Source organism: Pelodiscus sinensis, chromosome 3 (assembly GCF_049634645.1).
Source record: "Pelodiscus sinensis isolate JC-2024 chromosome 3, ASM4963464v1, whole genome shotgun sequence".
Taxonomy (NCBI): Eukaryota; Metazoa; Chordata; order Testudines; family Trionychidae; genus Pelodiscus; species Pelodiscus sinensis.
Window position 1 is genome coordinate 76,163,078 of NC_134713.1, and position 249,046 is coordinate 76,412,123.

General features: G+C 43.0%; 2 protein-coding genes and 2 long non-coding RNA genes across 11 annotated transcripts in view; 2 read left to right on the plus strand and 2 right to left on the minus strand.

The window, feature by feature from the left end:
• The window catches only part of BEND3 (BEN domain containing 3), a 26,511-nt gene extending 21,158 nt beyond the window's left edge, over positions 1 to 5,353 (minus strand). Inside the window, exon 1 of one of the 6 annotated variants that reach the window (XM_075923960.1) lies at positions 5,199 to 5,353. The gene's annotated coding sequence lies outside the window, so the exon portion shown is untranslated. Of the gene's footprint in view, positions 1 to 947; positions 1,356 to 3,553; positions 4,119 to 4,217; positions 4,437 to 4,470; positions 4,490 to 4,777; positions 5,028 to 5,198 lie in introns of those variants that run through there. The other 5 variants (XM_075923957.1, XM_075923958.1, XM_075923959.1 and 2 more) reach the window with 5 other exon arrangements.
• An 18,826-nt stretch (positions 5,354 to 24,179) lies between these two features.
• On the minus strand, positions 24,180 to 233,877 carry PDSS2 (decaprenyl diphosphate synthase subunit 2). 3 transcript variants are annotated; one of them, XR_012902618.1, is made up of 9 exons: positions 233,085 to 233,877; positions 135,283 to 135,417; positions 99,623 to 99,821; positions 74,140 to 74,214; positions 54,662 to 54,835; positions 53,830 to 53,961; positions 52,921 to 53,118; positions 46,470 to 46,505; positions 26,823 to 26,920 (listed from the first exon to the last, which is right to left on the minus strand). XR_012902618.1 is itself a non-coding variant. In XM_006123168.4 (8 exons), the coding sequence occupies exons 1-8, from the start codon at positions 233,375 to 233,377 to the stop codon at positions 26,762 to 26,764; spliced, it is 1,203 nt and encodes a 400-aa protein (XP_006123230.1). In that variant the 5' UTR covers positions 233,378 to 233,874; the 3' UTR covers positions 24,180 to 26,761. The 3 variants fall into 3 exon arrangements, 2 of the variants coding, with proteins under 2 accessions (XP_006123230.1, XP_075780077.1); XM_006123168.4 differs by lacking the exon at positions 52,921 to 53,118 and having other exon boundaries at positions 24,180 to 26,920; positions 233,085 to 233,874; XM_075923962.1 differs by lacking the exons at positions 26,823 to 26,920; positions 46,470 to 46,505; positions 52,921 to 53,118 and adding an exon at positions 53,145 to 53,483.
• On the plus strand, positions 107,553 to 119,952 carry LOC142827848 (uncharacterized). The gene is made up of 4 exons (XR_012902617.1): positions 107,553 to 107,692; positions 117,857 to 117,999; positions 119,176 to 119,283; positions 119,824 to 119,952. It is a non-coding gene; the product is annotated as an uncharacterized LOC142827848 (long non-coding RNA).
• LOC142827847 (uncharacterized) lies at positions 123,618 to 126,321 on the plus strand. Its single transcript, XR_012902616.1, has 3 exons — positions 123,618 to 123,703; positions 125,359 to 125,425; positions 126,182 to 126,321. It is a non-coding gene; the product is annotated as an uncharacterized LOC142827847 (long non-coding RNA).
• Positions 233,878 to 249,046: the final 15,169 nt, after the last annotated feature.

A 249,046-nucleotide genomic window follows, 5' to 3' on the forward strand; every position in this document is an offset into this window, starting at 1 on the left:
GGGATGTAAAACCCTGTTTAATTTGTTAAGTAGTTAAACACAATATTTAACCGGTTAATCAATTAAAGGGGGGACAGAAAAGCCTGGCTGGAGTGGCCCCTATCCATGACAGGCCCCTGCCCACCATCCACTGAAGCTGATATTTACCGGTTAATCTTTCACAACCCTATAATAAGAACATGTTTTTCTTCAATGAAGATCATACCACAAACATTTGAATAATATCATTAGCAGCTGATAAATCCATATTAACTGTAAAAACAATATATAAAAATCCTTGTATTTGTGCCTCTGATGGTCTTATGGTGGTACACTGCTTTGTGCCTGACACTGAAGGCTATCAGAAGTATTATATCTCTGATTTTAGGTTCACTTGCATCTGAAAAAATAAGAGGATCAATCTGTTTAATCAAAGGGTGGGATGTACCAGTATATTTCACTGGTAATAAGGATTACTGAAAAATATTTTTTAAAATTATCCACCTTGTTTTAAGCAGAGAAGGGAGAAAACATTTTCTTTTAAAAGGATCAGATAGAGCACTGGGACCTAATTAATGGTTGGAGTAGCTGATGGCCTAAGGAGATGCCACTGTTTAGATTCCACAGATCTCATATACTGTACTATAGAATTTTTGTTTCCCTCCTTTACTCCCACTTGCTGTTTTATCAGAACATCACAAGAAGAGTGCTGTACTAGGTATTTATTTTATAGGACTGACACCTGGTACACCAGCAAACCAAAATTCTTGTGTAAATATTAATGTTCAGTGAGGGTTAATGTTTATATTGCAGCTGTATGAAAACTTTTGTGTATGTACAAGGACCCTGTTTATTTAGTTTAAATCTGTTGCTTTTCTGCCAAGATTGTATGAATCAGAACATGCACTTAAAATGCAAAACTTCGCTTCATTGGAAGATTAATAATTTCCTTTGATACTTTATCTTACCTTCTGTTTAAAAAGACTGCTAGTTTACCCCCCTCTTCTTCTAGCTATACATAGAAAGCAAAGTTACTGTTACAATTAACCTGCAGATAAATTTCAAATATGGGTTATTCATTAAAGGCCAAGTTCTTCAACTTCTCTAAATAGTTGTGGCTCAGCTGAAGTCAATAAAGAAAGCTGGTCCTCCTAAATGTTAAATTCTTACTCTACTGAAAACAGCCAGAGCTTACGCTGTTGATTTCCATGGAATCTTAGTTTGTCCATAAGCATTTTAATATTTCCTTAAATAAAAACCTACTATGAACAGATCTCTTCTGATCCTGAGTAGTCCTGTGGCACTTTAGAGACTAACAAATATATATTATAGCATCATGAACTTTCGTGAGCAAAACCCACTTCCTCAGATGAGACTGAGTGAGCTCAAGCTCATCTGAGGAAGTGGGTTTTGCTCACGAAAGCTCATGATATTTATATATATTTTTGTTAAGTCTCTAACATACCACAAGACTATTTGTTGTTGTTAAAGTTTCAGACTAATATGGCTATACCCCTTTAAGACTTCTGATTTTGAGAATTTCAATTCCTATAAACCAGTGTTTCCCAAAGTGGTCCACAAAACCACTAAGAGAAACCTGCTAACTGGCTGCACTGGCTCCTATTGTCTCTGTTTGCAGACAAGGGGAGCCGTGGGAAGCATCATGGGCTGGCTCCCCTTGGGCTGTAAATGGTGAAACAGAGCCAACAGGAGCTGTAAAGCTCTGTGGTCGCGGTGCCAGTAAGTAAACAAACTGACACAACCAGTTAACAGTTTTCTCGAAGTGGTTTTGTGGACCACTTTGAGAAACACAGCTATAAACATTCCTCTACTGTTGGAAACTCGAAACAAAACAGCATTGCAATTGTCTGCGTGACACCCAACATAATAATTTGACTGCAAAGGGTTATTGTCAGCATATTACACTTCTTGATGAAATGTCTTTATTTGTTAATGTTATAAATTAAAATGATTATATCAAAAGGAAACAAAAGAAATCCAGTCTATTTGCTTTGTACATTTGACAGCACTTTGTATATAGTCAGTTTCCCCTGAAGTTGTGTTGGTCTTTTTTGGTGGAGGAGAACATCCCCTCCTATGTTGGGAAATGTTATTGTAAAATTACTTAACAAGGGAAGGGATTTCAAGGGCAGGTCTGGCACCTGAAGCTACTAGTTTTATTAAAGATGAATGTAAAGATTTTTAGTTGAAACAAATGTGAAATAAATCAGTATAGCTTCACTGCCAAAGCTGAGCAAACTGTAAACAACATAAAAGTACGCAAAAACAGATGTTTACAGTTCCATCACTCTTAATAATAAAACTGCTGTTAATAATCCAATGCTGGATTATTCTGAACATCTAAAAGTACTAAAAATTAAACATCTTGAACAACATATTGCATATTACAAACTTATTTCAATATTATAACATTAAGCTCATTATAAATGCTTTTAATTCACAGCCTCTTTTGTCTTTAAAACTTAGGAGACAAAAATCAAAAGTGTTACCCTCATGGACAAAAAGTGTCCTAATATTTTATGCAGATTAAAAGCCTCCTTTGCTCTCCTGTGGTATATGGCAGCCTCACTGCTCCAAAGAAGCTTGTCTCTAATGGTGGCATCTTGCCAATAGGACTTATAGGGTATGCTCTCAATTTGTTTTTATTTTTAGTTACATCTACAGATGAAGTTAAAAAAAAGTTGGTCTCTCAAACAGTGAAATTTTTCCCACAAGTCGCTCTTAAGCTATAACGGTCATTGCTTGTTCCTAAAATGTTGTCAAATGACAACTTCATCTTCTAGTGCTTAGACATATTTATGTTTGGCAACATGTTAACCACAATTTGGCTTTTCACTTAAGTGGTCTTTTTCTGAGAAAAGCAGCAAGTTTTTTAGACAATGTCTCTCCAATTTTATTCAAATCTCTCTCTCTCAAACCTCAGTGTTCCTGCTTCCTTGAAAAAAGGACCTGTGGTAGCTTCTTCAAACTATATTTAACTGTTGGTTTGTACCCACTTGACTTGCCTTCACTATCAAAATGACCTGTTGCTGACATGAGGTAAACAGGTGGGGCAGTTCTCAACATAGTTTAATTAGGTAAGAACAAATGATTTTCAGCACCACATTTGAACAGAATAACTGACCCTTTGGGCACTACCTGCATCAGAAAGTCTCCAAAAATGTACTGGGCATTTTACTCTACTTTAAAAAAATCTTGGTTTAAATGTTTAAAACCAAGATATTTGTGTAATATATATATGAAAAAAATATACATGTACATTGCACAACAGCTATTTGTTAGCACATATTTACTCAGGCAAATTAAGAATCAACTGTCCAGACTCAGCAGGTAGGCCAGGCACTAACTAGGTGGATGCATGCAGAAGAAAGGGAAAAAAATAAATCATTTCCTCCAGTCCTTATTTCTTCACCACAAAAGAATTAGAGGGGAGAAGAAGAGGGTGATCCATGCAGTAGCCGATCCTGAATTGGACCTTTTAAAATAATTACCAGAAATCCCCAACTATTTTTATCTTGTTAAATGTAGCTGTTTAATTTATTGCAGGCACTACCTTAGAAATGGGTCCTGAGCTGAAAAACTAGCAATCCTGGTCGATACTTAACATCTATATTTACATAAACTCCACACTGAGGGGTGTAAAAAAAGCCACACATCCCAGCCTACCTACAGCACCCTAACCCTCATGCAGAGGCAGCAAAATCAGTGGAATAACTTTCCTGTCAGGGACACAGCTACCATCGGTCTGGGATGGGAGCTCCTAGAACGACAGAAAAGCCCTTCCATCGCTATAGGCTGCATCCGCACCAGGGGGCTTTGCTGGCACATGCGCCGCAGCGCGAAATCGGGATTGAGCCTCCGCTGTAGTTGGGCTGCGCCTTAATTGCATCCGCAGGTCCCCATAGGGAGCAGCACCGGGCACACCGCACGGGCTGGCAGCTCGGATCACCGGTGCCCGGCGGTGGGACTTGTGCTGCCTTGGAGCTGGGCGGGGATCGGGGCCCATCGCTCCCTGCGGACTAGGCAGGCGGAGGCGGCGGCGGGGGAGCCGAGGCCGGGCTCCAGGGGCGCGAGGCTGGAAGGGGTTGGCCCCGTGGAAGCGGGAGAGGCCGGCAGGGACGAGGCCGGGCAGCCAGGCGGGCGGAACGGCGGGAGCTGGCGGCGGCGGAGCGGGAAGAGGCTGAGCGAGCCGAGACGGGGCGGCGGGGGCGCGGTACCTGCAGGGGCAGCCCCGAGCGACCGGCCTGGGGAGCCAGCTCCCTACCCGCGCCCATGGGGGGGGGACCGGCCCGCGCGGGGCTCCCCAGGGAAGTAGGTTCCTCGGGGCTTCACTTCCCGCCACGTGCGCCCCGCGCCGCCCCGCGAGGCGGGCTGAGGGGGAAGCCCCGCCCCGGGGCGGAGGCTACGGCAGCCCCGTTCGTTTCCCCCCCCCCACCCCCTCCCTCCGCGCACGCGACGGTAAAAACCCACGAGCCCAGCGCGCGCGGCGCTGCAGCGGCGGCTTCCGGTGCGACCGCTGCCCGGGCGGATCTATGTGGCCGGTGGAGGTGGGGTGACGGCGTGACCGTTCCACTCCCCTCCCCCCCTCACGCGCTGGGGAGATGGAGTTGCCCAGGCCCGCGCGCGCGCGCCCTGATCACTGCCACGAGCCGCCGCGCCATACCCATGTCCCGAGCAGCCAACAAAGAGCCGGGGGGAGGGGCGGCCGGGACCCGAGCGGGGGGCCAAGCCCGGGGTCGCCCGCACTGCGGTGCGGGGGCCGGCCGGGGCCACTCACCTGGGGTCGCGGCGGGAGCGGCGGCGCGTTGGTGCCCGGGTTCCCCCCGCTCTTTGTGTGCGAGGGTCCGCGCGCTGCGCTCTCGCGTGACGTGACGGGACCGTGTGTCATTTCCGCACAAGGACACAGCGCCCCGAGCCGCGGCCAGCGCCGCCCGCGCCCACTGGGGACCCCGCCCCTCCCCCCGCGCGCGGGCTCGGGCCCCGGGCGGCACCGCCCGTGGAAAGGCGCCTTCGGCCCCGGGGAGCTGCCGATCCCGCCCCCCTGCGCCCTGCAGCCGCGTGCGGCGCCGGGCCCCAACCGCCTCCCTCGCCCCCACCCCGCCCCTCGCCCCGCAAGGGTGGGAGCAGCCGCCTCGGGGACAGACCCCGGCCCCCGGGCTGCAAGGAGCCGGCCGGCGAGCCCCAGCGCCGAGTGTTACCGTGGGTAGGGAGCCGGGCGGGGCGAGCAGGGGCGCTAGTGGGCAGCTGTGGCCACAGGCGGCGGGGTGGGCGCCTGGCTGCTCGCTCAGCCCCACGCCACTTGGCCTGTGGGAACGGCATGAAAACCGGCTCGCGCCTCTCCGGCCTAATCGCACCCCCCCCCCTTCCCCGAGCGGGCATCTTGGTAACGAGTTTCCCCAACACATCGGCTCCCCCCCCCCCCCTTCACAAGTGACTCGTGCAACCCGCGCTCTGCTGCCTGTTCGTCTAACACGCAGCAGCCCCGCAGGGGAGCAGCGAGAGGCCTCCTTTGTTAGGTGCAGCAGCACAAAGCCTGGGCCGCTGCAGTCCCTACCCTCATTTACAGTTAAAACTCTTAACAAGGATTTGTGACCTGGTGGGGCCTCTACATTTTAAAGGAGGTGGCATTTTTTTCTGGGGGTAAACGGTGAAAATAAGAAATGGATTGACTCAATTTAAACACAGAAGCCCGGTTTTCCTCTATACGTAAAACACAACCTCTGAAACCCGTTCGGAGAATAGGAAAATGTATTTGGCTCCTTTACAGTACTCAAAAATCATGGTCACGTTCATCCCTCGGTATTTTAAGAATGGGAAAGGATGTAATTATTTGATCTAAAACAGGTGCTTAAAATATTTGTCAAGTAATTATGATAAACATCCAAATCCAATTATGATTGTTTGAATAATCCATTAGGAAAACATGAACAGATTCATATAGGGCTGCATAGACTCTGACATTTGTACGGAATGTATTATAGACACAACCGAAGCAGTCAAATATTATCTCTGTGAGCTTTGGTGAAGTTGTCAAGAAAGGACAACAGTGGCTTAAAAAAACCCACCAGTTTTAACTGCGCCTTGAAATTATATAAAAGCTACACTCAGTATGTCTCACTTCCATGGAGAACCTCAGAGTACAAGTATTTGCTGAATTTCCTAATACCAGTTTAGAAAGGCTATTCATGTAGTTTAACTTCAGAGCATGCAATTTCATTTTAAAACACTTGATTATGTAAAAATATTTACATTTATTCATATATCAAATACTATTTGATTCACTTTCAAACTGAACGGTTTAGCAGTTTTAGCAGCTTCAGCTTTGGTCAGAAGGGGGCTGCAATGCCTTGCAGTTTGGTACCATTTGTATGTAAAGTACTCATGTATATTATAACTTTTCCCAAACTTAACTACATGTTACCAGGAACCCTAACTTTTTTTTAAAGTATTGACAAAAGAGACTTTTGCATTATCTTAGAACAGATGACTCCAGCAATTCTTACTGTTCCTTGCTAGAGAGAGGAAGGAGATAGCAATTGATTTTCCACGGTACAAAATTTGCAGAAATATTTTCATTTAATGTGTGTAAAATGTAAATTGCCAGCCCCGCAGAACTGTTGACTAATTGAAGTGGATGGAAAGGAGTGTCTCGGTGAAATGTCTCCCACTATTTAGTAACCTTTTGAAATTAATAAAGAGATCAAGCCTGACATCTTTTATGTGTTTTCTTTAGATAGGCTAGGGCCTTAGGCCCTGTTTATAGGAGAAGGAGGTGTTTTAATAGGATTTTCCTTTTACTTGAGAATAAAGTATTTTATCTTATGAAGTCATCATATGTTTTCCCCTTTTTCCAAAGAGCAGGAACAGTGATACCACCAGTGTTATTTTATAATACACATAAAACCACAGCAATAGGCAATCATTTCTGGTCAAGCAAAATTAAAGGCTGCAAAATAGAAAATGACAAAGTACAAGGAATGGACAGCTGGTCAGTAAAATCACAGGTAAATTCCTTGAACTCAGCAACACTCAGACTCTGTAGTTAAAATTACATTGTTTGTAAGCTAGTGTAGAGAAACGTCAACATAATAAACCGTTTCATTTTCTCAAAAACCCAAATCCTCTGCAAGTCAAACTACTCAGAACTGACAATCACTATAATATTTTATTTTAGAATTAAGACTATTATGTTTAGTTTTCAAAAACAGTCACATGCTAAGCAGTGGATCTAAGAGGTAAAAGCGTTACTATAAATATTGTTCCTCTTACGGATATATTCAAAATTTTTAAGTCTTAAAGCAACAGATTTTGGGGCTTGCTTGTAAAGTAGTTCTCTGAGATTTTTTTCCTGCAATTGCACACGTCTGCCAAAATCTCTCGAAACGCAAGCTGCTGGCAGATTTACAGTGACAGATTCTATGAATAATCACAGCAGATAATAAAGACGGGGGAAAGCAATGAAACCCTTTGTGTTAACTATTTTACAGGCTACTGTTTATAGAAGCCTTCAAGGCACAGATTACCTGTGAGCTCCTCTGATAAATCACTAGAATGTAAGATATATTATTAACAAGACAAATTCCCTCAGTGGACCCAATTCTAAACAATGGTTCAAGATAAAGAGCATTTCCAGAGAACTTTATTGGAGGTCTTATTTTTACTGTATTGCATTATTATCACTATAAACTAGAAGCCAAGTATTGTGTGGTTTACCTTTTTTCAGAACTATATAGTTAAACAAACATGCAATTAAAGGGTTAAATATTTTAACACCTGCCACAGCTGTTAAGCAGTATTGTAGCCTCAATCTGATTTTACTTGAATGCTTTACACAGTGGGATTTTGTACAGGGAAAGAGAAGGGAAAAGCCAGCCAGCGCAATCCCAAACTCAATTTCAAAGCCCTTGAGAAAATGCTTGCCAGTTTGAACTCCATCACATTTCTACTCTGTAGTGCTGGCCGGAGGCACTGCAGCTACTGTGGGACCCATACCCAGGAGGAGACCTGAAGGGCTTCAGCTAGGAATTCAGTAGCATGATCATGTTGTTGCAGAAATAACACTAAGGATGCTGTCTCCCGGCAGTGCAGATAGCAAGTTTAGATTGACTTCTCACCCAGTCAAGTCCTGTTTTTTTCACCACCTGAATATGTGCTGCACAAGTCACTTATTCACGTGCACTTTTTTGTTTCATGCCTTTGGCTCAAAAGCCACGCTATGACACTGTTCTCATTCACCAAGGGGAAAAATGCACTCTAGCTATTTCATATAAGTGAACTTTAAAGGAAAATTCATTATCAAGGTTGAGTGTAAACAATGCAGCACTTGTCACCTGATCCAACTGTAACTAGGTTACAACTGTAAAGATGTGAACAAAAACTGTTGGAATCTAATAACTAGTTTAATATTTGCTCAAAGCTCCTAGAAGGTAGAAGATTTTCCAATCCAAAAGTCCTATTGAATTTAATAAGGATGAAACTAATAAATTATGTCTCTTTTATGCCAGTCCACTGGCAGGAAGGAGCTGTAAATCAATAAATGTGTCCAGGTCGGCATTCTTCTGTGTGGGAGGACTGCACACAAGTTCATAACCAGCTGGCTTTTGCCTTTTACATTGTAGGTGGGGAAAAGGTGGCATGGTTTAAACACTGCAATACTTGGAGTACTATACCAGTCTTTTGAAGCCATAGCCATACTATTTAGAGCAGTCATAAGGCTGCTTTCTCAAAAACCAAAATCCTCCATAAGTCAAACTACTCAGAATTCACTTCGGAATCGCCACAATTAATATTTTCCATTAAAATTAAGGCTATTACATTCAGTTTTAAAGAACAGTCTGGTGCAAAAATGTCTCTTTTTATGTTGTGCCTCACCTATATTTGGCACAGGTGAGACATCATTGAAAGAGTTTATAGACATATACCATATCGTCTCTAATCACTTTTTCAAGCTGAGAAATCCCATTCTCACTAATCTGTCCTAATATGGACATTCCATGCTTCTAATAATTTTGGGTGTCCTTTTATGCACCTTTTCCAATTCTATTAAACTTGTTCTTTGGAGATGAGGTGACCAGATCAGCATGCAGTATTTGAGATATGGATGTACCATGGATTTATATAGAGGCATTATGATATTTTCTGTCTTATTACCTAGCCCTTTCCTAATGATTCCCAATATTTTGCTAGCTTGACTGCTCCTGCACACTGAGTGGATATTTTTGGAGAACTAGCCACAGTGATACCAAGATCTCTTTCATGAGTGGTAAGAGCTAAATTAGATGCCATCACTTTATATATATAGTTGGGGTTACATTTTTCAAAGTACACTTTGTATTTATCAACATTGAATTTCATCTGCCATTTTGCTGTCCAGTCACTAGATTTTGTGAAATACCTTTATTACTTTTCACAGCCTTCTTTGAACTTAACTATCTTGAGTAGTTTTGTGTTAATTGCACATTTTGCTACCTGCTGTTTGCCCCTTTTTCCAGATCATTTATGAACGTTGACAGTACTTGTCCTTGCACAAACACCATTATTTAACTCTCTATTCTGAAAACTGGCCATTTATTCCTACATTTTGATATTCCTATCTTTTAAACCAGTTACTGATCCTTGAAAAGACCTTTCCTCTTTGGTGAGGAACACTGTCTGATAGTCTAAGAACACTATATCAACTGTATCACCCTTGTCCACATGCTTGTTGACACCCTCAAAGGACTCCAATGAATTAGTGAGGCACAATTTCCTCTTTTTAAAAGCTATGCGGACCCTTCAGCAGCATATTGGCTACGTCTACACTGGCATGAATTTCCAAAAATGCTTTTAATGGAAAAGTTTTCTGTTAAAAGCATTTTCGGAAAAGTGGATCTAGATTGGCAGGATGCTTTTCTGCAAAAGCACTTTTTGCGGAAAAGCGTCCGTAGCCAATCTAGACGCAGCTTTCACGATTGGGGCTTTTTTGTGGAAAACAGTACTATGCTGTCTACACTGGCCCTTTTGCGCAAAAGTCTTTCAGAAAAAGACTTTTGCCCAAACGGGAGCAGCATAGTTTTTCCAGACAATCACTGATGATTTTACATGAGATCGTCAGTGCTTTTCCGGAAATTTAAGCGGCCAGTGTAGACAGCTGGCAAGCTTTTCCGGAAAAGCAGATGATTTTCCGGAAAAACTTGCCAGTCTAGACACAGCCATTGTGTTTATCTACATGTCTGGTAATTTTGCGATTTACTATAGTTTTAACCAATTGGCTTGGTACTGAAGTTTGACTTACCAGCTTATAAAAATAGGTGTTGAATTAACTACCCTCCAGTCATCTGATAAAGAGACTGATTTAAGTAATAGGTTACATATCATCACTTCTAGTTCTGCAATTTCATATTTTCATTCCTGCAGGACTCTTGGATAAATACTATCAGGTCATAGAATACTAGGACCAGAAGGGACCTCGAGAGGTCATCGAGTCCAATCCCCTGCCCTCATGGCAGGACCAAATACTGTCTAGACCATCCCTGATAGACATTTATCTAATCTACTCTTAAATATCTCCAGAGATGGGGATTCCACAACCTCCCTGGGCAATTTATTCCAGTGTTTGACCACCCTGACAGTTAGGAACTTTTTCCTAATGTCCAACCTAAACCTCGCTTGCTGCAGTTTAAGCCCATTGCTTCTTGTTCTATCCTCAGAGGCCAAGATGAACAAGTTTTCTCCCTCCTTCTCATGACACCCTTTTAGATACCTGAAAACTGCTATCATGTCCCCCCTCAATCTTCTCTTTTCTAAACTAAATAAACCCAATTCCTTCAGCCTTCCCTCATAGGTCATGTTCTCTAGACCTTTAATCATTCTCGTTGCTCTTCTCTGGACCTTCTCCAGTTTTTCTACATCTTTCTTGAAATGCAGTGCCCAGAACTGGACACAATACTCCAACTGAGGCCTAACCAGTGCAGAGTAGAGCGGAAGAATGACTTCTCGTGTCTTGCTCACAACACACCTATTAATACATCCCAGAATCATGTTTGCTTTCTTTGCAACAGCATCACACTGCTGACTCATATTTAACTTGTGGTCCACTATAACCCCTAGATCCCTTTCTGCTGTACTCCTTCCCAGACTGTCACTTCCCATTCTGTATGTGTGAAACTGATTGTTCCTTCATAAGTGGAGCACTTTGCATTTGTCTTTATCAAACTTCATCTTATTTATCTCAGACCATTTCTCCAATTTGTCCAGGTCATTTTGAATTATGACCCTATCCTCCAGATTAGTCGCAATCCCTCCCAGCTTGGTATCATCTGCAAACTTAATAAGCGTACTTTCTATACCAATATCTAAATAGTTGATGAAGATATTGAACAGAGCCGGTCCCAAAACAGACCCCTGCGGAACCCCACTTGTTATGCCTTTCCAGCAGGATTATGAACCATTAATACTACTCTCTGAGTACGGTTATCCAGCCAGTTATGCACCCATCTTATAGTAGCCCCATCTAAGCTGTATTTACCTAGTTTATTGATAAGAATATCATGCGAGACCGTATCAAATGCCTTACTAAAGTCTAGGTATACCACATCTACCGCTTCTCCCTTATCCACAAGACTCGTTATCCTATTAAAGAAAGCTACCAGATTGATTTGACATGATTTGTTCTTTACAAATCCATGCTGGCTGTTCCCTATCACCTTGCCACTTTCCAAGTGATTACAGATGATTTCCTTAATTACTTGCTCCATTATCTTCCCTGGCACAGAAGTTAAACTGACTGGTCTGTAGTTTCCTGGGTTGTTCTTATTTCCCTTTTTATAGATGGGCACTATATTTGCCTTTTTCCAGTCCTCTGGAATCTCTCCTGTCTCCCATGGTTTTCCAAAGATGATATCTAGAGGCTCAGATACCTACTCTATCAGCTCCTTGAGTATTCTAGGATGCATTTCATCAGGCCCTTGTGACTTGCAGGCATCTAACTTTTCTAGGTGATTTTTAACTTGTTCTTTTTTTATTTTACCTTCTAAAATTACCCCCTTTCCACTAGCATTCACTATGTTAGGCATTCCTACAGACTTCTCGGTGAAGACCGAAACAAAGAAGTCATTGAGCATCTCTGCCATTTCCAAGTTTCCTGTAACTGTTTCTCCCTCCTCACTGACCAGTGGGCCTACCCTCTCCTTGGTCTTCCTCTTGCTTCTAATGTATTTATAAAACATCTTCTTCTTTCCCTTTATTCCCATAGCTAGTTTGAGCTCATTCTGTATCTTTGTCTTTCTAATCTTGCCCCTGCATTCCTGTGCTGTTTGCCTATATTCATCCTTTATAATTTGTCCTACTTTCCATTTTTTATATTACTCCTTTTTTATTTTTAGATCATTCAAGATCTCGTGGTTAAGCCAAGGTGGTCTTTTGCCATATTTTCTATCTTTCCGACACATCAGAATAGCTTGCTTTTGGGCCCTTAACAATGTCCCTTTGAAAAACTGCCAACTCTCCTCAGTTGTTTTTCCTCTCAGTCTCGATTTCCATGGGACCTTACCTAACAGCTCTCTGAGCTTACCAAACTCCGCCTTCCTGAAATCCATTGTCTCTATTTTGCTGTTCTCCCTTCTACCCTTCCTTAGAATTGTGAACTCTATGATTTCATGATCACTTTCACCCAACCTGCCTTCCACTTTCAAATTCTCAACCAATTCCTCCCTATTTGTTAGGATCAAATCTAGAACAGCTTTCTCCCTGGTAGCTTTTTCAACCTTCTGAAATAAAAAGTTGTCTCCAATGCAGTCCAAGAACTTATTGAATAGTCTGTGCCCCACAGTGTTATTTTCCCAACATATATCTGGATAGTTGAAGTCCCCCATCACCACCAAATCTTGGGCTTTGGATGATTTTGTTAGTTGTTTAAAAAAAGCCTCATCCACTTCTTCCACCTGGGTAGGTGGCCTGTAGTAGACTCCTAGCATGACATCACCTTGGTTTTTAATCCCTTTTAGCCAACCCAGAGACTCTCAACATTTCTGTCTCCTATGCCCACCTCCACCGCACTCCAAGTGTGTTAATTTTTAATGTATAAGGCAACACCTCCTCCCTTTTTTCCCTGTCTATCCTTCCTGAGCAAGCTGTACCCTTATATATAAAACATTCCAATCATGTATTATCCCACCGAGTTTCTGTGATGCCAACAATGTCATAATTGTACTTATTTATTAGTACTTCCAGTTCTTCCTGCTTATTTCCCATACTTCTCGCATTTGCATATAGGCATCTAAGACACTGATTTGACCTTGCCTCCCAGTTTTGCCCTGACCCTCCTTTCTCTCTGCCATTGTAGCCCACGCTCCCTCCCATTTCCGACCCATCTCCCAGGTCTCTATGTTCTCCACCTACCTGTGGGCTTTGCTCACCTGTCCCCGTCGAACCTAGTTTAAAGCCCTCCTCACTAGGTTAGCCATTCTGTGTCCAAATAGGGTCTTCCCCCTCCTCAAAAGGTGGACGCCATCCCTGCTTAGCAGTCCTTCCTAGAATAGCACCCCATGGTCGAGGAAACCAAAGCCCTCCTGGCGACACCATCCTTCCAGCCAGGCATTCACTTCCAGGATGCAGCTGTCTCTGCCCGGGCCCCTACCTTTGACAGGAAGGATCGAAGAGAATACTACCTGCGCTCCATACTCCTTCACCCGTACTCTCAGATCCCTGTAGTCACTCTTGATCTGCTCAGTGTCACACCTCGCAGTATCATTTGTGCCCACATGGATGAGTAGCATGGGGTAGTAGTCAGAGGGCCGGATAATCCTCTACAATGCCTCCGTTACATCTTGGATATGGGCCTCCCGCAGACAGCATACCTCCCGAAATGAAATGTCAGGGTGACAGATGGGCGCCTCCGTTCCCCCTAGAAGAGAGTCTCCGACCACCACTACCCTACATTTCCTATTCGCAGTGGTGGCAGCAGACCTCCCAGCCTTGGAGGGTATGGGGCTTCTCCTCCTCCAGTGTAGGGGGTGATTGCTGATCTCCTGTATAAAGAAGAGCACAACGGTTTCCTAGTACCACGGCGGGAGGATTCGGAGCAGGGGTGGAGCAGTGCCTGCTACCAGAAATAACCAGCTGCCACTGTCCATCCTGAGCTGTCTCCTCCTCCTCCACCAGTGGTGTGTCCACAATCCTGTGTACCGGGACAGCTACCTCAGTTGTCTCCTCATGAACGCAGTCCAGGAATTTCTCATGGATGCTCCTCAACCTAGCCACTTCCTCCTGCAGCTCTGCCACCTGCTGCCTGAGAAATTCCACCAGCAGGCACCTTTCGCATTGGATGATCTCCCCAACCTGGATATCAATAAGTGGGACTTGCAATCCACAGTCCCTGCAAAACCACACCAGGATCTGTGTAGAGGCATCCATGCTCAGGTGCTCTGTCTGGCTACTGGCGCCAGTGGAGGAGACAGAAGCAGTGCTGGCACAGGTGTTGCGGGTCTTCCTGACTATCGTAGGCCTCCCTCTGCCAATCTCCCTCTCAAACTCCCCTGCCTGCAGCTCCTGTCCGCTTCACTCCCTGGTCGCTCTCTGCCTCTGGCTTTTAAAGCCTGCTTGCCCAGGCCAGGCCTGCCCCCGATGAGTCACACACAGGGGAAGGCTGACCAGGTGCAATCAAGAGAACAATCAAGGGAACAAAAGGTCAGGCACTCAGTCCCAACTGCCACAGCAGCTGGAACTGAAACTGCAGTCACCTGAAATCATGGTAACTTATTACTGTTTATTAGTTTGTCCCAAAACCTCTGCTAGTGCCTGGGATGAGGCATACCTGGGTTGTCAACAACTCCCTTTGATGTCGGCAGGGGAGCGTCCAGACTATCGCGCTGAGCCGACAAACAGCTGATCAGCTGTTTGTCGGCTCAACGCGGCAGCCATGTAAATTTAAATGAAGCGGCGATTATTTAAATCGCCGCTTCATTTTACTCTGTCGGGTAGCCTAATCTACATGCCTTTGTCGCCAGAGGCATGTAGTCTAGACATACCCTTAGTCACTTGGAGAGACAGGATACTGGGCTAGATAGACCATTGGTCCTATGCAGTCTGGCTATTCTAATGTTATTATGAATAATTATTGGGGATAGGAGTGTTTCTAGCCTGAAATAACACTGGAGATTAATGGCTGAAACTTGGATCTATAAGAGATGGGTACTAGATAAAGCTGGATTTAATTTAAAGCTAGGACAATCAGAGTCACTAGTTAAGACAGCAAGAAAGAAAGAACTGAATATGAATGGAAAGGGCTGCCTTATAATGGAGTAACAAATCCAGTAAAAGGTCTAAGGATTAATGACTACTTCGTTGCACCAACCTGATCTCCTGCTTTGAGAAAGTAACAGATTTGTTAGATAGAGGAAATGCAGTGGATCTAATCTACCTTGATTTCAGAAAGGCATTTGATACAGTACCACATGGGGAATTATTGGTTAAATTGGAAAAGATGGGGATCAATATGAAAATTGACAGGTGGATAAGCAACTGGTTAAAGGGGAGACTACAGCCGGTCATACTGAAAGGTGAACTGTCAGGTTGGAGGGAGGTTACTAGCGGAGTTCCTCAGGGATCAGTTTTGGGACCAATCTTATTTAATCTTTTTATTACTGACCTCAGCACCAAAAGTGGGAGTGTGCTAATAAAGTTTGCAAAGGACACAAAGTTGGGAGGTATTGCCAATTCAGAAAAGGATCGGGATATCATACAGGAAGATTTGGATGATCTTGTAAGTTGGAGTTATAGCAATAGGATGAAATTTAATAGTGAGAAGTATAAGGTTATGCATTTAGGGATTAATAACAGGAATTTTAGTTATAAACTGGGGACACATCAGTTGGAAGTAACGGAAGAAGAGAAGGACCTCGGAGTCCTGGTTGATCACAGGATGACTAAGTGCTGACATTGTGACAAAGCCGTGAAAAAGTCTAATACGGTCTTGGAATGCATTAGGAGAGGCATTTCCAGTAGAAATAAGGAGGTGTTAGTGCCGTTATACAAGGCATTGGTGAGACCTCATTTGGAATACTGTGTGCAGTTCTGGTCTCCCATGTTTAAGAAGGATGAATTCAAACTGGAACAGGTACAAAGCAGGGCCACTAGGATGATCCGAGGAATGGAAAACCTGTCTTATGAAAGGAGACTCAAGGAGCTTGGCTTGTTTACATTAACCAAAAGAAGGCTGAGGGGAGACATGATTGCTCTCTTTAAATATATTAGAGGGATAAATACCAGGGAAGGAGATGAATTATTTAAGCTTAATACCAATGTGGACACAAGAACAAATGGTATAAACTCTCACCCCCAGATCACCATCCAAATCCTCTGCACCCCCCCGCCCCAAGTCATAACTCCCTCCTAGAGCCCATACCCCCTCCTACACCTATCCCTGGCTATGCCTACACTACTTTTTTTTGCAGAAGAGGCAATGCAAATGAAGCGCTCATTAGCATTTTCTTATGCTTCATTTGCATAATCTCTTCCGATGCCTTTTGCGCAAAACAAGCAATGTGGACATGTCCGTTTTCACAAAAACCCCTTTTTGCGCAAGATCCTTATGCCTCCATTTTACAGGCATAAGGATCTTGCGCAAAAAGCGTTGGAAGAGATTTCCTCTTCTGCAAAAAGTTCATAGTGTAGACAAAGCCCCCCAGGCCAAAATCCTCTCTTGCACCCATATTACCTCTCTGACCCTATACCCTAATCCCCTGACCTAGGTCACAACCCCCTCCTTCACCCAAACTCCGTCTCAGTCCTTGCACCATCTCTTGCACCTCACTCCCTTATCCCATACGCTGTTATGCATTCACCTTCGCACCTCCTCCATTGAAAAGTGGAGTGGCCCCCCACCAAAAACTATTGTCCACCCCTGTTCTAATTTCACAGTGTCCAAACACATTCTTGTAACAAAGACTTTAGCCTAAAAAAGCAAGTGTCCTTGGATTGCCCTTAAAATATGTCTTCCATATGGTAAGTGAATTACATTGCTGAAAAGCACCTGGCCAGTTTAATATAATTTTATAGAAGTACTTCAAGTCTAGTGGTGACCAATAAAACATTCACACTAGTAGGAATGCTGATATCTCTAGCATGCAGCCACTTGTCTGCTATTCCTTCCAGGAGAGGGCAATAGTACATGGCCAAATGGGAAAAGCGATATATGAAAGTAGCAGCTTATTTTTTACTCAGTTATGGCAGAAATAGTGTTCACAAGAGGTTTCAGGGTAGACTCATGAAAAATATTCAATTAGGAACATTCATAGTATGTATCAATTGCTTGTTGTATAAAACAGATATTCTGTACTCTTTATCTGATTACCAGCTTCCCAAAACTCTGTAAATATAGATATCATGAAACCAGACACAAAAAGGAAAGAGATTAACAGTAGGAGGAGAGATAAAATAATTTTCTCTTTTAGGAAATTCTCTAAATAATTAATAATGTTTCTTAGTTTTACAGTGTAGTTTCATACCAACTGAATAAAAATATAAGTTTAAACACTTCATTTGTTAAAATAAATAAATTTTGGGAAATTGACTGAAGATTAACTTTTAGTGAGAACCCAGAGTGTTGACTTGCAATTGCAATTTTTTAAAATTTAAATTTAAATTTTTATGAGAGAAAAAGAATGATTTTCTCTGCATCATGTCTAAAAAAGTGAACAGATTTTACTCAACTTCAAAAACAAAAAAGTCACTTTTGGAGAGGGACCAATGGGAATGGCAGCCAAAAAATACTGCCAAAAAGTTCTGAGCAGTGAAAACATGGGTTTATAACAGAAGGCCAGACAGAACAGTAACTAGTGCTCACTATTAAACAAATTATATTTAATAAAGCTGGTCAGAAAACTCAACTATTTTTTCATGAAAATTTGTCAATAAAAGATTTCTAGTCCGCTCTAAATTATAGCAGTACTAATAGTGACACTACTATTGAGAAAACACCTATTATTATTCTATTCCCCACTGTTAAATAGCTCAAAACTTCCAGAAAAACTGTATTTTATAGGAGCCCCAAATATTTAATTTTCAGTGTATATACATACAAAAATGTTTTTACAAAGTGTGGTAATAATGTGTGTGCTGGGGTAAGATACATTCATAACTTCTATGTATCCACGCACTTTTAAAAATGTAACAAGTTTAACTTTTACTTGTCCACAAAACAAAAAGTTATTTGATGAGCTGGAGAAAAGTCTGACTAATGCAGACAAAAAGCATTTTTAAAATAATGTTCTCTCACTACGCCCATTTTTTTAATGCTGGTGCTGAACATAATGATGCAAGCAACTAAATGTAATTGTACAAAATTATTGCTAGTGATTTGCATATGAAATACACACCTTTTACTGCCTCTAGTTGGCATTGTTTAAATAGGTTATAAATAGTACAGCTGAAAGGCTGCAAACAGAAAACAGTTTATGTCGGGCACATGCTATGAATGAAGAAATGCTCAGACACAATGTGCAAGTTGGAGAGCTTTCATCAAAACTAGCCAAGATGGAAAATGGTTCATTTCCTAATCACGCCCTTGCTTTGCAGAAGCCAGTCTACAGAAAACCTCATAAGTAAAGCACTCAAAAACATAGATTCATACCATCATGTGGGTACACTCTATTTGATAGCCCTAATGGTTTTCCAATTTTTGCTAATTAGTTCTACATATATGACAGCATCCAACATATGCTTAAAAAAAAAAAAAATCTTACCTGGAGTATTTTGCCACAAGATGTCAAAAGGAACAGCCATTTACTTGTAAAATATTATATTCTGAATATGAAGAGGAATGAGTGACACAAGTGGGTGAGGTAATACCTTTTATTGGATCAACTTCTATTTGTGGAAGAGAGAAGTTTTTGAGCTTCATGAAGATCTTCTTCTGATCTGAAGAAAAGGAGCTCTGTGAAGCATGAAAGCTTATCCTAAACTTCTGTACTGGAAACCAAAACACTGAGCCCTAAAAACAGCTTTCTATATTTAATTGAGAAATTAAATTTATTAAAATTATTACTGGGGCACTTTCCCCATCACTCTATTTATTAACCAAGGGCCACAATCCTTTACAATATATTGAAAAATGATTCATTCACTGTATGGAAACTGCAGAGGGAACAGTAATTTCATCATGCAAATAAAGTTGTATTTTAAAATAATGATCTACACACATCTCCTTCTGCTTGTTCTATTTTTCCAGAATCAGGTAAGTCCTAAGGTGGCATGCTGCTTCTGGTCTTGTTTTGAAGGAGAGAGAAAAGGTAGTCTGTTCCTCTTTTTACCTCCACAGTTAAATACTAATAAAGAGCATTCTGAAGATAGTTACACAGGAAAGGAAGGAATATAAATCTCCATTTAAAACACGTAGGAGAGAGAAGAACCTTCTACACTTGGGGGGGACCCAAAGCATTCCTCTGGCTAATAGAGATGATGTGTCAGAAAAGCAAATATGATTCTAGGTTGTATCAACAGTGTGTTGTAAGCAAAACTCGTGAAGTCATTCTGCCGCTCTACTCTGCACTAGTTAGGCCTCAGCTGGAGTACTGTGTCCAGTTCTGGGCGCCACATTTCAAGAAAGATGTGGAGAAACTGGAAAGGGTACAGAGAAGAGCGACAAGAATGATTAAAGGTCTAGAGAACATGACCTATGAAGCCAGGCTTCATGAACTGGGCTTGTTTAGTTTGGAAAAAAGAAGATTAAGGGGGGACATGATAGCGGTTTTCAAATATCTAAAAGGGTGTCACAAGGAGGAAGGAGAAAATTTGTTCCTCTTGGTTTCTGAGGACAGGACAAGGAGTAATGGGCTTAAAGTGCAGCAGGGGAGGTTTAGATTGGACATTAGGAAAAAATTCCTAACTGTCAGGGTGGTCAAATATTGGAATAAATTGCCAAGGGAGGTGGTGGAATCTCCCTCTCTGGAGATATTTAAGAACAGGTTAGATAGACATCTGTCAGGGATGGTGTAGGTGGAGCTTGGTCCTGCCTTGAGGGCGGGGGGCTGGACTCGATGACCTCTTGAGGTCCCTTCCAGTCCTATTATTCTATGATTCTATGATTTACAAAGAAAGTTTAAGTAAGCTTTGGGCAGGATCAGGCAAAAACACAAATACTTGGAGACAAGACTGCTATCAATTGCCAGTTCTTTATTTCATAAATTTTAAAGTCATATGGGCTAATTATATGTTTTCTTAGTTCATCTATCAGTTACTAAATTGGGATCAAAATTGTAGAGGAAATGACGGTTATTCAGAAAACAAAGATGTTTCATATCAGATTTACTCTGGAGAAATCCATGACTACTGGCTATTTTAAATAGCTAATACAGGGGTCAGCAAGATATGGCCCACCAAACCTGTTTGAGCTGCCTCATGGTCGCCATGCTGCCCTCCTCCCCTGGGTCAATCAAGACCCAGTGATGGGGAAGTGCATGCTATTATTCGCTGTTCTGAGTGGATGACACCTCTTTCCCCCACCAAGGCACGGAATGCCTAGAGAAAGCCACCTGCCGTTTTGAACAGTGAATGCCTTTGCGCACTCCAAGGGCATGTGACACCTAGAGGGAGCTGCCCGCTGTTCAGAAAGGCTGGCAGTTCCCTCTAGGTGTCATACACTCCCAGGAGGGTGAGGGCAAGAGACTTCACATGGTTCCCCACTCCCAGGCAGAAACTGGCCTTGGGGGCAGGGAAGCACATAAAGTTTCCTTCCCCCTCCAGGAGCATGCAATGTCTAGAGGGAACAGCTCCTTCCACCTTAGGCCCCACCCTGTCTGCCTGAGAATCTGCCCTTTCCAGAGGTGGAGCTGGTCCACAACCACTACCTACAATTCATGAAGTGCCCCCCCTCTGCAAAAATGATTGCCCACCCCAAATTAATACAATTTATGGAATGGGTTAGAAAAGGATATTGTGAGAGTCTGGTGAAAAGACTGTGTCAGAACTAACTTCTTCCAAGACAATTTGAAATACTTCTTCCTTTGAACTAGTTGTCTGAGGGCATGTCTTCACTTCGGGCCAGATCAATGGAGCAGTGATTGATCCAGCAGGGGTCAATTTATCACATCTAATATAGACACAATAAATCAATTGTCAATCACTCTCTTGTCAACTCTGATACTCCATCTCAATGAGTAGCACAAGGGGAATTGATAGGAGAGCGTCACCAGTTGACACACCGCAGTGAAGATGCTGCGATAAGTAGATCCAAGTACGTCGACTTCTCCTAGGTTATTCATGTAGCTGAAGTTGCGTAGCTTAGATCGATCTCCCTGTATTGATCTTGTAGACCAGTCCTGAGAGACTGCAAGGGTATTAGCTTTGTGTTTCATTGCACACTATAAAGTGTCTCAAAGCTTTTGAGAATACAATGGGCTCAAAATCTTACTTTTCCCTGAGGTCAGGACTGAAGAAGGAGAGTCAAATGAAGGGGCCCTCAGCTCAGAGGTGTCACCAAAACAAATGTAAAATCTGTGTGAATAAAGTGAAATGGGAAGCCTGGGGGCCTCAGTGAACATGATGTACCCCCAAATTTCTTTCAAAGGGTCTGTCTGAGGCCTAGTCTACACTATCTGGGTAAGCTGACCTAAGTTATGATACTTCAGCTATGTGAATTATGTAGCTGAAGTCGATGTAGCTTACGTCGACTTACCATGGTATCTGCGTGATTGGAGACACTCTATGGTTGAGTTAGTGAGTCTTCACTAGATCCACTAGAGTAATCCCCATTGCATTGATCGTGGCAGCATCGATCCCTGGTAAATGTAGATACTACCTGACATTTCACTAGCTGATAAGCAGCAATTGCAACCCGAGATCTTACACAGGAATCTTCTTCTAGCCAAATTTATTTGACAACACAATTATATGCCACAGCCTTTTGCATCTGTGAAAAGAAAACACAATCTGCTCAAAGAAATTTAAAAAAAATGGAGGGAATATCACAGATAAAATCCTAACCTATTTAACTTTTGCGTTAAATTTAAAAGGGGAAAGACAACCTTTTATTTTATTTATAAACAAAAACTGGAGTACCGCATGCTCCACTCCCTATGTCTGACTTTAGGCACAGGTTAATCAAAGCTGCGTTCAGTACAAATAGGCCCAATTAGCACTGAACCACTGGAAATCCTTCATGTGAAGCTGAAGGGAAAATAATTAAGAAAAGACGACCCTCTTCCCAACTACAGTTAGTGGGAGATTCCCCTTTCCAACATCTTTCTCACAAAGCTGGGGAGCAGGAGTCCACACCTTGTCCTCCCATAGTCACCATGATTAGGGTTGCCAGATGGTTTCAACAAAAATATCGGACACGCTTGACATTACATCACAATCTACATTACATCTTATTTAGAAAATACCGGACATTTATATTTTCTCAATTTGTTTCCTGAACAGAAAGCTCAAATACTGGACTGTCCAGTACAAAACCGGACACTTGGCAACCCTAACCATGATGGGAATAGTGGGGGAGAAGAATGTTCTCCTAAACTTTCCAAAGAAGTAACAATTTATGGTTCCATTAGAAGAATAACATGCTAATTGAATAACAACTTACATCCAATTATCTTACCCCCACCCAACATTAAATAACTAATTTTCACAGCTTTGTAATAAGTAGCTGTCTCCATTTTACAGAGGTGGGGAAACAGACCTTGAAGTTATACTGGCTTGCACTAGGTTATGCAACCATTCTATGGCATACCCAGTTTATTTTCTGGAAGGGGCACAAGTTTGTGTAAGTAGTGTAGTTTGTTGAGAGACAAGAATGTAGTTTAGCTGTGGTTTTGTGCCTGTAAAGTGGCACCCGCAATATAGTAGTTAGGGTATAATTCAGGATGAGCGATGTAGGGGTATTAAATGAAAGAAACTACTTCTGTCATGAGGTGCTGTGCTTGGGCTTGCAGTGATGCTGAAGATTAGGAAAAACAGACAACATGGAAAGGGCTTATGTCCCTAACTTTACCCTTTATTTTTTAGTTTTATAACAAATGGTGATTCTAAACAGTTCTCTGATATTATCTCAATCTCTCTTTGTCTGGGAGCACAGTGTATGTAATGCTTTACAGTTTTTATTTCTAATATAGCACCCCAAATATACTAGAGCTGCATGTTGCTCTGCACTGATCACTCTAACCTAGTGTTTTGCAATTGGTGCTCCGTGGAAGCCTGAGGTTCCACGAAGCGAAAGTAGGGGTTCTGCGAGGAGCCAGCCCTCCTCCGCCGCCTCTGAAAGAGAGAGTGCCGGCTAGCCAGCTTTTTAAAGCAGCAGCACACTTGTTTCTCTTTTCTCCCTGGCAACGCAGAAGCATAGAGAGGCGGGGCAGAGGTGAACAGTTGCTCTCAGCTGGCACATTATGGGGGTTCCAGACAGGGATGACCCCATGTGACCCAGAGCAGGGAGGGAAGCACTTCCCCTCCCTAAAGGAGCCAGCGCATGCTGCCTGAACAGCTGGGGCTGTGGCACCCAGTAACTTAGTTCTGCGGCCTTTCTGCGTGGTGAGGGGGATGTCAGGAGACCTGAGGCTGCGCAGCTCCAACAGTGCAGGCAGCGCGCTCTGCCCTGGGACTCACTGCACTCTCCCTCCTCCCCGCCCCAGACGGCATTGCAGAAGTAAGTTGCTGGGGTGCAACAGCCCCTGATGTTCAGGCAGCGCACACGCCAGCTGTTTGGGGAGGGGAACTGCAGTCACACTTTTCCCGGAACCCAGAGGTGCTGCAGGATTGTCAGGTACTGGTCCCAGCTGCCCCTGTCCCCTGTCCAGAACCCCCATGAGTACCCTGTCCCCTGCCCCCACCAGCACTATCCCCAGCACCCAGCAGCACCCTGTCGCCAGCCCCAGCACCCTGCCATTCACCTTAGCACCCAGCACCACCTTGTCCCTGGCCCCAGCACCCTGCCACCCACCCCAGTGCCCAGCAGGACCATGTCCCTGACCCCAGCATCCTGCCCCAGCACCCTGCCACCCCACAGCACCCTCTTCTCGGCCCCAGCACCCACTAGCACCCTGTCCTCTGCCCACACCAGCACAGTTGGGACCACATTAGTGAGGCGTGGAGGTTTTGGAGGGGTTATTTTGCATCTCACTTGTGTGGCCCCGACTGACTTCTCTGTGAGTCAGTGACCCTTGACTCAAAACAGATTCCCCACCCTTCTCATAAATGAAGACAATGCTAAAACCTTTTCAGTTTGACATAATATTTTATTTAAAAATGAAGCTTGGCCAACATGCCCCCAATTGGGGCCAAATCCCCATCTCACTGCAGCATCATAACACTCCTGTACCATCTGACCCCAAATCTGAGCCTCTTACATCCCCAAACTCCTGCATCCCCACATCCTCAGTCTTCTGCCACAACACTCCTGCACCATCCACACATCACAAATTTGTGTCCTGAGCCTGTCATACTCTCAGCCTCCTTGCCCTGAGCCCTTCACATATCTAACACAAACTCCTGCACTCCCACATCCACAAGCCTGTGACTTGCTTGGAACCTAACCTTCCACCTGAGCCCAATACTCCCGAGCCTGGAGCCCCCTCCCTGAGCCAGCATCCCCTTCTCCTGCATTCAAATTTCCTCCCAGAGCTTGCACTTCTCACCCCTTCCCACACCCAAATCCCTCATTCCCACCCCAGAGCCCACACCTCCTGTCTCAACCCAGTGAGAGAGTATAAGTGCTGGGGATAGCAAGTGATGGAGAGAAGGAGAACAGAGAGGATGGGACCTCAAAGGGGTGGGGTCTTGGGGGAACGAATGTGATTTTCATGCATTGGTGGGTTCCCTCTTTTTTTTTCCTTGACAAACCTAGGGGTTCCTTGAAATTCTGAAAAGGGTTCCATGGCCAAATAAAATTGGGAAACACTGCTCTAACCAGTTCAGGAGTGATGTTGACTAGAACTGTGAAGGATGCGGTGATGCTTATCTTTCAGGATATGAGTGGACAGAGCAGGGAAAGGAGTTTGAAGGGGATGGGGGACTGATAAGCCTTCATGGCTCACATGTGATAAAGAAGAAGGAGATGTTAGAAACAGAAATATATATTTCTAAAAAGTGCAGAAAGCATGATAATTCACAGCAGTCATTGTTAAAGAACAATGTTGGCACAAGAACAAGTTGATATAAATTGGCCATGAATAAAATTTAGGCTGAAGATTACAAGAAAGTTTCTAATTATCAAAGGAGCAATGTTCTGGAATAGTCTTTCAATAAGAGTAGCGAGGGAAAACAATCTCAAAGAATTCAGCTCACCGTCAAAAGCATTGAAACTGAACTTGTATAAATCTGAGCAAGAACACAAATGTCTCAAGTACACTGTGCACATATATTATATATGTATCTATTTTGACAATGCTTTAATATATGTAGCTTTTTATTTTCCTTTCAGCTGAATGCAACATGCTAGCCCATGATAAAAAAAATTGTGACACCTTACTTTTTTTTTTTTTTGAGAAGAGCAGTAAAATTTAACAGAAATAACTCCACTTAATGTTTGAGTGAGCGATGTAATGAAATCTGTTTGCTGTGCTAGCTGTCTCCAGATTGGGCTGTAATTACACCACAGAAGGAAGAAAGGTAGCTGAGTCTCAATCTAGATCATTTATGTAAACTCAGCCTTCTTGTCAACGAAGTTCTCAGATTGCATGCATGCAAACCACAAAAATCATCTCCTATGAACAAACTAGAGACAGTGTCAAATTGCAGACTTCTGATATACCTTATATTCTTTCTGTAATTGGATTTAAAATCTGACAAACGAAGGTTAGAAAAACTTCTCTTGTTCTATAAATTTATTTAGAAGAGTAAAAAAACTGTGCTAATAGAAGACTATTCCTCGTTCCTTTCTGCCAAAAGATTGATGCTAAACATTACAAATTCACATTTATTTGACTTAAGTGAAAACAAGTGTCACATAAATCTGAGAAATGATTTAGGGTACAATTGTTCTGAAACAAATTGCTTGATTTGGAGGGAAGACTTTTTTCCCCCTTAAAGTGTTGAAAACCTCATTCTCTGAGCCAAGGCAAAGTATTTTATACATACAGTATAAAAACACAGGCAATCAATTCTCTTAACAGAGCCAAATTAATATTTGATTAAATAATTTAAAGCTCCTACTTACCATGCTTGACACATATTCTCAGCAAGTTTCTCAAATACTGAAAGCATTAGGCACAGAGTAATTTTACTTTGGAATACATAAAAACAGTGTGAGGCGACATAACTGCATATAGACAAATAAAGGATTTTTCCGTGTTAATTTACTGAACTGCCCTTCATGTTGATAAATTGGTACATTAATTCTTGACTTAAACAGCCCCTCTCTGGCAGTTTTAGAAAGTGTTTTTCCTGACACCTGCAGCTTCAGGCCCCCCTCTGTCCTCTCTAGTGCAGGAAAACCACAGGCCACCACATTGGCGCCATCCCTGGCTATGTCCAATCAATAAGGACTTATTTCCTGTCCATTTGCTGAGGTCACAGAAGTGAGTCTCATTAATTATTTCTACTGGTGCAGCCTCAAGTATGCTTCTGGCATGGCAAGTGAAAACTGTTTGACCTTTTTCCCCTAATTTTGTTTATAACATTTCCAAAGAATGCATGTTCATGTAGCAATGCGGTAAATGGGGGAAGAGGGAGGAGGAAGCAACTAGCAAATTTAGTTCTTGAAAAATACAGGATTTTTTTTTTTTGCCTTTTCCCAGCCACTATCCATCTAGTTGTTTTCTGCAAAAGAACAAGAACTTGTCTTTTTTTTAATTGTATGTCATGAAAATCTGGTCACAGCATAAACCATGTTTTCCAAAGCAGATCTGGCCTCAGAGGGAGGGAAGCTCTCCAGGGCCTCCAGTGCTCTGTTTCCATGGTAATGACATAGGTCAATAGCTGAAGTCACACCTTTGCCAGCCTTGATTGCTTCTTGCAACTGTTAGAAAACACATACATAATAAAATCAGTTTTGACAATATTTGGTATATAATTATTTCTAAAGATAAAGTAATGACTCAGTATTTACATTACATCTTGAAGTAAAGAGGACAGCTAAAGTCGAATTGCTCAGAAGCTCCCATACTATTCTCAAATATAAAGCTCCTCTATTTCAGCTTTTAACTACAATAAAATCCCAATCAATTTAAACTACACCACTTCTTTATAATTAAAAATGCTATAGTTTACAACTGTGTATGCAACAAAGGTGCATAAGACAGTTTTTGTACATCACACCAAGTCAACATATTAACCAAGCACTTCTTTTCTTGCACCCCATACATGGGTATCAAAGGTCAAAAAATGGATTTATAAAGACAAATGTTATATTTCATATATTATGTTTTTATGAATACAGATTTTCATAGTTCATACATATAAATTCCATATTTATTGTAAGAAAATGCACACTCATCTCTCCATCTTTTATATAACTTAAAAATATTGCTGTTTAGTCATGTGATTAAATTTGTTTAATATTTGTTAGACAACAGCAAATTTCCTCAAAAAATAGAACAAACTCAATTCTGCCATCAACTCTGCTATGCAAATGCAATGCACTTACGAGGGATGATGACTAAGGAAAATTATATCCAAATATTAAATAGAAAATTTTTTCCATGGGATAATAAACATTTTTTCGCAAATTGCTGGAGAAAATTGGCAAGTGTAAAACTTGGATAAAATGTCAGGCAACAGTTTGTATGCTTTTTATATGACTACATTTTGAGTTCTTTATGGTGGTCTTTCATTAAAATATATTTAAAATTGTTTGTATGATGAACAGTGTCCTGAGAGCATCAATAGAAAGAGATGAAATCTTATTTTTACAAATCATTACTGTTTGATTGCTTTTAACCTGTAGCCTTCACAACCATCCCAATCCAACAAAGGAGTGAAAGGCCAGGAATTAAACCCAGGTCTCTCATCTATTTGTCTTAGGGTATGTTTACTGGAATTAGACACCTGGGGCTTGCCCCTGCCAGCTGAATGGGCTAATGGGCTATTTGACTGTAGAGTAGACATTCAGGTTCAGGCTGCAGCCTGAGTTCTTGCAGGGTCCTCGGGCCTAGGCAACACATTCTCTAGCTAATGTATTGCACATGGTTTAATGGTAGTATCTCATGGTCATTGAATCAACATGTCACATGTTTTATTAAATACATAGAAATATTATATAAAAATTTTTTTCTCTGTGATATATTACAGTACACATCACCACAAATCACTTCTATTCAATATTATATACACCAAAATAACACTAACATATCTCGTTTAAATGACGGGGAAGTATCTGAGAACCAGAACTGTAAGTCATCCATTTTATATAAGCAGTTGTACTTATATATAAATGAATAACTTTTCTTATCTAAATACATACTAGAGTGAATTCATTATAAGTATTTGAGGATGTACTTGGCTGAAAGCATGTTATAGTACTTTAGTGTGCAAGTCTCAATTCATAAACAATTTATTCCCCACTTTAAGATAGAGTTTTCATGTATTGTGCTTTGGAAGAGTATTTCTCCTGAAGCAGAAGTGCACTGTTCAGTTAATTCAACACCTTTTCTTGTCTGTGTAAATCACCCACATATCCACAGCCATGAAGGATGGATGGAGTCAAGTGAGAGAAAGGCATTTTAACTGGGTTCTTTGGTTGACCCAACCTAACAGTAGGGTTTACAATTTACATGAACATGCTAAAAGTCTGTTGATGGACTGAAGCTCATTAATACAACCCAGGGTATTAGGGATGCAGAAAGAGATTGTTGGCGACAATGGACCAGAAAGACAATCTTGGAGGAAAACCTTAGGGACAGTCTAGCTACAAGAGGAAGCATAGTTTGAGGTTTACAGTCTGTTATTGCTTTTCAGCAGCCAATAAAGCCAAACCCCAGAAAAGGGAAAAATTTGGAGACTAGCATAAGGCGTGCACATTCTGTCAAAGGCAAACTGAGAACTCAACCCATCCACAAGCATGTCTTGTATAACTATTTACTAGTGATGTAAAATCCCGGTTAATCAGTTAACCGGTTAAACCTTACATTTAACTAGTTAACCGATTAAGCAGGATCCCATGCAGGAGGCTGGCAGCAGGATGGCATATCCTGCTCATAGGGAAAGTTTCTTTTTAACCCCATAAGTTATTTAGCTTATGCCCTGAAAGATGAGAGTTTTTAGTTCTTAAGAACTTTTAAACATTCTTAGCAATATTTGTTATCCATATACATGCTAATCACTTAACCTCAATTTTAAATTTGATGTCTTTCAATTTCAATGTTGTGTTATGAAAAAATAGGAGCTTCTGATATTATGAGACAGGATAAATACAAGTGGCTAGTTTTCCTTCTGTGTGCTATTCATTATTTGTATACTTCTTTATCATGTTCAATCTCATTAATTTCCTTTCCAAAAAAATCTTTCTAATCTCTATATGGATTTTTCGTCTTCTCTCTGTTCATAGGATTAATTCACCCACCACTGAAATACAGGCATCTTTACAATAATACTCAACATTGTAGGAGCGCACCGCACAGCACAACCAAAACGGCCTTTTTTCCGACAAAACTTGAGGACCGTCCACACTGCAATTGCGTTCTTCCGCAAGAAAATCAAAAGAACAGAGGGGTTTTTCTGGCATTTGTAATCCTCATTCTATGAGGAAGAAGCCTTTTTGCAAAAGTGCTCTTTTGCAAAAAGGTGTGTGTGGACAGTGAAGAGGGAGTTCTTTCAAAAAAAGAGGAAAGAGAAAAAAGCACAGGTGCTCTGGTGGCCATTCCATCCATAGCAATCACAGCTTACATGCAAGAGAGCTTCCATTCAGTCTGGACACTCTTTTTCAAAAAAGCAGACCACTTTTTCGATATACTTTTGCAGTGTGGACACTCTCTTTCGGAAGAAGTTTTCTCGGAAGATCTTCTGAAAGAAGCCTGTAGTCTAGACATAGCCAACGTGAACTTTGTATCTGTTGTATTAAAACTACCGGAGAAACTTTAGATATATAAAACATGATTACACAAACTGAATATTGCCCAGGCTAATGTCCCTAACTCTACTCTTCCAAGAAGTGTCAGAAGACCTTTAAGATCATCAACAGAAGGAATCCTAGCTCTAAATCTCATCCAAAGACAGCTCAGTGCTCTCAAACACAATGTGAGGATATTGGTTTAAAATAGATTTGGAGGAAAGAGAGCCACTCCTGAATTGCCAGCATTACTTTCTCAGTGTCATGGGCTTTCTTTAGAGCAGAGGTGGGCAGTAATTTTTGATGGGGGCCATTTCAAGATTTTGGAAAGTGGTCAAGGACCGTACCCTTCCATAATATTAATGGAGGAGGTGCGGAGTCTAGGATGGAGGATGGATACAGAGGGATTGGGGTAGAAGAGGGAATGTGAGGTCTGGGAATTTTGGTGAAGGAGGCAGTTGTGACCTGGGGCACTGGACTGAGGTGCAGGGGTTTGGGTTGTGACCCAGGGCAGGGGATTGGGGTGCAGGGTCTGGGAAGTGGTATGGATTCAGGAAGAGGACAGGTTTGGGTTGTCTGGGTTGCAGGGGCAGAGGGTGGGGTGGGCATGCCATAGGCAGGCTCTGGCCAGGAGACTTACCTGGATGACTCCCAGCTAGCAGTCAGGCACCTTTTCTAGGCATCCTACCTGCCTGTGCTGCCGAAGCCATGTGCATTGGTGAATAAGAGCCTGAGGGGAGGGGGAGTCGTGCTTCACTCACTGCCTTTTTGAAGAAATACCTTTGAGAATTCCTGTCTCAGTCACTGCTTCTTTTCTGATTCCCTCGCCCTGGAGCATGGAATGTATGTCCAGTGTCACTACTGGAAGTCTGACACTCCATGGTGGGCAAGTGAGGGAGTTGGCCAGAAATCGGCTAATGGGATTGTGCTGAGGGTATGAAGCACCACTGCCCCCTCCCACAGGCTCACAGCTGAGAAAATGGCCACAGCAGCTGCTTTTCTGAGGAGTGGATGGGGGCGGGGCAAGCAGGGAGTCTGCCTGAGTCCCCGCTGCATCCCCAAGCTGGATCCTGTGGGTTCACAGGCTGGATCTGGCCCTCGGGCTGTATTTTTGCCCAGCCCTGACTTAGAGGTACCCACATATTGACCATTTGACATCTAAAGAGCTTAAAAAGCCCCAGGTGTTATGACTATAGGTAGCTATGTACATTCATTAAACAAAATAATTAAGAACCCCACTTTTTCTCTCTTCCAACTTCTGAACAGAGTAATATCGCATAATTCCATTTCTACTGGCAGACCACCTGCCTTTCCACTGCCTATTCAACTCACAGTGCCATCAGCACTACTCTCCAGCCAATCTGCACAAGCAGGTTCTTCCTTTACCACCTGTCACCACTATTAATACAATTCTTATCCCCCTTCCAGCACATGGTTCAGAATGCAGGTAAAATGGATCAGGTTGGATTTCTGACAGCTGTCAGGCAGCATAGATTTGAGACTTGCTTCACCCATGGTCATGATGTGCTCTGCCTTCTAGTGAACAGAACCCTCCCATCAAGCCCTGGAAAATTATGAGAGTACAGTAAAACTCCAGTTGTCCAGCATCCCTGCTAGTCCGGCACCACCTGGAACCCGGAAGTGCTCCAGGCAGCTGGACAATTGGAGCTGCTCTGTCCCGGGCTTCCCGGTGTCAGCCGCTGGTCAGTTTCTGCAGCGGCTGACTTGGGGACGCCTGAGGCAGAGCAGCTGGGGTGTTGCCAGGTTGGTCCTGCAGCACCGCGCCCCCATCTCCCCCACCCCACCCCAGAGCCCTCATAGCCCCCCCTTCCGATAGGCATATCTGATAATCCAGCACCCCCTGGGTCCTAAAGGTGCCGGATTATCGGAAGTTTACTGTAGTTAGTAGTTGTTCCTTACTGGAAAATTAAGGTACAACTAGGATAGGTTTTTCGTGAGGAAAAATGATCACCCAATGTCATGAAGACATCTGTACAGACCAAAATAACTTGGGCTTCACCTGCTGCTTTCATTTTGTAGCATTCACTTTTTCAGTACTACGTACTAGGGCACATTTAAAATACAAGGGGCATTCAACATTGGCACTAACAAACTTTGGCAATATCTACCTCTCTGATTTGTCAGAAGTGTGCCAGCTGTGATTACTGGGTGTCACTGAGTGAAAAATAGATTTTGAAACTAGTAGTTCATTTTGTATAGCTGACTAGTGCCTTATCTGATGGCAACACCCTTTGGATGTTATCAGATTCAGCTGGATTGAACCAGTAATCTAGAAGTAAAGCAATCACTATTCACCATTCCAGTTACTCAAGCTACTCAATTCTCATGGTAAAATTGTCTATTCAAGACAAAACTGGCATATGTAAAGTGAAATTTAAGAGAGAAAATAGGAAAGTTGTCAGCCATAGCACAAATGTGGAGGAAGTGGCAGACCAAGCAGAATCATGTTGGATTCCTCTTGGAAGGAAGAGTTTATGCAAAAAGTCTACAAAAGTCATAACTTAATCCAGGGCTACTTAACACGCAGCCTGTGGGCCACATGCGACCCACGGCCTGTTTGTTTGTGGCCTGCAGTGCAGTTAGGGTTTAATCAGGGCTCAACATGCAGCTCGCAGACTGGAGCCAAAAAAAAGTAGTCAATATAATGGTCTTCTGTTGATATACGTTTTAGTAGTTTAATTCCTAGACTGTTGTCACTGCTCATTAAAAGTGCTGTCGTAAGGCTAGAAATTGGGTTAAAATTGCATTTTATTAATATCAACAGAACTGACTTAAATGAGCCCTGCGTGTGGTGTAGTCTTACCTTAATCTTTGTGTTTGTGCCCGTCAGTGTGAAATAAGCTATTTGCATATATATATATATATATATATATATATATATATATATATATATATATATAACCACACTTATGTTGCAGCCCTCAGCATGTGCTATCAGTTTCATGATGGCTCCTGGTGCTTCCAAAGTTGAGTAACTCTGACTTAACCTAAAAATATGCTAACACGAGAGAACCAGAAAAAACATTTGCAGGAGATGGGTCATAAATATTTCAGCAAGCAGGAACAATTCTAGAGCCTATCAAGTTTTTTGAAAGATTTTTTTCCTGATTTCTTTTGCAATGTTTAAAAAGATCCAATTTAAGTAAAGGGACAGGACTTCTAGGAGAGAAGACTATTGGTAAATGTTCTGACTCAATCAGACTTATGTAAAAGAACAGACTTCTCCCAGCTTTGGAAGACAGACTGTACAGAGATGTAAATATTTTATTCTTTTACACTCACTAAAAACGTAAAGTGTAAAGTTCAAGAAATCACGATTTATGAAAAAAATTAAGGCCCTAATATTTTTTTCTTCTCAAATTCAGTTAAATATTCATGTACTTTCCGGGACAAGATATCAGCAAATAAGTTCAGAAACAATATCTAAGGAGAATGATCCTGTAGTTAGATTTTCTGTTTAGGTCTGAGATCTTCAAAGATTGTGAGTTTCCTTTATTCCTGAACTGATCTAATACATTCTGTTTACTTCTGAGATGTATGATACTTGCTAGAATAAAACAAACTTAAATTGATCTGTGGTCAAGTGTTTAACTAATGCATTAAATGTTTACAATGTTACTTGCTAGCTTTTCTAAATTTGTTTTCTCTCTCGTGGGAGCATTCTGCCTCAATAAACATTAATATTTAGATTGTTAAAATCTTACCTTGAAATGCCAATTATACTTTCTACCCTGTCCTTTTGCTTTTCAGGTATCTTGGAATGTTTCAACATTAACTGTTATATACTTGATCTGTTTTTGTGGTTGGACACACAGTTAAAATCTTCCCTCCTCTTCTTTCTTCCCCAAATAGGAGCCAGACATTTATTTATTTTAAGTGCATCACTTCATAATGTATAAAATGCTCTAATAAAAAATTTCTTTCATCTTTCCTGGCAATATACAGACTAGGATGTCACTTGAATTGGAAGGATAGATGAATTTTGCCCAATATATGTTAACATACATAATTCCCTGTACAAAAGTACATTAACAGAATGCTAAATTTGAATACAGGCAGTCCCCGGGTTACGTACAAGATAGGGACTATAGGTTTGTTCTTAAGTTGAATTTGTATGTAAGTCGGAACTGGCTCCAGATTCAGCTGCTGCCACTGAAACTGACCAGGGGCTGACTACAGGAAGCGGGAGGCAGAGTTGCTCTGCCCCCAGCTTCCTGGAATCAGCCTGATCAGTTTCAACAGCTGCTGAATCTGGAGCCTGGGACAGAACAGCTGGGGCGCTGCCCGGTAGGTGACCCTGGTCTGCTGGTCTGCTGGGGGTGTCCCTGGTCTGCTGGTCTGCTGGAGGTGTCCCTGGTCTGCTGGCGCTGGACCCCCCAGCAGACTAGGGACACCCGAAGAAACCAGGGACACCAAGAAGAAACCTTTAAAAACTTCGAGCACCTGAAAAAATGTTAAAATGGAAATAGTGATGAAATCTTGCTTTTGGAGTCACACTCCAGCCATAACATGATTTTAATAGTGCATTTGATTAACAAGTATAGGAAATCATTCATCCATTTGCATTGACAAAGTGTATAGGTTCTTCAGAGGTTTCAGAAAACACCACAACACAACAATTCTTCTTTGTGCTCTCCCTCTCTTCTGAACAGCAATACAAGGACTCGTACCTTTGTGCAGTAATCCTAACACTGGCGTGATTTCAAATCAGACAGTAAGTAGTAAAAAGTGTTTCTTCAAAAATACGTGTGACTTCATTTTATTGTACTTTTACACAGTGCCACAAGTTGCTGTTATTGTTAGTCGTATTACATATTATCAACTCAATATTTATACTAACACCCAGAGACTTATTTGTGTCTTAATAAAAACATTGGGGTGGATTTTAAATCCTTCAAAGTCTCTGACAAACTCTCATTAGAGGCAGGCCTAGATTTGATTAAATAGCTTTTCTACCTTTCATTATGATGCAGTCAAGGGCTCATTTAGGAATAGGCATTTAAAAAAAAACACACCTAAAAGTCAAAAAATTACAGCATCCTGCATATAACACAAAGTTCAACAACTTAAAATATGACTAATTCTAACCAAGTAGAAAAGCTCCTATTTTGAATGGTTTTAGTAATCTCTTGTAATATTGCCAACTTAATTTAATAGATTCCATAGCCTGAAGGGACCATTCTAATCATCTAGCGCAGGGGTTTTCATGAGTTGTGGCTTGCAAGGGCAAACCACTAGCTGGCTGCGAGATGCTTTATTTACCTGTGCCTCCACAAGTATGGGTGACTGCAATTCCCATTGGCCAGGAACAGCGATCCACAGCCAATGAAAGCTGAGATTTTTTTACCTGCGCCTCTGCAGGTACAGGCCAAGTGTCTCTCTATCAGCTAGTGGCTTGTTCTTACAAGCCACAATCCAGAGTTTGAAACACCTTGATCTTGTCTGACCTCCTGTGTAATACAGGCCACAGAACCTCCCCAAACTAATTCTGAGAGCACAGCATTAACAAAACATCCCATCTTATTTTAAACATTGCCAGTGATGGAGAATCCACCATGACCCTTGACAAATTGTTCCAATGGCTAATTACACTGTCAAATTCACACTTCATTTCTGGTCTGAATTTGTCTAGCTTCAATTTCTAGCTGTTGTGTTTTGTTGTACCCTTTTCAGCTAAATCAAAGAACCCATTCTCAAATGTTTGTTCCTCATCTAGATACTTACAGAATGCAATCAAGTCACTATCACAACCAAGAGGTGGATGGTCTGACCTCATGGTCAGAACATGATGCCAGAATATTAGATTCTGGTGTTTGAGTGGGAAGAAGTGGGTAGTAGAAGCAGATAGGGCAGGGGAGACAGCCCTAAGTAGGGGGAAAACAGTTACTCTGACAACTTCCTGTTCCACCGTTTGGTTTAAAAAAGAAACAGGAAAGAAACAGAACCCCTGGAGTTCAGCCAGTGTTCAGCTTGTAGTTCTGGTGATTGTTAACAGATCACTGGGTGGCAGGTTGGAACTTACGGCTGTGAAGAGTAAGCAACTAGATACATAGCAACTAGACACCCATGCCAGCCTCTTTGGGTTCAGGCTGCAGAGCTGTTTCACTGCTGCGTAGACTAAGACTTCCAGGTTCAGGCTAGAGCATAAGCTCTAGGATCCTTCGAGGTGGGAATGTTCCAGAAGTTGGGCTCCATGCTGAGCCCAGAAGTGTACACGGCAATGAAACAGTTCTGCAGCCCAAACCCAAGTTGGCTCCAATCACGTTTCTTTGCTATGTAGACATACATCCTGAGAGCCCAGTGGATGTCCCTGACTGTAATCCTTTAACCTTCTCTTTAAGCTAAATAGATTGAGTTCCTTGAGTCTATCATTATCGCTCTAAGGCAGCGTTTCTCAACCTTTTTTTAATAAAGTACCCCTTTTTCAAAAAAAGGGGGTACCCCAGTACCTACAGTTTTCAGAGACACGATTTTTTTTTCTACCATTGCAACACATTTGTTTAAACAACTTAATCGTAGCTGGGCGGGCGATGAAATATTTGGGTGTAAAAGTACAAAAATAATAAAGCACTGTAAAATGTAAAACAAAAATTCATTTTTCTCCAAATTTCAGTTGTGTTGATGTACCCCCCCAGACTTCTCTCGAGTACTTCTAAGGGTACTCGTACCACTGGTTGAGAAACACTACTCTAAGGCATAAAGTCAGAGGACAAAAAAGAGAGGATAAAGCTATGACTGGCTGGCCACTCTACCTCAAATGATCCCTGACTAGAATTTGTGCGAACTACCGTAAATTAGCGTATATAACCAGTGGGTTATACACATTTTTACAAACCCCGCTCCCCTCGCAGGGTATACACATTTATTTTTACTCTCAAGCCTGCGCTGTGCTCTCCATTCCCCCGCCTGGAGGATGGTGGGTTGTGCCTGGCTGCGGCTGCATGGGACCTGGGGGCAAGTGCAGTTCCTGTCCCGCAGGCCGGCCAGCGTGCCTGTGCTGTGCTCTCCGTTCTCCCCTCCCCCCCCGTTGGCAGGTGGTATGTGCAATCACCGTGAATTAGCGTATAGAACCCACGGGTTATACTCATCCGTGGGTTATCTAAGACTTTTTCTACACAATCAGGAAAAGCCGTGGGTTATACATGAGTGTGGGTTATACTCCAGTGTGGGTTATATATGCTAATTCACGGTACTTATTCTAAACAATCTGTTCCACCTTGCATTTCACTGTGAGTCTCAGAGTATCTAGCTGTGCAAGCTCCAAAACTTTTCTCTCACCAACAGAAGTTAGTCCAATAAAAGATATTACCTCATCCATCTTATATCTCTCCACTCCTACTTAGTATTCTCCTGTTTAAGCATCCAGTGGTCTTGAATGCTTATGGATCAATGTTCTAATAGATAAAGCACAAGATGGGGTTTTGTTGCTGTCTGCTATGGACACCAAATCACATTAGGGAACAGGCTGACTACCTCCTGAAGCACCAATTTATAGAATGTGTAGTGGAAAAAAAACCAGTGTGATCATGGGGGATTTCAATTTGAGTGACATATGCCAGAGGTGTCATGCTGTCAAAACATCCTTGGAATTTCTAAACATTACACATGACAATTTCCTTACTCAAGAAGCATCAAAGCCAACATGGGGAATTCTTTATTAGACCATGACCCAATGTATAAAGAGGAACTGACCACAGAACTAAAAATTAATGGTATCTTAGGTAGAAGTGATCATGCCTTGATTGCAGTTATAATGTGCAAGCGGAATAAAGTACAGACCAGTAATATATACATTCTTGGTGTTTTACCAGGGCCAATTTAAAAAATGCCATATCAGCTGAGAGGAAGAATTTAATTAGAAAAATGTGAATGATAATTTGCAATCTTTTAAGAATACCTTAATTAGATGCACAAAAAGGTGCAATCCAACCAACAAGAAAGAAGGTCTTTCTTGTTAAAAATTGAACTGATGTAAAGGGAAAGTGAAGGCACCTATACAAATAAAATAAATATGCAGATATACACACACAACAAATGGAAGAAATGGAAAGTTAATAATGAATACAAATTCAGAAATTAGGAATTCTAGAAAATTGCTAAGGGAAGAAAGGGAGAAATCTATGGCCAGTAGGGCAAAGGATAATAAAGAGGAATTTTGAAAATATATTAGGAGCTAAAAGAATCCTAACACTGGTACTGGTCAATTATTTTGTGGAAATGGAAGAATTATCAATAATACTGCAGAAAAGACAGATATTTCAGTAAATATTTCTGTCCAGTATTTAGGAATAACACAGATGATGTATCAGATCATATAGTGCTAACACTCTTTTCAGAAAAATGTAAATCAGAAGCCACTAATGTTAGACATTTTTATAGCTGAGATAACTTGCGTTATCTTTTTATAGCTGAAATAAGTTGAGATAACTTACATTCAAGAGTTTTAGAAGAGTTGGCTGAAGAGCTTACTGGGCCATGAACATTAATTTTCAATAAAAGTCGTGGAGCACTGTGGAACTTCCAGAACACTGGATGACAATTAATCTGTCCGATTTTTACCTGTTTTTTACTGAACAGGTAATGATCAAGGGATCTCTCCCGCAATCCATCTCCACCCTCTGACAAACAGAAGCTAGGGACACCATTCCTTACCCATCTTGGCTAATAGCCATTAATGGACATAACCTCCATGAATTTATCTAGTTCTCTTTTAAACCCTGTTAAAACCTTATGAAGTGCTTCACCTAGTACCAGCACTGTATTTTGATTAAAAACGAGAATGATATAAAATTAACAAGGCACACATTAAATGGATTAAAAACTGTCTTTTAGGTCTCAAAATGTAATTGTAAATGGGGAATCACAAATGTGTGTATTTCCAGTTTGTTCATGCAGGGATCAGTTATTAGCTGTTTGCCATTTAACTTATTTATTAATTACCTGGAAGAAAACTGAAAATCATCACTGGAAATGTTTGCAGATGACCCAAAAATTGGGAATGGTGAATAATATAGAGGACACATCATTGATTCACAGTGATCTGGATCACTTGGTAGATGGGGTACACACAAACAATATGCATTTTAATATGGCTAAATGTAAATGTATACATCTAGGAACAAAGAACATATGCCATACCTATACAATGCAGATTTTATCTTAGAAAGCAGTGACTCTGGGGGTCATGGTGAATAATCATGTGAACATGAGTTCCTACTGTCACTCTGTGATAATTTTATATAATTTTAGTTTTTAATCAAAATCTCACATAGTACAAAATCAAATGCCTTACAAAAGTCTAAGTATATCTCACTATTACTTTTCTCAAACAAATTTATAAATTCACCAAAAACAGATAGCAAGTTAGTTTGCCAGGATCCACTTTCCAAAAACCCATGTTGATGGGATTAATTCAATCATCCTCCTATTAATTACTTATTGAGTTTCATATCAGCTGCTTCATTATCTTGCCTAGGATCAATGTTAGACCAACAGGCCTATAATTACTTGGGTCATCCCATTTATCTTTTGTATAAATATTGGCATGTTAGCTTTTTCCAATTTTCTCAAACTTTCTCGATGTTCCAGGACTTACTGAAAATCAACATTTATGGTCTAGTGAGTTCCTCAGTCAGCTCTTTTAAAACTCTTGGATTCAAATTATCTGGACTTGCTGATTATAAATGCCTAGCATTTAAATATTAGATATTTAAAATATCTGCATTAAAATGGAGCTTTTTTAGATGTATACATTATTTAATTATAGAATCACCAAAGGAATTAGTGGCAGTGGCTATGCAATCCTGCTGAAATAAAGCTTAATAGAAAAACATTATAGCTGAACAAGAATCCTCCATCCTTTCCACTTTACTGGCTTGCTTCCGAAAAGCAGTGAATAGGATGCTCTGTAGTTCCATGGACTGAATTATGATGATTCTTTGGTACTTAATGAAGTCGAACATTGTGGGACTATTGTTATGTACACCATAAGATTGCAAAACTGTTCTGCCAACAGTGTTGTGGCAGTTAATGTACTGTCTATGGTAGTCAATTCTGAACTTTGTGAAGGGTGACAGCTATTGACTGAACTAAGTTAATTTTATTATTGTTATTATTTGATTGGCAGTATGGCATCTTCAAGAACCCTTATTTCCTTAAATGTCACCTTTTCCCACCTTTTCTTTGGCTCTTTCTCCCTCACATCTTAAGCCAGTATTAGTTTCATGCCATGTAAATGCTACTTGGTACATCATTTCTCAGGTAACCTACTTCCAGCATAGGTACAAAATCTGTTTCCCAAGTTAACATCCTACATGTACATTGCTTCATACATAAATGAATACACTCACAAAGTATATCAACACATGCCATGATTTCCATGCCAATCTGAAAGAAAGCAATCTCTAGCAGAGCAAATGAATAAGGTCACATGTCAAGATTTTAAAAAGTTCTGCTCTGTTTAATTCCATCCCTTCAGGAAATGGCATCAAGGAAAATGCCCATGCATTTCTGTTACACAATAATAACTGGTTGAAAAATTAATTACCCTTGCATATAACTCGATGCACTGTGGACCAGAAAATAGGCAACAGAACTCTATGATAGAGGTCTAAAATTCTACACATCACTTGGCCACAGAACTGTTGCATGACATCGGAGAAGTAATTTCCTCAGTTTGTACTTTGGTTGCCTCTGTGTGCGTGTGTGTCTGCACGCGTGTGCGTGCGGGGGGGGGGGGTCTACTTAAATTAAATTACTCAGGGCAGGAACTCTCTCTCTTAATAGATACAGGTTGAACCTCCAAAATCTAGGACTCTCTAGTCCAGCAACATCTGTGATCCAGCAGGACCACATATGTTACTGGATCAGAGAGCCTCAGCATCTGGAAGCGTGAACCACATCGCTGGGGAGCCTGGATCGGGCGGGGGAGAAGCAGGACTACATAGCTGGGAAACTGTCCCTGGGGAGCCCTGGCTAGGTGGGGCAGCAGTGGGTCTGGTGCTCCATCCCCAGCAGGGATATGCACTCGGGCAGGGGAGAAGCAGCACCATGGAGTCTGAGGAGCTCCCTCCCTGGGGAGTCCTGGCCCAGCAGGGCAGCAGCAGGATGAGTGAGCGACAAAAGCGGGGCAGCCAGCAAGCCCTGTCCCCAGGGATCCCCGGGGGAGCATGGCAGAATTGGAGCAGCCAGAAAGCCCCATCCCTGGGGCTTTCCAGTTGGACGGAGGAGAAGTAGCACCACAGAAGCTGGGGAGCTCCATTCTTGGGAGCCCAAGTACAAGCCCTTCAGGCTGGAGCCCAGGGGCCGTGGGGTCAAAGCGGAGTCAGTTGCAGGGAGGGGCAGCATCCTGGGAGGCAGTGGCATAGGACCTTCCCATATACGGCAAATTCCCACATTCAGGATGGGTCAGGTCTCAAGGGTGCAGGACAAGGAAGGTCCAACCTGTATTTGTACATTGCCACTAGGAGATATTGTAATACAAATAATAAATAAATAATTCATCAGGGACACATGGTTTTAGTAGCACTATGTTACTTGCTGTGCATAGTAAGGAAAAGGTGAAGCAGATAAAGGTGATTCTGGAAAATGACTGAGATGTTTTGTCATAATAAGAGAGACGAATGAGGGTAAGAAGAAAAGATTTTACCAAGATTCACTGATCTGCTGTCTCCAGCAGAGACACAAATAGCATCTGCCTCAATTTTATTACTACTCTCTTTTGTGCGACTTGAGGCACTTAATACTAAAACAGAGGTAAAACTACTTTTTCATCTCAGGAAGATGCTTTCATACAATGTGATGATGGATCAATAATTTGTCTGGATGTGGTAGTGATGGTGAAGTAAAAAAAAAAATGAACAGGGCATTCAGAGGCTGATTATCCGCTTTGTGAGAAAATGCTTCAGGCACGACAACCTTAAGATAAGCTTTGTGTAATATCAAAGTCCTTCTGACAGTAAGATTGATATATTGGAAAAACAGACTCTTCTCTGGTCAGTGTAGACTTAGCATGGCAATTTTAAAACGTGCGTCTAATGTGCAAATGAAAGAGCAGACATAGACATAGGAATAAAAAGGTATGGGAAGATATTTTATACCACGCAAAAATAAACCCCTAAAAGCAGACACAGGGAACAGGTGGATCTCAATCTTACCTTCATTTATTATTTTTAATTGAAAATCTTATGAGAATGTAAAATATGCTTGGGAAGACCAACTAAACAAACAGAATTACATCTCTCCATAATATGTATGTATAAATTAAAGCAGAAAGGATTTTAGTAATTAGTTAAAACAAGTATGCTATTTCAGTGTACTAAAAAGGAAATAGTATAGATATTAAAATGGCATGCCTTTTTGATGTACTGTGGCCAGAGTTGGTGATTTTAACTTTAATAAAAATACACGGGAGACTAAAGACCAAACATAATTAAAGGTATGGCAGAACTTCGAGTACAAAAAGATTTTGGAAAGTAGGATTATTTAACCTTTGAAAGGAGAAAGATTAAAGGGGTCTAGACTGAGGTAGAAGAAGCCTGAATGATGCAGCAAATGAAATGATGCTTAGTCCTTGTTTTTACCATGTCCAATAATAAGAAAACAAAAGTCAAGTTAATGAACTGTAGGGCAATAAGGAAATATTTCTTGGTATTATCAACAGTGCCAAGGAAATATTTCATGATACTGTTAATAGTCAACTTTGAAATCCACTCCCATTCATGTAAAATTAGAGTACATCTAATTGACTCAGGCTCCCAGAGTTCAGGCTTGAAGGGATAAGAGTTGCAATGTAGACATTTGGGCTTAGGTTAATACCTAAGTTTGGAAACCCTGCAAGTGAGGAGGGTCTACATTACAATTTTTAGCCTGGCAGTCTAAGCCCTGTCAGCTCGAGTCAACTTACCTGGGCTCTAAGACTTAGTATTGGGGGGGGGGGGGGGGGGTTATTACAGTCTACATGTACCTTTTAAATTAAATTAAATACTACAGCTAGATTTAAAAAAACTATAGGATAATTTCATTACTCTATCAAATTTAATTACTCTATCTGCAGCTATGTAAGCCAAATTAACACAAGGCTAATCAAACCTCATTCCACCAGGTTAAACCCAAGCAACTGAAAGACAAAGAAATTCTATTTCCTTTCCAATCAAATCAACATAAGTTGGCTTGGTGTCTTACGGACTTTTCACCATCATCTGGAAGACCAGCTATTTGCAATGGCTGAGAACAATATGAAAATACACAAAGCCATACAATACATCATGGAAAATTTTATGCTAGTCCGCTTACTTTACAGCCACAGAAATATTGTTGTGATGCTAGATTAGAAGTGCAGCAATTCAAAGAAAACAGCCATAGAATTTTTGTAAGAATAAGTAGTCACCACAGAAGTTTCTTAGAGATGGATAGGTAAAGAAAAAGTCATTTTGGCCTTTAAAAATTAACAGCAATTGAGAAAGTCACACCACATGAGCCAGATTTTGTTTGCCGTGGTAAAAATATCTATGGTAGTCTTATAATAAGAATAATCATTTTAAGTAACAGAAAACTCAACTACAGAGGTAATCTGGAGTAGTTTGGAATAAACACACTTTTCCCAGGGAATGTTAGTCTATATTTTAACTTTCCTTTAGATACATACTATAGTTGTAACAGCAAATCAAAATATCAATTGCATCTCCTTGCAAGTTTTCCATCAGTCTTAGGAAATATCAATCAAAACCATAAAGCTATTCAGCCTCTACTCAATGCCAAAGAGAAATTAAAATATAATTTAATTTATTAAACACATATATGATTCAGATATTTCTGAGGGCAATTAGCTGAAATCTCATGATGTTGCTAAGATTCAACCCAAACAATCAGCTTCTTTCCTACTTTAAGACTGACAGGATGAGATATGGAATCTTTCATCTCTAGGTCACTGGTTCAAATCTGACTCAATCCAGTTATGACAAATAGTTATCTGATGTCTCTTCTGTGATAGATGTGAAATGAGTTAGTGGTGATAGTCCACTTCCTACCTGTTGGTTTCCATGTACAACTACACTGGAGTGCCCACAAAGTAGTCAAAGACTGAATGGAGATGTAAATTTAATTATCCTTGTATTCCTGATAAACTCCTCCTCATATACAGCCTTTTTGTGAACTGTATATGAAAACTGTTGCACCAGCTAAAATCGAGGCCCAGGGGGTATCTCTAGCAGTAGGGGAATCTTCTCACATGCTTCTTGCTGACAGTCTTTCACTCAAGAGATGAAGCACAACAGAAGAAAACAAAATATTAAGTCCATAAATATAGGTTTTAGAAGTTCTGAACAAGGACCACAAATAGGAGAAAATATATTCATACTGATAATTCCCATTGTCTTAACCCGCACTCCTGCTTATTCATTCCTCCCACTGTCATTCAGTCTGGATGATCTTGGCACTTCAAGTGAAATACAAGGCACCTGTATCATTATATTTCAACTCCACCATGAAAAGATCTGAAAAGGCTATATTCAATTTCTAGGGAGTTGACTGGTTTTATTTACGACTATATACTTGAGCGAAAGACTGTCAGCATGAAGCTTAGTATGAAAATTCCTCTACTGCTAGAGATATCTCTTGGCCTCAACTTTAGCTGGTGCAATGAAAGGGAAGGTTCCCATGTACAGTTCACAAAAAGACTGTAAATGAGGAGGAGTACAAGGAGCAGCTACCAGGACAAGGAAGACTCCCTTTTACCCATGATATGGGGATGAGGAGGGAGGCAGACAGGTATGAGTGCACAACATTGTACAGAGGTCATAATCAGAAGTGCCAGATTAAAGAATGTGGAGTCTCAGGGTCACCCACCTAAAATCAGTGGTTGGATATGCCCCTGAAATGGGGGCCCTATGCAAGTGCACTGAACGGCCATTGTGTAATCTGGGCCTGATGATTAGGAAGCAGCCTGAGAGAGACTAGTTTAACGAAGAAAGGAGAACGCAAAAGCAACAAAAGGCTACTGGGCTAGTTAGACCTTTGGTCTGACCCAGTACGGCCATTCTTATGTAAGAAGCAATGGGTTTAAATCGCAGCAAGGGACGTTTAGGTTGGACATTAGGAAAAATTTCCTAATTGTCAGGCTGGTTAAACACTGGAATAAATTGCCTAGGGAGGTTGTGGAATCTCCATTTCTGGAGATATTTAAGAGCAGGTTAGCAGACATCTATCAGGGATGGTTTAGACCGAGGTGGGCAATAATTTTTGGCCAAAAGGGGTTGCTCCGGAAGGGGTGGAGCTTAAACCAGAAGAAGCGGGGCCAGGATGCTTCTGGACTACCTCACCCACAGACCATGATTGATCTGGGGCTGGGGGAGTCCCTTTGCCCTCCCTTCCCACTAGGCACCCATGCCCCTGGCAGGGCAGGAAGAGGCTTCGCATACTTCCCCGCCCCTAGGCTAGTCAGTCCTTGGAGGTGGGGGAGCACGTGACATCTCCTTCCACCCTGCAAGGAGCACATAGCATTTAGAAATGCTGCGTGCTCCTCACAGGGCCGGGGCAGGGCAAAGGAAGCTTCACGCAGCTCCCCCACCCCCAGGCCCTGATTGGCCTGGGGGTGGAGGGAGTACACGAATCCTCCTCCCACCCTACCCCTAGCCTGCAAGGAGCACGCAGCACTTCAAAGTGCTATGCGCTGCTCGCAAGGTGGGAGGAGATGTCACACACTCTTCACACCCCCAAACCCTGATAGACCTGGAGGTTGGGGAGCTGCACGAAGCATCCTTTGTCCTGCCTCTGCTCTGCGCCAGCATACGGCACTTTGAAATGCTGCGCGTGCTCCTTGTGGAGTCGGGGGGAATACAGAGGAAACTTCACGCACTCCTCCTGCCTCCAGACCAATCAGGGCTTGGCGGTGGGGGGAGCATGTAACGTCTCCTCCCGCTCTGTGAGGAGAGCATGGCGCATCAAGGTTCTGTGTGGTTCTGTGAAGTTTTGTGCGCTCCGCTGCCCCCAGACCTTAATTGGTCTGGAGACGGGGGAGCAGTAGGGCCTATGCAGGCCAGATCAACCCGCTTGGCAGGCCAGATCTGGCCCGCAGAGGCCCTTTTGCCCACCCCATGTCTATATGGTGCTTGGTCCTGCCATGAGGGCAGGGGACTGGACTTGATGATCTCTTGAGGTCCCTTCCTGTTCTAGTGTTATATATAGCAGTAAAATGGCTAATTTTGATACATAGAGTTTAGTTTAATACAAATAGTTCTCTATATCAATAAGGCCACCGTGAATGCCATAGGCATTCTCATTTAGTATTGTCATTGTCATGGCATTGGACTAGACTGCTCAATAATCTAACCTGGTATGACAGTTCCTGTATGATGGGACCATCCTAATTGCCTAGTCTTTGTTAACAGAAAATTAAAATGTATCAGGTAAATCTTTGTAATGAAAAAACTTCTCTCAAATAATGAATCTAAAATTGAAAGCATTACATTTAAAATAAAATGTAGCCTTAATATAATATACTCACCCTGGTAAAGTCCATTAAATTCCCTTTATGTTGTGCCTTAAACATAAAAAAGAAGGATTAAACATAAAATGTCATGTTACTGACTATCATAATTCTTGTAGACCTTGTGCTTCTCTGTAAGAAGCAAAAACAAAATATGTAGAGAGCTATACAATTAATATTTTAAAATTAAATAACTTCCCTAAGATCCTGAATTTTAAAATAACAAATGAATATTTACTAGCAGAATGATATATAGCATAGAGATTTCATTACAACATGAAAAGAGATTTCTATTGGACACAGGCACATCTTTGGATACCTACAATGGTCAAATGTTCTGACTATATTTTAAACATTTTAGACATAAGTAACACCTTTCTTTAAAAGTTTTCTGCTCATATAGTTGAGAAAACTCAATATCCTTACTATATAGTGTACTTATGCCAACAATAAATGGACTAGAGAGTTAACAATAAACAAAATAAGTAATAGGTCCCGCCAGCTCCTCAAAAAAGAACTAAACCCGACCAGGAACAGCTTGCATGTAAACAGAAGGGAAAAGTCTAGACTTGGTCATTTTAAAAAGATAATGTCAAAGCAGGCAGACCTAAAATTAGACCTCCCAGCTGTGTTTCGGTGGGGAATCATGCATATACACAGTGATCAGTGCTGTAGCACCTTAGAAACTGCTCGTTGTTTTTAAAGTTACAAACTAACATGGCTACCCCTCCAATCGTATACACAGTGTCATCCCCTTGCTCATTCTCTGTTCTGAACTTATAAATAATCAGGTTTCAAAATATACAAGAATCTTTTCTAACATGTTCCAGAGAGGATCACACTTGGATATTTTAAAATGGTTCCAACTCATCGTAAACCAAAACAGATGCAAGATATGTTGGAGCCCAACACCTTGAATTTTGTCATGGGGGGGTCATGCAGAGAACTGCATTTTGCATAGCATGTGCATTTTCTATATACAAAAATACTTCTTACCTTGGACACACATGTTTGTTTCTCACTCAGTGGCTGCTAATGCTAGATTCAGAGCATTCCTGATCAGCTACCCCAAAGCCTTTTCCTGTGATCAAACTCATTTTTATCATTGTTGCCTTACCCAACTCCAGTAGTCCCCCTCCTGGGGGGAGAGGGGGGAGGCTATGTAGCAAAGAGAAGACTCCTAGCCCTTTATTCTCCTCCAGGAAAGATTGCAAACCCCAGTTAACAGGGCAGGTCTCATCCTAAGCAGGGGGGAAGCGGAATGGAACCACCCCCTCCCAATCTTCTGGAAATCTACTTGAGAAATGCTGACACAGAGAACAAAAGGGGCCACGCAACTGGAATAAGGAGTAGACTGAAGGAATGGACTGAGAGAGGAGCACTTAGGTGGTCATTGTGGCTTTGAAAGAGACACTGATAACAGATTTGTAAGATAATTAATTAATTTTGGATGGGGGGAGAGAAAGGAGGAGAGAGAAAAGGGATACATTTTGAGGTGGAAGGAAGGAAGGTGGAAAAACAATCCACTGATAAATTCTAGGGAGATTCAAATGATTAATGAATCGGGAAGGGAGAGGGAAAAGAAAATAATTTGATTGTTGGGGAAGCAAAAATAACTAAGGAATTTGGCAGGGAAAGAATTGATGAACAGGTAAATGTTGATTAATTGCAAGATAACTGATTTGAAAGGTAAGGGGGAACTACCTGGTGTTTGTGGAAAAAAAGTATGAAGTATGTGTGAGAAAGAGGTCAGGGTGAAGTGTGCAAATGTGGAGATCTAGGATCACACACAAGCAAGTAAATCCATGAGAATGAGCAGGCAGTATCAGTGTCACGATGAGCATCACAGTGTGCTTGTGCAATTGGGGCAAAGGATGAAATGGGTTACTAACCCTTTTCTCCTGTAATTGTGGTTAGTTCTTTGCTACATGTTGCACATGCCCATTCCACTGGTGGTGTATAAGTGCCCAATGCACAGTTGTCAGATTTTTCCTTCAGTGGTACACATTTGCACAACCCATCCACCAGTGTTTCCTCTAAACTTCCCATACATGTGTGGATTTTGTCCATCCATGTGCAGAATAAATTTCTTTTGTGTACCAAAGCATGTGTGAATGCACCACCAATAGAAAAAAAAAAAGCTGTGGGAACTCTACTAATTAGCTGTGTAACATCTGAGTCTCTTCTGAGCGGTCACTCAAGCGCACAACTTATAGGGAACACTGCCAAGCACCTCTTTTATCTTGCAATTTTGTACACATTTATAAAGCATGGATTTGACTCAGATCCCCTCAATTCCTTCACTGAGAGTGGAAGAAAGGAGGGCAGGCTGGGGAATGGACACACACAACACATTTAGTAGAACAGTGGTTATGGAAAAGAGGTTAGTAACCATTTCTTCTTTGCATGATTGAACATATCCATTCCACTGTAGGTGACTCACAAGCAATTCAAACTGGAAGCAGGTTGGAGTCTATTTAAAGAGAGAACAGAGAGCTACTTGGCCAAATCTAGCATCATCTCTGCATTGCTGAGAGGTGGTTCAGTAAGAGGTAAATGTATAGCATGGTGACCAGGTGGAAGCCTTAAAAGATCCAATATGGGAATGTAAGCCAGAAAGGCTGCAGAAGTTGCCTGAGTTGTAGTTGTATGGCCAAACGTTACTTGGATGTGTCACTGTGATGTAGGGTGCCTGGCACAGAGCTCACTGGAAGTGCCAAGATCAGGGTAGGTTGCAAAAAGGAGAGTAGATGCTCTGAAGATTGGTGGGTAACACTGAAGTTGGGAGATGGAGGCAAAGAGGAGGAGGAGGAGAAGAAAGGAATCACAGCCCCACGGCCCCCTTATTGCATTCCAGTTCTCTGGCTACCAGTAGAGTGAGAAGCTATTTTAAAACTCTGCATACATACACAAAATGTTCTTCTGAGCCATAAAGGCCACACTGCCAGGTCAATGTTAAGTTGGGCCTTACCCAAAATAGCAGACTGATAGCCAACAGATTAAAGCAAGGTTGATGAAAAAGCAAACAGAAAGAAAAAGAAAAAAGTTGTTAAATGATAAAATAGTCACATACATACAAAGACTTCAAAGCCCATATATCTGGTTTTTCGGTTGAAAGTCCCTCTGGGACACATCTGCAGCTTGAATTGATCATTCGATGCTTTGTTTGTAGAAAAGTTATTCCATAGGAATATAAAAGCAGAACTGAAGATAAAATTGAGATGATGCACTTCCATATGTCTAGTACTTCCCTTGTTCCAAACACAAACTTCACAGCATATGGAAAGGCCTTAGAGTTCTTTGTACAAAGGTATACCCCTATATGACTTGCTGGCTCACCAGGTATAGCTGCAGGTCTTTTAATGGATGTATTACAGAGCTAAAGTCCTTCATGGGCCATCAAGAAGGCTAAGCAGTGCTGATGTCAATCTGTCTAGGAGTGTTACCTAGATACACAGCACGTGTCTGGAAATACAGATATAGCCTACACATTTATAACTCATAATACAAAGCTGATACAAACATATACACATGATTATATTTGGCAAACTGTAACATTTTCACTCATACTTCACAGTCATGATAGTCACCTGGTAAGCCTAACCAAATACAATTGGATATCCATGAAGAAATCCTTTGGGTGGACACTGAACAGCCTGTCAGCTATTGCAATGAACAGTTGCACTGAAGACCTAAATCGTTTAGTTTGAGCCAGGTAAAAAGCCAGAGCTCTAATGTCCAGATTTCCTAATCTTTATGCATATGTGGCTTTGAGAAGAAGGTTGGTAAGTCAGTTGCTTCATTAATGTGAAAACTGGAAATCACTTCAATAAGAAACTTCAAGTGAGGGTAAAGTAACTTTGTCTCTCTAGAAGACCATATATGGAGGTTCTGATACTAGAATGTGTAATTCCTCCACTCTTCTTCAGGTTGAAGTAATAACAAATTAAAAAAACCACCTTCATTGAAAGGTGTAGCATGGGATGGGATGTCAGCAGCCCAACAGTGTGATCCATCATCTTTGCTAAAACTAAATTCAAACTACTGTATATGGTGGAACAGGATCCTGTACCTGTAGCTATAATTGCTACACAACTTTAAAAAAATTTGACAGACACTGGATTGAAAGAGAGAGTGAATGGTTATAAACAGGAGGATGGATAAGTGAGATAGCGATTCATTGTACTCTGATGGAACTGACAGTTACCACTTGTTTCAATAGAGGTAGTCCAATACATGCTAGCTAGGAGGCCAGGCTGAGGAAACACGCCTTTCTGCCAAGACCAGATATAGACTCTTCCTTTTAGCAAGGCAAGAACTCCTAGTCAAAGGTTTTCTACTATTTAGAAGCACTTCCTGTGCTTGTTTAAAACAAGGCCCTTCCAAAGATGTCAGCCATGAAGCATCCAGGCAGTGAGGTAAAGGTTGGGATGGAGGAGGTGGCTATTGTCTTGAGACATCACATCAGCATTAGTGGGAGCGATAGCAGAGCTCTGCCTGACAGGACTACTAAAGCTGGAAACCAGTACTGACAGAGCCTCACTAGTGCTAGGAATATAAGGTATATTCAATCTTGTTTGATTTTGCATAAAACTTTGGGCAATAGTTGCAGTGTTTCCCAAATGGTGTTCCGCAGAAACCCGGGGTTCTGCAAAGTGAAAATAAGGGTTCCGCGAGAAAATTCCATTACAATAACATTTTATGGATTTTAAAAAATAATATTATGTGATTTTTGTTTTTAAATATGTGCAATTAAACTAAATGTTGATCTCATGACCTTGTTTAGCATTTGTTTATTATTATCCTCACTTACTTGTGGTCTACTTTTCCAGCTCCATATATTAGACTGTTATTAGGCGTTCCGCAAAATTCTTTCGAGTTTAAAAGGGTTCCATGGCCAAGTAAAATTGGGAAACACTGCAATAGTGGAACAGGACCAAAGCATACAGCAGACTGTTTGACCAAGGTGGCAGGAAGGCATCTGTAAAAGAATCCTGTCCTTGGAGCAGGGCTTAAGCCTCTTACAAATGTGGCATTTGTTACTAACACGAGCTTCCCTCAAGCACTTAAGACAGCTGGAGTGTGGGTTGTTGACAGGCATAGATTTGCTACATAGGCAATGGACTTGCAGCCCAGAGACCGAGGTATGGCTTTGGTACCGGCTCCAGCACAATTATCAACCACTAATCTAATTCTAATACAAAATCTGAACTATGATAAAACTCTCAAAACTAACCAATGAATACTACGTACAAGAAGAAATGAAGGACTTGCAAAGGCAGCTCCAGCAACTGTCATAGGGCGCAAGTGAGAGGATTTGGAGGAGGTTCTGTCATTAATAGCTGCACACAATTGTGAGAGGCAAGAGTGGATAGGAATGCTAAGGGAAAAATAGAAATGCTAAAGGAAAAATCTCTGACAACTGTGCACTGGGTACAGAAGCAAAAACTGACTGTGTTAGTAAATGTACTGACAATTCTGCAGGATTCACCCAGCCCCTCCACCCTCCTTCCCAAAGTACTAAGTCCAATTCTGGGGACCACATTTTAGGAAAAATTTGGATAAATCAGAAGAGACAATTGACAAAAATTATAAAAGTTTTAGAAAACCTGAAGTATGAGTAAAAGGGAAAAACATGGGCATGTTTAGTCTTGACCAAAGAAGACTGAATATTCAAATATGTTATAAACTCTTATAAAGAGGGATGATGGTCAAGTGTTTTCCAGGTCCAGTGAAAGTAGGATAAGTGATAATGGACCGTAGCAAGGGAGATTTAGATTAATTGTTAGGAAAAAAGTTGTAAGTAGGGGGAGTGGTTAAGATCTGGAATAGGCTTCCAAGAGAGGTTATGGAATCCCCATTACTGGAGGGTTTTAAGAACAGGTTTGACCTTTCAGGGCTTGTCTAGGTTTTCCTCAGAGCAAGTGGCTGGACTTGATGACCAAAAGCAAACAAACACCCAACAACCCCTTTTACCAATCTATTTTGCTTTAGTTAGAATTGCTTCAGTGCATGCATAATTTCTCTTTTTAATTTAAAAAGAATTAATTAGTGGACAGACGGAACTGGAATTCTGCAATCTATTCTAGATTCTGCAGATGGGAAATTGCATTTAGAGGGTAATGGTATTGTCACAGCCCAGTTTATGAATGCTTTTGAAACATATTCATCCAAATCTATTTATATTCCACACATACAGGAGTCTGTGTCAAAGCTGCAGAATTCCAAGACACTTAGTCATATGCAGAATTACCATTCTCTAACTTTTAAAATGACAAAGCTTCAATTTGGTTAGAAAAAAATGTATTTTTTCTCTATGAGCATAAGGTTAATTTTGCCTCTGAGAAAAACCTCTATACTGAGACTATGCCTCTTTGCCCACAGCACATGAAGGTAGGCTCAGAATTGTCAGTCATAACTGCAGAACTACTCATAAGCCCCATGCTAGGCCTCTATCCCTATGTTTTACCTTCAAGCTGAACAGCAGAAAAGGCAGCAACGGAGCTCCGATCTTGAATGTGACTTTCTGGTGCTTTAGTTTACAGTGTTATCACTCTTTCATTTTCTAAATTACTTCTGAAGGGCAATTAATTTAGCAATTATAATTTGATTCTTCATGACTTCATCTTCAGGCACCAAGGTGGCCAACATGTCTAAGGAGGACAAACTACAGAGGCAGATACAACTACAATGTTACAGGGAAAGGGATATCTACATCATCAGAACCCACATGCTGAAATCATCAGCATGAAGCATCCCAGACTGATACTAATAAATCTTTGCTCCACATTACCTCATTCCTAACATAAATCTTCCTGGCAAGGGGGAAGACTTGCACAACTAGGGTTAAACCCTGGGAGGGTGTTTCCCAAGACAGTTTAGACATGGTGAACCCATGCAACTGATGTAGGTTCGCTGGATGGTGCTAAGTCTTGCCTTTCTTTTTGGGTCGGTCCTACTTGTTCTTGTCCTCTTTCTTGTGTCATTATTATTACTTCTTTAGCCCCAGTCATGGACCAGAACCCCAGAGTTCTAGACATAGAGAAACAAACAAGTTTGGATTACACTGTCATCTTGTTCTTATCCATTAATCTACTAAGGAATTGCTAGAGGAAAAGGGAAATTTGCATTCAAGAAGCTGAGAACTAATCTCCATGTTTTCAGGACAACAGTCAAAGAATTACTGAATGGCTGGGGGATGGGATTTGCCTCTATATCCCCTTTCTTTAAGTAATCTTTGCTTCTGTGTTTCTTCATAGATGGCCCCATAACACTGAGTCTAGGGTTTTCCAGACACTGGGGGAAGAGGGAGACCAAAGACCAATCTAAAAATTATTATAACACTCCAAATTCACTTTAAACTGAATTTATAACTTACCTCTCTAATTTGCTTTATCCAGGCCTCCCTTCCAAGGAGTTCCTGATGCAGGACTACAGGGGCAGAATTTAAACTAAAGGCCACAGAGTCACTAGATTTTCCTTTAATAAATGGCTGGAGGTCCGAGTGTAGCTGCAAGAGAGGATGAAAAAATGTGTGCTAAATAAAAAAAGACTGAAACACATGTTTTATAACATGTCAGACAATGACAGCCTTAGGCTTCTGCTGTCACATCAGCTACATGTAATCCTGCTTCTCTAGAAGCCCAGGCCTACATACACATATTCAACCTCTCTCCAATTTCATGTCCCTCTTCTGCTTTGAGAGATGTACTTTGGTTCCACCTCCTACCTTCTAGCTCCCATACTGGGGGAATGATGGTGGTTGTTTACCAAAGTTCGCAAAAAAAGGGTGAGGGACATTTTGCCATATCTGGGAAGGAGTATGAAGTCGTCAGGTGAGTAGCAAGGTGCGCGGGGGAGAAAGAGAGTTGTTACTGTTAGTACATGTTAGTAAGAGTGACCCAGTCATTTAGGGGAGGATACTGTTCTTTACAATTGTGGGTGGTAAAAGAATTATTTTCCATTTCCAAGGACCTATGGGAGTTACTTGATGTATACATTTCTGATACACTGAGTATTTAATAAACAGTAGTTTTCTGTGACAAGCATATGGCTCTTCATACATATTTGCCAACACTGGCAATAATTACAAGTGGTTATATTTAAAGTACCAGTTAAACTCCAACCCAAAAAGAGGCTCAAAGGAAATATAATAGAAAGATTCTTATCTGCCCTTTCAGGAGAAGACTGAACATGGAGAAAAGGCATACCTTATGGCTCATAGACATGTGCTTTCCATACTGAAATGCCATATCCTGGATCTCAGCATCATGCTTTGCTAATTCCATTGCAGCCTGGCAGCTTTTTGCCAACAAGGCACTATGGGATAAGAAAATCTGTTTCTTCCAAGTTGATATTCCAATATCATGTGTAAGACAGTTTTCCTGAAATGAAATGAAGACTAAATTGAGAATGCTGAAACTGTGACAATATCAAAGACAGAAAATTAAAAAACATAGCTAGGCCTCCTAGGAAAACTACCATCTACTGTAAATTCCAACATTGTGGACTTGAATGTGTCATGCAAAGCAGTCACTGATGGACAAGGTGAAAACTTTACAGCAAGTTTTAGCTGCGGAATTGTAGAGCTGCTGCTGCCACAAAAAATTAAAGTGGGTAGAGACCCCCAAAGGTATAAATACCTGTGAAGGATGTTTTGGGGATGTGTCTTTTTTCCTTCTTTATTATAAATAAGCAAGACTTGAAAGATTTTTTAATTAGAAATATTAGGAAAATCAGGCCTGAATTCCCCTGGAAGACTCTACTAGATCTCACAAATGTTTATTGTGAGCTATAATGCCCAAACTATAGGATCAAAGATGCTAAACCTTTAACAAAGGCTTTTTTTATTCAAAATAGTTTCTGAATTTATATTTTAATGAGACCAAAAGAAAAAATTATCAGTTTTAAGCAATCTGACTAAAATACTTTTCTCCGGTCAAATGTTCAACTTTAACTCTCTTGGCTTTTGTGACATCAACCATTTCATTAGTCAGGGTCACCTCAAGGCTAGACAAAACCTGAAATTCTAATTTATTTTTTATAAATACACACACATACACACACAGACACACACACACACACACACACTGTCAGACTTTTATGAATTGAAAAGAAACAAAAAAGTTCTCTCAAAACCCAGGATTTTTTCAGGTCCCCTTTAAAAAGGGGAAGAAAATACAGATTACAAATGAATGGATGCAGATAAATGGTTTCAAAATGTAAATATTAAGCATCATATGTAATTTCTCAATACACTAAAATGTATAGCACTGACTGAGCCAAAAGGGAAAATTTTACAAAGTGAGAAAAGAAATTAAAAGGCTCTCATCTAACAATACCCTTCCCCTAAAGTTACTTCAATTACATCACTTAAAAAAGAATAAGAACTAAATCTATGTGACCCCATAATTTTCTACCAGGTATTATCTGTCATTAAATTGGTAACAAATGAAATAAAATCCCTCTAATTCAGCTCCAATCTTCCTCCCTTGTGAATACGGGCAAGGAGTACTGTGTTACAGGAAAATATATAATACAAGATTGATGGGAAAAGCAGAAGAATTTACTACAACGCCAAGTAACCAAACACACCCCTCCCTTTTATACAGAGAGGGAAGAACATGTTTTCCAGGATGTATGTGATGACAATTTAGAAAGTCAAGATTAAACTAAGTAGGTCTCATTTTACTATGATATTTACTTTTCTAACGCCTTAGTTCAGCTCAGAACATATGCAAGCTCAGAACATATGCAAGTTCCTATGACTGGCAGAATGACAAAAATATAAATAAGAACTGGTACCAGAACTAAATGCTTGGTCATTTTTTCACTCATAGGTCAGTTTAAAATAATTTGCAGATGAAGTTCTAGGAAGTTATGACTTGATTTTTTTTACTCAAGACCAACCAAGATAAAAATGTGTGCTTAATAAAGCTTATTGGATGAAGCTTAGGACACGAAACTAGCAGTGATTTTGTAATTATTTATTTTAACCATCATAAAAACAGAAGTAAAAGTTTAACAAAAACAACTGTTTATGAAGTTACGAAGTTAAAAGTTAAAGTTACAGAGTTAAAGTGTTAGCTGTACCAAGCCTTAGAAATATTCAAATACATATTGTGACATCATTTGTGAACTACAGGTACTGAACAGACTCTACTAACCTTACTCATGGCAAATAATTCTACAACATTTTCCAAAAGTGTCATATTTCACATAAAAATGCAGAAATAATTAATATTTTGTGACCTGATTTAAAGTCTTGAAAACATTTGAGAAAAGTGTAAACTCAGAATAAGTTATAATATATAACACATTAATACAATGTGAGTTGGTAGATACTGATACAGATAAACTCCCTCTCAGTGGTGTCCTCTTTTCTGAAAGTTCAAATATGGTAACTCTATATTCTGAATTTGTATAATTTTATCTTATATTTATTTGGGCAATACTTATATTATTGTGGGCAAGATTTCATAAGATGAACTAATTTCTGCTCAGCTTTCTGTAAATCCAGAGCAACTCCATTGAAACCAGTGAAATTTTTATCTATTTACTAAGACAAGATCAAATTTGTCCTTAAAAAATTATTTTGGATACTGATCTTTTAAAGATACAGATTTTTTTAATGTGCAATTTTTTACTTTTTGTGCTTAAATGTGGAATTGTAAAAAAGTTGTTAGAAAGATCTAGGCAAAATCTTAATATTTAAAAATTCACCAATATTACACTGCTTGCATTACAGGCACTTAGAAAAAACGTTCACTACTTTGCTGTTTACTTGATATTTAAGAAAAAAAACAATAAAATACCACACAGCTTTTGTGTATATTTAAAATCTTCAACATCCAAAATACATGTTTTAATTTTCTATGCTGAAAAATATGCTCAAAGGTAATGTGCTACTTCTTTTATCATGGATATTGAGAACCCTCTGGATGCATAAAGAAGCACTCTCAGTCTAAGAGGAGCTGTCTGAAAATATACCAGTAGAAGAATTTGAAAGGCAAACTATAACACAGTCTAGTCAGAGAAAGTCCTAAGAGCCTTTTTTCAGTTATGGGTAAAATACTTACCGTATATACTCGAGTATAAGCCGGCCCGAATATAAGCCGAGGCACCTAATTTTACCCCAAAGAACTGGGAAAAAATATTGACTCGAGTATAAGCCTAGGGTAGGAAATGAGGCAGCTACTGGTAAATGTAAAAAATGAAGATAGATACCAATAAAATCTCGGTATCTATCAGAGACGCTCAGACACTCGGCCCAACCAGCTCAGCCCCCGCCGCCCCCGCCCCGCAGCCCCCACGTTCCAGCCCCCTCGCCTGCCAACGAGCCCCCTCTAAACGAGCCAGCGGGGGGGGGGGGGCTGTGAGAGACCAGAGCCGGGCATCGATGGGCCAATGAGCCAGCGGGGGGAGCGGGTGCCGGTGCTGGCTGGATTTTACCACGGGAGGGGAGGGGAGGGGGAGCAGGGAGCAGCGGCTGGTCCTGAGCTCAGCTGTTCCCGAGCTCAGCGCTGCACCCGAGCGTCATGGCGAACGGCCCAAACGCCCTTCCTCCCACACGGCAAGGGCCCATGGTGCCGGGCAGGCAGGGGCTGGGGGGCCAGGAGAGCCAGGAGGGCAGGGGCTGGGGGGCCGAGGGAGCAGGGACTGGGTGGGCCAGGAGGGCAGGGGCTTGGGGGGACAAGGGAACAGGGGGGCCGGGAGGGCCAGGAGGGCAGGGGCTGGGGGGGACGAGGAGACAGGGGCTGGGGGGGACAAGGGGACAGGGGGGCTGAGAGGGTCAGGAGGGCAGGGGCTGGGGGGCCGGAGCTCCGGGCTCACGCGTCTAGACCCGGCCGGCGGCAGAGACGCGCTGAGCCCGCCCGTGAGCAGGAGGCTGACTCGAGTATAAGCCGAGGGGGGCATTTTTCAGCACAAAAACTGTGCTGAAAAACTCGGCTTATACTCGAGTATATACGGTAAACCAAATACCATGAAGGTAGTTATCTCCCCTCAGTTACATTTTTGTAAATTGCATTACAACTGGACTAGGCAAAAGCCAGTATTTTGCAAACAAAACACCTATACTATAACTCTGATTCAATTAAACATTGTTTCTTGAAAAAGCTTGTCTTGTGTCAGTTACTGCATGTCTATACTCACAAGCTTACAGCAGCAAAGCTGCACCAATACTGCTATAAGATGGCGCCTATAGCCATGCCACATCAACAGGAAAGAGCTCTCCCATCAGCATAACACTCACCTAAATGAGCGGCAATATTTATGTCGATGGGAGAGCATCTCTCACTGACATAGCGCTGTTCACACAAGCACTTATGCCAGCAAAATATGTGTTACTCAGCAGGGGGGATGTCATACCTATGAGCAACATAAGTTTTGCCAACATAAACTAGTGTAGACATGGCTGATGCTTAGACTTCAGTAGTTCAAGAGACAAATTAGTGATCAACAAGACCCAAAAGAACATAGTAGCTGGCTATAATCATATTTAAACAGTATAACAGGGGAAACACACACACATTTTATATAAAATAGCAATATGTATTATTCTCACAGCAAATACGTTAATATTATTGCAGCTGCTAAGTTAATTTGCTAATAACAGAATAAAAGCATCCTTATTGGTTAATAATTATATATTTTAATATCAGGTGTTGCAAAGAGCCACAGAAGACACATTAAAAAGCTATTTGAGGCTCCCAAATCTGAGTCTAAGTGTCACTGCTCTAAATCATTTGAACACATCAAGGAGAAAAACTGCATCTATGAACTGCAAACTTCATGAAAACTGAAGTTACATCTGTGCATGTGAAATGGGTGGGACTTCTCCCTTTACATTTTGAAGCTTGCCATATCAGTAAGATGAAGGGGTCACTGGATGGCTCAAAGGATTGATAATAGAATTCGGACCCTCCCACCTTTAGATCACCAATTTATGATCAAACATTTAATATCTGATGACTGTTTCGTGGCATATATGGAATGAGGAGGTGGTCTTAGTTGTACTCAATTATAGGAGAAGTGATGCATCTAAATCACAAAAAGAAACCAATATAACTGGCACAACTGCTGGCTGTGTCAGAGAAGCCAAACATGCAATGAGCAGACCCTTCAAGATATAACTAAGGCACTATGGGAAGCCAGCACTGGAAGATACTGGTCTTCAGGCCTGTCAATCCAGCACTCTTCCAAGTTTAAATTACATTAAAACTATGCACATGAAATTTTAGCAATTGGTTTGTTTTTATTATTAGACCAGTCTTGTGTGCAATGTCCATATTATGTTTTTATCTTAATGACCTGACAGTTTAAAGAAACAAACAACATTGCCACTTTTCACATTATGTAACTTAACAACTGAAGTTTAAAAAAAAAAATTGAAACACTGTAATTGGACGTGGCAACCCCTAAGTACAATTGATACTCCTATTCCACCAATTTCAACATTCATAAAGAAGTTTTCATATTATACAAATATTGACTGCTCTGATTTTAGAAAGAAATTGGCTTGCTGAGAGCTAGAGCCATTACATTCTCAGACAGTGCTTAAACTGTAAAAATACTCTTTCTAGGCAATGGAAAATAGAAAGAGCTTCTAAAGAATCATCACGTTTTACATCAAGATTTTTACCACTTATATCTATCACATTTATGATAGCAAATTTACTTGATTTTATGTACTTAATGCAAAATAGCACTTAAGATTTATGCCCCCTCACCAAACCGTCTTAAAAAAGCTCAAACTGGTTTCTGTGTCTCCTGGAGAAAGAGATGGTATTTATATAGATACATGTCATGATTAATTTGTTAGCATTTTTAGCACTGGATACAAAAGTTACAAAACACACACCTTAGTGAAGTGCTCCAAAATGCGTAGCAAGAATTGGCAGGACTAAAATTCACATCTTCTGGATGAAAAGTGTAGACATTTAAAATCTATTTCATACAGAGGTTTTTAATTTTGATACACAGAAGCACTTGCTTTGTCACCTAATCTTGCGCAATGTGATATGGTCTGATCCACATACAGCTCAAACTCTGGTTTAATCTTCATTAGAATAAATATGCATAAATAAATCAAACATATTTTAATTTGATTCTATCTCAGCATTAGAGTTTTAGAGTGGATGGTTCAACAACTTCTATTCTACACAGAAGGAAAAACTAAGTCAATAAAATTATGGCTCTCTAATGGTAACAACACATTTACCCCACAAAACATCATTCATTTGACTGATGTAAGCTTTAACAGATGTCTTCTTGCTTGTTGGACATGACACAGCATGTTTTATTGGTCTATTAAAACATGCCTTCAGTACTTTGAGAGGAACAAGGGTGAGCACAAATGGGCCAATAAAACACACGCTGGAATACGCCAATATTTTCATTAAGACTCTCTAAAACAACAGAACTTTAAAAAAAATGACAGTTGGCAAAAATAAAATTTTAAACATATCCTTTCTTCGCAAAAGTAGCTCATCATAGAGGACTACTTCAGACTGCCTAGAAAAAGGGTAAAATTAGAGAAAGGTTAACATAGACATATTTTTTCTTTCATTTATGTGGAGGGGTTTGTCTCTTTAATTTTCAGTCATTTTCATTCAGCAGAAGCTCTCTAATTTGAGCTTCTCTTCAGCCTGTTTGTACCCCACAACAGAGGCACTTAAAAAAATCCTGGTAGTTTTCTTGCTAGAGAATGAGGCTGACCTCTATGCTACTGGAAGAAGCAAAAACATTTTAGTTTTTGCTCAGAAGTTGTTTGATTTACCTTCTTAAATAAAGCAAGCCAGTTGCCTACAATGTATAAACCATGACAGCTGAGTGGAAGAGGAAATGCATCTTTCCCTTTAAAATGTACTCATCTGAGAAGGGCTGATGACCAAGCATTAAAGAAAAGTAGAGCATCTCAGCTCCACCAAGCCTCTGTGCCAGAGGTCGGCAATCTATGGCTTACAAGCCAAATATGGCTCTTCTGGAGTTCCAACTCAGTCCTCCCACATCCCCCTATAGCAGGGAGCCAGCACTGGTGCTATAGCCTAATGGCCCCCTGCAAGATTGGAATGCCAGCACCAGCTTCCTTTTGGTGGGGGGGGGGGGGGGGAGAGATGCCCAGAATCTCTCCGCTGGTTCCCAAGTGTGGGGAACAAGCGGAACCAAAAAATGGCTCCGTGCGAGTTGCCCTTTTCCTTCCCCCAGGACAGTTCCTGGAGGCTTCCCTCTAGCAAATGGGAGCAGAAGGAGGCTGTGTTACACAGTGCCTGTGATGTGGTATGAAAACAAGTAAGTGCCCCCCCCCACTTCCTCATGCCCAGACCCCATCCTCCTACCCCCTCACTCACACACACATCCCCCAGCCAGACAGCCTTCCCCCTGGCTGCTCTTACCCCCTCTCCCCTGGCCAGACACCCTGCACAGATACCGTGCCCTCAGCCCACTCCTACCCCCCAACCAGATAGCCTGCCCCCAGCCTGCTCCCAGCCCACTCCTGTCCCATCCCCCCGTCCAGACATCTTACTCCCAGCCTGTTCCTGCACCCTACCTCCCACCCAGACCTCACCCCTTCCTCCATTCCATTTCCTGCCCAGATCCTGCGCCCCCCACCCCTATTCCATTCACTGGCTGCCCTATCCTTCACACTGAATCCCTCATTTTTGGCCTCACCCAAGAGCCATGGGGGACCCACAAAATCCATTAAGCCTGGAATCCCAGAAGAGTAAATCTGGCCAGAGGCCTTGAACCTCAGTCCTCCCTGCACCTCCCCCCTCCATGGGACTGGAGCACCAGGGGGGCTGAGGTGTTTCAGTTGGGGTCACATCAGTGAGGGTTGAGGGGGTTTTGAAGTGTATTTTTGTTTGTTTCTCACTTGTATGGTCCCCAACTGATTTTTCTGTGGCTCAGTGGCTCCTGACCCAAAAACAATAAGTTACTCACTTTGTGCAGTAACGATGGTTCTTCGAGGTGTGTCCCCCCGTGGGTGCTCCACGGTGGGTGTTGGGCTCATCCCGGCGCCGCAGTTTGGAGATGTTTTAGCTGTTGTTCTCCAGACTGCACATGCGCCAAACGAGAAATGTCGGCCATCTTGCGGCTTTTCGTGCCGTTTCTGGTTGCACGGTCTGGCCCTGCCAGTTCCTCCTGACCATCGAGGTCTGCAAGACAAAACAAGAGACTCTGAAGAGGGGAGGAGGGCGGGTCGAGAAGCACCCACGGGGACACACACCTCAAAGAACCATCATTACTGCACAAGGTGAGTAATTTCTTCTTCTTCTTCGGGTAGTGTGCCCGTGGGTGCTCCACTGTGGGTGATTCCACAGCAATAGCTGACCTAAGGAGGAGGGACGGCATTGGCTACTGCTGTGTTGGAGGTGATGATTCTGGAAAGCACATAATGGTTCGGGAACATACGTTCAGAAGATCACATTGCCATCCAGCAAATGTCCTTTATAGAGGACCCCTTTAAGGAAGGCTGTTGAGGATGCTATTGCCCTGGTGGAATGGGCCCTGATCATATGGGGTAGTGCGACATTTCTCATTTGGTAGCACTTGGTGATGCATGACACAATTATCTTTGATATTTGCTGAGATGATAACGGACGTCCTTTGGTGCGGTCATCTAGTGAGATGAACAGATGATTTGTTTTCCGTATTTTATAAGTTCTTTCTATATAGAATGTCAGTGCTCTACGGACGTCTAGTGAATGGAGTCTAGCATGGCGTTCAGAGTTGTGCGGTCTAGGGTAGAACACTGCTAAAACGATAGGTTCATTTATATGGAAGCTGGAGTTGACCTTGGGTAAGAACGTTGGTCATGGTCATAGGATGGCTGTTTGTGCCGTGAAAACTGTATAAGGAGGTGATGCCGACAAGGCTGCTAGTTCCCCTACCCTGCGTGCAGATGTGATTGCCAACAGGAATATAACCTTCATGGTGAGAGTTAAAATCGGACGTGGACAATGGCTCGAAGCGTGGCTGCATGAGTGTATCTAGAACCAATTCGAGGTTTCAAGGATCTGGGGGTTGTTTGTGCTCGAGGAACAGGTTGTTTAGGCCTTTGAGGAATCTTTTTGTAATTGGAGGCGAGAAAATGGTATAGCCCTCGACCGGCTGTCTAAAGGCTGTGATGGCTGCTACGTGGACCTTCAGGGACGATAGGGAAAGCACCCTATGTTTGAGGTATAAAACGTATTCCAGAATGGAGTGTAACGGCACTCCATGAGGGTCCATGCCCTTGTGTGCACACCATTCGGTGAACCTTTTCCATTTATGCAGCTAAGTATTTTGGCTCGAAGTTCTTCTGTTATGTTGACCGCTGCTGGGCCTCCTAATCTTTTTTGTTGGCAGGTGCCAGGAACCAAGCGGATAGGGTGAGGTGATCCGGTTGTGGATGAAGTAGTTTCCCCTGCTCCTGTGTCAGAAGATTGGGTCGACTGGGAAGGTGATACGGGGGATAAGACGACATATGGAGGAGGTAAGGGAACCACGTCTGGTGTGGCCAGAATGGTGCTACTAGGATTAGTGTTGCTCTGTCCGCTATTGCTTTCTCTAGGACCTTGTGTATTAGGGGGATGGGTGGAAATGCATACAGCATTTGTCAACCCCAGTGGAGGAGGAAGGCATCACCCTTCGATGCTCGGTCTATGCCCGCTCTGGAACAGTAGTGATTGCACTTCGCTTTGTACTGCGTGGCGAAGAGTTCTGTAGTTGGGTGACCCCAGAGTTGGAATATGTTCTCTAAAACCTTGAGGTGTAGCTCCCATTCGTGCTGCTGTGCAAAATGTCAGCTGAGAGTATCTGCTGTGATGTTGTCATCCCCCGATGCTGCGGTAATTACGATGTTGTGTCGTATGCACCAGTTCCAGAGATGCACGGCTTCTCTACACAGAGTACGGGAGCGAGCGCCACCTTGTTTGTTTATATAATAGACTGTTGTCATATTGTCTGTAAGAATTTGCACCCTCTGGGTGTGTATCCAGGGGAGAAAGTGGTTGCAAGCATTGTATACCACCCGTAACTCAAGAAGATTTATGTGGCAGAGCGATTCTTGTGGCAACCAATGGCTCTGTGCTTGTTTGTCCTGCATGTGGGCTCCCCAGCCAAGGAGGGAGGCATCTGTCATAACCTGGATGGTAGGCTGGGGGGTGTGGAACGAGATACCCACTAACATGTGTGCGGAATTGTCCACCACTTCAGAGATTGCCTGACTGTGTTTGGTATGGTAACCATTCTGTGCACATCATGTTTGTGAGGTGTGTATACAGTCGATATCCATTGTTGCAGACATCTGAAATGTAGGCATGCATGTGCGACAACATAAGTTGTGGCTGCCATATGCCCCATCAGTTGCAGGAAGGTGAGCATCAGAATGGTGGGACTGGTAGTAAGGACCTGAACAAGACCCTGGATCATGATGAGTCTGGTGTCGGGAAGGTCATTGGAGGATGACATATCTCTGGTGAAGATGGCGTCGTCTGGAGAAGAGGGAGCCACTTCTGTGGGAGACGATTGCTGTGGTGCCTCTACCTCCAAGACCTGTGATAGTTCAGCGATGGGCTGTTCCGCAGAAGGTAAGACGCTAGATGGAGTCTGTGGTCTGGCTGCTGCCGGAGTGGAGGATCTACTCCAGCCGTGAGTGAGCCGTGATGGAGCTGGTGATGGTGAAGAATGGATTGATTGGGAATAACGGTCTCAATGGTCGTGATGTGCATGCGACCGGTCATCATACCGAGAGTGGTATGAGTGCCTGTAGTCGTCCCTGTATCTGGAATCTTGAGACTAGGAGGGGGCCTTGGTGACCTGGATCTGCGGTGAGAGCAGCAGGGAGATGGCGATCAATAATATCTATGGTAACGGGGTCTTGATGAGGGGGAGGCACTGTGTCTTGGTCCCTGGTGATGTCAAGGTGGAGACGGTAGCTCTGGGGAGAACGCCGTTGGTTCTGGGCTTACTAGCGGCCGCACACTCATGGAAGAGGGGGACATCTGCATCAGGGGTGTGGGTGGAGTTTCACTCGGTGTGGAGATTCTCCGGGAATATGATGGAGTTGGAGAGTATCTCAGCGGTGCCGAGGGTTCCGGTGCCATGTGTGACGGCGCCGCTTGAAGATGTGGTGCACATTCTGGCAGCAGGGCCGTCGGTGCCTGCACTGAGGCCCCGTGCTGCACCGTTGACTCCTCCGGTGCTGGCCTCAGTGCCAAGGGGCTGGGCACCATGCACGCTGTTATCATCAGTGCCGAAGATGGTGCCGGGAGGTCAGCTGCAGGAGGTGCTGGGGTTGGCCGTGCCAGCTTCGGTGCCGGGGTTGGCTTCGGTGCCATGTGCGCCGCTGAGCTCGGTGCTGATATACTGCGCAACGGCTTCTCTTTGTGCTGCTTTCGAGCTGCCGCTTTGTGAGATGTGCCCGGCTTGTCCCCAGAGCTCACTCTCATCTCTGGCAAGGAGCGAGATGGGGAATGACTTCTTCAGGAGCTCGTCACCACAGGGGAGGGCCGACGAGATGTGGCCGGCGGGGATGATGGTTGTTCTTCGGCTCCTGTTTGTGGCTGGAGCGCCTTATCAAATAGGAGCATTTTGAGGCGTATTTCACGGTCGTGCCGCACTCTTGCTGTGAGGCTTGGACAATGCTGACATTTTTAGGGAATATGGCCTTCCCCAAGGCACTTTATGCAGGAAGACTGCCCATCTGACACAGGCATAGAGTCCTGGCATGTCAGACACTTTTTGAAGCCCGGTGACCCAGGCATGGTCGAAGAACAGGAAATAATAATTTTTTTTAAACTTACTCACTAACAACTAGAGAACTATAAAGAACGAATTAACTAATGAACTATCTAACTATATACAAACTCTTCTCTCTCTCAGTCCTGACAGGATGGTTGCAAGAGGGAGCTATCTCTCCATCTGCACATGAAGATGGTCAGAAGGAACTGGTGGGGCTGGACCTCGCAACCAGAAACGGTGCGAAAAGCCGCAAGATGGCGGCCCCGCATGTGAGGTCCAGCGAACAACAGCTAAAACATCTGTGAACTGCGGTGCTGGGACGAGCCCAACACCCACAGCAGAGCACCCACAGGGACACTATCCGAAGAAGATTAGAAGTTCCCCTCTCCTGCCATAAATAAAGACAACGTTGAAAACTTTTGTGTTGGACATAACATTTTACTGTTATTTTAAAATACTTTACTCTTATTTATATTTAAAAATTAAGCCTGGCCAACAAGCCCCTAATTGCAGCCCAGCCCCCATCTGACCGCAGTGTTATAACACTTCCTGCACACACACCCACACACCAACCCTGAGCCCATCATACATCTGAACCCCTTGCCCTGGACCCCTCAAACTCTTGCATCTCCAAACTCATGCACCCCCACATCCCCAGTTCCCTGCCATAACAATCCTGCACTCCCACACACTCCAACCTTGTGCCGTGAGTCCATCATAGACCCAAATCCCCTGTCCTGAGCCCCTCATACACCTCAACCCAGACTCCTGCACCCCCACAACCCCAGCATCCCGCCATAAGACTGACAGAAGAAAGCCTGAATGTGTCCAAGAAGCTGGATTTGACCAGTTATGATGTTAATTTCAAAGAAATTTGGGAAAAGATGCAGTAGCAGAAGTCCCATTAAATAAAGTCTATCAGTACAATGTTTCATTTATGCTATTATTAATCGTATGTCAATTATCAATAATATTAAGTTGTATATGTTCAGTCATACAAATGGGCATTCTTATATTCAGGGCTCGCCGAACTGCAGCGAGCCCCGCTCGCCAGCCATGCTGTCATGCTGTGTATGCAAAGATCGTTCTGCGCATGTGCAGATTGCACGTACCCAGCTCTTCTGGGTTGCAATCTACTCGACACAAGCAAGTAGATTGCATTATTTGTCGAGCCCTGCTTATATGGCTCTTTGTTGACCACTTGTTCTGAAATTTGATGTAGTTTGGCTCTTTGGTTTGAAAAGGTTGCCGACCCCTGCTTCGTGCTTTACAGGTGGATATGCCTCACTGAGCAATTATTTTCAAATTAAAAGCTATACTGGAGGGCATTTAAAGGAAAACTGCATCCACTTTGATCAACACAACAGAAGTTCATTAGGGAAAGGAGCAAATGCCATGAATAAACTGTTGCTGTTTTTAAAATGATGGCTTAACTACTGTGTGGTGAAAATATTTAAATAATGTTTACTTCTAAAATATTGAAATGACTTTTCTTGTGACAGATCATTAATAAAGTGCATTAGAAATAGCTAATAAAACTGTTGTTTCTAGCATGAGATCTTGTGAATGTTCATATTTGGGAGCTGAAGAAAATTAGTGAATTTTCCTTTTCAAAATATCCTGATTTTGCATTTAAGACAATAAGAATGAACTGGTAGATAAAGTGCAAGACTAAGATTTCTGTCTACACTTCTAAAATTAAAGTGTTTGTCCACATGCTTGTTAACCTCCCTCAAAGAATTCTAGTAGATTGGTGACGCATGATTTCCCTTTACAGAAACCATGTTGACTCTTCTCCTATGTTCATAGTCTGACAATATTATTCTTTCCTATAGTTTCAATCAGTTTGCCCGGTACTGAAGTCAGGCTTGCCAGTCTGTAATTGCCAGGAAAATCTCTGGAGCCCTTTTCTTAAAACTGGCATATTAGCTATCCGCCTGTCATCTGATACAGAGGCTGATATAAATGATAGGTTACATATCTTACGGTATGTCTACACTACAAAGTTAATTTGAACTAACGGACGTTAGTTCGAATTAACTTTGATAGGCGCTACACTAGCGCTCCTCTAGTTCAAACTTAATTCGAACTAGCGGAGCGCTTAGTTCGAACTAGGTAAACCTCATTGTACGAGGACTAAGCCTAGTTCGAACTTACTAGTTCGAATTAAGGGGTGTGTAGCCCCTTAATTCGAACTAGTGGGAGGCTAGCCCTCCCCAGGTTTCCCTGGTGGCCACTCTGGCCAACACCAGGGAAACTCTATTGCCCCCCTCCCGGCCCCGGACCCCTTAAAGGGGCACGGGCTGGCTACGATGCCCGTGCCAGGTGTAAGCCTGCCAGCACCCAGCCAGCAGACCCTTCACCTGGCACGGCTCGAGCCAGCCACCCGATGCCCCCCAGGCCTCCCCCTCTTCCCGGGACCAGACTGGCAGCTCCCGGGAGCTTGCCCAGGACCGCAAGAGGCGGGCACCCGCCTGGTCCAGTGCAGACATCGTGGACCTTGTCCACAACCTCCGCACTAGGCACAGGAAAGCGGCCGTATAGGGCAGGAGAGCTGCCAGCCTGGCCACCCAGGAGCAGGTTTGCATGAAAATCAAGGTGGTCCACTGAGACCGCCGACCCTGAGCCCTGAGCTTAGAATGGCTGTACTGGGTCAGACCAAAGGTCCATCTAGCCCAGTATCCTGTCTGCCGACAGTGGCCAACCCTAGGGACCCTGGAGGGGATGGACCAAAGACAGTGACCAAGCCATTTGTCTCATGCCATCCCTCTCCAGCCTTCCACAAATTTCGGGCAGGGACACCACTCCTACCCTCTGGCTAATACCACTCCATGGACCCAACCTCCATCACTTTATCTCACTTCTCTTTAAACTCTGTTCTAGTTCTAGCCTTCACAGCCTCCTGCAGCAAGGAGTTCCACAGGTTGACTATTTGCTTTGAGAAGAACTTTCTATTATTAGTTTGAAGCCTGCTACCCATTCCTTTCCTTTGGTGTCCTCTAGTCCTTCTATTATGGGACCTAATGAAGAACTTTTCTGTATGCACCCTCTCCACCCCACTCATGCTTTTATAGACCTCTATCATATCCCCCCTCCATCTCCTCTTTTCTAAGCTGAAAAGTCCCAGTCTCTTTAGCCTCTCTTCATATGGGACCTGTTCCAAACCCCTCATCATTGTAGTTGCCCTCCCCTCTCCCACCCTCTCTCTTCCCCTCTTCTACCTCTTTTTCCCAGTCTCCCCCAGTTTTGTTCAATAAAGAGAGATTCTATTCTTGAACACAATTGTCCTTTATTTTGTACATCAAGAAAAGGGGCTAGGGAAGGGTAAGTGGAAGGAGGTGAGGGAGGAATGGGGTACGAGCCCCCAATGGAGAGGACTGGGCTGGCTCTGCGGGCTTCTGGGGGTGGAACCTCTCCTGCAGCCCCCCAATTGCCCCCCTTCCCAGATGGCAGCCTGCGGCAAGTGTAGCCGGTCTGATGGCCAAGTGCTGTGATGTGCCCAGTGTGGGTACTTTGGGCAATCCAAGCCAGGACTGCTTTGCAAGCGGGGCACCCCTGAGAACTGTCTGTCCGGGGTGGGGGTTGGGTCCCTTTAAGCACAGCCCTTCACTAGCCTGACACAGCTCCATGCTCTAAGTCCTATTCTGATGCCCTGCCGGCACTGCTTCCGGCCATCCTTAACCCTGGTTCATCCAAAACGCTAATTCGAACTAGTTTTTTAGTCTGGAGGCGTTAGTTCGAATTAGCTTAGTTAGTTCGAATTAGTTTAAGTTAGTTCGAATTAGCGCTGTAGTGTAGACATCCCAACTACTAACTATGGGTAGTTTCATACATGAGTTTCTTCAGAACTCATAAGCGAGTACTGGTTCTGGTGATTTATTAATGTTTACCAATTTGTTCGAAAACCTCCTTGAGTGACACATCAATTTGTGGATAGTTCCTCAGATTTGTCACCTAAAAAGAAAGGCTCAAGTTTGGGAATCTCCTTCACAACCACATCTATGAAGACCGATGCTAAGTATTAATTTAGTTTTTCCTTCAATAGCCTTATCTTCCTTGAGTGCTCCTTTAGCATCTCAATTGTCCAGTGGTCCACTTGTTATTTAGCAGGCTTCCTGCTTCTGATGTACTTAAAAGTTATTTTTTGAGCCTTTGGCCAGCTGTTCTTCATATTCTTTTTGGCCTTCCTAATTGTATTTTTACACTTAATTTGCAAGAGTTAATTTTCCTTTCTATTTTCCTCACTAGGATTTAACTTCCACTTTTTAAACAATGCCTTTTTGCCTCTCACTGCTTCCTTTACTTTGTTATGTATCCAAGGTGGCACTTTTTAAATTCTTTTTATGTTTTTTAATTTGGGGGATAAATTTAAGTTGAGCCTCTATTATGGTTTCTTCAAAAAGGTTTCATGCAGCTTACAGAGATTTTATTTTGGCAATGTACCTCACAATTTCTATTTAACTAACTTTGTCATTTTTGCGTAGTTCCCTTATCTGAAATTAAATGCTACAGTGTTGGGTTGCTGTAGTGTTTTCCTTGCCACAGGGATGTTATATTTAATTATACCATGGTCACTATTACCAAGCGGTCCAGCTATATTCACCTCTTGGACCAGATCCTAGGTTCCATTTATTAAATCAAGAATTACCTCTCCGCTTGTGGTTGTGGTTTCCAGGACTAGATGCTCCAAGAAGCTGTCATTTAAATTAAGAAATTCTGTGCATTCAATCCTGAGGTGATGTGCACCTAGTCAATATGAGGATAGTTGAAATCCCGATTACTGAGTTTTTTATTTTAATAGGCTCTCTAATCTCCCTGCACAATTCACAGTCAGTATCACTATCCCGGTCACGTAGTTGGACATATACCCCTACTGCTATACTTTTTATAATTTATTATTAATTATTATTATTATTATTATTACACAGATTTAATATCCATAAGAGATTCTACAGAACAGTTTGGTTAATTTAAAATTTTGCTTCATCTGATTCTGTCTTCTTTCTACGTTTGCCATTCCTCCCCTCAACATGAGTGGTTCTGTTTTTCTGACAGCATTTTGTACCTTGGTGTTATTGTGTTCCATTGATTATCCTCATTCCACCATGTTTCTGTGATGCCTGTTATAGCAATATCCTCATTTAATATGACGCATTCTACAGGCAGTCCCCGGGTTACATGGATCCGACTTACATCAGATCCCTACTTACAAACGGGGTGAGGCAAGCCCGCACTAGCTGCTTCCCCCCAGCAGACCAGGGAGACGCGAAGCTAGCGCCTCCCCCCGCCCCCCCCCAGCAGACCAGGGAGACGCAGAGCGGCTTTTCTCAGCAGACACCTCAGCTTGAGAATAAAGGACTGAGGGAAGTGAGGTGTGGGAGAATAAAACTGAGCTCTGGAGAAATGTTTGGCTAGAGTTTCCCCTACAATATGTACCAGTTCCGACTTACATACAAATTCAACTTAAGAACAAACCTACAGTCCCTATCTTGTATGTAACCCGGGGACTGCCTGTAGTTCACTCATCTTATTATTTATACTTCTAGCATTGGTACATAAGCACTTTAAAAATTGGTTACTTTTTAAGTGTCTGCCATTCCATGAAGCAATTGAATGGGACTCTTCTTCATTTGACTGTTTCTCATCAGATCCTACCTGTATTTTATTATTTTCCATCCTCTCCCCTTTACTAGGACTTACAGAATCTCCATCCCCTTAGGGATTTCACTGTCTAAACCATGTGCTTTTCCACTCTCATTGGCTTTCCCATAAATTTGTGCTTGATATGGGCTTGACTGGTGGCCATACCTGACCCACTAAAAGTATAATCTTTAGATACTATGGTATGTGTTATTTTATATTACTACAAGATATTCATTACATTTAAATTAACCTTTTTTTTGTTTAGTAAAGCATCACTATACTTCCAACTTTTGCCAGACAGAATAGCTCATTGCTTATTATAAACACAAAACCATTCTTTTAGTATGTTTAACTTGATATTGAGCAGCTTGGCGCAGTGCATCTTACACTTTCACCATAATCTATGCTTGTTGAATATTTTGAAAGTGTGGTAGAAGCTCTTCTGAGGTAGTATCATTGTCTCCTCACACAGCATTCAGTCAATCATGCTGCCAAGTAAATATAAATAAAACGAAGACCTGCTGCAGTGGCAGACACCCAAAAGAGCTGAGAACATTTCTAGTATTACAGAGGATGTGGCTAATCCAAAATGTGCAAATGAAATCACAGGAAAGCAGCCTAATTGCTAAAGTCAAATGGGAAGTTTACTCTTAAAAAAGCTATTTTAAGTAAAACATAGCTGAGGTTTGGTTGCATTTAGAGAAACCTGTATGGCTTACAATTTGAGTAGTAATTTTATAGTATTTGTTCAAATAACAATATACTTTTCCTTTTAAAATATAACCTTGCATTTAGAGCTTGACAGAAGTAGCTAAATTGGCTTACAATACTGGAAGACTGAAGTCATTTGTTTGTCTATAGATTTAAGTATAGCAAGTACAAAAGTAATGCAAACTTCTCACATAGTTTTGCTCATGTGTCTCAACCCTAACCTAGAAGGCTATCTTCTAGAGGTGAGAGAGTAAGACATCCTCCATGCTCTTCACCCCATAGCTGATAAAGAAATGCCAACATGAATGCAACTGCAATAGTGATTTATATGATCAAGACTTATATTCATTTGGAACTAAACTGAGAACACATTTAAACTTCCCTGAAGAATAAAATATAAGTGATTAACCTGAGTTCTATTTTAAATTGAAGCCTTACAAGTGAGAGGCTCCATAAGGCCATCACTTATCCCCCAAGTCATTTTGCTTCCTGATGTTATTCCTTTAAGATTCATATTTCTGAACTGGCTTGGACATCTGAGATCCTTTTGTTTCTATTAATATGCTCCACTTAAAAATATCATAATCTATAACATGCATAGGCAGACACTTGTGATCATCTCAATAGTATCAATCAATGTTTTTGGAGAATAAAACTATGCTATTGGGTGAAATGCAGAGGTATAAAATCATAGAATCATAGGGTTGGAAGAGACCACAGGAGATCACTGACCAACCCCCTGCTAAAAGCAGGACCAATCCCCAACTAAATCATCCCGGCCAGGGCTTTGTCAAGCCGGGACTTAAAGGTAATAAAAATGAAGTTTCTAAAATATTAATTTCCTAATACACACAATGTTTAGAGATAATGGTAAATGCAATTAGATTTCTTAATCTACCAAAATTAAATCACTGTAATAAATATAGCAATACACTTCTTTGAAAATTCTCTTAAAAGACTGAAATATTAATTCATTTCATCAAAAGAATCCATCAGAGTTCTTGCCATGAAGTGTAACAACAGCAGTGTGACATAGTTGTAATTATCTTTGAAATGAACTTTGCATCTCAGATTCATGTAAATGACTGAACCAATTTCTTTGACCAGGCCAATTACTCTCTGTGATACAGGAAAGAATGATTTTCTTTGGAGAGGAGCACTGTATAGCTCCTTCCATTTAGTTCACCTAATAAAGCTGCTACATTTATGAGTAGAAAGGTCCTGGTTTAAATTTTGGTTGCAGTTGCTACAAAATCCATACATTGATGCAACCAGGATATGAAAAATTATGTGACCAAACAAAATATATATGTACAATATATTTCTTCACCAATTCAGAAACTACATGTTGATCTCAATTTTTTAAAAATCTTTTAATTCTAATGAATATTTTTTACTAATTAAAAACTGCAGACTCTCTCATTAAGCATTTTTAGTGATGCCCACCACCAATTACGGCAGAACTCAGGTGCCATACTAAAAGTACTTCTGAAGCTTACTGGGACTGTAATTAATACTTTCCCCTCTTCCCTTGAAAACAAACCCAAAGCAATGGCACTGTTATCATACATTTATATAAACTATGTGTAAAATGCTAGTAAAGTCTTACCTCGGATAAGTTAGAATTGTCATAGTATATTCCTTGTACTAAGTCACCAATTGCACTTGATATGAGCTCCACAACCTGGAAAACAAAACAAAAATCCCCAACATTTATTTCTTTAAATATGATCAATTACCTGATTGTCAACAGAAAGCCTAGAAGGCTCACTAACCTTCCTTGCAGGATCATGACTTTGAAAGACTGCATGGGCTACCAGAAGAGCTTCTGAAAAGATTATTTTTTGCCACCTAATGAGCAAGAAACCAGATCTAAATCTCCATACTAGAATGCCAAGCAAAGTCCTTCCTCTTTTTATAAAAGCTTTAAGTTAATACAAATGAGAACCAAGTAATATTTATTTTCCTAAGAGTGTGAACTACAGAGTATATCCTCACAAGGAAACACACAGTACTCCTAAATCCCAGTTCATGAATATGAGACAATAATCCCATCAAGGTTTGTTGGGTTTTTTTGCTGCCAAGTAGATACTTTACTGTAGAACTCACTTGGAGCTGCTAAAATTCTAATCTTCACAGATAATACAGAAAAAGTCACAATCCATAGAAAGCTAATCTTTCATATGTGATCATTTGGTATTTTAGTGTTCTGGGAATGCTCTGTGGATGTATTTAGTGCATGGCCTGAGGGTCAGCTGTACTCAGAGTGAAACAGTCTGCAACACGGGCATGTTTAAATCAGATTTATCAATCTGTATTATATTCAGGCTTCAGACTTTTTATTTTATTCAAGCGAAGCCTAAAAATCTGAACTTGATCCAGAATGTAAAACAAGCAGTCCATGGTCTCACTGGAACTACTGTACAATTTAGAACCATGTGCACGAACTGTCTTAATTGGAACAAAATACTGGGATTTACTGTAAAATTAAATGCAGCCATTTCAAATAAGCACACCTTAAGGCTATCCTTTTAGTTGTGCTCACAAAGTTTTAATTTCTTCAATGTTTAATTTCCTATGTGTATGATTCTATATCTGATTCACCTCTTTGCTTCCTAAAATTCAGCCTAGTTCTTATTGAATTAAAGGATTTTGTTTCAGCTTTTATCATTCTTGTAATTGAAGACATTAAGCTAAATGATAAAGTCCCAAACAGATATTTCACTGCTGAGGCATATTTTATTTGACCATAAAAACACATTCTGATGCTAGGTTTAAGTATTTACAACATAGCTTTTTTAAACACTAATTCTGATACATATTCCTACAGAGAGAGAGAGAGAGAGAGAGAGTGCTAACTTTAGAAACGGTGCTCATTAGCAGCCTCTTTTTTTAATCTTGTGATGCATATAGGTTAATTTGTAAGACCTATAAAAACAGTCTCTTAAAAAATCATGTTGCCATTTAGGTAACCAAATACTTATGAAATATTGTAGCAATATGAGATGCACAGGAACTGAAAGGACAATGATCCTACAGTGTTACCAGATGTGTTGAGTTATTTAAGTGGGGAACAGAGAAAATGAGGCACTTTTTTTTGAAGGTATCAGATAAGCCCTATGCCCAAATCCAGGAGGATTGAGTATCGCCAATAGGTCTATGAAAGTCTGTAACCATATGCCCAGCATCAGATTGTATTACAGTTTATACAAGCAACATCCCAAGATTCTTCTGATGGCTAGGACACATAATACAGATCAATCACTCACTAAAAAATGTTATGGTTTGTGAAACAGTCTGAGCTCAGAGACCTACACTGGTAATACAAAGAGGAATTTACAAAGACATTGAGTCCTGCTCTAAATGTCAAAGTGATACTATGAACTTTTAACAAGGCATGTGGCTGTGGATAAACAGACCTTTTCCTCTTTTTCCTGAAACTCTAATCTGTGCAGGACAAAATGAAACATTCTGTTTTGGGGGTTCTCTCCCTGCACACACCCGAAATGAACTTAACAAATGACAATTCTGCTGACTTAAGTTACTATAATTATCTCCATGAACATATTTATCATACATTGTGCCTAATTTTCTTGCAATTTTTATTATGTACTTTTTCTGTAGATAAAATTCTAGGAGAATATATCCATAAAATATAGTTTAAACCTCGACTCTGTATTAATTGCAAAATACGAAATGCTAGTAATATTGCAAAAGCTGCCTCATTTCATCCACACCATAAAACTACTCAATTTTCCATACCTATTAAAACAAAACAAAACAAAACCCAGAAGATCACACTGATCATTGGCAGGAATGACAACTTCTACTTTCAAGACCAGGACAGGACAATTTAAAAGTCTGTCACTTCATCAATTCTTATTCTGCTCTATGAAAAAAGTATCTGCTATGGAGCATCAGTGGGCTGGGGCTTCAGGGAAAGCCATGGAAAACAAGAGCAGTTATGTTTCTAAATGTGTCTCAAATGGGTTTAAAATAAAACACAAGCTAGTGTCAGCAGCATTTAAATAGTCAAACAAATAATGCCAAGCTTTCACATAATGTTTTTCAAAGGAGGCAAGTAACATTATCCCTGTTTTAATGATGGGGACATTGAGACAAATACAGGTGAAGTGACTGGCCCTACATCACCCACCAGTCATTGGTAGAGCCAGGATGAGAAGCCCATTAGCCCACACTGCTTAGTGCCTCACACTGGCATCTTTTTTGAAGATCAGGTTTAATAGAAGAAAGGTGTATTTTAAGCTTCAGGGGGTAGCTGAGTTAGTCTGTACAGAAAAAACAACAACAAATGGTCTGATAGCACTTAAAGACTAACAAAACATGTAGATGGTATCATGAGCTTTCGTGGGCACAGCCCACTTCCTCAGATCATCCAGTCATCTGAAGAAGTGGGCTGTGCCCACGAAAGCTCATGATACCATCTACAGTAAGACTCCATTGATCCAATGGAGTCTTACTGTAGATGCTCCGGCACTCCTGATAGTCCGGCACCATCAGGAACCCAGAAGTGCTCTGGCTGCCAGACAATTGGAGCTGCTCTGCGCCCGGCTTCCCCAATTCAGCTACTGCCAAAACTGAGCAGCAGCTGAATTGGGGAAGCCGGGGGCAGAGCAGCTGGGGTGCTGCCTGGTTGGTCCCGTAGTGCTGCCCCTTGGGGTTGCGGGACCAACTCAGCAGCACCCAAGCTGCTCTTGGGGATGCCTGGGGAAGAGTAGCTGGAGTGCTGCCAGGTTGGTCCTGCAGTGCCGTGGCGCTGCGGGACCAATCCAGCAGCACCCCAGCTGCTCTTCCCCAGGCATTCCCAAGTCAGCCGCTGCTGAAACTGACCAGCGGCTGACTCCAGGAAGCCTGGGGCAGAGCTGCTCTGCCCCGGGTTTCCTTGAATCAGCCGCTGGTCAGTTTCAGTAGTGGCTGACTTGGGGACGCCTGGGGCAGAGCAGCTGAGGTGCTACCGGGTTGGTCCTGTAGTGCCCACCCCTCGGCGCTGTGGGACCAACCCGGCAGCACCCCAGCTGCTCTGCCCCAGGCGTCCCCAATTCAGCCGCTGCTGAAATTGACCAGAAGCGGCTGAATCGGGGACGCCTGGGGCAGAGCTGGACTATCAGAAGGGGAGGCTATAAGGGGTCTGGGGTGGCATCCCCCCGAACCCCTCATTCCCCCCCCCCCCACGCCAGATCCCTCATAGCCCCCCTCCCGATAGTCCAGCATATTTGATAATCCGGCACCCCCAGGATCCTAAAGGTGCTGGATTATCGGAAGATTACTGTATAAATTTTGTTAGTCTATAAAGTGCTACCAGACCATTCGTTGTTGTATTTCAAGTTTGACTACTTTAGGGGGTCAGACCTTCCTCTCCCTTTTAGGCAGGTTCCACCATGAGCAGGATGTGGGACCAGTTGTAGTAGCTATCTGAATGGGTTGCTCTGTTTCAAAGAGCAGAGCTCACAGAGACCATAGGCAGATGGAAAAGAGAAGCAACTGTGGGAGTGCTTGTTCTCTTCAATTAATCTGAGCAGTCTGAGGATCACAGGGGCTATGGGAAGCTTGCACTCCCACTGGCAGCGAGGTGGGATGGGACAACAGCATCTTTACCCTCACCCTTTGCCTAATAAATCTGATGGAGGGTGAGAAAAATTCTCCCTGGTTCTAACACTAGTAGCTGGGAAGAGGTGGAACAAAAAGAAGCACGTGCTGGTCCCCTACTCCAGAAACTCAGAGTAGCAGCCAAAGCTAATGATGAAAAATTCCCATCCCAACAAATATGGCAGTGACATCTGAGGGGTAGGAATGACTGCAAAGGGAAATCTGCAACCTGTTCATAATGAAATTGGTCCTGAATTCTTTCCTGAGAGCACCACCAAACTATGCAACCTCTCCTAGTAGCCCTATGATCTGCCTCCAGAAAACAGAGGGAAACAAAACAGGACTTGTGTGTTCGCAAATCCTTTCTTTGCAAATGCACTGCTGGGTGAACACACTGGTCCCCCTCTCCACTTTCATTCCTGTAAGACCAAAGGATTGCTAAGAGGGAGAACAAGACCACTGGGGCAACAGCAGGAACAGGGAGGTTAGTACTCAGTGTCCATTTCATTATAACTGTTTATTAAGTTCCCACACACCCTTCCATTCCCTATTTCCAGATATCTGTACCATCTTCTTTTATTGAAGAGTGCTTTCCCAGCTTCTTCCTACGGTGCTGCCAGATTCTTATAGTGTTCCTTCCTCACCCAGCTGTCCCTGTGAGCTTTGGGCAGACCTCTGTATGTTTTAGAACTAAGAAGTAGTCTCCCTAAACCCCACCAGATTCTCTCTTGCTCTCTCTCTTTTTGGGGTGTGAGGGGCTTTAAATGGCTAAAATTAGAGAGAGACTTCAACTGATACTTGACAAAATTTAAATTTTTCAAAACATGGTTTTATACTTAGAAATATTATCAATGCCAATGAAATTAAAATGAAAATAACTTTAAACAAAACATTCCTCAGCAATGTTTGAAACAAGCACTTCAACATTAAAAACCGGAAGTGAAACTGACTATGTAAATAATATTGGATTAACTGATTTTGAATGTTCAAAAACCAAATGGAAAAAATAAACCAATAACTTACTGTACTAAGTAGCTGGATTTTAAAATTCATTCCCTTTTTTATTAACTGAGGTGCAGTTAGTCACACAGGTAAAGAAATGTGTTTGGTTATAATACATAGTTTCTCAGTTAACTACATCACAGATTCATCATTTTACTCACCCCCATATCCTCTCTTTAAAAGCTGTCCCTCACTTTCAGTTTAAGCAACGCACTATGAAAAAAGTATGATCTTCTTAGTGATCATCTTTCTGGCAATAGTCTTTAATCCTTCTTGGATAACAGTTTGACATGTATCCTCAGAATATTAATAATGGAACTAATGGCAATAATGAACAAAGTGCAATGTAAACATGTAATTGATAGATATTCATCTGGATTGCAAGAGAAGCTCTACTTAGCTATTAAAATATACAAAAATATACTGCAGCATTTAATTCTATCATGTTTCTTTAACTTTTAAAATATCTTAGGGCTTGCCTATATTAGGGATTTTTTTCTAACGGGGTAAGTTGCATCCTTTATACTGGTGCAGTGCATCTGTGCTAGCAGTTTGCATGAGTGTAGCTACATCAGTGCAAAAATCCCTAATTTAGACAGGCTTTTAGACCATATCTACACTATAAACTTTGGTTAATGCAAGTTATCCCTCCCGCATAAAGGTACTCAGCTTAGTATATTTCTCATACTCGTGCATACTCGCTCTTTGCATTAGTCGTCAGGAATTCTTGTGTTAATGCACAGTGCAGTGCACCATGGGTAGGTTTCCAAATATGCAACTCCTCATAGTCCAGTGCACTGTCTTTTGGAAATTTTGGCAATGCATTGTGGGAGGAAAGAGAAAAGGAGGCAGCCAATGTTCCCTGTAAGTTGTGCCCTTGTATAGCTGCTCAGGAGAGATTCAAATGCTGCTCAGCAGATTAGCAGAGTGCCCACAACTAGTTTTTTTGTTTCTACTGGTACAACTTTGCATGTGTCTTAGTGGACATAAAAACGTATTCTGCACATGGATGGGGAAAAAAAACACACACATGGATGGAAAAGATTAGAGCCTATGCAATATTATTACCAAGGGTTCAAATCCTACAAACCCGCATGGCACTTCTCGCTGTCTGCAATCTCAGACAGAGACATGGACACTACTCACAGCTCTGCATTTGTCTCATGAATGTTGCAAAGGCAAGACAAACAATCCTCCAATATTTGCAGAATAAGAGGAAAAACAGTAGCAACAGGGAACAGGATAATTTCATGGAGGAGATATTGCTGTGGGATACCGCACAAACCATTTCAAGTGGTTGGTGGTGTTCCTGGAGCAGCTGCAGACAAGGGAGTGCCTCTTCTAGGCACAAGAAACGAGCACTGATTACTGGGATCACAGCATGATGAAGACTGGGAACAATGAGCAATGGCTGCAGAGTTTTTGGATGTGCAAGGCCACTCTCCTGGATCTCTCTCCCAAGCCTGCCCCAACTCTAACAGACTAACTCAGCTACCCCTCTGAAAACAGAATGAGAATTGCCCTAACATTGGAGAAGCAAATGACAATAGCATTGAGGAAACTTGCAATCCCAGATTGCTACCGGCCCAGGGGATATATTTTGGAGTAGGAAAGTCCAGAATGGGCCACTGTCATGCAACATGAAAGACAATTAATCATCTCCTGATAAGCAAGACTGTGACTGTCGGTAATTTGAAGGACGTAATGGATGGATTTGCAGCAACAGGCTTCCCAAGTTGCAGTGGGGAGACAGAGGACACACAGATCTCTATTTTGGCACTATCCCACTTCTAAAGGAAACAACTTTTTTACTATGACTATGCAAGCAGTAGTAGTGCTTCACTGGCATCAGTGTGGACTGGCCAGAGAAGGTGCATGGCACTCACATTTTTAAGAACACAGGGCTGGTCAAAAAGCTGGAAGCAGGACATTCTTTCCCAACTGCTGGGAGTGATTCTGGGGGACACCGCCTACTCTTTGCTCCCCTGGCTCATCAAGCTGTACACCTGCCACCCTAAAAGCACCAAGGAAAGATTCGGTTCAGTTCAGAAGGTGCAGAATGACAGTTGAATGGGCTGTTGGTAGACTGAAGAGAGCTTGGTATTGTTTGCTCACAAGACCAGCTTTCAGTGAGAAAAATATCCCAAAAGGCTATAACTTCCAGTTGTGCTCTGCATAATATCTGCGAGGCAAAGGGGGAAAAGCTACTACCATGCTAGAGAGCACAAGTGGAGCGGATGTCTGAGTTCAAACAGCCATACACAAAGACTATTAGAAGAGCTAAACATGGAGCTATGCAACTAGAGGAGGCCTAGAAAGAGAACTTTAAACAGTCTGATATACTAATGTGATGTGGTGGGCGGTACTTTATCTAGCCCTGACATTTTGGGGGTGTTAGGAATTTGTGTGGTACTTGCTGTACATTTATAATCATTGCATATGTTGGTCACTAATCCTGAGTTCAGTTGCCCTGTAAAACAAGTAGTGGATGCTTCAAGAGTGCTAGGCATTTTGTTGCATGTGGTTTGAAATAATACTGATGAATTAATTACCAAAATTGATATTTTACTGCCTACAAAAACCAGGGCAAAAATGTGCAACTAAATTTAAAAAAAAACCCTTCTGAAATACATTCACAGAACAGAACTTAACATGGATAAGAACATTCATGTCAATTTCATTCATTTTGGTTACACATACAGCAACCATTGCTCTTACAGGTCAGTGTATGCAAAACTGTGGTTCTTTTTATTGTCTCCCAGCACAGAATGGTATGTAGCCAGATGCCATGTGGAATGTTGAAGGGCATAAGGAGGTAGTAAAATGGAGTTCTCTATTGACTGCAAAGAATGCCAAACCTGTGATTATTGAACCTGTAGATCAACAGGAGTCCATAGCATTTGTATTTGCTATTAGAGATGTCCCGATGAATCTTCCTCTCCAACTCCTGGGCCTTTCTCCTGTCTACTCTTTCCCTATCTGTTGTCTGCAATATTTATCTCTGCAGGCTATCTGTTCAGGTCTGAAGCAGCACTGGCTTGCAAGATCTCTGAGTATATCTATCTGTGTACTCTTCTTTCTCTTCCTTATCATGGCCAAGTGTTCCATTGGTGTGGGTGGGGAATTCAAGACCACTGTCATGCTGGCAGATCAACAAAGCCCTGCCAATTTGTGGATATCCACTGGTATCCATGGCTCATTTTTGTGGATATGGTTGCGGACACAAAATTCTGTATCTGCACAGGGCTCTACAGATTAGGTGCCAGCTCACGCAAAGGACCCCATGGTCTCAACTGAACACTGACAGCTCGAACCTGTCTGCTTAATTTGTGAGTTAAGATTAATAAAGTAGGTATTAGAATTATAAGAAAGTATTTAGACTGGATTGAATGCTTATGAACTGCCATATGCATTAATCCTGTAAGATCTGTGTTCCACATTATATGCAATGGTGTTGTAGCTATGTTAGTCCCAGGATATTAGAGACACAAGGTGAGTGAGATAGTATTTTTTTTTGGACCAGCTTCTGTTCCTAGGAGACAACCTCTGTGTAAGCTTGAAAGTTGTCTCTCATACTAGCAGAAGTTGGTTCAATGAAAGACATTGTCTTATGCTCCTTGCCTCTGTGCTCCATTTTACAATATTTGAGCGTTATTGTGAGCTCTGTGACTGTATGAATAGTCAAACTGGACAGAAACATTAACTAATGTAAAGCGCTGTTCTTGAACACAACTGTTACATCCCTCCTGAAAAGAGAAGGCCCATTAATATTAGATGAGCTCTGGTTAGATCTTACAGATGGAAACTCTTTATATCTGGATTGAGAAACTGCCAACAAAAGGACTAAAGTTTCTTATTATTCTGTGATCCTCCTCTTGAAAATGTCATGCAAGTGGACTCTTCCCATCAGCTAAGGCAGGCCTGGGCAAAATACAGCCCACCAAGCCACTGGATCCAGCCCGTGAGGCAGGCTCTCCTGCTTGCCCCACATGTAGCTCAGAAACACGGCGGCGGGGCACTTTCTCTGAGTCTGGAGGGGAGAGGGAAAGATTCAGACGCTGCTCCCATCCGCAGCACAATCCCATTGGCCGGTTTCTAGACAGACACTGGCCAATGGGAGCTACCTGTTTGAATAACTGGCAGCCACAAAACACAACCCTCCTGCTCACTCACTTAAGCACATGGCTGAGCAGGCAGAAACATTTTAAATTCTGCAAGCCTTTAGCTCTGTAGGCAGACAGCCTGGTAAGTCTCCTGACAAGAATCTGCCTCTGGCACCTCAGCCCCTCCCTTCCCCAACCCTCTGCCCCACACTCCTGCCCCGCTACTCCACATGCACCCATACCTCCCTCCCAGATCTGGCACCCCGATTTCCTGCCTGAGATCACAATCCCCTCCTATCCTAGGTCACATCCCAAAACCCTACACCCCAGTTCCCTGCCAGAAACTGACCAGAGCACAACTGAGGTCAGAATCTCAGGCCTCTAATACAGGTGCTTTTCCTATTACACCTAGATCTTCCTATGATGAGGTTAGGTGCCAGCTGTACATTTAAACACTGTATTTGGAAATGCATACATACACTCTTACCTGAGGTGCCTTTCCCTGCATTGGGTTTGCCTGTGCTTGACTACCAGGACTGACTAGACTGCAGTGAAGTCTCAGATAGATCCTGCCTTGCAGCATAGCTGGATCCTTCCCACCATGTATTCTCCATCACCCTCCTCCCGCTGTTCATGTCAGGGGTTTGTGTTTCAGACTCTGGAAGGTATCCATGGTGCTCTGGTGGGGTCTCTGCCAAGCATGGTATGCAGGTTGTTGTAAAAGAAGCAAGTCTGCAGCTTGGCACCAGACCAACTGTTGGCCTCCCTGGCCTTCTGGTATGCCTGCCCCACTTCCCTGAAGCACTGCTGCTGATTCCTATCCTACCCCTTCACCTGCATCCACATTGCAATCTTTGTACATGTCCACATTTCTAGGACTATGTTGTAGCAATGCTTGAACAGTCTCTCTTCCTACATGTCTAAGAGATCCAATACTTCCAGGAAGGAGCATATCTGGAGCACATAACTGCCTATTGGGAAGTTGCACACAACAAGGGGTAATTGATAGGTGTGCCCCAATCTGGGCAATCAAGAAAAGGGAATCAAAAATAAGCAGGGCTTTTAAAGGAGGGTTGTCTAATTTTTGGGACTCCTAGGAGGGTTGTTCAAAATTCTGAGCAGACGGATCGGTATCAGGCATTGTGGGACAGCTGTTGGAGGACTGTTATGGTAGACATAGGTCCTGTAGTATCTACACTCGCACTGCATTGACCACAGCATGTCAAGTGTGGCTCAGCATAATTTGGAGAAGTGGTGTTACTGTGTCACCATAATGGGGCTGTTATTTTGGCAGGAGACAGCTTTGAGTGGTCATGTGCAGGACAGGTCTTAGTCATTTTCCTCAGTGATGAGCAAATGTAGCATTGCAGTCCCATCCCTTCCTTCCCCTTCAAGAGTCCTTAAGTAGTGAAACTAATGTATTAACATAACTGCAGATCTCATGTAGCATCCTTTGCAATGGACTGCTCAACCAGGGACTGATGAATGAGTTTAGAGTTAGCAATCATGAAGGAGTGCTTCAGATCTCAGTAAGATGAGCCCTGCTGAACAAAAAGAAACCATGATTACAGGGCCTCAGGCTAGATAGCTGCAGGAAACTCAAACAGTGCAAGAGAAGGAAGAGGAAACACCCACAAAAATACCCTCACACTATTTGCATCTGTTTAACTTTCCAGTAGATCTGAAACTAGGCTATGATGTCCACAAATTGATATGTGGATTAAATCAGTCAAAGCTGGTGAGTCCTGAGTTGACACAGATGACATCTGTAAGTGGTGTTAACTATTCTGTGTAGACTGTGCCGGTATCAATAAATTTGAATCAGAAGAACTGTCATTTAGCATCTGACAGATGGAATCAACTAAACAGAGCTGCAGCTGTTTGTTAAATTAGAAAATCAACAACCCACTCTAATGTACCATGAGTGGCAGCATCCATGAGTAGCAGCGATCCCTGACTAAAAATGAAATGCTGATAAATCACAAAAACGCAAATATTAAGGCTCAGCTGAAGCCAATCCATTAAGGCCCCAGCCACTTTGTAAATCTGGTAAATGCCAAAAGAGTCAAATTTTATTTATTAAAAAAAATTACACAATTATGTTGTTCTATAACATTTACTTTTTACACCACAGTATACCATTACTTCTAATGCCATTCTTGATTTATAGTGCCCTTTCCTAAAAATTTGACCCACCAAAGATTATTTTTAAGACTAGCTTTACTACAGTACAAGAAGATAGGACATGTAATATATTATTCTATTTCGAGGGTACACACATCTTAATCTTTTCTAGTAGTCTTAGCAGCTGTTTGAGAAGAGCCATAGCTGATTGTGCATACATACATCCGCAGCACTGACAGCATTAATCTCACACAGATTTATTAGTCTTTTTTCACAATACAAAAAAGCAGGGCTACAATGCAGTAGGTAAAGGTAAAATACTCTCTAAGGACAAGTTAGTTTCAGTGTACATACTGGATGGGAGGGATATCTGTTTCCTTGTATGAATGTACAGATTCTTGGGGGAAGGGGAGCTAAGCTACCCAGACAGAAAACAATTTTTAAAGGACTCATTTGTGTTGTAATTCACCCCTCCCCCAAGTCAGAATCCTCTCCTGTACCCATGCCACCCACATCCCAGTACCCTGCCTCAAGTTATAACCCTCTCCTTCACTCAAACTCCCTCTCAGGCCCCACAACCTCTCCTGTACCCCAATCTGTCCCAGACCCTGTACCCCACTCCACAGAAAGCGCAGCCCTTGACCAAAATCTTGGAATGGCCCCCCATCGAAAATTATTGCCCACCTCTGACCTAAATTATTTACTTTAATTCTTGTGTACATTATTGTAGTATTTGAGATTATAATATTGTACAGTGAGGTTTAAACAGAAACAGAACAAGTTCTTTCTACTACAGGTTGAATCTCTCTAGTCCGGCACTCTCTGATCTGGCATGATTTTAGTTAGCACACTTATGGGTGTGGCCAAGTTTCCCACAGTCCCATAAAGTTTGTTTACACCCATCACTTCTGGCTCTCAATGTTCTGTGCTTTTACTTAGCTCTAATTTACCTCTAAGTGTCTTCTAAGAGCCCAGTAAGCAGTGGAAGTGCTAGTAATGCTGCTAGAAAATACTGACCTCCCATGGTCTGGTAAATTCTCTGGTTCAGCACCCGTCAAGTCCTGAGGGTGCCAGACTACAGAGGTGCAACCTGTACTGAAAGCAAGTTCACTATGCCTTCTATAGCCAAGGTGGCTTAACAATTTTCTTTTTTCAGTAATCATTTTTCAGTTGCTCAAATTTGTTTAAAATTATTTTTTTATTTTTTGTTTTAAATTTTTACCCAGATGAACTTTGGGAAAACTGTCTTTGAGCAAACAGAATAAAACTCCTACTCTTATTCTATTCTCCCCCCGCCCCCCTCCATATTTTTCCCATTATATTAAAAAAATCAAGACTTTTTAAAACAAGTCTCGCTCCTCAGCAGTTCAAGGAAGAAAGAGGGAATTTGATATGAACATCTTCCTCAGTGAGGCAAATTGCCTTTTGGCATCTAGCACACTGGGATGTACAAACAGGAGTGTTATATGTAAGACAGGAAGCAACTGTTCTGCTTTACTCACTCTTGATGAGGCCTCAGGTGGAGCACTGGGCAACACACTTTAGGAAAGATGTTGATAAATTGTAGAATGTCCACAGGAAAGCAACAAAATTAACAAACTGTTTAGAAAATCTGATCTACTAGTATAAGATAAAAAAGTAGGCATGTTTAGTTTTGAGTAAAGAAGACAGATAACATTGAGACAGTCTCAAAAATGTTAAAGGGTTCTTAAAAAGAGGACAAGAGGTAACAGGCTTAATCTGCAAAAAAAAAAAAAAAAAAAGGAAGATTTACATGGGCTATTAAGAAAATCTTTCTAACTATAAGAAGAGTTATAGACTTGCAAGAGAGGTTGTGGTATCTCCAGAGGTTTTTAAAAACAGGTTAGATTAAAAAAAACTGTCATAGAATCATCAAAGATTAGAGCTATAAGAGACCTCGTCGGGAGGTTATCTAGTACAGACCACTGCTAAAACCAGGACCAAACCCAAACTTAATCAAAATGCATAGCTGGAGTCGGCTCATCTTAAGCTGACCTGTGGCGGCGTTCACACACAAAGAAAGAAGGTATACCGGACACTGTGGAGGGCTGCCCTTGGAATTCGATTTAGGGGTCTATACTAGACCAGCTAAATCAAATGCTAGAAGATCAACCTCCTGAGCTTCGATCTTTTCATAAGTGTAAATGTGCCCTAATAGTAGGGATGTTAGATATCAATTAACTGAATAAGAACTTAGTGGTTACACGATTAGTCAATAGTCCCTGGGAGCAGGCCTCTGCCACCCCATGTTGCTACCTCTGATATAGCATATTCCTCAGTATATTGCAGAATTTGAGCGAGTGCAGGGAAAGATAATGAAAAGGTTAGGAACTCGAAAAAACTCTTCCTGGATTACAATTAAAAAACACCTGACCCCCTCCCCTGCCCTGCTCTGCTGTCTCTGATAGAGAGGCAGCAGCTTGAGGAGGGCAGCTAGGAGCCAGTACATGCAGGCAGCCAGTTTTCAAGCCAGCTACCCATGTAGATCAGCTCCAGCAGAACCACCAGCCCTCCCCTTGATGCCTCCCACAGAGGCAGCGAAAGGAGTGGGGCCAGGAACCAGTGCTCAGGGGGAGCCGACTTGAAAGCTCCTTCAAGCTGCCTGTCCACCCTGCACTGACACCTCAGTCAGACACGGGATGCCAGCACAGCCTCTGTCTGTGGGGAGGTTGGGCCCCCCCATGCACAGGGGATGCTGCTGCCCTGCCCTGCTGTCTCTGTGTCAGGGAAGGGTGCAGGTGGTGCCACAGGATCTGGTGCTTGTGGAGAGTCTGCTTAAAAGCTGGCTCCCCATGGGCACTGGATCCTGCCTCCCCCCCTTGCTGTCTCTGATACAGAGACCGTGGGGGAAGGGAGGATGCCTGTAGTCGATAGGATTAACCAATAAACTCAGTCTTATCAGTTAATCATGTAGACGACTACATGTTGACATCCCTACCTAACAGAGCTACTTGCAGGCTTAAGCCTGCAAGTATCAGGTTTTTATCACTTCCAAAATTTTGTCTGCACTAACTGTTATAGCTTTATCACACTGAATATTTTTGTTATCCATATTAAATAGCCAATCTCTTGCTGATTTTTGGATGCAATTGGCCTCAATTAACATCCTGTGGTAGGGATTTCTGGTCTGTCTATGAAATGAAAAGTATTTCCTTTTATTACTTTAGAATTTGCTATCCTTCTGTCTGACTGTCCCCTTGTTCTTGTATTGCTAGGTGATCTACTTTCTCTATACCATTCATTATTTTATATACTTGTCCTATCTTATTTGCCTTTTTATACAGAATTTAAATAATTTCCATCTGTCTTTATGAAAAGTTTTTTCATTTTCCTAACCTTTTCATTATCTTTCCCCGCACTCCCTCAAATTCTGCAATATCCTTTTTAAGAAAAGATTATTATTGCACCCAATATTAGAGATGAAGCTGGACCACCGATGTCTATAATGGGGCACTATAACATTTTACCATATTATTTTATATTTTCCATACCGTTCTTAGGGTTGCTAGATGTCCGGTATTCACCTGGACAGTCCAGTATTTGCGGGCTCCGTCCAGCAAAAAAAAAAACAGGAAATACCAGACATGTGAAATGTCCAGTATTTACTGTTTCCCTGGGACAGAAGCCCAGGGGGACATTTTCCCCTGCCGCGTCTGGTGGGGGCAGGGGAGCGAGGAATGCGGCAGAGGCATAGCAAAGGGGGGCAGCACTAGGGGGGCACTGGGCTGGGTTGGGAGCGAAGCGCACACTTCTCTGGCCCACGTGACCAGCAGAGACCCGGGAGCTGGCCACGTGATGCCTCCCTCTACACACTGTGAGCCGAAGCAGACAGGCCGGGTATCAGGAGCAGCCACTTTAAAAGTAAGATTAACTTACCTGTTCCTCTGGTGCCTGGCTCTGTGGTGGGGGGGGGGGGGGGGGGGAGAGTGGGCAAAGAGGGGAAGGGATTTGATTGGGGTGGAGTGTTCCTGACACTGGGGATGTCCGGCTCAGGGGGAGGGGGAGTGCACTGGGATGGGGGGACACTGCGGGAGGCCTGGCTCTGAGGCAGAGGTGAGTGCATTGGGATGGGAGGGATGCTGCAGGGGGCCTAGCTCTTAGGCAAGGGTGAGTGTGTTGGGATGGGGGGGGACTGGAGGGCCTGACTCTGGGGGAGGGGTGAGTGCATTGGGATAGGGGGGAGCCTGGCTCGGGGGAGGGGTGGGTGCATTGGTGGTTAGTATGTGGCTCCAAACTGGAAGGAGTGGTGCAACTTTTGCTTAACAACTTTGGTATCCCCCCCCCCCTTTTTTTTCCCCCAACAGAATTTTTTCCCGGTGTTTTTTGTTTTTGTTTTTTTTTAAATGGAAGGGTGGGATGTTTGGTATTTTTTGTTAAACCATCTGGCAACCCTAACCATTCCTTATACATCCTAACATCTTTTTTGATTTTTGGGTTGCAGGAGCATTTTCAGTAGAGTTCTTCACAGAGCTCTGTGCAATGATGCCTAGGTTCTTTTCTTGAACTACTACGGTTAATTTAGAATATTTTCAGTCAAACTAAGTTTAACGTAGTTTTTGTGTAACAATTTTCTTATAAAAAAACTAAAAACTTTAGATATAAATACAAATAAGAAACCCTAAGAGAAGGTTACCATATATTTCTAATTGTTGAGGATATGTAGCATCACCCTACATATTTATTTTGTATTATTTTAGCTTTTCTGACCAGAACTACCAGTAACAGATTCCTTTAACTCAACTTCTGATGGTCACATTTCTCTACTCTTCTTTTGCCCCTGAGAGGGTGTCTTCTAATGGTAGCCCTGGAGCCTCACTCATACTAAAACTGCAGGAGGGAGTCGCTATTTTGAAATAGGGAAATTCTTCATGTAATTCTCTCAACAAGGAACATTTTCAGTCTCTCCCGAAGAACAAAATTTCAATTATGAATAGCAAAGACAAAAAATGGCCACTAAGCCTAACTTTTTTTCTTCAAAAGCAGACAAAATTCAGTGAGTTTTAGCTAAATGGGAAGGAAGGGGGTTTAAGAGTTTTATGTCTTTTTTTTTTTTATAAAGGTGGTCTGACCCAGAGTGCTAAGTTTCTTAAAGGAATCATTTTAAAATTCTTATTTTCAACCTAAATTAACTGATTTATTTGTAAATTCTCAAAAATAAATTCTGTACACAAAAACCAAATGCTCTAATTATTGGGAAAAAGCACTATATTATTCATATGTAACAAATTACTTGAATTCCCATGTTAAGTACAATTCTCAACACAACCTTGACAATAGACCCATGACTGATATTTGCATAATACTAATGCATAAACAGTTTCTTTAATGAACCACTATGTACATAAGTTTCTGTGCAAAGGAAAGATTTACATGAAAAACTAGTAACATTTACACAAACACAAGGACTATTTTGTAAACAACATATTTATGCCTTCAGGAATACATAACGTTAACATACGGAAATGCAGTGACTATATAAGTAGTACATCTGTGCCTCTGTTTATTTATAAACAACTAATGCTTAATACAACAATGCTCCATAATGTGGTCTTGTGGTAGAATGCTGCACTGAAAGGCAAGAGTCCTCAATTCAAGCATTTCACATAGCAGGAATTGCTTCAGTGTACAGTGCCAGTCATCCATACAAAGTGGGAGGGTTGGAGGGGGTCATAAAATTATAGGGAAGAAAAACTGGGGGTATCATCCTCACATCCTCAGTCAGCACCCTGGGGAGCAATGCTATAACATATAATCCAAGTGGCCCTTTGACCAGAACCTACTACATATTGAACCTCTTTAGTCTAGTACCCTTGGAACCTGACCGGTGTCAAACCACAGAATTTGCTGAACCACGGGAGGTCAATATTGTCTAGCAGCATGACTAACACTTCCATTGCTTACTAGGCTCTTTGAAGACATCTGGGGTAAATTAGAGCAAAACAACAGCATAAAACACTGAAAGCCTGGACTGGTGGCTGTAAACAAACTTTATGTGACTGCAGGAAGATTGGCCACACCATGAGTAACATCCAGTTAACTAAAATCATGCCGAACCTTGGATGTTGCTGGACCAGGGAATGCCAGACTAGAGAGGTTCAACCTGTTCTGACATATAACTGATGTTTACAGTTTATTTTAGCATATTATGTTTGCATCATAGTATGTACAATATAAGGCTACATATGAGCAGTTTATATTACATTTATATGCATCAATCTATCCTCTCACAGACTCATGTATCAGTGACCTCAAATAGCTAGAATTTCAGATCTGGTCATGTATATATCTTCATTGCACCCTTTATCTACATAGGCATTTATATCACAGGCATCTCGGTGGTACCTCAGATGCTTTAGTGGCTGCAGCTCTAATACTGAAACAGGTTTCCATTGACTTCTCTGAGATACTCCCCTTGCAAGAGGGATATAAACGAGTGGTTGACTAACAATAAGCCTACGCTTATCGATTAATCTAGTTGACTATTCGCATCCCCCCCTTGCTGGCTCTGTATTAAGGGTCTGCCTGCGGCAGTGGAACAGCTCCTGTCTGCAGAACAGCTCCTGTCTGCGGTGGCCCGGGCTGGCCGTGAACAGAGGCTGCCCCGGCAGCAGCCCCTGTCCACAGAGGGTCCCAGCTCCCCACTGGGACCGCCCTGCGGACAAGGGGCTGCTGGACCCAGCGCAAATTAGGACTGAGCAAGACTGACTCAGTCTTGGCTCCCAGCAAGTCTGGGACCTGCCGGCTCTTACTACATTTAAACTGCAGAGTTGCAGTGGGGGTAGCTCAGAGACCCGGCATGAGCCAGGACTGAGCACCTTCCCTTATCGACTAATTGTGTAGTCGATAAAAATGTTATGGACTGTAAGATTAGTAAAATAGCTGCTTCTTAACATCCCTAGCTTGCAGCATGAGCTTCTCTAGATATAACCCTACTCATCATTATAAAAATGTCAAATGTATTTCGGCTTTTCATGCAGTTTAAATGATTGCAGAATTGCATAGGTCCTGTACTATGACACTGACCTCTTTTGTACAGCTCTTTGAGATCCGTTGATGTAAAATGAATGCAACCTGTGACTAGGTTTTATTATGTGAAAAACTTATTCTCTCATAAGTGAAACTGGGCATTTCATCTGTGCTTACACATCTGAGTTAACATTTCAAAATCAGGAGAAAGAGGATACATTCCTAAATGAGTAATTGTAATGCACTCTGAAAATTCTGAAACTTTTGTGCAACAAATATGTATATATTACCACAATCTATAGAGAGAGTTTCTGTTAACGTACTAATCCATAGCTGTAAAAAGTACCATTCACAGTTAGTCAGTTGGTTTTTGTTCTTTAAACAGAAGAGGTACCACATGCTGTCATTAAACATAATAGAGCAACTAACATTAGAGACCTGAGAACCCATCTCCCTTCAGCTGAATATCTCCCTTCAGAAGTATATCTACTCCTATGATGAAAAGCATATCCAAGGTTAAAGGCCAAGAAGAGCCAATCCTTACACGGAGTACACATATTTTTAAATCCCAGAAAGTGATATAAGTTAAATAATGAGACACGACTATCACTGCATTCAAGACTAGGAAGTTAGATATAGTTTAATTGCATAATTTTGTAACTGCACCAAATCGTATCAGTTACACGATTATTCAATGGTCCCTGGGGGCAGGGTCAGCAGCCAGTAAACTCCCAGCCCCACTCCCGAGGAGTCCCCTCTGCCACCTTGCACTGCTGTCTCTGTAAAGGTCAGTTCCCTGCACAGACTGGCTGTCTGACACCCTGCATGCTGCCTCTGATACAGAGACAGCAGAGGAGGAGTTGGGGTGGGTGAGGCCATTCTGAAGGAGCCGGTGCTGGTGGGGAGCCAGCTTAAAAGCAGGCCCTCACAAGCACCAGCTCTAGCCTCCCACTCTCTTGCTGACTCTAATACAGAGGCAGCGGGGGGGAGGGTGGAAGAAATAAGGGGTGTGTGTAGTTGTTAGGATTAACCAATAAGACCAGGCTTATTGGTTATTTACATTACTATAAGATAACATCCCTAATTCAAGAAGTGTAAATATGCCATTGTCTAATCAGATTCATATGCCATTCTATACAATGGTAAAAATGTAATAAAATATTGATTGTGTTCATCTCAAAACATTTTTATTAGACAAATCAACTGAGAATTATGTCTTAAAAACAAAAATAATGTGGTTATGGATGTCTTAACATTTTATTTTAATCATTACTGTCAACACCAATTATGAAAAAAAGCCTAGAAAAAAATAACCCAAATATGACCTGAGAATAACCTGCAATAAGAAGTCAGACTATAGAAAATGATAATGATTCCTTCCTAATACTTTTTTCAAGTTATTCTGAATGTTTGCATGCTCAAACAACAAGAATTTAGATGACCCTGGCTTGGCCTCATCACTGTGATGAACAATCATGTTTTACACTTTATCTTGGAGGAAGTTGTGCAATTTATGGATTCACAGCTGACATTTCAAGATATCTTTAGTTCAGGGTTCTTGTACCCTGAAGTGACAAAAAAAAGATCACAACGCTTGAAAATGTGTGAAAGAGAATTATGTTCATTTGTTAAAAATAACATTTGAAGGACTTCCCTCCTTTAGTCCTGAACTCTCTTAACGTCACTACAGAGATAAGCTACAACAGAAGCAAGAGAAGGAAAATTACTACAGGATTAACAACAATTCCTATATCTAATGTTATTTCAACAATCAAAGTGTTACCTAAGGCAATTACCTTGCAGCCTTTTAATATCTACAGGGAAAAGCCTACAGGAAAATAATTGACTTTGCTAATTTTACCCTTGGCAATTATAAAATAGTTCTGCATTTCATTATGACTGCAAAAATTTACATCTAATTGTAAGCCCTGACAGTAGTACAGAGATAAATGCATCAGACAGAAGCTCAGACAAGAATCTAACAGCACAATAAAATTAATCAGTAGTGATGGTTTAAATTAATCTAACATGCTTACATTTAAATTACAATGCATACAACAGCTTTAATTACTGAAACAGATATACATGTCTAGATATAGATTATAGCCTTATCACAGTCAGTATTGTTTACAATATATTCCATGTTTCTTTTTCTATAAGCCAAACTGCTTAGCTACTAACTGACAAAAAAACAAAAACAAATACAATGCCATCACTCTTACTTTTTCTTTCAAGGAACACAAAACATTATGAAGAAAAATGTCAAGGCTATTTCACACTGCACACAGCTAAAAAATAGCTGCACAGATCTGAAAATTAACTACTTTCTAAAGAATAAATACCGTATGTTGAAATCACTGCACCTGTCAAGAGATTTCTATAGCTTGCCTTACATTTTTCTTACTTTTCAAGTAGGGTTGAAATGTGAGAGAATAATGTAGTAAATCAGTTTCCATGGTGGTATCCCACTTATAGTATGTAGAAGCTATAACACTATTTAGATGTCAGAAAAATGAAAAAAGTGTTAAAATGTTTTGGCAGAATTTTCAGATGAGCAGTATGACGACTGCTTGAAAAATATAGCACCCTTTTGTACTTGTGCTTCAATTTACTATAGGTCTGATTCTTGTCAAGTCTTTACCACTGGGGTGGGGAACCTTTTTTGGGTCAGGGGCCACTGACCCACAGAAAAATCAATTGGGGGTCGCACACGAGTGAGAAACAAACAAACAACCCTCACTGACACGTGGCTCCTGACTGAGAAGGAGAAAGACGCTGCCCACTTTCCCCTCTCACACCAAAGACTAGGAGGGCCCAGGCTAGCAGATTTTGTGTGCTCCAGCCCCATGGAGGGGCAGCAAGAAGGCTGGAGTGCTAGTGCGGGCTCCCCAGTGCTGGGGAGAAGCCCTGAGCCTTGGAGGCTGGATCCAGGAAAGTCACGGGACGCATCCGGACCTGAGGTTCCCCACCCCTGCTTTAAGGGACTATTCTTGCTGGAATGCTTAATGATTTATTATTTTCTCAAAGTAGTCTCTCAATTTGAGTTAAAATCTAGGTTTATTTAGGGTTATATTCTCCTTTGATTTTCACTGAGGGTCTCATCTAGGATCTCCTGAAATGCTGAAGAACGAATCCTTAATTGATACAAAACAAATATAATTATATTAATCTTAAATCAATTTCCAAACTGTTTCACATAACAGTTTAATCAGAAAAAAAGTACTGCAAAGGTTACAGAAAATATTTCTGACTCTTTATTATTACATTTTTTCCAGATAAAAAACCATTAGTTAAGCAGGTTGTAAGTTGATTTACCTTCTCTTATACTAAACTCTTTTAGTGTTACAAATGACGACAGTACCATACACATTCACATACCATGGGTATGCAGAAGGCACTAAACAGAATGGCATCATTAGGCTCAGAAATAGCAAATGTCTTTATAACGTAACAGCGTGGAATTATTTTATATAAGATGTACATTTTTATTATACACAGTAGTGGATAGACAGATAAGTACACTTTGTGTACTACTTATATAGTAAGATTCCAAGATTGTCACTGCGAAGCCTAGAACATCTGTTGAGTCAGTGCAAAACAACTAGAGGCACATGTGATGATGGCAGATCAATTGCCACCTTATGCCAAGGCCAATACGCCTCACAGAGCCCGGGATCAGCTGGGGACTCCAGCTGATCTCAGGCTCCCGCGCTTCAAAGGGGCAGTAGAGCATCAATGCCTGCGATTAACGCGTTAATCCTTCCCTGCGTTAATCACAGGCGTTAATGTACATCAATTGACAGCCCTAATAAAAATGTGTTTAGCGTGTAGACTTTATCAAACACTTTAAAGTTGTTGCACCTATTACTCTAACTTATAACATCTGTACCCAATGTTATAAGCTAATATTTAAGTGTTTGCTCTGGTAAACATAAAAGTGTTTGCTCTAAAAGGGCATGTCTAAACTACATCCCTCTTTAGGCAGATAGAAATTGCAAATGAAGTTGGGATTTGAATTTCCCACATTTCATTTGCATAATAGAAGCCGTGCATTTTCGAAAATTGGTATTTCGAAACTGAAACTGCTGTCTAGACGCGGTTCTTTCAAAAACAAAAAAACCAAAAAAACTCCAACTTTTTCCTAAAGAACTGTAATGCCTGAAAACATGAGGTTTACTGGTTCTTTCAAAAAAGGGTTTTTACTGAAAGAACCTTGTCTAGATCATGGAGGGTCCACATTCCCCTTGCCACCCCACAGACCAGGTGGCAGTCTCCCCCTCCTCTGTCTTACCTAGGGAACTGTGTTTATGTTGCTGCCCCGCTCTGAACCAGGGCCTGGGCATTACTGACTGCGGGTCTGTGTTTTTGTTGCTGCCCACCCTGAACCAGGGCCTGGGCCTTACTGACTGTGGGACTGCGTTTTTGTTGCTGCCTCACCCTGAGTCTGGGCCTGGGCCTCACTAAGTATTAAACTGAATTGTTTTGCTACCCTGTCCTGAACCAGGGCCTGGGCTTACTAGTTGTTCAACTACTATTTGTTTGTCTTTTTTTGCTGGGCCTATCCTGTACTCCGCGCCAAGGGTTTAAAGTAGGGATATTAACTAGCGATTAATTTACAAGTCGATAGGCACTTCCAGGTTCCGTCTTTGAAATGTACAAGAGCCCCCGCTGGGGATTCTTGTATATTTCAAAGCTGGCATGTCGCAGGGAGCCCGGGGTCAGCTGGGGAGGCCCCAGCTAATTCCTGGTTGCATCTGTAGTAAGTTGAGGGTCAGTAACATGGAGTCAGCAGGCCTAAATAGAGACCTGTAACACGAAAACAGCAACAGGCCTGCAATCTAGTGAGCAAGACTTTGGTTCAGTAACACAGGAGCCAAGAAAGAGGCCCTACTGATAACTGTGTAATTATAAAAGTTAGGTTGAGCATGGAAGGACACAGGGAGACACTGAGTACAAACTGTAAGCCAAAGGGGATTAGAGGAACATCTTAATAAGAAATGTCTTGGTACAAAGACTCCCCCAAAACTAATGCACATACCAACCTAGGTTCAGGACCGAGTCAAGATTGACAGCACGAAGGATAGTAAGTAAGCCCCCCTTCCATAAGGCGAGGGGTGGTAATGAGGCAACAGAGGGTGGCAGCCTGGTACGTAAAGAAGTGATGTAATTTGTTTGTACCTGTCTATAAACAGACACTGCAGAGGGTGCTCTCCGGCCGACCTGGGGCGGGGGAGGGATGGGGAGGAGGAGGCGCACTAGGCACCTGAACGGCAGGTGTCATTGCCTAAACTTACAGAATGCACAGTACTTAACTTTGACTAACCGCTGTTAATATCTGATATATGGCAAGAGGCCTGCCTGGTGTTGGTACCTTGTCAACGCGGGCCATAGTGCCCAGTGGTGTAACATTGTACTGATCTCTGTTACCAACTGGTAGGAGCTTCGCATTTGACAATAAACCTGCTCGATTGATTTCAATCCTTGCCTGCATCTGTCATTTCTGGGGCCTCTCAGGAGATCTCCTGTGTTGAGCCAAGTGCACGGGGTCTAACACTCTAGATAAAGGGAGTACCGATTGTTACGCACACAATCATCACTGACGGAGTAGAGGTCTTGTCAGGAGGGCGCCAGGACGACCCTGACCAGACGACACTGACACTGACAGTTCAGACCACCAAAGGTACCAAGGTACAGAACACCGAGGTACGACAGCATCCCGCATTTCAAAGCAGCAGTGCTGCACTAAGTCCGGGGTCAGCTGGGGATTCCCCAGCTGATCCTGGGCTCCAAGCTGCTTTGAAATGCCCATGGAGCCCAGGGTCAGTTAGAGATTCCCCAGATGATCCTGGGCTCCTCCCAGCATTTCAAAGCAGCAGCACCAGGGGAGTCCCCAGCTGACCCCAGGCTCAATGCGGCGCTGCCGCTCTGAAATGCTGGGAGGAGCCACTGCATTTCAAAGCGGCAGCGCCACATGGAGCCCAGGACCTCCGTGCGGCACTGCCACTTTGAAGTACCTCTAACCCCTCCCTGTCTTCCTGCCTCTATTGGATAGAGGCAGCAGGGGCGGGGGGGAAGCGACTAGCCAACTATTCTGTCAACTATCCGATAAGCATTTGCTTATTGGATAGTTGACTAGTCCTTAACATCCCTAGTTTAAAGGGATGTTTATTCACCAGCTGGAGCACAGGTCTGGGGACCAGGACTACACCAGCCAGCTTACAAGGACCATCTATCACAAAGGCAATTTTGCCTGCATGGCAAGATAGATCAAAATGCCCAAGGGGACTGTTTCTGACTCCACATTAAGGCTGTTGGGTTCACACTTGATACTTGATCAAAGAAAACTAAGTACAGAACTCAAAACCAGTTTGGAGTTTATGCCCTGGTTTGTAACTGTCTGCCCTGAAGTTGGCACTCACATTCATAAGCCATTCCAGGCAGACAGACAACATGGTTGAGAAGTCTCTTTGTTTTTAGGGCATCACCAGATTCAGTCATCAATGGGATTCAAGTTCTCAGCCATTTTGGACTTTTCCACTTTACAAATTTCACCTGTATGACAATACTAGTCACCTAATGCATAAATATCATTTTACACATAAACAAATGCATATACACATATATTCTAGTTTATTCATAATGTAAAACCCTTCCTATCTCGTAAACTTTCAGACAACTGATGCGGAACAAACTGGCTACAGTTGTCCTTTAATATGAGAATGGACTTTTGTTCATAGGGCACTCAATGCCCAAAGCTATCTGGATGTCTAACAACTTTTTACAAATTGCAAAAAGGCAAATCACACCTGTGCAGACCAAAATGAAAAGATCCCAAAGAGTTCCCTAAAAAGTAGAAGAAACAGAATCCATTTTTCCTTCCAAAAAAAGGCACAATATAAAACTAAATAATTAACTATGTCTTGAACTTCACACCTGGAATGTTGCCAAAGAGTTACTGTACTGTCTCTGTTCTACACTCTTGCAGACGCAGCAGCATATATATGTTAATTCACCAGCCTTGTCTTTTCATCCACTACTATCTATAGAATCACTGTTTCAGAACATATACTAAAGCCTTAGCAGTGGTAACATTTCTGAAATATTTTGGTAGACCTACCTGGAGCAGCATCCAGCTGTCAATCCAGCTGCACATAAAATGGAACTATGCCAATTTTTACTGTGAAAAGATGCCCCAATTCAGCTTTTTCTGTTCAGTAGCTATCTAACAACCAGAGCTGTTACATATTAGAGTAATAGAAACATTTTTACCTTAGTGTTCTGTAACTGAGCTAGGCTTGTGCAAGCATTTGCTAGAAGAAAATCTCCACTCAGGACAGCTATTTTATTTCCAAACTGCATGTCCTTCAGTAGGCCATCGCAAGACTTCAGCTCACCAATGTTTACTATCCCACGATGCACCAGAAAGGCAGTGTGGATCAGCTCTGTAATCTCTGCCAGACTTCTTTGACTTAAAACAAAGATAAAATATTTATTTTTGAAGCCACAAACACAATGCAGATTATTGATAAACCATTCTACAGTTCCTCATCTACACAAGAATGTTTTATAATTGTTGCTTCACCATAATTCTTTAGAAATTGTAGTGCACAAGAAGTAATTAGAGACAGTATGATGTCATCTCCGCAATTATAACATGATACGGTCAAATCCTCGGTTTCCATAAGGAAAAATTCTTCTCCTCAGTATTAATTTTCTCAGAGAATACAAATAAGTTACTAGTCAACATTTTTCTTGTTTTAAAGACTTTTACAACATCCCTTAAAAGAAACTAGTAAGGAAACCAACCACAGAGTGCTGGTAAGGGTGAGGGAAGAAGTTGATCTGTTTAGTAGAAATTGTGGAGACTATCTACATTCCTTTGGAAATTTGCACAAAGTAAGAGATTGTGCAGAACAGTGCTCGATTAAATTTTACAAGTCAATTTTTCATTCTGATGGGCTCAATATTAGGGATGTAAAATCCCATTTAAAATGTTAACTGGCCTGTTGCGGCATGCCACAGGTGGAGCCACTAGAACAGCCCCTCGGCAGAGGTCCGGTGGGCCCGGCTGTGCTGAAGCAGCCCCCCAGCCATGGTACACCACTGGCTGCTCAGGCCAGGCCTGGCACTGGTTAACTGGTTACCTCAGTAATCATGCCAATAAGGCAATACTTACTGGGTAACTGGTTATCCCTTCACATCCCTACTCAATATAGGAGGCTCCAATCTCTGCACTGAAAAAGAAGTATTTTCTCTATATATATAGCTCTCCTTTCTCTGGCATTTTCCAGCTATGGAAAAGGAGAAATGATGTAACAGCTGTAAAAACAATGTTAAATTTTGTGGACCAGTATCAGAATGTAGGAATGTTCAGGGGAAGTGGACTACATAACAAAGTCAACCCACAGAATGGAGAGAATTGCTAAGGATTGGCAAAGAAGGGCAATCTCTAAACTGAAGTGGCACCTGCCTCTCTTTCAGAGAGTGCTTACCTGACCTTCTAGGCTACTGTACGAAGAAGAGGATAAAGGATATTTTTTCTAAAGTGGTCGTGTCTGGCAATTAATCTGATTTCAAGGACAGCAGGCACCAAAAGCCCAGACACCCTGGGGAACAGCATCCTGTCCATGGATTGCTTAGGGTATGACTACACTACAAAGTTAATTCGAACTAACGTTTGTTAGTTCGAATTAACTTTGATAGGCGCTACAGATGCAAACCGCTAGTTCGAACTTAATTCGAACTAGCGGAGTGCTTAATTCGAACTAGGTAAACCTCATTCTATGAGGACTAATGCCTAGTTTGAATTAACTAGTTCAAATTAAGGGCTGTGTAGCCACTTAATTTGAACTAGTGGGAGGCTAGTCCTCCCCAGCTTTCCCTGGTGGCCACTCTGGGCACCACCAGGGAAACTCTTCTGCCCCCCTCCCGGCCCTGGAGCCCTTAAAGGGGCACGGTCTGGCTACGGTGCCCGTGCCAGGTGCAAGCCTGCCAGCACCCAGCCAGCAGACCCTGCACCTGGCACGGCTCGAGCCAGCCACCCGCTGCCACCCAGCCCTCCGCCTCTTCCCGGGACCAGGTTGGCGGCTCCCGGGAGCCTGCCCAGGCAGCGGCCAACACTAGATACCCTGGAGGGGATGGACCGAAGACAATGTCCAACCCATCCATCTCCAGCCTTCCACAAACAGAGGCCAGGGACACCATTACTACCCCCTGGCTAATACCACTCCATAGACCCAACCTCCATGACTTGATCTCACTTCTCTTTAAACTCTGCTATAGTTCTAGCCTTCACAGCCTCCTGCAGCAAGGAGTTCCACAGGTTGACTATTTGCTTTGTGAAGAAGAACTTTCTGTTGTTAGTTTGAAGCCTGTTACCCATTCATTTCATCTGGTGTCCTTTAGTCCTTCTATTATGGGAACTAATTACGAACTTTTCTTTATGCACCCTCTCCACACCACTCATGCTTTTATAGACCTCTATCATATCCCCCCCTCAGTCTCCTCTTTTCTAAGCTGAGAAGTCCCAGTCTCTTTAGCCTCTCTTCATATGGGACCTGTTCCAAACCCCTGATCATTTTAGTTGCCCTCCCCTCTCCCACCCTCTCTCTTCCCCTCTCCCACCTCCTTTTCCCAGTCTCCCCGAGTTTTGTTCAATAAAGAGAGTTTCTATTTTTGAACACACGTGTCCTTTATTTTGTACATCAGGAAGGAGGGCTAGGGAGGGGTAAGTGGAAGGAGGTGAGGGGTATGAGCCCCCGATGGGGAAGACCGGGGTGGCTCTGCGGGCTCCTCGGGGTGGAAGCTCTCCTGCAGCCCTCCGATTGACTCCCCTCCCCGGATGGCAGTCTGCGGCAAGTGCTGCCGGGCTGATGGCTGAGTGCTATGATATGCCGAGTGTGAGCATTCAGGGCACTCCAAGCCAGGACTGCTTTGCTGTCCCTCATCGAGTTAGACAAGCGAGCAGGGAACTCCTGGGAACTGTCTGTCCGGGGTGGGGGTCGGGTTCCTTTAAGCACAGCCCTCGGCTAGCCTGAGACAGCAGCTCCACGCTGTAAGTCCTAATCTGATGCCCTGCCATCACTGCTTCTGGCCAGCCTTAACCTCGGTTCAGGGTCCACTCAATGTGGACATGCTAGTTCGAATTAGCAAAATGCTAATTCGAACTAGTTTTTAGGTCTAGATGCACTAGTTCGAATTAGCTTAGTTCGAATTAACTAATTCGAATTAAGTTAGTTCGAATTAGTGCTGTAGTATAGACATACCCTTATTTCCCACCTCTGCTCAAGCCTATGGTAGAATCATGGCATGGCATGGCAAGCAGGCACAACAACTGAATGCAAGAAAGAGAAAGACCAATACCATTCAAGGAGCAAAGCAATAAACCTCTTGTTAATTTCACAGTTTGCAATTCATGAAATTGGTACATTTAGCCCCTAATCTTGTAATTTAGAAAGCACAACCACAACTTTACTTACTAATGTCAGTGAAACTACTTAAATGAAAATAACTCACATGAGTAAAGTTATGTATGTTCTAAAATGTTTGCAGAATCAAGACCTGATGTAGCAAACATAAAATTAAATTGTAATCCTAAACAGAGCCCTGTTATGTTCTCCACACTTTATTTCCAAGGAAAGGGGTTCAGGACTGATTTATTCAGTGAATAAATTACCCCACCGATCCTTATTAATCCATGTTTAGGTTTGATTTCTGCTGCAGCATAACAGCAAGTAAGAAAGCAGAGTGGCTGTGGGGAGGTGAACTGATGTTTTCACGATATTTATTACCATAGAACAAAAATTATTCAACAAAAGAGTTCTAAAAGCTGACATTCATTATTCATTATCCTGTTGCATGCAGGGAAGTGTTATTTTTGAGAGACAAAGCAGGGGGCAAAGCATTCACCATTTAGGCAGCTAACTTCAAGACTGACATGGTTTCTCAAAAAGGCAGGGGAGAAAATCCTTCTGTATACACAGCCACACAAACGACATGGTACTGCACATATTCTTGCCTTGGGTATACTAAAGGGTTAACCAAATTTCAAGCACTGATAAAAAAAAAAGACTAACAAGACATCCCGATGCTCCTGCTGTCATTGTCAGGGCAGCCCTTGGAGGAAATGTCCATATCAATTCAATGTATCAGATGGACAGCTGATCAACATTAAACAGACTTGCTCTGGGCACATTGAGCTGAGCTACCTGTTATGAATACTAATGAGAGCCCTCTGCTCTCTACAACTGAGCTCTGCCATTTCCGACTGCTGAAGATCGCAGGACATATGGGGATCCCTAGTGACGAGCACATAAAGCTGCAGCTAACTCAAGTGACGGCTCATTTCCCCCAGCTGAAGGCAGACATTAATATTCTGAGGAGATCAGACCCGCCTCTCTGACCTCCAACTATTGAAGCAAAACGACGACTGTACCATTTCTTCATTTAATAAGCCTTTAATGAAGGAAACCAAAATCCCCTCTTTGACTTCAGCATAGCTCTCCATGAGAGAGTTGCATAAATACATGTGTCTCATACTTTCCAAAAGCTTCCAAATTTCTTTCCCCATTTTATTTTCTGTATTCAGTGAGCTCTCCAATTGTATTCTTGCTGTTGTGCGCACCATGTTACAAACATAATTTGGGGAAATTATCAGGTGTTCCCTTGAACAGAAAGCCTATTATACTTGAACCTCTGTACTCCAGGTGTCCCTAATCCAGGAATACCCATTGTACAGAGGAGGAAGCGGGTCTGTGCACTGCCACTCCCATTCCCCCTCTTCTCTCTAGCTGGCGGAATGGCAGCACAGTGACGCACTTCCCTTGAGGCTTTTCCCCATCGCTCCTATAGCAGTGGAGAAGGAAGGGGATGTCAGCTAAGCACCCCATTTTCATTTCCCTCACGCCCTGCCCCTGGAGCGCTTGGCCCCACAAAATCTTTAATCCTGTATATATTGTTTCCAAGGGTTGCTGGATTAAAGAGGTTCAAGTGCACTTATCTTCTAATCCAGTGGTTCCCAACTTTTTGTTATCGGGGATCAGGAAACCCCTTCACAAACTTTGGGCAGACCAGAAACATTTTATTTGCATATTTGCATCTTCATTATGTAAATGACGAATACACAAATATGCAAGTAAAAGCTCAGCTCCCAGTGCCAGCTCTAACTCCTAGACCTCCCCAGCCCTCCACTACTCCCCAGCACAAGCCACTGACCCCAGAGTCCCCTGCACCCAACCTCTTCAGTGCCAGTCCCCCATCCCAAACGCCTCAATACTAGCCCCCCCCACAACCTGACCCCCCAGTACCAGCCTTCTGTATCGAGCCCCACTGCACCCAACCCCCCCGAGCCTTCCCCATTACTAGCCCCTAATATTAGCCCCATCCTGAGAGCCGCCCAATGCCATCCCTGTCTCCATAGCCCCCCCACTACTAGCTCACCCTCCATAGCCCCCCAGCACTAGTCCTACCCCTAGAGCCCCCAGTGCTTGCCCTGCCCCCCTCACCTAGCCCTGTGCTGCTGCTTGCGTCACAGCGACTCTGGGGGCCGGGGCCGGGGTACACCACCCAGCACCTCCCCTCCTGCCACGGCTGTTGGGAAAGGTCTGCCCTGCCCTGCCTCTTAGCCAACCAGCACCGGGCTGGGGTGGGGGTCTCCTCCAGCTGTGGTAGAGCGCTTCCCTGCGCTGTGAGGGCCATGTGTTGTGGGGTCTCCTCCCAGCCACAGACGAGCGCTTCCCTGCACAGTGGGAGGGCCATGTGGATCCTGTCGCACAGGGAAGTGCTCTTCTGTGGCCAGGAGGAGACCCCACCCCTGCCTGGCACAGACTGGCTGAGAGCGGAGCAGGACACATCTCTTCCAACAACCATGGTGAGAGTGGTATACCCCAACCCCAGAGCAGCTGCGGCCTGGCAGCCAGAGGTCCGCGGCACAGCAATCTGGAACCTGTGTTCTAATCAATGTACTATTTTCCACCATTTATCTTGCTCTGCTTTCTCTAAATTTCTCTGTTTTCAAGCTTACTGAAGAAGATATCAGCCTAGGAGATTTTTAAAATAAATGTTATTATATATTTTTAAAAATGTTTATTGTGGCAGTACCCAGAAATCCATCTCGCTAGGCACTTTACAAACAGAACAAAAAGATTATTCCTGCCCTGTAGAGTTTATTTATATATTTAGATTGGTTACCGTTTCTGAAAAAGCCCTTACAAAAGGCTGAGAGCCCTGATGATTACATTTACAACAATATCCATCCTACACCTTATTTAACGAAGAACAATCATTTAAGTCATCCATAATACATATCAAAGCAGTACCAAATACATATAAACTACAATATCTTATCTTGACCAATGGACTGAACTAAGTTTAATTGACTGGCTCAGTCTCCAGTTAAACCAAATACAACAAATATATTTAGGTGTCGTCTGATGGAAATTTGGGATTATGGTAGAGATTTTAAAATTTTCACTCTTACATGGACCACATCTTAATAAAATGGTTCAAGAATCACTTCATCTCTCATATTTTATTTCATTGACCATTTTCCCCTATAAATGACTGTCTATGTAGAAAGGAAATAAGTAGGACCCTACCAAATTCATGACTAGGGATGTGAACAACTAGTTGACCATCCAATAAGCAAATGCTTATCAGTCAACATGCTAGTTGACTAGTCGCTTCCCCCCGACTTGCTGCCTCTATCAGAAAGAGGCAGCAAGGAAGATGGGGCGGGGGAGGGGGAGGTAGAGAGAAGAGGGTGCTTTAAAGTGGCATCAACGCATGGAGTCTGGGGTCTGCCACTTTGAAACGCCACATGCAGCCCAGGGAGTCCCCAGCTGGCCCCAGGCTGCATGTGGGGTTTCAAAGCGGCAGCGCCACATGGAGCCCAGGGTCAGCTGGGAACTCCCGCTGACCCCAGGCTCCATGCAGCGCTGCCAGTTTGAAACTCTATGGGAAGCACAGGGACAGCGGGGGACAGCTCTGGAGCTGTTGCTACACTTCAAAGTTGGAGGCACCCTTATCGACTAACTGAATAGTTGAAGCAAATCGCATTGACTATTCGATTAGCCAATTAATCAAAATTTTACATCCCTATTCATGGCCATGACAAATATGGAGTCCTGACACAAAAGGGACTTGCAGGTGTATGTGTATGTGTGGTGTGTGTGATGGTGGTCACAAGGTTATTTGGAGGTGGAGGTGTCAGAGTATTGCTACCCTCACTACTGTGCTGCCTTTAGAGCGGGGCAGCTGGAGAGCAGTAACTGTTGGATGGTCACCCAGCTCTGAAGGCAGCGCTCTGCAGGCAGCAGTGCAGAAGGCAATACCACGTTGTGCTTTCAGAGCTGGGAGGCTGGGCAGTGGCAGCTGCTGACTGAAGGCCCAGCTTCACAGACAACAGCACAGAAGAAAAGCAACACCGCCAACACCAGCAGCAGCACAGAAGCAAGGGTAGCAGTTCCGCAACCTCCTCTCAACAATATCCTTGTAAACAGCCCACAACTGCTTTTTTGGGTCAGGATTCCTCCAATTACAATGCCATGGAATTTCAGATTTAAATAGTCGAAATCGTGACATTTACAATTTTTAAACTTCTATGACCGTGAAATTGATCAAAATGGACCATACATTTGTGCCCTAATAACAGAACAGCATTTTAATGGCTAAAATTTTCAAAACTGACTGCTTAAAGTTTGATTCCTAAATAAATGTAAACTAATCATTGGAGATGCTGAGCACTTGTGGCTTCCAATGTATTTTTAGCAGTCTTTAATGAAAAGTAGCCACTGGAAACAAAAAGAATCAGTATTACATGTCTAGCTATTTCTCTGCAAACTTAACATTTACAATGACCAGATGACAGGAAAGATGTTCTAGTGGCTTCTAGCCTAAATTCAATTCCCTGCTGTACCACTTCCCTGTGTGCCCTCGGGCAAGCTACTCACTCTCTCTCAGGTTCCCCATTTGTAAACTGAGGATAACAGCACTGCCTTACCTCACAGAGGGCATTATGAGGGGCTCAGATAATTAAAGTCCTGCAAATATGCAAATATCTGCAAGTATCCACATTCATGCATATGGATGAAGATACAAATTTTATGTTGAGTACCTTGCAAATCTGAAGATCTCTGTTTCATATCCATGGGTATCTGCACCTGCAGAGATCTGTGGATCATTTTTGTAGATGCAGATGTGGACGAGGGTACCAATTTTGCATCCACATAGGGCTCTACAAGTACCACAAAAAAGGGGAGGCACCCATGTGGGTGGGTGGGATGGATTTGCAAAATAAAGCACCAGGACATCTATCCTGTGGCCTTTTATAGTTGGAGTCAGGTAAGCATATATGGGAGTGTTCTGGAAGCTGTGGAAGTGAGTGGGGCAACATATATGTGTCACTTTCCTTTTCAGTGTCTCTTCTTATCATTCCTTCTGCTCTCTTTCAGTCTACTTCCCCTTTCCTTTGATTTCTTTGGCTCTCAACCTGATCTGGTAATATTATCCGCTACATTCTTTCAGTTCTTTGTTTTTCCTCTTCCTTGCTCCCCACATGTTCCACCCACTTGTCCTCCTTACTCTTGAGTCTACCACAATCTGATGCTCATTGTCACCTGATTTGAGGCAGCATGACTATCCACTTAGTCTGATTCAGCAACTATTGTACTTTGTGTGGAGTGGGAGAGAAGGAGAGGTAGGAGGAAAGCAGATGAACTGCCTGCCTGCCAGCCAGCCAGCCAAGCTGGATAAAAATCAATCACTGTAAAAAAAAAAATCAGATTTTTTTAAATTTAAATCAGATTTGTATTTAAATTAAAGCTTTTTAAATAAATTTATTTGTAATTAAATTTGAAACTGACAACTTATGCTAAGTCCTAATTTATTATATTTAAATCATTTGGATTAAATACAAAAAATATTAAGCAGTACATATTTGCTGCCAAATTTTAAAGAAACTGAAACCATTGAACTGATGAAAGTCACTGGTTCAGCACCTATAAACAGAGTTTGTCAAAATACTAAAGCTGTTTTCGACAGCAGTAGTCTCTCAAGCAGAGTCAGAGATATTGTCATCATTTCAACTCATTCAACTAATTCAGTTCAATGACTGGTTCATTCAAAATGTTAAGAACCAATGTATTGTTATGGATGGGAACTGAAAAGCAGGAAAGCTTGTTTTATTTTTCTAAGCTGTGAATAAAAACTAGGTACAGTGAAACCTGCACTATCCGGAACTTAAGCATCTGGAAAACTGTAGAAGCAGGCAAAAAAAGTCGGGGGGGGGGGGGGCCGGAGGAAGAAACTGGCCCTTTAAATGGTGGGATGCTCCTCAGACAAGCATGCTACATGTACCTGGAGGAGGGGCGAAAGGCAGCCAGAAGCAAGGAGCAAGCATCTCGGCTCCCCCCGTGGCTCTTGGCACCCCCAATAGGTCAGCCATCTCTGCCTTCTGCCCCCGGCTTCCAAGCCCCCCCTCACCAGGCTTCATCCCGGTTCCTGCATGGCTCCCATGCCCCCCCGCATCCCCCTCCCCCACAGACCCCGCACGGCTCTCCCCACCCCAGATAACCAGAATTTTTAGGTTACTGGCACGCTCTAATCCCCTGGCGTGCCAGATAACACAGGTTTTACTGTATATAAGAATGAGAGCTACCAATTATAAAATCTGAAGGACAATGGTGACCAGAAGTACAGGAAACCACCGACATGCGACCACCCAAGTTCCGACCCCCCACACTTACAATCATTTTTGTAAGTGCAGAAGGGGCCAAAAAAAACCCACTTATGTCCTCAGCCCACATTTACAATGTCGCATGCTGCCTATCGTAAATGAAGGTTCGATTTATGATGCCCCCCGACTTGCGATGTTTCCCCAGGAACCAATGGCGTCGCAAGTCAGGGGTAGCCTGTAATGTACTCACTAACTATGGGTAATACTTCCTTTGTTTAATAAAGCAATTCAATGGAAATGCAAAACACCTATTGGTGATTTATTTGATAAATTCTTATATATTTAAAACTTTTAAGGCAGTGTTAGTTAATAAAAAATAAAATTCTCTTTTTGTGCAATTGTAATTTAATTTGATCTAACAGCACTTGACAAATTACACGGAAAAATTAATAATCTAGTAAATAAGAAATGCATCATTCACCATTTTCTAATATCAGAAAAGTGAAAAACAAAAATCAAAATAAATGTAAATTAAGCTATGTCACAGCTTAAATAAAATAGAGACAACAGAGTTCAGGAAGAGAGATTTTAGTAAACTCAGAGAACTGCTAAGTAAGGTGACATGGAAAGCAAGACTAAGAGGAAAACAACTGAAGAGAGTTAGCAGTTTTTCAAAGGGACATTATTAAGGGCCCAAAAGCAAACTATTCCACTGCGTCGGAAAGGTAAAAAGTATGGCAAAAAAAAGAAAAAAAAAAAAAGACAGCCTTGGCTCAACCAGGAGATCTTGCATGATCCAAAAAATCAAAAAGGAGTCATATAAAAACTGGAAACTAGGTCAAATTACAAAGGATGAATATAAGCAAACAATAGAGGTATGCAGGGGCAAGATTAGAAAGGCAAAGACACAAAATGAGCTCAATCTAGCTAGAGACAAAGGATAACAAGAAGACATTCTATAAAAATATTAGAAGCAAGAGTAATACCAAGGACACAGTAGGCCCATTGCTCAGTGAAGAGGGAGAAACAATAACAGGAAACTTGGAAATGGCAGAGGTTCTCAATGACTTTGTTTCACCAAGAAGTTGATGATGAAGGGATGCCTAGCATAGTGAATGCTAGTGGAAATGGGATCAGTTTAGAAGTTAAAATAAAAAAACGAACAAGTTAAAAATTACTTAAAAGTTAGATATGTCTTCAAGTCACCAGGCCCTGATGAAATGCATCCAAAAATACTCAAGGAGTTGATAGAGGAGGTATCTGAGCCTTTAGCTAACATCTTTGAAATAGCATAGAAGTCGGGAGAGATTCCAGAAGACTGGAAAAGGGCAAATATAATGCCCATCTATAAAAAGGGAAATAAGAACAACCGGGAAAGCTACAGACCAGTCAGTTTAACTTCCGTGCCAGGAAAGATAATGGAGCAGGCAATTAAGGGATTAATCTGCAAACAATTAGAAGATAATAAGGTAATAGGTAACAGCCAGCATGGATTTGTAAAGAACAAATCATGTCAAACACTGCTCTACAGCCAAAATGCTTCTGAAATAAATGTAGTCAAACTTTACTAATTCTGGGTCATTGAGAACGAAAATGATGCTTAAAATTGTTAATTGGCTCTAGGTTTCAAGATATGCTATTGAGTCAGTATATACGACCCTTGACTTGCGAATGGTGGAGATAAGTGAGTTATAAAGAGAAGGGATCTCAATTTAAACCAGAAATGACTAAAATACATCTTTGACTGGATCTATGAATAAATCTATGACTGGGTTTGGACAGTACTTGCTTTTTAGGCAAAACAATGAATGATGCAATCTGAAGCTGGTATTGCATCATACATTATATGAATTGCATCATGTGCAACATCATGAGGTGTGCCTAACGTAGTGAATACAAGCAGAGAGAGGGTAAGTTTAGAAGATAGGATACACAAAGAACAAGTTAAAAGTCACTTAGGAAAGTTAGATGTCAGCAAGTCACCAGGTCCTGATGAAATGCATCCCAGGATACTCAAGGAGCTGATAGAGGAGGTATCTGAGCCTTTAGCTATGATCTTTGAAAAATCATGGCAGACAGGGGAGATTCCAGAAGACTGGAAAAGGGCAAATATTGTGCCCATCTATAAAAAGGGGAATAAGAACAACCCAGGAAACTATAGACCGGTGAGTTTAACGTCTGTCCCAGGGAAGATAATGGAGCAGGTAATTAAGGAAATCATATGCAAACACTTGGAAGGTAATAAAGTGATAGGGAATAGCCAGCATGGGTTTGTGAAGAACAAGTCATGCCAAACTAATCTGATAGCTTTCTTTGATAAGATAACGAGCCTTGTGGATAAGGGAGAAGCGGTGGATGTCATATACCTAGACTTTAGTAAGGCATTTGATACGGTCTCGCATGATATTCTTATTGATAAACTAGGCAAATATAACTTAGATAGGGCCACGATAAGGTGGGTGCATAATTGGCTGGATAACCGTAGTCAGAGAGTTGTTGTTAACGGTTCTAAATCCTGCTGGAAAGGGATAACAAGTGGAGTTCCTCAAGGGTCTGTTTTGGGACCCGTACTGTTTAATATCTTCATCAATGATGTAGATATTGGGATAGAGAGTACGCTTATTAAGTTTGCAGATGATACCAAACTGGGTGGGGTTGCAACTTCTTTGGAGGATAGGGACATAATTCAAAATGACCTTAGCAAGTTAGAGAAATGGTCAGAGGTAAACAGGATGAGGTTTAATAAAGAGAAATGCAAAGTGCTCCACTTAGGAAGGAACAATCAGTTCCATACATACAAGATGGGAAGCGACTGTCTAGGAAGGAGCATGGCGGAAAGGGATCTAGGGGTCATAGTGGACCACAAGTTGAATATGAGTCAACAGTGTGATGCTGTTGCAAAAAAAGCAAATATGATTCTAGGTTGTATCAACAGGTGTGTTGTAAGCAAAACTCGTGAAGTCATTCTACCGCTCTACTCTGCACTAGTTAGGCCTCAGCTGGAGTACTGTGTCCAGTTCTGGGCGCCACATTTCAAGAAAGATGTGGAGAAATTGGAAAGGGTACAGAGAAGAGCGACAAGAATGATTAAAGGTCTAGAGAACATGACCTATGAAGCCAGGCTTCATGAACTGGGCTTGTTTAGTTTGGAAAAAAGAAGATTAAGGGGGGACATGATAGCGGTTTTCAAATATCTAAAAGGGTGTCACAAGGAGGAAGGAGAAAATTTGTTCCTCTTGGTTTCTGAGGACAGGACAAGGAGTAATGGGCTTAAAGTGCAGCAGGGGAGGTTTAGATTGGACATTAGGAAAAAATTCCTAACTGTCAGGGTGGTCAAATATTGGAATAAATTGCCAAGGGAGGTGGTGGAATCTCCCTCTCTGGAGATATTTAAGAACAGGTTAGATAGACATCTGTCAGGGATGGTATAGGTGGAACTTGGTCCTGCCTTGAGGGCGGGGGGCTGGACTCGATGACCTCTTGAGGTCCCTTCCAGTCCTATTATTCTATGATTCTATGATTCTATGTTATTCCTAGAAGTCATGGATGTTTTGCTGCATAATGGCAATGTTTTGCCATCAATTCCAGTTGGTCATGCAGTCCATATGAAGGAAACCTATGACAACATGAAACAACTTTTGAGATGCATAAACTATGACCAACATCAGTGGCAGCTTTGTAGTGATTTGAAGGTTGTTGCTCTCTTGCTTGGTCTGCAGACTGGATACACAAAGTACTGCTGTTTTCTCTGCGAATGGGATAGTCGTGCAAGAGATTCCCACTACATCAAGATAGATTGGCCACTCCGACAGTCATTGGAGCCTGGGAGGAAAAGTGTTCAGCATCCACCACTTGTTGAATCAAGGAAGATTTTGTTACCACCCTTACACATCAAGCTGGGTCTGATGAAGAACTTTGTCAAGGCCATGGACAAAACACAAGCAGCTTTCAAGTACCTCTGTGGAAAATGTCCAAGGTTAAGTGAAGCTAAGATAAAGGAAGGTGTCTTTGTTGGTCCTCAGATTCGTGAACTTCTTCGAGATGATGCATTTGACCATGCACTGCGTGGCAAGGAAAAGACAGCATGGAAAGCTTTCCAGTTAGTGGCAATACATTTTCTCGGAAACAACAAGGCAGACAACTACAGGTTGTTGGTGGAAAACCTCCTCAAGGCATACAAAAGCCTTGGTTGCAACATGTCACTAAAGATACATTTTTTGCACTCTCATCTAGATTTTTTTCCACTGAACTGCAGAGCAGCGAGCGACGAGCACGGCGAGCGATTTCACCAGGACATTGCAACAATGGAGAAATGCTATCAGGACAAATGGAGCCCATCAATGCTTGCAGACTATTGCTGGACAGTGACAAGAGATGCTCCATTTAATGAATACAAGAGACAAGACAAGAAGCGCCGAGTAGACACTGAATAGGACTAAACTATGCACATAATGGTTTTTTGCCTTTTGTTTCATAATACATTTTATTTATATAACCCTTTCGCTGATTTTTAAAGTGTTACATAAATAGGACAGGTGAAATATCATGTAAAGCAACCATAAACACATGAAAAGACCTAGGTTTACAATTTATGATTAAAACTCTACTATCTACACAATATACATAGATGTAAAATGTAAAAACTTAAATATCTTGGAAACAGTAGCCAATCAGTTGTTTTAATTGTCATATTTGAATTCAGCACATCAAAATACATAATAAATAGCACATTTTATCTCTGAAGCAGACGACTTCTAAAAAATTGTAGACCAGTGAAATCAATCTGATAGCTTTCTTTAATAGGATAACGAGTCTTGTGGACAAAGGAGAATCAGTGGATATGGTATACCTAGATTTTAGTAAGACATTTGATACAGTCTTGCATGACCTTCTTATCAATAAAGTAGGCAAATAAAACTTATACGGGGCTACTATAAAGTAAGTGCATAACTGGCTGGATAACCAATCTCAGAGAGTAATTAATGATTCACAGTCATGCTGGAAGGGCATAACAAGTTGGGTTCTGCAGGGGTCTGTTATGGGACCGGTTCTGTTCAATATCTTCATCAACAATTCAGATGATGGTATATAAACAGTACACTTATTAAGTGAGCTGGACAAACTGGAGAAACAGTCTGAGGTAAATAGGATGAAGTTTTATAAAGACAAATGTGAAGTAGGAAGGAACAATCCATTTCACACATTACAGAATGGGAAATGACTGTCTAGGAAGGAGTACTGCAGAAAGGGATCTAGGGGTCATAGTGGACCATAAGCTAAATATGAGGTAACAGTCTGACACTTTTGCAAAAAAAAAAAAAAACACCAAACATGACTCTGGGATGCATTAACAGGAGTACAGTGAGCAAGACACGAGAAGTCATTCTACCCACTCTACTCTGCATTCAATTGGAATATTGTGTCCAGTTCTGAGTACAGTAAAACTCCATTGGTCCGGCATCCAATGCTCCAGCACTCCTGATGGTCCAGCACCATCAGGAACCCGTAAGTGCTCTGGCTGCTGGACAATTGGAGCTGCTAGGTTGGCCCCGTAGTGCTGCCCCTCGGGGCTGCGGGACCAACCCAGCAGCACCCCAGCTGTTCTGTCCCAGGTGTCCTCAAGTCAGCCGCTGCTGAAACTGACCAGCGGCTGACTCCAGGAAGCCCGGAGCAGAGCTGTTCTGCCCCGGGCTTCCTGGAATCATCCGCTGGTCAGTTTCAGCAGCGGCTGAATCGCCTGGGGCAGAGCAGCTGGGATGCTGCTGGGTTGGTCCCGTAGCACCCGCCCCTTGGCGATGCAGGACCAACCTGGCAGCACCGCAGCTGCTCTGTCCCAGGCATCCCCGGTTCAGCCGCTGCTGAAACTGACCAGCAGCAGCTGAATCGGGGACGCCTGGGGCAGAGCTGGACTATCGGAAGGGGGGGCTATGAGGGGTCTGGGGTGGCAGTCCCCCGCACCCCACCCCAGACTCCTCATAGCCCCCCCTTCCAATAGTCCGGTATATCTGATAATCCGGCACCCCCTGGGTCCTAAAGGTGCCAGATTATCAGAAGTTTACTGTACATTTCAAGGAAGATGTGGAGAAATTGGAGAAGGTCCAGAGAAGAGCAACAAAAATGATTAAAGGTCTAGAAAACATGAGCTATGAGGGATGACTGAAGGAATTAGGCTTGTTTAGTTTGGAAAAGAGAAGACTGAGAGGGGACATGATAGGGGTTTCAGGCATCTAAAGGGTGTCACGGGGGGGGGGGGGCAGGGGGAATTGTTCTCCTTGGCCTCTGGTGACAGAACAAGATGCAATGGGCTTAAACTGCATCAAGGGAGGTTTAGGTTGGACATTAGGAAAAACTTCCTAACTGTCAGGATGGTTAAACACGGGAATACATTGCCTAGGGAAGTTGTGGAATCTCCATCACTTGAGATATTTAAGAGGAGGTTAGACAGAAACTATCTAGTTGGTGGTTGGTCCTGCTGTGAGGGCAGGGGACTGGACTTGACTTCTCAAGGTCACTTTCAGTTCTAGTATTCTGTGATTCTATGTGTACAGTTACAGTCCATCCTCCTGGTTAGCAAAAAGTAGCACCAAATTTAACCCAGGCTAAAGGCTATGTTTAGTTGCCAATCAACAGGTTTTGTTACTAATGAGCATCAATTTTGGCAAATAACTACAAAAAACAAACAAATCACCATTTAAATCTATAATTTAAATCAAAATTTCTTGCTTGCTTATTTAAATAATGATTAAAATTAGTGATTTAAAATTTGATTTCAATGCATCTAGCTGCTGCTAGAGTGCCGCGTATGGAACTACTTTTCAAGTAAATAATTATTGGTTATCTTGAATTTACAGGTAGAACCCAGATTACCACTAATCTGCGCCACTAAAATGAGAAAATGTATTGGACATTTTTGAAAAAGAGCACTATTGACCATTATCTCCAAAAGCCCTTGCATATTTAAGTAATACTATCAGGTTAAAAATGGACTCAAAAGTCTCTCTAAAGTTTGGGTGTTCAGTGTTAGTCACAACTATTAAGTGGGGCCGACTGTCAGAGAAGCTGAGCACCCATAATTCCTATTGACTTCAATAGGAGCTATAGGAGCTCACTGCTGAAAATCAGACTATTTAATTAGATGTCTAAATATAGATTTTGGTGACTAGTTTAAGTGGTTTTTTTTTAAATGCTGATCCATGTTCCTGCTAAAATAGTACTTCAGATTATTAAAATTATAAAATTATGTACTTACCAATTATATTGGTCTGCTTATTTTTACATTTAATTCAGTGTTGACAGTGAAAATGAACTAGTCAAGTTCACTTGTTCTCATAACATAGGATTGCTAAGTTTGAGTTGCAAACATTGCAGATGAAATGCGTAAACTGAACTGAACTGTTTTCATTGTCTTTGTTTTAAAATCAAGAAAATACATTTACATGTCTAGCTATATTGAGTTTTGGAAAACCATTTTATAAAGAACTTAAATTTTGAGCTTAAACTTCCTGATAGTGACTCTTAATATTGTGTTAGCTAATATATCATAATGTTAAATTATTGCAAAAGCCATTAACTATTTACACTCAAGAGGAATGCTTAGAACATGAAAAAATGTGCAGGTATAGATAAAAAAGCAAAAAAAGGACAATCGGGATGACACAAAAACACATTGTTAAATATATAATGAAAAAAACACAACCAATTATTCATTCAAACCTATTCTGTCTTATACAAAATCAAAATCTGTATAGTCTGTTAATCCTTTTGCCATTTGTCATAATTGTAATGTGGGCTTCAAACCTTGCATTAATATCAGCACGACAATCATCTTTGAAACAGATTACATGATTTCAGAGTAATACAATACTAAAGTCAGGCTTTGCCTACACTGCAGAGTTTTTGCACAAAAACAGCTGTTTTTGTGCAAAAAAAAAATCACACAGCGTTCACACCTCAAGGGTGTTTTTGCACAAGAAAATGTACAACTAATCGACACTGGGGTTTTTGCGGTATAGGTATTCCTCTTTCTATGAGGAATAACTCCTTTTTGCACACGAGCTCTTGCACACAAAACGTGTGTGTGGATGGAAAACAGAGGGTTTTTTGCGCAAAAACAGCCTAATGAAAGACGCACGGGTGCCCTGGTGGCCATTCTGTTAATGGCAATCAGAGCTTTCTTGTGAGAGAGCGTCAATGCATTCTGGACGCTCTCTTGAGCAAAAGCGCATCACTTTTCTCTGGTGCAAGAGCATGTCCACATTGCAAAAGCACAAGTCATTTTTGCAAAAGATCTTTTCCGCAAAAAACTTCTTGTGCAAGAAGCCTGCAGTGTAGATGTAACCTCAGTCTTGTTCAGATGAGTGGCAAGAGTTAATATAAAGTGAAAAATAAATTGGCAATTGTTCAGAAACTTTTTCAAAGTTCTCTATTTCTGCTGTTTATCTATTTGTATATATAGCAATAGGTCTTATGCCTGAACATGTGTGATGGCTTTTCTGTGAGAACTGCACATTTTCTTTGCTTGGCTTGACAGACACAGTTTGCTGCTCTCAGGGTGCAATTAGGACATTTTATCTGAGGGCTTTTGTAACTGATTCCTTGAGGTGTTGAACACCTGAAAAGGTGATGGTAAGACTTTTACAATTCTCGTTGGCACTTGTCTATCAAAGACAATTCCATAGTTAATGGAAATGTGACCCAAGAGTCAGTACATAATAAGCAGTGAAGAGAACAATAGAGATAGAAAATCTCCACTTATGCGCATACTGTTAGCAAGAGGAGAAAGAAAAGTGTAAGTTTTCTGTTTAAAAAACATTTTGTTGTTGTTGTTACAGATGGTTTTCACAGCTGAAAAGAAATCATGAAGAAAAAAAAAAGAGTGGGGAGACACACCATTCCATCACAAGATGATTGCTTTAGTATGTTATACAGACAACATCTGTACACTGGCACCCTTTTAAAGTTGCAACATGTAAAGGTAACCTGCTAATCAGCCACCTCAAAACACATGAAATTTAAAGAAATAAATCAGTTCACTACAGTTTATTGTGTACAGGTCAAACTTTTCTAGTCCAGCACACTCTGGTCTGGCAACATCCAGGGCCTGGCATGATTTTAGTTAACTGGATGTCCACTTATCATGAATGTGGCCAAGTTTCACACAGTCCCATAAAGTTTGCTTACAGCCACTAGTCCTCGCTCTCAGTGTTCTGTGCTGTTTGTTAGCTCTAAATTACCCCTAAATGTTTCCTAAGAGCCCAGTAAGCAATGATAATTGGGTTGCCAGGTGTCCAGTTTTGAACTGGACAGTCCAGTATTTGAGCTTTCTGTTCGGGGAAACAAATTGAAAAAATATAAATGACAAAATATAAATGTCCGGTATTTTCTAAATAAGATGTAATGTAGATTGTGATGTAATGTCAAGCGTGTCCAGTATTTTTGTTGAAACCATCTGGCAACCCTAGTTGGTAATGCTGCTAGACAATATTGATCTCCTGTCGTTTGGCAAATTCTCTCGTTTGGCACTGGTCAGGTTGCCAGGGTGCCAGACTAAACTGCAACTTTGTCAATTGATTTTTTTATTTCCAATAATTAAAAAACATACTGGCTATGTCTACACTGCAGGCTTCTTGCACAAGAACTTTTTCCGCATGAGTTCTTGCGCAAAAAGTTCTTGTGCAAGAGCGTGTCCACACTGCCATGTGCTTTTGTGCAAGAGCATCCGTGGCAGTGTGGACGCTCTCTTGCACAAGAAAGCTCTGATGGCCATTTTAGCCATGGGGGTTTCTTGCACAAGAAACCCCTATTGCCTGTCCACAAATGCCTTTTTGCTCAAGAGCTCTTGTGCAAAAAGGCTTATTCCTTCTGGGGAGAGGAATAACTCTTGTGCAAAAAGCCCTGTATTCTTAAGCTTTACTTTACTTTTTCCTTGCGCAAGAACGGGCTTGTAGGGTGGATGCTCCACAACTTTTTGCTCAAAAACTCTGCAGTGTAGACATAGCCACTGTGTATCTTGCCTTTCTAATGCCTCTTTCCCTTCAATCAACTATTTCTTCCTCCTGCCTCTTCCTAGAATTTATCGTAAAGTCTTCTGCATAATTGTGTCTCTACTTAAATTTAATTGTCTCCTTTTCCCATTCTGAAACATACACAGGGTACAATCCAAACTAATGAGTGGCTGTGTCACCCGGTCTTCTAACCTTTCACAATGCTTTGCTGATGTAGCCTTCAGTCTGGATTGTTCACCAACAGCCTCCAGAATGTAAGTCACTCACAGCTATGTCTGTGTGTAGGCTGCAGCAAGCCACACTGCAGCTCTTACTAACCTTGGTTATACTTAAGGGTGACCCCCAATTCACTCCTATTCTTAGATTTTCCCTCTGAAATGTATGTCTGGTACTGCCAGCCATCTCTTGGATGATACCAATGTATCTACAGTCTATCATATCATCAACAGAAAGTATATACTCCATCCTGTTACCTCAAATGGAGTTTCACAAACACATCAATCTAGATTAGATAAAACAAGTTTATTAACTACAAAAAGACACATTTTTAAGGGGTACAAGTACGAAAACATAAAATGTCAAAAATGGTTATAAGTTAAAACATAATCAGAGCCTAACAATGTTAAATTCAAGCAGTTTTCCTCACAATATGTTTTCAGAAGTCTTGCTAAGCAAATTTCTTAGGTCAGGACCCTTTCTCTAGTAGTTCAATGGCTACTTCCTTGTCCCTTTAATGCACTGAATTGATGGATAGTAGAGGGATGGCCTGAGGTACTTGTCCCTCCTTTTTACAGTGTCAGTCCCCACTCCTACCCCCGGAAAAGATTTCCAGCTGAGATTCAGAAGACAAAGAGTTGGAAGGACATTCCCTGCTGCTTTCACTCACCTGTTTGAGGTTTCTTTGTCTACCCTTTCTGCTTCATGCGTACTGCATAAATGTGAGTTAAGCAGAGAACACATTCTTTTGTTTGTGGCAGGCTTGTTCGCCAACCTCAGTTTGAAGCATGTGTTAAGAACACCATACAGTGGAATCTTGTAACTTCACATACAATGCAGCCATAGGCATTTTATTAGGACAATAAAACCCAGCAAATTTTGAGTTTTCAAATAGCATGTACATGGGTACAATCTGTCACACTCCAACTGAAATTTCTACCACCCTTCCCTATATGCTGCATCCATATCTCTCCTCTCAATCATCCCTTTCTCATACAAAGGATTTGAAAAAATCTCCAATTGCCTAACAGCTAGGGGATTAAGCCTGCTACCCAAAGACTAATTTAAGTGACTGACATACATTGTCCAAGGACAATGCCCAAGGGAGTCTTTCCAGGGTTCTGTGCCCGGGCTCTGTTGAGTGGTTTTATCTTCAGTAGTCTCCAAAAGATTGGAATCTGATAAATTCTAGAGCCCCTTTATCAACCCTGGTTGATGGAAAAAAATGTGCATTCCTTCTCTCTGCTTTCTCCCCCTACTCTAAAACCTCTTGGTTGCTGCTGGGATTTAGAAGGGAGGGGGTTATTAGTATTACCCTCCCAAGTCTGTATTTGGTTCTACCAAGTGAACAGCTCTAGTGTCCACCTCTGTTGTTCCTCACAGTTTTGCAAAACAGGAACATGTAACCGATCTGTCAAGTTTTGCTGTGCCCATAGCATTCTGAAGAATATTGACCTGACTCTTACTAAATTCATTCTGAAGCATCTTGGGAAAACTATGAGTAGCAACAGCAGTACCCTGAAGCTGACTGTCTACCTCAATTTACAGTCTGTTCACATTTGCAAGGTTATCAGCATAGCCATAAGGATAAGAAACTTTTTTAAAATGACAACATAAACACTACAGAAGTCGATGTTGATCGCCATACTTGTAAGAGTGAACCTTCCTGTTTGCCACAGACAACCTTGTTATTACTGAATTCATTTCTTCCAGAGAAGAATTTAATTCTAAGTTATGAATCATCAAAAACAGATCTGTATTTTTCACATTGCAATTATTATCTATCATTTCCGTGATGGTAGCAGCCTAGCATCTTAATCAGGATTGGTGCCCCATTATTCTAGCACGTGTATATCAACTTTTATTCTACTGTGCTATATATGGATAATCATCTGCTCAAAATATTTCACTATTAGCAGGTTCTGCAAGACGAAACACTGTTCAAGACCCATGCCTGTCTTTTGATACTTAGGCTTTTGTTGGCAAAGCAATGTACTTGGCTGCTACACTATCATGCTGAAGTAGGAAATATACAAAGACTAGAAAACTGATAAAAAGAGAGACCATCTACCAAAATACTTTGTGCATGCGTGCATGTGTGTACAGGTGCATATTTTACTAACTATATATATTTTCTTTAATTACAGTTTACCATATAACCATTAGTTGGCTCCAGCCATGCAAGTCACATTTATTAAAGGCAGCATGTCAAATAGGAGTTGACAATTACAGGATCTATCAATACACATTATGCCAGATGGTAATGAGCCATACACAAAGGGCCAGCCATCCAAAATAATCACACCATTTTCCACAGAAATGTTGAAGAGGTTATGGTTTATTACACAGTGCTCATTAGATATACAGTGGCAGCATTATCATTTTTTTCCTTCATTTGTGTCTCATTTAAGACTCTGTCCCCATAAGCACATTCAAATTAGTACACAAGGTTAAAGCCATTATGGCCAGGGGAAAAAAATTAAGTTGCATTTTATTTTATAGTAATAGTGGATCAAAGGTCCCTGGAATCTATTATTTTCTCAACTATTACCTAACAGGGGATTACAAAGAAAAAAGAATTTTACTGCCAGTATAGCTTTGACATGAACAAAGGTATACCATTTTAAACGAGCAAACACTATATTATTTAATTAAAATAAATACTACATTAAAAATAGTAAGGCTGTGACACAAAGTGTTAAAAGTTACAGAATTATAAGATGAAGATGAATGGTCAGACTTGGCTTTGAACTTTCTCATTTATGCACAGTTTATTCCTTTAACAGTGTTTAAAAGTTTACAAAAAGCAATTAAATATTTCATGGAAGCTTAAAAACTCATTTACTAAAGTCTGGAATGGCAACTCTCAAGTAAACCCATATTGAGGCATTTAAAACACTATTTACCCAGTTATATATGGGGGTTTCTAACAGGAAAAAAATATTTGGGGACATTTGTTCTCTTCCTTTTAGATTTAAGAGCTATGTGGGTGTGACAGTAGTTCTAGATTTCTCGGTGGCAATGTTGTGTCAAAACAAATGAGGATGCCCTTCTTAGCTGATTAAAACATACAACCAAACCCCAAAATTCAGAATGGCAGGCAGCATTGACAAGTCACATTTTGAAGTTTTTTACTGAGTCCACAAAATACAAATTATTCCACTTAGAAATTTTAGATATAAAACCCTTCAGGACAGGGACAGGGGTTTTGTGCATTGCTTGCACCAACATGAGAACAAAAGCACAGTATTTCCACTGCCTGGAAGTTGTAATCTGCTTTATACCAACAGTATTATCAGGTTTAGTCAAATGCAGGTCATCAATTTATTTCATCATCGGCACAACAGTGTCCTCCACTCTTTCCCCATCTTCCAAACTGGCATTTGTGCAAACAGGTACATTCAGTACTAAACAAAACCAAGTGCCCTGACTCAGTTATAATGTACACAGGGCAATGGACTAAATTAAAAGGGAATGCAGAGAGCAACACACACTGGACTAAATTAAAGGGGAATGCACACAGCAACACACACAATATAGGGAACTGTGATAATTGTTTTGTTTTAAAAACAGCTTTTTACACAATGCAGACAAAATGGGATTTAATTCCTTACTGGTAGTGGCAGGAGACCAACAAGAAGGAATATTTTGGCCTAGTGGCCATATACTTATGAAGTCTTTAACCTCAGCAACATCATTCCTAAGGACACATATCTTAGGAGCAGTAAAAGGGATAACAAATGAGCAGCCATCCCAAGCTGTTACCAGCCTTCTCCCTTTTGAGATCGCATTTGCTCTGGCCACTGCCTAAACAAGGCTACTGGTCCATTCACACAACTGCTCAGGGCAACCAGGGAGCCCTCCCAGAAGAGCTTGAGATTCTCTGAAAATCCAACAACTTTCTGTACTAAAGCAGGAGAGGGGGTGGAGACCCAATTTATTATTCCAACGACCAATCTCTGAAGTCAGAAGAGTTAACTACCCTCCTTCCATTACGTAATCCTTGTTCCCAAGACAAATCACCTGAAGTTGTGATCTCGTGAAATAAGCATTTAAATACACCACAAAAATGTATTTGCTTGTCACGAGAAACCTGATCAGTGTTCATTTATGAGTAAGTCCAGATTTACCTACACCATACAGGCTGACATAATTACTTCAACATACAGATAGATCTGTGCCCTCCCACAGCTGCAATGACAACAACCTCCTAAACCTGACACATACACCTCGCTATCTGAATTGAGTGACAGTTCACTGTTACTTTGTGAAAGCAAGAGAAGGAGAGGGAGGGAGGTAATGGCAGAGAGGAAGGTCAAAGAACATGAAAAGGCCTGTCTCTGCCCACTGATCAATACCAATGCTTATTTAGAAGCAACTAGAACAACCAATAAACTGCCCTCTTAACTTGTGATGATAATAAAATAGGGAAGAACTCAGTTGTGAAAGGCTTTGAAGGTAAGGACAAAGACATTTTTACCTGATATAGTGGAATACAGGAACCAGAACAGAAGGATTTAAGAGAGCACAGGTGACAGTTGGAGCAGTGAATCAAGAGAATCTAATCAGCAGCATTTTGAATAGACCTGGAAGGGGTTGTAGGCACTGCAACCAGTGAGGTGATTGTGAGAATAAAGGTATGAAATGAGCAAGGCTGGCCAAGAGTTTTAGCAGTGTGGTCTAAGAAAGGTCAGATGTACGAGATGTTATGAAGGAAAAAGCAGTAAGATTCAGAGATGACCTAAACGTGTGGGTCAAAAGAAAAGGCAAACATGAAGCAAAGATTAAAGGGTTAGGTGACAGGCAGGACCATGGTGCAAACCACTATGACAAAGAAAGAGGAGCAGTTTTGGGAGATAAGAATTAGAAGATCAGTTTTGGCTGTTACTAAGACTCCTCTCTCAAAACTATAGCGTATGCCAGCCATAGACTACTTAGCAGTAATGATTTACCAGCTAAGACTTCTGTCGACCAAACATTAATGTAAATTTGCTCTCTTCTTAATTACAGAGCCTTTAACTCCCCAATGAACAACCCAATCATGAAATCTTATCTATCTCATGACAAATGTAGCACAATGGTTACCAAACAATATTCTGACTCTCAAATGTATGTTTACTTCTGAAAATAAATTGATAATATTTAAAAATTCCTAATTTAAGATACAATGCTTCAGAACTGAAGTACAAGATCTCTCGTAACTAATAAGATAAGATCAAATAATTTTCTGGACATATTTTTTCCCTCTTTCTCTCTCTGTAATGGTTGATTTTCAGGCCTCAAGACTTTGAAATTCAGTTCAAATGTTATTTGCAATGATTGTGTGAGAGAAATCACACTGGGGTAATACAGATTCCAATTACTGTGTAGTGTCCATTATCTATAGACACCAGCAATCCTCTCAATGACTGCTTAGCAGTTCAAGTGTTTCCCCGAAACATTGTCTCCAAGGAGTTGGTATTTAATTGTGTCCAATGTAGCTGGAAGTTAAGGTGCCGTAACCTTAATGTTAACAGGTTCAGTACTAATGACACATGAAATACATTTAACTATTTTATGCAACTGAAGCCTATTAGAAAAGGACGCCTGACAAATGAGTAGACCTGTTAAGAGAATAAATCTTTTTTCATCAAACTGAAAGGAGCAAGACATACAGATAAAATTAAATCTGTGAACAGGAATGTATCAAAAGAAGAGAATACAACAGAAAAATTACCTGAAAGAATTAAAAATTTGCTGTGTCCAAATCAAAATTTGATTTATATTTTAAGGCACCAACTAATATTGAACTTACTTACTTAGAACTCTTTTTTAGACCCAAATGTACTCAACTGCATCCAATGGAATTATTATACTGCAGCTGTTAGTGAGTAAAAGGAATTGAGTGTTACAAACATTTATTAAGAACATATAACAGACTAACATCAAACATTTATTATGGAATTTGGAAGGATAGACTAGGGGGAGAAGTCACAATCAAGTTGCACACATACTCACAAATAAGTGTCAACGTGTATTCTGTCATATACATGCATTACAGAAATAATTTCTGAAATACTATAGATTTTCTGAAAAAACTGGGTTGTTCTGTTTTTTCATCTCTTCACCTGTAGAGCCAGGTATTTTAGCTACCACGAGTCCAACCAACAGCACAAGTGGGAGCCAGAATAACCTACATGGGTGAGCCAAAATAATTTTTTTTATATTAAAATGCCACAGCTGATGTATTGAGACCCCACTGAGTCAGCTTTCCCTGGCAGGCACCTGTAATCCTGTCTTGTTGAGCCAGACACACTAGCCTGCTGCAACAAAGGGACAGGCAGGGGTGCATCCCACAGGCTGCAAACATACCCTGTAAACAGTGCAATGTGAGACCTTACCTGGCACTCAAGCCCTAGTTTTTGGGAGCTGAACCCTAGATAAATCCATTTTAATTTGTATAGAGATCTCTACGGTATAAACTCATGAAATTCGCCCTCTTTTTCAATGTAAAAAGAGATATGCACTGACTTCTTGGCACCCCATGTAATAATTGTTTATTTGGATTTATTAATAAAGAAAAGTGATTTATTAAGTACAAATAGGTAGGATTTATGTGATCATAAGAGATAAGAACACAGAATAAAACAGATTACTCAGAAAAATTAAACAGAGCGTGCAAACTAAGCTTAATACATTAAGAATCTGGTTATAATATCTCACTGTCAAAGTTGTTCTAATATGCTTCTGTCACAGACTGGAAAACCTTTCAACCTGGGCCCCAATCGTTCCACCAGTTGAGTATTAGATGTTTCCAGCAGTCATCTTGGGTGGGGTAACAGGGGAGAACTGATGACTTACATTACCCCACGTCTTATGTTTAAATAGGTTTTGCAAAAGGCAGAAATCCTTTGTGTTCAGTCTAAACTTTCTCTCTGCTCTTTTGGAAAAATACAGCATCCAAGATGGATCCCAGCATCAGAGGACATGGCCACATGTCTTGATAGGACCCAGCATTGTCTCTCCTCCAAGGCTTACAAGAAAAACAAGTCTCTTCGCAGATCATTGTCCTGATTATTGAGCCATTAAATTCATTGAGTATTACTAAATGGCCCACACTTAGCCTGACTACATTAGTAACACAGGTTTATACTTCCTATTTCTAACTTCCAATACAGAATAGATACACGTATACAAATAAGCATCATATTCAGTAGATTATAAACTTTCCAATGATATGTCGCATGAAGTATTTCACATAAAGCATATTTCAGTTATGTGACAGTCATATCATCAACATATTTTCATACAGGATATGGGACACACTGTCTCACTAAATCACTAGGAATTTAATGAGGTCCTGTCACAGAGTGGCTGGCCCCTTTAAAGGTGAGATGGGCCCTGCAACACCTGGGATAAACTTAGATGACCACCAGCTGGTGAGAAGCTACAAGGTCATGTGTAGAGCCCTGCATCCACATCCACGGATATCAGTGGATATAATGCAGATATCCACAGATTTGCAGGGCTCTAGTCATGTGTCTTAATTAGGCCACATTTAATAATAAAAAAAAAAAAAAAAAAAGGACCTTGTGAGAGGCAGAGATGGTCTCTCTTTCTCCTCTTCCCTCAGGGAGAAGATCCTTTCTAGAACTCCAGGAAGGAAGCCTTGGGAGTTACATTTCACCAAAAAGAGGGCATAGACTCTGTTTTTGTGTTGTCGTCTCTTTGGACATCCCAGAAGGGTTGGACTATCCTTACATTACTCAGTCAAAGGGACAAATCACTAAAACAGCCAAACTTGGTTATAGGCTTTTTTTTTAAGAATCTGAGGCATACGGTAATTAAGGCAGGACCATTACAGAGCTGCTGCCCTCAAGGATACCAATGCGGGAGTGGAAGGAAGAAAGGGCACCTGCCCTAGGGATTTAAAAGGGCCTGGGGCTCTCGACCACTGCTACTATGGCAACAGCTCTAAATGGCTGCTGGAGCTCCCAATGGTGCATGCCCTACAACCCCAGTGGCACTGAAGGGCTGACTGAAGGAAGCTAACCCCCAGCCCTGACCTAGGCCCCATTCCTTTCAGGGGGCCTGGAGCCATCTCCCCGCAGGACATGGTGAAGACTCATCAGCCCTGGCTGCCCTATAACAGACCCTAAAAAATAATCACAGCACATCTAGGGGAATGGAAAATAAATCGATTTAGCAAAGAACTATATTTAGTAAAGCTTAATGTGAACTATGAAGACATCTTCCATTAGTAGCTAGGTTCATTTATGGCATTACACAACTAGTACACAACCCAGAAATAAGCTGTAAACAAAAATTAAATATAAATATAATCCATCCCCATCCAAATTATGGGGAAGTATCAGTGTAATCCACAACCTTTCTGCCTCATATGTCATTTAAAATAAATCAAAATTTTTGACTGAATCAAATAAAAATACAATCAGTATTATTGTAATATTTAATTTTATATAATTTTGTTCCTGTAATTTTCAATGTGCTACAGAGATTTGTATTGAAAAATGCATAACTTATAGAATTTGTCAGGGAGAAATTGAGGGTTTTAGCTGCCAGGAACAGCTGGTATTTTTGACTTATGGGAAACAGCAGGAGAGATTTTGAGCCTGCAGAACATGCAAACTACCTGCATGTTTCTGCTTAATTAATAAGCAGTGCAATAGTTAACAATATTGACAAGTTTTCAGTGTGCAACCCTCTCCCCCCAATCTCTTGGACAGGCAGGTATTACCTTCCAAAATTATTGTTTAAGGTGTTGACACCACTGTATTGATGTATGTGTGGAAGGTGTCTTCACAACAGTAAAAGTTAGACTCTGGATCAGAATGCTGCAGCAAAGGATGATTCTGTGACAAATTCAATCACTAAGGAATCACAGAAAAGTCCTGATTAAGAGTGTTGATTGGTCACAATATAATCAATGTAACAAATTTAACTCTATTCTATATAGGCTGGCAGCTAAACCTTCCCCCTTTGTAGAAGTGATTTTATTTTATGTTTTTCCAAGACTCTTCAGTGATCTCTACCACAATGAATTCTGATATACTTTGCATTGTATTCCTTTCTCTTATTCAATATATAATTGCTATATTTGTGAATATTGTTGTATTTGTGAATACTGCAAATGTTGAAAGCAATCAAAAGCTAATGAAGAAAAGTACTGGTAGTAATGAATTAATAATACTGTTAGATTTGAATTTAGAGTTGATTTTTACAGTTGTGTGTGGAAGATGATCAATAGGAATATGTAATCAAGTTGGATGTGCTTTTCATCTCCTGAGACACCTCTTGTAAATTAGATTAATCCTGGTGATCAAAAGCTAAACAAAATAATTTTAAATACTTGCTTAAATAAACCACCTCTTAGTAGATTTTCCTCAATTTTATTAAGATATTGAAAACAAAACGTAAATTCCTTAAAGAACTTGGACAGATTTCATGCTCATCATGTTTTCCTTTATGTTTAAATCAACAATTGTGTCAAGAATACCATCCTAATTAATTTGTTCTTTGATGCTGAATCTTTTAGAATTATCTGTTTTCTATACTTCTCAATTTGCTGAGCCTAAAGCATACACTACTTAGGATACTGTACCAATGCTAATGATAATGGATAAGAATAGTAAGTCCCAGCAGAAATCAGTTTTATGATGAAGAGACTTAACGTGCACCAATAGAGGTAAGGATTGATTGTTAAGGTCTATTGTTACTATAATTAGAAGTCAAACACCAATTAGCATTCCCATTAATAAGATACATCTCTGCAATATCCCCAGCTGAGACCTTGTCTAGTCCTTATGCTGTGGTAAAAAAGCTTAACCATTTGCTGATAATACTCTGCAATTCAGAGTTTAGTCTGAACTTCTATTCACACATATATTACCATCACAGATTACCTTATTTCTTGTTTCCATTATTTTTGTTTCTCTTCACTACCACTCAACATGTTTTGTTTATTGCTACTATGCTTTATTTCATTGGGCTAGGAAACAAGGGGGGAACGAATGCAGCTTTAGATTACTAGACTGCAGCCTGTGGCCATTTCCTCCCTGTAACTACAGGTCAGTCTAAATCTAATCAACTATAGATTTCCATCCCTGGTAAAATCAGTCAAGAAATGAATTTGCAATGAAGTATAAGGATTCAATACTTATTTTTTTATAAAAAACAAGCAGTTAATTTGTGTGTAAATTAGCAGCGGTGATCTAACGTAAAGTTTGGGCATCCACTCCCTTATTTCAAACTACAGAACTGAGAGAGAGGAGAATCATACCTCTCAATTTGTCTGGATTTTATACAATGCAGTATAACCAGAAATGTGGGCTCTCCATAAGCAAAACTATTCATGTTGTGCAGAAGGAGGGAAAGAGAAAAAGAGAAAAAAAATGGCAGAACCAGGAAGGATAACAGGAGACAAAAAACAACAAAAAGAAAAAGGCATATGTCAATGTACTTTATTTACATTTCTTACTCATGGAATAGTAATATACAAGTGCTATATATGGGAATTGAAGAGGAAAGAGACTCTCTGCTGAATCGAACATCAACTTCGGGGGTTTTTTTTAAACAATTACATAATACCTACTAAAGTTCTCATACACACATAAAAATACATACAAAACAAGCAAGTGCCCCATATTTATGTTTAGGTCATTTGTCTCACACATTGACTAATTTGGGTATAAAAAGAGAAAGACAAATAACTAGTGGCCCAATCTAAATCCACTACTCAGTGACCTACTATTTTAAATAAGACTACAGGCAGTCCCCGGGTTACGTACAAGATAGGGACTGTAGGTTTGTTCTTAAGTTGAATTTGTATGTAAGTCGGAACTGGCATCCAGATTCAGCCGCTGCTGAAACTGATCAGTTTCAACAGCGGCTGAATCTGAACGCCAGTTCTGACTTACATACAGATTCAACTTAAGAACCCCAGGCATCCCCAAGTCAGCTGCTGCTGAAACTGATCAGCGGCTGATTCCAGGAAGCCCGGGGCAGGGGCTTCCTGTAGTCAGCCGCTGGTCAGTTTCAGCAGCGGCTGACTTGGGGATGCCTGGGCCAGAGCAGCTGGGGTGCTGCTGAGTTGGTCCAGTAGCGCCGCCGCTCCTCGGCGCTACTGGACCAACCCAGCAGCACCCAAGCTGCTCTGCCCCAGGCGTCCTGATTCAGCCGCTGCTGAAACTGACCAGCAGTGGCTGAATCAGGACGCCTGGGGCAGAGCAGCTGGGGTGCTGCCGGGTTGGTCCAGTAGCGCCCAGAGCGGCACTACGGGACCAACCGGCAGTGCCCCAGCTGCTGTACCACAGGCGTCCGGAGCAAAGTCGCGGAGCACGGGGGCAGCGGGACAGCCCAGACGCGCCGTGGCTGTCCTGCTGCCCTCGGGCTCCGCGGCTTTGCTCTGCTTTGCTCTCCCTCTCCCTGGTCTGCAGACCAGGGGGACGGGGAGCAAAGCCGCGGAACACGCGGGCAGCGGACAGCCCAGACGCGTCTGGGCTGTCCGCGTGCTCTGCGGCTTTGCTCTGCTTTGCTCCCTGTCCCCCGGTCTGCAGACCAGAGAGACGGGGAGCAAAGCAGAGCAAAGCTGCGGAGCACGCGGGCAGCGGACAGCCCAGACGCATCTGGGCTGTCCGCTGCCCGCGTGTTCCGCCGCTTTGCTTCCTCTCCCTCGTCTGCTGGAGACCAGGGAGACGGCCCCGTGCATAACTGCGGATCCGACGTAAGTCGGATCTGCATAACTCGGGGACTGCCTGTATACATACTACTTATTTACACTTTATTTTACTCAAGAACATGGGAGCGTGAAAAATTTTTGATAACCTCATTCCAAAATATAAGTGCAACTGATTTATCCTTTTTCTGAATTAAATGGGTAAAGCACATTCAATGATATACCCCCTTGTCATGTTACTGGATTGTGAGGGGAGCAGCTGGGTCACTGCTACAGCCATGGGGGGGTGTTTGCCCCAAAAGTGGTACAAAGGGGGCCAGGTGAGGGGTCAAACAAAAGCTTACTTTCTTCTGATTCTGTATCTGCTCTTCATATATCTGTATAATGTCTGTGTGTGTAGTTAGGAATCTGTAATCTGTATGGAGACTGGAAGTCTCTCTGAATATGGTTGAGCATTGGGCAGAGCCCAGCCTATGGACATGCTAATTAGCGATGCCCTGTGGGACAATAGCACTCAATGGGCCAAGGACACACCTCGGGAATGGTGACCGACACCTGAGGGCTGCCAGCAGGTAACACAGTGATAGGCGCTGGCCAGGTGACCTGCTGCAGCCAAGAAGAGACCAGGAAGGAGGTATAAAGATGCCAGGCTGACTCCATCTTGGTACTCTGCTCAGCACTTCATCCCAGAGGCAGCAGTGCAGGGATCGAAGAGCCGGAAAGAACTGTGGACCCATCCTGATCTTAGGATGCCCAACAAGGACTTTTAAGCCAGCAGCTGTAACATCTCTGCTAGAGCCTGCATCGAGAACTGGGAGATTCAATGCATGTAATGTACTATCCTTTAACAACCTTACTCTCATGCTTTTCTTTATTGTAGTAATAAACCTTTAGATGTTATATGCTAAAGGATTGGCTCAGTGTGATTTGTGGGTAAGATCCAGAGGGTAAATTGACTGGGGATCTTTGGCTGGTTTCTTGGAACCGGACAGAACTTGTTCGGGGTAGGTGGAATTGGGTTCTAAGACCCCCCACCTGTGTATGAGGCCCGGGGCCATCTGGGGCACAGATATGGCTGGGATGTCGGAGGGGTTTTGCTCATGAGGCTTCAGGCAGGCAGCTCTGGGACTGGTTTGTTGCCTATTTGGGAAGGTCTCCAGTCTGGGGGCTGTAAGGAGCCCCAAAGCTGAGCAATTTGCCCTGAGCGGATGCCCTCAGCTGTGCCCAGACACGGCCCGGTCTGCCACACCCCTTCTTTTCCCAAATTATATTTTCAACACCCTGGAATATGTCAGACTGATATTTAAGGGCTACCACCTGGGGGACAGAGATTTAAAGAGGTCACAGGCATAGATTCCAAAACAAACCAGGAAAAGAAAGACTGGGCTGGTATAATCTCTGACTAGTATGGGAACAATTTAGTTGATGGTAGGACTTCAGGAAAGCAAGTAATTAATCATTACCAACTGCTTGAAGATCAAGTGAGCCATATCCAGCAGCTAATGTCCACAGCATTTAAGTATCAGGCAATGAAGATACACTTTACAGTGCCAGAATTAATATTCCAGCATTTTCATATGTATATAGGATGAATTAATTACACAGTATGGCAAAAGAAAAAGACAATATAATTTACAGCAGAGTTGAAAATTATACGTAAGAGTATTCCAACAAGTATTCTCAATAACCTGAAAAGTGTTGAAATCCATAAAATACACAGTTTCTTCATTTCATATAATCAAGGAATGTGTTCTGCCTTTTATATGCATCTAACTTGTGCCCTTCCCAAGATCTGAGAGAAAAGTACACTGATGGAAAATGATGTCCCTTGGTTCCTATTCAGGAAACTAGTCTTTGTAAAATATCATTTGTAATACATAAAGGAATTGCAAATGGCTTTTAGACCTTGATTTTATAAGCATTTTGTCCTTTTTATTTTATCTATTTAACAGAGAAAAATAGAGAATGAACACAAGTTCCATATACAATGTGTCCTTGGAGAGCCACAAACTGTCACACAAGCTCACAAAAACTACAAAGGATCCAAACCTCCTTACATTTAAAACAAATAGCAAAATCCTCATTTACTTCAAGGGGAGCAGTATCTGCATCATGTATAGTACAAAATAAACAGTGCCTTGGTGCTATGACTAGAATGCATTATTGCTCTCATATTTCATATTGCTACAGATCTGAAGTGTCACAGAAGATTTAAATTTAGCACATTTCCATTGTTTTCACTTTGGCAACCAATAATGAACCCTAATCATCTGCGTGGGAGCATTCGAAGGTTTTTCATCTTCTGAGTGTCTAATTCTAGATATTATGATTGTGTCTTACTTTTGCACTTAAATTACTGGACTAAATCTTCAACGGTCTTAAATCCTCATGGCTTTACTGATGTCCACAGAGCTAAACCAGTTGGCCCATTATTAATTCAGTGTTTTGTTTCTTGTAGTCAGAGTTTCCAAAATTCTACCAAGCACTTGTCTAACTACAGCTTTAAAATGTTCAAAATGTATCTCTTTTCTCAAAATGACTACAAGACTATATGACTTTCCCACATCCCACAGGTTGAGAGCCACTGGTCTAGACTAACACCGTGCAACAAGCTGGGATATAAATTTACAGTACACTAGCTGCCCATATGAACTCTGGTTTCTCCACGCTCAATGTGCACTGATATGCACTGATGTATTCCTGTTCCAGAATGGGACTGATGTGCACTAATGTATTCCTGTTCCAGAATGGGACAGATCAAAGCATACAAGGGAACTTTTAATTTACAATGGGTGAGTGGGGGTACAGACAGTTAATGCTGGGATGCTGTACATTTGCACTCTAGCTTTCTGCATATTGTTTGCTAGACAAGCCTATAAGGTTGTCATTCCCTCCCCTCTCCAAACATACTTTCCTTCTCTTTCCTTTTTTTGTAATACTCTCCTAGAAGTCACATGCTCTCTCTTTTGATCTTTTCTATTTTGCAGATTTTTAATCACTATTTCTAAATAGATTAGGTCATAAATATGTCTCTGTATATTTGCGTGGTTTTGGTCTATCAGAATCAGAGCTGATCACAAAATAATGGTAAATTTCAAAGCTGGTGAAGATAACATTTGTGGGGTAGTCCACAAAAATTCAAATAAAATTTCCATTAAAAAAGTCAACATTTCAAATTTTTCTACCAGTTCTAATCTCACTTATGATTTCAGCACAGTTCCAGGGATAGCTAATTGCCAAACAGCCAGGAGAGAGTATGGGACACAGTTCTCAAAAATCTTTTCATTATGGAAGGACCCAGAAACCTTTATCAGGACTAGGGCCCTATTATGCTTTGAGGTAAATGGACAGTCCCAGTCCTGGTCCTGGACAGCTTACAGTGAGGAGCAACATAGGTGGCTGTCACTTTGTAAATACCCTTCCCACTCATATATTATACATATACTCACATACCCCGATATTTTAAAAAAGGATTTATAACTTTAATAATTACATAAATACTGACTCTTCCCAAATGGCCTTCAGACCAGCTATTACAATACAGTGGAAACTGTACAATTAGGGGACATGCAGGACATGCCACATATGCCGGTCCACAGTCACAGGGGGCCCAAATCAACAGATTCACAAGTGAAACCTTCAGTGAAAAATTATTCTGGTAATTAATAGCCATGCCCAACACAAAATAAATTACAAATAAAAATAACCTTGTGTCAGTTTTTCCAAATGTGGCTGTTGCTATAAGAGTGTTTTTAAACTTGCCGGTTACAATGGCATCCACTGAAAGATCATTCAGCATGCTGAAACTGCTGTCTACAAAGGACCAAGAGCAGTTTACAAACCTGGTAGTCATTTCAATTGAGCAGAAACTTGCATGATTCACCCCCTACACAGAAGTCTGGTACAAATGGGCTAGCATGAAGGCAAGATGTGTTGACTAATGCTGCTGTTTACAGTATAACGCATGTCTCAATAAGCCTCCACGTTGACTAATTAGTGGATTATTTCATGTGATATTAAGCAATGCAGGTGATTGTTCTCAATTTAAATTATGGAACATTTGATATTATTAATAAATTGGGAAGTGCTGATTTTTGACTTGCATAAAGTCACCGTTTTTGTTCTTAAAAAAATACTAGGCACAATTAAAACTACACAAACTTATTTAATCATTCTTTAATTCACTGAGAAGATGGGGTAAAATAATTAACTTAGCTAAACAATAATGCTGAAGAGGTGAGCCACGAGAGGAGATGGGGGACCCAAAGTCATATCTAGCATGTCCTCCCACCCCCCAGAGCTAGTTGTGCCCTGTCCAATAAACATATGTCAGTGTCTCTTGCTGTAAGAGACTGTACTATACCTGGAATAAATCCCGCTGATCATGTCATGTTGGAAAGAAATCTCTGCTGTATTGCTGGGACCAGCTGCTTTGGAAATAAGCAATACGACCAAACCTCGCATTTGTAGGTTGTTCCGGCTATCATACACAAGCCCTCTGCAAAAAGAAGGGGGAGGGGGAGAGAGAAGAGAAAGATAGATCAGGATTTTTCATAAACCACTTTACCTGATCACACAAAATATAAGTAGAAGGGCTCAGCCTCCAGGATGACATCATCATTTCATCTAAAGTCTCTATTATTCACATCCAAGGGTGAAGAAAACTGCAGTTCTCAATCAAGATCTTTTGCCATTTTTAGTCCATAACTTTTAGTGATATGTTACCAATACCAACAACACAACACTTCAATCAGGAATTCCCATTTCTATTTCCTAGGAGAAACGTATACCCAGCAGTTCTGTAAAGTTGTCACTAGAAATATTTTTAGATAATTTGATAGTTATACAGCACAACAGTAATAGTATGAAATGTTTTTTACAAAATACAAAAAGCCAGCAAAAGAGATGTAAGACGGGTACAACCCAAGTAAAAAATATTTTTCTGAAGATGATAAACAGAGCGTCTATATCAGAATATACAAACTTATTTGCATTTTAAGAACAAAATTAGCAAAACCATAGAGAACAATAGATAAGATTTCCCTAAAAGTACAGGAATTAAACTCACCAGAGAAAGATTAACAGTTTGAACAAACAGGAAGAACTGCTGCAATGCTGTTAAAACAACCTCCCTAGTTCAATTGGTAGAGCATGAGACTCTTAGTTTGAGGGTCATGGGTTCAAGTCCCATGTTGGGCAATGTGCCCATCAGGACAAGAAACAATGGGTTCAAACTGCAGCAAGGGAGGTTTAGATAAGACATTAGGAAAAAATTCTTAACTGAAATAAATTGCCTAGGGAGGCTGAGGAATCGCCATCACTGCAGATATTTAAGAGTAGGTTGCATAGGCATCTATCAAAATAGATGGTGCTTGGTCCTGCTGTGAGGGCAGGGGACTGGACTTAATGGCCTCTCAAGGTCCCTTCTAATTCTCTGATTCCAAATGTTATATCTAATTCAGTTCTTTTTCCACTGTTTTAAGAATTGTCCATGGCAGAATTACCACTTAGAACGCAGCAGCCCAAAAATAAGTTTGCTTAAAAACAATGTTCCCTCTAATTTTTTCCATCCATATGCAGAATAAATTTTGTTATGTGCACCACCAATAGAAATATATGCTGCTGAGTGACTTGCCAATCAGCTGGATGGCACCTGAATCTTTCCTGGGTGGGCATCCATGTACTCTGATTATAGGGAACACTTCTTAAAAACAATCTTTGTTCTCCTCTTGGACCCCAAAATTTCCAGTATCTCTGCCTCCTAGTCATGCGCAGATCGCCGGACAGCGTGGCTGGCGAGCAGAGCTCGCCGTGGTTCAGCGAGCCCTGCTTATTGGGTAGATGAGTAGGGACTCGACTACTCACTCCCTCCCCCCTTGCTGCCTCTATCAGAGAGAGGCAGCAAGGGCTGGGGAGCAGGAGCCGGTGTGGGGGGAGCCAGCATAAAAGCTGATTCCCCCCAACACTGTCTCGGCGGGGGGGGGGCATGAGCAGGGAAGGCAGAGGCATAGCAGGGGGAATGGGCACGAACCGGGAATTAGCTGTCCTGGCTCATACCTGGTCCCAGGCTTTTAATATATTTAAAAAGCAGAGGCACAGTTTCTGGGACCCAGTGGGAGCTGGGACAGCTGATTCCCAGTTTGCTCCTAGTCCCCCTGCTACGCCTCTGCTCTTCATACATTTAAAAGGCAGAGCCGCAGTGGGTTTAGCTTCCAGAGTCGGGAGCTAACCCTGCTGCAGTTCTGAAGTTTCCATCGACTACTCAATTAGCTGATTAAACACAATTTAACTTCCCTAACTATAATTCTCTGGCTTGATCACTGGAAGAAATCAGATCATAACTGTCAACGCTCTAGAAATATCTATTTTTTAAAAGCTAGGTGATATTTATGTGTAAGGAAATCTAGCATATATTACTTAGTCTCATAATATATCATAGTTGCATATTACAAAACTTCGCCACCATTTTACACCCCAAGACAAACTAAAGTATCTTTAAAAGCATCAGAGGAGTAGCCGAGTTAGTCGGTAACTGGAAAAACTTAAACAACCAATAGTGTTGCAGCAACTTAGTTCGAATTACCTTTTAACTGCTGCGTGTAGCCGTGGGCAGTTAGTCTCGACTAGTGGCATTTAAAAATGGCAACCGGACGGGAGCATGCAAATAAAGCCCAGGATATTTAAATCCCGGCCTTCATTTGCAAGTTCGAATGCCTACATTAGCCTCCCTATTTCGAACTGCGGGGCTAGTGTAGACATATCCTTAGAGACTAACATCTCTAACATAATACCGTCTACATGTTTTGTTAGTCTCTAAAGAAGGTGCTGAAAGACTATTTTTTTTATTAGTTTTTAAAGTACATTTCGTACAGTATCTGAAATTGACAGATCTATAAATACAAAAATTCACAATAAGTGTTAGTGACAGACAATGATGTTCACAGTGAAGGCTGCCACTGCGTCCTTGACTCATTCCATTATGTCTCAATAATACTTACTGCTTCTATTATGGTTTACATTTACAAAGTGCTTTACAAACATTAACCAAAGTTGCAGTACATGCAATCCACAAATATTGATTGCCCTGACATGTGAAAAAACTTGCCATAATAGGATGAGTTAAAGGAGGACAGCAGAATGATGGAGCTCATTCAGCAGCTTTTCAGGCATATAAAAACTGCTTTGTAGTTTAAAAAAAAACAAAAACAAAAAACACCCGTAGTTTGTTGGAGAAGAGAGAGAATGGATTATAATTATTCAAATCGAGACGAGCCAGTCATGCTATTTGTATGTAGGAATAAAGCAGGAGGGAAGAATCCAGGAAAGAAAAGCTGAATAAAGAGGTGAAAGAGATCAAGTATGGCACTTCAAATGGTGCCTCCATAGCAGGGGGCAGACAATAATTTTTGACTGGGGCCCACACTTTCCTATGGAGGGGCAGTGGGGTCTGGGATGGAGGTTGGGTGCTGAAAGGGGCTCGGGGTCTGAGAGGGAGTTTGAGTGAAGGAGGGAGCTGTGATCTGGGGTAGGTGATTGGGGGGTACGGGTGCAGGAGAGTATTCTGGCATGGGAAGGCTTTAGAAGGGGGTGAAGGGTCTGGGATGGAGTTGAGGGGGCAGAAGACCGGGGTGCCAGAGGCATGCTCTAGCTGGGAGGTGCTTACCTAAGCAGCTCCTGGCCAGCAGCGCTATCAAGCAGGCTTCCCTGCCAGCACCCCCAGACCCGCTGGCTGGCTGTGCATGTGGCTCACTGCGCTGCCGTAAGAAGGGAGGGAGAGACTTCGTGTGCTGCCCTCGTCCCTACTGCTCCTGCCCCCCAGCACAATCTCTCAGCTCCCATTTGCTGGTTTTCGACTAATAGGAACTGAGAGATTTTGCTGGGTGCAGGAGCAGCATGCTGAATCCTTTCTCTCTTTCCCTCCCCCTCCCTGCTCCCCAAAGTGCCACGCAACAGCTAGCTGCTTTGATCGGCACCGCTCCCTGCTGCAGGGATGGGCACGAACCAGATCAAAAAGCTTGGTGGGCCGGATCCAGCCCTCAGGCTGTATCTTGCCTGTCCCTGCTCTCTAGTCTCACTTGAGGGATGTGCCTCCTCTCCTCCTACATGCCACTGGACTACAGAAAAGTGGTACCCGTTGGAGCAGTATAAGCACCCTCTTGCAGCACTGAATGGTTGGCATTCCAAAAAATTCTGAGGAAAGAGAAAGGTGGGCATGAAGTACAATAAGCAGCAGCAATGTCCACAGAAACTTCAGTTTTTATGGCAAGTACCCATTTCTTCTTCAACTAAACTCACACGTTTGGGAGTTTAGCAAGCACCAGAAGCCCCAAGAAGGTGAACTGAAGCTTTCTAAATAAACAAGAGTTGCAGACTCACTCTCGCAAATAAGCATCAGATGTGCCTTTTATGAACAATATTCTGCAAGCATACGTGCTGAATTCCAAGTTGTTGTTCTGCAGATTTCTACAATGGAAACACTGGCGCCATCTTAACTTGGTAGAAAGAGCTCTCAGAACTGATGTTCTGAAAGCTGAGCTAACATCTTATTTCCTAGCCTGTTTACACTAGACATGTAGATTCACTTTATGCTCATCGTTGAAGAAAGAGCAACTGGTCCTAAAATATATGCTGAAGTCATGGATAGCAAGCTGCTCATCTTCCTCTCTGTCATCCACAGTATCCTTCCCACCTTGCAGAGGAGGGCATATTTTCAAACTGAAAAATTGGGACACCATTGTTGGATGTACCACAAGAAAATGTTTGGTATGGGATAAAGGAAGTGAAAAGAAAGTGAAATGCTCTTTCCACTCCTCCAATTACACCTCCTTTCAGAATGAAAATTGAGATGCTTGACAGCAAGGAGCAGCAAGAAGAAAAATTGTATTTATGTTTGACCTCTTATTCTCTCCTTGTCCTAACACCTCCCTCTCCAACATAGCTCTCACTCTCTCTCTCAACCACTATTGTCTCTAACTCAACCATAATTCAGCCAAACTCTCATTCACAAACTATTCCTCTCCGCACTTAATGCTGCCAAAGCCAACCCATCCTCCTTGCTCAGAGATCTTCTCCACCCCTATTCTGTACCTCATCTCTCTACTGCCTATAGCCCATAAGCGTCATCTCTAGATCCACCACGATGTTCTCCCATTGGCCAAACTATAGTGTTTTGTAAGGGTGAACATTGTGGCATCACTAAGTAGGGCTTAAACCAATAAATCAGTGGCCCCGCCCAAAGGTTGTATGAAGAATTACTGAATTCGTCAATGTCTTAGTCCGAAATAATAATAATAATAAAAAAGGCTTTCTTGATCAAAGGGATATGGTGTCCACTTTCCTTCAGATGAGAAGGCATATTTGAGAGAGTATTGATCCAATTCAGGAGAACTCAAACATCAATTTAAGTATACATTTTGAATACTGATGGACTAGAAAGCCCGGGAAGGCTGGCAGCAGGGAGTAGAGCCGGGAGCCCAGTGGCCCCGGGCCAGAGGAACAACAGCAACCTGACAGCAACAGAGCCCAGCAACCTGGGGCTGGCTGCAAAGCTGCGAGGCCCGGGGGCAAGGGAGCCCGGCCGAATCTGCTGATGGGCCCTGGGAGAGCCTGGAGTCTGTCAACAGAGGGGCCAGAATTGACCACCCCAGGTCCATCAAATTCCTTTCTTTAGGACCCATCAGATCCATCCGACAGTTACAGATTAGAATTAAGTTTTGAGCTTGGCTTTCAAAAATTTAGCAATCTTAGGGGCCAAATGGACAATAAATATTTAGAGCTGATGCTAAAAATTTAGTCTGTCACAGTGCCACTGTCTGTCAATCTTAAAAGTCAATTTGGTATCTGCCACGGGATATGTATTCCCAGCCCACTCTGAGCTGATCAGGCTCTGCGATACATGCTCCACCCTGTGAGTGTTACAGTCCCAAATACCCACAGACCTCTCACTACCTCCTTTCTACCATACAAGAGTCCGGCCTAGCGGCCAAAGTCCATAACCATCCCTACCCACAGGCAGTAGAGCCCAGCAGCCCAAGTCAGAAGCAACCCCTGTTCAGGGGGCAATAGGGTTCTGGTCTGAGTTTACAGCAACATCTATTTGTGGGGCAATAGGACCCAGTTGCCCGAGACATCAGTGAAACCCTGTTCACAGGGCAGTAGGGCCTGGTGGCCAAAGTCACTAGCAATCTCCCTGTCTATGGGGCAATAAGGCCAAGCGGCCAAAGTCAGTAGCAAGTCCCATTCACAGGGCATTAGGGCCCAGAGGCCCAAAACAATTGCAAACCCCTGTTCGAAGAGCAATAGGGCCAGTGGCTAAAGTCAGTAGCAACAACAGGAGTGCCTTGTCATAGTCTGTGAGGGTAAAGGGACCCAGGCCCTCCCTCTCCAGTGGATCCCAGCCCACGGCCCTGTCAGTGGTGAGTGCGTCTCAGTGGGGAATCCACCTATAACACACTGAGCTCAGGGGGACTCCAGCTCCCTGCCCGTGGCTACTTCCTACTCAGTTCACAACCACCAGTGTCTTCTCCACTTGCCTCCTTCAGACTGGGAGCTTCCCTGGCTAGTCTCCGCTGGCTGGCCTCTGCTGCGGCGCCTGTCTGCTGCTTTTCCTCCCGAGCTCTGGCAGCAGCTCCTTCCTCTGAGGTGGTCAGCCCCAACTGAGCTACTCCACTGGCCTTTAGACTGGTTCTCCAGTTTGTGGGGGTGGTCGACTGCTTCTGGCCCAGTGCAGGTGTTAGTGTCATCCAGTTAAAAACCACATACATCTCTTAAATTGGGTGTTAAAATAAAAATGTCAATTTATGCTGTGGCGGCATCTAACCTAACACACTTTCAATCGGCAGATGTGGGTGTTGCTTGAAAGCCATGAGAACATGGAATAACATTAGGATTCCAGAAAAAAAAAAACCACTCAACCTGCTATTTAGTATTTAAAGCACAGGATAGCTCACGAGGTTAGATAATGAACTACTTCACCATTGCAAAACTTAGGAATGTTAGTAAGTAGTCAACTGGTGTACCAACTATTCGCAAGGGGGAAGGAACAGGAGCTGGTGCTGGGGGGAGCTGGTTTAAAGGTCGGTTCCCCCCAGCACCGTCTCCACAGTGCCACCTGCCTCTATCAGAGGCAGCAGGGTGTCATGGGGATAGGAGAGGCTGCTCCAGCACCAGCCCCTGTTCATAGAGGGTTGGGCTGGCTGCAGGCAGGGGCTGCTCCAGCTGCAGCCAATCCTGTCCACCATGAACAGAGGCTGCTCCAGCACCAGCCTCTGTTTGCAGCAGACAGAGCTGGCCGCCTCAACAGGGGCTGCTGGACTCAGCACAAGCCAGGACCGAGCAGTCCTGGCTCATGCTGGTCCAGGATGCTGCAGCTCTGCATTTTAAATGTAGTAAGAGTCAGGTGGCTCTTACTACATTTAAAATGCAGAGCTGCAGCGCGAGTGGAGGAACCAGGACTAATCAGTCCAAGTTTGAGCTGGTTCCTGGAGTTACCCTCAGTGCAGTTTTTCAGAGCAGTCCTTTTTGACTAATTGTGTAGTTGATACAAATTGTATTCACTATACAATTAGCCAGATAACCGCAACTTAACATCCTTAGCAAAAATAAAGCATACACCTGCTTGAATAATTTCATAAACTCTTAACTATGAGGCTCTGTGATCCAGAGGTTAAAGAAAAAAAAACTGGAAGTAGGATGAGTTCTGTGTCTTAACGTGAATACTTACTTAACATGGTACATTATGGAAGCCTCTAGCTCTCTCTCATCAGCCTTGGACAATCCAATTTTAAAAATGGGAAAAAACTACCAAATGGGAAAAAACGACATCAGTGAAAATCAGCTGCTATATCCAAGATAAGTTTTCTTGGGACTAAAAAGTAATCCGCATATTTTCTAATGTTCCTTCACACAGTTTTTATGCTACCTTAATTATGGGTAGAAATCAAGAAACTATGTAAGCAGTTGGAAGTGTTGAGCACCCTCTGGATCTGAAAATCAGTGGTGCTGAGATACAACAAGTCTCTCCCTCTGTAAAAATGAAGACTGGGGAATAAAGAAAGACCGTCTTTGTACATTTCAACATTCAACAAGGAAAGGTGTTCTAGGATATACACTGCAGTATGCTTAACTTTCTGTTTTGTTTTTTTGTTTGCCATCTAGATACTAGGGCCTGTAAGCTAGTTTGCATGAAAGACTGTGTATGTATTATTTTAGGAATCATGCACAAAGGTTAACACAACTGAACAAAACTGTTCACTAGAACAAATTTTGTGTTACTGTATCATAAGGCTTCCTCTTGTATGAAAAAAATATACCTAATGAAGGAAGGCTTTCAAAGAGAAAAAGTTGTCTTCAGCATTCAAGTTGTCTTACAGTTTTATCATCTTTATTTTTACTACTAAAATGAATAAATAAAAATCTACTTACAATATTCAAAACTGTAGATGGAAAGCCACACTGTTTTGCTTATGCCAAGAAAGTACTGATGGTATAATAAACAATTAACAGTGTAGATTTCTAACGTTTGAGGCACATGTATTTACTACAAGATTATACAGTAGTCCAGCAAAAGTTAGAAAAATACATAATATGACTATGTATTTAGCATACATATCCTGTCATAATGGTGTGTGGTGGTATAAACAGTTTTCTGGCTTGAGTATAAATTCACCACATTATTCATGCACAGTTAAGCACAAGAGACATGCAGGTCATACAACTACGTGCAAATAAAATCTTCATACTTCCTCACACCATTCATGCATTTAATTTATGACATATGCGAGAGAAAAGTGGCTCTTAAAAAAAGTTACTGGCACTATTTCTTCCTATTCATTTGCTCATAAAACAAGCTGCTTTACTTCTCATTTACAGAAAAATTACTACTAATAATTTTCAACAACTAAAAATAATCTGAAGTAATGTTTCTATACAATTTGAAAGTCTAGCATCTCCTGATTTGATAGGATTAGAAACAAATTGTATTACAACATTAAAAAGCACGGGACCTAGGCTTGCCATGGAACACAGACCTGCTGAGCCACAAAGTAAAAGCACTTAAATCGGTTGCTGATTTAGAAATGGGTATGGGAAGTACAGAACAAGTAGTTTTACATTTCTGCTTTTAATCGATGCATACCAGGTGAGGAAAGAGAATGAAAAATAGCCTATTAAAAAAATCCAACCATTTGAAAGTTCAGATGTTTAGAACAGGGATGTTAAATATCGGTTAACTGAATAGTCGAGTAACCTCATGAAATTTTATCAGTTAGTCGACTATTCTATAGTCCCCGGGCTCAGGGCTGGCAGCCACTGTATCAGAGGCAGCAGCGCAGGGTTCCAGAAAGGAGCTGGTCCACAAGGGGAGCCAGTTTAAAAACCAGCTCCCCTCGCGGACTGGCTGCCTGTCACCCTGTGCTGCTGCTTCTGATAAAGAGGCAGCAGTGCGGGTTGGCAGCAGCCCTTGTCTAGGGCAGGGTCTGAGCTCCCGGACCCAGAGCAAGCCAAAACTGAGCTGGGCTGCCTGCCTGCCCAGCCCCTAATACACTTGAAATACAGAACTAAAACGGGTATAGGTCCTGGACCCAGCGTGAGCCAGGACTGGGCTGGGCTGCCTGCCTGCCTGGCTCCTAATACAATTTAAATGCAGAGCAGCAACAGGAGTAAGTCCTGGAATCATAGCAAACCAGGACTGAGTCAGGCTGCTGGCCAGACTGCTAAAAAATTTACTGGCAGGGAGAGGGAAATGTATGTAGTATATAGCATTAATCTATAAGCTTTTGTTTATCGGTTAATCGAATATACTATTACATCCCCAGTTTAGAATGTGTCATTGTTTGCTGAGTCCTCAAAGGTATAAAAAAGAAGATGAACTGTACACGTTCTGTTATGAATAAATATGTGGAATGTTTCACATAATTATATAAGTAAAATATAGTTTTAGTCACAACATCTTCTATATACATATAAATTTACGAGCAAAATAGTATTCAAAGTCCAGTTCCATTTACAGAAATGACAAATTGTGTTGCTGACGTATCATATCCATACCAAAGCAAATTGCATTAGACAAATAAAAAAAAGCCTAAGGTGACCATCCTTTAGAAACTAGAAACTACAGCATCTATTTGACATGGCTTCAGGGGTCACATTCACACTCTACCTGATTTATATTCCCAAGAGATATTCTGCCCAAGTAACAGCTACACAGAAGTCTTCCAGATGGTGCAATTAGTTTTGATGGGTATGTGGCAGAAGACAGGTTCCTCTAGGGGAAAAAAGTGAACTGAAAGCAACCCAAGTGAAATTGGGCACATACGCAAGTAGTGTCAAGCTTGGAATCTTTTGGGAAACCACTGCAGAATAACATCACAAGTGTGAGCACAGGATAGCCAAGAAAAGACATTAGTGAATTTTGCTTGCTCTAAGTTACAGACTAGGTATATTGGAATTATGTACTACACCCTTAGGGGAAAATAAAGATAGACAAATATGTCTCACTAACAATCTACAACAATCCAGCTTTGCAAAACATTAAAAAGGCCAGAAGAAAAGCACCTACAACTAGATTTTATGCATATGACAAAATAAGCCATTTGAAAATTGTCAGATTCACAGGTTTAAATACAAAACTTTTTTTTGGGGGGGGGGGGGGAGAAGAGGGGCTTAACAGTGCTGATGCACAGAGAAGAGTCTAGCTCTGAAATGTGTATATTACTCCACACAGACACAAGAGACTCACACCACCCACTCAAGCAGTGACACTGGCTAATAGCTAATGTGCTGCAAATTACACCTCCTACTACCACAATCCGTCTGTTACAGAGTATAAATCCAGAAAATATGAGCATTCCACTCAAATACTTTTTTGCATTTCTCAAATTGTAATGCCCATTTTAACAGACTTTGTTTTTAAAATACATTTTGGATATTAATCTCCTATAATTTTCAGTGGTTTAACGCCACCTGTATTAACAATATTTTGTCAAAAAAGCCCACTGCTTAATTGCAAGTTATAAATACTTCATTTTTTTTTTTTGCATTAGAATCATAGAATCATAGACCCATAGAGCTGGAAGAGAGCTCAGAAGGCCATCAAGTCCAGCTCCCTGCCCAAGGCAGGACTAATCCCAATTAAATCAACCCAGCCAGGGCTTTGTCAAGCCGAGACTTAAACACCTCTAGGGATGGAGACTCCACTACTTCCCTAGGTAACCCATTCCAGTGCTTCACCACCCTCCTAGTGAAATAGTTTTTCCTAATAGTCAACCTGGATCTCTCCCACCGCAACTTGAGACCATCGTTCCTTGTTCTGACATCCATCACTACTGTGAACAGCCTTTCTCCATCCTCTTTGGAACCTCCCTTAAACGAAGTTGAAGGCTGCTATCAAATCCCCCCTCACTCTTCCTTTCTGCAGACTAAATAGACCCAACTCCCTCAGCCTCTCCTTGTAGGTCATATGTTCCAGCCCCCTAATCATTTTGGTCGCCCTCTGCTGGACCCTCTCCAATGCATCCGCATCCTTCCTGTAATTGGGGGCCCAGAACTGGACACAATACTCCAGATGTGGCCTCACCAGAGCTGAATAAAGAGGAATCATCACTTTTCTGGATCTACTGGCAATGCTCCTCTTAACACAACCTAATATGCCATTAGCCTTCTTGGCTACAAGGGCACACTGTTGACTCCTATCCAGCTTCTCATCCACTGTAATCTTCAGGTCCTTTTCTGCAGAACTGGTACTTAGCCATTCAGTCCCCAGCCTGTAACAATGCTTGGGATTCTTCCATCCCAAGTGCAGGACTCTACACTTGTCCTTGTTGAATCTCATCAGATTTCTTTTGGCCCAATCCTCCAATTTGTATAAGTCACTCTGGACTCTATCCCTACCCTCCAGCGTATTTACCTCTCCCTCTAGCTTAGTGTCATCAGCAAACTTGCTGAGGATGCAATCCATCCCCTCATCCAGGTCATTAATAAAGATGTTGAACAAAACCAGTCCCAGAACTGAACTCTGGGGCACTCCACTAGAAACCGACAGCCATCATCGAGCCATTGATCACTACCCACTGGGCCCAACCTTCCAGCCAGCTTTCTATCCATCTTACCGTCCATTTATCCAATCCACATTCCCTTAACTTGCTGGCAAGAATATCGTCAAAAGCCTTGCTAAAGTCAAGGTATATCACATCCACTGACTTTCCCATATCCACAGAGCCAGTTACCTCATCATAGAAGCTAATCAGATTGGTCAGGCACGACCTGCCCTTCATGAATCCATACTGACTATTCCTGATCACCTTCCCCTCTTCCAAGTGCTTCAAAATTGATTCCTTGAGGATCCCCTCCATGATTTTTCCAGGTACTGAGGTAAGACTGACTGGCCTATAGTTCTCTGGATCATCCTTCTTCCCTTTCTTAAAGATGGACACTACATTTGCCTTTTTCCAATCATCCAGGATCTCTCCCGATCTCCACGACTTTTCAAAGTTAATGGTCAAAGGCTCCTCAATAACATTTGCCAACTCCCTCCGTACCCTCAGATGTATTAAGTCCGGACAAATGGATTTATGTATCTTTAACTTTTTAAAATAGTTCTTACCCTGTTCTTTCCCCACTAAGGGTTGTCTACCTTCATCCCATATTGCGTCACTTAGCGCATTAGTCTGGGACCTGACCTTGTCCGTGAAGACAGAGGCAAAGAAAGCATTAAGTACTTCAGCTTTCCCCACATCATCATTAGTCCTATTAGTTAATGAAGGTTGCTCAATATTACAAAATTTGGAATATTTGCAATACAATTGCTTGTGAGATGACAAAAAAAGTAATTTTATTACCAGTCTTCTATTTTTTACAGTATATATAGATTAAAATGGAGAATAGAAGAAATAAAGGGAAATAGAATAAACTGGCTCAACAAGCAGATGAGTTGATAAACATCAGATATCAAGGAGATTCAGGGGGTAGCCGAGTTAGTCTGTTACAGAAAAAACAACAAATGGTCTGGTAGCACTTTATAGACTAAAAACTTGTAGATGGTATCATGATATCAAGATACTGACTGGACAATAGGAAGCCTAACAATAGTACACGTGTAATTGGGAAATTAACAACAGGAAAAGAGCAGAAATGTGAATACAGAAGATTTAAAGAGTATCTGAAACAGTGTATTGAAGGAAAATCAAGAAAAATCAACAAAGGTGGTAAGTAAATTTAAGAAAATCACATAGCTGTGGTCTCCATAGAAATTGTAGCTGGCCAACACTGTACACATATATTGTATGACACTGTAAACTACTGTTTATTAAGGAGCCCTAGCTATGGACCAGGCCTTTCCATTAAGCAAGGCACTACATTTATTACAGTACAAGTAGTCCTGCCCCAAAGAGAATTTTTGACATACAAGGAAAAACTCAACCTCTTGGGTTGAGCAAAATAGGTGAACACAAAATACAATATACTTATAACTGAAATTATATTTCAAAAAGTATTTGTTAACATTAACTACTATTGCCATTTTACAGCACTATAACTTGCTGCACTGAGGGAAAAATGGGGTTTTACACTCCTGAGTCAGGAATTGCAATGCAGCAAAGTGGCAATGTAGACTAAGTCTAAGTTCATGGCAGTGAGGTTTAAAAAAAGCTTATTACATTTGGATTTCATAGACTAACTAGATATCTAGCCACCTGACTCTCAATTGCTTCATTATGGAAGAAAATGGGCCAACAAAGCTAGAGCAATTTTGCAACAAAAATTTACGATTCTTCAGTAGCATATAGCTTGTCAGTCGTCATAGCCTTACTTATTGTCAGTTTTTTCTAGTTCAGCAAAATCAGAAACAAACTAGTTTCAGTTACACGAAAGGAACAGATTAAATTAATTTTCCTTACATATGTACCCACTATTCCAATCTATTCATAGATGTTCCTCCTACCCCCAACATGCACACACAATCATCTGGGTAAGCCGCAGATGATTATTGAGGGCAGGGGTGAGGAACCTTTGTTGGGTTGGGGGCTGCTGACCCACCAAAAAAATTAGTCAGGAGCCACACATAAGTCAGAAGCAAACAAACAAAAAAAAAACCAAAAAACAAACTCCAAACTCTCACTGACGTGGCCTCTGACTGAGGAGAAAGATACTCCCCACATTCCACTCGCACATCAGAGCCTGAGGGGGCCCAGGCTAGTAGATTTTGTGCATTCCAGTCTCGTAGGAGCATGGCGGGGACTGGAGTGACAGCACAGGTTCCCTAATGCTGGGGGCGGGAGGGGGGAAGCCCTGAGTTCCAGGGGCCAGAACCACACAAGCCAGGGGCCGCATCCAAGCCCCAGACCTTAGGTTCCCCACCCCTGATTTAGTGGGAGAGGGGTTATTTGGTTTTTTGATAGCTTACCAGTTATTCCTGTTGGCAAGCTCAAAACTATGCAATGCACACTGAATCTCATGGCATGGTGCCACTGCTATGGAAATATAAAATAAACAATGCAAACAAGAATTTTTTGTAAATCAAGATTAACATGATGAAGCAGTAAGTCTATTTTATGCTATTCAACCTGCCTAACAAAATATGTAAATAGGCCTCTTCACTTGAATCTGTCTCGTTTAGTTCCCTTACAAGAAAAAGAAATCAACAGTATAAAAATATTATTCAGAACAGAAAATTCAGATTATGTTGATAAGAAAAAATAAGTAATACAACTAGTTGGGTCCAGGCCCATTACTGAAGGAAAAGCAGAAACTCAGAGATGCAGAAAATGTAGGTAAGAAAAAATGTTGGAGGGAGCGAAGGCTGGGAAGACAGATACTTGTGGCTCCAGCAGTCTAGACATAAGTAGGGTGTAAATCTTAAGCAGTAATTGAAAATAGGCACCTCAGGGCAGTTGACTAAATTTGATAGAGACATCCATTGCTTAAAAAAAAAAAAAAATAAATCAGGGGTTTTGCTGGGAGAGGCTAAGGAGAGACTGAACGATTCTTCATCCAAACACCATCTCAGCCATCTCATATTTTGTAGTGTGTAAGTAAAGAATGCACTGGTGATCAGCTATTCATTTGGAGTATCTCACCTTCATAAGAACGGCCGTACTGGGTTAGACCAAAGGTCCATCTAGCCCAGTATCCTGTCTGCCGACAGTGGCCAGCACCAGGTGCCCCAGAGGGGGTGGACCAAAGACAACGATCAAGTGATTTGTCTCGTGCCATCCATCTCCAGCCTCTGACAAACAGAGGCCAGGGACACCATTTCTATCCCCTTCGTTGTTCTGCTGTTCAATCCAGGATGATGACAGTGACTGGTCAAATGGGCTACTGCCACTTGAAAAGAGGCTACTTACAGAAATAAATTATACAATGTTGGTTATTTTATCCACCTAGAAATAGTGGATTTAGAAACTTGACAGCCTTTTTATCTCCCCCATATTAGCGTTAAAGAATTTTACTTCCTCCAAAATTTTGTTCCACTTAAGTAGAACTGTACAGATCAGAGACTCAACTAATTATGACATTATTTGATGGGACTGGAACAGATGAAGGCAATCTCTAGGAAACTAAACTGATTCAAATGAAAGTGCAAAGCTGATCTGAGCACTATTTTGTGCAGAAAAAATTGTAGCTCCCCTTGTGGACCAGTTCCTGCCTGGCACTCCCCGCTGTTGCCTCTGATAGAGATGCAGCAGTGTGGGGTGACAACGGGCTTCCCGGGAGCGGGGCCGGAATGCACTAGCTGCCAGCCTCACCCCCAGGGACTATAAAATAGTCAACTAACTGATAAGAATTCATGAGGTTAATTGACTATTCAATTAACCGATATTTAACATCCCTACAAAATATGTGGTCTTCATAGGGAATGCTGATTTCAGAAGTGGTTAAATGTTTAGTTTCAGCAATAGGCCCAAACTAGATGGAATAAATTGTATCACTCCCAAAGCAGAGAATTGAACTCTCAAGAGATTAAGGCTCAGACATTATAAAAACCTTAACCGAGCACTTTCAAAGTATCCTTTACAGCTAGTAACTAGGGATAAATTTCTCTTTGGACAGACCATGGACACAAATTCTCCAGATCCTTTTATATATCTAACCAATAGAAGACTCCTTAGATTTGAAAAGGAAGTCCCACAAGCTTTTGAGAGTAACACTGATTCAACATCTATGTCCTTTAGGGTTCCTGGAGGTATGGTGGTGGTCCGAACAAACAAGATCCCAGAAGACTGACTCAATCAATATCCATCAAACTGATCTCTCTATTAATTTGAGAAACCACACGTGTCTGGGCCATACAGAATGAAAAGCTTCACTGATGCTAGCTCCTGGATGGTATCCTGACTATGTCGGCAATTGAGTGACTTTTGATGCTCACAACTCCAGGAAACGGATGCAGTTTTGGGATTACTGGAAGGATTATTTCCTCTGAAACATATGGGACCTCATCTGGGCCTTCATGCCAACATTCAGACCAGTCTCCTATAGTTTTTATTTCAAACTAGCCAATTAGCCCATCATCAGACAGGATTTTCAGGTCTCTCCTCCATGTCGGTCTTCTCTCCTGAGCCTCCGGTCTCTCGTTCCGTGTCTCTTTCTCTCTCTCTCCTCCTCCTACTGCCTCCCTCCCTCTCTGTTTTCCTCCTCCTTCTGCCTATCTCTCCGTCTCTCTCTTTCTCTTCTCCCCCTCCTGCCTCTCACACTCTCTCCGCTCTCCTCTGTCTCCATCGGGGATGCACGCTCATCCAGGCCCCGCCCCCCCGGCCGTGTACGTCATCGCCCCATCCCCCTTCGCCTCCCGTCGTGGTGCTCAGCTGACTTCTGCGCTGCTCAGCCAGGCTTTTGCAGGGGAGCAAGCAGAGCAAGCGGCCACTTGGGCTCCCCCGCGGTGGCCCGGCTGGGTGGCGCAGAAGTCAGCTGAGCGCCATGGCAGGAGGCGAAGGGGGATGTGAAGGTGGTTGGGGCGGTGACATACACGGCCAGACCCTGCCTCCTGGCCATGTACATCAGTGCCCCGCCCCCTTCCCCTCCCACCATGGCACTCAGCTGACTTCTGCGCCGCTCAGCCGGGCCACCACAGGGGAGCAAGTAGCGCAAGCAGCCATTTGGGCCCTGCGCTTCCCATGCAGCACAGGGGTACTGCATGGGGACTATGGCGCCCAAACAGCCACTTGCACTGCTTGCTCCCCCGCGGCGGCCCGGCTGAGCAGTGCAGAAGTCAGCAGAGTGCGAAGGTGGGAGGCGAAGAACGTGTCTCAGGCAACAGCGCCGCCCAGAGGGAACAGCCAGCATTTCAGCGTTACAGACTCACAGACACTGAGCTACTATATATATATGATGATTGATCAGGTAGTTCTACCCAGTGAACAATTTCAACATATATGCTGCTATCATGCCAACCATATGGAAATATCAATGAACCAATACTTGCCAATTTCTTCACAGCCTCTTGAAATAATGCTACTCCAAAACTACATGCCATGTGAGAAAGAACAAGGGCACACAGTAACCAGTTCCCCACTCAACAGTCCCCATAGCTCCTAAACAAGCAATTAAACTTACCAAAGTCACCCTCATTTTTTCTTCTTTGTGACCGCAAAAGACTATGAAGAATTCTGAGTTGTGTATGACTTCTGGAGGGTTGTAGATTCAAGCTCAAGAATCACTGGTTTAGACAGTGGCAAATTTGGATCTCTTCTTTTCCCGGGTTAAGAAGACAATTGTGAAATTTACGAACACCTAAGAGGGGGTGAGTGCATGAAGGGCACTATTTGTGAGTTCTTTTGCTTACCCCAATTGTGGAACACTAGATATGCTAGCATTGGTATATGAAAACTGTACTGCATTCCCTTCGAAGAAATCTCTAAATCTCATATAAAGAGAGCTGGGATCTAAATCTTTAAATGAACTTTGTGAACTGCAAGACTGAATGCTGACAAGTCCAATACTGGGTCAAACCTCCACTTTCTTTGGTATTCCACAAATACTCTTGAGATTATAGTCTTTTGCTAAAACTGGGATGGTCTCTCCAAATGTGACATATTTCTAATATCCATTATTATTTGGACATTGGAGAAGAAGAGACAAAGTATTTCAAGAGAGGATTCCAGGAAGGCTATTACAAAGCACACATTGCTAATTCTGAAAGCCCATTTGTCTGATATGGTATTGGCTATAGAGAAGAAAAAGTTCTTCAGCCTTCCACTTCAACAAAAAGGCTCCTGGATTTCCAAAACTTGACTGTTATAAAGGGAAGGTGCCTCTAGGACAGGGTTGGCCAACCCGTTCCAGATGAAGAGCCACAACAGCAGTGGAGACAGCATGAAGAGCCGGGGCAAAGTTGTTGAGCAAAAAAACCAAACCAAACCAAAACAATGCCTCAGTGGGGCAAAATAAGTGCTGGTACATCCATCCCAGGGCATGGCTTTTTTTTGAGGGTGGGGGGGAGGCTAACAACTTTTCCCTGGGTCTTCACGGCCCGCCCCCCCCTTTTTTTGGGGGAGGCCTCAACAACTTTGCCTCGGCTCTTCACGCTGTCTCCACTGCTATTGTGGCTCACAAAAAAGAAGCACTGGGAAGGGGTGAGAGGTACAAGTTCTGGGAGGGAATTTGGGTGCAGGAGGAAGTAGAGAAGAGGATGCTGGCTCAAGGAGGGGGCTCCAGGATGGAAAGTGTTGGGGTAGGTAGAAGGTTGGGGTGCTGAGCAAGCCGCAGGCTTGCATCTGTGAGGGTGCAGGAATTGGGCTGGGGTACATGAGGGGTTCAGGGCAGGAAGGCTGGGAGAATGATGGGCTCAGGACACAGATTTCTAGTGTGTGGAATGGTGCAGGAATATTGTGGCAGAAGACTGGGGATGTGGGGGTGAGGGAGTTTGGGAATGTGAGAGGCTCATGACAGGGGTTCCAGTGTATGATAGGTTCAGGTTTGCGGAAGAGGGGGTGCAGGAGTGTTATGATGCTACAGCCAGATGGGGGCTTGGCCCCAATTGGGGGCTTGTTGGCTAGGCTTCATTTTTAAATAAAATATTATGACAAACACAAAATGTTTCAGCATTGTCTTTATTTATGAGAGGGGAGGGGTACCTGTTTTGAGTCAGGGGTCACTGACCCACATAAAAGTCAGTTGGAGCCACACAAGTGAGATGCAAAAAAACAACCGCTCCAAAACCCCCCAAGCCTCACTAATGTGAGAGCCAGGCACTGGCCCCCCCATACCAATCTCCCCACCCCCCGTTCTAACCTAATTCTTGAGTTTCAGAGGCAGAGCCGCCACTACAGCCATGCATCTCCCTCCAGGCACTGGAGCGTGCGCTACGCGGCCCGCACGCTGAGTGGTCAGCACACCATCTGCACACACCCCCAACCCAATCTCCCTCTCCTCCCTGCTCTAACCCAATTCCCCTCCCCACTAACCTTATGCCCAGATTCTGGAGCCACCGCTGCCGCTTCCTGCACTCAGCAGCTGGCTGCTAGCATGTACAGGCTTGGACGCTGTGTGCGACCCGGCCTGCACGTGCAGGATATGACACTGTGCTGGAGGCCTTGAGCGAAACGGTGCGGGCCGTGAGAGCGGCTGACCTGAGCAGTTCCGGGTTCCATTCTGGTTCCGTCAGAAGCCGCAATTTTTTTCTTCACGAGCTGCAGGCTGGCCACCCCTGCACTAGGGTACATTCCCTCTTACTGTCACTTAGGAAGCCCTTTCTGGCCCCAATTGGTTGAAAATACTGGCAGTTAAGGTAAAGTTTTAAGTTTCAGTCTTTTAGCCATAATTTTAGCCAGCTGCAACCCCCAGCTTGGTATCATCTGCATACTTAATAAGGGTATTATCTATACCATCACCTAAATCGTTGATGAAGATATTGAGCATGACTGTGAACCATTAATAACTACTCTCTGAGAAAGGTTATCCAGCCTGTTATGCACCCACGTTATAGTAGCTCCATCTAAGTTATATTTGCATAGTTTATTGATAAGAAGGTCATGCAAGACTGTTTCAAATGCCTTACTACAGTCTAGGTTTACCACGTCCACCGCTGCTCCCTTATCCACAAGACTTGATATCCTGACAAAGATAGCTACCAGCTTGGTTTGACATGATTTGTTCTTTACAAATCCATGCTGGCTGTTACCTATTACCTTATTATCTTCCAGATGTTTGCATATTAATCCCTTAATTACCTGCTCCATTATCTTTCCTGGCACAGAAGTTAAACTGACTGGGCTGTAGTTTCCTGAGTTGGTCTTATTTCCCTTTTTATTGGTGGGCATTATATTTGTCCTTTTTCAGTGTTCTGGAATCTCTCCCAACTTCCATGATTTTTCAAAGATGACAGCTAAAGGCTCAGATACCTCCTCTATCAGCTCCTTGAGTATTCTAGGATGCATTTCATCAGGCCCTGGTGACGTGCAGGCATCTAACTTTTCTAAGTACTTTTTAACTTGTTCTTTTTTTATTTTTATCTTCTAAACCAACCCTATTTCCACTAGCACTCACTATGTTAGGCATTCCGTCACCATCCTTCTTCTTGATGAAAATCGAAACAAAGAAGTCATTAAGCACCTCTGCCACTTCCAAGTTTCCTATTATTGTTTCTCCCTCTTCATTGAGCAATGGGCCTATCCTTTCCTTGGACTTTCTCTTGCTCCTAATATACTTGTAGAACATCTTCTTGTTAGCCTTTATGCCTCTAGCTCAGAGGTGGACAATCATTTTTGGCCCGGGTCTGGCCAGAAGAGGCAGGGCCTACTCTGGAAGGGGTGGGGACAGAATGCTTCTGGGTTTCCCCACCCCCACACCATAACTGGTCCGGGGGGGGGGGGGAGAAAGAAGAGCCCTGTGAGCAGCGCATGGCTCTTTGAAGCACCGTGCACTCTTCGCAGGGCCAGGACAGCGTGAAGGAAGCTTCACGCAGCTCCCCTGCCCCCCTGATTGGCCTGGGGCAGGGGAGCTATGAGAAGCTTCCCTCACCCTGCTCCCATCCTGCGCAAGCGTACGGCACTTTGAAGCGTCATGCACTCCTTGCAGGGTCGGGGGGAGGGTGGAGGAAACTTGACGTCTCCTCCCCCCCGCGAGCAGCGCACGGTGCTTCAAAGTGCTGCTCACGGGGCAGGAAGAAGCTTCACATGCTGCCCCATACCCAGGCCCTAAGTGGCTTGGGGTTGGGGGAGCAGCAGGGCCTCTGCAGCCGGATCTGGCCCGCAGAGGCCCTTTTGCCCACCCCTGCTCTAACTAAACGGAGCTCGTTTTGTGCCTTTGCCTTTCTAATCTTGCCCCTGCATACACGTTTGCTTATATTCATCCTTTGTAATTTGACCTACTTTCTACTTTTTAAATAACTCCTTTGCAGCGGAGTAGTTTGCTTTTAGGCCCTTAATAATGTACCTTTAAATAATTGCCAACACTCTTCAGTTGTTTTTCCTTTTAGTCTTGCTTCCCATAGGACCTTACCTACCAGCTCACTGAGTTTACTAAAATCTGCGTTCCTGAAATCCATTGTTTCTATTTTGCTGTTCTCCCTCCTACCATTCCTTAGAATCATGAACTCTATGATTTCATGGTCACTTTCACCCAACCTGCCTTCCACTTGCAAATTTTCAACCAGTTCCTCCCTATTTGTTAAAATCAAATCTAGAACAGCTGCCCCCCAGTAGCTTTTTCAACCTTCTGAAATAAAAAAATTGTCTCCAATGCAATCCAAGAGCTTATTGGATAATCTGTGCCCTCCTGCGTTAGTTTCCCAACAGATGTCAGGATAGTTGAAGTTCCCCATACCACCAAATCCTACTCTTTGGATGATTTTGTTAGTTGCTTAAAAAAAGCCTCATCCGCCTCTTCTGCCTTGATAGGTGGTCTGTAGTAGACCCCTAGCATGACATCACCCTTACTTGTTTACCCCTTTTAACCTAACCCAGAGACTCTCAACAAGTCTTTCTTCCATGTCCATCTCTACCCTCAGTCCAAGTGTTTTCATTTTTAATATATAAGGCAACACCTCCTCCCTTTTTCCCTTCCTAGCCCTCCTGAGCAAGCTGTATCCTTCTATACCAATATTCCAAACGTATGTATTATCCTGCCAAATCACTGTGATACCATTTATGTCATAGTTGTGTTTATCAGTATTTCAAGTTCTTCTTGCTTATTCCCCATACTGCTTGCATTTGAATACAGGCATCTAAGATACTGATTTGATTTTGCCCCCCAGTTCTGTCCCCCTTTATCTCTGCTATTATAGCCTATGCTCCCTCCCATTTTTGAGCCATCTGCCAGGTCTCCATGTTTCTCATTACCCGTGGGCTTTGGTCACCTGCTCCTGTCAAACCTAGTTTAAAGCCCTCCTCACTAGGTTAGCCACTCTGAATCCAAATGCTCACTTCCCCTTCCTCATAAGGTAAACCCCATCCCTGCTTATATAGGTTATGTCTAAAAACATCTTTTGTAAAATGCATGACCAAGTGTTGACTGAACAACTTGATGTTTGAAGAAATCGGATTCAGAGGGAAAATGTATGCCTAGAACTGCTAAAGGATGGTATTGCTTTCCAGCAGTAGGAAAACAATCACTTTTTCATCTGAATGAGTGTTTAATCATGAATTGAAGTTTCAATGCCAATCTGACTTTAGGCAATGAGGCCCATTTGGGGCCTGTAGAAGAACTATTAGAGATACAGAAAGACAGCTCTAAAAATAAGCAGTCACAGTAAGAAACAGCCTCAAAGATACCGTATTTTCCGGCGTATAAGACGACTTTTGATGTTAAAAAACATCCCCCAAAAATCGGGGGTCGTCTTATACGCCGGGTATACAGCTTTGCGGCTTTGCAAAGCCTCGGGGGAAGCCGGCGGCGGGGAATCCCAGGCATGCCTGGGCTGCCCCGCCGCCGGAGCCCCTCCGCGGCTTTGCAAAGCCTCGGGGGAAGCCGGCGGCGGGGAATCCCAGGCGCGCCTGGGCTGCCCCGCCGCCGGAGCCCCTCCGCGGCTTTGCAAAGCCTCTGGGGAAGCCGGCGGCGGGGAATCCCAGGCGCGCCGGAGCCCCTCTGCGGCTTTGCCTCTGGTCTGCTGGGGACCGTCTCCAGCAGACCAGGGACACCGGGAGCAAAGCCGGGGAGGCGAGGGGTGCTGGGGTATAAGACGAAACCCTATCTTTTAACTAAAAAATTAGGGGGTCGTCTTATACGCCCAGTAGCCTTATATGCCGGAAAATACGGTAATAGTTATTCATAAAACTTAGAATTTCAGACGTAATTTAAGTATTGTAGATTCTGCCTATCCTAATACTGGGCTGAACAGAAGAGTATTTAAGCAAAAAAAATTACAAACTATAATTTTTCAGTAAAATGAACTAAACACACATTTGGGGACACACATAGCAAATATAGTTTGTTTCTGATTGTATCCATTTCACCTCCAGCTAAGATTTGACAAGGGGAGTGAGGGGTTGGCTCATATAGGTGCTTAGAAGGACACCAAAGATACTTCATGAAATTTTTATACCAACTGCCAGTCTCTGCTGTTTTTCCTGCTCAGTGTTTGATTTGATCTTGGAATGTTATGTGGATAGCTTGCAAGCAGTTGCCACTGTTAAAAAATGTAGTTAGTGTTTGACTGCAATTACTTTGAGCAGCAGTAACTTGCAGGTCTGGCACCCTTATTTTTTTTAACCACAAATACTTAGACAGAAGCATATTTTTTGTATGTCTGATTTCTCCACCAATGTTTACTTTATTTAAACCTAGTGGGAGGTCTAGCATCTCTCTGTCATATAGTATCGACAGATATTAATACTATACTTTGAAAACAGGCTTTCTTGGTTCCAAGGATATTCTCTGTAAGAGAAGGGAATACAAGTACTTCAAAAGAGCTTCACAAGTGACAGAAATATGATTAGCTTCAAAAGGCTAATGAATTCAGAGACCTCTAGAGGTCCAGTGTCACTTGAGCAATACTGTAATGGTAAAGCCTGTCACAAGAAAAGTGTTTTGCATTAAATAAACTCTACTGAAATGCAAAGAATCAGGTCAATTCTTGGTCATTATCTCATGATAAATGCTCACAGTATGCTATACAGTTGGATGCAACACAAAAATGTTAAGATAGCCGATGCCATTATAGAATGATCCAAAAAGGTCTTATCCTCCTCTATGCAATAGTATGTCTTTGTATAGCAACCTCACAATTTCACATTATAGTGAACAATTCATATTAACATTTATTCCCTGAAAACGTTTATAGTTCTGTACTGAAATAGTGAAAAGTGTAGTGGCTTCAAACTAAGGATGTGAAGGACTAGTTGACTATCTGATAAGGAAAATGCTTATTTAACAGTTGACAGGATAGTTGACTAGTCCCTCTCCGCCCCCGGCTGTCTCTATCAGATAGAGGAAGCAAGGTGGGGGGGGGAGCAGAGAGGGGTACCTCAAAGGGGCAGCGCCACACGGAGCCTGGGGTCAGCTGCTTCGTATGGCACTGACACTTTCAATGCTGTGGGGAAGCACAATATTAGGGTCCTCATGGCATTTCAAAGCAGCAGCGCCGCATGGAACCCAAGCTGTTGCTACACTTCCATGGCGGAGGTCCCCTATCAACTAATCGAATAATGGATGCAAAAATGCATCCACTATTTGATTAGTCAATTACATGATATTTAACAACCATACTTCAAACTTAGTCTTCATTTGATTAATTGTTCTTATTTGGCATCAGTGGCCAAGTCCAAATATAGTATGGGGCCTGTTATTGAAATTCTTCTTTCCTTAAACAGCAGTGATATGTACAAAGTCAATGAATGTGCTGCCAATTAATCATCCTGGAGGGCCCTTTCCAAAGATTATTACTTTAAAACTGCTTTATTAAGTTGACTGGTTATATTGAAAAGAAATCTCTCTCAGTATACCAAGAAAAAAGCCTAATTCTTAGAACACAATGAATGACTGAGCATAGACAGTACAGAACAAGGCGGCAGTTTGCCAACACTAGTCACAAGAAGGCAGAAGCATAAATACGTAAAATAACCACAATAGTAGTTACGTGTTACTTTTAGCACAACATGTATTGCCCAGCTTTACTTAAAATGGACCTTGAAGGATCAGAGACTTTTTAAATCAGTCACACACACCCATGCACACAGATTCAAACCATCACTCTTGTAACTGTTATCTTGGCTCTACATTGTTCCAGATTAACCAACATTCCAAAGAGTATCTTTCCATTAAGATCCAGGTGGCCATACATAATAATTAAGATAGCTATGCTCTTTACTCAGATAATTATTATTTTCAGTTTCTCAATCCTATTCAGATTCCATAATATTTTATCTTTATTCCGAATATCAAAATCATAATAATTTGTTCAAAGGGGAAAACTTTTATTAATACAAATAATTGCACAACAAGACAACATTAACACCCTTGTACGGAATCATTTTAATTCCCAAAATAAAATTAGTAATGTATGAATAGCATACATTAAATTTTATGAAACCCTGAAACAAAAATACAACACAGAAATGCCGAAAGTATTTTACAGAGAAATTACTGTTGGAAAAAAAAATCAATGGAAAAATTCAGAGGTATTTTCTATTCTTTTCTCAGAAAAATATCAAGACTTTAAAAGGTTGGCGAATTTAAGCATACATTTGCGGTTTTGGAAATGTTTGTTTCCATGGCAACCTGCATGGTCTTCTTTATATAGCATTATAAACAGATGGTAAAGAGTGGTCATGTTTGTTTCTCTGCCAGCATATCAAATAAAACTGCTGTATTACTATATGTAATGCATTTGCATTATTAAATAATTGGGGTATACTAGCAACAAAATCTACCAATTCAGACAAATACGATTAAAGACTATTTTTTCATAAACATATGACGATTCTAAACAGTACAGTCACTGTAGTCTATGTAGTCAACAGTCATTTTTGGCAAGACTTTCTACAAATGTTTTCTCAGCACTTGCCATGCAGGGCACATAACCACAAATATGAATTTGACAGGGAGTAAAATAATGAATTTAAATGGGAAATAAGAGTGAGACTATATTTACACCTTCTGGTATAAAAATGTCCTTTAACAACAAAAAAATTCTAAATTACATCTGTAGTGATTCAGAGAAGATTAGTGAAGGGTACTGAAATATAATTCAGTTTATTTCATCACGTATCAGTAAAGCAGGGACTGTTACTGTGAGTGAACTGTAAAATGCAAAAGAACACTTTGAATTTTATAATCATTTCAGACATAGTTGTGATCTGAGACAGTCAGGTAGTTTAGGTTTAGAGGCAATATTTGGGACTAGTCAAGAAGTAATAAGAGCTGGCATTTAACATGGTTTAAAATTTTCTCTGTTTGCCATTGTGGTAAGTTTGGCATAAAACATTTAGTAACTCAATCAACATACGTTGTACTATGACTTCTAGCTGAGGATATCTAATGTATCTCATCTACGCTGTACCTCCCTGGTGCAGCACTCTCAAGACCTGACTGGTCCCAAACCAGAGAATCTGCCAGACCAGGGGAGATCAGTACAGGCTCCTCCTCTGCCAGTGGCTGCAGGTTCTGCTCCAGCAGCAGCAGAAGGGCCAGCATTGACTGAGCAGGGACTGGCTGGGGGGACGAGGCTGCACTCAGGGGAAGAGGCAGGATGGCTGTGAAGCTCCGCAGTCAGAAGCACAGCCCTGCAGGAGTGCACTGAGTCCCACGGCTGCCAGCCTGAGCTCCCAGCCTGTGCAGCCACCCTGCCTCTTCCCCCGATTGGCCCCCCATCCCCACTCCTCCTGCACCTTCCCTGCACTTGAACACCACAAATGAACTATCTGCAGTGCCCCAGAAGCTCTAGGAGGGTGAGGAAGGAGTTGCCCATGAGTGCTGCAGCCCAAAAGCATCCATGGGAATGCAACATCACAGATGTTGCCAGGCTACAGTAGTCTGGACAGTGGTGGTCCAACCTGTGGTCCAATATGAAGGTCTTTATATTCTTACTATATATTTCAAAGACATACGTCTGTCTGTCCATCTGTATGCGAGTCTGTTTGTTCAAGAATTCCTCCTAAACGATAAGAGCTAGGACCATCATATTTGATATGCAGCTTCCTCTTAAGTTAACTTAAAGCAAAGTCAGAGGTTGATTGTGTCACGATACTAGAATGTGCCTGGAATTCAATATTTTCTCATATAATGGAAAGGGAAGAGTCTGGTAGGAGAGAATTATACTCCAGAATGACCACGGGAACAGCAAGGTACCAGAGATGGGGACTTGGACAGCTATAACTCCATTGGTCCATCAGGAGGCTGGGATGGAGAAAGGGACAACTATCTACTATATATTTCAGAGAGTCTGTCTGTCTGTCCCCCAGCTGGAAGACATGCATCCCTCCCCCATCTGTGTCTGCTGTAGCAGCCATGGACAGGTGCGTCTCACCTGGCCAAGCTGCTGCAATGAGAGAGGCTGTTCTCTCTCTTTGGGGTAGCCTGCATACTGAACCCCTCAATCCTAGCCCCACCCCAGAACAAATGAAGAAAAAAAACTTATTTGAGTTAAGAGTCTGAGCAACACTGGATAAATCTTCTGGTGGAGTATTAACAGAAAACAAAATTTAGAAAAAGCAAACAGAATTTTTATGAGGCATACTGAGTGAATAACAGAACTCTAACACTCATTGTACATGAAGGCATTATTTTATTTAACTTCATAAAAACACTATCATGAGGCTGATCCTACTCCCATTGAAATCAAATGGGGTTTGTGCCATTCTGAATGTAAGCCACCTTCTGCAACTGAATGGAGTATAGGTAGAATATCTAATAGAAAGACCAAAAATTTTCAGTATGCATGCAAATCTGTTGCTAACAGTGAGATGCAATACCTAGTGTCTGATGTCAATTTTGCTGGGCAGCAATATCTCAGAGAACTATAAAGTATTTACAAACCATTTGTTTTCTCTCTACCACAAAGAGAAATGTCTTGTTTGCTCATGCCACAGATACTATAAAATATTTAATAATTCTACAGCAGGAACTAAACAACAAGCTTGAGATTTAATACCAAAATAACCCATAAACACTGTACACCTCCAATTCCACTGGACCACCATGTCTTTGGGAGACTCAGTCTATTGCAGACATAAATGTATCTGACAGACTTCAAGAGGTAGAAATGGTAAAACCAAAAACATCTCAGTCATTCAGATATGCACAAAACAGAATTAACAGGGACCCTTGACTTTCTCCACATCAAATGGTGCTTTATTAAAACTATAAAATATTTGTTTTGGGATCCTTTATATTATTAATTATTATATTAACTATTGTGAGCTAGTAGTATGTAAATTCACCAATTTTGTATCAGGCAACAGATTAAAATAAATACATTTTACAATTTTTACTAATGGCAGATGAAAGTGATATTTGGGCTTCCACTCTCCAGGTGAATTCAAGAGTTATATTTAAATATATTCTTGAGCAAAAAGTGATTTTAAAATACAATGTAAAAATGTCACTGACAAAATAATGATCATTATAACAGTGAGCTTTGCTTCACACACACACACACACACACACACACACACACACACACACACACACACACACAGAGTGATCCTGTAATATTGTCAATAAAACTCACTAGTTAACTGGGTGTCATCATATTACAGAATAAACCGTCACTGCCCGGGGCATACCGTTTCTGGTGATTTCATGAATTTAAAGTATGAAAGTATAAGTACTGAGAGAATCTAGAGCAGGGGTAGCCAAAGTGTCTCACAAGCTACATGTGGATCTTTAACTGTGAAAGTGCGGAGAAGCCCCCCAGACTTCCTTACTCTCCACTGGGCTTCTGAAAGGTTAATCAATTAAGTGGTAAGCATCACCCTAAATACACAATGCTTACTGGTTCCAGTTAACTGGTAGGGGCTGGAGCAGCTCCCCACCTGCCCTGGGGAAGAAGCTGCTCCAGCCCCAATGGGCTTGAAGAAGCATCCCTTTCTGTGGTGTGCCAACCCCCCTACCCTTCCTCAGGTTACATGCTGGCTCCCCAGGAGCAGGGCTGGCAGGGGCTGCTGGCCCCACTTCCAGGGAGCCAGCTGCAGAGTCTGCAGTGAAGCTTCCCCAGGATGCGGCATTGAAGAAAAATGTGATTAACTCCACAAAACTGCCAGAGGACTTCAGGAGCAGGAGTAGCCATTTTCCAAGTGACTAGATTTCAAGTTCACAAAGTCCCCTTTAGCCAAGCGTAACCGAAAAGAAGGATACTTTTCATAAAGTGTTCTTCGAGATGTGTTGCTCATGTCCATTCCAAGTTAGCTGTGTGCACACTGCATGCACAGTTGATGGGAAGATTTTCCCTAGCACGATACTATAACTTGGCAGGGGAAACTCCTAGAATGGAGCCAACATGGCTAGGTATACAACATCCTGTTGACCGCCCTCTAACTCAGTTCCTTCTTGCTGGAAGTGACTCTGACAGAGGGGAGGTGAGAGAGTTTAGGAATGGACATAAGCAACACATCATAAAGAACAACAGTTACAAAAGGTAACCCTCTTTCCTTCTTCGAGTGATTGCTCATGTACATTCCAAGTTAGCTGCTTGAGAATCACCTATCTGATAGAGGCGTTGGAGATCACCCCTCTACAGTCTGCAACACTGCCTTTCCAAATGAAACATCCTCCCAAGCCCAACGTGGAATGGCATAGTGTAACATAAATGTGTGTACCGAGATCCCTTGGACAGGGACGTGCATCAGAAAGGTCGTTGATGAGACTTGCACACTGGTCGAATGGACCAACAATTGAGAGGCAGGCAATTAAGGATTAAGGATAATAAGGACTAGTCAACTAGTTGATTTCCTCCCCCCTTGCTGCCTCTATCATATAGAGGCAGCAAAGGGCGGGGGGGGGGGGGGGAAAGGAGAGGGAGTACTTCAAAGCAGCAGCACTGCACAAAGCCCAAATGTGGGCTCCATGCAGTGTTGCCCTTTTTAAACGCTGCCTCGGCATTTCTAGAGCCCGGGGTCAGCTCCGTGTGGTGCTGCTGCTTTGAAATGTGCCACACAGAGCTGAAGGGGAAACAGGAACATTGCCCTTGGGCACATCTTGAAAAGTTCTGGTGTCTGCCTGGAAAACTGGGCCTGGTTATTGGCACCCGCACGCCCACTACTATTAACACTAGGGGAGCGATGGCTACTTCACCTGCTACCCCTTTTATTCTGCTCCTGTCTGACAGAGGATATTATCTGGGTAGCAGAGCTGGCTTGAAATGCCTTTGCTGCATTGTAGGTGTGTGAAGGCCCAAGGACTTTAACACAGCCCTTGTGTCCTTCAAACTGTGCAACCTGGAATCCGTTTGCTCCACAACAAGCCAGAAGCATCAAAAGGAAGGTCCTGTATCATATTCTGGACCTCTGGAGGGATCCCAGACACCTGGAGCCAAGAGTTCCGTCTCATAACTATGTCCATTGACATACATCAGACCGCATAGACGACAGCTTCAACAGCTGTCTGAAGGGAGGTTTGGGAAATTACCCTTCCTCCCTCTAAAGGAGGTGCAAACTCAGACCTAGAGTCTGGCAGGAGGAGCTCTTTAAATGTGTCCAGGGTCACCCATGTATTAAAATTGTAGCAGGCCAACACTGCCTGTTGGTTAGCCACCTTTAACTGGAGACTACCCAATATGTAAACTTTCCTCCCCAACAGGTCCAACTTCTTCAAGTCCTTGAACTTTGGAGTGGAGCATGGCAATCTTGGCACTCCTTAGCATTTGCCACATCCACCACCAGAGTGCCAGGTTGCAGGTGTGTATACAAGTACTCATACCCCATAGACCTGGTAAAGTACCAACGCTCAAACCCTTTAGAATAGAAGGGGGAATAGAAGCCGGGGTCTGCCAAAGGGTTTTCATGGTAAAGGAGACAGTCTTGATAAAAGGGAGAGCGACCCTGGATGTCTCCTCCCCCAGGACAAAATGTCCACCATAGGAGCCGCATCCTCCATCACCTCCTCTATTTGCAGACCCATAGTCTGGGTCATATGCCTCAAGAAGTCTCGATATGCCCTAATGTCCATAGGGGGTGGCAATGTTGCCACACCCACTACCACCTCATCAGGATGCAGCTCCCTTTTTTCCTGTTCCACATCTAGTACTGGGACCAGTACTGAAGGCACATGCCCTGGGTCACTGGCATCAGAGTGCAACATGAGTGACACTGGGCACAAAGGCACTCCTGGAATCTGATGCCATTAATCCTCCCCAGAACAAGAAGCCAATGTATGTCCCAACTGTGAGCTTGGTGGTGAACAGGATTCAACCAGTGCCCTGAACGGCTGTATAGCAGGTATCCACGACTCCGACATGGTTTGCTGAGACAACTGCACCCTTACAATGGTGTCTCTACCTAGGACCACAGAGAATGCTCCTGCTGACAGAAGCCACAGAGAGGACTTGGAAATCCCTGCCTGTATTTGGTGGTAGGCTCAAGGAGTCCAGAACGGCCACTGAGATTGGACCTGCCACTGAAGAGGCCATTGTAATGTCAGCTCCTGCCTCCTCTTTGGTTGCACTTGTGTGGAACAGTGCCGCATCTTGGATGAGCAGCATTCTGGTTCCAACATAGATGTGGGACGTGGGGACCACAGAGGAGCAGTTCTGCTCCACACTGGCAGTCTCTGGACATGTATGAAGTCACCGGGAGGGTTCTGTCTTGTTCAGGAGCCCTCCCAGGACCGGAGCCGAAGAGAATGATCCCTGCTGACTGAACAGTGCCACCTCGGAGGACTCCGCATTGAACAGGAGCCTTCACTAGAGCGGTGCTGAGGTGAACAGTCCTGATTTGGTGAATGGTGCCGAGGTGAAAGTGACCTTCTTAATATAGGCGGCTTCCCCCTTGAATACACCAGGCCCGGTACCAGAGGGACCAAAAGAGACTCTTACAGGGATGCTGACCAACTAGACATTAGTTTGATCAGGTTGCGAGCTGTTTCCTAAGTCTAAGCAGTGGTTGGCATGTCCACATCTCCCAATTGGTTCTCCCAGGGGATGGGGAGTCCACTCGTATTCAACAGGACTGGCAGAGGTTCTGGAGCCAACAGCGCTGCATGGGTGGGTTGTTTCAAAGGATGCTTCTACTCAGGACATGACCCTTTAAGCTTTCTAGCTTTCAAAATAGGGGACTGGCCCCTTTCCCACCTCTCCTTCTGCACCAGAGAATGGGATCAGTGCCAAGAACTAGCCTTCAGTGAAGGATGGTGCTGGGATGGCTTGTCTGACTCTTTACGTGGACTTGGTACACTCCACACCAACGTCGCCGATTCCAGTCCTGCGGCGCTGGATGGGGATCCAGGGTAGCCTCCATTACCAGATTTTGGAGGCAAAACTCTCTAGTTCTTGACACAAAGACCCTACAAATCTTGCTCTTGTCTGCTAAGTGGGCCACTCCCAAACACTTATGGAGGAGTTGTGTGGATGCCAGTAGGCATAAACTTCATGCACTGTCTGTACTGCTTGAAGCCAGGGAACTAAGACATGCCCCGGCCCCCAAGAGGGGGAGAAACCACAGAAGTCCCCACAACGAGCTTACCATTTAACTAATGGTATGTAACACTTGATAGCATGCTTCCCCAAGGCAAGAGACACTAGCTCTGACAACCCTCACTGGAAGTAAGAGGAAACTGAGGAAGGGGGCCATCAGCCGGGTGCTGTTTACATAGCCACACTGACGCCACTCTAGGGGTCTCTCCTGCTGATCTACAGTATCCTGCTAGAGAAAATCTTCCTGGCAATTGTGCACACAGCGCACACACACACCTAACTTGGAACACACATGAGAAACCACTAGAAGAAGAAACATGTCAGCAACTGGATTCAGATTACTTGTGAAAAGGTTTTGAGGAACACTCTGCAGGTTACAGAGGGGCTAAAAAACAGAGAATTTGGAGGGTGTGTCCATATATATAGTATATAAAGACATGCTACATACTATACAAAGAGCTCTGAGCAGACACAAAATTAGTATCCACATCTGTATCCACAAAAATGATCCGTGGATGCAGATACCTCCAGACATAAACTGGATATCCACAAATTTGCAGGCCTCTAGCTATGCAGTATATATCAGAAGACATGGTCCCAGCACAGAAGGCTTTACTTAACTTCAGACATGAGAAAACAAAGGCGGACGACAATTTCAAAACAACACAGAATGGGAGTAGAGATGTAGAGATGAGGCTGCTGAGATTACTCATCAAAGGTGCTGATGATACTGACCTCCTGACTATTTACTGGTGTCTGAGCAGCAATACTGGACCACAGCATATGGGGCAGAGAGCAGAGGAGTTGTTGGAGACTATAATAAAATCAGGATAGAGAAGGTAAGACTGAAATGGGCAGCTGGAACCTCTTGTGGGAACTGCAGTTTCCTTCCTCCCCACTGCTGCTGATGCACAGCAAACACAGTGAGTAGCTGCACCAATGGCATCTGAAACAGCAGCTAATCCTAAAATGGTCAAGGAAGCTGCTGCACTCACCAATTTTCCAGCAGGAATTGGTGAAGGAGCCACTAGCAGGTACTTCCTGAAAGAGAAGGGGATAATCTTTGAAGCAGAAAAGACAACAATTTCTCCTCTTAGTTAAGTGAAGAGGGGGATGAGTGAGACACTCACCTCTGACTTTCCCCATTTTTATTTTGCAGAAAGATGTATACTATTTTGGTGCCTAGGGTGAAAGAGAAGCCATTCTACGCTATAGAACTAGGCAGTCCTGAATGACCAAAAATCTACCTCTTCCTCTCTGCCCCTAGCCTTATGGAGAGAAGACTAATACATAGAAAAATTTTGGCTCGAGCTGAAGACAAAGGTTTTCCTATGCTCTGTAGATCAGGAAAATAGATCTTGAGAACTCATGCTGAAGCTGCCAGAGGCAGAATAAACTAGGGAATATCCCTAGAAGTGTAAGCCAAATCTCCTTCCCTTGACTAACAGATCCAGCCTTGTTTCCTGGAGCTAGAGAAGAGGAAAACTTGGTATTGGAAAGGCAAATCTGGCTGACAGAAAACTACACTACTTGTATTAAAAGTTCATAAGGAAGCTGCCATTTTTGTGTGAATGATAAAGATATGCAGATTTGCAAGGTGAATAGAGATTGCATTATATTTTGACACGGCACATGATCAAAACTGTTTTGTCTGACATCAACTCCAAGTCAAACATTTTTAACAGTGGTCTAGATTAGATCAAGTATAACAGAATTTTCATTATTATACAAGAAAAATACTATTGCAAATGTAACTACGGTAGATAAAATCTGGCCTATTTTGAAGAATAACTATTTTTAGTTTGAACAAATGCAAGCATGTTTGTTTAATGCTATAATGTATATAAATTACAATTTATAATTTGTGGTAAAGATGTAAATATATCTAGAAAAACCTTAATTCTAGAGGCAGGTATAAATATGCAAGCTAGAGATAACAAGGTTAATAATCTCTACATGCATCTGAGGAAGTGAGTCTTTGCCCACAAAAGCTTATGTTCCAATACAGGTAGTCCCCGACTTACGCGGATCCGACTTATGTCGGATCCGCACTTACGAATGGGGCTTTTCTCGCCCCGGAGCTCACGGGCGGCAGGTCGCCACCCGTGTCCTCCGGGGCGAGAAAAGCTTCTCCCGGTCTCCCTGGTCTTCTGAGGGGGTCCAGCGATTTTGCTGGACCCCCCCCCCCAGCAGACCAGGGAGACAGGAGCAAAGCCACGGAGCACGCCCGCAGGTGGACAGCTCAAGCGCGCCTGGGCTGTCCCGCTGCGGGCGTGCTCCGCGGCTTTGCTCCCCGTCTCCCTGGTCTGCAGAGAGACGGGGAGCAAAGCCGCGGAGCACGCCCGCAGCGGGACAGCCCAGGCGCGCTTGAGCTGTCCCCCTGCAGGCGTGCTCCGCGGCTTTGCTCCCCGTCTCCCTAGTCTGACCAGCAGACCAGGGAGATGGGGAGCAAAGCCTCGGAGCACGCCAGCAGTGGGACAGCCGCGGCGCGCCTGGACTGTCCCGCTGCCCGCGTGCTCTGCGGCTTTGCTCCGCGTCTCCCAGGTCAGCAGACCAGGAAGACGGAGCAAAGCCGTGGAGGACTTGGGCGGTCCCGCCACCCCCATCTCCCTGGTCTGCTGGGGGGGGGGGGTGCAGCTAGTGCCCCCCCCCCCCGGCAGACCAGGCTTTTCTTGCCTACCCCTGGGACCAACCCGGCAGCACCCCAGCTGCTCTGCCCCAGGCGTCCTGATTCAGCCACTGCTAGTCAGTTTCAGTAGCGGCTAAATCAGGATGCCTGGGGCAGAGCAGCTGGGGTGCTGCTGGGTTGCTCCAGTAGCGCCGAGGAGCCACGCTACTGGAGCAACCCAGCAGCACCCCAGCTGCTCTGCCCCAGGCGTCCCCAAGTCAGCCGCTGCTGAAACTGACCAGCGGCTGACTACAGGAAGCCAACGGAACAGTGTTCTTTTGAATGGTCAGTACCATTTCATGGACCACCTTGTATTCCTCTAAGAAGTTACTCATCTAAATATTGATTTGGAGTAACACAGCTTTGCTCACTACACACAAAGCAAAATGCACCCTCTGATGTGATAGGACAACGCTAATTACCAAAAGTATGTGAAGTATGTTTGCTTTTCTGCAAACATTGCTTAGTGAATAATATCAATACAAAACAAGCACAATATGAAACACAACTAAACACTCATGTTTTGGAGATCCATTAGCAGACGGCGAGGACCAGCAAATGGGAGATTCTTTTGGAGGCCTCCATGGCACAGCAGAATCCAATCAGCTGGAATGAGTTAAACCTGCCAGCTCTGTCCAGTCCTGGTCCCCACAATTCAAGAAGGATGTTGATAAGTTAGAGAGTGATCAGAGAAGAGCATTGTAGGGATGTTATATTGTTTAACTGGATAACTATGTAACCGCAGCACATCTTCGCTGTTACACTATTATCTGATAATCATGGGGACAGGGCCGGCAGCCCATGTGCTCCTGGCCTTACTCTGGGGAGGCCCCTGCCACCACACGCTGCTGTCTCTGCATCAAAGACAGCAGCGTGGGGCAGCAGCAGCCTCTGACCGTGGCGGGCCTGAGGTCCCCGCAGATAGAGGCTGTTTCGCCATCCCACAGAGCTGAGTTTCCCGTGGACAGGGGCAGCTCTGCCATCCCACTTGTTTTCCCCCCCCCCCCCCCCACACACACACACACTCCACAGCCCATGCTGCTTCCTCTGTGAGGCAGCAAGGAGGAGGGAATGCATGTAGTCATTTCGATTAACCAATAAATGTAGGCTTATCAGTTAATTGTTTAAATGACTATACACTAACATCTCTACCTTACAGTGATAGACCCAAAGAGTTCAATTTATAGGACTTCAGAAAAAGGTTAATGGGTGACTTGATTACAGTTTATAAGTAATTACATAGGGAACATATATTTAATAAGAGGCTCTTCAATCTCTCAGAGAAAAATATAAGATGATCCAATGCCAATATATTGAGATTAGTCAAATGCAGACCAGAAATAAGACATAGCAGCTTACAATAAGAGTAAAATACTCATTGGAACAATTTACCATGTGTTATGGTGAATCACTGAATATTTATATCAAGATCAGACATCTATCTAAGAAAGATACTGTAGGAATTATTTTGAGGAAGTTCTGTTGCCTGTACTATTCAGGATCAGTCATTCTGGACATAAACTCTCTTAACCTATAAACCCTTTCCTCACCATCACTCTTCACACCTATCCAGAGCCTGATTGGCTCTGATTGAGAACAGTGGACTACTCTCCCCAGTTCCAGCAACCCGCGTGACCAGGGCTGGAAGGATGGTGGGGGAAGTTTCCAAAATACTCTATAAAAGGCACCAGCCCACTGCCCCCAAAAGCATCAGTCACCTTTGAATCTTCAGCCACACGTACAACTGTCAACTAATCCTCGACTTTTTGGACTCTGAAATCTACTCCGGTCAAATGTTTAACCCTTTCCCCTGAAATCCACTCTTCTACTCTCTGAGTCCAAAATCCTTTTCTATTTACATCTACTCCACACATCCTACCTTTCCTTTCTCCCAAAGAAAAGAAAAGCCTGTAGGTTTCATATATGTGCAATACCCTCCCTGTCCTGTCTCTTCCCCTGCACTCCAGCCTGAAGGCCACTTTTTCATATCTTGTATGCCATTGCCAACATTTTATCTGACCTATCTATATATTGCACACTTGGAAGACTAGATGCCACCAGATTAAAAATAAGTATGGATTTTACCACTCCACAAATCATTCATTCATTCATTTTAGAAGTCTTGAGCTTGATAACAACCAAGAAATTTGTCCTCTGCCCATTTTAAATACAGAAAATTAGTTTATTAGAATTATGTTTTCAAGATGTAACATCTAATTAACTAATTTCTCATCCCTTTATACATAGCAACCACTGGTTAAAAAAACCACAACATGAAGGGAAATTCTCCCATTACTACAGTGCATGTAATGTGTGCCATTTGTTATCTGTAAGACAGAGCTGTGCTACTATTAAGTTACTTTCAGGAGAGAAATATTAGGGCAAATAGTTTAGCAGAAAATGGCTCTGACAATGAGATACATGACTCCAACTTCTGAAAAATAAACTAATGCATTAAAACTTTAGAAAGACAGCGCCACAAGAAGATAAGCAGTCTAGAGAGAAAAAAAGACAACTTTTAGTACATTATCTTACATCCCAAGGATACAGTTTAACTCTGGTTCACAGCCAAGATACTTTTGGCATGCCTATTAAATTTTACCCAAAAAAATCATCTTATAGTCCAGTTATTTTTACCATGATGTGCTGGCAAGTTCTTAAGCATTACAAAGCATGTTCTCTACTATAGCTACAGCAGGATACATTTTACTACTCTGTAGAACCATCTGCACTTTCCTTAAAACTTTTTTTAAGCACAGAAAACAAAACAAAAAAACGTTATTCTCATGAACAGTCCTAATTTGTACACAGAAGATTGCAGACAAGCAATATAGTTTTCACACCGTGAAGCTGTTCCTCCACAAAGCATTTTCTATTCAAGTCAAATTCTCTTCATCTGGGATTTCAATTAGCCACTGAAAAAAATGGATCCAAGATAAGCTGTAAAATTACAGGTGTCATAAAATGACAAGTTTTAGTGTCAAAATGAAAATGAAAAATGTGTGCATACATATGTATGATACACATGTCATTGAAATAACATACATCTTAGAGCTTTTTAAGAAAAATAATTTGTACCACTACAATTACAATGTACAGAGTGCTTGACAATTTTTTTTACCTATCAATTTTGATGTTCACCATTTGGAAACATTGTTTCAATTCCTTCAAAAGTTGTTCAGAATCTCTAAAAGAAGAAAATCTCTAACAGGCTGCACAGTCATTGCGTTAAACATTTTTGGTGCCTCTGTGTATTTGTGCTCAGATGTCACTTTTCTGCCTATGAGGTCAGCCACAGCGGATCCTGAGGTTTTTAAACTGAAATTCGATTAGTGCCTTGCGGTCAAGTGTCAGTGATTAGGAAACAAAGTAAAGGCAGAAAATGAAGTACTTGGATTCTCCTCTAAAACTCATTTTAACAAAGTCTATTTTCCTGTATTATACTATAGGTTGGAGCTCCCTAGTACAGCACCCTCAGGACCTGAATGGTTCCAAAGGAGGGATTTTGCGGGCCAGGGGAGGTAATTTCTGCCCCCTGCCACCAACCCGGCTCCCCTCCTGGCCTGGCCTCCTAGCAGGCTCCCCACATACTACCTGCCTTGACACAGCAGCCCATGGTTCCGCCACTAGAGCTCTCAGCTTTGTTGTGGTAAGCCACTACCCCCTACCAGTGCTCCCGACCCCACCAGCCCTGCACGGCAGCACTGGACCTAACAGCCCGCAGTCTCGCCACCAGGAATCCTGTGCCTCCCCACCCCTCCCCAAATGGCAGACTGCTGCTCAGCAGCAGTGGTTCCCAACCCAGTCAGCCCTACTGGGGCAGCACCAATCCCGCTGCCAGGCTGCTGGCTCTGCTAGCCCTGCTGCGGCAGCCCCGCAGTCCCACCGCTGGGACTCCTGGCTCTACTGCAGCAGACCGCTGCCCTGCCAGAGCCCACTGGCATTCCAGCCGCCCTACTACTGGCTCAGACAGACTCCCATGGCAGGGCTCCCAGCCTTGGGCCTCCCTGCAGCCAGCCTGGCTGGATTCCAGGCCTCCACAGTGTTCCTGCCTCTGGCCCTTCACCAGGTCTTTCTGGTCCAGCAACACCTGTGGTCCTGTCAGACCATGGATGTTGCTGGACCAGGGAAGAGTCCCAGTTGAAAGAGATTCAACCTTTACTATGGTCATTCACTCCAAAACAAAGATCACCAAAAGGGCTTTCCCTCCCCTCACATGGACTCCTGGGAGTTCCTGCTTCAAGGATATGCAAATAAACGTTATGATAAAAAAGCTGAAGCAAAAACTTTATATAAGAGCTCCAAATACATTGAGCACAGACCCAGAGATAAAACATGAAGCACAGGAACCATCCGCAACATATATGCAGCTGCCACATATTTACCAAAGTTTGCAGTGTTTTTGTAGCTGTGCTAGTCCCAGGATATTAGAAAGACAAAGAGGGTGAGGCTATTGGACCAACTTCTGTTGGTAAGAGAGAGAAGCTTTCCCACTATTTTAGATCTGGGCTTTGTGTACCTCAAAGGGTTCTCCCTCTCACCAACAGAAGTTGGTCCAATAATTACCCCATCCTCTTGTCTCTCCCATTTATATTTAGCAGCTATAAATTCCAGCTTTTCTTCCTTTGACCCTTGTGAAATGCCTCTCAGTAAAGGATAACGATGTATTATATTACTAGAATATTTTTCAAATAAACTATAGCTTCTGAGAGTTAATAAAAAAGCTAATAGTACACAACCACTTGATACCCAGTGAAGCCTCTGCTGTCCAAGCTATTAACCAAAATTCTGTAACTGAACTCTGACAAGACAAAGGTTTTAGAAAGTACTACTTTCACTTTGAAAGCAAATTCATGAGGATTGTTAGCTTTCCATAAGCCCCTGGAAATTAAGACTCCATATTAACCATCCTTCCCAGCATTACCAGACTTTAAGCATATAAAACCAAAACAAATTCCCTATAGTAATTCTCATGAAATGAATTTAGCCTCAAAGGTCAACTTATGTTTCCTTTCTGAAGGAAAGAAATATTACATAACCCTATTGATAAAAGGAAGCTGATGGTACTTTAAAGAAAACCTGCAAGTAAGAACACATTGGCAGCAGGGATGTAATAGTGTAGTCGATTAACCGAAAAGCAAAAGCTTATAGGTTAATGCTATAGACTACATGCATTTCCCTTTCCCCCTCCCCCACCAGTAAAATTTTTAACAGGCTGGCCAGCAGCCCAGCTCAGTGCTGGCTTGCAACGGGTCTCAGACCTATTCCCACTGTGGCTCTGCATTTAAAGTGTATTAGGAGCCAATTGGACAGGCAGCCTGGCTTAGTTCTGGCTCGTGCTGGCTCCAGGAGCTCAGCCTCCTGCAGACAGGGGCTGCTACCACCCCATGCTGCAGCCCCTTTTATCAGAGGCAGCAGCACAAGATGACAAGCAGCCAGTCCGTGAGGACAGAGTCACAGACAGCAGCGCAGAGTGGCAGGGGGATCCTCAGGAGTGGGGCTGAGGCGCACTAGCTGCCAGTCCCGCCCTCGGGGACTACAGTCGACTAACTGATAAGAATTCATGAGGTTACTAAATTATTCAATTAATCAATAATTAACATCCCTAATTGGCAGTACTGTCCACCTCAAATGTTCAAAAATGAGTCAGACTCACCAAAAATCATAGCTTTAAAATAACAGATTTGGTATTCTTTTTACTCACCTTCAACTTTTTGAGTCTTTAGGATGCACTGGGATACCATTTTGAAGCTTTCTCCACAAGAAAACAACAAAGAGGAGATGTCATTGATTTAGAGCTATCTGAACCGTTTAGTAAGCTGGGTGGCACAAGCAAGCTATATGCATTTTTAAATGGTCAAATGCCATTTGCCATTTTTTTGGAGGCGGGGAGGGAGCAGTGATGGTAATTAACAGTTGAAGAAACCTATCTAGAGTCATGGTGGATTCTTAATCATTGGCAATTTTAAAATCATGATTGATATATTCATGTAAGAATAAAGAATATATGCAATAATTACATGATGGAACTCTAGCCTGGGAAGCAGTGATTCTGTAAAAGTCTGGGGGGAGGGGGAAAGAAACAGTGTGTCTTGGTGGATAATCAGCTGAACATTAGCTCTCAGTGAAATGCTGTGGCCAAGAGGATTAATGCAACCATCAGATACATAAACAAAGGTGAGGACCCATCTTGATCCACCATGTAGTAAACGCAGCAGCTTTTACTGGAGGTTGATTTATCACGCCTGCGATAATCAATATCCAAGCACTCTCCCGTTGACTCTGGTACTCCACCAGGATGAGAAGAGTAGCTGGAGTCGACAAGAGAGCAGCTCCTGCCAACTTTGCCACCTGGAAGACACCACGGTAAGTATGTCAACTTCAGCTATGTTAGTCACTGAACTGAAGTTGCATAACTTAGATCAATGGGCAGAGGGTGAGGGGAGCATAGTGTAGTCTAGGATTGAGTAGGAGAAGGGAAGACATTAACACTGTAATTGGCACTGGTGAGATGACTACTGGAATGCTGCATCTAGTTCTGGCGTCCACAAGTCAAGAAAAAGTTTGACTCATTGGAAAGGATTCAGCCAAAAGCCACGAGAATGATTAAAGTATTAGAAAACATGACTGATAGGAACAGATTCAAGTAGCTCAATATTTATTTTAACATTGAGCTGGTGAAGTGGTGACCTGATCAGTTTATAAATACTTCTATGTGGGGGGAAATATTTCATAGTGTGTTTTTCAAGCTAGTAGACAGAGATATAATACAATCACCTAGCTGAAAATTTGAAGCTAGATAAATTCAGACTTGAAATAACATGGAGGAAGTGTTGGGTTTTATTTTTTGAGGGGGAGCAGTGACAGTAATTAACAATTGGAGCATCTTATCTGGAGTTATGGTGGATTCTTAATCACTAGCCATTTTTAAAATCACAATTGATTTTTTTCTAAAATATATCTATCCTCTAGTTCAAAAAGAAATTAATACACAGAAGATATAGGACCTATATAATGCAGGAAGTCAGAATAAAATCTATCAATCTCCAAATACCTAAATGCATATTATCCAGAAAACAAACTTAGGGAGCACACAAACTAAGCAGGAGCTAAAAACAGTGATCTCTACAGAGATAGGCAATGCACATGCTAATCAAATGAAAATACATATATAGAATATATCCCTGTCTGTGCTTCAAAAAAGGCCTTGCTTCTCCTCTTCTTTTGGAGCAAATGTAACTAAACAGTGACCATGTTTATGGACACTTTTGATCTTCCCATATGGCACATTCTAGAATTTTGCATTCTAATAATTTCTTAACATGATCCACTACATTTGAACGTAAAAGAATAGATAGGCTTGGTTACCTGAACTAGCTAGAGTCACAGAAGAGATTTTAACAGACAGCTCCAAAATTCCAGACTTCCTCATCAAGTTCATATCTTATTTAGTGACTGCAAAGAGTAACCGAGTACCTAAAACAATTACAAGACATGGTAAAAAAGATAAGAAAATAAGAACTTCTAAGTGCCATTACAGTGTGTGATGAAAAAAGAGAGAGAGAGAGAGAGAGAGAGAGAGGGTGGGTTTACTGGACCAAATTCTCTTGGTAAGACAGAAATTTTTGAGCTACACAAAGCTCTTCTTCTGGTCTTGGACATGTATTCAGTGTCACAGCTAAATACAAGATGGAACAGATTGTGTTAAGCTTAAATAGTTAACACATATTTCAAGGAAACATTCAAGGTAAAGTGACCTATTTCCCTCCTATGACTGGAAGAGTGTTAGGGGAAGGAATAGGAGAAGAAGGTAGCTCAAATGGAGAGGTTGTTAGTGGACTTGAAACCAGCAAAGGGCAAATATCAGCCATTTCACCAAGATTAGCCCTGGCAGGCCACAGCCACTGTATTTACCTATGAAGGCACAGGTATGGGTTATTGCATCTCCCATGGGCTGTGGATCACTGTTCCCAGCCAATGGAGCTACGGGAAGCTGTGCAGTCTGTGACACTGCTTCCCAGAGCTCCGACTGGCCAAGTCGTGATCCACAGTTGACAGGAGCTGCAATTGCCCTTTCCCGATTTGTCGTAGCCAAGCACTACGTTTAGTTGGAGTTATTTTTCCCAATGTGCATTACTTTACACTTATCCACATTACATTTCATTTGCCATTTTGCTGCCCAATCACTGAGTTTGGTGAGATCATCTTGGAGTCCCTCACAGTCTGCTTCTGTCTTGACTATCCTAAACAGTTTTGTATCATCTGCAAACTTTACTACCTCACTGCTTACCCCTTTCTCCAGATCATTTATGAATAAGTTGAAAAGGATCGGTCCCAGGACTGACCCTTGGGGGACACCACTAGTTACCCCTCTCCAATCTGAAAATTTACCATTTATTCCTACCCTTTGTTTCCTGTCTTTTAACCAGTTCTCAATCCAAGAAAGGACCTTTCCTCTTATCCCATGACAATGTAATTTACACAAGAGCCTTTGGTGAGGGACCTTGTCAAAAGCTTTCTGAAAATCCAAGTATACTATATCTACTGGATCCCCCTTATCCGCATGCTTGTTAACCCCTTCAAAGAACTCTAATAGATTAGTAAGACAGGATTTCCCTTTACAGAAACCATGTTGACTTTTGTCCAACAAATTATGTTCTTCTACATGCTTCACAATTTTATTCTTTACTATTGTTTCGACTAATTTGCCCGGTACTGAAGTTAGACTTACCGGTCTGTAATTGCCAGGATCGCCTCTAGAGCCCTTTTTAAATATTGGTGTCACGTTGGCTACCTTCCAGTCATTAGGTACGGAAGCTGATTTAAAGGATAGGTTACAAACTACAGATAATAGCTCAGCAATTTCCCATTTGAGTTCTTTTAGAACCCTTGGATGAATGCCATTCGGTCCCGGAGATTTGTTAACATTAAGTTTTTCTATTTGTTCCAAAACCTCCTCTAATGACACTTCAATCCGGGACAGTTCCTCAGATTCACCACCCACAAACGACGGTACAGATTCGGGAATCTCCCCAACGTCCTCAGCCGTGAAGACTGAAGCAAAGAAATCATTTAGTTTCTCTGCAATGGCTTTATCGTCCTTGATTGCTCCTTTTATAGCTTGATCATCTAGGGGACCCACAGGTTTTTTAGCAGGCTTCCTGCTTCTAATGTACTTAAACATTTTATTTCTTTTTGAGTTTTTGGCTAGCTGTTCCTCAAAATCTTTTTTTGCTTTTCTTATTACATTTTTACACTTGATTTGACAGTGTTTATGTTCCTTTCCATTTATCTCACTAGGATTGGACTTCCACTTCTTAAAAGATACCTTTTTGTCCCTCACTGCTTGTTTTACATGGTGGTTAAGCCACAGTGACACTGTTTTAGGGCTCTTGCTATGTTTTTTAATTTGGGGTATACATTTAAGTTGGGCCTCTATTATGGTGTCTTTAAAAAGTTTCCATGCAGCTTTCAGGGATTTGGCTCTAGTCATTGTGCCTTTTAATTTCTGTTTAACTAACCTCCTCATTTTTGTGTAATTCCCCCGTTTAAAATTAAATGCCAGGGTGCTGGACTGCTGAGGTGTTCTTCCCACCACAGGAATGTTGAATGTTATTATATTATGGTCACTATTCCCAAGCGGTCCTGTAACGGTTATTTCCTGGACCTGATCCTACACTCCACTCAGGACTAAATCGAGAATTGCCTCTCCCCTTGTGGGTTCCTGCACCAGCTGCTCCAAGAAGCAGTCATTTAAGCCATTGAGAAATTTTATCTCCGCTTCTCTTCCTGAGGTGACATGTATCTAGTCAATATGGGGGTAATTAAAATCCCCCATTATTAGAGAGTTCTCTATTTTGGTAGCCTCTCTAATCTCCCTCAGCATTTCAATGTCAGTATCGCTGTCCTGGTCAGGTGGTCGGTAATATATCCCTACTGCTAATTTCTTATTATTGGAGCATGGAATTTCTATCCATAGCGATTCTATGGAACATGTTGATTCATTTAATATTTTTATTTCATTTGATTCTACATTATCTTTCACATACAGTGCCACTCTGCCACCCACCCGGCCTGCTCTATCCTTTGGATATATTTTATATCCTGGTATGATTGTGTCCCACAGATTTTCCTCTTTCCACCAGGTTTCAGTGATGCCTATTATATCAATCTCCTCATTTAATACGACGTACTCCAGTTCATCCATCTTATTAGTCAGGTAAGTATAGCAGTGGTGGCTCGCCCATGGTCAATCCTGGTAACCCACAGCCATCTTCTTGCCCACCCCTATTATAGATTGTTGTAATAACCCTTAAAGCCAGCATCTTTATTCAATCCACGTTTTTTATTGACTAGCACAGTTATGAACGTAAGCTCCCCTGCTCATCTTTTGAAGGTGTTATGCAGGTTTCCTTTGAGGATGACAACTGAGTAGTCAGATATACAGCAATTATTTTGTGAAAAGGTGATACAGAAAAGAGATGAGGCAAAAACACTGTATGAGTCCATTCAAGAACATGGTGATTTTCTGGTTTCACCCACATAGTTGTTACTGGGGAATTTGTTGCACTGGAAGAGGTACCCTACATCTTTTAAGATCTTGTGCATGACCAATGCATCTGGAAAGGTGTGTTGTTGGGGATGGTGTTGATAATTGTAGCAGTGGCGATATGTCTACAAGTTTTACATCATTCTTCTGGCAGAGGGGTCTGGTGTCAGTTTGAGTTGATGTGTCCTGGTCTGAGTGGAGCTTATTTTTGATGATGAGCTTAGAGAGATTGGGAATTGTTTGAAGGCCAGAAATGGAAGCTCAGGAAAGATTTGTTTCATGATGTGGTCCTGAGTATGGCAGGGGTTCTCTTTTTCTTTTTGAGGCCCACCCAATATGCGATTAAAAACTTCACAGCCCACCTGTGCCAAAACAACAGTTTTTTGCATATAAAAGCCAGGGCTGCTATTGGAGGATAGCAAGGAGATTAATTTCCTGGGGCACCACGAAGTTAAGTTGCTCAGGCTTTAGTTTCTGACCCTGCTGGTGGATCTTGGGGGCCCTGGCTGCAGGGCTTTGGATTTCTGCTCTAGGCCCTACAAAGTCTGATGCCAGCCAGGCTTGGCAAAACCTCAAAACCTGCTTGCACCCTTCCAGGGATCCTCAGACCACCAGCTGTGAATCACTAGATTATGGGATGTAATTGTTTAATGATATTCCATATGGGTTTCAGTGTGGAATGATAGGTCACAAGTATGGGAGGATTATTTCCATATTGAAGCAAGTTCTATTGAGATCTTTGGGGTGGCCCATTCCATTACATAATCTACTCTCTAGTGGAGTGTCCTTGTTTGTTGAAGATGATATACAGCTTAACACAATACCCTGAACTTTCTCCTTGGGGCATATTCTGTGGTATCCCAGTATATGTATGTAGCAAATAGATTCCTTAGTGTGTTTTGGATGTTTACTGGATCTCTAAAGATAGGTGCGGTGAACTGTAGGTTTCTTTCATATAGTCATCTGTAGGGTTCTATTGTTGAAGTAAAATGTCAGTCCTGGTGCAAAGTCTCAGCAAACAAATTTCTTCAGCTCTAGTATAGGTCCATTTGGAAATTATTCCAAGGAAATCTTGATAAAAATCTTGAACCCTGGAAGGTTTAGCTCCTATGCATTCAATCCTCAGCACCATTAAAGAGAAATTCAGGGATTGCTTCTTTGTCAGAGACCCTCAGCAAAACTGTTAGGAGACGGACACAGTGTCACGCCTTGCTCGAAGCTGAATGATCCTTCTAAACAAGTGAGGGAGAAAAGAGATGCTGGCTCTTGGGCTGATCAATCTTTCCATAAGATATTAGGAGCAATGTTCCCTATAATCTTTTCCATCCATGTGTCAATTTTTCCCACCCATATGTGGAATAAATGTTACGAACACTGAGGCATGTGTGAAAGTGCACAACCAACAGAAACAAAAAAAAGTAGCTGTGGGTGCTCTGCTAATCAGGTGGGTGACATCTGAATCTCTCCTGAGCGGCCTCATAAGCTCACAGCTTACAGGGAACACTGATTAGGAGTCAAGATTAGTCCCATGTCAGGGTGCCATTGTGCTAGCCACTATACAAACACACATGAAGACAATCCCTGCTCCGAAGATTTAAACTCTAAATTTAACACTGAAAAATACATTTATATTCCTCTATCTATAAGTAAGCAAATTTATTTGTGTGTGTAACATTAATTTAAAATGTTTTATTCTACTAGTCAGTTTCACAACATGGCTGTAGAACAGCGATGGGCAACCTAGACTAGTAGGCGGGCCACATGAGTGGTCCTCCATCTCAGCAGGCTACAAGATTGACATAACCGAGATAGTCTTTCTGGATAGAGTAGTTTGGCTAACTGCATTTGCGTAGCTAGAATTTGCCAATATATCAACTGAACCATAGAAGTGCTTTGATTGGCTGCTGAGAGTGCACACAACTCTAAGTAAACATTGTGTATAATCAATATTCATCTCACTTCACATGCCCTTGCGTTATGTACATGTCGGTTTAGTAATATTGGAAGGAAAAAAACCCTAGATAAATGAAAGCCAGTGGAAACTGGCAACTCTGTGTGGGGGCAACAGTAAACAAAATATCTCACAGGCCATATAGGTTGCCCACCACTGCTGTATTGTGATATACAATTCTAAAGCATTCTCTCAGTTCTATTACTCAACCACTGAGTTACTTTATTTGAAGAATGTAATGTGAAAGCTGCATTGCATTATTTATACAAGATAAGTCTAGCAAGGTGCAACATCTCATTAATTTCTCGTTTATTACAGTCTACAATAGTTACATTAATTTATCATAACACAACTTTGCTAAAACCACAAACTTATGATCCAGTAAAATAAAATAACCATTTTAATTTAGCTTTAATTTTCTCAAATGCTGTTAGGTCTTTATTGCACCCAGGTCAGCTGACATAACTATAAATGACAGGTAACGTACATACTTTATAATTCCAGGCACATTCAGAGTTCTTGAAATGTCAGATACTGATGACAAATTACTTTGAGCCAACATTTATAAAAAGGTAGAAGGCTTGTTTGGCAAAATAATTTCACATTTTCACTACCTATGATTTATTCAGTAATCTCATATACACATAGATTATTCTTTTTATTTTCACATATAATAGTACTAAGGAACATTCACAATGGAGTTTTATTCTTACATTATGTAGTTTCTTATCAAAAGACTAGAAAGACCCTTCCTGAATTAATACACTGTATATTTACTAGAAGGGCACTTTTTTTTTTTTGTGGTCTTTTGGTGGGCAAGTTTCCTATGTTTTCACATGAAGCAGATGGTGTATATTTATAAATCAATTTTTTCATCCCTAGAAGAGTTGTACAGTTAAAGCTCTCCTACCAACCCCCAAGATCTTCCTAAGCCTTTTTTCTATCCCTCCTGCAGAATTTACAGAAAGATAAAAGAAAAGTTCCTCTATTATGCAGCTTACAAGATGAGCAAGGACTGAGACAAGAATCTCCCTGGAGTCCATGAGTATTTTCTGCCTATTTTTTTCAGTATGTAGTACATTAGCTGTACTCTGCTACTGTAACACAGTGGTTAAGATCATGTGATTCTCATCTTTGTAGTTGCTGGACTAAACAGGAGCCTATTATTTATTCACAGGTATCTCCCATCTCACATGGGATAGTGGCTAATGCTTTTGGTATGGCTCCCAGAATCTCTCTCTGTTGATTACCTCTGGTGTACCCTTACAAGTTTACCTCCAAAGACTGTACAGACAAAAAGCATACATTATTCTGAGTTCGACATAAAATTATGATTACTATAAGCATATACATAAGGCTGGCAGTGCAACACTAACTTGAGTGTTTTTCAAATTCTGAATCTCTCACCATGCAGCCTCCGTGCTCATTTAACATTGCTTTTTATACAGAATTTTCTTGGAGTGATTATTTTACAATTATCTAGCTAAACACCACCAAAATATAATTTCCACACAATTCAGATCTAGTAAAATACACAGTGGCTCAAAAACTAAGCTCTCATTTCTCTCTGCACCCAGTAAAGTACCTCGCTTGAACATAACAGTTCATACATATGCAGCACCGCCTACTGTCACTTCAAATACTGGTAAAAACTATAAAAGTGAAGAAGTTTAAATATTTCTCATGCCTCCTCACTGAGGCGGCAATATTTTTTTATAGGGAACCACTCCAAGAATTTGGAAAGGGGTCAAGGACCACACTCTTCAATGACGTGCAGAATCTGCAATGGAGATGGGGTACAGAAGAGAGTTCAGAGTAAGGGTTTAGGGTGCAGGAGATGGTCTGGGGTCTGGGAGGGATCTTGGGTGAAGGTGGGAGTTGTGACCTGGGGCAGAGGGTTAGGATGCAGGAGGGGGCATGAGTGCAGGAGAGGATTCTGACTCTGAAGAGTGGTGTTGGAAGGAGTGCAGGTATTTAGGTTGTGACCTGGGGCAGGAGGAGATGCAGGATCTGGGAGCGGGTATAGGTACAGGAGGGGTTAGGTTCTGACCGGGGCAAGGGTACATGAGAGGGTACGAAGTTTCATTTTGACCTGGTGCAGGGAATTGGGGTGCCAGAGGGGTGGGATGCCAAGAGTAGACTTTGGCTGGGAGGCGCTTATCCTAGGCTGCTTCTGGCCAGCAGCCCAGTAGGACCGTTGGGTAGGCTCCCCTGTCTGCTGTACCCCCACATACCACTCAAAGTGGCCAGCTGCAGGGGACAAGTACATCTCTGTACTCCATGTGTCCCTGGGGGGGAACCTCCACGCACTGCAATCATGACCCAGGCAGCTCCCATTGACTGGTTTCCAGCCAAAGGGAGCTGTAAGATTATGCTGTGGGCAGAGGCAGAACATAGCAAGCAAAGACACACATGGCCTCTGCAGCCAGACACTTTGAGCAGCATTTAGAGAGTCTGCCTGAGGGTCTTGCTGGGCCACGGGACGGTGACAGGATGGATCTAGCCCACGGGCCATATTTTGCCGGCTCTGTTCTTTAGTGTAAGAGGTGAGCCTAGAATTCAGGGCCTCTAATAATTCAACCCCAAACCAAGAAGTATTTTTGAGGGCAAATAAAATGAAGGTATAGTTAGAGTTTCCTTTCAGTTGTGAAATGTAGCTTGGCCATTTCAGAGGACAAAACTATTTCCCATTTCTATTTCCACTCTTCTATAGCATCTTCACTGAGCAAGAATACTACCTAGTTTCCAAAAACAATAATTTCTTAAACACTTTTCTATTCCCGATTTAAATCATGTGTGGGCCAATGTCTAAATGTAACTTATTAAAACTGTGGTGTAAAGTGATTCCATTGGGCAGGAAGAGGGGCACAAATATTGGACTTTTTAAAAAATTCAAAAGGGAAATAGTTGTGATCTACAAGTACCAATTCTTAGCACTTTGCTTGGGCCTTTTTTTCCAAAAACATTTACTTTGGGTACACACTTTTTCTGTTGGGGACAGGTTTTTATATTGATTTGATTCCATTTTTTGTTAGGTTGTGAATATCTGTGTAGACAAGCATGTTAATACTGAGGATGTCCTGCTTATAGTGGAAAGGAATTTTCGAAGAGGAAGGTTTTGCAATTTCCAAGCGGACAAGACTCTGAATTCATCTAATCTCCTCTGGAATTCTGTGTTGCAGCCAGCTCTTCTTGACTAAGAAAGCTTTGTTTCCAGGTTTGAGATGCTCCTTCATGGGCTTTGTGATCTGCATTATCCAGAAGAGCTAAGTAACCTCGTTTATTCAGAGATCAAATATTCTGCCTTTATGAACTGCATCTCAACTACACTGAATGCTTTACAGATTAGGACCAAAGTCTTAAACTGGCATCAGAGGCAGTCTGGGAGCCAGTAGCAGAACTTGAGCATGTGCTTGTAGTAGCCTAAGCAACTAAGGAGGCAGGGATCACATTCCGTACCAACTGGGACCTTTGCATCATGTTCACACATAGCTTCAGATACAGTGAATTACAGTAATTCTGCATGTTTGTGTCCAAAAAGATATGGAACTCTGTCCTGGTCTCATCCAGGAAGAAGGAATCAAGTTTCCTAGTGTATGACTGATGGAAAAAAGGATGTTCAAAAAAATAGTCATACACTCATTAAGTTTGGAACAGAACCAGAGGCTTTACACCACTGACAAATGGCAACGGTATACTTTAATGTTGTTTCCACTTTCCACTGATTTAGTTCTTGTTACTTACCAGCCCTGTGCTCTTGGGAACCAGGGAGTGACATTCATGGAAAATCATCCTCCCCCCCACCCCCCAAGCCTTTGCTAGAATCAGACAAGGCAATGAAAAGGCCAGGAAAGACACACCTAAACTAATTAAGGAAACACCCCAGCCTCATCTGCATTGAAGATAGAACTCATTAGCATACAGGATGGAGACCAGCTTTTCCAAGGCAGGAACCGCAGTGAACTATGGAATACCGAAAGCAGAGAAGCACTGCCTGATGGGAAATCTCTACTTCAGATGCTAATGAACCCATCCCTGATCACACCCAAATTAGTCATTATTAGACCAATTCTAGTAACGATCGTATTGACATCTAAAATACTGAAACTGCTTTAGTTGCATTGTGAGTTCATTCAAGGAACATCACCCATAACCAGGGGTGATCAGTCTCTATTGTCTCGCCTCTTTCTCTTTGAACTATTGTCCTACCCCTATAAAAACTCCTATCATTGCCCCAAGAAAAATGGTTCTGATACCTGGATTTAAACTGCATCAGTTCCATTGAGACTTCTTCATCTCCTGTCTGATCGTGCTGGGGGCTCTGCTCAGCTTGTCCCCTGCCCTCTGGACCCCCGGCTACCATCATCATCTGAGAACCCCAATCAGTGCAAGCTCCATGGAGTGGTGAGGTCTCTCTCTCGCTCTCATCAACTACCTCTCTAAGCATAGCCTCCTGACCCTGCCCTATGTAAACTGTTATATGGTTAGCTAGCCCTAACATTTGTAATCAGTTCCAATTTAGATTTAATATTGTAACTGTTTTGTGTGTTTGGCTCCTCATATATATATAAAAACTTTCATTGTTAAGCTGGTTGCTTCTCTCTCTTTCCTTCTCTTTCGCTGACTCTTCCTCAAGGGGTTTTGTTTTGGCTTCCCCATTCACTCTGCAACACCGCTTCTTGTACCCAAGCTAAAGATCCCTGTAGTGCCCAAAGTCCTGTGGGGTTTGCTCATCATGTGGTTTACCAGTGAATGATTGTGGTGTGAAAGTGGAGATAGGGAAGTGCTGAACCTGGGGGCGTATGAGGATGGCAGCTTAAAGTGCTGTTTAATCCAGCCCATTGAGTCCAAAGGCACATGAGGGTGCAGTGTGGCATTGCTGTTAAACCCAGCCAGCTGAGTGAGTCCAGGGACATATGAGGGTGAATGCTGATTACCCGGTCCTCTCAGACGTGCTCTGTTAGTGGGTATGAGTGTCTGTGTGTGTTGCTAAGGTGGTAAGAACCCCATCCTGAGGAACCTAGTTCCTGCAGGAGAGCTCCAGTGGGAGGAGGAATTGGCAGCAGGAAGAGAATCCAGCTCCATATGAGAGCACAAATAAGCACAAGCAGCACACGGATAGAATTGATAACCTTCCCCAGTCCCATAAGAGTAACCCTAATAAATGAGCATACCCCATAGTATTGGGCAAATCTGGTAACATTCTTCGAAGTGTTTCCTCTTTTCATTTTGATCATCCAGCAGCTGATTCCTTGTAAGCATCCTAACATCTTAGTAGTGTCAGCAGTCGAGAATGAGATGGAGCAGTTACCTTTTAACCTGATTTCTGCTGAAGAGGAATGATTAGAGCCCTAATCCATCCTTGTCATGCAAGTATGCTAGTGGTACTTTGTAGATCACTGTTCCATAAGCTCCAGAGAGGCACAGCAGCAAGAACATGGAATTCTTTCCTGGGTCCACAATCATATGATCTTTAAATGTAACTAGAGCTATCTCTATGCTGTGCCCTTGTCCGAAGGCTGATTGAGAGTTATCAAGAATGTTGACTGAAGTAACGTGTTGCTGAAGCTTGGCAGTTACAATCTTCATAATTATTTTGCCTAGAAATGGGTGGCTGGAGAGGGGACAGAGGTTGAGAGGGCTTCCAGATTGAATGGTGGCTTCTTGAGCACTGGGCAAATGTCTGGTTGTCTTTTTCAAGGAATTTGATAAGTGTACTCTTTGAAGGGAGCATTTACTACTTCCATTATTTGTAAGCATAGTTGTTCTTCACTGGCTTTCATCAGCCCAGAGGAACATAGACCCATTTAACCAATTGTGGTGCTAATATTTGTGAAGGCTTCTTCAGCTTTGGCACATTATAGGGACAAATTCAGCCAGAAGTGAGGGATATATAATATAATCAGAGTAGAGTGGAATTTTCCTTTCCAGCTAGTTTCATACATATTTGTCTACTGTTATCAGTGACGTATGCAGGTGTCTCCTAAAAGTGGTTGATGCTTGAGTAACAACTTAATTAAAATAACTATTCCACTCTGTGCGTAGAATTATTGTTCTAGAACAAAATCACTTATTCTCAAACTGAGTGTCCACATGGGCAGCTACTCCATGATAATGATAGGGGAAAAGCTTAGGCCAGTCAATTTTGCCATATAAACAAAACCTTAATTATGTAGAGGTTATGGTTTAAAATTAAACCATAATGGCAACAGAGCTGAGGCTTTAAACCATAGAGTGAAAGCTAATATTTGTTGTCTTAGAGCAGTGATTTTCAACCTGTTACCCAGAGGCAGCTTGTAGCCCAAACAGCACACAACTGCAGCTCATGTGACATCCTCAAGGCCATACAGGTGGTAATGGATACAGCCCACATAATACATAGTGGGCTGGATAAATAGTTGAGAACCACTGTCTCAGAGCTTCAAATGGGATGTCCTTTTTAATCTGAGAAAAAGAAAAATCTGTTATCTCTCAGCTATAAAAGAAACTTTATAGACTTCAAAAGCTTCAGAGGGGTAACCGAATTAGTCTGTAACTAGAAAAACTTAAACAACGAATAGTCTAGTAGCACCTTAAAGACTAATAAAACATGTTGATAGTATAGCTAGCATGGGAGCCCACGCAAACTAATGATACCATCTACATATTTTGTTAGTTTTTAAGATGCTACTAGACTATTCGTTGTTTTTTAAGTTTGTACAGTCTTCCTAAACTAAAACAACCAATAGAGGGCAATAAACACAAACATATACTGGTTGATCATGCTTTCACTTAAGTCAATGACAAAACACTGTTTTTTATGTCAGTGACAGCTATGCTAAAAGCCACCACTTAAATCAATTAACAGAACTGATACTAAAACTATTAACAATCTTTAATGTGGTTTAGTTGCCACCTATTTTCTTGATATTTTCAACAAGATAACTATGGAAAATGTGAAGGGGTGGCAGAAGCTGTTATTAATCAACAGAGAAAAAAAATCACATCAACCTAAATTTTTAAAGACCTATTCCTCAAAGAATAGTTTGACAAATATGTTTCCATTTAAAAAGAAACATCCTGACCATTTGCCTTCAGAGCAAATCTGGCAATTTTCAAGCTGAAATAATTTTTCAAACCTAATTACAAGAGGACTAAAATTGACGATGGTTTCAACCTTAAATACGTGGAAGCTAAGTATCTACAATAAGAATGTTTGTCTGAAACTTTCCTTTTACATTCATATCCTCCCTCTCCCTCCGAAATAATGAACATACCTCTTACGTTAAAATAGTATTAACTATACCCATATTATGTTGGAAAGAGTTCCATTCTAGGCTCTATGGGCCTCGTAGCTCCAAGGAGGCACAGAAATTTCAGATCTATGGCAAAACTAGTTACAATGGAATCAGATCTATTATTTCAGACAGTCTTAATTTACTTCTCACTTTGCCATTCTTGAATTACCTCATTCATGGGATAATTTCACGACCATTCAGATGTTGCACTTACTTCGTACATTTATTCTTAGGGTACAGAAACTAAACAGTTTATGGATTTGGAAAGTTTGAACTATATTAACTCAAAAGCATAAGTATACTCAGTACATTAGGAAATATATAAAGAACAATCTACTTTTGGTTAGCATGGTGCTATAAGACTTTACGTGCTAAAACAGTTTTGATTTTTTTTTAATAATGAAATACAACCTCACACTCGGTTTTATGGCACTTAGCAATATCAGGATGTCAATCTATATTTCAGAATCTTTTATGTCCTTCCCTTTGCACTAAAATATTTCACCACAATTATGTGATAAATATACATATTTTATACTGTATTTGAAATACAAGATTCTCAAATATCACTCCATCACTTTAAGAAAAATCTATGAACAATTCTAAATGACTTGATAATGCAAATGCATGCAATAAGACTTCTAAAATGTAATCTCAACCTGTGACCCTGACATCACTGCAGTGAAAGTACTTATCTTAAAGAAAAGCTCCTGCTATCATTTTAAATGAAAAATTCAGATAAGCTAATGCATTCCCTCACAACGTTACATAACTAATAATGTACTTCCTTAAACTAAAGGGCTCTTCTGGGATCCAATCTAAGCTACTATGAAGCAAACAAACAAATTCACATCATATTTGAATGGTCAGGTTATAGAAAACATACAGTTGTCTGATAATTCTGGAGGATTGGGTAAGAGAAACAAGGTGGGTATTGTAATAGCTTTTGCTGGACAACTTATGTTGGTCACAGAGAAAAGCTTTTGAAGAAGCTCTAAAGAAGGGTGGCTCAAAACCTTGTCTCTCACCAACGTAAAATATTAGACATATAGGTCTAATAAAACATAGTAAGTACATCACTTGTCTCTTCAATATCCTGAGACCAACACTGCTATACCCACACTGCATACAGACAGATATAATTAATTTTAAAAGCTAAATCCAACACAAATTATTACTTTTTCACAGCTGGATGGCTACATTATTGTGACAGGGTGCAAGGAAGATGTTTAATTTAAATTAATACTTTCTTCCTTAATTGTTATAAAGAGTTTAATACATAAATGTAATTATACAGAAGAGTACTCGAGAGGCACTTCCTTTATATTATAACAGGATTAAACATTTTGTTAATCTACAATAGCACCATTTAGCTTTGCTTTGGGATGCTTAAGCCTGTCTTACACCTAAAAATTCATCTGAAGAAGAGGGTTGTACCCACAAAAGCTCATGATACCATCTACATGTTTTGTTAGTCTTTAAGGTGCTGCTAGACTATTCGTTGTTTAAGTTTTACCTAAAAATTAGATTGATCTAATTGCATTATAGGCAGTCCCCGGGTTACGTACAAGATAGGGACTGTAGGTTTGTTCTTAAGTTGAATCTGTATGTAAGTCGGAACTGGCATCCAGATTCAGCCGCTGCTGAAACTGATCAGTTTCAACAGCGGCTGAATCTGGACACCAGTTCTGACTTACATACAGATTCAACTGAAGAACCCCAGGCGTCCCCAAGTCAGCTGCTGAAACTGATCAGCAGCTGATTCCAGGAAGCCCGGGGCAGAGCAACTCTGCCTCGGGCTTCCTGTAGTCAGCGCTGGTCAGTTTCAGCAGCAGCTAACTTGGGGACGCCTGGGGCAGAGCAGCTCGGGTGCGTCCCCCCCCCAGCAGACCAGGGAGACGCGGAGCAAAGAGGCGGAGGACCCAGGCCGGACCGCAGCGCTTCCAGATCAGCGCCGCGGTCCGGCCCGGGTCCTCCACGGCTTTGCTCAGCGTATCCCTGGTCTGCTGGCTCTCCCAGCAGACCAGGAAGACGGGGAGCAGCTTTTCTCGCCCCGGAGGAGGCGGGCGGAGGGACCAGGCGTCCCGCCGCTCCAGTCCTCCGGGGCGAGAAAATCCCGTTCGTAACTGCGGATCCGACATAAGTCGGATCCGAGTAACTCGGGGACTGCCTGTACTGAGGGATATGAAAAATGTTGTGCCCAGAGCTGTGTAGTTAAATCAACATAAACCCTAGTTTAGCTGCAGTTATGTCAATGGGAGAGATTTTCAATCGACACAGCTATCACCTCTCAGAAAGGATTAACTAAAATGGATGGAAACCACCTTCTGTTAAAGTAGGAAACATCTACACCTATGGCACTACAGCAGCATAGTTGTGGCACCTTAGTTGTGCTGCAGTAGCACAGACATATCCTTACAGTAGTTTCAATATTGCACATTTATAGCTACATAACTATTTACATTATAATCACTGGGGCAGGAACTTTCTCTTGCAATATGTTTGTACAATGCCTAGAACAGTGCCTCTCAAACTGCGATCCACGGAACACTAGTGGTCCTCAGCCACCTTCCAGCGGCTCAAGCTCAGCCCCCCCCCCCAACCATTTCTATCCTCCTGTGCACCTTCTTCCCCGCAGTTGGAGCACCTGTACTGGTTTCACAGGGAAGAGGAGGAGCCAGAAGCGGCTCCATGCACTGCCACTCTCCCTCCCCTGGCTGGGGAAACAGCAGTGTATAAATGAGCTGCCTGGAGGCTTCCCCTGCTGCTCCCAGTGGCTGGAGTTGAGTCCAATGGGAGCAGCAGAAGGTAGTGCCTGGGACACCATGCCTGGGAGAGATGTGGGGCATGAAAGCAAGTAAGTGTCCCCCCATGCCCAGACCCCGCACCCCCACCATGCTCCTGAACCACCTACCTGCTGAAACCTTGCACCCCCAGCTCACTCCTGCATCCTCCCTCTGTCGAGACACCCCACCCCCAACCTGCTCCTACATCCTCTCCCCTGGCCAGATACACTGCTCCCACACTGCTCTTGAACCCGCCCTTGCTTCTGCACCCTCCCTCCTGGCCACACACTGCACCTTCCCGTGCTCTTGCCCCTTCTCCCCTCGTCAGACACCCTTCTCCCAAGCCTGTTTCTGCACCTCACCTCCCACCGAGACCTCACACACTCACCCCCTCATGCACTCCATCTCTCGCCCAGATCCTGCACCCCCATCCCTATCTATCTCACTGGTAGCCCTGTCCTGCACACTGAACTCCTCAATTTTGTCCCCACACCAGAGGAGTGAGGTGTCTCAGTTGGGGGGGCACATCAGTGAGGGTTGTAGGGTATTGGATGGGGGTTTTTTGCTTCTCTCTTGTGTGGTCCCCAACTGATTTTTCTGGGGGTCAGTGGCTCTGACCCAAAAAGGTTCACCACCCCTACCATAAAAAAAGAAAACATGGAAACCTTTGATGTTGGACATAAACTAATATTTTACTTTGTTTAAAATGGGGTGGGGGGAAGAGATTGGTGCGGGGCAGCGCGGTGCCGGGGAAACTAACATTAGAAAGTTAAAGTGCTTAATCTGTTTAACAATTTAATATTTCCTTTCTTACTGGTTAAATTAAACCATTCTCCCTAACTACAGCACTAACAAAATAGCTCAGGTGTAATTATGTAATCAACCATTAGCAACGGGTGGTCCACTGAAACGTTTTCATTGAGCCAGGCGGGCCATGGGCCAAAAAGTTTGAGAACCACTGGCCTAGAAAAATGGGACCCAAATCCCGGTCAGGGCCTGCAATATACTACAGGCAGTACCCGAGTTAGGCGGATCCGACTTATGCCAGATCCGCAGTTACGTACGGGGCTTTTCTCGCCCCGGAGGACGGGAGCAGCGGGACGCCCAGATGCGCCGCAGTCCCGCCGCCCATGTCCTCCGGGGCGAGAAAAGCTGCTCCGCGTCTCCCTGGTCTGCTGGGGGGGGTAGCCCCCCCCCAGCAGACCAGGGAGACGCTGAGCAAAGCCGCGGAGCACGCAGGCAGTGGGACAGCCCAGACGCGCCGCGGCTGTCTGCTCCCCCTCTTCCTAGTCTGCTGTCTCCAGCAGACCAGGGAGACGGGGAGCAAAGCCTCGGAGGACGCCGGCAGCAGGACAGCCGCGGCGCGTCTGGGCTGTCCCACTGCCCGTGTGCTCCACGGCTTTGCTCCCGTCTCCTGGTCTGCTGGTCTCCAGCAGACCAGGAGCCATGGAGCAAAGCCATGGAGGACCCGAGCAGTGGGACCGCGGTGCGTCTCGGTCCGCCGCCCGCGTCTCCCTGGTCTGCTGGGGGGGGGGGGGGGGGGGGGACGTGCGCAGCTAGTGCCCCTCCTCCCCAACAGACCAGGCTTTTCTCTGGACGCCTGTGGTAGAGCAGCTGTGGTGCTGCCGGTTGGTCCCGCAGCGCCGCTCTGGGCGCTACTGGACCAACCCGGCAGCACCCCAGCTGCTCTGCCCCAGGCGTCCTGATTCAGCCACTGCTAGTCAGTTTCAGCAGCGGCTGAATCAGGATGCCTAGGGCAGAGCAGCTGGGGTGCTGCTGGGTTGGGCCAGTAGCGCCGAGGAGCGGCGCTACTGGAGCAACCCAGCAGCACCCCAGCTGCTCTGCCCCAGGCGTCCCCAAGTCAGCCGCTGCTGAAACTGACCAGCGCTGACTACAGGAAGCCCGAGGCAGAGTTGCTCTGCCCCGGGCTTCCTGGAATCAGCCGCTGATCAGTTTCAGCAGCAGCTGACTTGGGGACGCCTGGGGTTCTTCAGCTGACACACACCTGGTGGTATACTTGAGTGCCAGTATGTCTTGAGATCTGGAAAAAAGCCTCTGAGAGGATTATTCAATTGTCATGCTGATTAAATCGTTGGCCTCTGTATGTCCACACTACAATGTTAACTTAGTCTCAGATTTAGGATCAAGCCTAAACTCCTTTCCATCTACACACAAATCATGTTCACCCAGTACTCAGAGCAAGGATCTCAAAACTCTGTGGAGCTGCCGGGTTCAAGCCCAAGACAAGCTTGGACCCAGAGTTTGAGCCCTATTGCTTTGCAGGATAGATGCATCCCCACTAGACCCGTGTCCTGGGAGTCTGCCAAAAACATCTCTCAATACCCTGAGATGACTTATTTACAATTATATTTTGAAACCTATCAGCCAGATTTTAATCTATTTAGTATGTGCCATGTTAATTTTATATTAGTCTAGTTTTTAAAATCAAAATATCATGCACTATCACACCAAACATCTTACAGAAGTCTGTTACATAACACTATTGCTTTTAATCAACCAAAATTTGTAATCTCATCAAAACAGATACTAAATTAGCTTCACAGGATCTATTTTCCATAAACCCATATTGATTTGTATTAGCTACACCAGTGATGCTCAACCAGGCATACGTGTGCCACTGGGGAGTACACAAAGGTCGTCCAGAGGGTACATCAACTTATATATTTGCCTAGTTTTACAACAGTCCACATAAAAAGCACTAAAAATATTAGTACAAACTGAAGTTTCATGCAAACAATGGCTTGTTTATTCTGCTATACTATATACTGAAATATAAATATAATATTTATATTCCCCTGGAGTGGTGCTAGGGATGTGCAATTTGCATGGACTATTCCATTAGTCAATAAGGGTGCCTCTGCCTTTGAAGTGTAGAGAAAGCCCCACAGCCATTACTACACTTCAAAGGCAAAAGCGCTTCAGTCCTCCACTGGTCCTGTGCTCCCTGAAGTGTTTCAAAGCAGCAGCGCCACATGGAGCCCAGGATCAGCTGGGGACTCCCCCACTGATCCCAGGCTCTATGCGGCGTTGCTGCTTTAACACACCACATGCAGTCCAAGACCGGCTGGGGAGTCCTCATGGGACCACATACCTTGAGTCCTGAGATTCCCCAGGTGGGCCCCCTAGCCTGTGTCCAACGCATCTGTGAACAGCTGCACTGACGGGCTCTGTCTGACCAATGGGACTCCCATGCAGTCCGTCCTTTCCTGCAGCCACCAGTCCAGTGAGCAGAGGACTTGGGCTGCTGGTTTGAAGGTAGAGTGGACCCTCTTTCTGAATCTGATCTTGAACCCCTGCATCTGCTTTTATTATTGCCATTATGGGCATTGTTCCTTCCCTTCCTTCTGCGCCTATCAGGGCCAAACCCTTAGCGGAAGGCTCTTGGGGCTAATCTGGGAGTGAGCAGCCTCCTCTGGGGTGCCAGAGTATGAATCCCCAAAGACTTTAGGGTAGCCCTAGAATCTTTGAGGCTATGCAGCCTTGAGTCCCTCTGGCCAGACTCAAATGGTAGGCCCTGCAGGGTGTTCTCAAGCTTGGAAGGGATATCCAATACCTGCAGCCAAGCGCTTCTCCTCATCACTACACCCGGGGCCATCGTATGGGCTGCTAAGTCCGCAGCTTAAAATGCCACTGTCCTACCCTCCTCTGCTAGGGTACCATACTCTTGTCTCGGGAGACAGTCCTTTAATTTATCCACGTGTTGTAGGCATACCTATTCAGCACTGCCTGCTGATTGGCAATGCAGAGTTGCAGGCCCCCCCATATCATAGGCCTTTCTCCCCAGCAAATCAAGTTTCCTGGGTTCCTTAGACTTGGGCGTGGGCCTTGGGGGCCCTTGGTGCTCTTTCTGTGCTACAGCCTGCACCACCAATCAGTCTAGAGGAGGATGAGTGAAGAGGTGCTCATGCCCCACTTGGGGAACGAAGTAGCACCTCTCAACCCCCTTTTGCATGAAGAAAATAGAGGCAGGAGTCTGCCATAAGGTTTTGGATATCTTATCTACCGTTTTATTAAGTGGTGTAGCACCACTCTACCCAGGGTGTTTGCCGTGAGGATGTCCACCATTGGATTGGACTCCTCCTGGACCTCTGCTTATACCCCCAAGTTGGCCACCAGCCTTCTAAGCAGATCTTGGTGGATTCTGGCATCTATAGACAGAAGCAGCGGGGCAGGATCTGCCAAGGTTTCATCAGGCGAGGAGGACAATGACCCCCAGCTGTTCCTCTGCCAGTTCTGCCAGCTGTTCATGGGGTACAAAGAAAGGGGCATCCTGACTTGCCACCGAGGTCACTGCCGAAGGCATGGGACCCTCCCTTTCCACTGGAGGTTTCACCATGTCCTTGCTGCAGGACTGGGCCGACTCTGAAGAGGGGGGTCTCGGGAAAGAGGTTTCTGAGGAGGCATTTCCCATGCGTGATGCCACTGATACTGACCTGGACGGTAGCGGGACCTGGGCCTAGCGGTAGGCCAAAGGCGTCCAGAACGGACACTGAGTTTGCGGTTGCCACTGGGGTGGTCAAGTCTAGCTGCCCGATGGGCTTCAGTGCTGAGGCCTATGACCAGAGCAGGAACAGTGCCATGATCTGGACCCATATGAAGGTGTCTTAGAATGCACTGACTCCGCTTGTAAGTCCGAAGAATAATCGGACGCCAACCACAGCAGTGCCAGTGATCTATGTGATCAGCAGTGCTGGGCCATGGCCACAAGTTTCCCCCTGTGCCCAGTGCCAGTGGGGGCATCATCTTTGCCATAGTGATGGTGGGAAGTAACTGGTCCGGGGACACCGTAAGGTGGTACTGGGGGCCCAGACTGGAAACTCCCTCCTTGTGCCACAGCTCCCAGTGCCACAGAGGTAGGCATGGGTGCTTGGCACCGCTTGGGGCTCCTCGGACTGCACCAGGTCGGTGCTCAGGGTTCAGGATGAGCCTGCTGATGCGGTGCCGAGGTCTCGGTGTACGGGGACAAGATCAGATCAACGAGCTCCTGTGCTGTGTCAAATGTCTTGGGAGTTGACAATTGCCAGACTTCTTCGATTACTACCTCCGGCACTGGACTCTCACTTTGTGTTGGACTCCACCAGCACCTTATTGGACCTGGGGCCTTGCAGTGCATCTTCAAAGCCAAGAACCCCTCCTTAGGGCACACTTCGTGGCTGCACCTTTCTGGAGATCTTCCCCGGTGAGCTCTCTCTCCTTGGTGCTGGGGACTGGGGACTGTGAGCGGCACCTCAAGGACTTTGAAGAGGCAGCGGCCTGTCTAGTTGGTGCTGTCAAGGTCTCCCGCATCAAGGCCAGCGCGCTTTGACTCCATGACAAAGAGCTTGATCTTAGTCTCTGCCTCGCTTTGTCCTTGGCTTGAAACTCTTGCAAATGTGGCAACTGTCTGTACGATGGACCTTGCCCAGTCACTTTAGGCAAGAGTTATGCCAGTTGCTGCAGGGCATGAGCTTCAAGCACTTTGCACATGGTTTGAACCCCTGCGGCCCAGGCATCTCCTTCCCAGCAGGGAGAGGCTGAAGGGAGTAAAACTCAGCTCTCTTATCTAAATTATTGACACTATCTAAACCAGTGGGCTCCAACCTTTTTACACCCAAGATCACTTTTTAAATGTCAGAACAAGCCAAGATCTACCACCCCATCCTTCCCCCAAGACCCCACCCCTTCCTTGAAGCCCTGCCCTCTCTATTCTCCTCCTCTCCATCACTTGCTATCCCAGCCCTTATACGCTCTACACTGCCACTTTTTTTTCCAATTCTTCTGTAGAAAGAGGTTTTTCCAACATTTGGCCTGTCTGGACAGGACCAAATGTCAGAAGAACCCCTTCTTTCAGAAGCCCCCTTATTCCTCATGGAACCAAAAGAGCATATTTGCTCTTCTACTAAAAAAAGCGGAAGAACAAATGTGTCCCTGGATGCGGAAGAGTTTTTCTCGGATCTCTCTGGAATCCTGGAAAAACTCCTGCAGTCTAACTGTATCCTCACTGGGTTGAGACAGGATGTGTGGGCTCTGGGGTGGGAATGAGGGATTTGGGTGTGGGAAGAGGTGAGAGGTGCAAGCTCTGGGAAGAAATCTGGATGCAGGAGGACGTGGAAAAGGGGACGCTGGCTCGCGGAGGGAGCTCCAGGCTGGGGAGTGTTGGGGTCAGATGGAGGGGTTGGGGTACTAAGCAAGCCACAGGCTTGTGGATGTGAGGGTGCAGGAATTTGGGTTGGGGTATGTGAGGGGCTCAGGGCAGGGGGGCTCCAGTGTACGATGGGGTCAGATCTAGGGTCTGGGGTGGTGGTGCAGGAGTGTTATGATCATAGAATACTAGAACTGGAAGGGACCTCAAGAGGTCATCGAATCCAGTCTCCTGCCCTCATGGCAGGACCAAATACTGTCTAGACCATCCCTGATAGACATTTATCTAACCTACTCTTAAATATCTCCAGAGATGGGGATTCCACAACCTCCCCGGGCAATTTATTCCAGTGTTTGACCACCCTGACAGTTAGGAACTTTTTCCTAATGTCCAACCTAAACCTCGCTTGCTGCAGTTTAAGCCCATTGCTTCTTGTTCTATCCTCAGAGGCCAAGATGAACAAGTTTTCTCCCTCCTCCTTATGATACCCTTTTAGATATCTGAAAACTGCTATCATGTCCCCCCTCAATCTTCTCTTTTCTAAACTAAACTAACCCAATTCCTTCAGCCCTCCCTCACAGGTCATGTTCTCTAGACCTTTAATCATTCTAGTTGCTCTTCTCTGGACCCTCTCCAATTTTTCCACATCTTTCTTGAAATGCGGTGCCCAGAACTGGACACAATACTCCAACTGAGGCCTAACCAGCACAAAGTAGAGCGGAAGAATGACTTCTCGTGTCTTGCTCACAACACACCTGTTAATACATCCCAGAATCATGTTTGATTTCTTTGCAACAGCATCACACTGCTGACTCATATTTAACTTGTGGTCCACTATAAGCCCTAGATCCCTTTCTGCCGTACTCCTTCCCAGACTGTCGCTTCCCATTCTGTATGTGTGAAACTGATTGTTCCTTCCTAAGTGGAACACTTTGCATTTGTCTTTATTAAACGTGATGCTGTGGACAGATGGGGGCTTGACTCCAATTGGGGGTTTGTTGGCCAGGCTTCATTTTTAAATAAAATACTACGTCAAACACAAAAAATTTCTGCATTGTCTTTATTTATGAGAAGGGCAGGGAACCTGTTTGGAGTCAGGGGTCACTGACCCACAGAAAAGTGCAAAAAAATAACTCCCTCAAAAAAACCCTCAAGCCTCACTAATGTGGCCTCAACTGTGCTGGTGGGAGCTGGGGACCTGGTACTGGGGAAGGGTGATAGTGGGTGCTGGGGAAGGGGACAGGGTGCCGGGGGGGGGGGGGAGAACAAGGGAGAGGGTGAGGGACTGTGGAGAGGGTTCTGTGGCAGAGGACAGGATACCAGTGGGGACAGGGTTCTGCAACAGGGGACAGGGTGTTGCTGGGGTCAGGAGACAGGGAGTCTCCCGCACCCACCTCCTCCCGGGACTCATCTCCCCTACCCCCCTAAGAGGAGGGAACCAGCGCATACCTCCTCTGGGGACGACTGGTCAAGCCCTCGCAATAGACCAGTCAATCGTGATCGACAGGTTGGTGACCATGGATCTAAACTAACAACTAAATGACTTGAAAGACAAAAGAACAACTATGTACACACATTAAGGGTTGGGGCTAACAGTGTAATCAGCGCTCCAGCTACTGTCATGGGCAGTAATAGGGAACTGCGGGGGTGGAGGGCCAGCAGAGAGATATATGCATCGATATAGCAGCACCACTCCAGGGGGCTCCCCAGCTGACCCAACAGGTACTGCTAAGGCTATGTCTACACTACACAGTTATTCCAGAATAAACTATTCTGGAATAGTTATTCCAAAATACCATATTTCAAAATAGCATGTCTACATTGCAGGGAAGCCTCAAAATTAGTCTGAGGCAGGCTTCCCTAATGTAGATGTGCTATCTCGATTTAGAGCCCCAGGAGAAATAACTTAGAATGGCCCTGGTGAGGGGCTATTTCAAAATAGCAGAAGTGGAGTGTCTACAGAGCCCCTATGCTGAAATAGCTATTTATTCTTTGTAGAATAAGGTTTACAGAAGTCGGAATAAGCCATCCATTATTTCAAAATTATTTTGAAATAACAGAATTACTGTGTATACGCTCACATAGTTATTTCGAAATAACCAGCCATTATTCCAAAATAATTTTGCTGTATAGACACACTCTCAGGGGAAAAAACTCTGGAATCATTGAACACAGCGAGCATACACCTAATTGGAATGGACATGAGCAAGCACTCAACGAACAACGTCAGGCTGAAAAGTGTGTAATTACACAAATCATCCCACTTACATTTCTGAAACATTGGCACTACATTAACTTTCTTTCATAACTTCCTCCGCATTCCAAGAGTTATTGAAAAACAACATTAACAGCCAAGCAAGTGCCTTAATTTGCTCTTTTAAAACTCTTGCATACAAGTTATTTGGACATGCTAATTTAAAAATATCTAAGTTTAGCAGTTGCATTTTAAAATCCCTGAGATACCAGTGGAAAGGAAAGTGCTATTACCATATGATGAGAATCTACCATCTGTCTTTCCCCCAAATACAGACAGAATAATTTATTGAACACTTTGACTCTTCTACATTATTATTGACAATCCTACCATTTCTATCTAATCATGGACCAATACCATTGTCATAATTTTCTCTGTTCCTACTTGGTACTTTATAAGATCCAATTTTATAAAGGTTAAAATAACTATTCAGAAAAATGTGAATGATAATTGGTAATCTTTTAAGACTACTTTATTAAATACCCAAAAACCTGTAATCAAGAAAGAAGGCTGTAGTGAGGTGGGGAACCTCTGGGCCAGGGGCCAGATCCGGTCCTCCAGACAATTCAATCAGGCTGCCAGGGGGTTCAGCAGCTGTTCAGTACGGTGGGGGGTCCAGGTGCTGTGGAGAGGGACTTCATCCCAATCTCACCTGAAGCACTGGCCTGACACATCCAGCTCCTAGCCCTCCACAGAGAGGCAGATGGAAGTGAAGTGACCAGAGGGGGAAGACACACAGCATCAAATGCCAGAGCCCCTTTTCTACACAATGCAGCCAGACAGCCCCTTCCCAGCCTGGGGCAGATGCAGCAGGAAGCGACATCAGGCAGCCACTTCCTGCAGCGTCCAGCCCCAGCCAAATGCTGCCAGCAACTCCTCCTGCAGGTAAGAGAGGGAAGCCACTTGCAGGAGTGGGAGAGAAGGGGAAGCATCCAGAGCCTCTTCCCTGCATGGAGTGCCCAGAAAAGAGAGGTTCAACAAGAGAAAGCACACTCAGCCATCACACTAAAATACTAAAAAAGCACATCACACCAAGGGATTGTGGTGTGTATGCATGTACATGTGCCTCAGTCAGAACCTTTTTCTTTCCCTTCTCACACGTGTGTGGCCCCCAGCTGATTTTTCTGAGAGTTAGTGGCCCCGACTCAAAAAAAGGTTCCCCACCCCTGCTGTACTAGTTGAAGGACCAATTTAAAGAGAAAGTAAAGGCAGCTATAGAATATACTATTTACATTAAATCATTCACATTTATGAATACATTTTATAAAATAAAACATAAAATAACATAAAAGAAAACAACTGGAAGAAAGGGAAAGCTGAATGACAGTTAGGAATTGTAGAAAAAATTGTATGAGAAGCAGAAGGACACAAGGATAAATCATTGCCCAGCATATTTAAGGACAATAAGGATTTTTTAAAAACATATTAGGAACATATTTTTTTAAATTGGCAGGATGCAAATTACATTTTTAAAGCTGAAATCTAAACCTAGATTTGCCAATATGACGACTATTACAGTTCATAGTTGTATAGAACTTAAATAAGGATAACTGCTCTTTTACTGAGTTTAGGGAGTAAAAATTTATTCATTTTAATGTTAAGTTCTTCTCAGGTCAACTTTTTACACCTTAGACAGCATTTCTCAAACCAGAACACTTAATTAGTCTTAACAAATCAACAAGTTTTATTAATTCATTAAGAATTTTTATTATATATTACACACACACAGGGCTCGACAAATCCGCATATATACTCACCTGTGGCGAGTAGATTTCAGCCAGTCGCCCTGTTCACCGGCGGCACGCACATGCGCAGTGCAGGTCTGATGCATGCATGGTGCAAGGCTGGCAAGTGGATTTCGCCACGGTTTGTCGAGCCCTGTGTATATGTGTGTGAGTACATATTTCAGCAGTTTAAAAAAAGTGTATATAGATTAAGTTTTGATTAATACAAATTTTTTATTTTTAACTGACTTGTCCCATCTCTGTATCTTTTTTCCTTTCTTTCTTTTTCTCTTCAACATCTGTGGAAGTGAGTTGTAGCTCATGAAAGCTTATGCTCTAGTACTCTAATAAATTATTATTTATTTCAAGTGCCAGGCTCCTTGTGTTTTTTTTTAATCAATTACTGATTTCCTCAGTATTTCTAATACAGATATCAGACTTTAAATAATACTCCAACAAGTAAAGTTACACTTTGCTTTAAGGCATCCTTATAAATATGGGTATGTGTCTTGAAAGGGACTAGTAAATCCCCAAAAGCATCTATTTGCAAATCTTTCTTTTTACGACCAGGTAAACTGGCCTAAAGAGGAAACATTTGTATAGTATTTCTTAAACAAAATCCCAAAATGAAAGAGCGCAGAATGAACAAGATAGCTTCTAGTTATTCAAATTTAATTTTTAAAAAAGCATTTATTTTGATACCAGACGTTCAGTTCGTATTTAAGATTACACCTACAGTAGCATTTTTATCTGTAAAATTTTGTTGATCGGCATGTAAAAAAGACCCTATGCTTCTTGCTAACATAAGTTTCACTAACAAAAAACACTCTCCCACCAACATAGCTACCGCTGCTCATTGCAGTTTAGTTATGACAGCAGGATAGCTCTCTCCCGTCAGCATAGAGTGCCTATCTACATGGGAGACCTTAAAGCGGCACAGCTGCTGCAGCTCAGCGGTGTCACTGTTAGGTGCATAGTGTAGACATAGCCTATAAGTATTAACACTGTCCTGCATAACAAATCCAAGATCTGACCCTTCCTTCATACCCACACTGATGAAATTCTCATTCAAGTCAGGAACATCTCAAAACCTTGACTAGTACAAGCCCCTCAGCTCTGACTGTAATGGATTGATGTTGCAAACATCTTTGTTTCTGAGGAGGGGAAAAAAAGAGACAACAAATTGTTCAACTAATGTTCTCATACTGAACACATCGTTTTGGGGATACCACTAACAAATGCTACAGAGCCATCTGGAGTTTGCTGAAAGAAAAGTTTTGAAAGGGAAAAACTGTTCCATCTATGATGGGTAGCTTTTTACAAATAATGCATTGCTTCAACTGTAAATCAACATGACAAACTGAAAAAAGTGATATGCAAGCTCTAACATGAAAGATATACGTGTCAAGGTGGTTGTTTTTTTTTTTTATGAAATGAAATCAACCCCATTTCAACACTTTAATCAGCAAGGAGAAATCTGGCTCTCGAGTACTCATACCACTAGCCTCAGGCATACAAAAGCTCTGTAAGGTATGTCATCATTATTTTGTACTGAAGAAATCATCTGTAAGGCATATACACCTACAAACAGCAAATAACAAATTGCCTGGAAATTACTTCCTACCTTAGTCTAAAAGTGTGTTACATTTACTTATGCATAGACCCCAAAAAAAATAAAAAAATCGGACAGTAGTACCAATAACCTTACGTACACATGAAGTAACTGAGTGCAAGATGTTATTCTTAATATATGCTATTATGAAAATGTAAAAAAAACCCTTATGGTTTATTTTATACTAAGTTATGCATTCCCAAGTCTTAGAAAAACTAAAATTTGTACTATTGAGATCTCAAAATGCTGTATTTTATTTTTACTATTTTATGTTTACATAGTCTATAACCACCAAAATGACTAGAAAATTTTTCAAACTATATACAGAAATACAATCACTTCTAAAGTGAAAGACAGTAAGTGAAAAAGTATACCCTCTATCCCACGCATCACAAATACACTATCACATGTCACAGATAATGCCTACTTAAGGTAACAAACTTTAGGCTATGACTACACTGCAAAAGGAGTTGTGACTGCGTCGTCAGGCATACCTGACCTTTTCCTTCTTTTTTTCCTTCTTTTTCCTCCTCCCCTCCCGTCCCCTTCCTCTCCTCTCTGTGCTATTTATTTGAAAACTGGACCCCTTAAACTCCATTCATCTGAAAAAGTGGGCTGTGCCCACAAAAGCTCATCATACCATCTACATTTTTTTGTTAGTCTCTAAGGTGCTGCAAGACTATTTGTTGTTTTTTAGGCATACCTGTGTTAACTTTAACATAGTTAGCACAGAAACATCAGTAGTGGACCTATGGTAGCATGAGCTTTAGCACAGGCCAGTAATCCACATTTGTACTGAGGATCTCCTGTGAGCTAGCATTTGAGTTGTTAGCTTGCACTGAATCCCAGATAACCACATCTTCATCCAGGGATGATGAGTGGGGGAAGAGGCCAGCAGGGCAAAAACAGAGCACTAGCCAGGGGCCTGGTGCCAGCAGTAGCCGTTGGTCTCAGCCCCAGGCCCCTCCACTCCCCTAGCCACATATCTCGGGGGAAGAAGCGACTCTGGGAAGGGATGGAGTCCCTTTCACATTCACTGGTGGCAAGAAGCAGAGTAATGTGGCTGGGAGAAGAGGGAGCAGAGCAAGCTAGGGCTGGGTTGCTCTGTTTCCTGCCACTGCTAGTGAGCGGGAGAGGGAGCCCAACCCCTGCTGCTGGTATCAGGCCTCCTGCTAATCCACCGGACTGAATCACTCGGGGGAGGAGGCAGAGTAGGAGTGGGGACTTGGAGGAAGATGTGGAGAGGGGGCCAGATGGAGTGGGGCATGGAGGAATGGGGAGGGGCAGGAATGAGATGTGGGGACTGGAGTGGAGGAAGGCTATCCGACGCCCCACACCCTCCTAGGAATGGCCCTCTCCAGCTAGAAGTGGCACAATGCGGGGGGGGGGGGGGGGGGGGGGGAGGAGGAGAGTGGTCACCTGGCCGGTGCCCTCCTTGTATCCCTCCCCATTAGTCACCTATAACTTCATCAATATAGCCAGCCTGAGTAACAACAGTGAAGATATGGCAGTATGTGCAAGCTATCAACCCACATACCAGTACCAAGCACCAGCCTGCTGGAACGCCTCTGTACGTATGTGAATTGCTGACCTGCACTAAAGCTCATGCCACTGTATCTCCACAGCTGATATTTATGTAGGTTAGTTAGGTTAAAACTAGCACAAGTATGCCTGACCATGCTTCAATCACAACTTCACTTTCAGTGTAGAAAGAATGTAGATACACAAAATGCAATGAACTCATCTGGGGTTTGTCAAGGACACTTGGATTAATATTCCAACTTTGTCCTGCACTAATTTCATTTATGGCCAGACACAGTGAGAGAGTCTCCTTGGTGGGCTAGGTTGCATTGAGGTTAGTGTAACTAATTTCTCCACCCATCTCCCCATATTTGGTGGTCCTAGCTCTTACGACTTAGGAGAAGATCTTGAACAGAAAGATGCAAAGACAGACAGGCTCTCAAACATATAGTAGATAAATCTGTTTATATATCTAGATGTGCTAGTGAAGGCCATTAGCAGTACTCAAAGAACTTAATGGCCTAATACTCAAGACAATGATCTTTAAATAATCTGGTTTTTCCTGTAAGCCTGTATTATGGTTGGTCCTGCCAAGACATGTGGCCAGGTCACCTGATGCTGGAATCCATTTTGGATCTGGTACTTCTCCATAGGAGGGGAAAAGAGTTGAAACTGAACAGAAAGGATTCCTTCCTTGGGCAAAATCTATTTATAGACAGGGAACCAAAGCAATGGGGGCAGTTGCCAGACACCAAGACACCTCTTTCTCTCTACCAAAATGACTGCTGGAAACATAAGACTGAACTAGGGGCCAAACTAGGAGGCTGCCTAGCTTGTGAGAAAAATAAATTACAACTACTGTTAGGGTAAGAAATGCATGTAACAAGTTTCTTAGAGTATTAAACTTATCTGGTGTGTGCTATTTTATTTTGCTTAGTAACATGCTTTGATCTGTTAACACTTGCAACCACTTAGCTCCTACTTTTTATATTTAATAAAACCACTTTTATTCATTATTAAGCTAAGCATAAATTATTGTTACCTGGGGAGACAACAGCCGTGGATCTCTCTCTTTCATTCATAAAGAGAGGAACAACTTATGAGCTTGCTCTGTATGAAACTTTAATGCAGAGTAAAACAGATTTATCTGGGATTCTGGTCTCATCGGGATTGTGTACCTGTGAGCTGTGTCACATCCCTGTGGGCTGTGACCCCAACTCTTTGCCTTTGCTGGGGGAGACCAGAGCTCCTGACACAGCAGGATAAGGTGGTAGGGCACTCAGAGGACAGGGAGGTAGGCTCAGTGGAGTGATCAGCCATTAGATGACAGTCTCAAGAGGATCTCTGTGACCCAACCAGTCACACAAGGTTTACAATCAGATTTCAAGTACTTGTAGTAGGATACTCTGGAATAGTGTTAGTACCAAAGTACCAAGAAAGTGTTTCTAAAAAAGGAAGCAATCATTTTAAAACATTGCATTTATTTTGATGTTAAATCTCTCCTATTGCCTTGCTTAGAATGTGGGCTCCACAAAGCAGTCTTTGTTTAATCCAATTTACTTTTTTTTTCTTTTGGTTTTGCAATTCACCTTTAGAAGTAGTAGTATACTGTAACAGGAGAGGGCAAAAAGGGAAAGATCCACTAACTTGATCCACAAGAACTGTAATTTTTTTTACATACTTAATACAATTAGATAGGAAATGATCAGAGCTGACATTTAAAACAAAAAATTACAAAGAATAGAATTTTTACTCTGTTTTATGTGTACACCTTTCATGACAACTTACCTCATTGAAAAGTAAATTACTATTTGGCTGAAATATGCCTATAAGGGAAAACATTCAGAATTGAAATATTTTATTCCTTTGTTTCATAAATCAATTCCAGTCTTGGTATACGTGTGCCAAAAATGACCTAAAATGGTCACATCTTTAATAGGCAACTGAACACAAAGATGGACCCTGAAAGGAGAGTGGGTCCTAGAGTCCAGGTCCTGCATGCATCCAGAATTCTACACAGTAATGAAACTGCCTCACAGGGCCCTGCAAACCCAAATCAGCTGACATAGGCCAGCCATGAGCTTTTCTCTATTGTATAGACATGCCCTCAAAAGAGCTTGGCTGGTTTAACCTAACCAAAAGAAGGCTGAAGGAAGACATTATTGCTCTCTATAAATACATCAGAGGGATAAATACCAGAGGAGAGATGTAAGTTATGAGCTAAATTTGGCAAAAGAACAAATGGAAGAAATCTGGCCATCAACAAGCGTAGGCTTGAAATTGGATGAAGATTTCTAACCATCGGAGTGAAGTTCTGATACAGCCTTCCAAAAGTGGCAACAGGGGCAAAAAAAACTTGTTCCTCTCCTCCCCACACTCCTCATTTCAAATTGGCAGAAACCCTGGGGATTTTTTGCCTTCCTTTGTAGCAAGCGAGATGGGTCACTTGGTGGTTTAAACTAGAATCAATAGTGGATTCTCTGTAACTTGAAGTCTTTAAAATCAAGGTTTGAGGATTTCAGTAACTCGGACAGAGGTTATGAGCCTACTACAGAAGTGGGTGGGTGAAGTACTGTGGTCTGCAATGTGTTGGTCAGACTAGATCAGTGGTTCCCAACCTTTTTTAAACCATGAACTGGCAAACTCATTCAAAAGCACTTGGTGGACCTGCACAGAAACATTTGCATATACATTATGGTAATTAATTTACCATGGGCTGGCGGTTGGGAGCTGCTAGACTAGATCAGTGTTTCTCAACCAGTGGTACAAGTACCCTTAGGGGTACTTGAGAGAAGTCTGGAGGGGGGGGGGTACATCAACACAACTGAAATTTGGAGAAAACTGAATTTTTGTTTTAAGTTTTACAGCGCTTTATCACTTTATTATTTTTGTACTTTTTACACCCAAACACTTTATTGCCCACCTGGCAACAATTAAGTTGTTGAAACATATGTGTTGCAAGGGTAGAAAAAATTGTGTGTGTCTGAAAACTGTAGATACTAGGAGTACTTTATTTTAAAAAAAAAAAAAAAAGGTTGAGAAACACTGGACTAGATGATCATGGTGATCCCTCCTGGTGTTAAAGTCTATCAGTCCCTAAGATCATTAAAAAAACCTTAACTTTGCTTCTGTGCCAATAAAAGCCTATACAATTGTACCTTTTGAACCATTTATACCAAGTCTGTAAGAAGGATTTTTAAATTACTTTTACAAAGTTTCACAGCTATGAAAATTCATTCATGAATATTATTAAGAGATCTTAATTTTAATCTTAATAGCAAAGTTGAGGGTTATAGACTCTACAGTCAGGAGGGTTTGTAATACAAATGTGTACAGGTTGACCCTCTCTAGTCTGTTACCCTCGGGACCTGATGAAGACTGAACCAGAGAATTTGCCGAACCACAGGAGGTCAATAGTGTAGCAAGGGGATCTCTTTTCATTTCTATTTTACTGAGGTGTATAAATGGAACAATGCTTGCAATGCTACTTAATAATGTATGACAGTACTGATGCACCCTATGTAAGCCTATGCATAGCCAAGGCTTATCAGCTCTCTTCATAAAGTGTTAGTGTTGTTATACAATGCTATTGTATTGGCACAAGGAAATAAGTTGATAAAGCATAAAAAACCGTGCTTATATTTAATAACATTACTAATACTTCCACTGCTTGCTGGCTCTTAGAAAACATTTAGAGCTAAATTAGAGCTAAACTACAGCACAGAACACAGAGCCAGAACTTTACGGGACCATGGGAAATCTGGCCACACCAGCTAACTAAAATCATGCCATACCACGATTTTCCCAGACCAGAGTGTGCCAGACTAGAAAGGTTCAACCTGTTTTAGGCCTGTACGCAGGAATTTGGGGGAAGTGGAGGTGTTTTTTATAATGGAGTTCAAAATAGTCATGCAATGAATATGCGTATGAGAGGTTAATGAAAAATTTGAGTGGAAACACTGGTAAAATAATTGTGTTATAACACACTAAAAATTTATACAGTAATAAAGGTTTCATAGAAATTAACTTCTGGGATCATGGCAGATGACATGGCCCTGCTCCCTTGGCCACCATTGCCTGCTGCTGCTGTACCTGCTCAGCGAGGCCAGAACTGAGTGTGTGCAGGTTGGGCTTCCGATCAGCAGGGACGGGCCCAGGATGCTCCTTACCAGTGAGGGGGCACTGTCCTGCCACACTGCCACCAACCCTACCCACCCATCCCCCCGCAACACAGTGTTCTCCCAATCCCCTAGCACAGTGGCTCTCAAACTTTTTGGTCCGTGGCCCATGTGGCTCAATGCAAACCTTTTCGTGAACCACCAGTTGCTAAAGGAAAGTCACCGTTAATTATATAATTACACCCAAGTCATTTTGCTAGTGCTGTAGCTAGGGAGAATGGTTTAATTTACCAGTAAGAAAGGAAATATTAATTTAAATTATTAGACTAAGCATTTTAACTCATGTTAGTTTATCAAACTTCATATTAAATTAAGTAAAATATTAATTATGTCCAACTCAAAAGGTCCCCATGTTTTCTTTATTCGTGGCAGGGATGGGAACCTTTTTGGGTCCTGGGCCACTGACATACAAAAAAAAAAATCTGTTGGGGACCACACAAATGAGAAGCAAAAAGAAAAAAAACAAAACAAAACAAAACAAAAAAACAACCCTCACTGATGTGCCCCAAACTGAGATACTCCTCTGGCACTTCAGTTCCCCCAGGTTGAGGGGAAGGGCCAGAGCCAGATTTACTCTTCTGGGGTTCCATGGTTACAAGATTTTCTTGAACCTCCTAGGCTCTGGGTTGGGACAAAAATGGGGGATCGTGTGTGGGATAGGGGTGCCAACAAGAGGAATGGGGCTGCAGGATCTGGGCGGGAGATGGAGTAAAGGAGGGGGTGAGGTCTGGATAGGAGGGAAGGTGCAGGAGCAGGCTGGAAGTAGGGTGTAGCTAGGAGGAAGGAGCAAGGGAAGGTACAGTGTATGGCCTGGAGGGAGGGTGTAGGAGCAAGGGATGGTGCAGGAGTGGGCTGGAGAAAGGTGTCTGGCCAGGGAAGAGGGTGCAGGAGCAGGCTGGAGGTGAGGGAGTCTTGGTGGGGTGGGGAAGGAGTGCTTTATATAATAATATTGCAGTATTCAATCTCAAGATACTGAAATGTGTCCTTAAATCTTGGAAACACCGATAACCCATGTTCTTTATAAGGTTGTCTTCATTTGTTATTTATCTCAGGACAGAGAAGGTTTTTCCTGAAAACTTAATTGTTTTTCTCATAATAGAAACTGCACTTTGTCTTTATAGACTTGACATTTCTGTGCATGTGAAGAATTACAATGTTTTCTAAGTGTTTTCTTTGCTCAGCTGTACATTGAGCTTATTACTTTGGAATTACCTCAGTTCATCTGTCCATCCCACAGACCCGTTTTGGAGTGCACGTTGGCAAAATTTAGTATAGAAACCCGAAAAAGCACAGGCTCATTCATATAGAATTTAGAAGCTGTACAGAGATAAAGTCTGCCCCTGGGCTCAACCCTTTCCCTGTCTCCTTCAGACCAGCTTCTAGAATACCACAGTGTGGTTCCTGTCTGTAGTTCCATTCGTCATGGCCCTGTGCACTGCAGTGGTGCAGAGCTGAAGATGACTTTAACGGAAGGCTCCCTAAAGCATGCTATTGCATGCATACCTCCTAAAGCATTCAGAAACCAGCAAGAATTGTTTAGACCACTGAAAAGCTCTGTAAGAACATGAACATAGCATGTAATATCTAATACCCAAATACACAGAGTTAAAGGCACCAATACTAGCTACAGACATGTTAAATATAAATTGGACATTCTGAGAGACTGAACTTGTGATGCTGGCAGCCCTGATGCCAGGTCATGCACCTCACTGAACACTGACAAGTGCATAGCTAGAAACTAGTCTGACTAGCCTGTATATCAGTATTATTAAAAGGGAGATACAAGAATGTGTTTAACCTTTATAAAATGACTGTGGGATGCCGAATGCAGTAAACATCTGTACCCTACAAGACAATATTTTTCTGTTTCCTCTGTAACTATAAAAGTGTTTGCTAAAACTGTAAACATCCACAACCAGAAGAGAAATATTACCAAGTGTTTGCCACAAGAAATGTCATCTTCTCTCCCAACAAGAGGGCTCAGACACCAGACAAGCTACTGCAGAAGATCAGGGGACAAAACAGACTGTTGATTGCCTGCATCACACCCATGAAGAAGCTATGTATAAGACCTAGTCCAATCACACTGGAAAAAAGGAATAAAAATCCCTGCAAAGGAAAAATTGTTAACACTGCTTGGAATTTGAACAGGGCAAAATTTTAAGCATAAACAAGGAATCCCAAGCTCTTGGCATCAGTTAGCCCTAAGGGACGTAATGAGCTTGCATATTATAACAGCTACTAAGGACATGAATGCATAGTCGACTATATAATTAACCGATAAACCTGAGCTTATTGGTTAATCTTGTCAACTATACGCGTTTGTATCAAAGGCAGCAAGGTGGGGGGGCCGGAGTCAGTGCCCATGAGAAGCTGGCCTAAAACCTGGCTCCCCACGATCACCGGATCCTCTGATAGAAAGGTAGCAGTGCGGAGGGTGAAGGGGGCAGGCTGGAGCCAATACAGAAGAGAAGCCAGTTTTTAAGCCAGCTCCCCATGCGTATTGGCTCCGCAGTGCTGCTTGCCCCCTCCTGCGTAGTTGCCTCTATCATATATTGAATAACTGTTTTTTATTTATTTATCTTTTAAATAAATATTTATATTTTTTATTTTATTTATATTTTAAATATAGCCAGCTTCCTTCCCACACTGGCTTATGTGACGGGTTCCTGGGCACGAGCACCCGCTCCTCGCCTGGGACGGGGCCCCGCAAGGCCCCCCACCTGTCTCAGTTCCCCCAAAAGATGGTTTTACGGGCGCAAGCCTTCGCACTCCTGTCTGAGGATGAGGCTCTGCGAGCCCACCGCCTATTCAATATGTGGGACAAGGGTAACTGAAGAGGATGTTGGCCCTCCAGTAAGGGTCCAAGGTCGTCGGTAATGGCCCGTGGGACCAACAAGAGAGTGGCATGCTGCTGCTACTTGCTGGGTGCGCCTAGGGAGGAGGTGGTTTAAGGGGACCCAGGTCCTCCCTCTACACTGGGTCCCAACCCGGGGCCCTAAGGATGGGGGTTGTTTGCCCCTACCTGGCTGACGGGGAACTACCCTGAAGTTTGTCAGCCCATGGGCGCCAAAAGCACTCTGTCCCGGGCTGCTTCCTAACCCCTTCCGGCTGCCTGTGCTCTCTGGAGTTTTCCCAGGATCTTACCGACTCATCATCTTCCTTCTCCAACCTGTTGTGGTCTCTGCCGCCCATGGGCCATGAAGTCCTCCTCTTCTGGGTTGTGGGGGAGCCCCTCTGGCTGACCAGATGAGGGCTCTGATCCTCGCTCCTCCCCTGGCTCTCTTTCTTGACAGTCTAGCGCAAAAGTAGGCCACCTAGGTTAGTGAGTGGGCCACATGAGTGACTCACAAGATTGTTCCAGGACAGGGTAGTTTGGCTACTGTGCTCACCTACCTAGAATTTGCTGGGTGTACTGAGTGAATCATAGCAGCACTTTGGATGCAGAGGGAACCCACAGCTCTCACAGCCAATGTTATGTACAATCAGAATGCATTTCACTTGGCTGTGCATTAGGGATGTAAGCGACTAATCAACTAGTCTACTATCCAATAAGTAAAAGCTTATTGGATAGTCGACACACTAGTTGACTAGTCGCTTCCTCTCCCCCTCCCCCCGCTGCCTCTATCACAAAAAGCCAGTTCCTCCCAGCTGCAGCTCCATGGGAAGGGGCAGGGGGCCAGTGGCATCGAACTTTGAAATGTACAAGAGTCCCCGCTGGGGCGCTTGAACATTTCAAAGTTTCAACATGGCATGGTGCCCAGGACCAGTGGGGAGTCCCCCGCTGACACCAGGCTCCATGTGGACACTCCCGCTTTGAAATGCACAAGGCAGAACACGGAAATTCTTAGCAGAAGTTCTTATCAACTATTTGATTAGTTAATCGAAATTTAGCATCCTTACTTTGCATGCATGTCACTTTAGTAATACAGGCAGCAAAAAATTATATGGATTGAAACCAGCAGAATCTGGCAACCCTGAATGTGGGAAATAGTAACAAAATGTATCATGGGCCATACACAAAACCCCAATGAGCCCCAGGTTGCTTACCACTGGTTTACCCTGCAGCAAACTGACTTAGGCTTTGTCTACACTACACAGTTCTGTCAACAGAAGTCAGCTTTCTACAATGCTACTCTCACCAATTTTAACTCTCCTGCTATGTCGAGATAATAAAACCACTTTGACGAGAGGCACAGAGCTTTTTGCAACAAAGTTACAGTGACACAATGCCAATGTAAACACTTCACTTGCTTATGCATCACCAACTGGCCTCAAGGTAGTTTCTCACAATTGACATCATGACTGCTTTCATCAGCAATTTCAACTCTGATGCCTGTAGCCCAGTATACAGGCCCACAAACCTCCTCCTTTAAAATTTTGGAAGTGGAATTTGAAAAATTCCTCTTCCAGTTTGCTCAGTGTAGACAGTTCACATAGCATCTTCCCAGCTGACCATCCTGGCCTTCCACAACAAATGCTTTCCCCCTGGAGTATACCAGAATTATTGGATCTGCTGGGTCTGTGCGGAGAGGAGCTATGCAGTCATGGTTATGCTCCAGCCATAGGAATGTGGCTGCCTATGAGCAGATTTTTCATGGCATAGAGAAGGGGCATGAAAGGGCATGTGCCATGCTAAGATCAAGAAGCTGAAGCTTGCAAACTAGAAGGCAAGGCAGGGCAACTGTAGCTCTGATATGGTGCTGAACACTTGCCATGTCTAAAAGGCATTATATACCACCTTCATTGGCAACTCCACCTCCTCTGCCAGGAGCCCCATTGATACTTTGAGAGGGGTGGAACAGCTGCCAGTAGAGACAATCCCGAAGACAAAGTGGTGGATGAGAAAGTGGAGTTAGAGGAGCATGTGGGACAGGAGACATCGTCGTCCAGTGGTAGAGTGAGCCAGGACCACTTTTTGACTGGAGAAGTCTAGCCAGACCCAGTGCTCTGGCATGCCTGAAGCAGGACAGGGGAGATCCAGTAAATACTCATTTTACTTTGATGATGCACGGCAACATTCCCTCTAATCTTTTCCCACCCATGTGCAGATTTTTTTCCCATCCATGTATGGAATGTTTTTTTTATTGTGCATCAAGGCACATACAAGAGTGCATCACAAACTCAACACCTAGCTGTGGGTGCTCTGCTAATTTGCTGGGCAGCATTTGAATTTCTCCTGAGCAGCTGCACAAGTGCACACCTTACAGACAACACTGCTGCATGGTGACATGAGGTAGATGTGCCCTTAATTTTATTACATGGCACAAGTGGGAGGAGAGAAAGAAATTAACAAGACTGTTTCCATCTGCTTCTTATTCCCCTGTGCAGCTACATAGGGTGGGCCCTGCAGGACAGTTTGTTAGTGCACATCAGCATCTCCTGGGAATCTTCCATACAGATCTGTAAGAAGATTTCCTGGGGGTACTCTGCAATCCTTTGCCCAGAGCAGCTTTGTTTCTCTCCCTACTGTAGGAAACCTTGCTGTGGGAACTGGCCATTACATCTGCAGGAAGCAAAGCAGCACACAGGTGAGTAGCATATGGACTTGGTCGGCGGCTGTAATGGGGAAGATGCACCCTTGCATCCTCTGTCACCCTCAGTAGTTGGAGATCAGCTTTGATCACCCCTGCCTGTGGAAAATGGTGTCAGGATTCAGAACAGCATCCCTAGGCACTTGTACTCATCCCCTTTCTAAACTACTTAGAACCTTTGTCCACCTCCACCCCACTGTTGGGAGGAGCTCACCATGTGTAGGGCTCTCACTGTGTTATATGTTTGCTAAGGGAAAGCGAGAAAGAGATGTATGTAACTTATATGATTCAAAGCTGTGAGTACACTCATAATATTGACTCTACGCATTGTTCCTTTTGCTCCTACATCCCAGCGGAGCACCTCGGTCTCATAAGTACTCAAATGAGGAGGAGTAAGGAGCGTGTTTGGAGCAGTGCTGCAATCATCTGATGCTGCAGATAGCGAGCACACAGTGTGAAGAGAGACAACAAAAACCTCAGAAGGGATAGCCAGGGGAGGAGAGAGGGCAGAAGCAGATAATAAAGCTGACAGACCCAAACAGAGATGCTGAGGTCCCTGCTGGTGCTGCAATCAAAACACATCCCTGTTCCCTTACAGCTCCTACAGAATTGCATCCCCCTAACTCTGCCCATTTGTCACATGTTCCTGTCCCATCATAGTACCCCTTACATTCCACCCTAAGAGAGATATTTCATAACCAGGGCTCGACAAATAATACAATCTACTCGCCTGTAGCGAGTAGACTGTAACCCGGAAGAGCCGGGTTCGGGCGATCTGCGCGTGCTGGTCCATCTAGTCCAGTATCCTGCCTGCCAACAGTGGCCAATGCCAAGTGTCCCAAAGTGTCCCAAAGGGAGTGAGCAGAACAGGGAATCATCATGTGATCCCTCTCTCCTGTCATCCATTTCCAGCCTCTAAAACAGAGGCTAGGGACAACATTCCTACCGATACTGGCTAATAGCCATTGATGGACCTAACCTCCATGAAGTTATCTAGCTCTTTTTTGAACCCTGTGAAAATCCTGGTCTTTAAAAAAAAAACAAAAAAAAACACACACATACATTCAAACAAGTCAGTATGCTCAACTTAAAAAAATTCTGTCGGATGACAGAAATACAATCCCAGTGATTCACAAACAAAAAAACCTCTATATTCCTGTTGCTATAACAACAACATAATATATTTGTTCTCTGATGTCATTTTTTATCACATCATTTTGGCATCTGTTATTTTAAAACTTGGTTGCTATGACATTGTACAGCTGTTAAAGGGGTTTATTTTCTACTTTCTTATTGACAAGACTATTTGTATCAGTTTTATAAAGCGCACATGATGGACAAAATTAAAGATACATCTTATTACATACTACAAAATCCAACAACAAAAACACCTTTAATAAGCTCTATTCTACACCTCAATGTGTGGTGAAGCAAGGAGGGATGTCCTCCCACTCTCTTTCAAGTCATTGTTTTTCCGACTCCCTTGGGTCTTCTGTACTCTGAACCTAAAAGAGGTCTTGCATCACAGTATCCCTCCTTCCGGCAAATGAGAGCTAAATTACTATTTCCTCTGGATCCTGTCAATGACGACTAAGCCTGTAGAGAGAGACTCGAAGTGTCAGCGTCTCTCTATAGAGCCTCAAAAGCATAATGCACAGATTCCACAGTATTTCTAGCTTCTGGCTGCCAGCGAATAATGGACCGATAATAAATTAATCTCCTGTAGACCGATGCATTGCCTCTGTACCAAGCTTCTGGCTTGGGGAAGGATTTGTTTTTATAGTTACTCTTTTATAATTACTCAGATACTTTACAAGAATCTATGGACTTTCTGAATTATAAATTGAAAGCATGATACAGATACAAGGCTCATAGTGAAGTAGAAAAATAAATCAAGTTGCATGAACCACAAAACAATTTCTGTACAAAAGGACAAAGCTCATTCCTAACCTCTACCACACAACAGGTATTGAAAAAAACTGCCAGTGCACATATACAGCAACACAATTAATTCATGATGTAAAATGTTAGAGTTTGAAAAATACACTCAACCTGTAAATGAGAAACTTAAACAACAAATAGTCTGGTAGCACTTTAAAGACTAATAAACATATGGATGGTATCATGAGCTTTCGTGGGCACAGCCCACTTCTTCAGATGACCAGAGAGTTGTATATCCAGAACCAAAATAAACAGGGGAGAAGGGGCAGGAGGAGGAAAAAATGGGGAGGAGGGAAACAAAAGGAGGCAGTGGGTATATAAATATCCAAGGGAAAACTGAGCTGGTATGTAACAGGCAAAACTGATAGTCTATAAGCACCTAAAAACTGGTTAGTTAAAGGGAGCGGGTAAGGACCATTAGTTAGCAATTAGAGAGGAAGAGTACCAAGACCAGAATCTACACAAAGAACCATTTGGCACCCTCATTGTTTGGTTGGGTGATAATGTCTCAGCCATCCTGTATCTCGATTCAAACCATTGGCAAGCAAATTTAACTTGTGAATAAACTGTAGTTCCAACCCTTCCCTGTGTATTTGGCTTGTCGAATTGGTCTGTAACAAAACAGCAACTTGAAGAGCTCTTAATGAATGACCAGGCAAATTAAAGTGTTCACCAACAGATTTCTGTATGTTCCCTTTACGGATATCTGATTTGTGTCCATTGCTTCTTTCCCGTACGGAATGTCCAGTTTGTCCAATATATATTGCAGTGGGGCATTGCTGGCATTTGATGGCATAGATCACGTTACTGGATATGAGACGGCAATTTTAAAACAGAAAAAGCGATGGTTAAAAAAAGAATCAACAGTGGCAAAATCAAGGACAGGTAGTTTATGAAACTGCAACTGACTAGATTTCAAATTTTTGGTATTCCTTTAAAGTCTGTAAGGTTTGTTTAAGCAGTATAGCCAGTCAGCTTTACCTGAAGCAAACTAAATACCTCAAAAGTGGGGTAGGGAAAATATTAATTCATGATACTGGGTTTCCCATCCTCTAAAGAAAATGTAGCATTGTCACTGTCCTTCTAGCTTCCCTAGCTTTTTATATTGGTCCTCCCAGTGAAGTCTTGAAATTCCCACCATATGCTAGACCTATATATGACTGGCAACGTTCCCTCTAATTCAGTGGTTCTCAAAGTGCAGTCCACGGACCATTAGTGGTCCGTGGCCACCTTGCTGGTGGGCCACAGCTTGAGGCTCAGCTTCCCCTCCTCCTGCAGTGGGGAAGCCCGTGCTGGTGCTCCAGCCCCTACCCTCTGCAAGGCTGCAGCGCCAGCACCGGTTTCCTGCTGGGGGAGGGGGTGGGCGGAGGATCCAGCTTATGAGGGGATCAAGTGGCTCCTCATGCTGCCATTCCCTCTCCCCCAGCTGGAGGAACAGCAATGCAGGGAAGCTTTCTCCACCGCTTTCACTAGCCAGAATCATGGGCAATGGGAGCAGCGGTAGGATGCAAAGCCAGGTAAGTCATCCTTATGTCTAGATTCTGCACCTCTTCCAAGAACCCTCACCCCATTCTTGCAACCTCTCTTCCCAGCCCCCGCCTCTCCCCCCCAACCCATTCCTGCACCATACCGTCTGGCCAGACCTACCACCCTCAGCCGCTCCTGCTCCCAGGGGGGCAGACAGCCTTCATGGGCCCCAGGGTAAGGTGGGAGGGCTGGCGTGGTGTTCCCAGAAGAAGCAGGGATGAGGGGCAGTCAGCCCTTAGCACTGCTCAAACCACAGCATTGGGCCCCACCCTAAGTCTCAAAGCCATGTGGAGTGGTACTCTAGCACCAGTTTAAAGCTCTGGGCCCCTTTGTATAGCCGGCCCCTAGGGCAATTTTCCCCTTTACACACAGACCCAGGGAGGCTACCTGCACTCTACTTCCTGCCCAGACCCCGTACCTCCACCTGCACCCATTTTATCATCATGGCTGGTTGACTAACGGTCTGCGGAAAGGTTTGCATTGAGTGGGGTGGGCCGCGGGCCAAAAAGTTTGAGAAACACTGGCTAATAACATTAAAAAAAATCTCTTTTGCAGTTAATTAACTTGGTTTTGCTTTATCTAAACCAGTGAGTTGGAGTGAAGGGTGTGGGAAATTGTAGCTCCAGGAACAAGGGCTGCTGAATATTCCTCTCAACACTTAGAGGGAGGCAAACCGGATAATGAATTCATACTAGTTGGGGTTTGGTCAAGGGCAGGATGGTACAGCTCTGGGTCCTAGGCTGGGAAGTTGGTGGCTATTTTGGCTGTAGCCTATCATTGATTCACATGCAGTGGCTGGTGAGAGAGCCTGCATGAATTGCAAATGAGTGTGTCCCTAGCTGTGTGTATGCTGGGGGAAGTGTAAGGTGAGTGTGCAGCTTGTCACAGCAGCACAGGCTGGTGGGTCATAGGGATCAGTGGTATCCCAGTTCCAGATAGCACGATGGAGGGGAACCTATCACACCTTGGAAATTGAATTTTAACCTTTCTAAATGCAGAAGCAAGAGAGAAGAGGAAATATCACAAGTATCAAAACGGCTGTAAGTACAGCCTACGGCTGTAAGTACAGCTCTAATTCTGGCACAGACTTTGGGCTGCAGAACTATTTCACTGCTGTGTAGACTTCCAAGCATGGGCTCTAGCACAAGCTCTGGGACCCTACTACACCAAAGGGACTCAGAGTTCTGGCAGTTTACACAGCAATGAAATGGCCCTGCAGCCAAAGGCCCACAAGATCAAGTCAGCTAGTCCAAGAGAGTCAGCACGAGCCAGGCATCTGATTTTAGTAACTGTGTAGACTTATCCTATCAAGTATGTAAGCTTTGACTGTGCTGTGACATATTATTTGCAGTTTATGTAAGGTATTTTTGGTAAATTCCCTTCCTGATTTGGAAGGAAATTGCTTTACAACTATTTCACTTTATTATACAAATCTACACACTTTGCTTCTTTATTCAGAAATGTGAGATTGTCTTTCGAAGTTAGACATCAATTGTCTTCTGTTGTCAGGAACAAACGGATGTCAGTAAACCAAGTAGCACGTTCAGTTTCTCATATTTAATACTCATATAGAAACAAGTTACAGTTCAGTTGTGCTGCACAATGAATGTGAACCTAAATAGTTACCACTTCTTAAAAAGAGCTAATGATACTGTGTGTGTCAAGTACAATGAGTTTGTAGAAGGTTAATGGCATCACAAGTCAGTCCAGACTGATCCTGTCAGGTATTCCCATTTGTTTTCATATAAGTTCATCTCATTTTTGTAACAGTAGCTAGCTGTCATTTGTGCTATCACTTGTCAGGGCAGACTGGCATTCATATTCTGTTCATTATGCATTCACGTTCTTCTTTGTATGCGCTGAATCAAAGTTAAGAAATCCCAAAGCTTTCCATTTTGCCAAAATGAACTGTACGTGAAATTCTGCTGAAATGCTAAGACTTGTAAGGGTGTGTCTAGACTACAGAGTTTTTTTTCGAAAAAAGTGGCCTTTTTTCAAAAAAACTTCACCTGCATCAAGACTGCTGCCGTGTTCTTTCAAAATTAAATCGAAAGAATACAGCTTTTTTTTGACTGTGGAAAACCTCATTTTAAAAGGAATAACGCCTTTTTTCAAAAGTGCTCTTTCGAAAAAAGGTGCCTGGGTGCTCTCTTTCGAAAAAGCAGCTCACTTTTTAAAAAATACTGGTTGCTGTCTAGACAATCTCTTTCAAAAGAAGCTTTTTCGAAAGATTCTTTCGAAAAAGCCTCTTTCGAAAGAGGCTTGTAGTCCAGACATAACCTAAGAAATATAATATGTAACATATCAGCATAATGTAAGCGCTCCCATGGAAATCCAGATTCCATATAAAAATATTAGAAATGATTTATGTCAAGACAACCACAATTTCTGTTGCAATTATCTACATCAGGATATACAAGCCAGCTTCTTCACCTACTGAGCACACTTCATTGTCCAAGACTGTTTTCATGGTGGGCCAATGCGCTATGCCTATAAGCGAGACCCACTCGCCAGCTGCGCTGTCCAGCGATACCCAGCTCTTTCGGGTTGCAATCTACTCGCCACGGGCTAGTAGACTGCATTATTTGTTGAGCCCTGCCTATAAGCATAGAAAACCTTATGCCTTAGAAAACCTGGGTTCACTGCAGATATTGCTATAATTCTTATTTAAGAAACAGTAAATGTGAAGTTACTCAAATGTGAAAGTGAATTTAATTAGGGATGTTAAATAGTGGTGAGTATGCTAATCAAGTAGTCGACGAAATTTCCATCAACTAGTTGACAAGGGGTTAGCTCCCAGGGCAGCACGAATCAGAACTGAGCAGCCCCGACTCAAGCTGGCTCTGGGACCACTGTGGCTCTGCTTTTTAAATGTAGTAAGAGCCACCAGGCCTTGGCTTATTGGGTAGTCGACTACTCAACTAGTAACTTAATCCTTAGATTTAACTATCTCAGCCAAATCCATAGTTATTGTGTGTCCACATGACAAAACTGACATTCAATTGTGCTTTGCCTAGGAGAGGAAAAGGATTCAACTAGAAAGATCATTGTACTTTTGGACTGGATATACATTGGTAATATTTGTGTGGAGGGGCCTGTGCAATGAATGACATAAAGTGCCAGTTGGAGCCCGAGATCAGCTGGGGACTCTCCAACTGACCCCAGGCTCCACACGGTAAACCAGCTTTGAAATGTACAAAAGTCCCCATCAGGGACTCTTGTGCATTTAAAAGAAAGCAGCGAAGCATGGAGCCTGGGGTCAGAGTGCGACTCTGAGTCCCCCGCTGACCTCAAGGTCTATGCAGAGCTTCCAATGTGAAATGCACAAGAGCCCCAGTGGAGGTATTGTATATTTCAAAGGAGGAATGCAGAGGTGCTTATCGACTAGTCGAGTAGTCAATGGAAATTCCATCAACTACTCAACTAGCAAATTAATCGCTACTTAACATCCCTAGCTAACAGTACATCTATAACATGGCTTTTATGGCTTGAGTTCCCATTGCTTTCCTAAGTATTTAATTATGACTACTGTACAAAGCAAATCTTAGAAAATGAAAAGATAAGAGTATATGCAAAGTCAATATTTTTACATTTTAATTCTTCTTTACATCTTTAATATTTTCCACGGCTACCCTTGGCTGCAAATAGCGAACCACAGCCAATGCGAGTTGCAAAGCTTCGTGGCTGAGGCCCCAGTAAATAAATGGGAATGGCCAGCTAGCAGCTCTCTCAGAGTGGGTCCACAGACCACTTTGAGAAACACTGGACTATTAATATAGTGACAGAACCCATGCCTGACTCTTGATAAGCAGTTTCAGTTTATCCAACACTCTTAAAACATATGAAGGCTCTCTGTTTTTACTCTATGCTATCTAAAGACAAATATATTAGTTATGCAATTAGAGGCAGATATGAGAAACTTCTTCACATTTCTGACTGTACTGCCAGCAAATACTATGCCGGAATAATCGGTTTTAGTGTTGATGGTTAGTGCTTTCAATTACTTCATTAGGGTTCCATTTAAATATACTTGTGCAAATTTAATTAAAGGACCAATTCCTTTATAGTAGAATTGTCAAGCAATTAAAAAAAATTGTGACAAATCATGTTGTTAAACAATAGAATACCATTTATATAAATATTTGTGGATGTTTTCCACATTTTCAAATATATTGATTTTAATTACAACACAGAATATAAAGTATACAGTGCTTACTTTATTTTTTTATAAATATTTGCACTAAGAAATAGTATTTTTCAATTCACTTAATATAAGTAATGAAGTGCAAGCTCTTTAGCATGAAAATTGAAATTACAAATGTAGAATTATGTACAAAAAAATAACTGCATTCAAAAGTAAATGATGTACAACTTTAAGGCCTACAAGTCAATACAGTCCTACTACTTATTCAGCCAATCACTCAAATAAACAAGTTTGTTTACACTTGCAGAAGCTAATGCTGCCCATTTCGTCTTTAAAAATCACACCTGAAGTGAGAATAGTCATTCAAGATGGCACTATTGTAGACAGAGTTGCAAGATATTTACATGACAAAAGTGCTAAAGATTCATATGTCCTTCCATGCTTCAACCACCATGCCAGAGGACACGCATCCATGCTGATGATGGGATCTGCATAACAACATTCCAAAGCAATGCAGACTAATACATGTTCATTTTCATCATCTGAATCGGATGCCATCAGCTTTTTTGGTGGTTTGGGTTCTGTAATTTCCATATCTGAGTGTTGCTCTTAAGACTTTTGAAAGCACACACCACAGCCTGTCCTCAGATTCCAGAAAGTAATTCAGATTCTTAAATCCTGGGTCCAGTGCTGCAGTTATCGTTAGAAATCTCACATTGGCACCTTCATTGTGTTCTGTCAAAGCTGAAGTGAAAGTGCTCATAAAATGAAGAACATCCTGAGTCGTCATTTAAGGCTTTGTAATGTGAAATATATGGCTGAATGCAGGTAACACACAGAGAAGCACGCAATTCTCCTCCAAAGGATTTCAGTCTCAAATTTAATTAATGCATTATTGTTTTAACAACCATCATCAGCGTAGTACATGTCCTCTGGAATGGTGGCCAAAGAATGAAGGGGCATAAAAATATTTAGCATATCTGGTACGTAAATACCTAGCCAGCTACAAAACTGCCATGCAATTGTCTATTCTCACTTTCAGATGACATTATAAGAAGAGGGTAGCATTATCTCCCATAAACAGGTCTTGACAAATAATGCAATCTTCTCGCCCGTGGCAAGTAGATTGCAACCCGGAAGAGCCAGGTTCGGGCGATCTGCGCATGCGCAGATCGCCGGACAGCGCGGCTGGCGAGCAGGGCTCACCACGGTTCGGCGAGCCCTGCCCATAAATTTAAATACATTTGTTTGCTTTGGCAACTGGTTGAGCAATAAGTAAGATTGAGTGGACTGGTTTTATGTTGTTTTATTTTTGAGTGCAGTATGTAATAAATGATCTACTTTTCTAACTTGTGCTTTCATCAAAAAGAAATTGCACTATGGTACTTGTTTGAGGTGAACTAAAAATACTATTTATCATTTTTACAGTGCAAATATTTGTAATAAAAATATAAAGTGAGCACTGTATACTTTATATTGTGTTGTAATTGAAATGAACATTTGAAAGTGTAGAAAAACATCCAAAATATTTAATAAATATCAATTGATATTCTATTGCATAACAGTGTGATTAATCTCAGTTTTTAATCACTATTAATTTTTAGTTAGTCACATGAGTTAACTGCAATTAATCAACTGTCCTACTTTATAGTCATCATGGACATTCAAATTATGAAAAAATTTAAGTTACAGAGTAACTCGGCTACCCCTCTGAAGCATTCAAATTATGATTACATTTAGAACACCTCCATAAGGCACATTTTATAAAAAGTTTCATTATAATATGTTGCGCATTTTTTAAAAGAACCATTTAAACTTGTTTTAACTTCCCACCCAGCAGCAACAGAGGATTGAGTCTATGTCTCTGAAGTCTGTTACATACTCAGCAACTCAGTGAAACATAAATCATCAGTTTTGCAGCAAGTCAGAATCTATAAAGTGGACAGATACATTACTTTTTATGCTATTCTGTTGCTGACTATTCTCAGAGAAAGTTGCATTAGCCACTATCAAGTGGGCATCTGTGTTTTTCAAGACCCGAAAAGAATAAATTTAAAATGGAGCAAGGAAGAAAGCAGATACAAATATTTTGACTAATTGGAAGAGGGAGAAAAAGTTTGCACATGATCATTGGGTAACACACAGAAACTGGCCCTCATGACTCCATTGGTAGAACATATCTCCACATCTATTGAAGGATGATTAGCCAGACATCCAAAGAAAACACATGCACCTTTTCTGTCTATAGACACCAAATATCTGCTGCCAGACTAAACATTTTCAGGAGGAAGTTCTGTTACTTGAGCTATTTAGATGCCATTAAAAAGAAATGGGATTATTTATCTGATATTTGCCAACAATGAAAATTGGTAAAATTAGGGGAAAAGATGGTCAACTAGTAAGGTTTACCGCAAATGAAAGTGTTATAGCCTGTAATAGGGGTGGTCAAACTTACTGACCTTCCAAGTTATATATGACAATCTTCAGAAGTTTGAGAACAGTGACACACCTACTGGGGCTCAATGCTTAGTGAGCTCCAACAGGCCTGCTCAATGGAGTTGAAGCCCTGAGATCCTCACTCCCAGATACTCAGTTAAAAAACAACTATTCCCAAACATTGCTTCATTGTGTTAAACTGCTTCTAATTCCTCTGCCTCTAACTTGTCCTAATGGGGACCCACTCTCCTCTTATGATTATCACCTCTGTGATGAGTCTTCAGTGACTCACCCTCTGGCTCAGTCTCACACAGTATCTATGTGGAGTAGGTATGTGAACGGTTAACCGGCACACATCAGCTTATTGGGTAATGCTTACCACTTCTGGTTAACTGGTGGGGGCTGGAATAGCTCCCTGCCTGCTGCAGGCAGGGGGCTGCTCCAGTCCCATAGGGGCCCGCCACAGACAGAGGCTGCTCTGATTATCTGGAGCAGCCCCTGTCTGCAGCAGGCCTGGATGCCATTCAGGCAGTGGCTGCCTGCAGCAGGGGAGGAAATGCAGCTGCAGCCAGACTTCACCCCACACCATGCCCGCCTCTCTGAGCCTTTCTGGTCCCAGCTTTCCTGCTGAGTCACTAGAGGAGATCAGTTCCTTTTCTGGGGTGTATCAAAGTCCACACCACTTGCCTAGTGGTTGGGGGGAGGGGGACAGGAAGTGGAGAAACTTGGCCTGCCCTCTATTCCAGATACCAGTCCAGGGATCATTTAGATAGCAGTCATCCACTGCATACCTTTGATAAACTGCATTGCTGCTAGGATTCCTGAGCCAGTTCCCTGAAGACCGAGCTAATTCTTTGCCTCAGGGCCTTGTCCTGGTTGAGTCCCAGCACCAATCTGGAGCTCTTTGAGTGTCTTCGCTCCTGCTCCTCCTCCCCCCCCCCCCCCACCCGCTTCAAATCTCCCCAGATACTGCTCTGTCCAAGGTCCTTTAGCTCCCTTAGCCAGCAAGGCACAGAATCCAGCTACTTCAGTTCTAGCAAAGCATTGCAGCTCCTTTTATATGGCCCTGCTGGCCCTAGACTGGTCCCTGTCTGATTGGCTGTGTCCCACACCATTGCTCTAGGCTGCTTGGAGAACTCTCTTCACTTCCATTCTTTGGAGGGGAGCGGGCTCAGAAGTTGGCCCCAGAGCCTAGTCCACCTTGTCGCACTCACAGAAATAATGTTGCACTCACAAACCATCATAATCTGTTACTTATTTAAAAGTGAGGTAAAAAGAGTTACTTTGATATTTTTGAATTACTGCATTTGTGCTTTTTACCCAAGATGCCTATGTAATAGAGAAGTTACATATCATGTAATTGAATAGTTGTGTAACTGCCTAAAATATTATCAGTCGCACGACTATTCGATAGTCCCTGAGGGTGGGGCCGGCAGCCAGTGCGCTCCGGCGCCACTCCCGGGGAGCCCCCTGCCAACCTACACTTATCAGAGACTGCAGCATGGGGTGGCAGGAGGGAGCTGGTCCACAAGGGGTGCCAATTTAAAAACTAGCTCCCCCTCACAGACCAGCTGCATGCTGCCCTACACTGCTGCCTCTGATACAGCAGTGCAGGGCAGGGGGACAGGCAGCACTATGGAGCTGGTGCTGCAGGGAACCAGTTTTTAAGCCAGCTCCGCCCAGCACCAGATCCTGTCTGCTCCCCCTCTCGGGTAGGGGGTAAGCGGGTCCGCAGAGGCCAATACATGTGGGGAGCTGGCCTAAAAGCTGGCTCCCCGCGTGTATTGGCCTCTGCCTGCTGCCCTCACCCTCCATGTTGTTGCCTCTCTATCAGAGGCAACAACACAGGGCAGCAGGGTAGACAGATCTGGTGCTTGTGGGGAGCCTGCTTAAAGCCAGCTCCTGACGGGTACCAGCTCCCATTCCCCTGGCCTTGCTGCCTCTGATACAGAGACAGTGAAGCGGAAGGGAGAGGGGGAGTGCATAGTCAACAGGATTAACTGATAAACCTAGATTTATCGGTTAATCATTTACTTGACTATACGCTAACATACCTACTATGTAAACTGAGTTGCAAATACTCACTGCACTAATTCAGGAGTATTAAAATTGTGTAAGCTGACTAAAAGTGTTGCATAGTTGGAGGACACAGGAGTCAGTCATATTTAGGACACTATTTAGCCTGCAACACTTTATTCTGGTGAGGATGCAGGAGCAAATTAGAACCTGGTTTGCTGTAGGATTCTATGGCCAAGTATACAAATGTGTCAATTACGAAAAATGTTTCAGTATTTATAAACCAAACAAAATTGATAGGAAAACCATTACTACTACAGTGTATATGTTTACAAAGTCACTTTCCCAAGGAGAACCATTTCTAAATGTAAATTTCCTTAGCTCTTTTAACACCTAATTAAATCTGAAAGTGTGTTAAATAATTAATTTCACAATTAATTAGGATGACTATGTATCCCAGAAAACTGTATGGCTGTGTTTTCATTGCCTTTATCAGTATTGTGCTATTTTAGGAGGGAGAGGAGAGGGACAAGGATATGGATAAACCCCTGGGAGAATGGCCAATAAGCTGAGCTGCTGAAATTGGCATTGGGCTGACAGAACTTGCATGTGCCACAGTGCTGCCTCGGGAGGTATTACTCTGTCCTCCATCAATCATAAACTCTCTCTGTGAGATACATCCCACCCAACAGATGAGTCCACTGCTGCAAGATCAGATTATTATGGAATTACTTGCTCTGACTCTGGGCAGTGGTTCAATTGGTGTGCCGGCCTCTAGTGACCCAGTCTGTGCAGACATCTGTTTTGCTATTCTGCCTCATCCATACATGAGGAAAAAGCAGGACATTGTATAACAAAGATAGTAATTTCATCTTTTGTTATAATGCTTCTTTCAAAACTCCCATCTCCAGGAGTCCTAAGAATCTCAGCCTTCATTTAAAAATAAAGTTTTAGCTGATGTTTGACATAGAAAGCTTGAAAATGTGAATCCTAAATACTCAAAAAATTAAAGGTAAATACACTCCCTCCTCCTCTATTACTTTAAAAATGTAATTTTTAAAAAAAGACAAATTTGATTTTGGGGGGCCTGACATGGTTTTTGAATGCTTCAAATTGGTAGTACTGGGAGTCTGTTTCTAGGGGAGAAGACAAATGATTGTTAAACATATACACCAGCTGCTCCATTTTTTCATTTTGGAAGACTGATAATCTATTAATACATTTTATTTATTTTTGTAGTATAGTCTATTTGGTCTGCAAAAATAGACTGGTTTATTTCACTTTTGGGCAGGGGTCAGGTCCGTTTTATAGCTCACGCATTGTCAAGAGAAAAGCTTCCAAACTAAAGCTTGTTTCTTAAGTCCAACCCAAGGACAACATACATGGAGGGTGTGCAAAAGAAAAAGAGAATTAGGGGAATAAATCCTAGTAGCCTGGCAGTAATTTCCTGCCAAGAGCAGAGGCTAAAGACTGGTTGTACCAGACACTTTGATTTGATAAACTTACAAATATTTTTAATAGATAAAAGAATGTACTATGATTCAGAGATAGGTTTTTTAAAAAAACAGGGAATTTTAAGAACAGAATTGAACAAGGACAGTGTGATTATTAATGTTATATGTAAAATGGTAGCATGGAGGAAGGTGGCAAGACATAAATCAGATGGACCATATTCCTTTAATTGAACTGCCTAGTTGCTGAACTAAAATGCAGAACAAAAAATTCAAGAATTATAATGTTTACTAGTTATAGGGCAGGGGTGACCAGACTGCAGCTTGTGAACTTCATGTGGCTCTTTTATAGTGTGGCTTGAGAAACAGACCCCTTCTTCCCCCCCCCCCCCCCACACTCCTGCCCTCCATTCTCTGCCTATCAAGTTTTTGGAGGGGGGACTCAGGGTTTCAGCCCTGTGGTGAGCTGGTGGGGTTAGGAGCTTATTCCAGAGACAATAGGTGCCTGCTGAATGTACAGGGGCACTATTTAAAGGTTCATACACCCCCGACAGCTTGAGTTGCATCCCACCCTTACCCTCAGTTCCCCTCACTGCAGTGCCTAGGTCCCAGGAAGAGCTCCTTGAAGCTCCCAGCTGTTTGCTGCTGCCTTTCCCCATGGCAGGAGCTCTCTCAGCTTGCTGGGACTGGCAGCACCATGCGATTGAGTACCATAATATTTCCCATTTAGTTGAAATAAGCAATACCTTTCTCAGGGGATAAGATAATCAAAAATATTTTATTCACACTGTTCTTTTTAAAAATTGTGCCAATTAGGACACTTTGTTTCACTGCTTGGCCTTTTAAAAAAAAGAAACTACTGAGTTTTTGTCTTCCTATGATTGAGAGTAAGACACTTGTTAATTTTGCTTTAAAAAAAAACTCTTTTAGCCCAACAAAGCCCGCACAACGGGAAAAAAATGTATTTTTTGAAACTGTTTAAAACACTTCATTATAAAGGACAACAACAAAAAAGCTTTGAAGAACTGCATGATGACTCATAGGATTAGAAACAGATTCACCAGCACCCCTTAAATTTGCAACTTTACTTCTAGAACTTTCATTTAAGATTACTATTGCTAGGGCTCGACAAATAATACAATCTACTCACCCATGACAAGTAGATTGTAACCCGGAAGAGCCAGGTTTGGGCGATCTACGCATGAGCAGAACGATCTGCGCATGCGTAGATCGCCGGACAGTGTGGCTGGCGAGCAGGGCTCGCTGCGGTTCGGCGAGCCCTGAATATTGCAATAAGTCTCAGAGAGGTAGCTGTTTTTAAAATTACAGACTAATGTAATGAGCAGTCCTGTGGTATCTTAGAGACTAACAAATATATCATGTCATGAACTTTTGTGGATAAAACCCCGGAGGCCAGCTCCCACTCCTGGCCCCATGGTGTGCTAAAGTAACAAACCGAGGGCCTGATTTGTGCACAGAGGACATGTACAATCTCCTTCTGAGGTTGGTTTATACTCATGGGCTTGCAGGATAAAGTCTGAGTAATTCATATATAACATTTTCATAATATTACAGCTCAAAAATAAGCTTATAAAAAAAGAACTAAACATTTAAAGCAGCACTATTTAAGGTCATCTGCATAAGACAACTCTGATCATGTGTGTCTCTGACATGACTACACTCAGTTATCCACTAACCTGGTTACAGCACTGTTTTCCTTCCCTTCTCCTTCCCCCATCCCCACCCAATATGAATGAGAGCACAGTTGGGCTCTGCCTACTACAGTAAAACTAAAACTTTGGATTTAACCCATTAGGCTTCCTTCACACAAACTTCCAGCTATATTGAACCTGGTCCTCCATCTCAGTTATAGTTGAAGAATAGATGGGACATTATATTTAGTCTATAAATCTTTAAAAATTACTAAATGCAGAGACTTATTTTAATTAAATTAAAAAGCTCTTACAATGTTATGCATATTCATGCTATTAAGAGCTATAAAAAGATCAGAAATTCTTCCCAATTTATTTTCAAAAGCCAAAAATGATAAGTACTTTCCATTTTTTATTAGAAAGTCAATTATATGCTAGTACTGCAGTCTTCAGTAGATATGCCTTTTACTGAAAACCTACCAACATCAAGTCCATAAAATGTAGATATTTCTTTTAACTAGTTTTTAAGGCTCTATATTTTAATGATTTGATCAATGCAAGCAGAACTGTGCACACGCAATACTATCTTGGCAAACTTGAATAATTACAGAAAATCCAAGCATTCCATATTTGATGTTATATAGCAGCCCATTCAGCATTTGAAACAATTGTTATAAAGTTGCTCATGAAAAACTAAGCAACTGGGATTTTTCTCTTTAAACTTTTTGAACGTTTTTTTTTAAACATTTTGAAAGAAGTAACTTTTCATTTTAAACCTATTCACAAAGTCCATGTGTACCAAATTTGAGTCCTTCTTAATCTTGAATACACTTCCTCCAATAACATATCTTCCAGTCTAGTGACAAGAGTATGTAAAATACCATCCTTTGAAGGAGACACAGATTGTTTTTTTAAGTCATAAAACCATACCAACATGATATACTTTAAAAGCTCTGTACCTTGGAAACTGAGTCTTGTGTCTTAAAATTGACAAAGAAAATACTGTCCAAAACAAACTTTGCTTTTGTTTACTTTTGAGCACGTGCATCTTCATCAGCAGTTTGCCTTCATAATGACTGACACAGTGCTGCCAATTGATTTCAAATGTCCCACCAACCTGCACAAACTTGCTAATAACCATATTTATTTTCTAACACTAAAAATGTTTTGAAAAAGTCTTCTCAACAAAATATATAATAATTGAATCATTTTAAGCTCCTTATAGTTTTTCGTGTCTTCCTTCATTTGGATTGTTTCTTCCAAATGTGGTCCTCAACATTTGGAAAGTACAATGGTTAATGTTAATGAAGCTTCAGGGGGTAGCCAAGTTAGTCTATACAGAATAAACCTAAACAAAAACTGGTCTGGTAGCACTTTATAGACTAACAAAACATGTAGATGTATCATACGCTTTTGTGGGTACAGCCCACTCTTCAGAGTGCTACCAGACCAGTTTTTTGTTTTTTAAGTGTATAATATTAATGAGTTAGCGCTGTACAAGACAGTTCTTTGCATACTGTAAATGTTATAAATCATTCACTACCTGATGTACCAGAAGAGGACACACTGTTGGATTAAAATGCAAAGAAATCCAAAAACCAATTCTGTGGACTATATGCATAAGCAGAAAAGTATAGCACAATTTAAGGCAGAATTTCCAAGAAGACATTCCAGTTGGGTTAAAACTCTTTAATATGAGAAAGTGCTAGAGTTATATATATATATTACCAACCAATGTATCAGCCTTATGTATAAAGCCAACCACATCTCCGTCTTAGCTGAGCTTTATAATCCTGAACTCCTGACAAAGAAGTCAACCTTGATAAATCTTATTTACTGCAATCTATTACAGAAATACCTAGTGACCCAGCCAACATTATATTGCCATTGTAGTAGGCACTATGCAGACATCATCCATTATTAAAGGAAAGACTTAGCCTGAAATAAAGAAGTGATCCTGTAGCACCTTAGAGATTAACAAATTGTGTGTATTGAACTTTGGTGGGCACAACCTGCTTCTTCAGATGAAATGTGTAGGTTAGTCTCTCTCCTGGAAGATGGAAAGGTTTTGGGAAAAGAAACACAAAGAAAAGTTTCAATGTGACTTTTAAAATCAGATTTCCCTACAGAATTTTAAAATCTCACATTTTACCAGACTAAGCCAGATCAATCAACAACTAGTCACAGTCCAGATGTGATCAAGGATAGGTTTCTCTTTATGCAAGAGAAGACAGCCCCTTCCCCATTTTATGTATTACAATCACAGAGTCAGAGACCCATTACAGCAGGCACCTGGCCCCAGTGTTTACCTGGCGGTGTTAAGCAGCGGGTGTTTGGTCCCAATCAACTTGCGGACCTGCATGGCGATGTTGCTCAGCTCGTCGCTCAGCAGACAGCGGAGGCTCATGAACGAGGTTGGGTACCCCACGATCTTCTCAGCCTCGGACACCACTTTACTCCAGTGAGAGGCCGCGGAAGGGGAACTTGCGAGCAGGCCCCTCCGGCCCCGCACACCGCCTCCCGCAGCGGGCCAGAGCCTGAGGGGCGGCAGCAGCAGCCGGGGGCAGCAGCTCCCCCAACGCCGCAGCAGTAGGGGGCACATTATCCCAGCCCCTTAACAGGATCCCGCAATGCGCTTCGCCCGCAGCGCTCAGGTGCCCCGGCCGGGCTGTTCCCCAACAGCTACCCCGGCCGCCAACCGGCTCCTCGGGTGCGAGCTGCCCCCAGCGCCTGCCCCCGGGTCCTCACCACCTGCCCTGCCGGGGCGGCTCGGGGGAGCGGCTGGCTCCGGCCTCCCACCCCGCAGCAGGACGACGACGCCGCTGCTGCTGTTGCTACCGCCGCTCCCCACGGTGGGTGCCCGCTCTGCCTCCACATCCACCGGCAGCCCTGGAGCCTTGTGCCGGGATGGGGGCCGCCATCTTGGATGTCGCAAAACACGACAAGCCGTACACGCGGGCCCTGGAAGTTGAAACCTTCCCGCTTCCTCACTTTACGGCTACAGCTGCGCCCGGGAATTCGGGACGGGAGGCGTCCCCTCCCCCCTCTCGCCCGCTGCACCCCGTGCGGGACCTCCCAGGCAGCCCGCTCCAAAGGGAGCGCCCGTCACCGACGCCCCTCCCCAGAGCCCGTCAGCCCCTCACCGACCCCCCCCAGCCTAGGGGTGCCAGATGGCTGAAACAAAAATACCGACCCCCCCCCAAAAAAAAACACCGGGGGGAAAATGTTGTTGAAGGAAAAAAAAGGGGGGAACCAAAGTTGTTGAGCAAAAAAAAAAAAGAACTCCAAGAACCTGGAGTATGACGGGCTGGTCATTTAAAAAAACCAAAAGAACAGGACACACTTCATGGTGGGGGGAGGAGCGGCCAGGAAGGGAGTGGTGCTGGCCGGGAAGGGGGGGAGCAAATGGAGGGAGGGGCCAACAGGGCTGGCCAGGGGAGATGGGGAGGCCAATGGGAAGCAGGTCTGGTCATGGTAGGGGGTGGGGGTTGGGCGGAACGGGGCTGGCCATGGGATATCAGGGGACCGGCCCGGTGAGGGTGGGTCTGGCCAGGAGTAAGGAGGGGTGGGAAGCACAGCTGGGGGGGAATCGGGCCGCGAGGGTGGCTGGGAGGAAGGGGGAGCAGGAAGCAGAGCTGGCAGGGGAGCGGGGTGCAGCAGCCCTGGCCAGGGATATCAGGACGAGGAACGGGCCAGCAGGAAGCAGAGCTGGGGGAGAGGGGCACAGGGCTGGCTGGAAGGAAGGGGGAACGGGAAGCACAGCTGGCAGGGGGGGTGTAGCGGCTCTGGGAGGAAGGGGGAGCGGGAAGCACAGCTGGCAGGGGGGGTGTAGCGGCTCTGGGAGGAAGGGGGGGGCGGGAAGCACAGCTGGCAGGGGGGGTGTAGCGGCTCTGGGAGGAAGGGGGAGCGGGAAGCACAGCTGGCAGGGGGGGTGTAGCGGCTCTGGGAGGAAGGGGGGGGGCGGGAAGGAGAGCTGGCGGGGGGGGGGGAGAGGCAGGGAGAGGTGCAGCAGCACTGGCCAGGGGAGATCAGGAAGAGGAACGGGCCAGCGAGAAGCAGAGCTGAGGGAAGGTGCAGGGGGGCTGGGAAGGGAATTGAGGGAGAACTGGCCTGGAAGCAGAGGGGAGTGAGCAAATTGGCCAGCAGGGAGCAGGACTGACCTGGGCACTTGCTGCCTGTCCCGTGCAGGCTCCCAGCTACATAGGAGCAAGGAGGAGGCTCGCCCTCCTCCTCACACTCAACCGACTGAGTGCTCCTGGCGGAAATTGTGGCCCTGCCTCCCAGCTGGGACTCCCAGCCGCTCCCCCCGCCCATGCCAGGCTTCCGTCTGGTGTGCAGCTGGAAAAATCATAAAATACCAGACATTGCACATGTCCAGTAATTTCTGTTTTTTTTTACTGGACAGAGCACGCAAATACCAGACTGTCCGGTACGATACTGGACACCTGGCAGCCCTACCTGTCACCCCCTCACCGACGCCCCTTCCCAGAGCTTGTCACCCCCTTACTGACACCCCCCAGAGCTTGTCAACCCACACTGACACCCCCAGAGCCTGTCACCCCTCACTGACACCCCTCCCCAGAGCCTGTCACACCCTCGCTGTCACCCACACACTGACACCCCTTCCAGTGCTTCCCCAGAGCTCCTGTCACTCCCTCACAGAGCGCCTGTCAGATAGGTCCTGTGAAGCAGAGTTAGAATGAAGCAGGATAGAATGCACTGCCCTATGATAGTGAATGCCACAATTACATAATCCTTTATCTTCCCATAATCCCGTTCCTCATTGATTTCACACTTTCTTTGGGGAAAAGTACACACTGTGCCTTTCTGCCCATCACAACATTCAGGGGGATTGCTGGAGGAGGGACTGAAGAACAGAACAGTTCGAGTGGAGGCTTTGGAGCTGGAGAAACTCCTGACACCTCGTCCCAGAGATCATTCCATCTAGAGACAGAGTCAGGAGAAGTAGAACAAGCTCCAGGCCCTTGGCAACAATCTACTTAGACAATCATGTATCCAGCTTCTTCAGGAGATGGTTCTTGCTTCTTCTATGCCCTGACACAAAAGTGGGGGCCAAAAAGCATATCACTGGTCTCCTGGCAACGAACCCATCTGACAGATCCAGTGGAGATGGAAAAGTGCCAGGCCTCTTCTATGTTTGCCTTTTCTCACTCAATCGAAATGATACTGACATTTATGGTGTCCCAGGGGACAAACTCTTATAGTCAGTGTAGGTGGCCAGGACCAATTAGAGCAACCTTTCACTCTGGCCTTTCATCTGATGCTCATCAGCCAATTTACAGGCATCAATGAGCTGATTATGGAATTTTACCAGGTATTCTGGGCCATCCTTGGCTCAAACCTCAACACCTAGGGCAAGTTGTTGGGGATCTCAGTGCTCACCCTATTGGGCAGATAGACTTTGCTGCCTAACAAGAGGGACTTCCCATGACTTCAGGAATTGGTGCTGAGTTTTGCTCCTCAGTGTGGACTACAGAGTTGTCACAAAAAGCCATTTCACTGCCACAGGTGTCTGCTGGTAGGTATGATTCTCTCCATCCAGACCATCTTCAGCAAGCTCTATCTGGTTCAAGACCTTTTCCATCTTGTATGTGGCAGACACTGAGGCTTGCCAAGCCATCCATTCATCAAGCTCCTCTGTTTTGGTTAACTTAGTCAAGAGCTCGAAAAAACTCCATTTTGAAAAAAAGTGGCAGCCATGTTTATGCTAATGAAGCACAGGATATTTAAATCCTTTCTTCATTAGCAATTTCAACATGCCTAATCTACCTCTCTTTGTCAACAGAGAGGTGTAGTCTAGACAGAGCCCCAGAGAGGCTGATTTTCCCAAGGACTTTGTTCAATAAAAGTGGATCGATGTCCATTGCCTTATCAAGGGTCCTTCTCAGGCATCTGGAATACAGATTTACATCTGTTCAAACAGCAAAATCCAAGTACTAAATTACAATTTGACAAAAAAAACCCCACAGAACTTAAACCCATTCACACATCTCCACGCAGCTTTATATTAGTCCACTAGGCTTTTATTCCAACCTCATTTCTATTTCCCCATTCGCTCAACTTCTTATTTTCTCATAGCCATAAGTTAATTTCTTCTCAGATTTCCTTCTGTATAGCTTCATCCTTATTTTCTTGCCACCTTCCTGTGCCTTAATTATTCATCTACTGTTCTCCTCAACCGCATACAGAACTACTTACACGCATTCACAATAGCCATGATAGCTCCCTTTTACCAAACCCATTCTTTCCACACACATCTAAAATGTAGGGGGTCACTTTCCATGACAGCAACCACAGCTTTAGAAAAATGTGTCATTTCCCACTCTTCTCTTCCTTCATTTAACTTTTCCCCAATCAAAGCACCAACACTTTTCACATACAATCTGCAGAAGGTCTTCCTTAACTCTGAATTTCCTTGCCATGTGGGAATCAGTGAGAAAGCCTGCTACAGTACAGCTCTTTTTATGATTTCAAATCAAATTACCTGCAGACCAGCTGAGGCAAATTCTGCCCCCCAGTTACACCTGTGCAATCCTTCTCAGTTCAATGGAGTTTCATGGATGAAGCTGAGGGCAGAAGTTAGTTCTTAGGCTATGTCTAGACTGCAGGCTACTTTCAGAAGAAGCTTTTCCGGAAGAGATCTTCCAAAAAAACTTCTTCCAAAAGAGCCCGTCCACACTGCCAAAGCGCATTGAAAAGTCGATCTGCTTTTTCAAAAGATAGCATCCACGCTGAATGGATGCTATCTCATTTAAACTGTGATTATTATGGACGGAGTGGCCACCAGGACATCTATGCTTTTTCCTCTTTCCATTTCTTCCAAAAGAACGCCCTCTTCCCTGTCCACACATGCCTAAAGAGCACTTTTGGGGAAAGGCTTCTTCCTTGTAGAAAGGGGATTACCAATGCCGGAAAAAACCCTCCATTCTTTCAATTTTCTTTTGAAAGAATGCAATTGCAGTGTGGATGTAACTCAAGTTTTTTTCAGAAAAACAGTTGTTTTTCTGAAAAATCTCTGTAGTATAGACATACCAGTAGTGTTGACCAAGTTTCAGACTGGGAATGGAAAACAGGCTGCATGTTCCAGTGATTAGAACACAGTTCTGGGAGTCAGGAGACCTGAGTTGAATATTCAGCATCTGCTCCTGATTCTGCATGAGAGCTGTTTACTCTTTGCTCCTCTGTGCTTTAGTTTTCCTTTCTGTAAGATGGCTATAAGAATAATTACCATCCTGACCAGATAAGGCAGGGCCAGACTAACCATTAGCATAGTAAACCTGTCCCAACAGTGCCCAGCACTGGACTCAGATGAGGGCAGGGGCACAATTAGCTGTTCTGGGAGTGGGGACCATGCAAGATATAACTTTGTGCCCCCCCTTTCCACTCATGGCTCACCTCATGAGCATTACTGCTTAGCTAACATTAATTATTTTACCTCATCTTCTCAGTGTATTAAAGAGTGATTAAATAAGTTTGCATACTTTTAATTGTGCCTAGTATTTCATTTAAAGAACAACAACAAAAAACCTCATACAAGGCAAAAAATCAGCACTTCCCAAGTTATTAATAAAATCAAATATTCTGTAATTTAAATTTGAAAGTAATCACCTGCATTGCTTAATATCACATAAAACAATCTATTTATTCAACATGGAGATTTGTTGAGGCATATATTATACTGTAAACAGCAGCATTAGAATACTTAATTAATAGTTATAGTCTCATACATCTTGTTTTTATGACAGCCCATGTGTCCAAGACTTCTTCAAAAGGAATGGATTGCACAAGCTTGTGCTCAATTGAAATGACCGCCAGGTTTGTTCAACACTCTTGGTCCATTGTAGACCATGGGTAATGTTTTATCTTTCAGCAAATGCCACCATAACCAACAAGGTTAAAAATACTTTTATAGTAACTGCCACATATAGGAAAACTGACTCAAGATTATGTTTACTTATCTTTTTTTTTTTTTAATGTTGGGCATGGCTATTTTTAATTACTAGATAATTTTCACTGAAGGTTTCACTTGTGTATCTGTTGACTTGAACCTCCTAGTGACCATGAGTCTGCATGTGCAGCATGTCCTGCATGCCTCCTAGTTGCACCCCTGTATGAGGACCTGTCACCACATGCAGCTGGAAGAAACTTGTGTAGGGTAGGAGGCAGTTGGCTCCTCAAGGAGCCCCCACAAACCCAGCTCAGGGGAGGATGGGTCCCTGAGGCTGTTGCCCTGCTTCTTTCTTAAGGCAGGCAAAGTTGGACCACCCTTTTCCTCAGCAGCTTCTGCCACCTCCAATCTCTGAGTCAGGAAGCAAAGGTACATTTCCAGGAATGACCCAGGTCCCTCAATATGTATGCCCCCCAACACCACTCTGCCATTCCCTGCATAAAACCTGTTGGGTTGCTAGGGTGGTCCCCTATACACAGCAGCTGAGGTTTTCCAACTCCTGGAGGAACTTCAAATTGCCTGAAACAGGGAACAGAGTAGGGTATGATTAATCCACTGAGCAGTAATAAGCCAATGGAGGGAAGTGTGATAAATCTGTCACTGCTCCTTTCACTCAGGTGGGGTGCCCATTCCCAGCAACGGAAGTCGGGAAGCAGTTGGTGAGGTATGGGTCAGGGATAGGGTGTCTGTTACCTTGAGAAGTGAGTGATGGTCGCAGGCAGTTAGCAGAGCTTTATGGGGTGGAACACACAAGGAGTTAAAGCACCCAGAAACAAAATTGGCTGCCCCCTGGCTGCCTGCTTATGGCCCTAAATTCCCCTTCTGGGCTCTTTAAACTCCAGTGTCTCTCATTCAATCAAAGCCCTTCTTGAGGTCAGTTTTTTAAATTAATGTATTTCTTCTAAAAAGCAGAGAAGATGCTTCTGTCCAGCTTCTGGGCACTGTCCCTTCTCCTGGAGCTCATGTATGTTCATGCTTTCTGAAGAGCTGGAGAAGATGTAAGGCCTGGGTTGCCTATTTGGCCTTCTAAAGAAAAATCCAGATTAGGTCTTCTAACTCAGCCCTAACTCCTTTCTTCAGCGACTACTGCAGGAGATCCCTCTTCCTGTCAGCTTTGTTCTTCTACCTCTGTTGTCTTTTAGCCCCCTTGACAAGTCAAGTGCAGCATCTCCCCCTTACCTGGTTCAACTAGGAACAGGGAAGCTGGACCTATTTTAATCACAGGGCTTAATAGAACTCCATAGTGCTCTACCAGGAGTGTTTCAAGACAAAATTGGGCAGAGACACTACAGGGCATGTCAAATTTCCTGGGTAGTGGGACTGGAAGACCCATACCAATCAGAACATAAAGGAGGCTGGGGACCTTGTGATCACAGGACTTCCCCAAAACAGAAACCCATGAAGACCTCCTCAAACCCACTTGGGGGAATGGAGCTTGTATGGACATGGCTCCCACCAACACCATCTCATGACTCGAGAGTGGACATCAGGGTGTTTGGTGGGATTGTTTAGGGCACTAGGTTTTCTTAATCCAACCCTGCAAAGGGATTTGGTGAAGATTAATTAATTAATATTTATAAAGGACTTTGAGATCCTCATCAGCAAAGTGATAGTTTGCTTACAGCAATACAAATCAGAAAACATTTATTTCTTCAGATAAAAAGCTTAACAATAGTTTATAAAGAAATCACGATTAACATATCTTATTCAAAGTTTTTTTTAAAGGAACATTTTCCTGGGCTGAAATATATAACACACAACTATCTTGAATATATGTCCACAGTTATATATTCCTGAAAAAAGAGGAATGTGTAAAATTCATATAAATAATATCTAATAAGATCTAGAAATTGGATTGTATTTCATTTAGGATTCTGCTGTGGAGCTATCAGGAAAGTAAACATTACAGTAAAAAAGTCATTATCAAGTAATAATGTGTCAAAGCCTGATTCTTAACTTACTGTACTGTAAATCCTGTTGTATGCATCACCTTAAATGTTTTGGCTTTATTCGCTAGGTCCATAAAATAAATTATTAACCTTCTGTATAAAGACTCTTATATGTACAACATGTGGGGTACTCCAAAATGATGTGATTTGTTTAAAATGTAAGTAAATTAGTGTACATCAATTCTAAAATTTCATGTATGAAAACAACCTGTTGTTGTTTTCCCTTCCATGGCAGTTGTTATTTACATTGATATAATGTCCCATTAAAAAAAGATCACTAGGGAGATATAGGATTATTAGTTTAATGTATAAATAGGCACCTGTACATTCAGATATTTGGAGTTTTCTTCATAAATTGAGAAGAAAAGGGAGAATGGGGTCCCTAAAGTGAAAGGGAGGAGGAAGACATTTTGAATGGAACCAAATAAAATTTTCTGTAAAAGTACACTGAGAAGTTTAATCAGTGCAACTGGTCTATTTTTAAAAAGAGAATTAAGGTAAGGTAAAAATATTCTTCCCCATTTCCTACACAAACTCATCTCACTCTCTGTCTAATGCCTCATTCTGGTTAGATTTTTGTATCACAACATCTCTGTGTTTCATCCATTTAATAAAAGGAAAACCTGAACTCTGGCTGTTCTTCCCTCATTTTGGAGGATGGCTGTTATTTTTTAAATATGTACCTTTTGTGCTATTGATAAAAAACCTGGTTTAAGATGGGGTGGGCAATAACATGGTGGCGTTTTGCCAGGATTAGCCCCTGGAAGGCTACTGCTGCTATATTTACTTGCACAGCCAGAGGTACTGGCAATCACAGCTCCTATTGACCATAGATCACCCTTTCCAGCAATCTACAGCCAATGGAACCTGAAATTGCTGGTACCTTCAGTCATACAGGTAAATATAGCAGTGGGAGCCCATCAGCTAACCCTGGCAGACCAGATCCAGCCTGTGGGCAGGTATTTGCCCACTCCTAGTTTAAGAACTGAGTTTTTACATTTAGCTCTGAATATTTTGAAATATATAGTCATGCTAAGATTTTCAGTGAGTAAGTTTCTGAGCCATGTGCAGTCATTGAGAAACTTTGGCTCTAGCATACACAGTTTCACTTTTGAATTTGACAGTTCTTTTGTTTCAATGGAATGCGGCAGTCAGAGAAGGACTCACAGAGTGAGGCAATCCCTCAGGTACCTTGCGCCAATCTCATAGACTTTTAAAATGAGGTCCAGCTCTTGAATTTGAATCAGTAGTCAATGGGGCATAAGAAGGGCCATATTGGGTCAGACCAAAGGTCCATCTAACTCAGTATCCTGCCTTCTGACAGTGGCCAATGCCAGGTGCCCAGAGAGAATGAACAGAACAGGTAATCACTACAAGCTCCCTCCTCTGTCACCCATTCCCAGATTCTGACAAACAGAGGTTAGGGATATTATTCCTACTCATCCTAGATAGTCATTGATGGACCTGTTTTCCATGAATTTATCTAGTTCTTTTGTGAAGCCTGTTAAAGTCCTGGTTTTCACAACATACTCTGGCAAGGAGTTCCACAGGTTGACTGCATTGTGTGAAGAAATACTTCCTTTTTTAAAAAACCTGCTACTTATTAATTTCATTTTGTGACCCCTAGTTCTTGTGTTATAGAACAAGTAAATAATTTCCCTATTTACTTTCTCCATACCAATCATGATTTTATAGACCTCTATCATATCCCTCTTTAGTCGTTTCTTTTACAAGCTAAAAGGTCACAGTCTTATTAATCTCGCCTCATATGGTAGTCTTCCATACCCCTAACTACTTTTGTTTCCCTTTTCTGAAGTTTTCCAGTGCCAAAATACCCTTTTTGAGATAAGGAGACCACATCTGTACGCAGTATTCAAGATATGGGCATGCCATGGATTTATAGAGAGGCAATAAGATATTCTCCATCCATTTCTTAATGATTACTAACATTTTGTTTGCTTTTTTGACTGTTCATGCACGCTGAGTTCAGAGAACTATCCACAATGACTCCAAGATCCCTCTCTTATGTGGTAACAGCTAATTTAGTTGCTATCATTTTATACGCATTGTTGGGATTATGTTTTTCAGTGTGCATTACTTTGCATTTATCCACGTTAAAATTTATCTGCCATTTTGTTGTCACCCTTGTGATGTTTCCCTGGATTTCTATCAGTACAAGGATGGCAGGATAATAGCTGACGCCTCCATGCACAAAGGATATTCCTGTGCACTTGGCTCAGGACAACAGGCCCTGCCCCATCAGCTGCTCTGCGACCAATGTGATGGCACTCCCCAAGTCTACCAATGCCATGGTCTCTACGCCATTCATCTTAACAGGCCGGGTATACTGATAGAGAGGCCATTGCTATGCCTACCAGATTTATCAGGTAGCAGGGTCCCCTCAAATGCCTGAGGTCGCACTGCATGGGTTCCTCCACATTCAAGCATTGTGCTGCTATATGCCCGACCTTCCCACATGCGTAGCATCGATACCCTGCATGGGGCATCTCCATATTTCTTGGACTGCTGGACCTTCCCCTCTGACCTTCCTAACCCTAGACCCCAAATCCTTTCACGGCCTCCAGCTGCTCTTCCATCTCTTTCCTCCCTGCCAAGCCCTGTCCAAGGACTCAGGGATGCAGCCTCTTGGCACCGGGGCAGGCCTCCTACCCCTCCAGCAGGACTTTTTCCCCAAGGGGTCACAAGAGACCCTTTGCCATTAACTGTCTCTCTACAAGGGCCACTATCTCATTGTATGAAAAGGGGTCATTCTGGCTGACCCATACCCACAAGTCAGGCAGTAGCCCCCATATATACTAGTCCAGGACAATGATTTCTATGATCTTTTCTGGGCTGTGGGTCTCAGGCATCAACCACTTTTGGGTCAGGTGGGTGAGGTCAAATAACTGGTCCCTTAGTGCTTTGCCCTCCTGGTATTTCCACGGATGGAACCACTGGGCTCTGCAGCGGCGGATATAGGGCAGGGCGAGTGGGGTGGCTGCCCAAGGCCCCGCGCTTCAATAGGCCCCGCGCCAGCGCCGGTGTTTTTAGATGACATCACATCTCTCACCCACTTCCCTGGGGAGCCAGCCTCCCGCCACCTTTGTGCTAGGTTAAGAGCGAAGCTGAAACGCAGACACAGCCCTTGGGGTCAGCTGCCTCTTTCTCTCTCACAGCCTCAGGCTCCCCTCCCAGGTTTCCAGTTCAACTCGCAAGAGAGCACGAGGGGAGCAAGGAATCTCATGTGGAGCACGAGAGAACACATCGCCTGCCCGTGTGTGGCTCATCACAGCTAGCCCCGGGGCGGATGGCTGCTGGGATCTAGAACGACATCCCCCCTTACACACACACACGATCAGGCCACCGGAAGACACCCGAATGCAGGGCCATCACCCCTCCCCAGTTCGCTCTGTCGCGCCCCGCCACTGCCCTGCGCGCTGCGCCTTTCAGAGAGTGGCGAGCGCTGGAGGGGGTGTTGCGATGTAGCTCATCACTGTGGCCAGGAGAGCGGGGGGCCAAGGAGCAGCAACGCGCCTATTTTTAAGCAGCCGAAAGTTCCCCAAAGCGCCCATCCCAGCGGTTTTGGGTTACCCGGGTTATAAACACGAGACACTGCTGAGGGGGGAGGGAGCCCCCAGTGCCCAGAGCGGAGCCCCAGGACATGGGGGCGGCCAGTGGCACTTACTGCAGCGTCTGTGCTCAGCCCTCAGAGCCCCAGCAGCAGGCAGCCGGCAGCCAAGCGGCTGCAGCTACGCAGCGCTGCCATAGCCCGGCCAGGGCTGAGCCTGCGGAGCGAGCTCCCTTTGTGGCGGCCCTTTCCCCTCCGCTCCGCCGGGCAAACTTCTCCCAACTTCACTTCTCCCGGCCCTATTTTGCCCCCAAAAAAAGACAGGTGGGCGGTATCCCTCTGCCGCACTCTAACCTCGCTGGGCTAATGGGCAACCTGGAGAGAGGGCCTGTCCTGGGGCAGGCCTGCTGAGAGCCCCTGTCAGGTTAGCTTTGCTCTAGCAAGGGTTTCCTTCCCTGCTCCAGGGGCGGATGCTTGTTCAAGCCCGCCTAGGATCACAAGATATGAGGGTCAAAACGGCAGCCTGGCTACTCTGGTTCAGCCAAAATTACAATATAATTAAATGAAAATTTGTAATTATTAATGCAGAATTATGTTTAACAATGAATTACAATATAATTAAAATAAAAATTATCCAACTAAATTAAGTTTCTATTAAATTTATCCAATTCACATTTAGTATGAAAATAGCCTTCAATCTGCGCATTTGACGCTTTTTTCTATTTTTTCTCCAAAGGGGGCCCCGCAAAATTGTGCTACCCTGGGCCCTGCAAAACTCTCATCCGCCCCTGGGGATCTGACAGCGGTTGTTACTCTGCACCTGGCTAAAATCTTTGTCTTCAGTTGGGGATATTCAGCAGCCATTTCCTCAGGCATGTCAAAATAGGCCTTCTGGGCCTCACCACACAGGAACAGAGCCAAGATGCTAGCACACGGGGCTCGGGGCCAGCCCTCCTCTCAAAAGCCAGGAGGTATGCCTCCACATCGTCCTCTCTGGAGATAACTGTTGGTACACTGGGACCAAGTTCCATCTTGGCTGCGCACCTGAGTGGTCAGAGCCTCAGCTGCATTATCACTTCCTGCAGGGTAGCTGGGTCCTTGGTGGCTTGGCTCACTACCAGCTAATTAGTTTCCTGCTGTAGCTAAACTGACTCCTGCTGGGTGGCCACCTGAACCCTGGTAGTTTCCTGCTACACTGCAGAAGCTTGTACGAGTGCCTTCGCTATGTCCTCCATTTTGTTTTCTCTCCTTTTAAAGGGTCAGACTAGCCTGCCCTGGGTGAGTCTGCTGCGGAGTCTCACGGCAGTGAAGATTATACCACCCTGACACCTCGTGTGGCAGGGTAACCCCACTCCGAGGTCCCAGATCCCTGCTCAGACCTCAAGCTGGCAGTCTTAGTCCTGCACCACCGGTCCCACTTGCCCTTGACAGGGTTTGGGGTCTTGTCCATCAGCTAAAAAAGGGCACCAGGGCAGGTGCCCCCGGGTCAGCCAGGGCTGTGTAAACAGTCCTCTTCAGCTGTCAGCTGGGTTCTCAGGCTGCCAGGGAAAAGGGAGCCTTTTACTGGTCCCAGATATTTGTGGCCGTGTAGTGGTACTGTTGGGCCCGCGACTCCTGCCAGAGGGCACAGAAAGCCCGAGACGGGGGGAAAGCTGCCTTAAGGCGCCAGCCCACCATAGAGGAGCCTTTCCAGAAGGCAGCAATAGATATAGTAGGGCCTGTCGGCCTGGCCACCCGGATGGGGAAAAAATACATCCTGTTAGCAGTGGATTTGGCTACCAACTGCTCTGAGGCCGTGGCTCTGCCCTTTATGGAGGCAGACATGGTGGCAGATGATCTGCTTTTCCTTTTCAGCAGGGTGGGGTTCCCCCAGGAGATCATCACGGATCAGGGATCCAAATTCATGTTGGCCCTACTGGTGCTTGTGGGAGAACCATGGGGCCCAGCGTATGGCGCTCGGTCCAGCGGGCTGGTGGGGAGGTTCCAGGGGACCCTGAAGCAGATGCTGGAGGCCTTCATGCACCAGCACCCGCAGGACTGGGACAAGTACCTGCCCCACCTGATGTCTGCACACAGGAAGGCATCCTGAGGGTCTACCAGGTTCTCCCTGACCGAGCCATGGTGCAGAAGGGGGAAGGACCCCATGGGCTTGCTGAGAGAATTATGGGAGGGAGAGATCTCTCCGAATGGAGAGTCGGGAGTGGAAACGTCCTGGCTTTCCGAGAAACACTTGCTGAGCTCATGGGTCTGGCCAGAGAGACCGTGGGCAGAGCCCAAGGAAAGTGGAAGGGCCAGTACGACCGCAGAGAGTGGGCTTGCGCCGGCCCCCTCAAAGCAGTGCAGCAGCCAAACAGGGGGGAGCCAGCTCCTGCAGGGCACCTCCGTGGCAGGCCCAAGCCAGGGGAGCGCCAATGTCCCCGCTGCGGCTTTACCTGTCAGGGGGTCCGAACTTCCCCAGGTCACAAGTGGAGTGACCCTGCTCAGTTCGCTCTCGGAGGGGGGAGAGATGTGATGTAGTGGGGGTGCTGTCTGCTATGTAACCTGGGGTTGCCCTTCCTAAGCTGTGATGTGTGATTCTCACGGACTCACCCACATGTGTATTGGCCCAGATACCTAGTCCCAGCCTGATCAGATAACAAGGCTCTTCCCTGAAGGAGAGACAAAGGAAGGGAGGCGGAGACGGCCACCTGGCTGGGGGGCAGGGCCTGGGAGCTAGGCAGGCTTGTCTGGAAAAACATGGAGAGAAGAGACTAAGCTGAGTACCGAGGGTTGGGGGGCTGGGGATTGACCTCTACCCCAAGGGGTCTGAGGCTGCCTGACCCTGACTCCTGTAACCACATCATGTCTATGCTGTGCTGTATCCTGGAGAAGCAATAAACCCTCTCTATTCTACTGGCTGGCGGAGTCTCATCTTACTGCTACGGGGGTGCAGGATTGGGGGGTCCCCGATGCGCTGTCACACCAGGACTGTTGCTGCCTTTCTCTCTCTCTATGGTAGTCCTCCATACTGACCCTGTCACACCAGTCACATAGTTTTGTGAGTTCCTTCAGAAGCTTTTTGCAGTTTGCTTTGGACTTAACTACCTTGAGCAGTTCTATATCTGCAAAATTTGCCACAACATCCTTAGAAAACAGTGAGAAGTGTTGTTTAATATAATAATTGTGTAGCCGCATCAAATTTTAGTGGTTACACAATTATTCAATAATCCTCGGCGGTGGGGCCAGCTGCCAGTGCTCTCCCAGCCCTACTCCCTTGGAGACTGCTGCAAGCCTGTGCTGCTGCCTCTGTATCAAAGGCAGCAGCTTCTGTCCGCGGGGGCCCGAGCTCCCCTCAGACGTAAGCCGTTTTGCAGCAGCCATCTCTGTCCATGGAGGGGGGGAGGAGCATCCCACAGATAGGGACTGCTCTGCCATCCCGCCTGTCCCCTCCATACCGCTGCCTCTGATACAGAGGCAGCAGTGCAGGATGGAAGAAAGGCAGCTCCACAAAGCCAGTGTTCTTGGGGAGCAAGCTTTTAAGCCAGATCCTCCCGAGCATCAGCTTCCACCTCCCTCTCTCCACTGCCTCTGTGTATGGCAGAAAGCGGGACCAAGTGGCTCTGAGGAGCCAGCATGCGTGGAGAGCCATCTTAAAAGCTGGCTCCATGCACATATTAGCTCCCGCCTGCCACCCTCCCTAACCCCGCACTGCTGCCTCTGATAAAAAGGCAGCAATGCAGGGCAGGGTACAGTAGGCCATGTATACTGGCTCCCACCTGCCCCTCACTCTCTGCACTGCTGCTTCTATATCAGAGGTTAATCTATTATGCTAACATACCTAACTCTATGCTAACATCCCTACTGTATACCCTTTCCTTCAGGTCACTTATGAATATATTGAATAGGATTGGTCCTAGTACAGTCCCCTGCAGGACACCACTAGTTACCTCTCTCCATTCTGAGAACTGACACAATGAAGAGAGTAAGACTGGCCAGAAGTATTGCTGAGCAAGCAGCCTGCTGTATTGAACTCCCTGGAGCTGTTTTAAGGTTCACAGTTTAATTCCAAGGGAGAATCTTTCACAATAGTGAAAAGACTGAATATTGCAAATGTGTGGATCACTAAGGCTAAGTTTGTATGATGGTTCTCAGTCCTACAGGTCCAGCTGTAGCTCTACCCACCACACCTAGCCATTGGCATCCAGTATGGAAATATAAGTGGCAAAGTTTAGAGAGCAGTGTTGGGTGTCTCACAAGATTTTATGTTACACAGCCTTTAATGACACTGGTGTGATCTGATGCTGAGGAAGAAAAATAATTGCCTCTGTGTATTTTTGCTGTAGGAGACATTAAAAGGTTGTATTTTTTGAATGTATTGTAAAGGATTCAGAACTACTCAGAGAAGTTATACTGCAACTAGCCAAACTTCTATCTACTTATATCATATGTAGCTCCTATTTCAAGACAAGGGAAGCAACTCTTAATAGAAATAAGTCAAAGAAAAGTAACACTGTGTCTGACAAAGTATTTAATTGAACAAAACATTAACAAAAACTAACAACTTTGAAATGACATTTTGGCACCAATCTGAACAAAAACTCACCGTGACATCAATATACAACTCAAGAATTATCTTTGGTGAACACGAATGCTTAAACAGTTCTAGGACTTTGTATTTTTTAAAGTCTCCATTGCTTTCACATTAATTCTCATCCAGGATTTGCTTTCTTGGGGCTACATTTTGACACTTTTACAATAAGCTAAAAACACTACAGATGGAGATTAGTACTCATAGCAGAAAGACCT

What these genes read in the sequence shown, in the direction of transcription:
- PDSS2 (XM_006123168.4), bottom strand. Translation starts at nt 233,377, where the DNA reads ATGTGCCCCCTACTGCTGCGGCGTTGGGGGAGCTGCTGCCCCCGGCTG. An exon ending in CCGCTGCTTAACACCGCCAG is followed by an intron (nt 135,418 to 233,084) that starts GTAAACACTGGG and finishes TTCTTTTTGCAG; the next exon opens with AGGGCTTGTGTATGATAGCC. An exon ending in CTCAGTTACAGAACACTAAG is followed by an intron (nt 74,215 to 99,622) that starts GTAAAAATGTTT and finishes TTTGTTTTCCAG; the next exon opens with GTTGTGGAGCTCATATCAAG.